Here is a 288,358-nt window from a genome sequence, read left to right on the forward strand (position 1 = left end):
TTTGCATGGCTGTCAGTGTAAGTCCTTGATCACGGCACAGCTCATCCTCGATACTCCAGGCGTTCCGATACCTTACAATAGAGATCATAAGTGATCGGAACCCCTGGAGTATCGAGGATGAGCACAGCTGTCAGTAAAAGTCCTTGATCACAGCACGGTTGTCAGTAAAAGTCCTTGATCACAGCATGGCTGTCGGTAAAAGTCCTTGATCACAGCACGGCTGTCTGTAAAAGTCCTTGATCACAGCACGGTTGTCAGTAAAAGTCCTTGATCACAGCACAACTGTCAGTAAAAGTCCTTGATCACAGCACGGTTGTCAGTAAAAGTCCTCGATCACAGCACAACTGTCAGTGAAAGTCCTTGATCACAGCATGGTTGTCAGTAAAAGTCCTTGATCACAGCACAGTTGTCAGTAAAAGTTCTTGATCATAGCAACAGTTGTCAGTAAAAGACCTTGATTACAGCACAACTGTCAGTAAAAGTCCTTGATCACAGCACAACTGTCAGTAAAAGTCCTTGATCACAGCACAATTGTCAATAAAAGTCCTTGATCACAGCACAGTTGTCAGTAAAAGTCCTTGATCACAGCACAGTTGTCAGTAAAAGTCCTTGATCACAGCAACAGTTGTCAGTAAAAGACCTTGATCACAGCATAACTGTCAGTAAAAGTCCTTGATCACAGTACGGTTGTCAGTAAAAGTCATTGATCACAGCACAACTGTCAGTAAAAGTCCTTCATCACAGCACGATTGTCAATAAAAGACCTTGATCACAGCAACAGTTGTTAGTAAAAGTCCTTGATCACAGCATAACTGTCAGTAAAAGTCATTGATCACGGCACAACTGTCAGTAAAAGTCCTTGATCACAGTACGGTTGTCAGTAAAAGTCCTTGATCACAGCACAACTGTCAGTAAAAGTCCTTGATCACAGCATGGTTGTCAGTAAAAGTCCTTGATCACAGCACAGTTGTCAGTAAAATACCTTGATTACAGCACAACTGTCAGTAAAAGTCCTTGATCACAGCACAACTGTCAGTAAAAGTCCTTGATCACAGCACAACTGTCAGTAAAAGTCCTTGATCACAGCACAATTGTCAATAAAAGTCCTTGATCAAAGTACGGTTGTCAGTAAATGTCATTGATCACAGCAGGATTGTCAATAAAAGACCTTGATCACAGCAACAGCTGTTAGTAAAAGTCCTTGATCACAGCATAACTGTCAGTAAAAGTCATTGATCACGGCACAACTGTCAGTAAAAGTCCTTGATCACAGTACGGTTGTCAGTAAAAGTCATTGATCACAGCACGATTGTCAATAAAAGACCTTGATCACAGCAACAGTTGTTAGTAAAAGTAATTGATCACAGCACAACTGTCAGTAAAAGTCCTTGATCACAGCACAGTTGTCAGTAAAAGTCATTGATCACAGCACAGTTGTCAGTAAAAGTCCTTGATCACAGCATAACTGTCAGTAAAAGTCCTTGATCACAGTACGGTTGTCAGTAAAAGTCATTGATCACAGCACGATTGTCAATAAAAGACCTTGATCACTGCAACAGTTGTTAGTAAAAGTCATTGATCACAGCATGATTGTCAATAAAAGACCTTAATCACAGATTTATGTATTCACAATATGTTGAAAATAACAATGACGTGAAATATTGTACACGTAACAAGAGATCCCAGAGGGATCTTGGCGCCCACCAAAGAATGATCTACGTCTGACAATTGAAAGATGGATCTTTTCTCTGCTTTTCAAACTTTTACTACAAACTTCATATAAAATTTGAGAAAGATCCTTTCATTACTTAATGAGATATATGGCAGTAACAAACTTCAATTATCAAAATCCAAGATGGCTACCTGTTGACCATCTTGTTCAGCAATTGGCCCCAAAATGCAATATATATGCACAGCTAAGGTCCTAAGGGAACCTAAATATAAAATTTGAGACAGATCGTTTCAGTACTTTCAGAGAAATAGCAGTAACAAACTTCAATAATCAAATTCCAAGATGGCGGCCTATCGGCCATCTTTTCCACCGAATGGTCTGAAAATGCAATATGCACAACTAGGGCCCTAGGGGAACCTACATATCAAATTTGAAAAAGATCCCTTTAGTACTTTCTGAGAAGTAGTGGTAACGAGAATTGTTAACGGACGGACGAAAGGAAGGAAGGACGGACAGACGGACAGACGGACGGACCATGGACCACGGACGAAAGGCGATTTGAATAGCCCACCATCTGATGATGGTGGGCTAAAAACAAAGTGGTTTACACTCAGATATATGGAACATACATGTAGGTGTTTCATTGTTTCATTAAAGGCCTGTACCCTGTTACATACATGTAGGTGTTTCATTGTTTCATTAAGGCCTGTACCCTGTTACATACATGTAGGTGTTTCATTAAGTCCTGTACCCTGTTACATACATGTAGTGTGTTTCATTAAGGCCTGTACCCTGTTACATACATGTAGGTGTTTCATTAAGGCCTGTACCCTGTTACATACATGTAGGTGTTTCATTGTTTCATTAAGGCCTGTACCCTGTTACATACATGTAGGTGTTTCATTAAGTCCTGTACCCTGTTACATACATGTAGGTGTTTCATTGTTTCATTAAGGCCTGTACCCTGTTACATACATGTAGGTGTTTCATTGTTTCATTAAGGCCTGTACCCTGTTACATACATGTAGGTGTTTCATTGTTTCATTAAGGCCTGTACCCTGTTACATACATGTAGGTGTTTCATTGTTTCATTAAGGCCTGTACCCTGTTACATACATGTAGGTGTTTCATTAAGGCCTGTACCCTGTTACATACATGTAGGTGTTTCATTAAGGCCTGTACCCTGTTACATACATGTAGTGTGTTTCATTAAGGCCTGTACCCTGTTACATACATGTAGGTGTTTCATTGTTTCATTAAGGCCTGTACCCTGTTACATACATGTAGGTGTTTCATTAAGTCCTGTACCCTGTTACATACATGTAGGTGTTTCATTAAGGCCAGTACCCTGTTACATACATGTAGGTGTTTCATTAAGGCCGCCTTAACATAAGCCTGACCTGTACATACATGTAGGTGTTTCATTAAGGCCTGTACCCTGTTACATACATGTAGGTGTTTCATTGTTTCTTAAGCCTGTACCCTGTTACATACATGTAGGTGTTTCATTAAGGCCAGTACCCTGTTACATACATGTAGGTGTTTCATTGTTTCATTAAGGCCTGTACCCTGTTACATACATGTAGGTGTTTCATTAAGGCCTGTACCCTGTTACATACATGTAGGTGTTTCATTGTTTCATTAAGGCCTGTACCCTGTTACATACATGTAGGTGTTTCATTAAGGCCTGTACCCTGTTACATACATGTAGGTGTTTCATTGTTTCATTAAGGCCTGTACCCTGTTACATACATGTAGGTGTTTCATTAAGGCCAGTACCCTGTTACATACATGTAGGTGTTTCATTGTTTCATTAAGGCCTGTACCCTGTTACATACATGTAGGTGTTTCATTAAGGCCTGTACCCTGTTACATACATGTAGGTGTTTCATTAAGGCCAGTACCCTGTTACATACATGTAGGTGTTTCATTAAGGCCAGTACCCTGTTACATACATGTAGGTGTAGGTGTTTCATGGTGTTTCATTAAGGCCTGTACCCTGTTACATACATGTAGGTGTTTCATTAAGGCCAGTACCCTGTTACATACATGTAGGTGTTTCATTGTTTCATTAAGGCCTGTACCCTGTTACATACATGTAGGTGTTTCATTGTTTCATTAAGGCCTGTACCCTGTTACATACATGTAGGTGTTTATGTTTCATTGTTTCATTAAGGCCTGTACCCTGTTACATACATGTAGGTGTTTCATTAAGGCCTGTACCCTGTTACATACATGTAGGTGTTTCATTGTTTCATTAAGGCCTGTACCCTGTTACATACATGTAGGTGTTTCATTGTTTCATTAAGGCCTGTACCCTGTTACATACATGTAGGTGTTTCATTAAGGCCTGTACCCTGTTACATACATGTAGGTGTTTCATTAAGGCCTGTACCCTGTTACATACATGTAGTTGTTTCATTAAGGCCTGTACCCTGTTACATACATGTAGGTGTTTCATTAAGGCCTGTACCCTGTTACATACATGTAGGTGTTTCATTAAGGCCTGTACCCTGTTACATACATGTAGGTGTTTCATTAAGGCCAGTACCCTGTTACATACATGTAGGTGTTTCATTGTTTCATTAAGGCCTGTACCCTGTTACATACATGTAGGTGTTTCATTAAGGCCTGTACCCTGTTACATACATGTAGGTGTTTCATTAAGGCCTGTACCCTGTTACATACATGTAGGTGTTTCATTAAGGCCAGTACCCTGTTACATACATGTAGGTGTTTCATTAAGGCCTGTACCCTGTTACATACATGTAGGTGTTTCATTAAGGCCTGTACCCTGTTACATACATGTAGGTGTGTTTCATTAAGGCCTGTACCCTGTTACATACATGTTTCTTTGTTTCATTAAGGCCTGTACCCTGTTACATACATGTAGGTGTTTCATTAAGGCCTGTACCCTGTTACATACATGTAGGTGTTTCATTAAAGCCTGTACCCTGTTACATACATGTAGGTGTTTCATTAAGGCCTGTACCCTGTTACATACATGTAGGTGTTTCATTAAGGCCTGTACCCTGTTACATACATGTAGGTGTTTCATTAAGGCCTGTACCCTGTTACATACATGTAGGTGTTTCATTGTTTCATTAAGGCCTGTACCCTGTTACATACATGTAGGTGTTTCATTAAGGCCTGTACCCTGTTACATACATGTAGGTGTTTCATTGTTTCATTAAGGCCTGTACCCTGTTACATACATGTAGGTGTTTCATTGTTTCATTAAGGCCTGTACCCTGTTACATACATGTAGGTGTTTCATTAAGGCCTGTACCCTGTTACATACATGTAGGTGTTTCATTAAGGCCTGTACCCTGTTACATACATGTAGGTGTTTCATTAAGGCCTGTACCCTGTTACATACATGTAGGTGGTGTTTCATTAAGGCCTGTACCCTGTTACATACATGTAGGTGTTTCATTGTTTCATTAAGGCCTGTACCCTGTTACATACATGTAGGTGTTTCATTAAGTCCTGTACCCTGTTACATACATGTAGGTGTTTCATTAAGGCCTGTACCCTGTTACATACATGTAGGTGTTTCATTAAGGCCTGTACCCTGTTACATACATGTAGGTGTTTCATTAAGGCCTGTACCCTGTTACATACATGTAGGTGTTTCATTAAGGCCTGTACCCTGTTACATACATGTAGGTGTTTCATTTAAGCCTGTACCCTGTTACATACATGTAGGTGTTTCATTAAGGCCTGTACCCTGTTACATACATGTAGGTGTTTCATTAAGGCCTGTACCCTGTTACATACATGTAGGTGTTTCATTAAGGCCTGTACCCTGTTACATACATGTAGGTGTTTCATTAAGGCCTGTACCCTGTTACATACATGTAGGTGTTTCATTAAGGCCTGTACCCTGTTACATACATGTAGGTGTTTCATTAAGGCCTGTACCCTGTTACATACATGTAGGTGTTTCATTAAGGCCTGTACCCTGTTACATACATGTAGGTGTTTCATTAAGGCCTGTACCCTGTTACATACATGTAGGTGTTTCATTAAGGCCTGTACCCTGTTACATACATGTAGGTGTTTCATTAAGGCCTGTACCCTGTTACATACATGTAGGTGTTTCATTAAGGCCTGTACCCTGTTACATACATGTAGGTGTTTCATTAAGGCCTGTACCCTGTTACATACATGTAGGTGTTTCATTAAGGCCTGTACCCTGTTACATACATGTAGGTGTGTTTCATTAAGGCCTGTACCCTGTTACATACATGTAGGTGTTTCATTAAGGCCTGTACCCTGTTACATACATGTAGGTGTTTCATTAAGGCCTGTACCCTGTTACATACATGTAGGTGTTTCATTAAGGCCTGTACCCTGTTACATACATGTAGGTGTTTCATAGGCTGTCCTGTTACATACATGTTTTCATTAAGGCCTGTACCCTGTTACATACATGTAGGTGTTTCATTAAGGCCTGTACCCTGTTACATACATGTAGGTGTTTCATTAAGGCCTGTACCCTGTTACATACATGTAGGTGTTTCATTAAGGCCTGTACCCTGTTACATACATGTAGGTGTTTCATTAAGGCCTGTACCCTGTTACATACATGTAGTGTTTCATTAGGTGTACCCTGTTCATACATGTAGGTGTTTCATTAAGGCCTGTACCCTGTTACATACATGTAGGTGTTTCATTAAGGCCTGTACCCTGTTACATACATGTAGGTGTTTCATTGTTTCATTAAGGCCTGTACCCTGTTACATACATGTAGGGTGTTTCATTAAGGCCTGTACCCTGTTACATACATGTAGGTGTTTCATTAAGGCCTGTACCCTGTTACATACATGTAGGTGTTTCATTAAGGCCTGTACCCTGTTACATACATGTAGGTGTTTCATTGTTTCATTAAGGCCTGTACCCTGTTACATACATGTAGGTGTTTCATTGTTTCATTAAGGCCTGTACCCTGTTACATACATGTAGGTGTTTCATTAAAGCCTGTACCCTGTTACATACATGTAGGTGTTTCATTAAGGCCTGTACCCTGTTACATACATGTAGGTGTTTCATTAAAGCCTGTACCCTGTTACATACATGTAGGTGTTTCATTAAGGCCTGTACCCTGTTACATACATGTAGGTGTTTCATTATTAAGGCCTGTACCCTGTTACATACATGTTAGGTGTTTCATTAAGGCCTGTACCCTGTTACATACATGTAGGTGTTTCATTAAGCCTGTACCCTGTTACATACATGTAGGTGTGTTTCATTAAGGCCTGTACCCTGTTACATACATGTAGGTGTTTCATTGTTTCATTAAGGCCTGTACCCTGTTACATACATGTAGGTGTTTCATTAAGGCCTGTACCCTGTTACATACATGTAGGTGTTTCATTGTTTCATTAAGGCCTGTACCCTGTTACATACATGTAGGTGTTTCATTAAGGCCTGTACCCTGTTACATACATGTAGGTGTTTCATTAAGGCCTGTACCCTGTTACATACATGTAGGTGTTTCATTAAGGCCTGTACCCTGTTACATACATGTAGGTGTTTCATTAAGGCCTGTACCCTGTTACATACATGTAGGTGTTTCATTGTTTCATTAAGGCCTGTACCCTGTTACATACATGTAGGTGTTTCATTGTTTCATTAAGGCCTGTACCCCGTTACATACTTGTAGGTGTTTCATTAAAGCCTGTACCCTGTTACATACATGTAGGTGTTTCATTAAAGCCTGTACCCTGTTACATACATGTAGGTGTTTCATTAAGGCCTGTACCCTGTTACATACATGTAGGTGTTTCATTAAAGCCTGTACCCTGTTACATACATGTAGGTGTTTCATTAAGGCCTGTACCCTGTTACATACATGTAGGTGTTTCATTAAGGCCTGTACCCTGTTACATACATGTAGGTGTTTCATTAAGGCCTGTACCCTGTTACATACATGTAGGTGTTTCATTAAAGCCTGTACCCTGTTACATACATGTAGGTGTTTCATTAAGGCCTGTACCCTGTTACATACATGTAGGTGTTTCATTAAAGCCTGTACCCTGTTACATACATGTAGGTGTTTCATTAAGGCCTGTACCCTGTTACATACATGTAGGTGTTTCATTAAGGCCTGTACCCTGTTACATACATGTAGGTGTTTCATTGTTTCATTAAGGCCTGTACCCTGTTACATACATGTAGGTGTTTCATTAAGGCCTGTACCCTGTTACATACATGTAGGTGTTTCATTAAGGCCTGTACCCTGTTACATACATGTAGGTGTTTCATTAAGGCCTGTACCCTGTTACATACATGTAGGTGTTTCATTAAGGCCTGTACCCTGTTATATACATGTAGGTGTTTCATTAAGGCCTGTACCCTGTTACATACATGTAGGTGTTTCATTAAGGCCTGTACCCTGTTACATACATGTAGGTGTTTCATTAAGGCCTGTACCCTGTTACATACATGTAGGTGTTTCATTAAGGCCTGTACCCTGTTACATACATGTAGGTGTTTCATTGTTTCATTAAGGCCTGTACCCTGTTACATACATGTAGGTGTTTCATTAAGGCCTGTACCCTGTTACATACATGTAGGTGTTTCATTAAGGCCTGTACCCTGTTACATACATGTAGGTGTTTCATTAAGGCCTGTACCCTGTTACATACATGTAGGTGTTTCATTAAGGCCTGTACCCTGTTACATACATGTAGGTGTTTCATTGTTTCATTAAGGCCTGTACCCTGTTACATACATGTAGGTGTTTCATTAAGGCCTGTACCCTGTTACATACATGTAGGGTGTTTTCATTAAGGCCTGTACCCTGTTACATACATGTAGGTGTTTCATTAAGGCCTGTTACCCTGTTACATACATGTAGGTGTTTCATGTTTCATTAAGGCCTGTACCCTGTTACATACATGTAGGTGTTTCATTAAGGCCTGTACCCTGTTACATACATGTAGGTGTTTCATTAAGGCCTGTACCCTGTTACATACATGTAGGTGTTTCATTAAGGCCTGTACCCTGTTACATACATGTAGGTGTTTCATTAAGGCCTGTACCCTGTTACATACATGTAGGTGTTTCATTAAGGCCTGTACCCTGTTACATACATGTAGGTGTTTCATTAAGGCCTGTACCCTGTTACATACATGTAGGTGTTTCATTAAGGCCTGTACCCTGTTACATACATGTAGGTGTTTCATTAAGGCCTGTACCCTGTTACATACATGTAGGTGTTTCATTAAGGCCTGTACCCTGTTACATACATGTAGGTGTTTCATTAAGGCCTGTACCCTGTTACATACATGTAGGTGTTTCATTAAGGCCTGTACCCTGTTACATACATGTAGGTGTTTCATTGTTTCATTAAGGCCTGTACCCTGTTACATACATGTAGGTGTTTCATTAAGGCCTGTACCCTGTTACATACATGTAGGTGTTTCATTAAAGCCTGTACCCTGTTACATACATGTAGGTGTTTCATTAAGGCCTGTACCCTGTTACATACATGTAGGTGTTTCATTAAGGCCTGTACCCTGTTACATACATGTAGGTGTTTCATTAAGGCCTGTACCCTGTTACATACATGTAGGTGTTTCATTAAGGCCTGTACCCTGTTACATACATGTAGGTGTTTCATTAAGGCCTGTACCCTGTTACATACATGTAGGTGTTTCATTGTTTCATTAAGGCCTGTACCCTGTTACATACTTGTAGGTGTTTCATTAAGGCCTGTACCCTGTTACATACATGTAGGTGTTTCATTAAGGCCTGTACCCTGTTACATACATGTAGGTGTTTCATTAAGGCCTGTACCCTGTTACATACATGTAGGTGTTTCATTAAGGCCTGTACCCTGTTACATACATGTAGGTGTTTCATTAAGGCCTGTACCCTGTTACATACATGTAGGTGTTTCATTAAGGCCTGTACCCTGTTACATACATGTAGGTGTTTCATTAAGGCCTGTACCCTGTTACATACATGTAGGTGTTTCATTGTTTCATTAAGGCCTGTACCCTGTTACATACATGTAGGTGTTTCATTGTTTCATTAAGGCCTGTACCCCGTTACATACATGTAGGTGTTTCATTAAGGCCTGTACCCTGTTACATACATGTAGGTGTTTCATTAAGGCCTGTACCCTGTTACATACATGTAGGTGTTTCATTAAGGCCTGTACCCTGTTACATACATGTAGGTGTTTCATTAAGGCCTGTACCCTGTTACATACATGTAGGTGTTTCATTAAGGCCTGTACCCTGTTACATACATGTAGGTGTTTCATTAAGGCCTGTACCCTGTTACATACATGTAGGTGTTTCATTAAAGCCTGTACCCTGTTACATACATGTAGGTGTTTCATTAAGGCCTGTACCCTGTTACATACATGTAGGTGTTTCATTAAAGCCTGTACCCTGTTACATACATGTAGGTGTTTCATTAAGGCCTGTACCCTGTTACATACATGTAGGTGTTTCATTAAGGCCTGTACCCTGTTACATACATGTAGGTGTTTCATTGTTTCATTAAGGCCTGTACCCTGTTACATACATGTAGGTGTTTCATTAAGGCCTGTACCCTGTTACATACATGTAGGTGTTTCATTAAGGCCTGTACCCTGTTACATACATGTAGGTGTTTCATTAAGGCCTGTACCCTGTTACATACATGTAGGTGTTTCATTAAGGCCTGTACCCTGTTACATACATGTAGGTGTTTCATTAAGGCCTGTACCCTGTTACATACATGTAGGTGTTTCATTGTTTCATTAAGGCCTGTACCCTGTTACATACATGTAGGTGTTTCATTAAGGCCTGTACCCTGTTACATACATGTAGGTGTTTCATTAAGGCCTGTACCCTGTTACATACATGTAGGTGTTTCATTAAGGCCTGTACCCTGTTACATACATGTAGGTGTTTCATTGTTTCATTAAGGCCTGTACCCTGTTACATACATGTAGGTGTTTCATTGTTTCATTAAGGCCTGTACCCTGTTACATACATGTAGGTGTTTCATTAAGGCCTGTACCCTGTTACATACATGTAGGTGTTTCATTAAGGCCTGTACCCTGTTACATACATGTAGGTGTTTCATTAAAGCCTGTACCCTGTTACATACATGTAGGTGTTTCATTAAGGCCTGTACCCTGTTACATACATGTAGGTGTTTCATTAAAGCCTGTACCCTGTTACATACATGTAGGTGTTTCATTAAGGCCTGTACCCTGTTACATACATGTAGGTGTTTCATTAAGGCCTGTACCCTGTTACATACATGTAGGTGTTTCATTAAGGCCTGTACCCTGTTACATACATGTAGGTGTTTCATTAAGGCCTGTACCCTGTTACATACATGTAGGTGTTTCATTAAGGCCTGTACCCTGTTACATACATGTAGGTGTTTCATTAAGGCCTGTACCCTGTTACATACATGTAGGTGTTTCATTAAGGCCTGTACCCTGTTACATACATGTAGGTGTTTCATTAAGGCCTGTACCCTGTTACATACATGTAGGTGTTTCATTAAGGCCTGTACCCTGTTACATACATGTAGGTGTTTCATTGTTTCATTAAGGCCTGTACCCTGTTACATACATGTAGGTGTTTCATTAAGGCCTGTACCCTGTTACATACATGTAGGTGTTTCATTAAAGCCTGTACCCTGTTACATACATGTAGGTGTTTCATTGTTTCATTAAGGCCTGTACCCTGTTACATACATGTAGGTGTTTCATTAAGGCCTGTACCCTGTTACATACATGTAGGTGTGTTTCATTAAGGCCTGTACCCTGTTACATACATGTAGGTGTTTCATTAAGGCCTGTACCCTGTTACATACATGTAGGTGTTTCATTAAGGCCTGTACCCTGTTACATACATGTAGGTGTTTCATTAAGGCCTGTACCCTGTTACATACATGTAGGTGTTTCATTAAGGCCTGTACCCTGTTACATACATGTAGGTGTTTCATTAAGGCCTGTACCCTGTTACATACATGTAGTGTTTCATTAAGGCCTGTACCCTGTTACATACATGTAGGTGTTTCATTAAGGCCTGTACCCTGTTACATACATGTAGGTGTTTCATTAAGGCCTGTACCCTGTTACATACATGTAGGTGTTTCATTAAGGCCTGTACCCTGTTACATACATGTAGGTGTTTCATTAAGGCCTGTACCCTGTTACATACATGTAGGTGTTTCATTAAGGCCTGTACCCTGTTACATACATGTAGGTGTTTCATTAAGGCCTGTACCCTGTTACATACATGTAGGTGTTTCATTAAGGCCTGTACCCTGTTACATACATGTAGGTGTTTCATTAAGGCCAGTACCCTGTTACATACATGTAGGTGTTTCATTAAGGCCTGTACCCTGTTACATACATGTAGGTGTTTCATTAAGGCCTGTACCCTGTTACATACATGTAGGTGTTTCATTAAGGCCTGTACCCTGTTACATACATGTAGGTGTTTCATTGTTTCATTAAGGCCAGTACCCTGTTACATACATGTAGGTGTTTCATTAAGGCCTGTACCCTGTTACATACATGTAGGTGTTTCATTGTTTCATTAAGGCCTGTACCCTGTTACATACATGTAGGTGTTTCATTAAGGCCTGTACCCTGTTACATACATGTAGGTGTTTCATTAAGGCCTGTACCCTGTTACATACATGTAGGTGTTTCATTAAGGCCTGTACCCTGTTACATACATGTAGGTGTTTCATTAAGGCCTGTACCCTGTTACATACATGTAGGTGTTTCATTGTTTCATTAAGGCCTGTACCCTGTTACATACATGTAGGTGTTTCATTAAGGCCTGTACCCTGTTACATACATGTAGGTGTTTCATTAAAGCCTGTACCCTGTTACATACATGTAGGTGTTTCATTAAGGCCTGTACCCTGTTACATACATGTAGGTGTTTCATTAAAGCCTGTACCCTGTTACATACATGTAGGTGTTTCATTAAGGCCTGTACCCTGTTACATACATGTAGTTTGTTTCATTAAGGCCTGTACCCTGTTACATACATGTAGGTGTTTCATTAAGGCCTGTACCCTGTTACATACATGTAGGTGTTTCATTGTTTCATTAAGGCCTGTACCCTGTTACATACATGTAGGTGTTTCATTAAGGCCTGTACCCTGTTACATACATGTAGGTGTTTCATTAAGGCCTGTACCCTGTTACATACATGTAGGTGTTTCATTAAGGCCTGTACCCTGTTACATACATGTAGGTGTTTCATTAAGGCCTGTACCCTGTTACATACATGTAGGTGTTTCATTGTTTCATTAAGGCCAGTACCCTGTTACATACATGTAGGTGTTTCATTAAGGCCTGTACCCTGTTACATACATGTAGGTGTTTCATTAAGGCCTGTACCCTGTTACATACATGTAGGTGTTTTCATTAAGGCCTGTACCCTGTTACATACATGTAGGTGTTTCATTGTTTCATTAAGGCCTGTACCCTGTTACATACATGTAGGTGTTTCATTAAGGCCTGTACCCTGTTACATACATGTAGGTGTTTCATTAAGGCCTGTACCCTGTTACATACATGTAGGTGTTTCATTAAGGCCTGTACCCTGTTACATACATGTAGGTGTTTCATTAAGGCCTGTACCCTGTTACATACATGTAGGTGTTTCATTAAGGCCTGTACCCTGTTACATACATGTAGGTGTTTCATTAAGGCCTGTACCCTGTTACATACATGTAGGTGTTTCATTAAGGCCTGTACCCTGTTACATACATGTAGGTGTTTCATTAAGGCCTGTACCCTGTTACATACATGTAGGTGTTTCATTAAGGCCTGTACCCTGTTACATACATGTAGGTGTTTCATTAAGGCCTGTACCCTGTTACATACATGTAGGTGTTTCATTAAGGCCTGTACCCTGTTACATAATGTAGTGTTATTACGTACCTGTTAATACATGTTTCATTAAGGCCTGTACCCTGTTACATACATGTAGGTGTTTCATTAAGGCCTGTACCCTGTTACATACATGTAGGTGTTTCATTAAGGCCTGTACCCTGTTACATACATGTAGGTGTTTCATTAAGGCCTGTACCCTGTTACATACATGTAGTGTTTCATTAAGGCCTGTACCCTGTTACATACATGTAGGTGTTTCATTAAGGCCTGTACCCTGTTACATACATGTAGGTGTTTCATTGTTTATCAGGCCTGTAACCCTGTTACATACATGTAGGTGTTTCATTAAGGCCTGTACCCTGTTACATACATGTAGGTGTTTCATTAAGGCCTGTACCCTGTTACATACATGTAGGTGTTTCATTAAGGCCTGTACCCTGTTACATACATGTAGGTGTTTCATTAAGGCCTGTACCCTGTTACATACATGTAGGTGTTTCATTAAGGCCTGTACCCTGTTACATACATGTAGGTGTTTCATTAAGGCCTGTACCCTGTTACATACATGTAGGTGTTTCATTAAGGCCTGTACCCTGTTACATACATGTAGGTGTTTCATTAAGGCCTGTACCCTGTTACATACATGTAGGTGTTTCATTAAGGCCGTACCCTGTTACATACATGTAGGTGTTTCATTAAGGCCTGTACCCTGTTACATACATGTAGGTGTTTCATTAAGGCCTGTACCCTGTTACATACATGTAGGTGTTTCATTAAGGCCTGTACCCTGTTACATACATGTAGGTGTTTCATTAAAGCCTGTACCCTGTTACATACATGTAGGTGTTTCATTAAGGCCTGTACCCTGTTACATACATGTAGGTGTTTCATTAAGGCCTGTACCCTGTTACATACATGTAGGTGTTTCATTAAGGCCTGTACCCTGTTACATACATGTAGGTGTTTCATTAAGGCCTGTACCCTGTTACATACATGTAGGTGTTTCATTAAGGCCTGTACCCTGTTACATACATGTAGGTGTTTCATTAAGGCCTGTACCCTGTTACATACATGTAGGTGTTTCATTAAGGCCTGTACCCTGTTACATACATGTAGGTGTTTCATTAAGGCCTGTACCCTGTTACATACATGTAGGTGTTTCATTAAGGCCTGTACCCTGTTACATACATGTAGGTGTTTCATTAAGGCCTGTACCCTGTTACATACATGTAGTGTGTTTCATTAAGGCCTGTACCCTGTTACATACATGTAGGTGTTTCATTAAGGCCTGTACCCTGTTACATACATGTAGGTGTTTCATTAAGGCCTGTACCCTGTTACATACATGTAGGTGTTTCATTAAGGCCTGTACCCTGTTACATACATGTAGGTGTTTCATTAAGGCCTGTACCCTGTTACATACATGTAGGTGTTTCATTAAGGCCTGTACCCTGTTACATACATTTAGTGTTTCATTAAGGCTTTACCTTTAATACATTATTAATGATGTTTCATTAAGGCCTGTACCCTGTTACATAATGAATAGCTTTTTAGAGGGATTGACGACGGTTGTTGAGAGAACTTTGGAGTTGTGAAGCATGCTGTATCAGCTATTTCACATATCTTGATTTCAATTTTTGTAGTTCACAGAGGACAAGCACCTGATGAACTTAGTCATATTAGTCATTTTTACCAGGGGCAATAACTTCCATCAATTTAAAAAAAAAACAAAAACTGAATCGTGTCTCCAGGTAGGTAAAATGTTGTTTGTCAGATTGAAGGTCGCAGTTAATCTATTTATAGATCTCATCAAACTGGTATTCATTCTTTTTATTTCAAATAGTGCACTTCAGGGAATTTGATTTTAGATCCAACAAACCTCAAATGATGCTCTAAAACTCTGAAATGTCAGACAAATTGACACGAGAGCTAGCAATCAGACATTTCGCCTACCATAACCACATGTCTCTGTCCGAGTCTTACGGCATGCAGAAAATTCATGTAAAATTTCCAGAAAGAGTTGACACAAGTAGACATTACCAATTCATGAGCTTGGATCAGATAGTACCCTAAAGGTAATTTGGACTATGTGACCTGAGCACTCGGTCAACTTCTACACCAAGGACAACTACTTATTGGTCTCATCAATTAACAGGTCGACTCAGCTTTCTGTACCAAAATGTTCTTGTTCACCTCAAAACAAACTGATACAAATCTCCACTTGACAGATGATTTATTTCTTTTTCTGCGCAGCAGAATACATTGTTATTACCATAGTACATATCTTCCCTTACCTAACAATGTTACAAGTAACCTTCAACTCAGAATGGGCTGTACAAATGTTTCAATTGTAATTTGAAAAAAGACGAAAGAAAATTTTCAATTTTTGTGAAACTCACTTTTCAGAAACAAAATTGGTGTTAGGTATTCTTCTTGGGGCTTTTGAGGAAAAATTAAAAAACCATTTAACCAATCAAATTTGAAAGTGAACTTTCTCTGAACAGGTTACAGTTACAAAGAAAACTACTTCCAGGATGAATTGAGAGTAACAACCAATTTATGGTGTAATATTACAACCTATTTACTTGATAATGGATACTTCAATACAAATTTCTTGTATATTAAATATTGTCACACTTCAAACCTTTAATCAATTTTGCACTGGACCAACCCTTGTTAATATACATAGTGTTTTGGTACTTTATATACCGAGATTCAAATCATATTGCTAAACCTTGATTACAAATGAGCTATTAATCATATCAGATAACCAGAAAATGTCCATGTCTCAATATAAAAAACTGACAAGTAGAACATGAATTACACTACATGCCCCATGACCACCATTATTCCTTGTTTACAATGTTTCAGACAGTCCATTCTATTGTGATAGAACATATTGGAAGAACAATTTTTGTCCTCGGTTTTGACATCACATCTACAGGGATTTTATGCACCAGAAATTGCTCCTCTCGAAATATGACTGCCTAGCGAAGTAGAGACCATTCTGTAATGGTCATTCATGTGCTGACTCTGAACTCGTCCAAAATTGATTTTGTGAATTCAAAATAGAGTATCAATAAACAATACAACTTCTGATTGGTCACTGAATTGAACGTTTTAAAACATTAAAAATACATTATCTTGAGCACAAATATGATGAGAGAACTGGGTTTTCCTACTACAAGACTGTAATCTTGGATTCTTTGGGAAAAGCTGAAAAGGTTGTCAAAACTAACCCAATGGAAGTAACTCTATGGATGGTACATGTACATAGTTTCCAACATGGCATATCTTATAAAAATATATTTACATTATCTTATGACTGCAAAAATTAACAAATAAATAATATCAATCCTTTTATAACACTAAAATAAAAGAGATGTCGTACATATAAAAATGGCAATCGAAAGTATCGATAATCGTGTAAACTTTTTTATTTACAAACTAAAAATTCAGAAATACAAATACAAACAAGTTTCCAACCTTCGGCATTTCCATTAGCATGAGTAATATTGTGGGACCAATAAGTCATGTTTATGGTGAACATTATCATCCCGAAATAATAATAACCCATATTATCAACACCTTCAAAAATTTTGACCTCCCCGAAAATGCCCAGTCTCTAAAGTAATTGGTATTTCTTTCATAAAACTATAAAACAACATCATTTCAATCCTATAATATGAAAACAACAACAACTTTCCCATTCAGTGGTCAACGTGATTTTGAGCAACCAATCCAAGAACTATTTCAAATACGTGTAACAGATTAAATACCAGTTTAACTACATCCGATTATCAATCATATTAACCTTTTCATTAGCAAACAATACTTGTTATAACATGACATTTTCATTAGTGGACAGACATTCCTACTTGTTTTTGTGGTTGCTATGAAAACCACCAATAAAAACATCCTTGAAATGTGTTTTAATATAAAAGTAGAATTCCCTGGTAACAAACCTTGAACCATATAATTACTTACCCATAGAATAAATTGGAAATTAGAATCACATCCAAGACTATTCGACACGGCAAAGTCATGATTATAAAGTCTGTTTTTTTTGTCCTTTTATATATTATATTAGTGTTGGATAAAGAAACAAAAAATCAAACAATACTCAACTTAGAACGAGCTAGTCAAACATAGACAGTTAGTCACATAAGTACATGATAACCTTGTTATTATAAAGTTATTAGATACAGTATAATTATGTTGGTCAGCTGTGTATCCTCGCTAGGAACTTGAATTTAACACATACAGGAAAATTCCAATTTAAATAAAAGCATATCTATTGGGTCCACCAATGTACCTATTCCTATATTAAAAGCCAAAGTCAACGCACAAAACACAATTCCGACAAATAGAGGACGTAATCAAGATTTAATCCACAGTTATCCTGACAGTGAGAACCTTAGGCATTGCAGTTGAAATAACACACCTTTCAAAGATGGACCCACTGCACCCCCTCCCCAGCAAACTGCATATTTCTTTTCGCAACTATCAAATTCTAATCAATCAGGATCCTATAAGAGCATTAACTTCAATATCAAACCAGAATCACATAAAATGTACATTTGAACTCTCTATCTATTTTGTTCGATGATATTTCCATATGTCCACTCATGATGTCTGTGTAACTACCCCTGTAGAGCAGATATCAACTGTTTGTTTTATACTTGAGCATCCCTGTCCCTCCCTCTGGATAAAACCAGAGCACGAAGGATAACTGAAGTTATACACTTGATATGGAGTCTGCCATGAAAACATGTCCGTAGAAAAACCCTGTCAATGTCAGGGGTAATATCTGCCCTATAAAAGCCACCAGAAACGACCGATTATGGTGATTCCCCCTAAGAATCGGGTGCCGATACCTCTCATAGCTAATCCACGACCTGTCGAGCTAGCATGGTAGATAAACTTTAGAAAGCAAAGTCTGTCCTTGGAAAGGAATCCCTTGAAAAAATCAAATGACAGATTATCTGATAGAACTGTAGCAGTTACACATTACTGTTTCATAATAATCAATCTAATATTATAGAGAAAATACAATGGGAACGTAAATTCACCTTTCAACATTACTCAGGAACCGGAGCATAATTTGAGTGTACAGTGTAACATATAAATAAAAGAGATTTTTATTAGAAAATTGTAGAAAGCATATTGTTAGAGATGTTTAAGTAACTACCAGTAATACACAATTAAGCAATACACGCACACTTTGAATTTCACATAGGTATTCAAGTTAACTCCTAACTGGAAATTGCTCTGATATCCAGTAGAACACCTGTGATCAGAAATAAAATAATTTTCCTTATCCTTTTAGAAAATTCAAGCTTGTTAAAAGTAATTCACTAACAAACGTAACCGTAGTGAACAAAATAATACATGCAAAAAATGATGTTAAAAAGATGTCAATATAAAATAAAAAGAATCACCCATTGCTACAAAATTAACCAACTTATCAATAAAACACCCACCAGCTGAAATAAAATAGGATACATTCCTTAGTTTTGAAATATTGATCCTACTAACCAGAAGTTAATTATAACTGAGACAGTACAGTTCTTACCATTACCGGATCAATAAACAGCAATAATCATGGAAAAATATCTAAGGATTTATTGTTACTAACCAACAGTAGCCATCTAAAAGCCAAAATGCATTGGCAAAGCAACAAAGTATTCTTATATAAACCAACTATCCCAGAAGAAATTGCGACAGACAAAAAAGTAGAACAATGGATAGTGTGGTATGTAATATTAGATACTGGTAATGGTCTCCCCCCTCGAAAACATTGTCAGGGGAGAGCACCAATATAGGTATTACGCCCCAAACCCAAAACCATCCCCCAACCCAAAGGTGAGGGGCACCACTTCTGTGTTTTACAGGCTCCGACTTAACCCCAGGGGGTACAAGCCAGAACAAAACTGATCCCTCCTTCCACTCACCTTAGAATACACATTTACTGTATTAGTCATCCACCTCCGGGAGAGTACCACACCAACAAGTACTTTCTTAGTCCTACATCTCCCCACCCACCTCCCCCCACCCTGGAAGAGTTAACACCTCAATTACGTTTATTAGTCTCTCCTCCCTCCATCCACCCCCCTACCCGGAGAGAACCACCACAAGTACTTTATTAGTCCTCTCCACCACCTCCCCAACCCGGAGAGTACACACTTACTTGCGTTCCCCCCCCCCCCCCCCCCATTACCAGGAGAGTACACCAACAAGTAATTATTTAGTCCTCTACCCCCTCGCCCCAACCCCCGTTACGGCCTGGGAGAGGTGACAACCACAAGTACCATATTTAGTTTCTCGTCCCCCACCACCACTCCCACCAACCCGGAGAAGTTAAACACACACAGTACTATTATTGGATCCTCTCCCCCTCCACCTCCCCCCCCCCCGGGAGAGTAAAACCACAAGAACTTTTATTAGTCCTCCTCGCACCACCCCCCACCCGGGAGAGTTACACACACAAGAAACTTTATTAGTCCTCCTCCCCCGCTCCACCTCCCCCCACCCGGGAGAGGTACACCACAAAGTACTTTATTTATCCTCTCCAACCACCCCCACCCGGGAGAGTACAAACCACAATAACTTTATTAGTCCTCCTCCACCTCCACCTCCACCCACCACGGGGACAGTACACCACAAGAAATATATTAGTCCTCTCCCCCACTCCACACCACCCCCCACCCAGGAGAGTACACCACAAGTACTTTAATAGACCTCTTCCCCCTCCACCTCCCCCCCACCCAGGAGAGTACACCACAATGAACAATTATAAGTCCACTCCCCCTCCACCTCACCACAACCCAGAGAGTACACCACAAGTACTTTATTAATCCACTACTCTCCCTCCACCTCCCCACTCACCCGTGAGAGTAAACACACCCAAGTACGTTTATATACAACTCCCCTCCACCTCCCCTCACCCCCGTTAGAGAACACCACAAGTACTTTAATATTCATCTCCCCCACCACCTCCCCCCACCCGGAGGAGTACACCACAAGTACTCAATATTATTCATCTCCCCCTCCACCTCCCCCCTCACTCCGGAGAATAACACCACAAGTACTTTATTATTCAACTATCTCCCCCACCACCACCCCCCCCCCCTCCCCTCACCTGGAGAGAATATCAACCAACAGTAACTTATTATGTCATCTCCCGCCTCCACCTCCCCCACCCTGGAGAGTACTCCATCAAGTACTTTATTAGTCCTCTCCCCCCTCCACCCCAACCCCACGACCAGGGAGAGTACACCTACCAGCTACTTTAATAGTCCTCTCCCGCCACCACCCAACCCCCACCCTGGGAGAGTAAACACCACCAGAACTTTTATTAGTCCCCTCTCCCCCTCCACCCATCCCATCAATCCCCCACCCTGGAGAGAGTACACCAGCCGTACTCTTATTATTCCCTCCTCCCCTCCACCCAACCCCCACACTGGGAGAGTACACCACTTCTGTCTGCGTCCCTCCCCATTCCAGGAGAGTACACATACCAGTACTTTAATAATCCCTCTCCCCCCACCACCTAACCCCACACCCTGGGAGGAGAACAACCACCAGTACGTTTATTAGTCCTCTCTCCCCTCCACCACCAACCCCCATCCTGGGAGAGTACAACCACCAGTACTTTATTAAGTCCTCGTTTTCCACCTCCATCCACCACGGGAGAGTACACTACCGAGTTAACTTATATAGTCCTCTCCCCCTTCTCCACAATCCCCCATCCCCAGGAGAGTATCACACACCACATTCCTTTTATTAGTCCTCTCACCTACACCCAACCCCCACCCTTGGAGAGAGTACCACCACTTCTCGCGTCCACCCGCCCTATTCCGAGGAGATAACACCACCAATACTTTAATTAGTCCTCTCGCCCCTCCATCCCCAACCACCCATCCTGGGGAGAGTACACCCACCAGTACATTATTAGTCTCACTACCAACCTCCACTTCAGTTCTCTGCGTCCCCGAACCCATTCCAGGAGAGTACACCACCAATACCTTAATTAGTCCTCTCCCCCTCCACCCAACCCCACCCTGGGAGAGTATACCATCATAGTAACTTTAAAAGTTCCCACTCCCCCTCCAATCCGACCACGGGATAGTACACAACACAGTACTACTATTTATCCCACTCCCCCTCCACATTCCCACACACCCCAGGAGAGTACACCTATTATACTTTTTCAGTCCTCCTCGCCCTCCACTTCCGCCCCCAGCCCCGGGAGAGTACGACCACCAATATTAATATTAGTCCCCTCCCCCTCCACCCACGCCCCCCCACCCAGGGGGAAATATCACCAGTACTTTATATAGTCCTCCTCACCCTCCATCCACCCACGGGAGAGTACACCACACCATGTTTTATCAAATTCCCCTCACCCCTCCCACTTCCGGGGCCGCGGGTAGGCGGAGGCGGGCCGGGAGGGGTTACAAGACGGGGAGTCCCGTACATTAATTAGTACCTCTCCACCTCCACTTTTGAGCCCCCCCCCACCCCAGAGAGTACACAACCAGTACTTTTTTTAGTCCTCTCACTCCTCCCTCCACCCCCTCCCCCACCCTGGGATAGTAACACCAAGTAGTTCTTAATTAGTCCTCTTCGCAACAACCCCTGGGAGAGATAACACCACCAATAGTACACTGGTACATATTTAACAATAAGGACTCTATCACACTGACTACAGTAGTTATTCAGAGTCAATTACAGGGCTGATCACAGGCAACCTAGAGTCACTGATCTGTGATAAACCAACCAAAGAGGACAAATTTCTCCATTAAAGTGCGACATTTATTATGGTTATATTTTACACATTCTACGATTCCATAAGACCTATCTTTGTACCGTTTAATAACGTTTTTCCTCCACAGTCACAATGTCTGTCACCACCCGGTATCGTCTCTAATCACACACACCAAGGTTACAAGATGCAAATATAGATTTTCTAGGAAATTGGATACTGTATATATGTTATTTTTTGAATTTCTCATCCCATCCCAGGTATATCTGTTACACTACTGATCATACCACCCCACCTGTGTGAATTCTGTTTACCAATATATCTCTCCATTACGCAGGCTTCAGCTCAGGCATTCACACAAATAACCTAATCACTCCCAATTATAAAGAAGAATTTCTTATCAAACCCAAGGTCACAACAATCTGGAGGAAATCTCGACCTGGCATCTCAACAATAATTCTGCTGAGAAATATATGACTCTGTACGCCAATAAAAATCAAATCAGAAGAAGCAACTCTTGGAGTGTTGAGCCATCATGTACAGACATGTTTATAATGGATTAACAAAAGGATGAACCCTGTTATGATACAATAGTTCTCTTTAAATCATCCTTGACCATTGGTTTACCTTGGCCCTGATTACACAGATAATGTGTTTAATGAATTTTGTGAACAAACACCAAGACTATATGTAGGAACGTCACAAATGTTTCTGGTATGAATATGAGAAATGTCTGAATATGTAATATGAGTGCATAATGACATATTTTTATTTCAGTTTGACCTTGAATCTAGGTCAAAGATTCTAACCAGCCATGTTGAAGATTCAAACCAGTTATTACAGAACACCAGACACATCCATAAAGAATGAAGTTTGTTTTAATACACTTCTCCCAGACACAACGCTCAAATAAATTGATTTTTCATTTTAATGTGAAAAGAGATAAAAATGAGCTGTCGTATGACAAAGTGCTTCTCTACATTTATAGCTAGTCTTTGTTCTATGGAATGACACCATGTTATGTGTCGCTTGGGCGGGTTGTGGAAATGTGCATTTACACCAAAGTCATTACTTTCAGGGCTTCAAACAGTTTTATATTAATGTGATAGACATTGTGCAGTATAGTGTACAGGGGCTGTCCCTGAAAGCAGCGGCCTTGGACTCTACATGGAGAGAGACAGCATGATTCCATTCCATATGCCAGACGCAACTTTTGTTTTTTAGTGAATCCTTCAGCAGCACAACATTGCAATTCCATTAAACAAATCATTTTTCAAATAAATGGAAACAAATTGAATTTTTTTTTTGGCAATAAAGTGTATGTATCGTAAGAGTGAAATGAAATTGTTTAGAAAAAAATATCTTAGGAGTTGGAATGTTTATTTGAACAGCTTAATATTTGTAGAAATATATTTACTGCATCTTAAGGATCTTAGTTACCAACCCTGGCATTTTCTCCACTGTTCCTCAATCATCAAGGACAGGAGGTACAACTTGCTTAATTTATAAAGACTGCTAGAGTTGATATCAACCTTACTGAATTTGTATATTTTGTCATCTGCCTAATTGTTTGGATTTTTTCATGGAATCTCTGGTTTCTTTTCATATTCATAAGCCCCTACAGCTATTCCTTATGGGCTAATTTAGTTCATCAACCACATTCATCAAACAATTTTTTCAATTGTTTTTAAAATTTCACCCCCAATCCCTACAGATCCATCATAGCATATTCTGGTGACATAAAAATGCACAAAACTGGTAAGAAATGAAACATTAAGTCAAGTCAAGTTTAAGAGCTTGTAAAATAGTTTCTGCGCAATACGACCATAACTAAGAGCTTGTCAAATAGTAGTGCATATCAGTATAATTTGAGAGCATGTAAATAGCAGAGACCTTAATTCTTGGTAGTAATCAAAGCTCGTAAAATAGTAGTACCTTAGGGGTATTGATTGCACGCTTGTAAACTCAGCTGTACCATTAATTTAGTTGGTAGTAGTAATGAGAGCTTGTAAAATAGTTACCTTAATTGTTGGTAGTAAATGAGAGCATATCAAATAGCAGTCCTTATACTGGTAATGATTGGAGATCTTTGTAAACTTAGCAGTACTTTAATTGTTCTGGGGTGTAATGTAGAGCTGTTGTAAACTATCTCAGTAGTAAATGTGAGCATTTAAGTGTAAATAGCAGTACGCCTTAATTGTTTGTTAGTAATGAGAGCTTGTAAAAATAGCAGTACCTTATCGGTATTGATAGGAGCTTGTAAACTTAGCAGTACCTTAATTGTTGGTAGTAATGAGAGCTTGTAAAATAGCAGTACCTTATCGGTATTGATGAGAGCTTGTAAAAACTAGCAGTACCTTAATTGTTTTTTTGGTTGTAAGTGAGAGCTTTATCAAATGAGCAGTACCCTTAATTGTTGGTAGTAATGAGAGCTTGTAAAATAGCAGTACCTTAATTGTGGTAGTAATTGAGAGCTTGTAAAATAGCAGTACCTTAATTGGTGTGGTAGTAATGAGAGCTTGTAGAAGACTAGCAGTACCTTTAACTGTTGGTAGTAATGATGGCTTGTAAAAGTGTGCAGTACCTTTATTCAGTTGGTAGTAATGAGGAGCTTGAGTAAAGCTAGCAGTACCTTAATTGCTTCTGGGTAGTAGTATGAGAGCTTGTAAAATTAGCAGTAGAACATCTTAATTGTTGGTAGATGATGAAGAGCTTGTAGAGAAAATAACAGTACCTTAATTGTTGGTTGTAATGAAGAGCTAGTTTCAAATTAGCTAGGTTCCTTAATAGTTCGGTATTGATGGGAGCTCATAGTAAACTAGCGAGTACTGAGTTAATTGTTGGTAGTAATGAGAGCTTAGTAATGTTCGAGCAGTACCTTAATTGGATGGTCTAGTGAATTAACGAGCGTGTAAAATTAGTCGAGTAACATTATCGGTATGTCGAGGGGGAGAGCTATGGTAAACATAGCAGTACCATTACTGTTGGTTGATTGTGGTAATGAGAGCTTGTAATAAGATAGCAGTACCTTAAATTTTGGTTAATGGTTATGTGAGAGCTTGTAAAATTTAGCAGATAAACTAATTAACTTGTTGGTAGTAATGAGCTGCTCTGTTAATAATAGCAGTACACTTAATTGTGTGGTAGGTAATTGAAGTAGCTGTGTAAGAATGTTAGCAGTAACCTTAATTGTTGGTTAGTAATGAGAGCTTGTAAATATTAAGTACAGTAAATTAACTGTTGTAGTTATGAAAAAAGAGCTTTTGTAAAATAGCAGCAGTACCTTAATTAGTGTTGGTAGGAATGAGAGTGCTTGTAAAACTTAAGCATGTACCTTAAACTGTTGGTGAGTAATATGGAGAGCTTGTAAAAATAGCAGTACCTTAATTGTTGGTAGTAATGAGATGCTTGGTAAAATAAGCAGTACCGTTTAATCGTTTGTTGGTAGTAATGAGAGCTTATTCAAATAGCAGTACCTTTATGGGTATTGATGGGGAGCTTGCAAACTTATGCAGCAGTACCACCAATATATCAGAGGTAGAATGACTTGCATTGTTTCTGTTCTATTTTTTAAATGACTTTGTTCAAATGAACCCTGGCATTCAAGACGTTTGGGGTGGTGATACTAGTAAGACGACATTAAGAGGAAATAAGTTGGATCATCCTGTTTATAGCTCCCCAACTATACTAGAGATAGCCCCTAAGTGGATTAATGGGAAGCATGATTGGAGGGGTAAAGACAAAAAAAGACCCACAGCAGAACAGTTTATTACGATCTACAAAGTCCATTTATTTTTGCTAACAATGACCTTGGGTAAGATTTTTAAAGCTGAGTGAATTACTGAAAGGAATCGTAAGATCACATGTATTGTTTTATGTTTTTGCTGAGGCCTAGATTACATGTAACACCATACAGACGGGTAACTATATGATTTTCTCTACTGTAGATCAATTACCAAGATTTTTAAGACATCATCCCATTGTATATCCTTCAAAAGACCTTGAGTTAGAGAACAATGCTGTTAAGGAAGCTAAAAGAAGATTTACACAGAACCTGACTAATGTTTGATCAGTAAAACCGCTCCAGATCCTTTATATTCAACATCACTTGTAAAATGCAGTTATCCAGAAATCTTTTTCTCTTCTTATTTGATGCACATATTTTTTGTAAATGGTCAATGTTGGGGGGTCTTAAAAAAATTATGTGGAATTTAGTTTTAGCTAAAAAAAATTTAATTCCATCAAATTAAAGAAACTTTGTTATTAACATGAAATTCAAAAAGCTTGTAATAACGTTAAATTCAAGGAATCCTGATAAAACCATTGAAGAAATTCAAAAAGCCCGAGTTAACATTAATTGAATTCAAGTTTTTTATATCCATTAATTACAAGAGTACCTTGTTAAAATGTTATGAAAAATTCAAGAAGTTTTAATGTATTTATTATTGAAAATCAAAAAAAACTAAATCAATCAAATAATTTCTCTAAAAGCATGTTAAATTCAAGCTAGATTACCATTCAATAATTTTTTCTAGAAGCTGTGCTATAGTAACCTTGTAAATTAAGAAGCTTTTAAATAAGTAATGAACTGTGATGAGAAGACATGTAAAATGCCTGATGTGGCCTTTTAAGTACGTCCCCATTTTTAAGCTGGGATGAGTCACACTGAGAAATGCTGTCATTTGTGTCATAATATTTCCATTTGTCAGAAAGAAGAATCATTATTATCCATACATAATAATAAATGAACATGATACAATCTTCCAAATTCTGTGAAAAACATGATGAGGCCCATTATATTTTGCATATATTTCCAGACTTTAAGTTGAACTATGCAAATGACCATGATGTTACAAATATCTGTTTTCCCACAGCATTTACGTATCCCCATTGGTAAAATCTCTTTTATCAGAGAGACTAAGAGCTAACTGATTGTTTAAATTTTATACACATTTCCTATTCTTTCTGTTTTTAAGCCCCCTCCATACAATTAAATAGTGCCATTAACAAGACCTTGAAACCAAACTACACAGCAAAGACAGGACCCAAAGGTGCTAACTCAAACTGTCTTTGATTACTGATCAATCAATCCTAACGTTTTTCGTTATGGATGTTATCACCAAACACATCAATAATTTTTTACCAAGGACAAAAAAAATTGAGCTCCATTTAGTTTTTTTTCTAAGCTTGATACATATAAGGAACTGTGTCAGCATGTAGGAACTTGGTAAAAAAATAAAAAAGTTCACTAAAAAGTATAAATGTAATGAAAAGGTTAATTGCATTTTTCTAATCGTCTATCCCTTGACCCTGATAATATTGGTCACAAATTTCTTTCTAAAGCTGGAGAGGAAAAAAAAGGAATTAGTAGTTAGGGTTAAACAGTGAAATAGGAGATTTAATGATATGTACACCAGTGCTCTATAAAGCAATATAACAATCCAAAACCAAAGTTGTTTACTGCATGGAAGTTTGAAATTGACAGAAGAATATTGATAATCATTGTGTATCTGAATGCATCACTATAAGTCTAACAGAAAACCAAGGAATAACTGATACTGGGTCTAAATACCAGAGTTTTTGAAGACTTTAAAAACATTTTTAACCCATACTGTATTTAACAATGCAACCTTGACCCTGAGTCAGTGTGAATTGGTCAAAAAACACATTATACAAAAAGAATAAAAGAAATGATACCACCTTTTTTTATTTGAAGGAACCTTGACCCACAAATAAGTGATGTCAATGGCCTTGCTGTCCTGTAGCAGGCTTATCATTGTAAATTAAACATCTACCTAGTTTCCAGAGTTTTGTAGGTAAATGGGTGTATGGAATGTAGTTTTCTCTCTACACTACAGGAGAGCCTTGATAGTCAGAAGTGCACTTAATGTACCTCCACTTGTAGCTGAAAACGTTGTACAAACTCCAGTTACGTAGTTTTTATTTTCCTTTCATTGCAATCAAAATGTCTTACAACTACAGCAGAGATTGTATTTTATTTGCTTTTATAAATATAAACTGTACTTATTATTTAGACAGTGATTACAAAAACAAGTTATACAAATCTTATGCAAATAACTTTCGACTGCCTGGATGAAAGCGTGGTCGAGGGGCGATCTTAGTGTGGGAGTAAAACCACAGTGCCTGGAGTAGTTAACCCATGTGATAGTGTAGGTGGATCACCCCTCAAGACAACCTTTCATGTCTGTGCTGTGGATCGAAATCCCCCCCGCCGGGTTTAGGTGAAAGGTGATTGGCTTAACCACTACAAAACTTGATTTACTCAGCTACCAGTAATCTGTAACCAACCAATGAAAACCTCATGCAGAGCCACATTTGAATTATCGACCAATCAGCACATCTGATTCAAGATCAATTTCACTTCAAGTGTCCTCGTTTAACAATTGATCACTATAGGTATAAACATAATTGGGTCTTCAATCGAATGAGCTGGGGTGTGTCAGAGGCGATCCAGTAAAGACCTTAATCTAGTGATGTAGCTATGTCAGCTGCCCAGTGAATTGACCTCTAATTAGATAAGGTTGATTAATGATCTCTCTCCCACAAACATCACTAATTTACACACCTCTCTCAGCCAGAATACTGGAATTGTCCGACTATCAAACTTATTACTCATCTTACCTTTCTTAAGTAAAAAGAAAATGATATCAAAGTCTTAATTTTGTAATGAAACACCTGTACTTTTTTAATATATATCATTTTCCCCTCGATATTTTATCTCAAATAAAGATAATTACAACAGTTCAGTGAACCAATAAACACCAAAACCCAAGTCAGATATAAGGATATAATGTATTATCATTAGATCCATTATACAAGCAGTCCGAGAAATACTTTCAAATTATCTATAAGAATGAATAGGAGCCTCAATATGAAACATATTGAGCGTATTTGACCTAATCAAGCAAAATGATCACAAAGTTGAAATATTTTTTTATACTGACCCTTTTTCAAAGAAAAGAGATAAGCAGCAGAATGAAGGCACATTTTAGCTTTCACTATTTAGCCAATTGAAAACTCAGAGTTTATCTGTTCCTGTGTGTTAGGACCTGGCTAGCTATTATACTTAACAATAGTTTTTACAATATACATTTCCAGATATATGAACGCTAAAGATAGTGATTCCTAGTCCATACTTAAAGCAGCATAAACATGAGGATAGGGCCAATTTACCCAGGCATTTTTATTATAGAATAATAAATATCATACAGCAAAATTATCTGAAATAAGGTAGTATTGACATACAATTTTTTGTCAGACTCTTTTGCAAGATGATTGAACAAGCTAATACAGCATGCAAACCACTGATAATTAAGAGTGCCACCTTACATAATGTATTTGGGAAGTTATTGATGACAAATGAACTACTATTCAATCATAAATATAGAACTCTTATTACTAGGATAATACCATTGTTTTCCGGAATGACTGGTCCACAACTGGTTCTGCTTTGTCAGTTGGTAGCAAGATGAAAACTAGGATAAGTTGACACACTGGGGTAATTATATCTATAATTACCTGGAATTTTAAAATAAACCAATCCTATTATTATATACATCAATGGGTAACGTTTCTCAGAGACACCCATGTGGGATTTGTTAACCTTGCAACAACATAAACAATTTCAGGCCCATAGAAATGGTTGAGGTGATCTATATCAGAATGTGGTGTCAACTCTGCCTGTCTTATGGAGTTGTGTTTCACCCGTGACTTAGTACTAGTAGAGCCACTAGTTTCCTTTCATCTCATTACATCAGAGATAAGGTCATGTACAGACAAAAGACAAGTATTTCGGTTTAATTTAATTCAAACATACGGTCCATTTAAAGAATGTATTTTTAAGTTAGTTTAGTTTAAAAAAATTATGCGTAACTATTTTTCAGAGTAGGCAATAGTATTCTAGTGGAAAATGTTTCCCTGTCTAAGAAGCGGTCAAATTAAATCAACAAGAGTAATCTGTCCATGTTTATACCTGAACAAAATGTCAAAAAACAAATACCCAGTATTTTCTTATGCTTCATTTAGAGAGATCAAATTTATCATACAGCCATGACTCATATGAATAATTTAAGACACATTGTGAAATAAACACTATTATGACGTCACATCTAGACTTTGACATCCATAACATGCTACTAACAGCTGCTTCCATCAAACTTGAAGATCAGATTGATTAAAGTCCTTGGCAGTGGGGTCTACAGATGCTTATTGATAGGTATATCAAAACCCCCGTCTCAGCAATTTAGACAAGCACAGATTTTCAATGACGTTTGTCAATTATATAACATATAATCACTCATTCTACAGGGAGTACAGATTATGGTTAATATCAATCAATCTATCATAAATACATACGCTTCAGAAGACCTATATACTGATGCATATATGGAACAATTTCTGGTTACATATTAATAGTTTTGTAATATATGTAGTGTTTGTGTTTTTCTCTATTTATTTATATATGGTTGGTACCGTATATTTCCCTAATGAGGAGCCCGGGCGCGGGTAAATGGGCCTACCGTGTCATTTGAATTTTATCTTATATTATATATTTTGGGGTACTCAGTTTAAATTCAATATCCTCTTAAACTGAGTTTTGGAAAATTTTCATCTTATTTTCAAGTGTTTTCAATAAGATTCATATCATCCCCAAAATATTAGTTTCTTAATTGACTTTAATTTTAATTTTCAATCATTCATGTAAGTTAATACTATCACTATAATACTAAATATATATATATATAATACTAATACTAATACCATCACAACTCTGACCAATACCTACTCACCATCTGACCAATACCTACTCACCATCACAACTCTGACCAATACCTACTCACCATCACAACTCTGACCAATACCTATCACTACACATCCACAATCTGACATACCTACTCATCACAACTCTGACCAATACCTACTCACAACCATCACTCTGACCAATGCCTTCACCATCACACAAACTTGACCAATGACCTACTACTCACCATCACAACTCTGACCAATACCCTACACCATCACAACTCTGACCAATACCTACTCACCACACAACTCTGACCAATACCTACACTTTCGATCGCTACAATACCTACCCACCATCACAACTCTGACCAATACCTACACCATCACAACTCTGACCAATACCTACACCATACAACTCTGACCAATACTACATCACAACTTAAATGCTTAAAAATGACCATAACAACTCTGACCAATACCTACTCACATCATACAACTTCTGACCAATACCTACTCACCATCTGACCAATACCAACTCTGACCAATACCTACCTACTCACCATCACAACTCTGACCAATACCTACTCACCATCACAACTCTGACCAATACCTACTCACCATCACAACTCTGACCAATACCTACTCACCATCACACTCTGCTACCAAATGTTGTTCACAACCATGACCAATTACTCACCATCACAACTCTGACCATACCTACTCACCATCACAACTCTGACCAATACCTACTCATCACAACTCTGACCAATACCTTTTCACCATCACACTCTGACCAATACCTACACCACCATCACAACTGTTGACCAATACCTACTCACCATCACAACTTGACCAATACCTATGTCACCATCTAACTCTGACAATACCTACTGCACCATCACAACTTTGACCAGCTGATCGGATATCAACCATCACAACTCTGACCAATACCTACTCACCATCACAACTCTGACCAAGTACCTACTCACCATCACAACTCTGACCAACACTCACCATTTTATTAGCGTCTGCAAAAGACAAATCGTCTGACAATACCTGGCACATCACCAACAACTCTGACCAATACCTACTCACCATCACAACTTGACCAATTACTTACCATTCATACCTACTCACCATCACAACTCTGACCAATACCTACCACCATCACAACTCACGTCATCACAACTCCTGACCAATACCTTACTTAGAGGACAACTCTGACCAATACCTACTCACCATCACAAACTACCTACTCACCATCATCACAAACTCTGAACCTACTTTTATCCAAACTCTGACCAATACCGGTCACAATGACCAATACCTACTCTTTTCTTTGTGTTGTACCTTAACACCGTGACCAACTTACCTACTCATAATTTACTCTGACCAATATTATATATTTTGGGGTCCTCAGTAGAACAATTAAATTCAATATACCTACTTTCATAAAAACTCAAACTCACAGTTTACCATGAAAATTTACCATCTTGTATCACAAGAAAAATTTTCAAGTGTTTTCACTAAGATGTCATATCATACCCCCAAACTCTTAGTTTCTTAATTGACTTTAATTTTAATTTTCAATCAAAAAACTCCATCATGACGGTAACCTACTTCTGAAATACTACTCTTGACCAATACTACACATATAATACTACCAACTCTGATATATATCATCACAACTTTATAATACTAATACTAATACCATCACAACTCTTGACCAATTACCTCACCATCACAACAGACTGACCAAAAAAATACCTACTCCAATACGATGATTGGATCACAACTCTGACCAATACCTACCACCATATTCTTGTCACAACTTGACCAATACCTTACCATCACAACTCTGACCAATACCTACCACCATCACAACTCTGACCAATACCTACTCACCATCACAACTCTGACCAGTGCCTACCTATCACATTTTGACAACTACGTCACCAAATACTCTGACCAATGCCTACACCATCACAACTATCGACCAATGTCACCATCACAACTCTGACCAATACCTACACCTTCACAACTCTGACCAATACCTACATACAATCACACCACTGACCAATATCACAACTCTGACCAATACCTACTCACCATCACAATTCTCTGACCAATACCTATTCATCACATCACAACTACTGACCAATGCCTACACCATCACAACTCTGACCAATACCTACTTGGACCATTTCAACAAACTCTGAAAATACCTACCTATCCATCACAGGAGAAAATTATTTTACTCTGACTCAAACTTATATAGTTTTGACTCAATACCTACTCACTGGATGCATCACAACAATTGAAAATGTCATTGTCATTGACCAATCACATGCAATTGTTTTACACATAAACAGCTCACAACACAATGTGACAAACAATACCTACTCACCATCACAACTCTGAACGTCAACCAATACCTACGGTGGACTTCTATTTTCACCATCACAATACTCTGACCACATACCTGACTACCAAAACGTTTGAAATCTCACCATCACAACTCTGACCACCTATTTACCTACTCACCATCACATTCTGACCAAATACATGAACTACCATCACCATTTTAAAACGATCTGACAAAAATACCTACTGCTTGTTATATGTACGGTGTAAATTTAAATCACAACTCGAATTTTGACCAATACCTTTCACAATCACAACTCTGAAAATTCGTCATTTTCATACAATGAAAACAAACGAGGAGGGCAAACAAACATATTTTACCTAACAAACAAAGGTTTTCGTGACCATAACACCCAATACACACACAGTCAACGATGTTTGTCAACAAAAAAAAAACAGTACCTGAAGAATTTTTTACTCAAGTATCACCATACAATCTGACCAACTACCTTACGAGGATCAAAGGGCAAACATATACCTACGGTGTTTTTAGTTTGCAGTTACATACTTAACCAAATCTGCCAAACTAACTCTGACCAATACCTACTCACCATCACAACTCTGACCAAGTACCACACTCACCATCACAACTCTGACCAATACCTACTCACCATCACAACTCTGACCAATACTACATCACTCTGACCAACTCTCACAACCAATACTACTATCACAACTCTGACAATACCTACTCACCATCACAACTCTGACCAATACCTACACCATCACAACTCTGACCAATACCTACTCACCATCACAACTCTGACCAATACCTACTCACCATCACAACTCTGACCAATACCTACTCACCATCACAACTCTGACCAATACCTACTCACCATCACAACTCTGACCAATACCTACTCACCTTCACAACTATGACCAATACCTACTCCATCATCACTCTTAGTCAGGATTAAATCCATATATAGACTATTGCCTTAAACAAAACCGTGGAATGTGTCAGTGATATTCTGCATATTACAGTTAATGATTAATATACCATAAAATGTTCTAGTTATCCAGCATAAAAATGGTGAAACAGTTAAACCTAAGAATCGGCCCAATAAAACAAATTTAATATACCTTTTCGATATGTTTCCAATACACTATAAAGCATTCGCTATCTCCTTCGCTAGTGTTGGTAGTCAATTATCTTTTCTAATTCCCAAAAGGCCTTCGTTCCATCCTTTACAATAATTAATCATCAGAAGTTCAAGGTTTTACTTATTTGCGATCATTATGAACCGTGTTCAAGGTCAATTTCATCTGTTTTGATAACCTTGTGCATGCTATCATCGCGGGGCTTTATGTTTATGGTAGCTTGACTGTAAGATAAAATTGTAGCATTAATGTCCGTACCTCTGGTGAAATGATGAATGCGTACTGAATGTCTGAGCCATATCGTGTCGGGATGTAAGTTATATGTTTACGAGACCAAAATTGATCTGTGGAAAGAAAGAGAGAAGAACTGTGAAAGTTGTGAGTGACACAATGATAAGTCTAGAGCACTGGCAAAAAGTCCATTATACCAGGTGGAATCAGATATAAACACAACCACACATTTAAAAGCAATTGAAACAGTTTATTTTATACCCTGAATCATCAAATAAAACACACAACCTTGACCTATCTGACACTGTAACAGCTATTATCTACAAACTCTCATTCTTCACTCTCCCTGGGAGCTTATTGTCTGGGTACCCGCCTTGTGATGGTTTAAAATAACACTTTGTGATTACAATGGCTACACCAATTCAAAGACCATGTGACAAGTTAGACTAACCAAGAGATTTTGTGACCAGGCCCATGGAAACGGAGACCATGTGACCAGCTTCATCGATCCCTGGATCATGTGCCAGAACTCTAGGACAAGTAGCGATTTAGTGAATTTTTTTCCCTATTGGGGGGCCCCGCCCCTCCTGCCCCCAGGGGGTCAGAGCCAAAATTTATACAAGTTCTGTTCCCCCTCCCCCAAGAATGTTTGTGGCTAATTTTGGTTACAATCCATGCAGAACTCTAGGACTAGTAGCGATTTAAAGAATTTACCTCTATTTCCCCTATTGGGCCCCGCCATCTTCCTGCCCCCGGGGGTCAGAGCCAAAATTTATACAAGTTCTGTTCCCCCTCCCCCCAAGGATGTTTGTGGCCAAATTTGGATACATTCCATGCAGAACTCTAGGACAAGTAGCGATTTAAAGGATTTACCTCTATTTCCCCTATTGGGCCCCGCCCCTCCTGGCCCCGGGGGGTCAGAGCCAAAATTTATACAAGTTCTGGTTTCGCTTCCAAAAGGATGTTTGTGGCCAAATTTGGTTTACAATTCATCTGTAGAACTCTATGACTAGTAGCGATTTATAGGATTATAACTCTATTTCCCCTTATTGGGCCCCGCCCCACTTGCCCCTGGGGGGATCAGAGCCAAAATTTATACAAGTTCTGTTTCCCTTCCCCAAGGATGTTTGTGGCTAATTTTGTTTACAATCCATGCTGGAACTCTAGGACAAGTAGCGATTTAAAGATTTACCTCCATTTTCCCTATTGGGCCCCAGCCCCTCCTGCCAAGCGGGGTCAGAGCCAAAATTTATACAAGTTATGTTCCGCTTCCAAAAAGGATGTTTGTGGCCCAAATTTGGTTACAATTCATGTAGAAACTCTATTGACTAGTAGCGATATTAAAGGATTTACTCTCTATTTTCCCCTATTGGGCCCCGCCCATTCCTGCCCCTCTGGGACCAGAGCCTCAAAATTTATATCAAAGTTCTGATCCGCTTCCCCAACGGAGTGTTTGTGGCCAAATTTGGTTAAAACTTCCATTCAATGGTGCGTATGACTAGTAGCGATTTAAAGGATTTACCTCTATTCTCCACTATTTTGGGGGCCCCCCCCCGCCTTCCCCTGCCCCATGGGGGATCAGAGCCCAAAATTTATAACAAGTTCTGTTCCCCTTACCCCCACAGGATGTTTGTGGCTTAAATTTGGGTGTTACAATCTATGCAGATACTCTAGGACAAGTAGCGATTTTTAATTTTTACTTCATATTTCCTCTCTATTGGCCCCCACCCCCATCCTGCCCCCAAGGGGTCAAGAGCCAAAAATTTATACAAGTTCTGTTCTCTCATCTCCCCAGAAGTTTGTGGCCAAATTTGGTTTACAATAAATCCATGCAGAACTATAGGACCCAGTAGCGATTTGAAAGAATTGTACCGTCTCTTTCCGCAACTTGGGCACCCAACACCTTCCTGCCGCAGGTGGTATTAGAGCCAATAATTATATACATGTTCTGTTTCCCCTCACACAAGGATGTTTGTGGGATTAATTTTGGTTACAATGCCATGGAGAACTCTTATGAACAAGTAGCAAATTATAGGAATTACCTCTAGTTTCCAGCCCCATGTGGGCCCTCGCCCCCCTGCTGGACCTGGGGTAAATCAGTGCCATAAATTTATACTTAGTTCTGTTCACCCTTACCCCCCCCTCCTCCAAAAGATGTTTGTGGCTTAAATGGTGGTGACACTCTATGCAGAACTCTAGGACAAGTAGCGATTTTAGTGAATTTTTTTCCCTATTGCGGGCCCGCCCCTCCTGCCCCCAGGGGGGTCAGAGCCAAAAATTTATACAAGTTCTGTTTCCTCCCTCCCCCAAGATGTTTGTGGCTATTTTGGTTACAATCATGCAGAAACTCTAGGACTAGTAGCGATTTAAAGAATTTACCTCTATTTCCCCTATTGGGGCCCCGGGCCCCATCCTGCCCCGGGGGTCAGAGCCAAAATTTATACAAGTTCTGTTCCCCCTCCCCAAGGATGTTTGTGGCCAAATTTTGGATACATTCCATGCAGAACTCTAGGACAAGTAGCGATTTAAAGGATTTACCTCTATTTCCCCTATTGGGCCCCGCCCCTCCTGGCCCCGGGGGTCAGAAGCCAAAATTTTATACAAGTTCTGTTTCGCTTCCAAAAAGGATGTTTGTGGCTAATTTTGGTTACATTCCATTCAGAACTCTATGACTAGTAGCCAATTTAAAGAATTTACCTCTATTTCCCCTATTGGGCCCCGCCCCTCCTGGCCCCGGGGGGGTCAGAGCCAAAATTTATACAAGTTCTGTTCCCCTTCCCCCAAGGATGTTTGTGGCTAATTGTGGTTACAATCTATGCAGAACTCTAGGACAAGTAGCGATTTTAGTGAATTTTTGTTCCCTATTGGGCCCCGCCCCTCCTGCCCCCAGGGGTCAGAGCCAAAATTTATACAAGTTCTGTTCCCCCTCCCCCAAGAATGTTTGTGGCTAATTTTGGTTACAATCCATGCAGAACTCTAGGACTAGTAGCGATTTAAAGAATTTACCTCTATTTCCCCCTATTTGGGCCCCGCCCATCCTGCCCCCGGGGGTCAGAGCCAAAATTTATACAAGTTCTGTCACCCCCTCCCCCAAGGATGTTTGTGGCCAAATTTGGATACATTCCATGCAGAACTCTAGGACAAGTAGCGATTTAAAGGATTTACCTCTATTTCCCCTATTGGGCCCCGCCCCTCCTGGCCCCGGGGGGTCAGAGCCAAAATTTATACAAGTTTCTGTTTCGCTTCCAAAAAGGATGTTTGTGGCCAAATTTGGTTACAATTTCATGTAGAACTCTATGACTAGTAGCGATTTATAGGATTTAACTCTATTTCCCCTATTGGGGCCCCGCCCCACTTGCCCCTGGGGGATCAGAGCCAAAAATTTATACAAGTTCTGTTTCCCTTCCCCCAAGGATGTTTGTGGCTAATTTTGTTTACCAATCCATGCAGAACTCTAGGACAAGTAGCGATTTAAAGAATTTTACCTCCATTTTCCCTATTGGGCCCCGCCCCTCCTGCCCAGCGGGGTCAGAGCCAAAATTTATACAAGTTATGTTCCGCTTCCAAAAAGGATGTTTGTGGCCAAATTTGGGTTACAATTCATGTAGAACTCTATGACTAGTAGCGATTTAAAGGATTTACCTCTATTTCCCCTATTGGGCCCCGCCCCTCCTGCCCCCGGGGACCAGAGCCAAAATTTATACAAGTTCTGATCCCCTTCCCCCAAGGATGTTTGTGGCCAAATTTGGTAAACTTCCATTCAGAACTCTATGACTAAGTAGCGATTTAAAGGATTTACCTCTATTTCCCCTATTGGGCCCCGCCCCTCCTGCCCCTGGGGGATCAGAGCCAAAATTTATACAAGTTCTGTTCCCCTTCCCCCAAGGATGTTTGTGGCTAATTTTGGTTACAATCTATGCAGAACTCTAGGACAAGTAGCGATTTAGTGAATTTACCTCTATTTTCCCTATTGGTCCCCGCCCCTCCTGCCCCCAGGGGGGTCAGAGCCAAAATTTATACAAGTTCTGTTCCCCCTCCCCCAAGAATGTTTGTGGCTAATTTTGGTTACAATCCATGCAGAACTCTAGGACAAGTAGCGATTTTAAGAATTTACCTCTATTTCCCCTATTGGGCCCCGCCCTCCTGCCCCCCCGGGGGTTAGAGCCAAAATTTATACAAGTTCTGTTCCCCCTCCCCAAGGATGTTTGTGGCCAAATTTGGTTACATTCCATGCAGAACTCTAGGACAAGTAGCGATTTAAAGGATTTACTTCTATTTCCCCTATTTGGCCCCGCCCCTCCTGGCCCCGGGGGGTTAGAGCCAAAATTTATACAAGTTCTGTTCCCCCTCCCCCAAGGATGCTTGTGGCCAAATTTGGTTACAATCCATGCAGAACTCTATGACTAGTAGCGATTTAAAGGAAATGTTGACGGACGGACGGACGGACGGACGGACGACGGACGACGGACGACGGACGACGGACGCCGCGCCATGGCATAAGCTCACCGGCCCTTCGGGCCAGGTGAGCTAAAAAACAAAAACTGAATCGTGTCTCCAGGTAGGTAAAATGTCGTTTGTCAGATTGAAGGTCGCAGTTAATCTATTTATAGATCTCATCAAACTGGTATTCATTCTTTTTATTTCAAATAGTGCACTTCAGGGAATTTGATTTTAGATCCAACAAACCTCAAATGATGCTCTAAAACTCTGAAATGTCAGACAAATTGACACGAGAGCTAGCAATCAGACATTTCGCCTACCATAACCACATGTCTCTGTCCGAGTCTTACGGCATGCGGAAAATTCATGTAAAATTTCCAGAAAGAGTTGACACAAGTAGACATTACCAATTCATGAGCTTGGATCAGATAGTACCCTAAAGGTAATTTGGACTATGTGACCTGAGCACTCGGTCAACTTCTACACCAAGGACAACTACTTATTGGTCTCATCAATTAACAGGTCGACTCAGCTTTCTGTACCAAAATGTTCTTGTTCACCTCAAAACAAACTGATACAAATCTCCACTTGACAGATGATTTATTTCTTTTTCTGCGCAGCAGAATACATTGTTATTACCATAGTACATATCTTCCCTTACCTAACAATGTTACAAGTAACCTTCAACTCAGAATGGGCTGTACAATGTTTCAATTGTAATTTGAAAATAGACGAAATAAAATTTTCAATTTTTGTGAAACTCACTTTTCAGAAACAAAATTGGTGTTAGGTATTCTTCTTGGGGCTTTTGAGGAAAAATTAAATAACCATTTAACCAATCAAATTTGAAAGTGAACTTTCTCTGAACAGGTTACAGTTACAAAGAAAACTACTTCCAGGATGAATTGAGAGTAACAACCAATTTATGGTGTAATATTACAACCTATTTACTTGATAATGGATACTTCAATACAAATTTCTTGTATATTAAATATTGTCACACTTCAAACCTTTAATCAATTTTGCACTGGACCAACCCTTGTTAAATATACATAGTGTTTTGGTACTTTATATACCGAGATTCAAATCATATTGCTAAACCTTGATTACAAATGAGCTATTAATCATATCAGATAACCAGAAAATGCCCATGTCTCAATATAAACAAGAGGCCCAGAGGGCCTGTATCGCTCACCTGGTTTTTTGTTAGTAATTATCACAAGACTCTGACAATTAGAAAAATAAGCAAAATTGACTCCCAAAGTTTAATTTTGAATCACAACCATACAATGATGCTATTGATACCATACAAATATGCTATCCAATACATAGGTTCAGAGACAAAGTAATTTATATGAAAATAGTAGCCTAATTGACCTTTTGACCTCGCATCTATTGCCGTCTAAGGCCCCGGGGGTCAGCCCTATCATTTGTACAATTTCAAATCCCAACCCTATAAGGATGCTACCATTGCATTATAAGTGCTCTTCCATTCTTAGTTGCAGAGAAGAAGTCGTTTATATGGAAATAGCTAAATTGACCCCTTTTGACCCCACCCTTCAGGCCCCCGGGGGGTCAGCCCAATCATTTGCAAAATTTTGAATCCAAACCCTATAAGGATGTAACCATTGCATTATGAGCGTAATCCCATGTTAAGTTGCAGAGAAAAAGTCATATATATATGGAAATTGACCACTTTTGACCCCGCCCCTCAGGCCCCCGGGGGGTCAGCCCTATCATTTGCACAATTTTGAATCCCCACACTATAAGGATACTACCATTGTATTATGGGTGCTATACAGGCTTAGTTTCAGAGAAGAAGTCGTTTAAATGGAAATAGCCAAATTGGCCACTTTCGACCCCGCCCCTCAGGCCCCCTGGGGGTCAGCCCCATCATTTGCACAATTTTGAATCCCCACCCTATAAAGATGCCAACATTGCATTATGGGTGCTATACCATGCTTAGTTTCAGAGAAGAAGTCGTTTATATGGAAATAGCCAAATTGGCCCCTTTTGACCCCGCCCCTCAGGCCCCCCGGGGGTCAGCCCCATCATTTGTACAATTTTGAATCCCCAACCTATAAAGATACTACCATTGCATTATGAGTGCTATCTCATGCTTAGTTTCAGAGAAGAAGTCGTTTATATGGAAATAGCCAAATTGACCCCATTTGACCCCGCCCCTCAGGCCCCCGGGGGGTCAGCCCCATCATTTGTACAATTTTGAATCCCCACCCTATAAGGATGCTACCATTGCATTATGGATGCTATCCCATGCTTAGTTTCAGAGAAGAAGTCGTTTATATGGAAATAGCCAAATTGACCCCTTTTGGCCCCGCCCCTCAGGCCCCTGGGGGGTCAGCCCCATCATTTGTACAATTTTGAATCCCCACCCTATAAGGATGCTACCATTGCATTATGGGTGCTATCCCATGCTTGGTTTCAGAGAAGAAGTCGTTTATATGGAAATAGCCAAATTGACCCCTTTTGGCCCCGCCCCTCAGGCCCCTGGGGGGTCAGCCCCATCATTTGTACAATTTTCAGTTAGTAGCCCATAAGGATGCTACCAGTCAAATTTTGTTGAAATCCGACCAGCGGTTATGGAGAAGAAGTCGATTGTTGACGGACGGACGGACGGACGGACGGACGACGGACGCCGGACGCCGGACGCCGGACGCCACGGTATGGCATAAGCTCACCTTGGTCCTTCGGACCAGGTGAGCTAAAAACTGACAAGTAGAACATGAATGACACTACTTGCCCCATGCCACCATTATACATGTGTACATGTTTCAACAGTCAATTCTATTGTGATAACATATTGAAGAACAATTTTTCCTGATTTTGACATCACATCTACAGGGATTTTTGCACCAGAAATTTCACATCTCAAAATATGACTGCACTAATTTTACCATCTGTATGTCATCATTGTGCTGACTCGTCCAAAATTGATTTTGTGATTTCAAAAATAGAGTATCAATAACAATACAAGTTCTGTTTGGTCACTGATTTGAAAGTTTTAATAAATTAAAAATAGCTTTTTCTTGAGCACAGATTTGATAGAGACTGGTTTTCTTATACAAGACTGTATCTTGGATTCTTGGGGATAGCTGAATAGGTGTCAAAACTAACAAGGGAAGTAACTCTAGGATGTACATGTACATAGGTTCAACATGGCATTTCTTATAAAATTATTTACATTATCTTATGACTGCAAAAAATTAACAAATAAATAATATCAATCTTTTATACACTACAATATAGTTGTCGTACATATAAGAATGCAATTGAAGATCGATAATCTTGTAACTTTGTATTTACAAACTAAAATTCAAAATAATAGCAACATGTTTCTAACATTCGCATTTCCTTTACATGATATTTTGTGGGCCATTCATGTTATGGTGAACATTTCATCCCGAAATAATAATTACCGTATTCAACACCTTCAAAATGTTTGACCTCGAAAATGACCAGTCATATAGTATTAGTATTTCTGTCATAAAACTATAAAATCATCATTTCAATCCAATAATAGAACAAAAACATCTTTCCCATTCAGTGGTCATGTGATTTTGGCATCCAATCCTAGAACTATTTCAAATACGTGTATAGATTAAATACCAGTAACTACATCCGATTTCAATCATATTAACCCTTACAAACAATACTGTTATAACATGACATTTTCATTGTGAAGACATTCTACTTGTTTTGTGGTTGCTATGAAAACCACCAATATAAGCATCTTGAAATGTGTTTAATACAATAGTAGAATTTCCTGGTAACAAACTTGAACCATATATTCTACCCATAAATAATTGGAAATTAGATCTCATCAAACTATTCTACAGGCAAAGTATGATTATATGTCTGTTTTTTGTCCATTTTATATTATATAGTGTTGGATATAGAAACAAAAATCAAACAATATAACTTAGACAGCTAGTCAAACATAGACAGTTAGTCACATATGTACTGAAAACCTTGTTATATAATGTAGTATACAGTATAAATAAGTTTGTCACTGTGTAACCTCGCTAACTTGAATTTACACAGGCAGGAAAATTCTATTTAATTAAAAGCATTCTATTGGTCCCAATGTACCTTTCATATTAATTGCTTAGGCACGCAAATTCAATTTTAAGAAAATTGGAAGTTATAGTGTACCACAGTTCCTGACAGTGATCCTGAGGCTTGATGGAATAAAAAACATTTCATGTTGGTCTCCCCCCTCCCCCACTACTGCTTCTTTTTGAACTACAATTTCTATCTTCAGCCTTAAGGCATTAACTTCATATAAAACCTGATTCCTTAAAATTACATTTGATCTATATGTTTTTGTTCGCTGATATTTCCATTTGTCTCTCAGAGTCTGTGTATCTACCCTGAAGACAGATATCAACTGTTGTTTTATACTGTGCATCCCTCCTCTGGATAAACCAAGCAAGAGGAAATCTGAAGTTTACTGATGGAGTCTGCCATGAAACATGTCAGTAGATAACCCTGTCAATGTCGGTAATATCTGCCCTTTTAAAGCCACAGAACGTCCGATTTGTGATTCCCCTAGGAATCGGTGCCTCCTATCTTGCTATCCTCGACCTGTCGGCTAGCTGGTAGATAAACTTTGAAAGCATAGTCTGTCCTTGGAAAGGATCCCTGGAAAAATCAAATGTCAGATTATCGTTAGAACTGTAGCAGTAAACATTTCTGTTCAGAATATAATTCTATTTTATAGAGAAAATACAATGGAACTTAATTCACCTTTCAACATTACTCTGGAAACGGAGCATAAGTTGAGTGTAATGTGTAACATATAAATAAAAGATTTTTTTTAGAAAATTGTAGAAGCATAATGTAAGAGATGTTAAGTATCACCAGTAATATCATTACTCATAGCAATAAACATCACATTGATTTCACATAGGTATCAAGTTATCTCCTAACTGGAATTGCTCGATATCAGTTTGAACACCTGTGATCAGAAATAAAATAATTTCCTTATCCTTTTGTATTTCAAGCTTGTCAATAGTAATTCACAACAAACGTACCTTGTGAACAGAAATATACATGCAATAATGTGTAAAAAGATGTCATATAAATTTTGAACACATTCTATGATGTAATTATTTATTAAACACCAGCTGAAATAAAAAAGGATTCTTCTTAGTGTTGAAATTGATCATTCTAACAGAAGGTATTATAACTGACATTCACTTCCATTTCAGGATCAATAAACAGCAATTATCATGGAAATATCTAAGGTTTTTTGTTACTAAACAACAGGTGCCATCTTAAAAGCAAATCGGCATTGCAAAGCTACAAATTGTCTTTATATACCCTAGCTTCCAGAAGAATTGCGACAGACTAACAGAGATCAAGGATAGTGGGTTGTAATATTAGATACGGGTATGGCTCCACCTCCCATGTCAGGGGAGAGCACCAATATTGTATTAGCCCAATCCCAATACCATCCCCACCCAAAGGGAGTGCACCACTACTGTGTTACAGCTCACCTTACCCCAGGGGGTACACCAGAACAAATCTGATCCCTCCTTCCACCCCAGGAGAATACACATTTACTGTATTAATCCTCACCCCCTCTCTTCAACCCACACCAGGAGAGTACACAGTTACCATATTAATTATCTCCCCTTCCTCTACCCCACCAGGAGAGTACACGGGTACCATATTACCCCCCTCCCCACCCAGCCTCAGGGGGGTACACCACCAGTACTTTATTAGTCCTCTCCCCCTCCACCTCCCCCCACCCGGGAGAGTACACCACAAGTACTTTATTAGTCCTCTCCCCCTCCACCCAACCCCCACCCTGGGAGAGTACACCACAAGTACTTTATTAGTTCTCTCCCCCTCCACCTCCCCCCACCCGGGAGAGTACACCACAAGTACTTTATTAGTCCTCTCCCCCTCCACCCAACCCCCACCCTGGGAGAGTACACCACAAGTACTTTATTAGTTCTCTCCCCCTCCACCTCCCCCCACCCGGGAGAGTACACCACAAGTACTTTATTAGTCCTCTCCCCCTCCACCTCCCCCCACCCGGGAGAGTACACCACAAGAACTTTATTAGTCCTCTCCCCTCCACCTCCCCCCACCCGGGAGAGTACACCACAAGAACTTTATTAGTCCTCTCCCCCTCCACCTCCCCCCACCCGGGAGAGTACACCACAACTACTTTATTAGTCCTCTCCACCTCCCCCCACCCGGGAGAGTACACCACAAGAACTTTATTAGTCCTCTCCCCCTCCACCTCCCCCCACCCGGGAGAGTACACCACAAGTACTTTATTATTCATCTCCCCCTCCACCTCCCCTCACCCGGGAGAATACACCACAAGTACTTTATTAGTCCTCTCCCCCTCCACCTCCCCCCACCCGGGAGAGTACACCACAAGAACTTTATTAGTCCTCTCCCCTCCACCTCCCCCCACCCGGGAGAGTACACCACAAGTACTTTATTAGTCCTCTCCCCCTCCACCTCCCCCCACCCGGGAGAGTACACCACAAGTACTTTATTGGTCCTCTCCCCTCCACCTCCCCCCACCCGGGAGAGTACACCACAAGTACTTTATTAGTCTCTCTCCCCCTCCACCTCCCCCCACCCGGGAGAGTACACCACAAGTACTTTATTAGTCCTCTCCCCCTCCACCCAACCCCCACCCTGGGAGAGTACACCACCAGTACTTTATTAGTCCTCTCCCCCTCCACCCAACCCCCACCCTGGGAGAGTACACCACCAGTACTTTATTAGTCCTCTCCCCCTCCACCCATCCCCCACCCTGGGAGAGTACACCACCAGTACTTTATTAGTCCTCTCCCCCTCCCCAACCCCCACCCTGGGAGAGTACACCACTTCTGCGTCCCCCCCCATTCCAGGAGAGTACACTACCAGTACTTTATTAGTCCTCTCCCCCTCCACCTAACCCCCACCCTGGGAGAGTACACCACCAGTACTTTATTAGTCCACTCCACCTCCACTTCTGCGTCCCCCCCCCCATTCCAGGAGAGTACACCACCAATACTTTATTAGTCCTCTCCCCCTCCACCCAACCCCCACCCTGGGAGAGTATACCAACAGTACTTTATTAGTCCTCTCCCCTCCACCCAACCCCCATCCTGGGAGAGTACACCACCAGTACTTTATTAGTCCTCTCCACCTCCATCCACCACAGGAGAGTACACTACCAGTACTTTATTAGTCCTCTCCCCCTCCACATTCCCCCACCCCAGGAGAGTACACCACCAGTACTTTATTAGTCCTCTCCCCTCCCACCCAACCCCCATTCTGGGAGAGTACACCACCAGTACTTTATTAGTCCTCTCCCCCTCCACATTCCCCCACCACAGGAGAGTACACCACCAGTACTTTATTAGTCCTCTCCACCTCCATCCACCACAGGAGAGTACACTACCAGTACTTTATTAGTCCTCTCCCCCTCCACATTCCCCACCACAGGAGAGTACACCACCAGTACTTTATTAGTCCTCTCCACCTCCATCCACCACAGGAGAGTACACTACCAGTACTTTATTAGTCCTCTCCCCCTCCACATTCCCCCACCCCAGGAGAGTACACCACCAGTACTTTATTAGTCCTCTCCCCTCCACCCAACCCCCACCCTGGGAGAGTACACCACTTCTGCGCCCCCCCCCCCATTCCAGGAGAGTACACCACCAATACTTTATTAGTCCTCTCCCCCTCCACCCAAACCCCACCCTGGGAGAGTATACCAACAGTACTTTATTAGTCCTCTCCCCTCCACCCAACCCTCATCCTGGGAGAGTACACCACCAGTACTTTATTAGTCCTCTCCACCTCCACTTCTGCGTCCCCCCCATTCCAGGAGAGTACACCACCAATACCTTATTAGTCCTCTCCCCCTCCACCCAACCCCCACCCTGGGAGGGTATACCAACAGTACTTTATTAGTCCTCTCCCCCTCCATCCACCATGGGAGAGTACACTACCAGTACTTTATTAGTCCTCTCCCCCTCCACATTCCCCCACCCCAGGAGAGTACACCTAGTATACTTTTTCAGTCCTCTCCCCCTCCACTTCCCCCCACCCCGGGAGAGTACACCACCAATATTTTATCAGTCCCCTCCCCGTCCACCCACCCCCCACCCTGGGGGAGTATATCACCAGTACTTTATTAGTCCTCTCCCCCTCCATCCACCACGGGAGAGTACACCACCAGTGTTTTATAAGTCCCCCTCCCCCTCCACTTCCCCCCACCCCGGGAGGGTACACCACCCGTACTTTATTAGTCCTCTCCACCTCCACTTTTTTGCCCCCCCCCACCCCAGGAGAGTACACAACCAGTACTTTTTTAGTCCTCTCCTCCTTCTCCACCCCTCCCCCACCCTGGGATAGTACACCAAGTGCTTTATTAGTCCTCTTCCCCCAACCCCTGGGAGAGTACACCACCAGAGTACACTGGTACTATTTAACAATAAGACTATTTACTGACTACAGTAGTTATCAGAGTCAATTACAGGGCTGACACCAGGCACCTAGAGTCACTGATCTGATAACCACCAAGGACAAATTTCTCCATTAAAGTCGACATTTTTATGGTTAATTTACACATTCTACGATTCCCTAATGTCCGTTAATAACGTTTCCTCCACAGTCACAATGTCCGTCACCACCGTATCGTCTCTATCACACACACCAAGGTTACAAGATGCAAATATAGATTTTCTAGGAAATGATACTGTATATATGTTATTTTTGAATTTCTCCCCATCCCAGTATCTGTACACTACTGATCATACCCCACCGTGATTCTGTTTACCAATATATCTCTCCATTACGCAGGCTTCAGCAGCATTCACACAAATAACCTAATCACTCCCAATTATAAAGAAGAATTTCTTATCAAACCCAAGGTCACAACAATCTGGAGGAAATCTCGACCTGGCATCTCAACAATAAATTGCTGAGAAATATATGACTCTGTACGCCAATAAAAAACAAATCAAGAGCAACTCTTGAGTGTTGAGCCATCATGTACAGACATGTTATAATGGATAACAAAAGGATGAACCCTGTTATGATACAATAGTTCTTTAATCATCCTTGACCTTGGTTTACCTTGGCCCTGATACTCAATAATGTGTTAATGAATTTTGTGATCAAACACCAAGAATATATAGAACGGCACAAATGTTTCTGGTATGAATATGAGATGTTTAAATATGTAATATGAGTGCATTTGACATATTTTTATTTCAGTTTGACCTTGAATCTAGGTCGAAGATTCTAACCCGCCATGTTGAAGATTCAAACCAGTTATTACAGAACACCAGACACATCCATAAAGAATGAAGTTTGTTTGAATACACTTCTCCCAGACACAACGCTCAAATAAATTGATTTTTCATTTTAATGTGAAAAGAGATAAAAATGAGCTGTCGTATGAAAAGTGCTTCTCTACATTATAGCTAGCTTTGTTCTATGGATACACCATGTTATCGTCTAGGGTGGAAATGTGCATTTACACCAAGTCATTACTTTCAGGGCTTCAAACAGTTTTATTAATGTGATAGACATTGTGCAGTATAGATACAGGGGCTGTCCCTGAAAGCAGCGGCCTTGGACTCTACATGGAGAGAGACAGCATGATTCCATTCCATATGCCAGACGCAACTTTTGTTTTTTAGTGAATCCTTCAGCAGCACAACATTGCAATTCCATTAAACAAATCATTTTTCAAATAAATGGAAACAAATTGAATTTTTTTTTTGGCAATAAAGTGTATGTATCGTAAGAGTGAAATGAAATTGTTTAGAAAAAAATATCTTAGGAGTTGGAATGTTTATTTGAACAGCTTAATATTTGTAGAAATATATTTACTGCATCTTAAGGATCTTAGTTACCAACCCTGGCATTTTCTCCACTGTTCCTCAATCATCAAGGACAGGAGGTACAACTTGCTTAATTTATAAAGACTGCTAGAGTTGATATCAACCTTACTGAATTTGTATATTTTGTCATCTGCCTAATTGTTTGGATTTTTTCATGGAATCTCTGGTTTCTTTTCATATTCATAAGCCCCTACAGCTATTCCTTATGGGCTAATTTAGTTCATCAACCACATTCATCAAACAATTTTTTCAATTGTTTTTAAAATTTCACCCCCAATCCCTACAGATCCATCATAGCATATTCTGGTGGCATAAAAATGCACAAAACTGGTAAGACATGAAACATTAAGTCAAGTCAAGTTTAAGAGCTTGTAAAATAGCTGCGCAATACGACCATAACTAAGAGCTTGTCAAATAGTAGTGCATATCAGTATATTTGAGAGCATGTAAACTAGCAGTACCTTAATTCTTGGTAGTAATCAAAGCTCGTAAAATAGTAGTGCCTTATGGGTATTGATGCAAGCTTGTAAACTAGCAGTACCTTAATTGTTGGTAGTAATGAGAGCTTGTAAAATAGTACCTTAATTGTTGGTAGTAATGAGAGCTTATCAAATAGCAGTACCTTACTGGTAATGATTGGAGCTTGTAAACTAGCAGTACTTTAATTGTTGGTAGTAATGAGAGCTTGTAAACTAGCAGTACCTTAATTGTTTGTAGTAATGAGAGCTTGTAAAATAGCAGTACCTTATCGGTATTGTAGTAATGAGAGCTTGTAAAATAGCAGTACCTTATCGGTATTGATAGGAGCTTGTAAACTAGCAGTACCTTAATTGTTGGTAGTAATGAGAGCTTGTAAAATAGCAGTACCTTATCGGTATTGATGAGAGCTTGTAAACTAGCAGTACCTTAATTGTTGGTTGTAATGAGAGCTTATAAATAGCAGTACCTTAATTGTTGGTAGTAATGAGAGCTTGTAAAATAGCAGTACCTTAATTGTTGGTAGTAATGAGAGCTTGTAAAATAGCAGTACCTTAATTGTTGGTAGTAATGAGAGCTTGTAAACTAGCAGTACCTTAATTGTTGGTAGTAATGAGAGCTTGTAAAATAGCAGTACCTTAATTGTTGGTAGTAATGAGAGCTTGTAAAATAGCAGTACCTTAATTGTTGGTAGTAATGAGAGCTTGTAAAATAGCAGTACCTTAATTGTTGGTAGTAATGAGAGCTTGTTAAATAGCAGTTCTTTATCGGTATGGTAGTAATGAGAGCTTGTAAAATAGCAGTACCTTAATTGGTGGTAGTAATGAGAGCTTGTAAACTAGCAGTACCTTAATTGTTGGTAGTAATGAGAGCTTATCAAATAGCAGTACCTTAATTGTTGGTAGTAATGAGAGCTTGTAAACTAGCAGTACCTTAATTGGTGGTAGTAATGAGAGCTTGTAAACCAGCAGTACCTTAATTGGTGGTAGTAATGAGAGCTTGTAAAATAGCAGTTCCTTAATTGGTGGTAGTAATGAGAGCTTGTAAAATAGCAGTACCTTATCGGTATTGCTGGGAGCTTGTAAACTAGCAGTACCTTAAATGTTGGTAGTAATGAGAGCTTGTAAAATAGCAGTACCTTAATTGTTAATAGTAATGAGAGCTTGTAAAATAGCAGTACATTAACTGTTGGTAGTAATGAGAGCTTGTAAAATAGCAGTACCTTAATTGGTGGTAGTAATGAGAGCTTGTAAACTAGCAGTACCTTAATTGTTGGTAGTAATGAGAGCTTGTAAAATAGCAGTACCTTAATTGTTGGTAGTAATGAGAGCTTGTAAAATAGCAGTACCTTAATCGTTGGTAGTAATGAGAGCTTATCAAATAGCAGTACCTTATGGGTATTGATGGGAGCTTGCAAACTAGCAGCAGTACCCCAATATATCAGAGGTAGATGACTTGCATTTCTGTTCTATTTTTAAATGACTTTGTCAAATACCCTGGCATTCAAGACGTTTGAGGGTGGTGATACTAGAAGACGTCATTAAGAGGAAATAAGTGGATCATCTGTTTATAGCTCCCCAACTATACTAGAGATAGCCCCTAAGTGGATTAATGGGAAGCAGATTGGAGGGGTAGACCCACAGCAGACAGTTTATTACGATCTACAAGTCATTTATTTTTGCTAACAATGACCTTGGTAAGATTTAAAGCTGAGTGAATTACTGAAGGAATCGTAAGATCACATGTTTTATGTTTTGCTGAGGCCTAGATTACATGTAACACCAGACAGACGGGTAACTATATGATTTCTCTACTGTAGATCAATTACCAAGATTTTTAAGACATCATCCCAGTTTATCCTTCAAAAGACCTTGAGTTAGAGAACAATGCTGTTAAGGAAGCTAAAAGAAGATTTACACAGAACCTGACTAATGTTGATCAGTAAAACCGCTCCAGATCCTTTATATTCAACATCACTTGTAAAATGCAGTTCCAGAAATCTTTTCTCTTATTTGATGCACATATTTTGTAAATGGTCAATGTTGGGGTTAAAATTTGTGGAATTTAGTTTAGCTAAAAAAATTTAATTCCATCAAATTAAAGAAACTTGTATTAACATGAAATTCAAAAAGCTTGTAATAACGTTAAATTCAAGGAACCTGATAAAACCATTGAAGAATTCAAAAAGCCAGTTACATTAATTGAATTCAAGTTTTTATAACCATTAATTACAAGAGTCTTGTTAAAATTATGAAATTCAAGAAGTTTTAATGTATTTATTATTGAATTCAAAAACTATATCCATCAAATTCAAAAAGCTTGTTAAATTCAATAATTTCTAGAAGCTTGCTATAACCTTTAAATTAAGAAGCTTGTAATAATAATGAACTATGAGAGACATGTAAATGCCTGTGGCTTTTAAGTACTCCATTTTAAGCTGGATGAGTCAGAAATGCTCATTTGTCAAATATTTCCATTTGTCAGGAAGAAGAATCATTATTACCATACATAATAAATGAACATGATACAATCTTCCAAATTCTGAAAAACATAATGAATACATTTGCTATTTCCAGACTTAAGTTGATCTATGCAATGACCATGATGTACAAAATCTGTTTCCACAGCATTTACGCCCATTAAAATCTCTTTTATCAGGAGATAAGGCTAACTGATGTTTAATTTATATACACATTTCCTATTTTCTGTTTAAGCTCCCTCCATACAATTAAATAGCCATTAACATGACCTTGAAACAAACTACAGCAAGACAGACCCAAAGGTGCTAACTTCACTGTTGATTATGTCTACAATCTAAGGTATGGATGTTATCACCAAACACATCAATAATTTTACCAAGGACAAAAAAAATTGAGCTCCATTTAGTTTTAGCTTGATACATATAAGGAACTGTGTCAGCATGTAGGAACTTGGTATAAAAATAAAACAGTTCACTAAAAGTATGTTAATGAAGGTTAATTGCTTTTCTATCGTCTATCCCTTGAACCTGAAATTGGTCACAAATTCTTTCTAAAGCTGGAGAGAAAAAAAAGGAATTAGGAGTTAGGGTTAAACAGGAAATAGGAGATGTAATGATATGTACACCAGTGCTCTAAAGCAATATAACAATCCAACCAAAGTTGTACTGCATGGAAGTTTGAATTGACAGAAGAATATTGATAATCATTGTGTATCTGAATGCATCACTATAAGTCTAACAGAAAACCAAGGAATAACTGATACTGGGTCTAAATACCAGAGTTTGAAGACTAAAAACATTTTAACCCATACTGTATTTAACAATGCAACCTTGACCCTGAGTCAGTGTGAATTGGTCAAAAAACACATTATACAAAAGAATAAAAGAAATGATACCTTTTTTCATTTGAAGGACCTTGACCCACAAATAAGTGTGTCAATGGCCTTGCTGTCTGTAGCAGGCTTATCATTGTAATTAAACATCTACCTAGTTTCCAGAGTTTGTAGGTAAATGGGTGTATGGAATGTAGTTCTCTCTACACTACAGGAGAGCCTTGATAGTCAGAAGTGCACTTAATGTACCTCCACTTGTAGCTGAAACGTTGTACAACTCCAGTTACGTAGTTTTTATTTTCCTTTCATTGCAATCAAAATGTCTTACAACTACAGCAGAGATTGTATTTATTTGCTTATAAATATAAACTGTACTTATTTTTACAGTGATTACAAAACAAGTTATACAACTTATGCAAATAACTTTCGACTGCCTGGATGAAAGCGTGTGAGGGGTCTTAGTGTGGGAGTAAACCACAGTGCCTGGAGTTAACCCATGTGATAGGGTAGGTGATTTCATGTCTGTGCTGTGGATCGAAATCCCGCCGGTTAGGTGAAAGGTGATTGGCTTAACCACTACAAAACTTGATTTACTCAGCTACCAGTAATCTAACCAACCAATGAAAACCTCTGCAGAGCCACATTTGAATTATCGACCAATCAGCACATCTGATTCAAGTCAATTACTCAAGTGTCTCGTTAACAATTGATCACTATAGGTATAAACATATTGGTCTTCAATCGATGCTGGGGTGGTCAGAGGTCGACCTTATCTAGTGATGTAGCTATGTCAGCTGCCCAGTGAATGACCTCTAATTAGATAAGGTTGATTACTGATCTCTCCCACAACCACTAATTACACACCTCTCTCAGCCAGAATACTGGAATTGTCCGACTATCAAACTTATACTCATCTTACCTTTCTTAAGTAAAAAGAAAATGATATCAAAGTCTTAATTTTGTAATGAAACACCTGTACTTTTTAATGATATCATTTTCTCGATATTTTATCTCAAATAATGATATTACAACAGTCAGTGAACCATAAACACCAAAACCCAAGTCAGATAAGGATATATGTATTATCATTAGCCATTATACAAGCAGAGAAGTATTTCAAATTATCTATAAGAATGAATAGGAGCCTCAATATGAAACAATTGAGCGGTTTGACCTAATCAAGCAAAATGATCACAAAGTTGAAATATTTTTTTATACTGACCTCTTTCAAAGAAAAGAGAAAGAAGCAGAATGAAGGCACATTTAGCTTTCACTATTTAGCCAATTGAAAACTCAGAGTTATCTGTTCCTGTGTGTAGGACGTGGCTAGCTATTATACCTTAGTAGTTTTACAATATACATTTCAGATATGAACGCTAAAGATAGTGATCCTGCCATACTTAAAACAGCATAAACATGGATAGGCCAATTTCCAGGCATTTTATTATAGAATAATAAATATCAATACAGCAAAATTATCTGAAATAGGTAGTATTGACATAATTTTGTCAGACTTTTGCAAGATGATTGAACAAGCTAATACTGCATGCAAACCACTGATAATTAAGTGCCACCTACATAATGTATTTGGGAAGTTATGAATGACAAATGAACTATATCAATCATAAATATAGAACTTTATTACTGGATTACCAATTTTCCGAATGACTGGTCCACAACTGGTCTGTTTGTCAGTCGGTAGCAAGATAAAACGAGGATAATGACACACTGGGGTAATATATCTATAATTACCTGGAATTTTAAATAAACAATCCTATTAATATATACATCAATGGGTAACGTTTTCAGACCCCATGTGGATTTGTTAACCTTCAACATAAACAATTCAGGCCCATAGAAATGTTTGTGATCTATATCAGAATGTGGTGTCAACTCTCCTGTCTATGGAGTTGTGTTTCACCCGTGACTTAGTACTTAGTATAGAGCACTAGTTTCCTTTCATCTCATTACACAGAGATAAGGTCATGTACACAAAGACAAGTATTTCGGTTTAATTTAATTCAAAACTACGGTCCATTTAAAGAATATTTTTAAGTTAGTTTGTTTAAAAAAAATGGTAACTATTTTTCAGTGCAATATTTCTAGTGGAAATTTTCCCTGTCTAAGCGGACAAATTAAATCAACTGGAATCTGTCCATGTTTACCTGAAAAATGTCAAAAACAAATACCCAGTATTTCTTATGCTTCATTTAGAGATCAAATTTATCATACAGCCATGTCATAGATAATATAAGACACATGTGAAATAACACTATTATGACGTCACATCTAGATTTGACATCATAACATGCTACTACAGCTGCTTCCGTCAAACTTGAAGATCATTTGATTAAAGTCCTTGGCAGGTGGTCTTCAGATGCTTATTGTAGGTATATCAAAACCCCCGTCTCAGCAATTAGACAAGCACAGATTTCAATGACTTGTCAATTATAACTATAATCACTCCATTCTACAGGGAGTACAGTTATGTAATTCAATCAATCTATCATTATACATCTTCAGAAGACCTATATACTGATGCATATATGGAACAATTTCTGGTTACATAATAATAGCTTGTATATATGTAGTGTTTGTTTTTCTCTATTTTTGATATTACGTTGGGTATATGTTTTTTCTTTGTGTTGTTCTTAACTACCGTGTCATTTGAATTTATATCTTATATTATATATTTTGGGGTACTCAGTTTAAATTCAATATCCTCTTTAAACTGAGTTTTGGAAAATTTTCATCTTATTTTCAAGTGTTTTCAATAAGATTCATATCATCCCCAAAATATTAGTTTCTTAATTGACTTTAATTTTAATTTTCAATCATTCATGTAAGTTAATACTATCACTATAATACTAAATATATATATATATAATACTAATACTAATACCATCACAACTCTGACCAATACCTACTCACCATCACAACTCTGACCAATACCTACTCACCATCACAACTCTGACCAATACCTACTCACCATCACAACTCTGACCAATACCTACTCACCATCCAACAACTCTGACCAATACCTACTCACCATCACAACTCTGACCAATACCTACTACCACCATCACAACTCTGACCAATACCTACTCACCATCACAACTCTGACCAATACCTACTCACCATCACAACTCTGACCAATGCCTACACCATCACAACTCTGACCAATACCTACACCATCACAACTCTGACCAATACCTACTCACCATCACAACTCTGACCAATACCTATCACACAACTCTGACCAATACCTACTCACCATCACAACTCTGACCAATACCTACTCACCATCACAACTCTGACCAATACCTACTCACCATCACAACTCTGACCAATACCTACTCACCATCACAACTCTGACCAATACCTACTCACCATCACAACTCTGACCAATACCTACTCACCATCACAACTCTGACCAATACCTACTCACCATCACAACTCTGACCAATACCTACTCACCATCACAACTCTGACCAATACCTACTCACCATCACAACTCTGACCAATACCTACTCACCATCACAACTCTGACCAATACCTACTCACCATCACAACTCTGACCAATACCTACCACCATCACAACTCTGACCAATACCTACACCATCACAACTCTGACCAATACCTACCTACCATCACAACTCTGACCAATACCTACCACCATCACAACTCTGACCAATACATAAAAACACCATCACAACTCTGACCAATACCTACTCACCATCACAACTCTGACCAATACCACACATCACAACTTGACCATACCTACACATCACAACTCTGACCAATACCTACTCACCATCACAACTCTGACCAATACCTACTCACCATCACAACTCTGACCAATACCTACCCACCATCACAACTCTGACCAATACCTACACATCACAACTCTGACCAATACCTACACCATCACAACTCTGACCAATACCTACCACCATCACAACTCTGACCAATACCTACTCACCATCACAACTCTGACCAATACCTACTCACCATCACAACTCTGACCAATACCTACTCACCATCACAACTCTGACCAATACCTATACATCACCATCTGACCAATACCTACTCACCATCACAACTCGACCAATACCTACTCACCATCACAACTCTGACCAATACCTACTCACCATCACAACTCTGACCAATACCTACTCACATCACAACTCTGACCAATACCTACTCACCATCACAACTCTGACCAATACCTACTCACCATCACAACTCTGACCATACTACCTACACCATCACAACTCTGACCAATACCTACTCACCATCACAACTCTGACCATACCTACTCACCATCACAACTCTGACCAATACCTACTCACCATCACAACTCTGACCAATACCTACTCACCATCACAACTCTGACCAATACCTACTCCATCACAACTCTGACCAATACCTACTCACCATCACAACTCTGACCATACCTACTCACCATCACAACTCTGACCAATACCTACTCACCATCACAACTCTGACCAATACCTATCACCATCACAACTCTGACCAATACCTACACCATCACAACTCTGACCAATACCTACTCATCATCACAACTCTGACCAATACCTACTCACCATCACAACTCTGACCAATACCTACTCACCATCACAACTCTGACCAATACCTACTCCATCACAACTCTGACCAATACTACTACACCATCACAACTCTGACCAATACCTACTACCATCACAACTCTGACCAATACCTACTCACCATCACAACTCTGACCAATACCTACTTACCATCACAACTCTGACCAATACCTACTCACATCACAACTCTGACCAATACCTACTCACCATCACAACTCTGACACAATGACCATACCTACATCACACTCTGACCAATACTACTCACATCACAACTCTGACCAATACACTGACCATACTCACCATCACAACTCTGACCAATACCTACACCATCACAACTCTGACCAATACCTACTCACCATCACAACTCTGACCAATACCTACCACCATCACAACTTGACCAAACCTACTCACATCACAACTCTGACATACCACTCACCATCACAACTCTGACCAATACCTACTCCCATCACAACTCTGACACCTACTCACCATCACAACTCTGACCAATACTACTCACCATCACAACTCTGACCAATACCTACTCACCATCACAACTCTGACCAATCCTACTCCATCACAACTCTGACCAATACCTACTCACCATCACAACTCTGACCATACCTACTCACCATCACAACTCTGACAAGACCTACTACCATCACAACTACTGACCAATACCTACACATCACAACTCTGACCAATACCTACTACCATCACAACTCACAACTCTGACCAATACCTACTCCATCACAACTCTGACCAATACCTACTCACAATCACAACTCGGACCAATACCTACACCATCATAAGGCCAGACTTAAAATAATGTTGGTTTGCCCTTTTCCGACCTTGAATTTTCAGAATTGGTCCGTAGGTAGGAAAATTATTTTATTTTATTTTGCAAAACTCAAACTTATATAGTTTTGACTCAATTACCACAAATTGTCCCATCTTTGTCAAAACATAGATTTATCACTGGATGTCACAACAATTGAAAATGTCCATTGTCTGCATGTAGAACAATCAAATCACATGCAATTGTTATGACGTCATAAACAGCTGTGACTCACACTACACATGATGTGTCAATACAAGTACAAGACGTATAAGAAAAATAATCAAACATGGGCGTTTTGTCTGGGCAGGGTTAGCATTGAACGTCTATACCCTTGGGAAAGAGTCTTTAAATATTTTCTGGACCATCGTACATCAACCGAATTTCAAAAAAAATCCATACGTCCGACGGTGGACTTCTATCTTTGACCCTTGACCCCAATATTCTGACATTCGACCATGTTACATCCGACTACCAAAACGTTTGAAGATCCATGGAATGATTCAACTTTTACCGTATTTGACCGCAAATAAGACCCCCCACCTATTTTGACACATTTTCAGACTTAGGGGGGATGTCTGCAAATAAGACCCCCCACCTATTTTTCAGTTTATTGGATGATGGAGTAATTAAAAATAACACCAAAATGACTTTGTATCGGAAATTCTTTTTGTTTGTTTTATCGGCATAGAAAAATCACGTAGTAAATAACTGTTTGTGTGCTTGTTATTTTTGTCATTTAATTAAAGTTAATTAACTGGTGATTAATTTAATTATCAATAACTACGAATTGTGGATAGTGCTCATATTTACTTGGAGGTTATTTTCAACAAAATACGCCGATATATGTTTCCATGAACACTTCATATCGGCATGGTCAACAGGTTTTAGTGTTCGTACGGCTTGTCATTTTTTACATGAATCGGCAAGGATATTCGTCATTGATGCAGATCGTTTCTGCAGTCGTGGAATCTAACTCAATACAACAATTACCTAAAACATCTACTTAAGGCATTTACAGTTTCAAATATGTTTATTTGTGAACGTAACGTACCTGTAGATTTTTTACTCAAGTATATGATTTTACATAGGCTTGAGTAAACAATCTGTCTGAGAAAGTTTTATGGTGCCGGGCCCAGTTGGAGAAACCATGCTTTACTTTTCGGCCGCCATGTTTTGTTTACGCATTCAGTATAATATGATTAGCCGCAAAGTTTCGTATTTTACTCTGGAAACAAAAATACTTGCTACGATGTTTTAATGCAGTTAATACTTGGATAAATATCTGAAATATTATCAAACTATCGTCGTATCAATAGCAATACCGATCAAATTCCCAAACAAAGGTTTTAACACAGCACAGGAAAGTACACGACAATAAAAAAAAATTTCACTAGAATATTTCAATAAAATTTTTTGAGTCAGGCCGATTTTCATGGGTCGGTCGGAGGAGGGCAAACAAACAATATTTTAGTTTAGGCCTAACTCTGACCAATACCTACTCACCATCACAACTCTGACCAGTACCAACTCACCATCACAACTCTGACAAGTACCTACTCACCATCACAACTCAGACCAATACCTACTCACCATCACAACTCTGACCAATACCTACTCACCATCACAACTCTGACCAATACCTACACCATCACAACTCTGACCAATACCTACTCACCATCACAACTCTGACCAGTACCTACTCACCATCACAACTCTGACCAATACCTACTCACCATCACAACTCTGACCAATACCTACTCACCTTCACAACTATGACCAATACCTACTCCATCATCACTCTTAGTCTTAGTCAGGATTAAATCCATATATAGACTATTGCCTTAAACAAAACCGTGGAATGTGTCAGTGATATTCTGCATATTACAGTTAATGATTAATATACCATAAAATGTTCTAGTTATCCAGCATAAAAATGGTGAAACAGTTAAACCTAAGAATCGGCCCAATAAAACAAATTTAATATACCTTTTCGATATGTTTCCAATACACTATAAAGCATTCGCTATCTCCTTCGCTAGTGTTGGTAGTCAATTATCTTTTCTAATTCCCAAAAGGCCTTCGTTCCATCCTTTACAATAATTAATCATCAGAAGTTCAAGGTTTTACTTATTTGCGATCATTATGAACCGTGTTCAAGGTCAATTTCATCTGTTTTGATAACCTTGTGCATGCTATCATCGCGGGGCTTTATGTTTATGGTAGCTTGACTGTAAGATAAAATTGTAGCATTAATGTCCGTACCTCTGGTGAAATGATGAATGCGTACTGAATGTCTGAGCCATATCGTGTCGGGATGTAAGTTATATGTTTACGAGACCAAAATTGATCTGTGGAAAGAAAGAGAGAAGAACTGTGAAAGTTGTGAGTGACACAATGATAAGTCTAGAGCACTGGCAAAAAGTCCATTATACCAGGTGGAATCAGATATAAACACAACCACACATTTAAAAGCAATTGAAACAGTTTATTTTATACCCTGAATCATCAAATAAAACACACAACCTTGACCTATCTGACACTGTAACAGCTATTATCTACAAACTCTCATTCTTCACTCTCCCTGGGAGCTTATTGTCTGGGTACCCGCCTTGTGATGGTTTAAAATAACACTTTGTGATTACAATGGCTACACCAATTCAAAGACCATGTGACAAGTTAGACTAACCAAGAGATTTTGTGACCAGGCCCATGGAAACGGAGACCATGTGACCAGCTTCATCGATCCCTGGATCATGTGCCTAGCTAGATTGATAAGAGACCATGTGAAAAGCTAGACTGGTACAGAGACCATGTGACAAGCTAGATTGGTAGAGACCATGTGACCAGCTTCATCGATCCAGGGACCATGTGACCAGCTATATTGATCCAGAAACCATGAGACTAGCTAGATTGGTAGAGACCACTTGACAATTAAATTGGTACAGAGACCATGTTACAAGCTAGATTGGTACAGTTAAGCATTGAATGTCTTTTCAGTTTGCATTCACAGCCAATATGAATGCCAACTTGACAGAGGCAAATTCCATGAATTCATACTGGATTTGCCTCTGTCCAGTTGGCATTCATTTTGGCTATGAATGCCAACTGCAAGATGTTGAATGCTTATATTGACATTTGTTTAAAATTTCATGTTGAAATAACAAGAGATTTTGCATCTATAATGAATTAATCATTTGTTATTGTCGAGGATGTAACAGGCATTTGAACTGCCGCTTTTCATGATCGCTGGTACCACAATTGTGACGTCACAATGATAATGACATATGACTGCCACTTGGTAAGGTTACATGGTGGGACTGCAGTGAAAATGTAAATATAGACCAATCCCAAGCTAGATTGTCACAGAGACCATGTCAGGATCATTTCATGCAAGTTTCAGCCAAATCACACTGGTAGAACTTGACAAGTTCAAAATGTGAAAAGTTTACACACCGCGCACGACCTTCAGGTCAGATGACCTAAAAAGCCACATACATTCTCAACATAGCATTCTCAGTCTGACAAATTTTTGGTCAATTTATATATATCTAGCAATGAATGCTAATTAAATTTAATCTGGAACACCCGAAAGACCAAGATTATATTGTAAAGTTATAAAATGACCTGTCTGCACTGGACACAAAACTGAACTGGCCATACTAAGGCCAGCTGTCAATCTGGTGTAGCCATAACTGTCCAAAGGTCTGTTTTATTCTGACCTTTCTGAATATGGTAATACAGTGTAACTAAAGTGGACGTCACCAAGACCAGCATATTTGGCTGGTATAGAACAGCCAGGTTTTAAGATTATAGCTTTAAGTAACTATAAATTAAGAAGGAAATGTAGACGTTACTGCTGATAATGTTGTACAATATACACTTTACAGCTGATAATGTCGTACAATTAACTGCTGATAGTGTTGTACAATTTACACTTTACAGCTGATAATGTTGTACAATTTCCTGCTGATAATGTTGTACAATTTACACTTTACAGCTGATAATGTTGTATAATTTACAGCTGATAATGTCGTACAATTTACTGCTGATAATGTTGTACAATTTACACTTTAGTGCTGATAATGTTGTAAAATTTACACTTAACAGCTGATAATGTTGTAAAAATTTACACTTTACAGCTGATAATGTTGTACAATTTACACTTTACTACTGATAATGTTGTACAATTTACACTTTACTGCTGATAATGTTTTACAATTTACACTTTACTGCTGATAATGACGTACAATTTACACTTTACTACTGATAATGTTGTACAATTTACACTTTACTGCTGATAATGACGTACAATTTACACTTTACTCTAAATTAAGCTGGTTTACTTGATAATATTATCAATAATAAATTGTAAATTTTTCACTCATTTTTTTCTCTCCAGTTTCAGTGTGTTTTTAAATAGATAACTTGATCTCTTATGTAAAATAACTTTATCTCTTCTGTAAAGATAGATAACTTTATCTCTTTGTTTATACACAAACGTATGTTTGAAATATGTTTGTAACTGATTTAACTCCATTGTATTTCACATAAAAGTTAAAACATGTCATATTTCACAATATACAGCAATGTAAAAAAAAGTTTGATTTTTAGATATTTTTTAACTTCATGTATGCATTTCTAATGACATAATCACAATATAAAAATATCTCTGTGACGTCAATCACGACAATTCGTTGACTGCTGGACGTGACAAATCAACAAAGAAAGAAAATTGAAATTTTCCATACACACTAAAAAGGCCTTGAATGAGCCAAACCTACACACTACACGTGTTCATTGAAGTGAAAAATAGACCATGTGACATATTGAGGTTAATATATGCATAGATACAAGGTCAGTGTGCTATAAATGTGAAACAGTCAATTATAGTTTACCTAAGGTTGACAACAGCCAATTAGATGGTGTCCAGCCCACATCTGACGATCTTTTATGTCTGAGTTTTTTTTCATGGTCACTTCAGTAAAGTAATACTTTATTGATTCATAAATAAGTCACGCAGTCTTGTGTTACCATGGTAATCAATCATTGAACTAAAATGAACGAGGATATTTCTTTTGTAAAACATTTTGATTTACATGGGAATGACTTTAAACTCGGGTTTTGACATGAAAATAAATTACTCCAATTAAGAAAGCAGTTAAGTATAATTATGTTTAAATGAATAACCAGTTATCAGTTAACTTCCTTATTTCATCAATGTTCCTAATATACAATCACAACCTCCTGCATAGATAATTTATTTGTTATTTTGAAAAAGACTACAGAAAAATATCCTCCAAGTTTAAACATTGCTTCTGTGCGTATTTAAAGTGTTTGTAAGCCGTGTAATCAATATAGTGTAACTAATTGGATCCTATCACCACAATCTGTTTATCGTGTTTTTGTTAGGCCACATCCAAACTACATTGAATCTTGTTCATTATAATGGAGCTTTATGAATAATTCTAATAGGAAACTGTGCACTAACTTAAAATGTAGCCGACAGATCAAATAGGTTTAACTCTCCAATGATAAATATAGACAAAAATTAAATCATTTTACATGTTTTTTTTAAAACTTTTTTTTTTATTGTTTTAAAATTGAAGCTTTATATCAAATGAATGGCTTTACGTACCTTGACCAGGGACCAATAATTCCAAACACAAACATTGTAATGTATTCTTTAACGGAAAAAATAACAAACCACTACCTAATCAGAGATATTGGTTTGTTATAATCACCAAATCAGAGATATTGGTTTGTTATAATCACCAAATCAGAGATATTGGTTTGTTATAATCACCAAATCAGAGATATTGGTTTGTTATAATCACCAAATCAGAGATATTGGTTTGTTATAATCACCAAATCAGAGATATTGGTTTGTTATAATCACCAAATCAGAGATATTGGTTTGTTATAATCACCAAATCAGAGATATTGGTTTGTTATAATCACCAAATCAGAGATATTGGTTTGTTATAATCACCAAATCAGAGATATTGGTTTGTTAATCACCAAATCAGAGATATTGGTTTGTTATAATCACCAAATCAGATACATGTATTGGTTCGTTCTTTACCAAATTAGAGGTATTAGTTCGTTCTTTACCAAATCAAAGATATAAGTTCGTTATTTACCAAATCAGAGATATTAGTTAATTCCTTACCATATTAGTGATATTGGTTCGTTCTTTACCAAATCAGAGGTATTAAGTTGTTCTTTACCAAATCAAATATATAAATTTGTTCTTTACCAAATCAGAGATATTAGTTCGTTCCTGATATTAGTTCGTTCTTTACCAAATCAGAGATATAAGTTTGCTCCTTACCAAATCAAAGACATAAGTTCGTTCCTTACCAAATCAGAGATATTGGTTCGTTCTTTAACTAAATCAGAGATATTACCAGTAGTTAGCTCTTTACCAAATCAGAAATATTGGTTCATTCTTTACTAAATTGGTTCATTCTTTACTAAATCAGAGATATTAAATTTAATGCTGACCAAGTCTTCTCTATGATTTATCAGACTTGTTTTACACATTTAATAGGCATCTGTGCCTACCATGAACTTGGGTGTCAAATCCAACCCCTAATTAATTAATTGGAACTTCGTGCCCCTAATTAATTATCCCCATTCATGGGCCTCAATTAATTAATAACAACAGTATTATAACGACCTTGACATGCCTTTACTCATCATCAGTTCTTATTTTAGACCCTACTCCTGTTAATGAGCTGTTAATATCTACTTATAGGGATGTATATTTGACCTCTTTTTAACCTTTAAGTACTCAATAACACATCCATTCTCTACATTCTAATCCCACTTTTCACCTTTATTATTTTCCTTTATCTATTTTTTTATTGAACAAATAATTTTTTCTAAGCCTGAAAAGATTTCCATGATGTAATTAACTTTTAACCTTAGGAGTACTCATCCCATATTCCCCACAAATACAATACATTCTACATCAGTATCACAATTCAGCCCAATGCCCTTCCTTACAATTGTTATCTAATGGCACACACCATCACCATTACATGAAATTATAATATTTTTTTTTACATTAACAATAAGGCTGTTGTTTTTTTACGCTGCCAGGAAGAGGCATGCAAATAATTTTTCATATATTCAATAGCAATCAAGCTCTAAATGGTCACAAGTTCCCTTTTAGTTTTTAGAAATTTCAAACTTGAACATATAAACCAAACTAGATATGATATTCTTTTGACCGACTATTTCAGGTACTAGTTGGAGTTTGGTTAATATATATAAGCTAACTACATACAGTGAACCCTCGGTAATCTAACATCTGTCTTAGAATAAACTGTCTGGATTGCGAATTTACCAGACTTCCGAGTCGGTATGATCACAGGTCCAATGTATCTATTTCTGTTTCTATTTAATCTATACAAGGGAGACTTATAAAAGAGATGTGAGTTTTTTTTGTGAGGAAAAGTCAAAAAGGTTTGAGAGTAAAAATCTCAGATGGTTGTCGATCTATCTAGATCTCTCTGCTCTGATAAGTTTGAATATTGACTGTGAATATTGAGGGAAATCTTTCTTGGACATCAACAGCAAAAGTTAATAAAGTACAACAGTCAGACAACTGACCAAAGGGAATAATTATACACAATAAGCAGGCCTCATTAGTTCTAATTCAACTCACCTATAAATCAGACTGATATCAGGTGATCCTGAGTTATCTCCCAGTCCTGTTTCCATGACAGCCACTGGGCCCAGTTTCACAAACATTCCTTAACTTTAATGAACCCTTTAACATAAAATTTCCCATATGATTTTAAGGAAGGCTCCATAACTTGAGATTTTTCCTTAATTTTTCTTATGCTCTTCTATGGGGAAATTTAAGTTAAGAAATTCCTTAAAGTTAAGGAAAGTTTATGAAACTGGGCCCTGCCTATAACCTAGTACATTCTTATCTTCACCTTATTAGTTAGTTTAATTACATTCCCATTAATATCTTTGTTTTACCTGTTGACTTAATTATTCCATTTTTAATGGAAATTCAAATCAAGTCAATGCAATTAAATGAAGATCCTTCATACAGTCATATTTTCTTTTCTTTCAATTAATCAATAATTTTTAAATGATTTTTAAGATTGATGATGATTTTCCTGATATTGAATTAAACTGTTAATGATAATTCTAATAGCCACATCATTAGCGTGAGAATGATAATTTCTAATAGATCTTTATACTATTGGTAAGTTCTAAGATTTACTAAGACTGTTAATGATAATAAATCTTTTAAATAATTTTAAAGATTTCTTAAAATATACAGCCAATATTTAAGGATAATTTTATTGGTTTCATAAACAGCTTACGTCAATTTGATAGTTATTTAGACCAAACTTAGATCTCTAGTAGAAATTTAAGTAATGGCAAATTTTAATTGATATTCCTTGTGTCGGTGATAGATCCTTGCAGTAATTCTGGCCATCATGAGACCTACCTGTAATGGATCGCTACCCTGATCACTAGCTGGCCTTCTGACCACTAGACTGGCCAGTAGACTGACCAGTAGACTGACCGGTAACTTACCTGCTAGTGACCACTGTACTGGGAGTACTGAGTTTGGTGATAGGGCACATTAGAGTAGCAGCATCCATAGTCGGTATAGTCTGAGTACATTTCCTGTTTAATTGGACGGTTCACATATAGGCAGTCATTTTTGTAACCTTTTCCCATTAGGATCTGATGTAGGAAGGTTTCCTGTACTTGTACCGGCCTGGTGGCACAAGGACAGTCCGGCACTAGCCCCTGGTCCTCCTGGGGGTCGTAGTAGTGTCCGACATGTTGGGACTGATCCACACCCCCAAGGTTACCCCCGGAGTGATAGTACTGGTCCATAGAGTGCACACCCGTCCTCTGGGGGAGGTGCATCATGTCCTGGGGGTCGGGGTAGTACCCGCCCTGTTGTCCTGCCCCTGAATTATTCACAAGCATAGTAAAACTGGGATCCAACACTTTTTCTTTCCACCTAATTAGTTTTATCAAGTCACTTCAAATATATTTCCTCACTTGAAATAATTTTCTTTTAAAATATTTCTCAAATCACGGAATTTCCAACTATTCAAAAACTTTCCAAAAACACAATTTTCACTTAATTTGATGTAGTTTTTTTGTTGTTTTTGTTTTGGAATTTAAATAAAAATATAAAGAAATAAATCTTGAACAAAAACTTCAAAAAAAATATGCTAACAAAGTTATGTATTTTCTAGTACCATATCAGTGCAGCCTTATCCGAGATAGAAAAATAAATAATGGTTTTCAGTTAAATGCTTTGTAGCGGTATGATGAGTTATTCATGACGAGAGATATTTATACCCCCAGCCAAGGTTAACTTGCTGCACTACAAACACAGGTCGTGCACACGGCTGGAAAGTAGTGCGTCACTGAGCCATTTACATAAATACACTCACATAGCCCGCCTAGCGAGATGCCAGTCAAGGTCTGAACAGCTATTTATAGATCGTAATAACAATGCCACGTGGAGCTGTCCTAGTAGTAAGGTCAGCCTTTTGTTGTTGCTGCCAAGTATGTAAATATGTTTTCTGATGTCAGTATTATAAAAAGTAGTCCTCAGACTCTTCCTGTTAAGTTCAAGTGGGTTAGTGTGTAAATGTGTGGTGTACCTAATTACTAAGTGTACCAATGTGTTAATCTGTACATGTACAGGTGTAAAATATACAGGTATGTTGTGTACTATGTGTTGGTGTAGAGGTGTGTTGTGTACTATGTGTTGGTGTAGAGGTGTGTAAGTATACAATGTGTTGGTGTAGAGGTGTGTTGTGTACAATGTGTTGGTGTAGAGGTATGTTGTGTACAATATGTTGGTGTAGAGGAATGTTGTGTACAATGTGCTGGTGTAGAGGTGTGTTGTGTACAATGTGTTGGTGAAGAGGTATGTTGTGTACAAAGTGTTGGTGTAGAGGTATGTTGTGTACTTAGTATTGGTATGTTGTGTACAATGTGTTGGTGTATGTGTGTTGTGTACAATGTGTTGGTGTATGAGTGTTGTGTACAATGTGTTGGTGTAGAGGTATGTTGTGTACAATGTGTTAGTGTAGAGGTATGTTGTGTACAATGTGTTGGTGTAGAGGTATGTTGTGTACTTTGTATTGGTATGTTGTGTACAATGTGTTGGTGAAGAGATGTGTTGTGAACTATGTGTTAGTGTAGGTTTGTTGAGGTTTGTTGTGTACTATGTATTGGTATGTTGTGTACAATGTGTTGGTGTATGTGTGTTGTCTACAATGTGCTGGTGTAGAGGTATGTTGTGTAAAAAGTGGTGGTGTAGAGGTATGTTATGTACAATGTGTTGGTGTATGTGTGTTGTGTACAATGTGTTGGTGTAGTGGTGTGTTGTATACAATGTTTTGGTGTAGAAGTGTATTGTATACAATGTGTTAGTGTAGGTGTGTTGTGTACAATGTGTTGGTGTATGTGTGTTGTCTACAATGTGCTGGTGTAGAGGTATGTTGTGTACAAAGTGTTGGTATAGAGGTATGTTGTGTACTATGTATTGGTATGTTGTGTACAATGTGTTGGTGAAGAGATGTGTTGTGAACTATGTGTTAGTGTAGAGGTTTGTTGTGTACTATGTATTGGTATGTTGTGTACAATGTGTTGGTGTATGTGTGTTGTCTACAATGTGCTGGTGTAGAGGTATGTTGTGTGCAAAGTGGTGGTGTAGAGGTATGTTATGTACAATGTGTTGGTGTATGTGTGTTGTGTACAATGTGTTGGTGAAGAGGTGTGTTGTGAACAATGTTTAAGTGTATGTGTGTTGTGTACAATGTGTTGGTGTAGTGGTGTGTTGTATACAATGTTTTGGTGTAGAAGTGTATTGTATACAATGTGTTAGTGTAGGTGTGTTGTGTACAATGTGTTGGTGAAGATGTGTGTTGTCTACAATGTGCTGGTGTAGAGGTATGTTGTGTACAAAGTGTTGGTGTAGAGGTATGTTGTGTACTATGTATTGGTATGTTGTGTACAATGTGTTGGTGAAGAGATGTGTTGTGAACTATGTGTTAGTGTAGAGGTTTGTTGTGTACTATGTATTGGTATGTTGTGTACAATGTGTTGGTGTATGTGTGTTGTCTACAATGTGCTGGTGTAGAGGTATGTTGTGTACAAAGTGGTGGTGTAGAGGTATGTTATGTACAATGTGTTGGTGTATGTGTGTTGTGTACAATGTGTTGGTGAAGAGGTGTGTTGTGAACAATGTGTTGGTGTATGTGTGTTGTATACAATATGTTGGTGTAGAGGTATGTTGTGTACAAAGTGTTGGTGTAGAGTTATGTTGTGTACAATGTGTTGGTGTAGAGGTATGTTGTGTACTATGTGTTGGTGTAGAGGTATGTTGTGTACTATGTGTTGGTGTAGAGATGTGTTGTGTACTATGTATTGGTATGTTGTGTACAATGTGTTGGTGTATGTGTGTTATGTACAAAGTGTTGGTGTAGAGGTATGTTGTGAACAATGTGTTAGTGTAGAGGAATGTTGTGTACAAAGTGTTGGTGTAGAGATGCGTTGTGTACTATGTATTGGTATGTTATGTATTGGTATGTTGTGTACAATGTGTTGGTGTATGTGTGCTATGTACAAAGTGTTGATGAAGAGGTGTGTTGTGAACAACGTTTAAGTGTAGGTGTGTTGTGTACAATGTGTTGGTGTATGTGTGTTGTGTACAATGTGTATGTTGTATGCAATGTATTGGTGTAGAGGTGTGTTGTGAATAATGTGTTAGTGTAGGTGTGTTGTGTACAATGTGTTGGTGTATATGTGTGTTGTGAACAATATGTTAGTGTAGGTGTGTTGTGTACAATGTGTTGGTGTATGTGTGTTGTATACAATGTGTTGGTGTATGTGTGTTGTGTACAATGTGTTAGTGTAGAGGTGTTGCGTATAATGTGTTGGTGTATGTGTGTTGTGTACAATGTGTTGGTGTATGTGTGTTGTGTATAATGTGTTGGTAAAGAGGTGTGTTGTGAACAACGTTTAAGTGTAGGTGTGTTGTGTACAATGTGTTGGTGTATGTGTGTTGTGTACAATGTGTATGTTGTATGCAATGTATTGGTGTAGAGGTGTGTTGTGAATAATGTGTTAGTGTAGGTGTGTTGTGTACAATGTGTTGGTGTATGTGTGTTGTGAACAATATGTTAGTGTAGGTGTGTTGTGTACAATGTGTTGGTGTATGTGTGTTGTATACAATGTGTTGGTGTAGAGGTGTTGTGTATAATGTGTTGGTGTATGTGTGTTGTGTACAATGTGTTGGTGTATGTGTGTTGTGTATAATGTGTTGGTGTATGTGTGTTGTGAACAATGTGTTAGTGTAGTGGTGTTGTGTACTATGTGTTGGTGTATGTGTGTTGTGTACAATAGGTTGGTGTAGAGGTATGTCGTGTAAAAAGTGTTGGTGTACAGGTGTGTTGTGTACAATGTGTTGGTGTATGTGTGTTGTGTACAATATGTTGGTGTAGAGGTGCATTGTGAAAAATGTGTTGGAACAATGTAAGTGATGTGTCATGTACATGGGTGCAATGAACAGACAGTGGTGTATACGTACAGCTCAACAGATGTGTATACAGGTGTGTTGAATACTGATGTACTATGTACAGATTACAGGTGTGTATACAGGTGTGTTGTATACTGATGTAATATGCAGAGATTACATGTGTGTATAAAGGTGTGTTGTATACTGATGTACTATGTACATATTACAGGTGTGTATACAGGTGTGATGTATACTGATGTACTATGTATAGATTACAGGTGTGTTGTATACTGATGTACTATGTACAGATTACAGGTGTGTATACAGGTGTGTTGTATACTGATGTACTATATACAGATTACAGGTGTGTATACACGTGTTGTATACTGATGTACTATGTATAGATTACACGTGTGTTGTATACTGATGTACTATGTACATTACATATACAGGTGTGTTGTATACTGATGTACTATGTACATATTACAGGTGTGTTGTATACTGATGTACTATGTATATATTACAGGTGTGTATACAGGTGTGATGTATACTGATGTACTATGTATAGATTACAGGTGTGTTGTATACTGATGTACTATGTACAGATTACAGGTGTGTATACAGGTGTGTTGTATACTGATGTACTATATACAGATTACAGGTGTGTATACACGTGTTGTATACTGATGTACTATGTATAGATTACACGTGTGTTGTATACTGATGTACTATGTACATATTACAGGTGTGTTGTATACTGATGTACTATGTATATATTGCAGGTGTGTATACAGGTGTGATGTATACTGATGTACTATGTATATATTACAGGTGTGTATACAGGTGTGTTGTATACTTATGTACTATGTATATATTACAGGTATGTATACAGGTGTGTTGTGTACTTATGTACTATGTATATATTACAGGTGTGTATACAGGTGTGTTGCATACTGATGTACTATGTATATATTACAGGTGTGTTGTATACTTATGTACTATGTACAGATTACAGGTGTGTTGTATACTGATGTACTGTATATGTACATATTACAGGTGTGTTGTATACTGATGTACTATGTACATATTACAGGTGTGTATACAGGTGTGTTGTATACTGATGTACTATGTATATAATTACAGGTGTGTTGTATACTTATGTACTATGTATAGTACAGATTACAGGGTGTGTTATACAGGTGTGTTGTATACTGATGTACTATGTATATATTACAGGTGTGTTGTATACTGATGTACTATGTACAGATTACAGGTGTGTTGTATACTGATGTACTATGTACATATTACAGGTGTGTATACAGGTGTGTTGTATACTGATGTACTATGTAGATATTACAGGTGTGTTGTACACTGATGTACTGTGTACAGATTACAGGTGGTGTGTTGTATACTGATGTACTATGTACATATTACAGGTGTGTTGTATACTGATGTACTGTGTACAGATTACATGTGTGTTGTATACTGATGTACTATGTATAGATTACAGGTTGTGTTGTATACTGATGTACTATGTACATATTACAGGTGTGTTGTATACTGATGTACTATGTATAGATTACAGGTGTGTATACAGGTGTGTTTAACTGATGTACTATATACAGATTACAGGTGTGTATACAGCTGTGTGATGTTATATATTGATTACTAGGTGCAGTATACAGGTGTGTTGTATACTGATGTACTATGTACAGATTACAGGTGTGTATACAGGTGTGTTGTATACTGATGTACTATATACAGATTACAGGTGTGTATACAGGTGTGTTGTATACTGATGTACTATGTACAGATTACAGGTGTGTTGTATACTGATGTACTGTGTACAGATTACAGGTGTGTATACAGGTGTGTTGTATACTGATGTACTATATACAGATTACAGGTGTGTATACAGGTGTGTTGTATGATGATGTACTATATACAGATTACAGGTGTGTATACAGGTGTGTTGTATACTGATGTACTATATACAGATTACAGGTGCGTATACAGGTGTGTTGTATACTGATGTACTGTGTACAGATAACAGGTGTGTTGTACACTGATGTACTGTGTACAGATTACAAGTGTGTATACAGGTGTGTTGTATACTGATGTACTGTGTACAGATTACAGGTGTGTATACAGGTGTGTTTTATATTGATGTACTATATACAGATTACAGGTGCGTATACAGGTGTGTTGTATACTGATGTACTATGTACAGATTACAGGTGTCTATACAGGTATATTGTATACTGATGTACTATATACAGATTATAAGTGTGTATACAGGTGTGTTGTATACTGATGTACTATGTACAGATTACAGGTGTGTTGTATACTGATGTACTATGTATATATTACAGGTGTGTATACAGGTGTATTGTACACTGATGTACTATGTACATATTACAGGTGTGTGTACAGGTGTATTGTACACTGATGTACTATGTACATATTACAGGTGTGTTGTATACTGATGTACTATGCACAGATTACAGGTGTGTATACAGTTGTATTGTATACTGATGTACTATGTATATATTACAGGTGTGTATACAGGTGTATTGTATAGTGATGTACTATGTACATATTACAGGTGTGTATACAGGTGTATTGTATACTGATGTACTATGTACATATTACAGGTGTGTTGTATACTGATGTACTATGTACATATTACAGGTGTGTTGTATACTGATGTACTATGTATATATTACAGGTGTGTATACAGGTGTGTTGTATACTGATGTACTATGTACATATTACAGGTGTGTTGTATACTGATGTACTATGTACAGATTACAGGTGTGTATACAGGTGTGTTGTACACTGATGTACTATGTACATATTACAGGTGTGTTGTATACTGATGTACTATGTACAGATTACAGGTGTGTATACAGGTGTATTGTATACTGATGTACTATGTACAGATTACAGGTGTGTATACAGGTGTGTTGTACACTGATGTAGTATGTACATATTACAGGTGTGTTGTATATGGATGTACCATGTACAGATTACAGGTGTGTATACAGGTGTGTTGTATACTGATATACTATGTACATATTACATGTGTGTATACAGGTGTGTTGTATACTGATGTACTATGTACATATTACAGGTGTGTGTATACAGGTGTGTTGTATACTGATGTACTATGTACATATTACAGGTGTGTTGTACACTGATGTACTATGTACAGAATACAGGTGTGTTGTATACTGATGTACTATGTACTGATGTACAGATTACAGGTGTGTATACAGGTGTGTTGTATACTGATGTACTATGTACAGATTACAGGTGTGTATACAGGTGTGTTGTATACTGATGTACTATGTACAGATTACAGGTGTGTATACAGGTGTGTTGTATACTGATGTACTATGTACAGATTACAGGTGTGTTGTATACTGATGTACTATGTACAGATTACATGTGTGTATACAGGTGTGTTGTATACTGATTTACTATGTACAATATTACAGGTGTGTTTGTTATACTGATGTACTATATGTATAGATTACATGTGTGTATACAGGTGTGTTTAACTGATGTACTTTATACATATTACAGGTGTGTATACAGGTGTGTTGTATACTGATGTACTATGTACATATTACAGGTGTGTTGTATACTGATGTACTATGTATAGATTACATGTATGTATACAGGTGTGTTTAACTGATGTACTTTATACATATTACAGGTGTGTATACAGGTGTGTTGTATACTGATGTACTATGTACAGATTACAGGTGTGTTGTATACTGATGTACTATGTATAGATTACATGTATGTATACAGGTGTGTTTAACTGATGTACTTTATACATATTACAGGTGTGTATACAGGTGTGTTGTATACTGATGTACTATGTACAGATTACAGGTGTGTTGTATACTGATGTACTATGTACATATTACAGGTGTGTTGTATACTGATGTACTATGTACAGATTACAGGTGTGTTGTATACTGATGTACTATGTACAGATTACAGGTGTGTTGTATACTGATGTACTATGTATATATTACAGGTGTGTTGTATACTGATGTACTATGTACATATTACAGTAATTACTATGTACATGTGTGTTTACACTGATGTACTGTGTATTACAGGTGTGTTGTAACTGATGTACTATGTACATATTACAGGTGTGTTGTACACTGATGTACTATGTACATATTACAGGTGTGTTGTATACTGATGTACTATGTACATATTACAGGTGTGTTGTACACTGATGTACTATGTACATATTACAGGTGTGTATACAGGTGTGTTGTACACTGATGTACTATGTACAGAATACAGGTGTATGTGTGTTGTATACTGATGTACTATGTACAGATTACAGTGTGTTGTATACTGATGTACAGGTGTGTGTGTTGTACTGATGTACTGTGTACAGATTACAGGTGTGTTGTATACTGATGTACTATGTACATATTACAGGTGTGTATACAGGTGTATTGTATACTGATGTACTGTGTACAGATTACAGGTGTGTTGTATGCTGATGTACTATGTACAGAATACAGGTATGGTTGTATATGATGTACTATGTACAGATATACATGTGTGTATACAGGTATGTTTGTATACTGATGTCTACTATGTACATATTACAGGTGTGTTGTATACTGATGTACTGTGTACAGATTACAGGTGTGTTGTATAATGATGTACTATGTACAGAATACAGGTATGTTGTATACTGATGTACTATGTACATATTACAGGTGTGTTGTATACTAATGTACTATGTACATATTACAGGTGTGTATACAGGTGTGTTGTATACTGATGTACTGTGTACAGATTACAGGTGTGTTGTATGCTGATGTACTATGTACAGAATACAGGTATGTTGTATACTGATGTACTATGTACATATTACAGGTGTGTATACAGGTGTGTTGTATACTGATGTACTATGTACATATTACAGGTGTGTATACAGGTGTGTTGTACACTGATGAACTATGTACAGTATACAGGTATGTTGTATACTGATGTACTATGTACAGAATACAGGTATGTTGTATACTGATGTACTATGTACAGATTACATGTGTGTATACAGGTGTGTGTATACTGATGTACTATGTACAGACTATATGAATATGGATGCAGTCCCTGTGTATATCTTACAGGAATGTGTTCTCCTGGGTTTATTACCTACAGGTAATTCAGTGATCAATAATATCAGTGAGAAGACTTCATCATATACTACCTATATGTACATATGAAATTCTAGTTGTGAAATTCTAATCTGTCATCTGCCAATGAGCCATTTAATGGAATGCTGCAAGGTAGTACTGCTTCTTGGTCATTCAGAAGCTGTTTTGAAAGGTCTCAGCACACTGATGAACTTGAATATAGGTCTAGGTCATTAATTTCAATAAACTTTGTAGTCCCTAACTACAGCATACTCTGGGGTAACTTTGAGATTTATTTTGAAAGATGTCAGCACATCCCATTTCTCTCATTCTAAATTCAATCAAGTCAAGATAAGAAACCTTTGTATGATAAAACCCTAAAGAAGTCCCCGCCATCTACATTCATTTTTTGTAATATCTTGTATGTACAGGTCAGGGCTTTTGCATGAAATGTGAACTGATAAAATCATGTTCTGATAGCAATGTATAACTATTGATCAAATATCACTGTGGAACTTAACGACAAATTTGGCTCTTTTGATCAGTCTAGTTATAAAACAATTCTCAAAAATACACATACATTTTTTTGTACAATAAGCAGTAAATTATGTCTGGCTAGTATAGACTGCCATTAATATGTATCCTTATCTTAATAAAATGAATGGAAAAACGAAGAAAATAATTCTATCTTATAGGATCTTTTTAAAAAAAGACATTTCCTGCATATCCCTTAAATCAATCAATAATAAGACAAAAAGTGACTATTTATAATTACAATTCCACCATTATGGACAGTGTCACAGTCTCTAAGTAGTAGATCACCTGTTTCAGATTAAATCCAGCGAAACTACAGCAACAGAGCTCTATTGTAATTGGAAATGCTACATTGTAACGCAATCCTAATGAATTCAAGATGAACATTACCTCAGGGCGCCACTACTACCTTCAGTTCCAAGGCCGAACATATTATTCTCTAATGCAATTGCCTCCGACTCTAATTTTGAAAATTTTTCTTGCTTTGTTTATCATGTGATTTGGTTTTTATTTACATCCTACCTGATATTTCATTTTGTGATGTTAAATCTTTTTACGCGTCCTTTTAATTACGGTTAACTGGGTGTTAAAATAAATGTAACCTTACATCTGATTGGCCATCACATCTTCATTGGTTGGCTTTCTTAATGAGTATCTCTTATCAAATCAATAATGTCAGGCACTGACATTCTAAGTAAAACATTCCCTTAGGTAAAGCATTCCCTTAGGTAAAGTATTCACTTAGGTAAACCATTCACTTAGGTAAACCATTCACTTAGGTAAAGCATTCATTTAGGTAAAGCATTCACTTAGATAAACATTCACTTAGGTAAAGTATTCACATAGGTAAAGCATTCACTTAGGTAAAGCATTCACTTAGGTAAAGCATTCACTTAGGTAAAGCATTCACATTCACTTAGCTAAAGCATTCATTTAGGTAAAGCATTCACTTAGGTAAACCATTCACTTAGGTAAAGCATTCACTTAGGTAAACCATTCACTAAGGTAAAGCATTCATTTAGGTAAAACATTCACTTAGGTAAAGCATTCAATTAAGTAAAGCATTCACCTAGGTAAACCATTCACTAAGGTAAAACATTCATTTAGGTAAAGCATTCACTTAGGTAAAGCATACACTTAGGTAAAGCATTCACTTAGGTAAACCATTCACTAAGGTAAACCATTCACTTAGGTAAACCATTCACTAAGGTAAAACATTCATTTAGGTAAAGCATTCACTTAGGTAAAGCATACACTTAGGTAAACCATTCACTTAGGTAAACCATTCACTTAGGTAAAGCATACACTTAGGTAAATCATTCACTTAGCTTAAGCATTCATTTAGGTAAAGCATTCACTTAGGTAAAACATTCACTTAGGTAAAGCATTCACTTAGGTAAAGCATTCACTTAGGTAAAGCATTCACTTAGGTAAACCATTCACTTAGGTAAAGCATTCACTTAGGTAAATCATTCACTTAGGTAAAGCATTCACTTAGGTAAAGCATTCACTTAGGTAAAGCATTCAATTAAGTAAAGCATTCACCTAGGTAAACCATTCACTAAGGTAAAACATTCATTTAGGTAAAGCATTCATTTAGGTAAAGCATTCACTTAGGTAAAGCATACACTTAGGTAAAGCATTCACTTAGGTAAACCATTCACTAAGGTAAAACATTCATTTAGGTAAAGCATTCACTAAGGTAAAACATTCACTTAGGTAAAACTTTCACTTAGGTGAAGCATTCACTTTTTAAAACATAAAACATTCACTTAGGTAAAAACATTTACTTAGGTAAACCATTCACTTAGATAAAACATACACTTAGGTAAAACATTCATTTATGTAAAACATTCACTTAGGTAAAAACATTCACTTAGGTAAAGCATTCATTTAGGTAAAGCATTCACTTAGATAAAACATTCACTTAGGTAAAGTATTCACTTAGGTAAAGCATTCACTTAGGTAAAGCATTCACTTAGGTAAAGCATTCACTTAGGTAAAGCATTCACTTAGGTAAAACATTCACTTAGGTAAAACATTCACTTAGGTAAACCATTCACTTAGGTAAAACATTCACTTAGGTAAAGCATTCACTTAGGTAAAACATTCACTTAGGTAAAACATTCACTTCGGCAAACCATTCACTTAGGTAAAAACATTTACTTAGGTAAACCATTCACTTAGATAAAACATACACTTAGGTAAAACATTCATTTATGTAAAACATTCACTTAGGTAAAACATTCACTTAGGTAAAACATTCAGGTTGTAGGTAAAGCATTCATTTAGGTAAAGCATTCACTTAGATAAACATTCACTTAGGTAAAGTATTCACATAGGTAAAGCATTCACTTAGGTAAAGCATTCACTTAGGTAAAGCATTCACTTAGGTAAAGCATTCACTTAGCTAAAGCATTCATTTAGGTAAACCATTCACTTAGGTAAACCATTCACTTAGGTAAAGCATTCACTTAGGTAAACCATTCACTAAGGTAAAGCATTCATTTAGGTAAAGCATTCACTTAGGTAAAGCATTCACTTAGGTAAAGCATTCAATTAAGTAAAGCATTCACCTAGGTAAACCATTCACTAAGGTAAAACATTCATTTAGGTAAAGCATTCACTTAGGTAAAGCATACACTTAGGTAAAGCATTCACTTAGGTAAACCATTCACTAAGGTAAACCATTCACTTAGGTAAACCATTCACTTAGGTAAAAGCATTCATAGGTAAACATTCACTTAGGTAAAACATTCACTTAGGTAAAGCATTCACTTAGGTAAAGCATTCACTAGGTAAAGCATACACTTAGGTAAACATTCACTTAGGTAAAGCATTCACTTAGGTAAAGCATTCACTTAGGTAAAGCATTACACTTAGGTTAAGCATTCACTTAGGTAAACATTCATTAGTAAAGCATTCACTTAGGTAAAACATTCACTTAGGTAAAAGCATTCACTTAGGTAAAGCATTCACTTAGGTAAAGCATTCACTTAGGTAAAGCATTCACTTAGGTAAACCATTCACTTAGGTAAACATTCACTTAGGTAAAGCATTCACTTAGGTAAAGCATTCACTTAGGTAAAGCATTCACTTAGTAAAGCATTCACTTACTGGTAAACCATTCACTTAGGTAAAACATTCACTTAGGTAAAACATTCACTATTAGGTAAATCACATTCACTTAGGTAAAGCATTCACTAGTAAACAATAGGTAAAACATTCACTTAGGTAAAGCATTCACTTAGGTAAAGCATTCACTTAGGTAAAACATTCACTTAGGTAAACCATTCACTTAGGTAAACATCACTTATTCACTTCACTTAGGTAAAACCATTCACTTAGGTAAAACATTCACTTAGGTAAAACATTCACTTAGGTAAAACATTCACTTAGGTAAAACATTCACTTAGGTAAAACATTCACTTAGGTAAAACATTCACTTAGGTAAAACATTCACTTAGGTAAAACATTCACTTAGGTAAAACATTCACTTAGGTAAAACATTCACTTAGGTAAAACATTCACTTAGGTAAAACATTCACGAAACATTACTTAGGTAAAGCATTCACTTAGGTAAAAACATTCACTTAGGTAAAACATTCACTTCGGCAAACCATTCACTTAGGTAAAAACATTTACTTAGGTAAACCATTCACTTAGATAAAACATACACTTAGGTGAACCAAAACATTCATTTATGTAAAACATTCACTTAGGTAAAACATTCACGTAGGTAAAGCATTCACTTAGGTAAAAACATTCACTTAGATAAAACATTCACTTAGGTAACTTAGGTAAACAAACATTTCACATTTAGCTAAACCATTCACTTAGGCAAACCATTCACTTAGGTGAAACATTTACTTAGGTAAAATATTCACTTAGGTAAAACATTCACTTAGCTAAACCATTCACTTAGGCAAACCATGCAGTTAGGTAAAATATTAACTAAGGTAAAACCAGGAATCAAAGAAACTTAGATTGCTTATACATATCGACTTGCATTTCGTTATTTTATTGAAAATGTGTTATGTACATTTAAGGATAGCTTGTAAAAGGAACTGAGGTGGATTGTGTTTGCTAAAGACATCTTATTACTGCTACTTAAAGTTTCAATGATTTCTTTAGTTAAAGGTTAGTTGACTTTTGTAATTGCTAAAAGTTACATTGTTTTTTAAATGTGACTAATGATGGCTACAGTTGCATGTTGCTACTGCTAAAAGTTACTAATAATGTTGGCTAATGCTAAAGGATTCTTATGTTGGTACAGCCAAAAGTTACTAAAATTGCCTAGTGCTAAAGATTTGGCAACTGCTAAATGCTACTAAAATGTGGGTAAAAAAATGTTGGTTCCTGCTAAAGGCTACAATAAAGCTTCAGCTAATGTATGCTTCTGCTAAATGCTTAGCAAATTACTTTGCACAGTGTTAGACGTAGCTAGAAACTTAACACAGTGTTAGACTTAGTTAATTACTGTACACATTGTTAGATTTAGCTAGTTACTTTACACAGTGCTAGACTTAGCTAGTTACTTAACACAGTGCTAGACTTAGCTAGTTACTTAACACAGTGCTAGACTTAGCTAGTTACTTAACACAGTGCTAGACTTAGCTAGTTACTTAACACAGTGCTAGACTTAGCTAGTTACTTAACACAGTGCTAGACTTAGCTAGTTACTTAACACAGTGCTAGACTTAGCTAGTTACTTAACACAGTGTTAGACTTAGCTAGTTACTTTACACATTGCTAGAGCTAGTTACTTTACATAGTGCTAGACTTAGCTAGTTACTTTACACAGTGCTAGACTTAGCTAGTTACTTTACACAGTGCTAGACTTAGCTAGTTACTTAACACAGTGTTAGACTTAGCTAGTTACTTAACACAGTGCTAGACTTAGCTAGTTACTTTACACATTGCTAGAGCTAGTTACTTTACATAGTGCTAGACTTAGCTAGTTACTTTACACATTGCTAGAGCTAGTTACTTTACACACTGTTAGACTTAGCTAGTTACATAACACATTGTTAGACTTAACTAGTTACTTTACACAGTGCTACACCTAGCTAGTTACTGTGCACACTACAGATGTAGCCAATTATTTTATATGTTGCTAGACTTAGCTAGTTACTTTACACATTGTTATACTTAGCAAGTTACTTTACACAGTGCTAGATTTAGCTAGTTACTTTACACAGTGTTAGACTTAGCTAGTTACTTAACACAGTGTTAGACTTAGCTAGTTACTTTACACATTGTTAACCTAGCTAGTTACTTTACACAGTGTTATACTTAGCAAGTTACTTTACACAGTGCTAGATTTAGCTAGTTACTTTACACATTGTTAGACTTAGCTAGTAACTTTACACAGTGCTAAACTTAGCTTGTTACTTTACACATTGTTAGACTTAGCTAGTAACTTTACACAGTGCTAAACTTAGCTTGTTACTTTACACATTGTTAGACTTAGCTAGGTACTTTACACAGTGCTAGACCTAGCTAGTTACTTTGCACACTACAGATGTAGCCAAATATTTTGTATGTTGCTAGACTTAATATATAGGTACTTTACACATAGCTAGTCTTAGCTAGTTACTTTGTACATTGTTAGATGTAGCATTACTTTACATATTGCTAGACTTAGCTATAATTACTTTACACATCGCTAGACTAGCTAGTTACTTTGTATATAGCTAGATGAAGAATTACTTTACACATCGCTAGACTAGCTAGACTAGCTAGTTACTTTGTATATAGCTAGATGAAGAATTACTTTACACATCGCTAGACTAGCTAGTTACTTTGTATATAGCTAGATGAAGAATTACTTTACACATCGCTAGACTAGCTAGTTACTTTGTATATAGCTAGATGAAGAATTCTTTACACTTCGCTAGATAAGCTAGCTTTACTTTAGTACTTGTATATAGCTAGATGAAGAATTACTTTACATATTGCTAGACTTATCTATAGTTACTTTACATATTGCTACATTAAGCTGGCTAATTTGTACATTGTTAGATATAGAATTACTTTACACAGTGCTAGACATAGCTAGTTAAATCCTTTGATAACATGCTGATAGACAGCTAGATGTAGCCAGTTACTGGTGAGTGTTACCTTTATAGATTATCAGGATGATTTATGGAATATGTCACACAATAATTGTTTTGTTCCATATGTATTAAACTAGGCCAGGGCCGTGTTATAATACACTCATCCTTGTAAGCCTTCAATCATGTTTTTAGTCGTAAGAACATTATCTATTATGCTCAAGCTTTTGTCTCCATTACAAAAATACCAAGGGAGCTATTTCCAGAAGATTCCAATAACAATCAATTTCAAAACACTATCACGGAAGTGAATATACTTCTTTTTCAGAAATTTCATCAATAAGAAGTCAATTCATTTGTCTTCGGCTAAGTCAGCTTGAGGTCTTTGTGTAATTGTTTTGTCTATGGATAAGACATCTTTTGTCTGTGTTAACCTTGAAACTGCACACCCAATCAATGTCAATTGGTATTATTTACCTAAAACCAACCTTAAACAATATCCAGGAATATCAAACTGATAAAGGAAAGTGTCTAACATATTCATATATCATACTTACTGGCATATATGTGTACTAGATACCAGATATATTACATTATCATTATATATTTTCCTACAGCAGAACAAATAGGTTCAGATTACCATACCATAGCTAATTTATTCTTGATTGAAGCGATCCATGTTGATATAATGTTGCCAATATCGCTTTATTTTTCAATTGATATTTACTTTTGGAATTATTGTGGGACTTTTTAAATTTGGTTTTTATTGGTTTTATGTCCTATTGCCCTCAATCTAAACAGATTGTGTCAGATGTCATGTAAAGATTGTCCTATTAACAATGGTCATTTGTGGTTGTTTGTATTGTTTTATGTCCTATTAACAGCCATGGTCAATCTAAAGATGTGTCAAATTTTGGTTTGTATTGTTTTATGTCCTATTAACAGCCATGGTCAATCTAAAGATGTGTCAAATTTTGGTTTGTATTGTTTTATGTCCTATTAACAGCCATGGTCAATCTAAAGATGTGTCAAATTTTGGTTTGTATTGTTTTATGTCCTATTAACAGCCATGGTCAATCTAAAGATGTGTCAAATTTTGGTTTGTATTGTTTTATGTCCTATTAACAGCCATGGTCAATCTAAAGATGTGTCAGATTTTGGTTTGTATTGTTTTATGTCCTATTAACAGCCATGGTCAATCTAAAGATGTGTTAGATTTTGGTTTGTGTATTGTTTTATGTCCTATTAACAGCCATGGTCAATCTAAAGATGTGTCAGATTTTGGTTTGTATTGTTTTATGTCCTATTAACAGCCATGTCATGTAAAGATGTGTCAGATTTTGGTTTGTATTGTTTTATGTCCTATTAACAGCCATGTCATGTAAAGATGTGTCAAATTTTGGTTTGTATTGTTTTATGTCCTATTAACAGCCATGTCATGTAAAGATGTGTCAAATTTTGGTTTGTATTGTTTTATGTCCTATTAACAGCCATGGTCAATCTAAAGATGTGTCAAATTTTGGTTTGTATTGTTTTATGTCCTATTAACAGCCATGGTCAATCTAAAGATGTGTCAGATTTTGGTTTGTATTGTTTTATGTCCTATTAACAGCCATGGTCAATCTAAAGATGTGTCAGATTTTGGTTTGTATTGTTTTATGTCCTATTAACAGCCATGGTCAATGATGTGTCAAATTTTGGTTTGTATTGTTTTATGTCCTATTAACAGCCATGGTCAATCTAAAGATGTGTCAAATTTTGGTTTGTATTGTTTTATGTCCTATTAACAGCCATGGTCAATCTAAAGATGTGTTAGATTTTGGTTTGTATTGTTTTATGTCCTATTAACAGCCATGGTCAATCTAAAGATGTGTCAGATTTTGGTTTGTATTGTTTTATGTCCTATTAACAGCCATGGTCAATCTAAAGATGTGTCAAATTTTGGTTTGTATTGTTTTTATGTCCTATTAACAGCCATGGTCAATCTAAAGATGTGTCAAATTTTGGTTTGTATTGTTTTATGTCCTATTAACAGCCATGGTCAATCTAAAGATGTGTCAGATTTTGGTTTGTATTGTTTTATGTCCTATTAACAGCCATGGTCAATCTAAAGATGTGTCAGATTTAGTTAGAAACTCTGTTGAATCAATTGGTAGGAATGCAATGCTGACTTTTTGTAGAGTCTAATTTTCAAGTTATTTGAAGTGATTCTTCAACAAATTTCAAATCAAGAAAAGCTAAATACAAGTTATTGTATTCATCTAACACATTTACTTTGCTAGAGCTTGAAAAGTTGGCGTTATGATCATATGAGCTCAATGTAAACATGTACTACAAGACAAATGTTGATGACTGCTTTCTTTCATAATTTACAGATTTCCAATGATTCTGTGGTTGGAAAAAAATATGATGTATATTTTATGCAATATTTGTAGGTTTCATATTCCAGGTGTTCCATACAAGCTATTAAAATAATGAATATCTTTTACGATCTTTAAGTGATGCTAAGTGATAAGTGTTACTAAATGTGGCATTATGGAACGTAGGACATCGGGGCAATCTATGGATGAAGCCAATGCAATAATACATTAAATATAGAAGAATAATCAACATGTTTTCCTATATGGACTTTAGAAATTCGTTTTTCCCTTTTTAATACAATATAAAATGCTGTTAGCCTGCCAGGCATCACTCTACTTGTATAAGGTCAGCCACTCTCCAGCAGTACAGTACTACATTGGTTAGACACTGGGCTGTGTAATACTTCAGAGAGGGAAAGAACCTTAAGCATGTGTACATGTAGCTGAAAAGATTGGCTGTTAACCTTGAAAATCTCAAAACAACTATCTAAATGGACTCCAAATGTAATTTGTGAGACGTCATAGTCTATCATACGGCCCAAGGGTCTTTGATAGACATCACAGCGACATTTATCAGCTTTAGGTTATGTAACTCTTATGTAGTGAATTTTAAATACTATTTTATATGTAGAAAGTCTGATGGAAAAAAAAGAGATATATTGCAACTGGTAACTCTGAATTAATTTTTTTTGCTTGTTGTTTCAAGGCAAGTTGTGTTACAATTTATATCAACATTTTTTCTAGTTTTCTTAAAGAACATTTACATAGCAATGGCCTGTTTTACAGCTGAAAGAAACACTGCAAGTCCAAATTCATTAACAGCATTTTCATTTCAGTCACAGGACTAGATCTGAAAAAATGATAACAATTCATTTTTTGGTTTAACAAGGACATAGTCATTCAGATCCCCCGCCAATGGAGATATCAAAGCTGAAGTAAGTTTGATTGTGGAAACTTATGTGTATGAAAAAAAAACCAGGAAAAAGGAAGTTGAGCTAAAGAAAGATGGAATAAAATTCAAGTAGAGCGGGGCTGCAATTGTTGAATCAGGTATACAGCCTTGACATTTATATTAGACTATATACACAAAGATGGGTGGAGTTTTGCAAAGTAACATTTACCATTTACCATGATATTTTCAGCAATGTTTCCATGGTAACGGAAAAAGTGCAAAAAATGAAAACCTAAAAATAGCAAAAGGTACTACTAGACCATAAAAAGAATGTGTCTATGAAGTTTCGTGGAAATATCTCTGCTGGTTTTAGAGTTATGCTCCGGAAATGAACCTGCTACAAAAACATGATATTTTCAGCAATGTTTCTATGGTTACAGAAAAAAGCACAAAAAGTGAAAACCTAAAAATAGCAAAAGGCACTACTAGACCATAAGAACAATGGGTCTATGAAGTTTCATGGAAATATCTCAGCTGGTTTTAGAGTTGTGCTCCGGAAACGATTCTTACACAAAAATCTGCCATTTTCAGCAATGTTTCCATGGTTACAGAAAAAAGTACAAAAAATGAAAACCTTAAAATAGCAAAAGGCATTACTAGATCATAAGACTAATGTGCCTATGGAGTTCCGTGCATATATCTCAACCAGTTTTCCAGTTATGCTGCGGAAACGAACCTGGTACAAAAATATGATATTTTCAGCAATGTTTCCATGGTTATGGAAAAAGTGCAAAAAATGAAATCCTAAAAATAGCAAAAGGCACTACTAGACCGTAAGAACAATGTGTCAATGAAGTTTCATGGAAATATCTCTGCTAGTTTTAGAGTTGTGCTCCGGAAACGATTCTAACACAAAAATCTGCCATTTTCAGCAATGTTTCCATGGTTACAGAAAAAAGTACAAAAAGTGAAAACCTTAAAATAGCAAAAGGCACTACTAGACCATAAGAACAATGTATCTATGAAGTTTCGTGGAAATATCTCTTCTGGTTTTAGAGTTATGCTCCGGAAACGAACCTGGTACAAAAATATGATATTTTCAGCAATAATTCCATGGTTACGGAAAAAATGCAAAAAATGAAAACCTAAAAATAGCAAAAGGCACTACTAGACCATAAGACCAATGTGTGTATGAAGTTTCATGGAAATATCTCCACTGGTTTTAGAGTTATGCTCCGGAAACCATTCGTACGGACGGATAGACGGACGGACGGACGGACGGACGGAAACCATTTGTATATCCCCCGCCAACTTCGTTGGGCGGGGGATAAAAAGCATAATGTTCCATAGGAAAGAAAGGCATGCAAGTTAGAAATGCAACAGATGACCAATAAAATCATTTTCAAAATAGGTCAAGGTGATGTATTTGAACAAACTTCCTATTCCGTGACTTTGATCTGTTTTTTTATTTACCCTATTAATATTTCTTTTGATTACTTAGTTCCTAGACTGATGAGACTAATGTACATTGCATGACATTTTAATTTTGTAGCGATAAATTCCTAAGATATTGAGAAGACAAGCAGGTAGAGCTTTATGTAGAAATCTTGGATTTGGAATATGAAATCTCAAAAACATTTTGGATTTGGCAAATTTTGTGTGAAATAATTTAGATTTGATTCTATATTTAAATCAATTTTCGATAAATACTCTATTATATAGACTATAGGTAAAACACCAAACACTGTCAAAATTCTCATAGTAATGGAAAATTGGAAATCTAATATGATTCCAGAAAAAGAGATTAACATCTATAATTGTAAATGAATGGACATTGTAACACTACAATATCCTCTAAAACATTATAAGGGGCATAAAAACAATTCAAAGATCAAGGATTTTACCAATATCTCCAAACTCAGAGCTAGGTGTTCTATGTAAGGACTATCAGAATGTCTGTCAATAAACTCTGATTCTTAAAACAAAATGATTGAGAAAATTACTAATTACTTTTGCTATTTTAGCCTTGAATAATGATAAAAATGTGATTTTTTTCTGATAAGTTTCATTATTTAAACCTTGAATAGCTAGGGTATGTACCATTAAAGAAAACTGGCAGCAGGTCTTAACACAAGTCTCCTATAAAGTAAAAAGAATTTCCTTACCCCTTTTAAATCAGAAAATTGACCATGTGTAACATATACAAATTCTTTAACTTATCAAACTGTAAAACACTACTTTAAAACTAATATCCAAAGGGAAGAGAGCTGGGTTAAGGACAATTTTAAGCATTATGACACAAATACATGACAACCTTGAAACAGATGAAGTGATGTAACATACGGATCATGCTTGCAGCTTGTTGTTTAGAAATCAACACAGCCCATCTCGGTTGCTATGGACTTGCTTGATTAAAACCATTAGGGGAATCGGGTAAACATTCTAACTCATAAAACTTGTTTTTTTACCACAGCAAAACAAAATCAAATTAAGATCAATGCACATCAAACGGAAACACACAAGTCTGCCACATCAATGAAATGATGATGCTTCAATTAATGGATCGGATATTACATCACTTATAAGGATGGCAGTGGAGCAGTTGAACATTCAGCTAAACATTGTACACCAAGCAAAATGGATGGCAATGTAACATATATTTTATCACTGTCAATATACATATTACACACATCATCTCCCTATAATAGTTATTAGTTAAAATTACCGAGTTCTCAGCATATGAATCTCATATACATTCTGTCAACTTTATAATGTAACAGGAACTTCAATGTCCAGACATATCATTAGCCTAGATTATATACTGTAAAGCTTCCTTTTTACATTTACTTTTTTATTTATTCATTTATTTTCAACTGAAATGAGGTAGTTTAAAATTTTTTGCTAATGCAATCTTTTCGTGATCTGACTTCAGAATGTATGGTTCAGGCATTTCTCAATATTTTATGGATCCAATTTCAGCTATCATAGCAATGTCCCCTGAAAATATGCAACTGTAAGGTAAATTATTTAACCACAAGTAGGTAAGTTGTAATTCCAAAATTACGTCCCCTGTTTATTGTATGTTGTCATTACATGAATGATTAAAGTCACTGTCAAAGAATGATACCAGTCACAAAAACTGAACATTCTACCTTATAATTATCTAAACTATGCAAAATATACATTTAAATAAGTCACAGTAAGAAAATATCCTATATCTTCATGTCAGAGTTATGTTAAGCATTACATCAATGAAGAACCACCCTTCACTCATTCACGCCTGGAAATTTGTAATGAACCGTTTGCGTTTTAAAGCAGGGGAATTCAAATGTGTCTTCTGGGGTGAATTTTTTAAAATTCTCCGTGACAGATTTAAATATTTAGAGGACAGGTTTGCTTATATTACAACCAATTACGTATGATATATAATTATGTTGTTTAATTGAATCAATGATCAAGTGACTAGTTAGACAGAATAATGAATACATTGAAATATTTTTGAATGCCGTTTAGACCAACCCAAATAACAAGCAATCAGACATTTTGATGCTTGGATTCAGGCATGATCCTCTGACGTTCAGAACAGACTGAGAGTAGGTCTTAAAGGACATACAAAAACACATAGCAACAGAAAAAAGGACACAAAAAGTTCTCCACAAAATTAAAACTGACACATACAAAAATACTCCCAGGCAGACCCATGTAGAGGCAGCAGCCCTTACTTTAGACTGTCAGTCTCCCTAGTAATGATGGAAGGCCAGGCTCCAGGAGCTACATTTGAGCAGACGACACATAATTAACTTTGTTGAAATTTGTAGGTTAATTTGCAATCTTAAGGCCAAACTGTAGCTACATATGGCAACAGTTGATTAATTACTGCCTTCGCTTTACAAGGTCGATGAAGACAGCATACAAAGAAACCTCCATTTTAATGCTTTTAAATATTCCAGCTGACTAAATAAATCATTGGTAAGGTTGAACTGATAAAATGTCTTTTCACAGCAACAAGTTCATTGACAGCTCTACATTTTACTCTACTGTGTTAGTTGTCGATAAAGAACGCCATCACCCGACGCCAACTTCTCAGCCTTACTGACAAAAAACAAAGTTAGGAATAGCAACAAAAACCTACGAGGACAAATTGATCTGGCAGCTAGCGGCTAAGTGATGCGATAATATGTACAATTTGTCATAGCAACAGATTGAGAATGTGTCCTTCAACACTGATCCAACTGAAGCTCAAGGGCACAATTAAACAGGAATCCCAATTTTACTGTTCATGTTCGGTTCAGGGAACTCTTGTCAATACAGCCTTGAAGCAGGCTGACCCAAGGTCTTATCAAACATGCACCGCACGCAGCCAGTCTTGTCAAGTTGGCTTTTCACAAACATGCAAAACAACCAGACATAACAATGGGAATTCTCAATAGATTATTCTTCTCCTGCTTAGTTGTTTTAGGTAAAAGGCAAGGATGGGTTGAAAAATGGTGTGCACTGAATTAATGAGATTTCCTCCTCCCCCCCCCCAGACTATTTAGTTGCTTTTCCTCTTTCTAATTTTTTTCATATATGGAAGCGAAAAATGTAAATGTTATGATCAATATACATTTTTGTGTGCTGTTAAATAGGTAAAGCTAAATGAGTATTATCTGATAATGACATGGTACTACTAACTCTACTGATAATATTTCACAACAGTCGCAATTAAGTCAACATTTCACTAAAAAAAGATTTAAGAAAAAGTATCACAGACACAGTTTAAAGACAAATCACCGGATGCTGTGTGAATGACATTAAATTACAATTTGTACTGATGACATGACACCACAAACTCTACTGATGACACGATACCAAAGCTTAAACTACTGATGGCACAGTACCACAAACTCTATTGATGACAAAGCACCACAAACTCTACTGATGACATGGTACCACAAATTCTACTGATGACATGACACCACAAACTCTACTGATGACATGGTACCAAAGCTTAAACTACTGATGGCACGGTACCACAAACTCTATTGATGACAAAGCACCACAAACTCTACTGATGACATGGTACCACAAATTCTACTGATGACATGACACCACAAACTCTACTGATGACATGGTACCAAAGCTTAAACTACTGATGGCACGGTACCACAAACTCTATTGATGACAAAGCACCACAAACTCTACTAATGACATGGTACCACAAATTCTACTGATGACATGACACCACAAACTCTACTGATGACATGGTACCATAAACTCTACTGATGACAAAGCACCACAAACTCTACTGATGACATAGCACCACAAACTCTACTGATGACATGGTACCACAAACTCTACTGATGACAAAGCACCACAAACTCTACTGATGACATGGTACCACAAACTCTACTGATGACATGGTACCACAAACTCTACTGATGACAAAGCACCACAAACTCTACTGATGACATAGCACCACAAACTCTACTGATGACACAGCACCAAAACTCTACTGATGACATGACACCACAAACTCTACTGATGACATGGTACCACAAACTCTACTGATGACATGGTACCACAAACTCTACTGATGACATGGTACCACAAACTCTACTGATGACAAAGCACCACAAACTCTACTGATGACATAGCACCACAAACTCTACTGATGACACAGCACCACAAACTCTACTGATGACAAAGCACCACAAACTCTACTGATGACATGACACCACAAACTCTACTGATGACACAGCACCACAAACTCTACTGATGACATGGTACCACAAACTCTACTGATGACATAGCACCACAAACTCTACTGATGACATAGCACCACAAACTCTACTGATGACACAGCACCACAAACTCTACTGATGACAAAGCACCACAAACTCTACTGATGACATGACACCACAAACTCTACTGATGACATGGTACCACAAACTCTACTGATGACATGGTACCACAAACTCTACTAATGTCGTGGTACTACAAACTCTACTGATGACAAAGCACCACAAACTCTACTGATGACATAGCACCACAAACTCTACTGATGACACAGCACCACAAACTCTACTGATGACATTGCACCATAAACTGTACTCATAAAATGGCACCACAAACTCTACTGATGACACGGCACCACAAACTCTACTGATATGGTACTCATGACATGGCACCACAAACTCTACTGATGACATGGCACCACAAACTCTACTGATGACACAGCACCACAAACTCTACTGATGACATGGCACCACAAACTCTACTGATGACATAGCACCACAAACTCTACTGATGACACAGCACCACAAACTCTACTGATGACAAAGCACCACAAACTCTACTGATGACATAGCACCACAAACTCTACTGATGACATGGTACCACAAACTGGTACTACAAACTCTACTGATGACAAAGCACCACAAACTCTACTGATGACATAGCACCACAAACTCTACTGATGACACAGCACCACAAACTCTACTGATGACATTGCACCATAAACTGTACTCATAAAATGGCACCACAAACTCTACTGATGACACGGCACCACAAACTCTACTGATAACACAGCACCACAAACTCTACTGATGACATGGCACCACAAACTCTACTGATAACACTGCACCACAAACTCTACTGATGACACAGCACCACAAACTCTACTGATGACATTGCACCATAAACTGTGCTCATAAAATGGCACCATATACTCTATTGATGACATGGCACCACAAACTCTACTGATGACACAGAACAACAAATCCTATTGATGACATGGCACCACAAACTCTACTAATGACATGGTACCACAAGTTCTACTGATGACACCGCACCACAACCTCTACTGATGACATAACACCACAAACTCTACTGATGTCTTGACACCACAGACTCTACTTGACACCACAGACTCTACTTATTGCATGACACCACAAACTCTACTGATGACACAAAGTCTACTAATGGTATAACACCACAGACTCTACTGATGACATAGCACCACAAAGTCTATTGATGACTGTTACTGATGGCATGACACCACAAACTCTACTGATGACATGGCACCACAAACTCTACTGATGACATAGCACCACAAACTCTATTGATGACTGTTGCTGATAGCATGACACCACAAACTCTACTGATGACATAGCACCACAAACTCTACTGATGACATAGCGCCACAAACTCTTCTGATTACATGAAACCACAAACTCTATTGATGACTGTTACTGATGACATTACACCACAAACTCTACTGATGGCATGGTACCACAAACTTGACAGTTGCTGAAGATACATTAACTTTAAACCATTCAGACCAACAGAAATTTGGTGATTTCACTTCCCCCTTTAACCTTTTTTCAGTTAATATTGAATATAATTAGAAATATTGATGATAATGGTTGTTACAATTATATATTATTATGAGAGTTAAAGAGTACTAAGGGATACAACTCTTATAACTCTACATACAGTGCTTTCATCAAGTGTCATGCAATTGCTTTTCAATTTCAATAACATTTCTGCTCAATAGTGTCAAACAAACTTGACTCAGAATTGTTGAACATCTTAAATCATCTCTACTTCTTGCTCCATTTTTTTTTTTAATTCTAACACCAATTATTGAAACTCTGCTGAATTCTGTAGTTTTGTTGAATACATTCCTTCTATCCCTTACAGTAAAAAGTCCTTCAGTCCAGGTGAGCTAAAAATGTACCAATTTAAACATAACAAGAGGCCCATGGGCCTTAACGGTCACCTGGCATCCAATAGTAATTTGTCATTTAAGGGCCAACATAATCATCCTAGATCTTGTTGATATAAGGCTACATACAGAGTTTCATCAAAATCAGTTCACATTTACCAAAGTTATCTTGTTCACAAGCACAATGATAAAATTAGAACAAAGGGCAATAACTTGTACGTTATTGTCAAATAATTCCCATTTTTGAACTCGTACGAAATCTTGTTGATATAAGGCTACATACAAAGTTTCATCAACCTCGGTTAACATTTACTCAAGTCATCATGTTCACAAAGTAAAGTTAACGCACGATGGACAATAGGCTATTGCAGTAGGTCACTATGACGTATGGTCAGGTGACCTAAAAATAGTAACAGTGACCTTGACCTTGACCTGGCAATCCTGAAACTGTATCTTGTCGAAAATATTATGGTCCTTTAAATTTGTGTGAAGTTTGATCAAAATCACTCAAGGAATGAAGCAGCTAGAGCACTGAAAAGGATTTTCTAAAAATAGTAACGGTGACCTTGACCTTGACCCTGCAACCTTGAAACTCAAACTTTTTCAGTCCTGTATTTGTGTGCAGTTTGATCAAAATCACTCCAGGAATGAAGCCGCTAGAGTGCTGACAAAGAAATTATCTAAAAATAGTAACAGTGACTTTGACCTTAGTCTGGCAATCTTCACACTCAAACTTGTCCGAGATATTATGATCCTTTGCCTATGTGTGAAGTGTGATCAAAATCACTCAAGGAATGAAGCCGCTAGAGTGCTGATAGGGATTTACTAAAAATAGTAGCAGTGACCTTGAACTTGAACCAACAAACTTGAACTCCGAGATCTTGTTAATATCAAGCTACATACAAAGTTTCATCAATCTCGGTTCACATTTACTCAACAAAAAGTTAACGCACAACGGACGATGCACGACGAACGACGACGGACAAAAGGCTATCGCAATAGGTCACCATGACCTATGGTCAGGTGACCTAAAAAGAGCAGACTTCCATTTTCATTCAGGTTTTCCCTTCAGTTTTGACTTTGAAGGTCGCTTCAACTTCCAAGCCCGAAAGCAATTTCCATCCCAATTATAGCTTGGGGTAGTGTAGTTCTTTTTGATATTTTTATCAATTTCAAAATATTTATCATATGAATATGTTAATCATTTGATTTGCATTTTGCACATAACTTTTAATTCTAAATATCTTTGATATTGAGACTGTTGGACCTAGCTCTATTGTTTTATTTAATGGGAGTCCACTGCAATTGTTTAGCAACAAAGATGCAAAAAAACCTTCATCAGGGAAACCCTGAACCATGGCCAGTGATCTTTTTAAAACTGTTTGCATTATGTCCAGCATCCTTCAAAACCCTAAATCTACATTTCATCTACATCAAACAATAACATGTTTGTTGTCAAGCAAGAAGTCTCCATTTAGTTACCAAGGCAACGAAAGAATTCTGGAAGGTTTATCATTGTGTTTGACATCTCCCTAAACCACTTCATTCCAATTTACACAGAAAAATTGATTAAGAAAGATATTGAAACTTCAGGGTCATGAAATTCACATTTGTTGGAAAGGACATTGAGACTCTCTCACTCATAAGTGTTTGAATCTTCCATATATTTAAACTACGAAAAGTTATACAAATAAATAATTCACTGTGCAAACAAAATTCCATTAACTGCAATGCTTTATATACATGATGTATCAGATTAACTGCTAAAGTAAACAGCGTCAGGTACACTAAAACCTGTCTTTGTGACCATCTCTGTACAAGACATCCTGCCTACCATGATCTTCTTCTTAGTGTTACGAATGACCAATATCAACAGTGTCAAGAATGACCAATATCAACAGTGTCAAGAATGACCAATATCAACAGTGTCAAGAATGACCAATATCAACAGTGTCAAGAATGACCAATATCAACAGTGTCAAGAATGACCAATATCAACAGTGTCAAGAATGACCAATATCAACAGTGTCAAGAATGACCAATATCAACAGTGTCAAGAATGACCAATATCAACAGTGTTACGAATGACCAATATCAACACACAGACAGGTTTCATAGTATGTTATTATACATCTGTACATAAAACACAGTTGTGCCAAATTACCAGACAAGTCAAATATTTTTACATGGACCCATCCACTATAATTCATCCATGTTCAATGTTGTAACTAAAAATATGAAAGTTCACAAAATGTTATCGAAGGTCTATATGGAACAAGATGGTACTTCTAAAGACATCTATTTTCTATATCTCACACCCTCAATATTTAATTAAAACATACAGAGTATCAGGTAAAACTTACCGGGTTCATCACAGTGCAATCTACCGAGGTCTTATGGAAGGGGTCAAACTTGTCTGCACACACCACAAGGTCGGGTAGAGGGTAAAGTCGTAGTCCGACGTCATGTGACCAGTACACGGGACAGACGTGGAGGGGGAGGGGACACAGGTGGCCCTGGGAGATCAGGGTCTTTGCAAACTGCAACAGATATGTACCCTTTGCTGACACAGAACTAAGGGAGATAACTGAACACAATCAATTTATCAACATACAGAATGTCATGAGTTTCCTTTCAAATAAGATTGGTAATAAAAGTTATAGAATATTTGTGTTTTTGGTGAGCTTTTGTTAAATTAGGAACATGTAACATGATCTTAAAATCATAAAAAAGTAACATTTTCTTCTAGAAAAGAAATTACCCTTAGGTACATGTGTTGGTATATCTTTGGCTACATGTGTGTATGGTATCTAGTGTTATATTAAATGTGTATACATATATGTATGAGCATTTACTATCTATTATATTAAATGTGTATACGTATATGTACAAGCATTTACTATCTAAAATACCTATGCTGTTATACTAACATGTGTGGGTACATCTCCATCCTCAGGAAACTTGACACAATTCCGACACATCTTGGTTACAATATCCTCACGGAAGACGACAATGTGCTGTGTACAGTACTGTATACGACAAGGGTTACTGGTAAAGATGGCGGATGGAATCTTACGCTTTACATCCTCAATGATAGAACTCGGTATAGCAGGCCTGTAAAGGGGTAAAACATCTGTTTATAAAGTCATGAATACAACATCTCAGACAATCATCATTATTGACCTATCTTCAGCTATTTTCTGAAGTACAGTTTGGTCTCTGTTTATGTTGAATAGTTCTTACAAGATTACCGGTTACTGGTACAAACAGGAGGAGCAAATATTAAGAAGTATCTTGGTTTTGTTCTTTAATTTGATTTTGTCCCCTTAATAAGACTTTGTGACAGCAGTGAAACATTAATGGGGTGTTCTTGCTGAAATACTTGTCAAAAGGAGCTAAACCCCAAAATTCAAACAATGGAGATAAAATTAAGTTGTATTGAACCATGTTATGATTTAAATCCAATATATTTTTTGTTTATTTTATTATTATCAAAACTTCTGGTTATTGAGATGACACACAGCTTACCTAGGAAGGATGGATGCAGGGCCTGGGTCCTGGGGGCCTGGTACAAAGATAAACCGACTGTTTTCTGCTATAGTAGGGAACTCACAAATCAGGTCTGTTAGACTAGAGAATGCCTCTGTTTAAATATAATTGATACAGGTATTAATAATATCATAGGTTATGTTGTCTTCAATTTATACAGATCAAGTTATAAACTTTTACATTTCATTTCATTTTTTTTCTTCGTTACTTAAGTACAGGATTCAGATGCAACTGCAACATCTTGGTACCGTGGCACAAAAATTTACGTAACTTTTATGGCATTATTTCGTATAATTTCTACCTTATCAAAAGAAAAAATTAAGATTCAAAAACTTGCACTTGACAAATATGAAGGAGATTAAATTTTGAATCACACAATCCTTAGCCAACATTTTCTGTAGAACACTATGTACAAATTCTTTCAAATATTTCTGGATAAGTAGTGTAAACTTAATAGATTCAGAATCTCAATGACACATTCACCAAGTTCTACGTAACATCATATAATTACCTTTCAAATCTTTAGCATGCTGTGCTCCGTGCGGCGCTGACAAAAAATTTCCACATAAAACAAAACAGACTGGCGGGAAGTCGGAATACCCAGTAAATAGCACTCTTAGCATCTCAAGGACCTTAAACAAAACAGTGAAAATCTAAACACTTGTTACTGATTATCAGACAATAAAATCTTTATATCATGTGTATTTGTGTTTCAGAGGAAACTTGAAATTTTGCTCAAGGCATCAAGCACTATGATAGAGGAGCTTTTTGGTAATGTAAGTATGAGTGTACATGGACTTCATTAAAAACTTGGAATGAAAACTGTAGGAGTCTACAGACCAAGGTTCTTTATACAATGTAACTACATTAAAGATTGAGATAAAACTTATATTCTAGTCATGATTCTGTTAACGAGACAAATGGAACCAGATTCCATAATTACTTTAAACTTTGATAAGCAACAAATAAAACAGCAGAATAATGAGGACAACTACAATACACCATAGAGAACATGGGAGATAACTATAACAAACAATTCATGTTTTTTTATAGACTCTGAATTAAGATGTCACATCAAAGTTGTGTACCTTACCTTGACCTGGTCAAGCCAAACGTCCGATAAGAACACAAACATGGCGTCAGGATTCTCTTGTTCAATGTGTTTTAGTCTCACAGATCCTTTAACACTTGTATTGGATAATCCACCAAAAAAATTGACATTTCCAAAATAATTTCTGTAAAGAGACATAATAATTATATATTGTATTAGAGTAATGAAAATGTAACAACAAAAACGTATTTTATAACTGCAAAAATTGTCAATTTCAAATTTATATAAAGACACAATATGTACATTCATCTTTGTTTTTATGACTAAGCTGATGATAATCTAGAAATGATAAGACTAATCTGTTGTCAGAAAAATTCATAAACATAAATTCATAAACATAAATTCATAAACATAACACTGCTTTTATATATCTTTTACATTTGATCAAAAAGGATCAAATTATTATAACAGAATAATACACACAAAAACAAACTCATGTATTTATGAGTCCATTATCAGCTGAAATGGAATATCAATACAACTGACCTTGTAGTTTTAGCAGGTTCTGGAGGTGGAAAACCAAAGGCATTTATATGAAACACTGAGTCTTCATACCAGCCCTCAGCCAGGACAAAACAATTCTCTGTAAACAAACCGCTGTGGAAATTCTAATGCAGTGTTAAAGAAAAGAATCATGCATGATTGTTAATGTCATTTTCAGTACTTATCAGACAATGAAACTGAGCAACAGAATGTGTTAGCAACTAAATTAATAACTCGTGTTCTAATTTCAGCATTATTCTTTGAGATAAATAGCTTTATGTTTTTGGGTGACTTTTGAACATAAAATATTGAGCATCCTGAAATACAATTCATAGATATTACACAGAAGAACAGTTAAATGTGAAATGCTAGAAAGCATTTTGCTCCACAGTTCAACATTTATCATACAACATCCAAAGTGTAAAAGCATGCAGGAAGTATTACAATCACACAGAGTATTTTGTATCTCAAAAAGATAATGTAACAGCTTCATTGCGCCCTACAAAAAATCTTAATCCACAGGATCATACTAGGGACATGTTTTTTCCCCTCAAGTTTGACAGTAGAAGGATACAGCCTTAGTAAGGTCTAAAGCAACAGCTCCCGTCAAGTCCTCAAGGTACCATTTACCCTACAAACACACGATGTAACATGATATAGGCAGTGTTTTGGGATTGCCATTTATTGTGCATCTCAATATAATACACATTAATTACCAATTTGCATTCTTTAGTAATCAACGAAAATATTCTTACAATGTTTTTTTTTCATCTATGTAAACATCATGTATTTGAGATTTTATTGCAACAAAGAGAAAAGATAACCATATAATCCTTACCTCTTTTAGCTGTGTTAACATGCCCAGTACAATGATATCTCCTAGCTTGGTGTTACTGCCCAGTAAAAACTCGATAGGCTTCAGCTGTAAAACAAATTCTAGTAATCTCTATACTCTGTAGATTGACACGTCCAAGGAGTTTAGTCATTATTAATGTAAATTAATCTGCCATATCTGAAAGCAATTCAACATGTATTTTAACGGTTTATTATTGTAACTAAAAACAACTTTATGTGAATCACTTTAAGAGCAGTTCAAATTCAGTTCTAAAATTGTAAAATATCTATAATTTTTATGTGTAAGGGTTTTTTAAGCGCAGAAAATACAGACATATTTGTACAAGAACATGTAAACTGACCAACAGTTGAACCAATTTGTATGTAAATCCCTTCTAATAGTATAGTATCTTGTTATCTTCAACTTTTTGGAGATTTCCTCCTGAGCCCCTATATATTAAACCTGTTTGTATGTAAATCCCATCTAAAAGTATAAAAGTATTGTTACCTTAAAATCCCATCTAAAAGTATAAAAGTATTGTTACCTTAAACTTTTTGGAGCTTTCCTCCTGGGCCCCAATAGCTGGTGGTGTAAACAGGTCGTGACGCTGTGTCCTCTGAAAGCAACACATGGGAGATCACTCTGATTTAATCTCATATTATGAAAGTAGGATGGCCAATTACAACACTGTTCCATTCCTATTTTAATAAAACAATTAAAGACAATCAGAAGATTTTTTTTTTTTTATAAAGACTTATTGTCTGTATTGTTGGTATTCCAGACAGTCCATAAGGACTTAATTTGATACTTGTTCAGTTTGAGAATTGTTTTGATTTTCCCCTGATAGAGTATTGTATAATAGTAATGTGTATCAGTCCCAAAACAACCTACCAGATATAGTATTGTGAATCGGTCCATGAACGACCTACCAGATAAAGTATTGTGAATCGGTCCCTGAACAACCTACCAAATATAGTATTGTGTATCCGTCCCAAAACAACCTTCCTGATAAAGTATTGTGAATCGGTCCCTGAACGACCTACCAGATAAAGTATTGTGAATCGGTCCCTGAACGACCTACCAGATATAGTATTGTGAATCGGTCTCTTAACGACCTACCAGATATAGTATTGTGAATCGGTCCCTGAACGACCTACCAGATATAGTATTGTGTATCCGTCCAAAAACTGATATATATTGTGATGGTCCCTGAACACCTACCAATAGTATTGTATAGTCCTAAGACCTGTTGTAATCGGTCCCAAACAACCTACCAGATATAGTATTGTGAATCGTCCCTGAACGACCTACCAGATATAGTATTGTGAATCGGTCCCTGAACACCTACCAGATAAAGTATTGTGAATCGGTCCCAATAACCTACCAGATATAGTATTGTGAATCGGTCCCTGAACGACCTACCAGATATAGTATTGTGAATCGGTCCCAAAACCAGATATAGTATTGTGAATCGTCCCTGAACACCTACCGATAAAGTATTGTGAATCGGTCCCTGAACGACCTACCAATATAGTATTGTGAATCGTCCAACACTCCTGATAAGTATTGTGAATCGGTCCCTGAACGACCTACCAGATAAAGTATTGTGAATCGGTCCCTGAACGACCTACCAGATATAGTATTGTGAATCGGTCTCTTAACGACCTACCAGATATAGTATTGTGAATCGGTCCCTGAACGACCTACCAGATATAGTATTGTGTATCCGTCCCAAAACAACCTACCTGATATAGTATTGTGAATCGGTCCCTGAACGACCTACCAGATAAAGTATTGTGAATCGGTCCCTGAACGACCTACCAGATATAGTATTGTGAATCGGTCCCTGAACGACCTACCAGATATAGTATTGTGAATCGGTCCCTGAACGACCTACCAGATATAGTATTGTGAATCGGTCCCTGAACGACCTACCAGATATAGTATTGTGTATCCGTCCCAAAACAACCTACCTGATATAGTATTGTGAATCGGTCCCTGAACGACCTACCAGATATAGTATTGTGAATCGGTCCCTGAATGACCTACCAGATATAGGGTTGTATATCCGTCCCAAAACAACCTACCTGATATAGTATTATGAATCAGTCCCTGAACGACCTACCAGATATAGTATTGTGTATCCGTCCCAAAACAACCTACCTGATAAAGTATTGTGAATCGGTCCCTGAATAACCTATCAGATATAGTATTGTGAATCGGTCCCTGAATAACCTACCACATATAGTATTGTGAATTGGTCCCTGATACCTACCAAATATAGTATTGTCAATCGGTCCCTGAACGACCTACCAGATATAGTATTGTGAATCGGTCCCTGAACGACCTACCAGATATAGTATTGAGAATCAGTCCCTGAACGACCTACCAGATATAGTATTGTGTATCCGTCCGAAAAACAACTTACCTGATGTAGTATTGTATATCGGTCCCTGAACAATGTGGCTTTGTCGGAGGCTGTTCCATGTAGACTGGGGCTAGGCAGCTGTAGGGTCTTATTGCTGTGTAAAACAATTCATTTTTAACTTCATTTCTTTCTATAATATCCAAATTAAAGTTCACCTTATAATTTTACATCAGTACAGGGATATGTACTTTTTAGAATAATCTACTTTTGTTTATCCCTGATGAAATGTGTAACAAGGTCTTTATTGTTAAAAGATATATTTCTATCTTTATCCAAAACAGTTTTTGTTTTTGTCCAATATAAATAGCTGTTTGAATTAACAATTTTCCAACCAAATAAAAAAGAAAAGAAAACTCTATATTTTTAAAATTTGAAAAACAATAATCCTTACTGTATAAATTTTTTGCGATCAGCAACATATGACAGCCGAGGGACAGAGAAGGCATCAATTACACACAGGATATTTTCTCTGTCAATTCAAACAATATAACAACATCACAAATTTTGTTTAATACATAACAAATATGGAATCATTTACACAACTCATATTTTGCAAAGGTTCATTTATGTAATAATCAAATTGTAATTTGGGAAAAGTAAATCTTCCTAGCTTTTTATTCATAAAGGAAATCTCATCATCATCAATGATAAAATATCAATATCACTTTACCCTTCATCATCAATACCTGTCATTATAGAATAATGTTCAATTTTACTGTACCCTTCGTCATCATGCTCAGCGTTACACTCCTGGACAGCTGCTTCACATGTCGCTTTAGTAATTAGTGAGCTGGACACTGCAATAGAGATTTAAGATACATGTAATTGTATGTAAGAAATGTGAGACATAAAATCATATGTTGGATTTGTAACTTAAAGTTAGCCAAGTTTCTGTAGTTGTGAAAACGAATGATGATATAAAAACATTTCAGTCAATCAACATAAAAAATCAATTTATAATGAAAACAAAGTATTAATTTAATTGGGAAGTAACCTTTTATCAAGCTGCTACATCATCATAAAGGTAATGGGTATACCAAAAATATTATATCAAGTACACTATATTAAACAAAGGAATACACATCATGAAACCACGCACAAATAAACATTAATATTCTCATCAATGTATCTCCATCACATCTACAGACGATATGTATTAACTAATCTTTTTTTCCCACTCAGATAAGAGAATATAACTTACTATTAGTATTAACTACCGGTATTCTTATTAAATGAGTCAGTCACTTTTTAACTGACTTGCAAATAGAAGTAAGAAATTAAGAATTATTATTATAAGAGTTTCTTCAACATCTTTGACACTCCAGACTTATTATCATTGTCATTATATCCACCACTGGACTACACAATACTGAAGGTTCTGTATGTGACAACAGAATAAACAGGAAGTTTGATCCTTTGATGTACAAATTCAATAATAGTACACTGTGTATGGCTTTGAAGTTGGGTGTCACTCTCTATAGTCTTCAAACAAAATCTCTGTAAGCATGTGATTGATATCAGTTTTTCTTCCTTAAACGCCTTCGGTTTTCAATACTAAGCCATACTAGGAATGTATAAACCGCTGGAGTATCTAGGATGACATTTGTAGTACATGACTAACTAAGATTTTTCCATATATACTTTTCCCATATGTTGTAACTCACACGGCTGTTTCTGTATGGTCTCTATGATTTTATCCAGACATTCTTCTCTTTGGTCGTCGTCCACAGACCCAAGTACTTCTACCAGGTACTTACTGGATTCACTAGAACAGCAAAATCACTTTATAAATGATATATCTTCTAACCAAATACATGTACATGTAGAGGAACAGTAAAAAATTCAGGTATCTGGTGTAAAACAAAAATTCCACGGAAGTGGATGTGTCCCCTGCACAGCATCCCAAAAATTAGTGAAAATATTGTTAATAACCAGCTTTGTGTGGTTGAAATCAGACAATAAATACTAAAATTGACAAGGGGAAACCATGTTTCGACTATTCTAAAGTCCTGTAACTCTTGCAAATATTGATGGATTTTGACCAGTATTGAACCCATCTAAGATCTCATCGATATAAAGCAACATACCAAATTTGGTTGAAATCAGACAATAAATACTAAAGTTATCGAGCAGAAAGTATGGATTTATTTGTTTTGACGATTTTAAAGTTCCGTAACTCTTGCAAATATTGACGGATTTCGACCATTATTGAACTCATCCGAGATCTCATTGATATAAAATTTAGGGGTTTCATTCGGACAATAAATACTATAATAGACATGCAGAAACCATATTTTGACTATTTTAAAGTCCTGTAACTCTTACAAATATTGACAGATTTTGACCAGTATTGAACCCATCTAAATATAAGATCTCATTGATATCAAGCAACATACCAAATTGGTTGAAATCAGACATTAATACTAAAGTTATCGAGCGGAAAGCATGGATTTATCTGTTTTGCCGATTTTAAAGTCCCTTAACTCTTGCAAATATTGACAGATTTTGACCATTATCAAACCCATCTGACATCTCATTGATATAAAGCTATATACAAAATTTGGTTGAAATCAGACAATAAATACTTTAGTTATCGCACAGAAATTGTTTCCCAAATGCCGGATACCTACTTTTCTTCCAAGCGTTGCAGGCGACACTCAAACTATGGCTCTACTGAGCTGAACTGAGCTGGGTCGGGTGGTATTTACTAGGGCTGCCGCGGTTAACCGGTATATTGGAGTATTGCAATACACCACCAAAAAATATTGTACCGCGATACAGTTTACCTGTACTGGTTTTTTACGATATATTTTCTTAGTATCATAATTTCATTAATTTGATATAATTAAAACATCCTGTCATTAAAACAAAACCAGCAAGTTGTATTTGTTTTCCTTATAATAATTTCCATATTAATAGGCTAAAACAAAAGTAACTGGAGTCTGCAAGTTTGTGCCCATTCCGTAAAATCATGTAACCAGAGTCGGCACATGGCGAGTCTTGTCAGGAGTCTTGAAGGAATGTTAGCATGTATAAATTTGTCAAGAGCGACGGTCAATTGCATCTTTCAACACATTTTTGAGTGCATTCTGTAGGCGAATATTTCTGTCTAGAACTCTAGATGCATCATTTTGTGAGAATTTGAGTTCTCTAACGCATCCAAACTGTAATTGGGTCAAAAACTGATTATGACTTAAGTGCTGAAGCAAAACACATGTATATTTAATTTTGACTAGTTATTAAACAGTTGGACTAGTAAAATTTTGGGGTTAACTAGTCCAAATGACTAGCAGTGAAAAAAAATTAATGTCAGACTGTAGAATCTGTGAGTTATTACACAGAATTTGAAAAATCTAGTGTTCTGAGAAATGGAGACAGAAATTAGAATGGCTGTTAGCATTGTTTTAAATTTGTTTTGATAACAACTTGACCAGTCACAGCAATTATATGGGTCAGTGGGGAGAGTTTGATTTTGTTTCTAATGAAGCATCTAAATGACCCATTACATGAGTGCTGAAGGAAAAGAGTTAATGTACAAAATAAAAATGATATTTAACCAACATTACAATATCAGAATTAAAGTATAGAGTTAACAGTATATCGACGGAAAAATGTAGCCGACTGGACTGGGGCCCCCGACATGTCTAATGATCAACTGATGTTTACGTTCAGTAATTAATTAAAGTTATTGAAAAATAGATATGCGTTATGGGTTATTTTAATAGTTTGACAGAAAATAAAACAAACAAGAGCTGTTGGAGTACAGCAAAGCTCGCCTATTCAGAAGAAGTTGATGTTCAAGTATTTACTATTTAAACATGGAAATATGACAAATTAACAGACTCAAAAAAAACCTAAAGGGCCCCAAATTGGTTGTATTATCACATTCAGCATCCATACACATTAGGAAAATAAAATCATAAACATTTATGATGACTTATGCTTAAACAATTGACAAAATAGAAACTTGCTCAAAAACTTTAACATGGAAATATGACAAATTAACTGACTCAAAAAACCCCTAAAGGGTCCCAAATTGGTTGTATTATCATGTTCAGCATCCATACACATTAGGAAAATAAAATCATAAACATTTATGATGACTTAAGCTTAAACAATAGACAAAATAGAAACTTGCTCAAAAACTTTAACATGGAAATATGACAAATTAACAGACTCAAAAAACCCCTAAAGGGCCCCAAATTGGTTGTATTATCACGTTCAGCATCCATACACATTAGGAAAATAAAATCATAAACATTTATGATGACTTATGCTTAAACAATTGACAAAATAGAAACTTGCTCAAAAACTTTAACATGGAAATATGACAAATTAACTGACTCAAAAAACCCCTAAAGGGTCCCAAATTGGTTGTATTATCATGTTCAGCATCCATACACATTAGGAAAATAAAATCATAAACATTTATGATGACTTAAGCTTAAACAATAGACAAAATAGAAACTTGCTCAAAAACTTTAACATGGAAATATGACAAATTAACAGACTCAAAAAAAACCTAAAGGGCCCCAAATTGGTTGTATTATCACGTTCAGCATCCATACACATTAGGAAAATAAAATCATAAACATTTATGATGACTTAAGCTTAAACAATTGACGAAACAGAAACTTGCTTAAAAACTTTAACGTGAAATGGGACGCCAACGCTGACGCCGACGCGACAACATTAGCTCCCCCTATTCATCGAATAGGCGAGCTAAAAACTGCAAATGTAAAAATAAAATATGCATAAATTTCCAAACCTTATCAAATAAGCTGCTCTTGTGTATAAATTTCCAAACCTTATCAAATAATTAAAGCTGCTCTTGTGTATAAATTTCCAAACCTTATCAAATAAGCTGCTCTTGTGTATAAATTTCCAAACCTTATCAAATAAGCTGCTCTTGTGTATAAATTTCCAAACCTTATCAAATAAGCTACTCTGGCTAATGCAACACAGACACAGCAGATTGTAAAAGATCTTTTATTTCAGCGTCATAGATTAATGCTTGTATGTGTGTGCATGTGAGCTTAGATAGTATCTGAGTTTGATTTTGAAGCTGTATGAGTGGAGATGTAAGAAAAGAAAGGTCATTTTCTCTACTAAAACATAAACAGAATAAAAACAAGTCAAATATTCTTTTATTTATTCATTACGATATAGAGTGATATGAGTAACAATCACAAAAAAGCTGGCCCATGGTTTTGAAAAATGACCCCCCCCCCCCCCTTTTCTGGCTCGGATGGGCCTGGTGACCCATGCTCATGCAAAATCATCTGACGCTCTGGTCTGGTGCTGATCTTGACGAGATATTTAGATTATGAAGTAATTTGGACAAGTTGATAAAGCAATATGGTCAGTGCTCCAGATAATTTTTGGAGGGGTGGGTAATTGTACTCATGTTTTTGAAAAGGGGGGGGGGGGGGCACAACTCTGACTTCTGTGCAAAGCCAAAACTTAACAGAGATATGTTGGAAAAAGTTGTATGGTTACAGTGTAAAGTGATGGATGACAAGCTACTGAAGTAGCAGTTATACCGTTATATATCCATCTGAAACAAGTTGATGCAGACTTTTGTGCATGACTTGAATTCTTCTTACTAATTTACAAATTCCTTTTGATTTTCATTCTGGATGTAAGCGCTCATAATCAACTGTCACTATTTGGCTTGGGTATTAAAATACAAACGAATTCATATATATACAGAAATACAAATACTTGTAGATTAGTACCTGTTCAAATATTTTTTAGGGGTAACTGTCATATTTCAATGGGTATTTTACCCATGTACTCGCCTTACCTAGAGTACTTCTGGTAAATCTACAAGATGTATACCGTATTCAGGATTCGTCTGCATCTGGCAGATGTAAACAGCTAACAAACGGGAGTGATGTCAGCGGTTTTTCATGCCTTTCTAACTATTAGAGTCGATCTTTCATACATGAATAGTGTAGATATGATCTACTTACCTTCGTAATGTGAGCCCGTGCATCTTAAACGCTGACAATACATGGCTTTTGAGTTTTGATGCCATTATATTGTTTATGTTGTTGTGAAATGTAAACGTTCCCGCCACAAATTGATGTTACTTCCGGTAATTAGAGTAGCTTCCCTTGAATAGCGGAAGGGGTGTGTCACGAATTATTTTTGCGGTATAATTTGAACCAGCTGAAATGAGTATTACTTTCTGGCGATTACTTTGCATTACTTACTTTAAGTACACTTGATATATATTTACACATGGGTCGCATTTTTAATGTGTACATAAATTACAATTCAAATCAAACTCTATTAGAGTATAATACTGTATAAATACACAATCCAAAATTCTGAGTATAGACATTTGGTGTGCGTGTATCAAAGTCTTTATATTCCTCAACGATTTTTCAAAATATTCTGATCACATACGTGTTTGACTTGATTAAACTAAACTGATCCCGTATAATATGATTCTTGCCTTGAGTCATCCTCGATATTTCCAGGGGACACTGTCGTTATATAATACACCTCTGGCATATGTCACAGCAGAGATTTAAATAATATTACTATTTAAATCTCTGGTCATAGCGAAACTGAAGGCAGTTCAGGGGAGAAAGAAAGACCAATCACAGGCCTGCATATAATTTCATTGAAGTGGACTTAAAGACAGTGATAGTAACCCCTAGAATATTGAGGGTAACCTTGATAATGTGAGAAGCTGTCATTTTTACCTTATAAAAAACCATTATCTTGGTAAATAGTAACATTACTGTATAATTTTTAATTATAGGACAATTCAACATGAGATAACATCAGAAGAATGGAGAAGGGAAAACCAACTAAAACTAAAAAATATATTACCAGTAGCCCTTCATGCAGGATGGAATGCCAGGAACTAATTGTAATAGACACCCATCAATACAAAACAGTTACATGTATTTGTGACTGTCAATATATATGTTTTTTTAACATATAGTCCATTGCAACAATATGTCAACCTACTTTCGTATAATATCATTACTTTTATGGTTGCATTTTCAGTTTGAAATCTTGGCTTACCAGACCAACTGTTAAAACTATTCTGTTTTCATTTTTCTACCATTATTGACATGTGAATTTGTTGTGTAACAGATATGTTATATTATTTTTAATTTCCCCTTCATCTCATCAAATACACAATAAAATCACATCAATATGATATGGCACAAGTGTATTTTGAAAATCATTATTGCAATATGTGAGATGATTTTGGATGTCAGTCAAATTGGAAATGATCACCATAGCATTGTTTTGTTGCAGAATTTCTAATAGACTCTTCAGGCAGGATTGTTGAGTGGCTTTAGTTCTGTACTTTATCTTTAGGTCAGATTATATGTGAAATCTGATCAGTGTTACCCCAATGTCACAGTCTATACTCCAGCCAAGGGTAATATATTTAATTGGTTAATTTCACACACACACACATGAGGTGTGTGTTACTGTACCACTGCTGTATGTGTTAGTATCTCTATTGTTATCAGGTAAACACACTAAGTACGTGTGTGTTTACCTCTATCACTCCTTTATCTCTCCATGTACAATCCATGTTCAATATCAGTATTCATTAAGTTGAAAAATTTCATTGTTTTTCCACACAATCAAGAAATACATTCTTATTTCCTAAATATTAAATTGTTGAGAAAAAATTTAAATTTAATTCATATTTTGCATTCTTTTCGGTCCTGAATGGTACATGACTCTGATCAGGGGAACAAATAAGAAAATTGAACTGTAAGATGACAATGCTTTTGGGAAATGAGATTAGGACTTTGTTCACAATAGTTAAAACAATTATCAATAGGGATTTATGTATCAAGCACTGATCACTGCAGCTTATCACAGTAATGGAGGAAAACAAAGGCATGTGAGTGTGACTGACCAGCCAAGTAATTATACTCAAACATCTATCAACACCACCTTAACAGTACGGGAAATACAGCCAAAGTAAGTATTAATATGTGATATATTCAGAATGTGTGATAAAGGAATGTTGTGTTGATGAAATCTCCTATGTGTCAGAGTATTTCATGTTGTCTGAATTTATGTTTCCTCATTGGTCATATCTGTGAAAATCATGTTGTGTTATCTGAATTGGATGTCATATCTGAAAATTATATTATGTCATCTGAATATGATATTATATCTGAAAATCATATTGTGTCATCTGAATTGGATGTCATATCTGGAAATTATATTATGTCATCTGAATATGATGTCATATCTGAAAATCATATTGTGTCATCTGAATTTAAAGTCATATCTGATTTTTTTTTTTAATTTCTAATTTTCAAACATTTTACACAGTATATATAAATGGACACCAACACACAAACACTTGCATACGCACTCATTCACAATACTAAAACATCAAGTTGTACGTTATGTTAAATCATATATAAAACATTACATGTGTACTAACATGACACAATACATATACATGCATGCAGACATATATAAATACATACATACATACGTGCATGCATGCATAGGTACATGCATACAAACATACTCTAACAACACATGTGTACACAAGCATACACATATACATATGCACATATGTACCTTCATACATGCATACATACACTCCTGCATGATGCATACATAATACAAAACATATGTGTACATACATATGCATAAGCATCATGGCAGTGGCATTGCATAACACACAAATACTTAGCATAACAGAACATATATAGCACCATAACATATATACATTTACACATATAGATATATCCATAAAAACATATATTAGCCAACCATAACGCACATATATGCATGCTCTCATTCTCTCTCTCTTTCTCTCAGACACACATACACACCCTCACACACACACACACTCACATACATACATACAGACAGACACACAAACAGACATACTAAAAAGGAAAGATAAGAAAGGAAGAAGAAAGAAGAGGGAGGAGGAGGTACCGTTACACATACACGTATATTACAGTTTAAAGATATTATACTAAATAAATTTAAAAAAAAAATAATAGAAAATTGTTCTGAAGAATCGTTGTGCTGATCAGCTATTAAAACCCCAACAAAAGATAATTTTTTTTTTTTTTTTGGTTATCTGAAAATTATATTATGTCATCTGAATATGATATTATATCTGAAAATCATATTGTGTCATCTGAATTGGATGTCATATCTGAAAATTGTATTATGTCATCTGAATATGATGTAATATCTGAAAGTCATAGTGTCATCTGAATATGATGTCATGTCTAAAAATCATATTATGTTATCTGAATATGATGTCATGTCTGAAAATCATATTATGTCATCCGAATATGATGTCATATCTGAAAATCATATTGTGTCTGATGGTGGATATACCTATAGCAAAAGATGATGCTATGTTGCCTGATATTGGTTTGATGTCTTTTTTCCTGAACTCGTCTTGTCTAAGTTGGTGATATGTAGTCTAAGAATGATGCCATGTTATCCAGTGATCATCTTCTAAGAGGATGTTGTTCTGTTAATGTATTGTGCATGGGTCTGGTGTTACATCTGCATGAGTTTAACTTTTTAATATAGTACAACATTGCCTGATTCTGATGTGACATACCTTCAGTTCATGGTGATGACATATAGTCTGATGGTGATTTCACATTGCCTGATGCTGGTGTCACGTATATTGCCTGGTTGTGGTATCATTGCTTGATAGTGATGTCACATTGTCTGAAGGTGATGTCATACTCATTGTCTGAAGGTGATGTCACATTGCCTAATGCTATTGTCAAATTGCCTGGTTGTGGAATCACATTGCCTGATGGTGATGTCACATTGCCTGATGCTATTGTTGCATTGCCTGGTTGTGTATCATTGCCTAAGGTGATGCCATATTGCTAAAGGTGATGCCACATTGCCTAAGGTGATGTCACTTTGCCTGATGATGATGATGGATGATGTCACATTGCCTGATGGTGATGTCACATTGCCTATGGTGATGTCACATTGCCTGATGTGATGTCACATTGCCTGATGATGATGTCACATTGCCTGATGGTGATGTGATGAGATGATGTCACTTTGCCTGATGATGATTGCCTTGACATTGCTTGTGATGTCACATTGCCTGATGGTGATGTCACTTTGCCTGATGGTGATGCCACATTGCCTGATGGTGATGTCACTTGCTATGGTGATGCCATTGCCTGATGGTGATGTCACTTGCCTGATGGTGATGTCACATTGCCTGATGGTGATGTCACTTTGTCTCATGGTGATGTCACTTTGTCTCATGGTGATGTCACATTGCCTGATGGTGATGTCACATTGCCTGATGGTGATGTCACATTGCCTGATGGTGATGTCACATTGCCTGATGGTGATGTCACATTGCCTGATGGTGATGTCACATTGCCTGATGATGATGTCACATTGCCTGATGATGATGTCACATTGCCTGATGGTGATGTCACATTGCCTGATGATGATGTCACATTGCCTGATAGCGATGTCACATTGCCTGATGATGATGTCACATTGCCTGATGATGATGTCATATTGCCTGATAGCGATGTCACATTGTCTAAGGGTGATGTCACATTGCCTGATGATGATGTCATATTGCCTGATAGCGATGTCACATTGCCTGATGATGATGTCACATTGCCTGATAGCGATGTCACATTGCCTGATGATGATGTCACATTGCCTGATGATGATGTCGCATTGCCTGTAGATGATGTCATATTGCCTGATGATGATATCACATTGCCTGTAGATGATGTCATATTGCCTGATGGTGATGTCACATTGTCTAAGGGTGATGTCATTTTGACACAATACGATGTTACACACCAGTGATATTATATTGACGATGCAGAAAACAATGTCCTGATACATAAGGCAAGCTTGTTCCCATAATGAAACAATTTCCTTGTTTTCTGTTATATTTTCTGATTTATAAAGTCACACTATGTGATGATGACCCCAACAGGCCTATTATGTGTTTCAGTGTGAATAACTTGTTGTGGTAAAGTCATGCGGTCTTAAGCTGATGTCATTTAACTGTGGGATAATATCAATTTGCATGGTGGTGGTTTTTTTTTCATGGATGAAGTTAAACAATGAGTATGTACAAAGCCAAAATAACAAATTCATCATGATTAACTGAACATTAAAAGTTCTTAAAATAACTGATAACCAGTTTGAGTGATCTGTTTTAGCAGGTACCCTCCTTATAAGTACTGCCCTGTCAATACAATGGGACCTCCATGGCAACTCCTTGTGGGCCTGGTGGTAAGTTGTCATATAAACTTGGACAAATTCCAGACAGTTTAGCATACATTAATAGATACAAACATTGATTTTGTTCTGTTTTGAAAAATAAACATTTGTTTGTGAAGGATTTAAATATCAGAAAAAGTTATTCTAGAGGCTTGATAAGATTATTACAAACTTTTATAGTAATCAAACTATATGATATTGGCAGAAATCTAATACCAGTGAAGCGAGAGGAAAATGATAACATTATGTCAAGTAAATAATTATCTACTCAATAATCTTTGATTTACTTTCACCTTTCCTTTGTGTGTTTTAGGTGTGTATGGTAACAGTCAATATGGCAGACACATCCAGTGGTACTACAGAAAGAGCATCTGATAAAGAAAACTCAGAAACAAGTCATTCAAATGTCAGAGACTTCACTCTAAATTTTGTGTCAATATCAACTGCAAATATGTCTCCAAGTTCCAGTCCATCATCCTCACATGTGCCTCCAATTTCTAATCCATCATCCTCACATGTGCCTCCAAGTTCTATTCCATCGTCCTCACATGTGCCTCCAAGTTCTATTCCATCGTCCTCACATGTGCCTCCAAGTTCTATTCCATCGTCCTCACATGTGCCTCCAAGTTCTATTCCATCGTCCTCACATGTGCCTCCAAGTTCTATTCCATCGTCCTCACATGAGCCTCCAAGTTCTATTCCATCGTCCTCACATGTGCCTCCAAGTTCTATTCCATCGTCCTCACATGTGCCTCCAAGTTCTATTCCATCGTCCTCACATGTGCCTCCAAGTTCTATTCCATCGTCCTCACATGTGCCTCCAAGTTCTATTCCATCGTCCTCACATGTGCCTCCAAGTTCTAGTCCATCATCCTCACATGTGCCTCCAAGTTCTATTCCATCGTCCTCACATGTGCCTCCAAGTTCTAGTCCATCATCCTCACATGTGCCTCCAAGCTCTATTCCATCGTCCTCACATGTGCCTCCAAGTTCTTCTAGTCCATCATCCTCACATGTGCCTCCAAGTTCTAGTTCATCATCCTCACATGTGCCTCCAAGTTCTATTCCATCATCCTCACATGTGCCTCCAAGTTCCAGTCCATCATCCTCACATGTGCCTCCAAGTTCTATTCCATCGTCCTCACATATGCCTTCAAGTTCTAGTCCATCGTCCTCACATATGCCTTCAAGTTCTAGTCCATCTTCCTCACATGTGCCTTCAAGTTCTAGTTCAAAACCATCATCTCCAAGCTCTAGTCCAAATCCGAGCCCATCTTCCTCACACATGTCACCAAGCTCCAGTCCAAATATGTCTGTATCCACAGTGGAATTGTCCACCATAACTAATCCAACAAGAACCACACCTTCATCTAGTCCAGTATCAGGTAACTCCTACTCATTATTGTACTGATTTCTCTTTTAGGTCACCTGATCCAAAGGAACAATGTAAGATCATGCAATACTGTGTCCACCATACAGTGTTCTCAACAATGTTTAACCAACTCCTTAAAACTGTTTATCAGAATTTGGTAGGACTGAGTCCCTAGCCATATGTATAAATATACTTTGTAAAATTAGAATTAAGAGGAATACAACTTAACACGAATTAGTGCCTGCTGCTCACCAGGCATCAGCTGCAGACATACCAGTCATATCAATAGCGTTTCAAATCTAACACTTTGTTTTTCTAGGGAAGGTAACCATTATGGAAGTGTACTATAACCTGCCCCAGAGTCCTGGTCCTGACGACCTTCCAGAGTTTATAGAACTTTATGGAGACCGGAGTCTGTCCTTACAAGGTTACACCATCGTTCTGTACACAGGGGAGACCATGCAAGCTTTCCTGATTATCTCCCTTGATAACTACAGGTGAGATGATCCTTCAGCTGAAAGAAATGTCATCAAAATAAGTTTAATAATGTGGTGATAATTGGTTATCCCAAGTTCTTCATTTGAATGTATTTGTTTGATAGACTGATTCACATTTTCAGAATTGGTGCCACATAATAAGGATAGTCGTGAAAATTATCCGTTTGTTGTATGAGACCTGAAATTCAACGTCAAATCATTTTTTATTATAAAATTTTGCATGTAAACTGCATTAAGTTTGTTATTATTGTTACAGTCTCCCAAGTACCAATGCAGCATTTTTGATATCTACATTCAATGCCTCATTTGGACCCGACATTGTACTGGCCAACAAGTCACTGACCAGCCCAGATAGTGAAATCACCATGGTTACGCTTTACAAAAATGCCAGTAGTTCTTTCACGGTTGGCAGTACCCCATCCCATTGGGGTCTAGTGGATTATGTGGTGTATAGTTCTGGCACTGCGGACATGCCTTCAGTGATCCGTAACTGGGGTTTGGGATTTAAGGCTGTGGTCAAAGACAATGATTACCCATACGAGTCTGTTAGTCGATGTTTTAGTGATGAACCAGATAATCAACGGGCTTTTACTCTATCTCCACCAACACCAGGTAGCTAAAAATAGATCAAAACATAACAAAAGAGTTTACATCTTACATCATGTGTATTCTGTCTTTGAATGTTACAGAATTATCTCCCTTGCGAGTAGGTAATCGATTGTGAGGTCACAACTTTGTTAACAAAAATGATTGACATTGTTTTCTCTGAAAAATAAGATGTTAATTACATTCATAAAACATGAGTTTACAATCAAATACCAATCCACAAGGGCAGATAACTCTGTAATATGCATATATAGAATACCTGGTAGGTGATCCTGGTGATCAATGATCTATGACTTCAAAAAACATAAACAGGACAGACAAGCACTTTGAAAATATGTAGTTTTTGCTCTGAAGTCATTTTTATTTGTGAAATGCTAACTCATTTTAATTTATGTTTAACTCGCATGCTACAACAAAGCCAAGCTTAAGCATTTATGCAGTCTCATTCTAAGAGTATTCCAGCATAATACAGTTAAAATCCCTTCTCTTATCCACCAAAGTGATCTTATATTGGACCTGTAGCATGCTTATAGGTGATGGGCTGAAGAATCTGAATTTGTTAAGATCTGTAGATGTCTTCTGAATAACCAAGAGGCCCAGAAAAAGGTTGAATGATACAGGTCTATTCCACTTCTTGCTGATACTTATCCCTACATTTATTTATTTAGGTAAAAAAAATTCTTGTGATCTGAGGGATGATTACCCAGTCATCAACGAAGTCGGCCATCTTGGGACACATCATTCGTGTTTCATCGAGATCCAGTTTACCAACAATGCATCACAGGCGTTGAACTCCATCTTCTTGGCTATATACAGTAAAGCTAGCACGCCAGGTCACCCCATACAAAATGTGACCTTTGACCTGTGGAATGAACGAATCAACCAGAGTGGGTATTACCTGCTGAGTGGTAACTCTAATGGATCGCTGGCTTTGGATTGTGAGAGGACGTTCATTGGTGGAACCAACGTCATAGTGCTTTACCAGGTACATAAACCAATCTAAGCTGACAATACAAGTCAAAATCATGTTATATGTATTTTAGATTGGCAAAAGTGATAATGAAATATCTTAATTAAAATGCATATAGATTTTGCTTCATATAGGGGAAGGACACCATGTTGATATGCAGGTAGAGTGAACAAAAATGAATGTATTCTCCTTGGATATGACAGAGTCTTAATCTCAGTTGCATCCTTCTCAACATGCATTGACAGCTTAAAGCATAGCTGATTCTAAATCATTTAGATAAGTCTATCTATAAAAACTATGCTTTGAATAAAATCTATAAGGTTTCCAAATTTGTATAGAATTATGACAATCTCCTTTGAAAAAACAACTTGTTCATACATAATGCTCAAATGATTATAAAGGCAGGTAGTATTGCTGTGACCTTCAAAATGACTTTGATAGCTGCATTTAAGGACAGCTATTAGCCTACCATTTAGCATTCAGTATGGCAACAATGGAGTTGATAAGTCTGTCCTTTATAGACAGGCATCCTTTATATAGAGGTGTCCTTTATAGACAAGCATCCTTTATATAGAGGTGTCCTTTACAGACAGGCATCCTTTATATAGAGATGCCCTTTACAGACAGGCATCCTTAATAAAAAGGTGTCCTTTAAGAACAGGCATCCTTTATATAGAGGTGTAATTTATAGACAGGCATTCTTTATATAGAGGTGTCCTTTACAGACAGGCATTATTTATATAGAGGTGTCCTTTACAGACAGGCATCCTTTATATAGAGGTGTCCTTTACAGACAGGCATCCTTTATATAGAGGTGTCCTAGAGGGTCCTTTACAACAGCATCTTTATAGGGTCCTTTATAGACAGGCATCCTTTATATAGAGGTGTCCTTTATAGACAGGCATCCTTTATATAGAGGTGTCCTTTACAGACAGGCATCCTTTATATAGAGGTGTCCTTTACAGACAGGCATCCTTTATATAGAGGTGTCCTTTACAGACAGGCATCCTTAATAAAAAGGTGTCCTTTACAGACAGACATCCTTTATATAGAGGTGTCCTTTACAGACAGACATCCTTTATATAGAGGTGTCCTTTACAGACAGGCATCCTTTATATAAAGGTGTCCTTTACAGACAGACATCCTTTATATAGAGGTGTCCTTTACAGACAGGCATCCTTTATATAGAGGTGTCCTTTATAGACAGTCATCCTTTATATAGAGGTGTCCTTTACAGACAGGCATTATTTATATAGAGGTGTCCTTTATAGACAGGCATCCTTTATATATAGGTGTCCTTTACAGACAGTCATCCTTTATATAGAGGTGTCCTTTACAGACAGGCATTATTTATATAGAGGTGTCCTTTATAGACAGGCATCCTTTATATAGAGGTGTCCTTTATATAGAGGTGTCCTTTACAGACAGGCATCCTTTATATAGAGGTGTCCTTTATAGACAGGCATCCTTTATATATAGGTGTCCTTTATAGACAGTCATCCTTTATATAGAGGTGTCCTTTACAGACAGGCATTATTTATATAGAGGTGTCCTTTATAGACAGGCATCCTTTATATAGAGGTGTCCTTTACAGGCAGGCATCCTTTATATAGAGATGTCCTTGATAGACAGGTATCCTTTATATAGAGGTGTTCTTTATAGACAGGCATCCTTTATATAGAGGTGTCCTTTATATAGAGGTGTCCTTTATTTAGAGGTGTCCTTTATATAAAGGTGTCCATTTATAGCGGAGGCTTTACTGTATTATTCATGTCATTGTGTTCTGCTATTTCTGTTCTCAGGTTCCAACAGATTTAAAACATTTCAACAAGAAGTTTGCTTGGGACAACACTTATAAGTTTATCAAAGATGGTGTGGCATTCAATATCTCCGATCCACTGGACACGAACCTAGCCCAGATAGTAATACCTGAGGCCAAGTTGGAGGGCTTCCCAAGGGTGTCTGTCCGAGACGGACCATCTAAAGCTCTCTTCTTGGTTAGTTTAACAACAAGAGGCCTAAAGGGCCTTAACGGTCATCTGACTACCTTGGCAATAGTAAAATTAATTATAATGGTGTCACTTTGTCAGGACCATGTCAGGATCATTTTCAATTTCTTTCAACAAATTTTATTTCAAACAAGAGGCCCAAGGGCCTTCCTTAACATATAGGAAATTAATTAGATATAGTGTCATGGTAGCCATCTTCAATTTAAAATCAACCAGAGATGTAACAATACTTTGTCGGGACCATGTCGGGATCATTTCATGCAAGTTTCAGCCAAATCGCACCGGTAGAAATTGAGAAAAAGTTCAAAATGTGTTTTCAAAATGGCGGCTATGGCGGCCATCTTGGATTTCCGAGCGACCTGAAAAATAATAACACTTTGTCGGGACCATGTCAGGATCATTTCATACAAGTTTCAACCAAATCGCACTGGTAGAACTTGAGAAGAAGTTCAAAATGTGCTTTAAAGATGGCGGCTGTGGCGGCCATCTTGAATTTAAGATCAACCCGTAAAATAACACCACTTTCTTTGGACCATGTCAGGATCATTTCATGTAAGTTTCAGCGAAATCGCACTGGTAGAACTTGGGAAGAAGTTCAAAATGTGAAAAGTTAACGCTTGGCGCATGGCGCACAGCGGACGACAATGGATGAAACATAGACGACTATAGGTCATCTTGACCCTTCGGGTCAGATGACCTAAAAATGTACAAATACATCAACTTTCAATTTTACAATGCTGTACATTCCTTTAAAAAGCATTTTTTAGTTATTACTGAGTAAGAATTGCTGTGGTACTTTAATAAGTTTTCAGTTTGTGAAGGTTCCAGTTTGTACAGGTTCCAGTTTGCACAGGTTCCAATTTGTACAGGTTCCAGTTTGTACAGGTTCCAGTTTGTACAAGGCCTAGTTTATACAGGTTCCAGTTTATACAGGTTCCAGTTTGTACAGGTTCCAGTTTGTACAGGTTCCAGTTTAGACAAGTTAAACTGTATCACCATGTTTTATGTAGGAATTTTTTATCCTAGCTATGATAGGGAATGGCCTGTTGTAAATTATCTCCCCTGATCAGTGTGTTGTCTGTTGAGTATTATCCCCCATTCAGCAGAATTTTACAATTTATTGTAGTCTACCTTGAGTTTCTATTGTCTTTCTTGAGATGATCTCTTTTAAGTATGGACAGGCTGCAGAGAATTGTCTCCCCTGAATAAAAATATGTTCATTAGTAAAATGGCTTAAAAAGATTGTATTGCTAAGTTTAATTGGAATAATTTGTTCATTGTTTGTATATTCAGGTGCAGTAAAAGCAATTAACACATGATTAATTTGTTAATTTTATGAAATTTGGTATTCTTGTTTAATAGGATAATAGGAGTCAAGTCACCTTTGTCAATTTATTTTACTTGAATATCATTCCTTTCACACTTGTTTGTAGTCAAACTGTGGTTAAGATATTAAATCCTTGATTACAAAGTCTGTTGTACATTGTGGATATTCACCAGTAACTAGATATTTAACATTGATTATAGCTTTCTCTCTTCTCTCATTTTGATGATAATCCTCTCCATGGTTGGGTTTAGTATAATGATTTATATCTACTTTTTTTCCTAGTCAGGATCAAAGTCCTTGTCTTCCTGTGGTCGATCTATCTACAATATGACTGATCCCACCCCTGGAGAGCCAAATATCTGTCCTCTGCTGCCATCTACACGACCTCCCGTCACCGTGACAACCACACACCCGACTGTGAAGCCAAATCACATCTACATCAACGAAGTTACTTACTCAGCCAAAAACAGTGAAGAATATATTGAGTTCAAGGGTATGATAAAAGAAATCCTAGATATATAGAGTACTAAGGTAATATGATTGATAAAGTCTTAGGTTATTTTATGTCACATCACAGAGTATGTAATATATTGACTTTAACTGATAAAATTTATATTTAAGTTCCTTACGGTAGTAATTCAATTAAACAATACAAAGTTAATCAGAATATGAATGATATCAAAAGGCCAACAGAACATTGATCATCCTCATAAGGTTACCAGAGATCATTGATCAACCTCACAAGGTCACCAAATTATTGATCACCTCAAAAGGTCACCAGAACATTGATCAACCTACAAGGTCACCAGAACATTGATCAACCTCACAAGGTCACCAAACATTGATCAACCCAAAAGGTCACCAGAACAGATCACTGACAACCTCAAAGGTCACCAGAACATTGACCTCATAAGGTCACCAGAACATTGACCTCATAAGGTCACCAGATCATTGGTCAACCTCACAAGGTCACCAGAACATTGATTGTCCTCATAAGGTCACTAGAACATTGATTGTCCTCATAAGGTCACTAGAACATTGATTGTCCTCATAAGGTCACCAGATCATTGATCAACCTCACAAGGTCACCAGATCATTGATCAACCTCACAAGGTCACCAGAACATTGATCAACCTCACAAGGTCACCAGAACATTGATCAACCTCACAAGGTCACCAGAACATTGACCTCATAAGGTCACCAGAGCATTGATCAAACTCTTAAGGTCACCAGAACATTGATCAAACTCATAAGGTCACCAGAACATTGAGTGTCCTCATAAGGTCATTAGAACATTGATAGTCCTCATAATTTAACTAGAACATTGATCGTCCTCATAAGGTCACCAGATCATTGATCAACCTCACAAGGTCACCAGAACATTGATCGACCTCACAAGGTCACCAGAACATTGACCTCATAAGGTCACCAGAACATTGATCAAACTCATAAGGTCACCAGAACATTGATTGTCCTCATAAGGTCACTAGAACATTGATTGTCCTCATAAGGTCACTAGAACATTGATCGTCCTCATAAGGTCACCAGATCATTGATCAACCTCACAAGGTCACCAGAACATTGATCAACTTCACTAGGTCACCAGAACATTGACCTCATAAGGTCACCAGAACATTGACCTCATAAGGTTAACAGAGCATTGATCGATCTCACAAGGTCACCAGAACATGACCTCAAACAATCACTTGAATATGACTTCAGTTAGGATGCTATCAAATTCTATGTGAAATGGAGTAAGATTAAAAATTTGTATTTGAATCAGATAGTATGTGTTCTAACTTGTGTGTTACAGGAGACTTACAAGGAGATTTCAGCCATTACTATATCATACTGTTTAACACCTGTCATGGTACAAAAATTGGAGGTGTACCTCTCAACCACGCCTTAGATGAGCATGGATTTCTCCAGTTTAACCACACTTCAACACACACTTTCTCAGAGGTAAAACAACTAATGGTTTGTTTATGCTGCATTGATATTGTTCGAAAAGTGACAACAAAATTTGAGCTTGAGCCAAAAATGGCAGTGTAAGATTTATCAATAAAGGAAAGGCTACTTATATGTTGAGTCTGACCTATCTATTCATTTTAACAAATCCATATTTGGGGCCACTGTAGCGAAGTAGTCGAAGTTGTTCTTACATATTATCACTAACCTTCCACCTCTCTGTTTCGAGTTTGCATCCTACTTGGAGGAGATATCATGGTACTGACCATTGATCAGTAGTTTTTCTGAGAACCTGAGTTCCTTCACCTCCTTAACCTGGCATGTCCATGAATTACCTTGGCTGTAAAAAAGCTGTAAAACAGAAACAAACAACTACTGAATATGATATGATTCTGTTCCCCAGACCCTGAGGAATACTGGCAGCATTGCCCTGGCGTTGTACACCAATAATGTGACAGCAATCAACATTACACAGGGCCTATTGGATGCCATCGTCATGACGACCAGTACTAATGTAAACTGCCCATCCTTGTCCTTCTCTCTCAAATACCTGACACCAAATGTTTTAAAGCCTGTGGTTTTGAAAGAGAGGTAAGGCATTTAGAGAATTTTTTATAGCAGTACATCAGATTTGGTAAGAATTAGCTAAGCTGACACACAAATAACATTTGATTTAAACTAAATGAAAAACAGTATGGACATGCATAACTATATACTTGTATATATCTTCATTAATTATTCCTATCAGTGACCTTGATGGTGGAATGACCTTGAGTCGATGCTTTGGCAACCTTCGTAACTCCACTGCCTTTAAAGTCACCAAGTATCTGACACAAAGTACCCCTGCAACAGAAAACATCTGTGGTAATCCGGTCCCCCCTGTACTACCTTCCACAAACAAAGGGCCCGGTAAGTACTAGTTTTTGTTACAATGATACAAACATTGCTTGTTTTATTTCATGTATATTGATCATCGAGATGCAGAAAGAAGTCTGAAGCCCTTAAATGTTGCAGAAATACCCTAAGCAACGAGGTTAAAGTGGGGTATACTGGAATCGGGTTGTCCGTCTGTAGACACAACTTTGTCCGGGAAACTCCCCTTAACTATCCGACAGATTTTGATAAATTTGGTACACAAAACTCTGACATAAATAGGAGTTGAGTAAACCATATAGGGTTCTGCAATGTCCCCTATGAATGGAGTTATTACTACTTAAACGGTATAATTAGCCCCAGCGAGAAGTATTAGTCTGCCACTCTGGCAACAGTTCTAGTTTAATCTATTTTTGACCTCTAAGCAACCTTTATATACACTAAATTCATGAAGTTTGACCTTTTTCGAACAACATAACCACCTCTACGGCCTTCCAGTTCCTTTATACTGACCTCTATGACCTTCCTTTATATTGATATCTGTGATCTTCTTTAATATTGACCTCTGTAACCTTTCTTTATACTGACCTCTATGACCTTCCTTTATATTGATATCTGTGATCTGCTTTAATATTGACCTCTGTAACCTTTCTTTATATTGACATTTGTGACCTTCCTTTATATTGATATCTGTGATCTGCTTTAATATCGACCTCTGTAACCTTTCTTTATATTGACCTTTGTGACCTTTCAGATCCTGTCCTTATTACTATAGCAGTAGTAGCTTCCTGTCTCGTCGTTTTCCTGATCATCTTTGGTGTCCTTGTTGTCATTATGAAGAGGAAGAGAAGAGGAGTGTTGTAAGTATTGTACCTAATATTGATATACATTGTAATGTATTTTACAATATTCCATAAAATTGCAATAAAAACACATTGAACAAGTTACATGTAACCCTAAACAGTAAAAAAAATTATAGCGAACATTCATGCTTACAGTAAATTTATCATTATAATGTGGTCAATTGCATTTCCTGTTAAGGTTCCTATAAGATGTCTGTAATATGTGTATAATGATTTATGCTTATAACGAAGTGATTCTATTGGTCTCTAGAGGTTTGTGATAACTGATACACCTTTATACACTGCAGACAATTTCGACTGGCACTCATGGCTGAAGGCAATGAAGACGACGAGGTGCTTACCAATTTGGACGGGGAAGAAGATCTGATCAACTTTAATATGGAGGAAGATGCCGCAACTTTTGATAACAAGACTTACTGAATGGGAGCCATGACAAATTGAATTTTATCATATAATATATTACAAGTATCATTCCCGGATGAGGTGAAAAATACTCCCTTGTTTTTTCTTCTGTTATACAGAATTATCTACTCTAATGAATAAGTTTTGATTCCCATTTATTGGTTTGAGTTAGAGTGTCAAGATGCATGAAAATCATGCAATTTTCTCACATCAACTAACAGCCTATGTGATGTTAGGATCATAATAAGGCCACAATGCCTAAGTGTGTAATTTTCAATGAAAAATCAGTCTCTGGTAAAGAATCCTATGGAAACTGGACAGAAGACCATTTCTTTGTGTCCCCAACACTGTAATACATTGTCTTTCAAATATTTAATTATGTTTATATTCAAAAGATTGAATGAAATAAATGTACAAAATGTGTTTATTTGTAAGGATGATCTCTGTTTGATTCAAATGCTTTGTTTTTACTATTGCCATCATCAGAGACTTATCTTTGATCACATTATGCTACCCTACACTTAGTTGTAAGTGTAGCATATCTCCAATGATGTATTCATGCATTGTAAACTTTGTTAATTTATTCTTAATTAATTTGCATTCTATCATGTAATGATTTTATCATACTCTAGGTAATCTGATTAGCTTAGAATTGTTTGTTGTAATATCTATGATAAATATGCCACTCTACTTCAGATTTTTTTTTTTTATAATTTACATTTTATTCCGGGTTTTTTTCATCAATACATGTAATGTCCACAAGATAGCTGTGATCAATGATCATCATACATACTTCATATATATTTACTCTTTCTCACGTGTGTAATCATACATGTACCCTTACACTCGTGCATAGCACTTTCTCATGCTGTATAGATTATCAATATACATACACAAAACACTCTTCTTACTTGCTTAGATTTTTTCCTGGTCATTAAACTTGCATTCACATACCCACAGTACTTTCTAATTTTTTAAGTATAACATTTTATCTATCCATACATTTACATCAACATAAAGCACTTTCTTACTTAGTAAATATCTAATTTTTATTCATCCAAACACTTAAATTCACATATCACTTTGCACCGAGTACTTTCTAAATTTCAAAACTTGCATTCACACACATTACTTTCTTAATTGATAAAGTTGCATTAAGTTTAAGTGTTATTGTAATTATTTTCACCAAATTCATATCTGTTTAAGATATATACAGTGTATATACAGTATACAAGTGATGTCATTTTGTAAGGGTACAATAAAAATGTATATATTAAAACAGCAAAATATTGTAGAAATTTGCTTTAATCACAGTTTATAATTTGGTCAATAAGATGTGTAACAGTACTATGTATTGATTATAGGAAAGAGAGAAATTATGATAGATAGAAAGATAAGAAAAGAAAGGGGGAAAAGGAGAAGAAGAGAGAAAGAGAGAAAAAAAAGGAGAATGTTTTTTTAGAACAAATTGGGTTAACATGTAAATCCAAAAACATTCTTTTCAAATCTGAGGAATATGCATTTAATTAGAGAGGGGGAAAAACACACACATATATATATATATGAGAATAAATACTAAATACTAAATACCGGTAAATCATATATCATTTATTCAATATATCTCAAAATATTTTACTTAATCATATATGTTATAATAATAGTGATAATCAATGAGGTATCAATGACTATAGCCGATTCATTATCATTTATCCCAATGCCTAGAGCATAACTAATTTGTCCCATTTTTCCATTCCACTTCAAATTTAAGTTTAGCGTTTTCATCCTTACATGTAGAAACAAATTTCTGGATTATGTAGTTGTCTTTAATAATGTTTATGAGAGAGTTAATTCTAAGTGAATTATGTAAACATCTCACTCTATAAATATACTGTTTTATAATGATAATAATTTCATTATCTACTCTATTACTAGGTAAAGATTTCTGATGAAGGATGCCGAAAAGGAAAGTCTTTTTATTAAATGAAAATGGAATATACAAGGCTGCCAATAAAGTTTCAAGACTCTTTTGTAATTTTTGTGTTTCTTTGCATTCCCATGATAGATGGGTTATGGTTTCAGGTTCAGTGTTATACAGAATACATTAAAGGGGAAGTAACTCCAATTTTGCACAAAAAATGAGTTAGTAGTAAGAATATGATGAATCACTCTATACTGAAACCACTGGAGTTTTGACAACTGTACATCAAAAGTCATTGTTTACTTGTTCACATCTACAGAACCTAACTGTATACAAGACGTCTCAGAACAATAGAAAACCGGCTTGAGAAAGCTTGGGAAATACATGTTTAAAACTATATTTTGGTCTACTTATTCTAAGCTGTATTATTCTAAGTAATATCATATAATCGTGTAGCTTTTGTATGTACAACCTTATACAAAAAGAAGAAAACACAATTTGTACATTGTTATCAAATTTCATTTATTTATCAGAGAAGAGAATAAAATACACATGTTTAGGATCTCAGTGCTAACAGGGCTTTCTGTATGATATAGCTACTGATTCTCATGCATTCATCCTTCTTCATTCAGTCCAACAGTTACTCGCACTATGTAATACACTTCCCACTCTTTCATACACTTAAAAAGCCCATCAGGTGTATTTAAAACTCATCTTTATGTGATGGCATATTTTACAAGAAATTATGCAAAATGAGGATGATTCAGTGGAAATTTATTGGAAGTAAAAATTGCATTATCTTTTATTCAGAAGTTTATAAGAATTCATTATAAATACACAAATATCTTTGTAGATTTGTGTAAACGACCTCTTTTCTTACCTATTTTTTTTCTAAAGATTAATATCCCTCAATTTCAAAATACCTTTGATAGCTTGAAATAAAAAAAAAATTAATGCAGATTTTGTATTTGTGTTTCTAAAAAGTCATTCAAATTTTGTTGAAATTCATGTTGATTTAAACTTTTTCCTATGAACAATGAGTTTTTTGCAGATTTCAATTGCAAACCAAAATCAATGTATATTGCAAAAAAGTTTCAGTTTATAAATGTACACTGAAATCGGAGTCAATTTCATTACTTGTTATTGCACGGATTAATTTTGTATAGGAATTCTATATGCAATAGTGAAGTGCTTTGTTTAGGTTAGCTTAGGAGAAAATGTTTGAAAATGAAATTAAACAGCAGATATATACCTTATTCAGGACAGGTTTTCCGTCAGAACTAAACTATTTACTGTAAAACAACTTTACTTCGCGAGCAAATTTGCATGAATTATGAAATTTGCAAATGCTAAAAGTTTGAATTCTTAAAGTTTATATCTCAGCTTATCAATATAAATGCATCACTAATATTGATATGGATTTCCATATTGAAATGGAAACCATAAAATTTAGTAGCTGCAGAACACAGTTGGTTTACAGTATATTATTGTAGTCATTAGACTTTGTCAGAGAGAGCAATTCTCTACAACAGTGTCACCATGTCACACATTAGTTTGTGTGGTTGACTGCCCTTTGTATGAGATAAGCACTATACTGTCCCTGTATCAAAATCTTTCATTAACACAGTATATATAGGTAGTATCTTCGGGATTATACAGTATACAAATGACAGGCTAAAAAGTACTCAAATACTGAGGATTTAAATATACTTACTTATAGTAAAAGAATCTATGAAGTATATTTAAAACTGGACACAACCTGTATGTAACAAAAGCAAGTAAAATATTAAAACAATATATCATATGTAATTTTAATCAATTAAAAATTATCCAATTTCATCAGCTAATTTATACAACCATTTTTTTAAACTTTTTTAAGAAACAACCTGATAAATATGTAGCAGTAAGATTAGAAACATGAAGACAGACCTTCAGTTGTTTCACACTAAAAAAGATTTGATTAAGGTGAAGATGACGGGGGGCTTACATATATACACATACAATGACATCTCTTTATTGCAGTTGTATTTGTGACTAATTCACATCCCCATTAATTTCTACCACTGTGTCCAGGTAAAAAGCTTTTTCCTAATTAAAATAGGTTGGTATTTGAAATAATGATCAAAGTTGATACTATCCATTAGAAAGATAGGGTAACACATTTTGTTTTGCTAAATTTTCTAAAATATTTTTGCAAGATTATTCTTAAGAAATTCTGTAAATGACAAATCAATTAGAAATAGGAGTAACAATTTTAGATGTTAACTTATTGTAAAATATAACAAAGAACTTTGTAACCATGATCTATAAAATCTCATGTAAACCAAAACCATCATATCAGTAATGTGAACAACAAAAATCTGAGCATCAACTTCATGCAAGTACTCCATTAAAAAGTATCATTAACCTCTAAAGAAAGTGCTAAAATTCCAGGTAAAAGCTTTCTACAGAAATAAAACTGGGTTTTCTTGAGGCAATTAATTTAAAAAAAATTCAAATTTATAACAAATCTGTTTACAGCAATTAAGAAAAACAAATGAAAATTCAAAAATCAGTCCTTAAAGATTCCTGTTGCTATCACATCAAATTTGAGGCTTAAATTAAGCATGTTATATATCTCATCTCTCACAAATATGAATGCATTCATTGAAGGGAGACTACCCTGGCAGCCTGCTGCAAATCACAGTCTTCGATAGGTTTGAAACTACTATAATGATAATATACAGCTAGTATATATAACATATATATATATAATATAAAACAGTTTAAAATATGAAATATGTAAATGAGTCCTACAACGAACCTTTAGGTAATTAACACAAGCCTTGATAAAATGATATGAGTTCTCGGCAACCTTCAGAGTTGTAAATCATATTTTGCATTTGAAATATATAACCACAACGCTATCATGAAGCTACCACAGCTGCTAAATTTGTGTAAATGATATTGATGGCCATGATGGAAGTTTCAATGATGAATGTAATAATGCGACGAACTTACTTCTTTTCATAAATTAGCCTTAAAGAAAAACTGCAGCAGCAATTCCAGGCGTCCAAGGCCAAAAAGCCAACCAGAAGCAGAGTCAGAATTTATACAGTACGGTAAAGGACCCTCAGTAACATCACCAACATCTACTGATACATTATTTTTCGAATTTTAACTAAATTCAAAGACATAAATCAATTTTTGATTTGAAAAAAAAAATATCTTCAAAAATGTGAAATTTCATTCTGATTTAGTAAGGATCCATTTACTGTATGTTTCTCTGATTACAAGCTTCCAAAATAACATGGATGACAATGAATAGGTGTTTTCCTGCCTGCCTATACAGCAATATGCTAATTTCACAATGAATATAAAGTCTGGTTTTTTATGAAAATTTGTCTGCCTGACTACAGCACTTTCCAAACGGACATCACAGGACATCACACTGTTGGTCTAGGTCATATGGGCGCTATTCTGTCCCCTCTCTAGTAAAGGACAACAAAATTGCCTCTCTTCTGCTAAGACAACAGAATTGCCTCTCTCCTCCTGAGACAATAGAATTGCCACTATCCTGCTAAGACAATAGAATCGCCCCTTTCTGACGTTGGAGCCAACTCGTGCGCCCACTGGCCTGGTACATGGTTCAGTATAGAACCAGCTGATAGTGATACACAGTGTTTATCACTTTAAATATTTCTCACATTGTGATACATAATATTCATATCACATTTCCTACGATAAATCCTTTACATAAAACAAATACAGACCCCAAACAGTCCTATAACTTCACTTCAAATGCTTTTGTATTTGAAGATGAAAATGGGTTGTGTTGTTTACCCGAAGCTTTGGCTGCCCATGCTACATCAAATGGGTCAACAACGTCCTTGCCACCTTGTGTTGTTGTCGTAGATGATGGAGCTCCCACTGCCCCAGAATTTGACCACGGGCTACCATTTTGTTGAAAACTTCTCTGATTGGCCGACATTTCTAAAAGTGTCGGTTTTTGTTGGTGCTGCATGGCCCAGTTGTGGCCAGCAGACAACTCACCAGTGTCTATGGAATGACTTCGAGTGTGTTGGATATGGGGATGGGGCTGGTTCAAGGTGCGAGGTGGTGGCTGGGGAAATCTAGAGGCGGAAGGCACACCATTAACAACTGGTGCTCCCGCAAAGGGATTCGTAGATGTTGGAGGCCACATGTCTGCTGTCTGGTTTGGTACTCGACTGGCAGCTGGGTTGGGTGACGATGCCCAGGGGTTGGTCTGTTGTACTGGTACACCCTGGGCAAACATACCAGGAGACTGGCCAGCTATTGTGTATGCTACAGAAGAAAAGAAGTCATTTGTCAATCATCAGCTCAAAATTCATGATAAAGTACCCAAAAATTTTGTCAAAATGAAATCTCTTTCTAATGTCATATTCTATGTACTTTCTTCTACATAAACAAACGAGGTAAAAACTAGAAATGATTGCAAGACATATTTCCCTCCATCGAAATGGGGGTTGGGATGTGTCAGTGAGAATAGCACATAACCACCCTCCATTTATTAATGGCAGGGCCATATAACTCATTAGGTATTTGGCATCATAATGCAAACATTATACTATTTTACTACAATTAAATACATATTGGTTGAATTTGATGTAGACTCACATTGCTGGGCTGATGATGATGGAATAGTGCTGGCCTGAGGTGTTTGTTGGCTCTGGAATGATGACGATGGCGCCGCAGCAAAGGGATCCTCAGAAGTAAGGGCAGACAACCCTCGTGTGAGCTGCTGACACATTTGGGAGATGGAGTCTTCCTCCTCTTTAGTAGGTGACATCTCCTGTATGGGCCCAGTTATACCTACAGCAGCAGAGGAGTATACTCTGTACTCTATACTCTCAGAAATGGAACATTAGGTGTATATTTATAGTCTGTACTCAATACTCTTAGAAATATTAATTTTTCGAATAAAACCAAGCTGGTTGATTTTTATCCCATAACATAGAAAGTATGCAAGTGTATTATCTTGACTTTCCAGAGACACATAGCAAGACGTCATTGAGACACCTGGCCCAATGTCAATATGGTACTACCTTGATATCTTAGAGACACCTGTCCAGATATCGCCTTGACACCTGGCCTAACATCTGTTTCAATGTCATTGAGGCAACTGACACACATTTCCCAAAGTCATTTTGACAAATGTTGAGATATAACCGAGACATATGACCTAATGTAAGCGAGACACCTTTATCAAGCGACACAGGAGGTACTTGCACACTTGGTCTGTTATACATAGACACCTGTCTCATCTCATTGTATGACCCCTGGTCTAACCTAACCAAAACACCTGTACATCTGGCTGGACATTACAGACACCTTTAAGAATCTGACATATATGACACATGTAATTATAACATACTTGACCTACCTGTTTAGATGACCTACCTGTTTGGCTGACCTACCTGTTTAGATGACCTACCTGTTTGGATGACCTACCTGTTTAGATGACCTACCTGTTTGGCTGACCTACCTGTTTAGATGACCTACCTGTTTGGATGACCTACCTGTTTAGATGACCTACCTGTTTGGCTGACCTACCTGTTTAGATGACCTACCTGTTTAGATGACCTACCTGTTTAGCTGACATACCTGTGTTAGATGTTTTAGGTGGAGAGGTATCATACACAGCATTCTGTCGCTGAAGAGTTGATGGCAAGTCGTTCAGTCGTAAGGAAACAGAGCGTTTAAAGGGAGACGACTCTGCCTGTAAATTTTCAAAGCCCCTGAATGATCCTTGTCTTTGTAACATGTTGGGAGTAGCCCGTGGCCTCTGGACAGCAAACGGATTGTCTACTTTCTTCACTGGAACAGGCTCTGTGGGTCAAAATGTAACATTAGTACTAAATATTTTCTTGTAAAAGTATCACTTAAAATCATTACTGAAATATAAATTTTGTGAACCAGGATACCGTATTTATATTACTCTAGGATATCCTTTTTGGTCAATATTACCAATTTCCCTACATCATGATATAGACTACAGAACAATTGATTAACCAATGCTGGACAATATTATGAACATTATAAACCAAGAGCCAATTAAGAGATCCATTTACATTGATTAGATCATCTGCATTGTGTATGATACTGTGAAATATGACTTGTTATACTGATGCCTGTGGGACACATCATGATATTAAATGTCCACATCCCTCTTGTTGCGCTTCAAACATTATGATCACTCCTTACTCATTAATATTTGTCATCAATGTTGTCCAACTTCTGATGTCAATTCTACTTATTTGCCATCAATTTAGAAATGTTATCAATCGAAATCACCTACACTTGTTAAATGAAGATAAAATCATGTGAAGGGTCAAAGTTTAAACCTGCTCATGTGTGATCACGATTGACGTAATGAACCAAGGCCATCTATATGAAAGTTTGATATCCCCATGCTTCTTTCACTATACATTCAAATCTCTCTCCCCTTACAAGGTATTTAACCCAAACCGCCTATATAAAAGACTATGTGCTTTGCTGTAGTCCTCTCTCCTGACAGGGAATCAAACCCAGGCCACCTGTGTAAGAATCTGTGTTATCACTGTACTTTGTGATGCTCTCTAACCTGCTATAATGGCACTCTGTGGGTCTGTGATTCTCTCTGTTAGTGACGTCTGTCTGAAGGAGCCCATCCTCGTGAAGCTGGTACGATCTTGACTGTAGGTGACGGTCACACTGGTTGTCACCTCTTTATCCCGTTTCTGTTTCCTCTCCAGACAGATCGCAAAGGCACATCCCACTGCATGGCTCAGTCGCTCCCCCTAAAGGTGCAAATACAGAGTCAGCACACTCGACCCCAGACAGATACAAGTTCACGAAAAATAAACAACTCAATATTCAAATGAAAGCAATGGGCGATATTTGAGAATAGTTTTCGTATATAGTCATGTAATCAAATTAAAGTATCATCTGTTTTGTGTACTAGGAACATGTCTTTAGTGTTTCGCTTTACCTGAACTAAACTTTATGCTGCAATATCGCTATATCTTAGCTTTCTTTTTGCCAAATGAATCTGTTTTTGATTATCAACACACACACATATATATATAGTCTCCTTTGAGATTGGATAACAATTTTGTTTTTCTATAAAACTGACAAGGCAGATGGATACACAAAACAGATAAATCAAGTTTTCATCATAAACATGCCTGGAGTCTGATTTCATTATAAATAAAAATATCAACATATGTAATATCAATTTTCATAAAACTTAAAAATAGCAGGCTACCAAATAATGCACAAACATTCATGACGAAGAACACTTATTATATCTTCAGATCTGGTTATAAAATGAATATAAAGAGAGGAAAAGAAATCAAGTTTTAAAGCCTAGCTGATTATGCATCACATATTTTCCAAATTAAATTCTGGCAACTTCTAAAGGAAATATGCATTTACCATGCAGCAACATGGAAGCAATCTGGTGCAGCAGGATATGATTTAAATTCTATCATCACTCAACACACTTAAGAGGATGAGGTAAACTATGTACATATATAAATAAACAAAACATTCCAAAGCTGTTCCCTACTACATCATGATTTACAGAGCATGAGGTACAGATATATATATTGTGTGAAGGGAAAAACCATCACCACCAGCAACTAAAAACAACAAACAAGACCAAATATGATTATGTCATTTGTGTTAAAGTGATTTTAGTAAAGTTTAATCATGCATGGTAAAATTCATGCTTCATAACAAACAAAATGAAAAGCAAAAACACTTTTTACATACATTATTCCAGCAGAATATAATTGATAGATAGATATATATATATTTTTTATTACAGTTTTTCTTCTTCTTGAATAATGAATTTATATATTCCATATCCAAATATCATAATGACAATATTATTATATTCTAAAGCATGACTAAAAATTAGTTCTCTTACTATTGCATAACTTCATTCCAAGAATAAAGAATTCATGACTTACATATCCCATTTCAGGATGTTAGCAGTGTATATCAATGTTACTATGGTGTAAATCGACCACTGTTATCATACATGAGAATTATAGACATACCTGAGTGTCCATTTACAGTTATTGGACAATAAACAGATCATCCCAACAGGGCTTTATAAGCAGCACGAGGATAAAAGTAACAGGCCTTTGTGATCTATGGGTATTTCCCCACTAATTACTGCCAACAGTTTGACTTATCTCCCTTAAATACTGACACCAAATTGACTTATCTCCCCTTCTTTCTGGCACCAGCTGTTTCACCTCTAAACCAGGGATAATGAAGTAATCTATAACACATTGTTGTGACAGAACTCTTCTGCTTTTGTTATCAGAATTATAGTAGACCAGGAATGTAACAGTGACAATGTCATACATTATCTAAATGTTCCAAAGCGTGATGTATGTTAATCAAATTGGAAACCTGCAGTGTTTCCTAAGGATAAAGAAATGTTTGCAACATGCATGTATTACAAGCAATATAATTACATATTAATGATTTTAGGAGTAAAAGATAATATTCTAGACTTAATGCCTGAAAATTTTGTTTGATGACTGGATCCATTATCAGGGCAAACAGACCCTAAATATAAATAGCATGCAAAGAGTCTTACAGAACATTGAGGAAGAGATAAATAATCATATCAGTTCATTTTGAAAATAAGTGCTGATCAATTGATGATAGTTATTGTTAAAATCATCACAGCGTATCCAAGCGACAGATGAAGTTGTAGGTAGGTCTGTCTCAGTGACATACTCCTCATGTAAATCATCTCTCAGAGCAGCAAGTCAATCAGAGCACCTGTATGTACAGGTATATACACAGGTAAAAACAAGCTCCTTACCTGTGGTGTCCCGTGTCCCCTAACACATCACAGCTAGCTACTGCACAACTGTATGTGAAACTGCCAGAAATGCGGGCTGTTGCCATATGCCAGTGCTTCTGAAGATACACATGTGTACAAATATGCCCCGCCACTATAGTGAATGGATTCCTAGTGACCAGATCGGTACACACCCCATCTCTGTCAGGGTTGGGCAGATTGAGGAGACAACATGGAGAGTTTACCAGGATGAGTAGGATAAAACGAAGGAAATAGCAGAAAAGGAGAAAAATATTTGTGCAACTTTTAAAACTGTATAACAAAAGAATAGCATCGTATCAGAAACAGATGAAAAACACAAGTTTGTAAAATTTCATAACAAATAGAATAGCAAGTAGGAAGAGTAGAATGAAAACTTTGTGCAGCTAAACAAAAATGATGGGGTAATGAAAATAAAAATTGGATTTCAAAAGCTGATAAGCTAATCTCTAAAGTTTGTGTCCATGATTGATAGTGTCAAGATGCTCTAATAACAAAGATGATTATCAAGATCCAACTGGGTCTTCATAGGTTTAGATGAAGTAAAACTGTGATGATACAGAGAAATATGTATTGAAGAATTGTAGATATTCATAGGAATGAGATTCATGCTGAGAAAATGTTCAGGAAAGAAAAAGCTAGTTCAAAGCTTGACGAGGATGCGAGTCAAAGAAACTAAGCTACAGATATATGTGCAGAAACTACTAAGTAAACATGTCACAAAAATACTTGCTGAAATTGTGATTCCAATACAGCATTCATTTTGAAATATTACTTCAATTTCCATGAGAATATTGGGAATGATTTAAAAATCTCTGCTATACTACAATCTGCTTATTTCAATCTAAAACATTCCAGATAACATGTGCTCACAATTTTGCTCAACATTTTCTTAATTGATCAAAGTTATTTTTTAATCAGAAAAGATCAATATTCTCCTTCACAAAGCGTATCTTATAATTATCAAATCTTGATCATGATGTGCTTAATTTCACATATCAGTAATAGGGATCATCTTTACGATATAACTACTGGTTAATCTTTTTCTTCTTTAATTATTTCTTGGCAAAAACAATTACCAACATATTTCTGTATGTATAGTATTTTCTTAGAATAGTTAATGCTCTTTTTGATAACCCTGCAGCTTTATATTTTGAATAAATAGAGAGGACAAATAACTTGAATACACTTGAGATACCAAGACAATGTTGTAAAGCAAACTTACTGTTGATCAGCCCCACCCTTCAGTGATATGACGTCATATTTTCATGTGATTTTGTGACATCACAATCACAGGAAGGTGAGACTATGATCGCTATTTGTAATTCATTATAATATCTTGAAACCCTTGTATTGGAAAGTAAGTTTTGAAGGTAATTGTATACAGTTACCTGGTAAATAGAGAGTGGACACTTAACATTCATTGCTGCATGCTACTGATGTTATCAAATAAAATGGTTTTAATTTACAAGAAAAATACAAGTTTAATCTATTCATAGCTTTATCAAAGTCATTATTTTTTTCAGAAAAGTAATCAAAGACCATGAATGGTCATACCACTTGGCCGTTACAATATTGATGAATGTCAATCATATTTGAATTGCATTAAAAGAAATCAACAAGCAACACACAGAAATGCAAAGTTTTTTTTACACATTAACCGCTTTGATCATGGATTTTTAAGATTACATCATCTGTAATTTTGTATGCACTGCATTTAAAAGTGCAAATGTCACGCAATTCAATATAATCTGCCTAAAGCTTAAATCATTATCTCTGTATGCCATAGAGAAATCCTTTGTCAACATGCAAATATTTCTGGACAAGAAGCAGCGTTAAGCTTTAAAGCACTAGACAGACACATCAAAGACGTCAACAGACTTGAAGCAATCTTCTCAGGCAAATTCATCAAGACAGGAAAATAATCAAAACCGAATTGGAATTATGTAGTATTACAATACCATAGCACAATCAATATAAGCAACAACAAAAATGGCCGTCGCCCGATATTGTGGTCAACAGAACGTGAGGAAATTTTGCATGAGAGATCTGAGAAAGCCGCTACAAGCAGAGGATGATTCAATATGAGATGTAATAATCGGCAAGTCTCGACTCGTAGCCTACACAAGACTAGTCACAGTATCATCAAATTCTGCTTCATTGCTACATATAGATCAGTGTAAGGAGTAAGACTGCACTAGTTTTAACTCATTCACCCCTGTAATTCTATAATGGACTGGTTTAGTCTTTGATTTAGACGAGTCCAAATGTGTCTTCAGGGGTGAATGAGTTATAGACTCCTGAAAGAAAGTCATACTACAGAGAATGATCACATATTTGACTATGGATTAGCTATTAGTTAGGATAACAGGTAACATGGGGAGTCTACCAGCTGTCACCAAACACAGAAGGAAGTATATGTTTTAATGTTGTAAGAATGTTAATTCAGGTCTGACTCAAGCTGGTAGACAAATGTTAATCATAAACAAAGCCAAACCAACCGGGCCAACTAGCAAGCTTACTATCATTCTAATGCAGGTTATACATAATTAAATAGCTCCAGCATGTCCCAAAAACATTTTTTTTTGTTCCCGAAAACCAAATGGTTGAACATGAACCCAGGGCTGGTGTGGCGGTAATATATCTAGTTAACATGCAGAATACAGTGCAGAATAAACTTTATAAAAGACCAGCATATCAGTATAATATTACTCACTGATCGTCTATTCCTATGTCGACCTTTGAAGAACCTCTTCAAGTGGTGAAAATAAGAAATAAAATAAAAATAAAAAGGGAGGGATGCTTCTGGGATACGATAAAAACAAAATAGGTATATATCACTATCTAGTTTTGGGTATGAATATTCCACACAAGCTAACTTTTCTGAACTCAAGAGTTGGGGATGCTTTCACAGTATGTTTTTAAAAGAATTCTTTAAGGCAATAGGTTATATTGAAGATCTACTTTGTTAGACAGTACAAGTATATCTATATCTCCAACTCTGATAACAAACATGACCATTTAGATGCAGCGTAGAGTTCAGTAAGTCAATCATCTGATCTGTCCATCTCACTATTTCACAAAGCTACAATTAAAGAAGTTCTTAATTTTTTAAATCCATCCGTTAATCTCCTCTTTATCAATTTACAGTTGTGTGACTCACTTAACCACGTTTATGATTTCAAACATTTAATTATTGTAGTAAAAATGTCCTAGCTAAATTTATCATAAGTATTTAGAATTAGTTCAAAATTGATTCTAATTTTTTCAAAGCGACTTTTGAAATTCCCATTCTAAGCTTTATAGAGATAGCTAGAGCAAGTATAGAGATAGCTAGAGCAAGTGAAGTCAGTCTTAATTTTTCAATCAAGTGTTCATCATAGTTGAAATTTTCAATCAAGTATCTATTAGTATTGAACCTGACAACCCTAAAAAGATCAAAATCTGGATCAATTATTGAATAGATATTTATCTGATGTCATTTTATCTATATTTACTTTTATGATAACTAAAATTGACTGAATATTTTACGCGGGAGCTTGTCTATATCAGCGGTAGGGTGCCTGCAGTTATAACATTGCTGTGTTGTTACGATTTGAGAGAGAACAAATTTTTCAGTCTATATAGGTAGCTACCCCTAGTTCTCACAATCGTAGTTCTCGATATTGATTTAAATCAGGATATTGTTCCTGGAGTGTTTACACCTATAGGTAATACGAGTCCCACACCAATCTCCTCCCAGTATCCTATATCCTTACAGAGGAACCAATATTTTCATAGCCTACACTTTCTCTTACTGATAAAGAACTAAGAAATGCTTTTTTGTAATAGTCTCAACACTCAAGTACAGTCCTCTTATTAAATCACAGTGCTTTTTATAAAGTTCCATGAATTGAAGGCTATATTCTACCATTGTTACATCAAGTCACTATCAGACCTAGCACTACCTGGTTTGAATTAATGGGTGAAGATGTTGCGTGTTATAAAAGATCATGTAACTTATATCTTCTAAGACTTTGTATGAATCTATACATCAGATTTGTGTCTGGTTAATTAATATTGGGTGGAGAAGAATAGAATAGACACTTGTAGATTGTTTATGATGCTTACAGAACCTATTAGTTGTTTACACTCTATTTCAATGAAATTTTAGCATTATGCATGCCTTTGTCTGCTCTAGAATTACATTTTGGCATCAAATCAAAAATGCTTTACCTAACAGATGGTTTTGAATTAATCATGTGTTTACATATTTTCTATTAAAGCTGTCATGGGTTTTACATTTGAGCTACATTTGTTTACAAAGGATGAGTTTGAAGGACACACACATATAGATATATAGACACAAATGTTATCACATTGGTAAGGCTATATTAACTCTCAAACAAAATTATGTTTCAAGATCTGTCAGTTTGCATTTCTAATAATATATAAGAGACAAACATGAATTCCACACCATGCACAATTAGAAATGTGGATGCAAAAAAGTCAAGAGTATCTCTCCAAATGCCATAGAAAACATCCAATAAAAAGCAAAATCATGATCTTAGGCATTGACTGGGTGCTAATTTTAAAAGAAAAATTCTAAAAAGCTGATTTAACGACACACAGAAGATAATGTCAGTGTTTGTTCCCTGTACCAGATTGTGCCCAGGCTGTTGTCTACTTCTTTCTCCTCCGAGTAGCTATATCTAGCTTGTTGATAAAACACCTTTTAACCATCTATAAATATTCTTTCAAGGGTATTGTCAAACAGTTTCCGATCATTTTGCTTTGTTGTTTTTTCCAAAACATTGTTCTTCAAATCTAAATGCGATAACAATGATGTAATCTTCTTATTTCTTTATTGAACTTCTACAAGGAACAAGGAATGATGTAATCTTCTTATTTCTTTATTGAACTTCTACAAGGAACTATTGAAATATTTATCTGATTCAACACATTATATACCAAAATTTAAGTATTTTAGAATAATGTTGGTTAGGGTGTTCAATAAATCAAGACTAAATAATTTCAATGGTGTTTATATTATTTGAATGTTATTCTTAAATCTAGCAGCCTAGTCACAAATATAGGGTCCACTCACTGACACAGGAGTGCAATTGACCAAAGCTTTAAAAATGAACAAAAATACTACTGACACTTACGGATTCTTTCACGGCAAGAAAACCGTGGCACATCCATCGTCTGGTGGTTCCATCACGACAAATGTATGCGAAACCTTTCTCATGATTGCGATCAGGTGCACAGAATGAAACTTTTTCTATCGTCTGATCCACAATCATGCTCTGAAAGAAAGAATAAATGGTTAGCTTTTCTACATAAAATGATGTCAATGACAGATGAAAAAAAGAAAATGAAAAAGGATGAAGAATGGCACTTAAAAGCGTCACTCATTGTAAAGTATCATGTACAATAACAAAGTAATGTAAATTTTAATTTCTTCATTCATTATGTACTTCAACTAACAAAAATACCAGCTGTACATACACGACCAAAATACAGTTGACTTGCATTTGTCTAAACAGGACCTCACTGGGACCAGCATATTTGGCCGGAATAGCCAGGTTTCTAGACTCTACAGGTTCTTATTACTATAATTCATAAGGAAAATATCATAAAAACCTATCAAGATAGATAGGGAACTGAATTAGACAAGGTTAAGTTTAGATAAGTTCTATTGTATTGTTTTTTCTTTCATACCTACGAAAGAGCTTTGGAAGCGATTTATTGTCTATTTTGATGCTTGTTTTTATTTAATTTTTAATTAATCTTATTTAATTACAGATCGTTGAAAGATAAAAAAAATATCTTTATATCTAACAACGATCTGTAATTAAGACAAGAGGCCCAGAGGGCCTGTATCGCTCACCTGTTTTTTTGTTAGTAATTATTACAAGACTCTGACAATTAGAAAAATAAGCAAAATTGACTCCCAAAGTTTAATTTTGAATCACAACCATACAATGATGCTATTGATACCATACAAATATGCTATCCAATACATATATTCAGAGACAAAGTAATTTATATGAAAATAGTAGCCTAATTGACCTTTTTGACCTCGCATCTATTACCGTCTAAGGCCCCGGGGGTCAGCCCTATCATTTGTACAATTTCAAATCCCAACCCTATAAGGATGCTACCATTGCATTATAAGTGCTCTTCCATTCTTAATTGCAGAGAAGAAGTCGTTTATATGGAAATAGCTAAATTGACCCCTTTTGACCCCACCCTTCAGGCCCCGGGGGGTCAGCCCCATCATTTGCAAAATTTTCAAATCCCAACCCTATAAGGATGCTAACCATTGCATTATTAGTAATCTTCCATCTTAATTGCAGAGAAAAAAGTCATTTATATGGAAATTAATTGACCCTTTTGCTTTGACCCCGCCCCTCAGGCCCCCGGGGGGTCAGCCCTATCATTTGCACAATTTTGAATCCCCACCCTATAAGGATGCTACCATTGCATTATGGGTGCTATACCATGCTAAGTTTCAGAGAAAAAGTCATTTATATGGAAATAGCCAAATTGACCCCTTTTGACCCCGCCCCTCAGGCCCCCGGGGGGTCAGCCCTATCATTTGAACAATTTTGAATCCCCACCCTATAAGGATGCTACCATTGCATTATGGGTGCTATACCATGCTTAGTTTCAGAGAAGAAGTCGTTTATATGGAAATAGCCAAATTGGCCCCTTTTGACCCCGCCCCTCAGGCCCACGGGGGGTCAGCCCTATCATTTGTACAATTTTGAATCCCCACCCTATAAGGATGCTACCATTGCATTATGGGTGCTATCCCATGCTTAGTTTCAGAGAAGAAGTCGTTTATATGGAAATAGCCAAATTGACCCCTTTTGGCCCCGCCCCTCAGGCCCCCGGGGGTCAGCCTCATCATTTGTACAATTTTCAGTTAGTAGCCCATAAGGATGCTACCAGTCAAATTTTGTTGAAATCCGACCAGCGGTTATGGAGAAGAAGTCGATTGTTGACGGACGCCGGACGCCGGACGACCCTTTTTTGGCCCCGACGACGGACGCCAGGACGCCGGACGACTGACGCCGGACGCTGCGGTATTCCATAAGCTCACCTCGGTCCTAAAAACTATGGAAACTAAAATCAAACATCAATACTACTCCTAGTGACATGTAACGTAGATGCTTCAAGTTTTACCTAGACTTTTTCTAATTAGTGTAATTAGTGTAGTGTTTTAATATAGTAATATTTTTCCCTACACTGGTGTTGTGTACAGATCCTGTAACCACTACTACCGGGTATGTGCAAAGACAAAATGTCGACCGATTCACCTACTTCAGTGAATCTTTAAAGTGTGATCACAATTGCTGAACACACAAGAGCAATGTCAATATAAACCGGCGTACAGAACTATGGTTTGTGTTTCGATTCTTCCCCCGCCCCCCCCCCCCCCCCATACCATTTCATTTATCGGAGATGGAATATTGGGTACATATTACAGTAAACCCAAAACGTGTGTGGCCAGTAGTATATAAACTGGTAGGTTATTAACTTGTGTCCTTTGGACTCTCCAATATCTCTATCACAGACATCCTTCTGTTGACAGGTTTCTAGGCTTTAGTATGTCTTGTGTGTAGAGCTTGTGTGATATATATCACAGACAACAAACATGTTTCACGAGCACCGTCCTCCAGAATATACTAATACTTGCCACTATTGATTTCATTGAGATAGAATGTATATGTACGTTCCTTCAGCGGACACAGTCAGACGTTATTTGGTTATTTGTCCCGACCTAGAGTGAATTTGTGATTTCTATTAGTCTACTATTGCTGACATTAACATCAAACATCATAAGAACACAGATCTAACAGAGTAAGAAATGTCACAGATAGTTGTAAGTGATATCAATGCTTATAGGACATTTTCTTGAAATTACTTAGATCAGTTCATGTAGCCACTAACAACTTCTCGAACACTAGTAATAATAGATCTGAACTTAAATTCTTGTAATTACAAACATGTCCCAGTGTAATTAGAATTAGTGGCCATGACCTTTTATATAGGTTCTAATGTATTGTTGATGCCATCATGATCAGGACAAACAACATTGCTGGAACAGCTCAAAGGTCACCACAAAGTTTGCTTCTTGTGATGGTTTTATATGCAATCCAAGCAATTTAATACATGAAAAAGACCTTGATCTGTGATCTTAAAGCTACCTTTATAAAATTTGATGACATTGTTAACTTTCTTGAAGGTTATTTAAATTTCCTATATACATGTACTAAATCTTTTCATGATTTACCTGTATTGTATGTCAAAAGATAAACCGATGATTTATTGGACAATTTCAAACCACAATATAATGTCAGATTGCCATATTTGTCCAGTTGTATTTATGATCTTATATAGTGTTAGAAAAGATTGATGAAATAATGAGTAACAATTCATAAAGAACACTATATAAGGGCCAAGCATTATATCCAGGTTTTGTACGGTAATGTAACAGCATTAAAACCTCTAACAGAGGCAGCAACACTATGTATCTGATAACATCTAAAAGCTTCTGGAGGTGACTCTCTCTTGCATTGTCAAACATGGCAACATTCCAATGTGGTTTACATAGGGGTGATCCCACAATCAAATGTGGACAGAAAAAGCCTACACCATCACAATTCTCCACTTGACATTCATGAGGGTAGACTGACTGCAGATCGACCTTGTCACATCAGAGCTGTATGCACTTTTGTGGCCATGATGATGAATTTCAAGAAGACACAGCATCCTCGCCAACATCTTAGAATCAATCGTGTGTGGCGCGGTCGTGTATTGGGGACCGCTATCAGGTGGAACTAGGGGTGGGAAACCAACCTGTAATCCCATCCATTTTGTTGCATTTGCCACATCTTTGCAACAACAAGGTAGCAATTCTATTCAATCCAGAATGAATATTAATAGCGCCTTTGTACTCAAGCCTTCCAGATAACAGATTAAATTCGCCCTATTCAAAGCATCTAATTCTCTGTGCAGAATTCCAGGATAGAAAAGTTCAATATCGGTTTAAAAGTGGGTGTTTTTTTTTGTGTTTTCTTGAAGTTGAAGAAATTGTGATCCAATTCTTGTACAGTAACACAAAATACTGCCATCCGTCTTACTTTAGTGGTAACCTTATTGAAGCCCTTTTGGCACCAGAACTTATGTGCAAAAACATCTTCATTTCCTTTACATAACTGGATAAAAATCAATTAAAAACTTCAACTTCACCAATTAGGCAGACAGTAATACAGGCATACATGTACAAATACAGAATGATTGACAAATGACAAATTAAACTTTGAATTGGATAAAAAGCTCCATACACATGGGCTCCCAATTTTTATCATTACACTAGAAATCAGATATGTTAAATATATAATATTATAAGGAATCTTTGTTAAACACCATGCTACAATGTCTTGTTCTGTATCATTTAATTGTTAATACCTCCAGCTGGCTCTGGTGTAGGTCATGGGTTTGTATCTTAGATCACACAGCTGCAGTGTCCTAAGGCAGAAAGACACTGTAAAAATATTGAACATGTTCCAAATCTTTTTACATCAAACTTGCCAGATGAAAAATACATGTAGTGTTTTATGTATAGCTAGAATTCACAAATGTATGTCTGCTGGCGCGCACCTTCAGGCAAAAATTGGTCAATCTATATGATGCGGAAAGACAGCAGACATCTTATAATTTTTTTAATACTGGCCTAGGATTTGCTGGGACTCGATAATATAAGCCAACATGGTTCAATAATGACACTGCAGGACTCTGTGTAGCAGCTATCCTAGGATGGTTAACCAGCCTCAGCCATTAACCACTGGGGTCCCTACAGGTCACAGTACCTTGATAAAACATCAAGTTAGAATAGTCATCTCAATATAAAGACGTTGACCAGGGCCTTTACATAAGAACCGACCCACCCCCCACCCACCCCCAAAAAAAAGACGTCAACCAGGGCCTTTACATTATATATGAGAACCCCATCACTAGTGATCAGATGTCGACCAGGGCCTTAATATTAAATAAGAACTCTACAAACAATCACACCTATAAAGGGACAGACCATTATAGGTCCCTGAACTTGGAATCACACACAGAATATTAATTATATATATATACTTATAAGACAGGTCAGGATTAACCCTGGGTGACATCTGCCAAATCAGATCATCTATCATTTGACAGGAGGTGATGAATAAGCAATCAATGCTTTGACTTGGTGGTCGAAGGTAAGAGTTTCCACACAGATTAAAAACTGGTGATAGATTTAGACATATTGATCATCATAGAAACTGATCCAAGTCTCTCAGCTATCTTAGTACTTAATCCTATATATATGGACAGGGGACTGAGTATTCTCTAAAACTACAGCCAATAGATGCCTAGAAAATCTCCATGTCAACAAGGGGAAACTACTCTCAAAAATAAAAATAATTAAACTGATTAGACCTAGAATTCATCTTAGCTAGGTGTATGTTGATGAATTACAATTCTGGTCTTTCCTTCTTTCATGCTTAAATTGCACATGTTGATGGAGTTCATGTCAGAATTATGATTTCATTATATATCATTGTATTGTTTCAACATATGAAAAAGGTTAGTAATTTAAATATCTGGTATATATCAACAGATACAACTACGACAATTTGTCAGCACAGTAATTAGCCTGCTGCTAATTCTGATTTCCAAATGACCAGAGTTTCAATTTTGCAATTCTTGTTTCCAAGTGACTTATATTAGCTTTAATACGTGATACAACTCAAGCTTGTAAGATTCAAACAACCCCATCAGGCATCTGGTATGTGGTTTTCAAACTTCAAACTTCAGCAAAGACTTCATCATTAAAATGACAAAATATCTCTACATAACAGATCTAGAGTGTATCATGGCCTATAATATCCCATTACAACATGTATAATGGTAGAAGCTGTTCACTCCGGATACACTTATCTTTTCTTGTCCATGAATATAACATGCATGTTGGTGATCATTCTAGATCAGTTGACTCATGGGAGTCATGTCAACCTAGTAACAGTAGCTGTATCCTAGCAACCACTTTGATAGGTTTTCTTTCAATTTCAATACGGTTAACTTGCTGGGTATGATCACAGAAATAGTGTGTTTAGATAAATCGTCATACGAACAGAACCCGATGTAAACATCATATTCTGGCCTATGAGAACAAGCACTTGTTTGTGTCATCAGGTGATCTTAATTAATATGTTCTGTAAGTACTTTTTTCTGTAGAAAAACTGTAAAATTGCTCAGGAAATTAATTAACTGCATTATACAACTTGTTATTGCCTAACATCTAAAGGTTGTTAATGAAGAGATCAATTGAACTTTTATAATTAAAAGACGAGGGGTTTTGTACAGCTTTGTAATCAAGTCTGCCCCGTGAGATTATTAATCCTCAAGAAGCGACACAGCCTCGTCTTACTCAGTATTACCCGATAAAATCACCAGCAGCTGATGCCATGAAATTAATGCCCTATTAGCCATGTTAATAATTTACCTGGTCAGTCTAAATATAGACTTGGTCTGAGATCACCTGTTTAACTTAAGGCACGCCTCTGTACAGCAATGACAAATTCATCATGAAACATTGATTTAATGTACATACACACAAGCACAGGGGAAAGAGATGATCCAAACAACCAGGAAATCTCAGCAGATTATTATAATAAACCAGTATATTTATTTGTTCTATCTGTAGAAAGCTCATTAACTATGATTGGGTATCTGGGAATCTTTCACTCAGCCATTTCGATTTTCATTCTCTAACAGATGAACAGCTATACCTGTAAACAAATTAATCTTACTCGCTATATAGTACTAGCTTAAGTTTAACATCGCTATTTCATATACCTGCATGATTGATCCATTGTTTTGATATTCTACTGGACTTATTGTACTCAATCTACCTCCAAACTTCCTTGATTTATTTTATTGTTTTACGAATGAATTTAATTATTCTACCAGTGCACCTACTGTTATAAACATATTTGTTCTACCACTGAACATGCCTGTTCTACCATTGAAACTGCTTGTGCTACCACTAAACCTATATATACTTGTTCTACCATTCAACCTGCTTGTTCTACCACTAAACATATATACTTGTTCTACCATGCAACCTGCTTGTTCTACCACTAAAACTGCTTGTTCTACCATTAAAACTGCCTGTTCTACCATTAAAACTGCCTGTTCTACCACCAGATGTGGAGATCATATAACAGAGCTTTTATTTAGCTACATGCACTTCCTCCATGATTGAACATGTTTTTTCTACCATGTACACTACTCCTTAACCTAGCTTCTTATTCTGATAACCCTACTTGTGCTACTACTGAATCTCATTTTTCTACAATAAATGCATTGTTCTACCCAGAATATATACATAATCTGCATTTTTTATCCATAAGAAACTGGAATTTCGGCTTATCTATGAACTAGTTTGATCAGGTGATGAGGATTCATTATGGTAACGTAACAGACATGCAAAAATTCTGCACTCAATCAACATTTCAATCATTGATTTTTTTATTCTAAATCAAGATTCTTTCTTGCTGAATTTTAGAATACTAATCCTCCTAAAAAGCCTGCTATCACACAGAATCTTACTGTAACTAAGGCTGATAAGAAAATTTCTGTAATTAGGCGACAATGATGGAAGGCCACTATTGATTCCTCTGTAATAGCTTACTATACCAGTCACAGACCAGCTCTAAAAATCCTCCATAAGTATAGCATGCAAGATGCAGATTGGCTTGATTGCAGAATCCCGATGGCCAAGCCATGGATCTTTCCATCCGCTACACTACAGATTGTGTTTGTTATGGTGTTTACCAGGAGATACATATTTTGTCCTCTGTTATATGTTTGTAAGTTCTTTAAATCAATGGTAAGTGTCATACTTATAATGTCAACAAGAGCAATACTTTTTTTCACAAATTGCAACTCTCATATCAAGGAAAACATTGGGAGAAAAAAAAAACCATAATGAAACCCTGCATATCAAATGGTTGAATATCAGAAGTTATCAATTGCTGTTCAGAACAAAGAGGTGTAGAAAAGAATAAATGTTGAAAATGTACGATGTCCATGTTGTAAGGGAAAATAAAGGTGATCATGACCTGATATTTAACACAAGCATCCTATAGATTTATCTTCTTCTTTTTTACCAAATGCTGGACTCTAGCATTTGTAATTGGACTTAATAATATACTGCCTGAAGTCTACAAAAACATAAGAAAGAATGGACCAATCATATAATGGCCACAGAAAATATTATCAGTGATCCTAAGTGTACACTTGATACACAGTAGAATTATGTAATGGCAGGTTACCTGATAAGCGTTCATTTAAAACTTGGTTGGAAAACATGATGCTGAAGCATCAATATGATAAGAGACTAAAGAAACGTCAATGATGACACAAATCACTCTAGTCAAGAAACTGTCAACAAGTGCTAAAAACTTTTAAAAAATATCTCAATTATCTTTGACAAGCTTCCACCGTTGAAATTGTAAGCATTATTATGAAGAAGCAAATCAATGATGACTGCTTTCATTTTGCCGGTGCCTGTCATGACCAGATTTTAAAGTCTCACAAGAAATATCTGATATCCCACATCATCCTTTGTTTTCTAAGATAATTGCTGTTTGCTGTCTATAACAAGTTGGGTGGTAAACATGTACATGATCTAAGATTCACATCCTCGTATTGAAATACTGTAAATAAACTTCAATTTAGATATCGTTTAAAATTTTCTGTAATTACAATATAATAGCATGCAGGATAAAAGTTTGGCTTACAAAACATTGAAATGAATGTTGAAAACAATACTGTATTAAATTTTCTTTGCACTATGAAACTAGATACTCTTTACATGCGACAGGTATTTATGTAACCAATCAAGAATCATGTTTATGCTGCGTAAGTGTTACGCTACTCAAACATTCCATCTTTCATGTATATATTGCGTAAGTGTTACGCTACTGAAACCTTCCATCTTTCATGTTTATGCTGCGTAAGTGTTACGCTACTCAAACATTCCATCTTTCATGTATATGCTGCGTAAGTGTTACGCTACTGAAACCTTCCATCTTTCATGTTTATGCTGCGAAAGTGTTACGCTACTCAAACATTCCATCTTTCATGTTTATGCTGCGTAAGTGTTAGGCTACTGAAATCTTCCATCTTTCATGTTTATGCTGCGAAAGTGTTACGCTACTGAAACCTTCCATCTTTCATGTTTATGCTGCGAAAGTGTTACGCTACTGAAACCTTCCATCTTTCATGTTTATGCTGCGTAAGTGTTACGCTACTGAAACCTTCCATCTTTCATGTTTATGCTGCGAAAGTGTTACGCTACTGAAACATTCTATCTTTCATGTTTATGCTGCGAAAGTGTTACACTACTGAAACATTCCATTTTCATGTTTATGCTGCGTAAGTGTTACGCTACTGAAACATTCTATCTTTCATGTTTATGCTGCGTAAGTGTTACGCTACTGAAACATTCTATCTTTCATGTTTATGCTGCGAAAGTGTTACACTACTGAAACATTCCATTTTCATGTTTATGCTGCGTAAGTGTTACGCTACTCAAACATTCCATCTTTCATGTATATGCTGCGTAAGTGTTACGCTACTGAAACCTTCCATCTTTCATGTTTATGCTGCGAAAGTGTTACGCTACTCAAACATTCCATCTTTCATGTATATGCTGCGTAAGTGTTACGCTACTGAAACCTTCCATCTTTCATGTTTATGCTGCGAAAGTGTTACGCTACTGAAACATTCCATCTTTCATGTATATGCTGCGAAAGTGTTACGCTACTCAAACATTCCATCTTTCATGTATATGCTGCGTAAGTGTTACGCTACTGAAACCTTCCATCTTTCATGTTTATGCTGTGTAAGTGTTACGCTACTGAAACATTCCATCTTTCATGTATATACTGCGAAAGTGTTACGCTACTCAAACATTCCATCTTTCATGTATATACTGCGTTAGTGTTACGCTACTGAAACCTTCCATCTTTCATGTTTATGCTGCGAAAGTGTTACACTACTGAAACATTCCATCTTTTTCATGTTATGCTGCGAAAGTGTTACGCTACTCAAACATTCCATCTTTCATGTATATGCTGCGTAAGTGTTACGCTACTGAAACCTTCCATCTTTCATGTTTATGCTGCGAAAGTGTTACGCTACTCAAACATTCCACTTCATGTATACTGCGAAGTGTTACTACTGAACTTCCATCTTTCATGTTTATGCTGCGTAAGTGTTACGCTACTGAAACATTCCATCTTTCATGTATATGCTGCGTAAGTGTTACGCTACTGAAACCTTCCATCTTTCATGTTTATGCTGCGAAAGTGTTACGCTACTGAAACATTCCATCTTTCATGTATATACTGCGTAAGTGTTACGCTACTGAAACCTTCCATCTTTCATGTTTATGCTGCGAAAGTGTTACGCTACTGAAACCTTCCATCTTTCATGTTTATGCTGCGTAAGTGTTACGCTACTGAAACCTTCCATCTTTCATGTTTATGCTGCGTAAGTGTTACGCTACTGAAACATTCCATCTTTCATGTTTATGCTGCGAAAGTGTTACGCTACTGAAACCTTCCATCCATCTTTCATGTTTATGCTGCGAAAGTGTTACGCTACTGAAACCTTCTATCTTTCATGTTTATGCTGCGTAAGTGTTACAGTTACGCTACTGAAACCTTCCATCTTTCATGTTTATGCTGCGTAAGTGTTACGCTACTGAAACCTTCCATCTTTCATGTTTATGCTGCGAAAGTGTTACGCTACTGAAACCTTCCATCTTTCATGTTTATACTGCGAAAGTGTTACGCTACTGAAACATTCTATCTTTCATGTATATACTGCGTAAGTGTTACGCTACTGAAACCTTCCATCTTTCATGTTTATGCTGCGAAAGTGTTACGCTACTGAAACCTTCCATCTTTCATGTATATGCTGCGTAAGTGTTACGCTACTGAAACCTTCCATCTTTCATGTTTATGCTGCGAAAGTGTTACGCTACTGAAACCTTCCATCTTTCATGTTTATGCTGCGAAAGTGTTACGCTACTGAAACATTCCATCTTTCATGTATATACTGCGTAAGTGTTACGCTACTGAAACATTCTATCTTTCATGTTTATGCTGCGAAAGTGTTACGCTACTCAAACATTCCATCTTTCATGTATATGCTGCGTAAGTGTTACGCTACTGAAACCTTCCATCTTTCATGTTTATGCTGCGAAAGTGTTACGCTACTGAAACCTTCCATCTTTCATGTTTATGCTGCGTAAGTGTTACGCTACTGAAACATTCCATCTTTCATGTTTATGCTGCGAAAGTGTTACGCTACTGAAACATTCCATCTTTCATGTATATGCTGCGTAAGTGTTACGCTACTGAAACATTCTATCTTTCATGTTTATACTGCGTAAGTGTTATGCTACTCAAACATTCTATCTTTCATGTTTATGCTGCGTTAGTGTCAAGCTACTGAAACATTTCATCTTTTAGGTTTTTTCAAAGTTCAAACTAGGTCTATTCCTGTTACAAATGTTTTTTCATCCTAGTTATCTACTCTTGCTGGTAGAAATTAATTGTTATGTATAATGCTTTTGTGAGATTTATCATATTTTGTACACAAGATCTAGTGATGTTACAGATTCAATCAATTCCTAGCTACAGGAGGAGATAACTCCTGTAAAAGACTTTGTTGTTGAGTACCCACCTTACTGATCTCATCCACTACCCTGAGGGCATCACCAGAAACATAGAGTATTGCTCGCTGGTACTTCCCTCGACATTGCTGCAAAATAAACAAACACAGATCAAATTAGGAAATGACACTAGTGGACACTTGCACCAAAGCATGAAATCATACAACGTGGGATTAGGGTATTAACGAACAGGACTGTTGATAATGAAACCACTGAGTTAGCAAATGAAAGTTAATTGAGAATGAAGATTGGCCAACAAGCCTATTGATTATCAAGACCAACAGACTTGAAAGGCTAGAAACGATCAGGCAATATGATCTATCATTTCACAGTACACAGAACTACAGAATATAGAATAGGTTTAATGTAAAATACATAGTTTCGGATGAAACAAATACAAGCTTATTACTATTAAAGGTTTATGCCACAATGATAAAGTCATGCATCACCCATTATAGCACCATACAACAAAGCCCTATACAATATCTACACTTAGTGGAATCACATTCTACCCAAATATCATTAGCGCTAGAACGGTTAACCGGATATATATCTGGTTCATGGTTCTGTTTGAGCTTGTATCCGGATAGCATTTTAGCTATCCGATAACCACCATATGCATTTCATACTGCAAAAATACTCCTCAAAGTAATGAAATTCCTGTACTAATAACCGTCTTCACCTATAGTATAAATTATATATGCTTTCAGAAGCACAATTATGTATATATGTAATGAAATAAAAAGTGTTACCACAACAGGACACTCGGCCATCACAAAAACGTTTCGGTTTCTTTTGGCTTCTATGCAAACGTGTCGTGTGCAAAAGAAACTGTGTGCAGGAAGTAGGCCTACTTTGAGATTGTAAATGTTTACATCAATTTCCAATCACCATCATGGTTTTATTAAAAACAAACAAAATAAATCTAATTCAAAGCAATTCTTTGTGTCAAACGATTGTTTCCTGAAAGATGTGAGCGATTGTTATGGAATCCAGACGAAGTATGACGAAATGACATTGATGTACAACTGTAATATTTCTTAAACAGCGACGGTTATCTGGTAACGGTTTGGTTAATCAGATCCGGTTAATAACCGGTTGGCATTTTTACTAACTGTTCCAGCACTAAATATCAGCATCAACAGTAAAAATGGAAAACATGAAGAACTCCTACACAGATGATACATAATAACAACTACGATAAAATAACTACAATTTCAATAGGCCAATTCAATCACTAGTTTGTGGAATTCTTTCACCTCTGAAAAAGCATTGAAATGATTATAAGATTACCCCTGAAACAGTTATACTTCCAACACCGACAACAAGTACTGGTATTGTACTTTATATCATTAAAGTAAGAGGGATTCTCCAAGGAAATAAACTGCTGATATTATCACCAACAATATATGTATGAATATTCCCTACCAGAACAAAGTCTACAACAAAATCTAATCAGCAAACAAATATAAACAAAAAATATGTAATTGATCCATTTAGCGACCGAAAGAATAAGTATTGTTTTCTATATTAGAATCTCTGTTTCTAATAACCTAGTTAAAAATGTTCAACTTCAATAATAGGATATTCCCTTCTGGCTCCTGGCACATCCTAATCAAATCAATGTTGCTGTAGGTTGCTCCAGATTGTGTTTAACTGCCAAAACGTATTTAGATTAATGGGTTGCAGAAGACATGGAGTTCTCTGATGGACATGCAGCAACATTTCAGAACAATACATAGCCACGAGATACATCAATATTTACAACATCAATACAATTTATAGATGTTCTTGAGTCGTTTGTGGTGCATTTACACCAGGTCTCCTTCTCTATTTTGACAACAGCTATAAATACCAAGCATTAAGTACGCTGCTACATAGTGCATTTCCTATGAATAGTTACTTCTTTTCCTGATTTTACACAGCAGGTTAATATTTTACCTTTGCACAATACAATGTGAAGGTGCTATTATATAATTTCAATTTAATCAGAGGACAAAGACAAAGTTGAAAAATTGTAAGACTAAATTTCATTCACAACATTCAGCTTTCTATCACAATTTTTTTTACTGCATATTAAATACAAGTGAAGAAACGTTCATAAGTTTTACATCAACAATATATCAAAGAAAGGTTGTACAAAGATACAATAAGTTTATAGAACAAGCAGGAAAGGCACGGAACGTATTGATCACAATTGGTATACAAGGACCACTGAAGCCTATAGCTAGCCCACGCAATGTAACATGCACCAATATACAAAGGATTAGGTAACATTTCAACACAGACATCTAATGATACCCATCTGGGCATAATGGTAACGACAAGCTTCCACAATTTTAGAATAATTATGAATTCCCTACACATTCTTAAAACTTTCAAGGACACGTACACTTTTTGAGTTTACCATTCTAAACTTTTTTCTTCCCTAGTCAGATCTTTAGGTTATTGACTTTAAATTCTAAAATCTACCTGAAATCATAATACTACCAGCAGGTACAACCATTTAAGGATTAAAGTCTCTTTCTGGTGGTTCTATCAAAAGATAAAGTTGAGTAGGGTATCGATATTTGGAATGGACCGCGAAGCAGTCCATGAAACAAATATCGATACCCTACTCAACTTTATCCTTCGATAGAACCACCAGAAAGAGACTTTAATCCTTATATTTACAGTCTTAACTATTATTTTCATAGCTCAAAATTTACACTTAATAGTGTTTATGGCATTTACAAGACTAAAATTGAATTATATAGTTTGGTTCCGACAGGCATTTGGAACAGCCACTCGAAGTGGCGGAAATTTCCGCCAAATTTATCAATGACCATACAAATAAAATGAGTTCCGTCTGATGAAGCATATATCTGGGGTTTTCCCGGTATGAAACTATAAATCGTTTTATTTATCTGTTGTTAAAAATACCATGGTGCAAAGCAGTTTGGTTTTAATATTTTGCTTCGTATGATTACACACGCTTACACAATTCATAACGTGGCAGGATATTTAACGTAGTTGTGACACGGCGTCCGATTCAAACCGCCTGTGTCAAGGAGGTGTGACAAACTGAGAGTTTCTTCAATCTACTTAATCAGTTCACGTTTGAAATTTCTTGAATACACGGATGTTTACATAGTTCCAAGTCTTTATTTCCGGATTTTGAAAATTTTCAAATGTATCGGACGTCGTTTTGAGGAACATGTACAGATACAGGTAGGCCCTCTACTGTAAACGTTTACAGCTCTCAAAATGTTAGCTTATATTTATATTGTTGTTTCAAACACTTCGATAAATATTAGCGATATATATTTCAAGTATTGTAAAGCTACAATTGTAGGATTCCGTTTTATTGATATTTCGAAACACCCAAACGTACATTGTGAATGTAAGGCCTAGTAGATAACGTACAGGACTTATCTCTCCCCCGAGGTGAACAAAAATGCATTGTCGTGCTAGGTCGTTTTGGTAAAACTTATCCAACTCAAAGACTGATGTTGTCCTGACATATCTTATGCGTTTGCGTACAACCGAAGATGTTAAAAATACAAAAAGGATGTAGATCTACATGTTGTAGCGAACAACACAGACTCACCGACAAACAACATGTAAATATTGCGACGTCATCAGAATGTGCAAAACTGTGCATTGTACAACATTGCTTATTTATCATACGCACGGAAGCATTGCTCAAAGAGGTACGGTAGTAATATAAACAATGTAACGTTTCTACATTTGTATTTACACACGTACATGTATATGTGTTCAAACCTATTTTGATATGGACATGTTCATCGAACGTAAGTTCGGTACTGAAAACACCAAAAGTTTCTGATAGGACCTTCATAAATTCATCCGCAGGGCTCCAAATTGCGCGTGACATACTCAATCTATCGAGAAATAAAGTTGAGTAGCCTTTGGTTGAAATCAACGGGGTTTATACTATCAATTCACCACTGACTGTAAATATTTGATAAAACAGTGATGATAGTAGACTAGGTAGTTACTTGCATGTATATGCAATGGTTCATAGACCCAAAAAGAAAATGGGAACATTCTGATATCAGGAAACTAATCAACAAATTTATCTACCACAATGGCATTTTATTATACATATAATTACTTGATCACAAAGTAATGCATTCTAACCAGTAGCACATTATTCTCTAATGTTTTATGAACTTTTCTTGAGACAGATTAGGCTATTTCTCTTATATTTGATGAATTATTCTTTAGACTACATGCCATATATGCTCTTAATCTACATTCAAATTTCCATAAACATACCTTTCAAAATATTTCAAGAAATTACTAGATGAATGCTTCAATACTACTGAATATACTTTATCAAATCTGCAAAACTCTTTACATAGAAAAAGTCTACTTTGGGAACTGTTCTTTTCAGGATAGCAGATTTATAATGAAATAAATCATGATCACAATGACACATTGTTGAAATACGATAAATTACTTTTCATATCCTATACACATTTTGTCATGTTCACAATTTCTTGAAAAGTCTTCTGAACTATTTATTAGACAATTGTGTCCCATTCATTTCCCCAGCCGACAAAAAAAGAAAAGTACAGATTCTGGTTGTCATGGTGATCAAACCCATTTGTATGACATTTAATTCCAAGCCGCCATCTTCTATATATCCATCCCGACTTTGTCCTATACCTACATGCTGGACAGGATCAATACGCTCTTCATACATTCATCCTTTGTCATTATGTTATTATTTTTCCCAGGGATCTCTGCATGATAAATGGCTGTAGTTCTAATGCTTGAGGCATTGGCTTTTTTTCAAACTATTCTTGGAGTGAGGTTTGTGGTCTTAGAACTGTTCAGAGCTATATTTTATGTGCATGCTTAAATCTTTTTAAAGGGCATCACTTATGGGGAAAAAAATGTCTCAGAAAGCTAAAAGAACTTCTTGAAATCAATCAGACATTAGGCATGTAAAACATTTTGGTAATATATTCCAATGCTGAAATCAATCAACACATTCATGCAAAATTGATTTTATTTTTGCAAATTTTCTGGTAAATGTTGGTCTAGGAAATTAGAAAGAAGGTTAAACTTCAAATTTATAATATAACAATAACTAGACCAACATCTCTCCATACCTGTTACTGGTAACGAAAGTGCCGACTCTAGACAATAAATGAATGGTAAGGACCTGTTACTGGTAACGAAAGTGCCGACTCTAGACAATAAACGAATGGTAAGGACCTGTTACTGGTAACGAAAGTGCCGACTCTAGACAATAAACGAATGGTAAGGACCTGTTACTGGTAACGAAAGTGCCGACTCTAGACAATAAACGAATGGTAAGGACCTGTTACTAGTAACGAAAGTGCCGACTCTAGACAATAAACAATGGTAAGGACCTGTTACTGGTAACGAAAGTGCCGACTCTAGACAATAAACGAATGGTAAGGACCTGTTACTGGTAACGAAAGTGCCGACTCTAGACAATAAAACGAATGGTAAGGACCTGTTACTGGTAACGAAAGTGCCGACTCTAGACAATAAACGAATGGTAAGGACCTGTTACTGGTAACGAAAGTGCCGACTCTAGACAATAAACGAATGGTAAGGACCTGTTACTGGTAACGAAAGTGCCGACTCTAGACAATAAACGAATGGTAAGGACCTGTTACTGGTAACGAAAGTGCCGACTCTAGACAATAAACGAATGGTAAGGACCTGTTACTGGTAACGAAAGTGCCGACCTAGACCTTAACTGGTAACGAAAGTGCCGACTCTAGACAATAACAAATGGTAAGGACCTGTTACTGGTAACGAAAGTGCCGACTCTAGACAATAAACGAATGGTAAGGACCTGTTACTGGTAACGAAAGTGCCGACTCTAGACAATAAACGAATGGTAAAGGACCTGTTACTGGTAACGAAAGTGCCGACTCTAGACAATAAACGAATGGTAAGGACCTGTTACTGGTAACGAAAGTGCCGACTCTAGACAATAAACGAATGGTAAGGACCTGTTACTGGTAACGAAAGTGCCGACTCTAGACAATAAAGTTACAATTGTAGGATTCTGTTTTATGGATATTTCGAAACACCCAAACGACCTGTGAACAAAAATGCATTGTCGTGCTAGGTCGTTTTGGTAAAACTTATCCAACTCAAAGAAGTGCCGACGAAGATGTTAAAAATCAAAAAGGATGTAGACAATGTTGTAGAACAACAAGATAGTCAGCCTCACCGACAAACAACATGTAAACATTGCGACGTCATCAGAATGTGCAAAACTGTACATTGTACATTGCTTATTTATCATACGCACGGAAGCATTGCTCAAAGAGGTACGGTAGTACACACATAAACAATGTAACGTTTCTACATTTGTATTTACACACGTACATGTATATGTGTTCAAACCTATTTTGATATGGACATGTTCATCGAACGTAAGTTCGGTACTGAAAACACCAAAAGTTTCTAATATGGACCTTCATAAATTCATCCGCAGGGCTCCAAATTGCGTGTGACATACTCAATCTATCGAGAAATAAAGTTGAGTAGCCTTTGGTTGAAATCAACGAGGTTTATACTATCAATTCACCACTGACTGTAAAATATTTGATAAAACAGTGATGATAGTAGACTAGGTAGTGGTTCATAGACCCAAAAAGAAAATGGGAACATTCTGATATCAGGAAACTAATCAACAAATTTATCTACCACAATGGCATTTTATTATATATATAATTACTTGATCACAAAGTAATGCATTCTAACCAGTAGCACATTATTCTCTAATGTTTTATGAACTTTTCTTGAGACAGATTAGGCTATTTCTCTTATATTTGATGAATTATTCTTTAGACTACATGCCATATATGCTCTTAATCTACATTCAAATTTCCATAAACATATCTGTCAAAATATTTCAAGAAATTACTAGATGAATGCTTTAATACTACTGAATATACTTTATCAAATCTGCAAAACTCTTTACATAGAAAAAGTCTACTTTGGGAACTGTTCTTTTCAGGATAGCAGATTTATAATGAAATAAATCATGATCACAATGACACATTGTTGAAATACGATAAATTACTTTTCATATCCTATACACATTTTGTCATGTTCACAATTTCTTGAAAAGTCTTTTGAACTATTTATTAGACAATTGTGTCCCATTCATTTCCCCAGCCGACAAAAAAAGAAAAGTACAGATTCTGGTTGTCATGGTGATCAAACCCATTTGTATGACATTTAATTCCAAGCCGCCATCTTCTATATATCCATCCCGACTTTGTCCTATACCTACATGCTGGACAGGATCAATACGCTCTTCATACATTCATCCTTTATCATTATGCTATTATTTTTCCCAGGGATCTCTGCATGATAAATGGCTGTAGTTCTAATGCTTGAGGCATTGGCTTTTTTTCAAACTATTCTTGGAGTGAGGTTTGTGGTCTTAGAACTGTTCAGAGCTATATTTTATGTGCATGCTTAAATCTTTTTAAAGGGCATCACTTATGGGGAAAAAAATGTCTCAGAAAGCTAAAAGAACTTCTTGAAATCAATCAGACATTAGGCATGTAAAACATTTTGGTAATATATTCCAATGCTGAAATCAATCAACACATTCATGCAAAATTGATTTTATTTTTGCAAATTTTCTGGTAAATGTTGGTCTAGGAAATTAGAAAGAAGGTTAAACTTCAAATTTATAATATAACAATAACTACACCAACATCTCTCCATACCTGTTACTGGTAACGAAAGTGCTGACTCTAGACAATAAACGAATGGTAAGGACCTGTTACTGGTAACGAAAGTGCTGACTCTAGACAATAAACGAATGGTAAGGACCTGTTACTGGTAACGAAAGTGCCGACTCTAGACAATAAACGAATGGTAAGGACCTGTTACTGGTAACGAAAGTGCCGACTCTAGACAATAAACGAATGGTAAGGACCTGTTACTGGTAACGAAAGTGCCGACTCTAGACAATTAACGAATGGTAAGGACCTGTTACTGGTAACGAAAGTGCTGACTCTAGACAATAAACGAATGGTAAGGACCTGTTACTGGTAACGAAAGTGCCGACTCTAGACAATAAACGAATGGTAAGGACCTGTTACTGGTAACGAAAGTGCCGACTCTAGACAATAAACGAATGGTAAGGACCTGTTACTGGTAACGAAAGTGCCGACTCTAGACAATAAACGAATGGTAAGGACCTGTTACTGGTAACGAAAGTGCCGACTCTAGACAATAAACGAATGGTAAGGACCTGTTACTGGTAACGAAAGTGCCGACTCTAGACAATAAACGAATGGTAAGGACCTGTTACTGGTAACGAAAGTGCCGACTCTAGACAATAAACAAATGGTAAGGACCTGTTACTGGTAACGAAAGTGCCGACTCTAGACAATAAACGAATGGTAAGGACCTGTTACTGGTAACGAAAGTGCTGACTCTAGACAATAAACGAATGGTGAGGACCTGTTACTGGTAACGAAAGTGCCGACTCTAGACAATAAACAAATAGTAAGGAACTGTTACTGGTAACGAAAGTGCCGACTCTAGACAATAAACGAATGGTAAGGACCTGTTATTGGTAACGAAAGTGCCGACTCTAGACAATAAACGAATGGTAAGGACCTGTTACTGGTAACGAAAGTGCCGACTCTAGACAATAAACGAATGGTGAGGACCTGTTACTGGTAACGAAAGTGCCGACTCTAGACAATAAACGAATGGTAAGGACCTGTTACTGGTAACGAAAGTGCCGACTCTAGACAATAAACGAATGGTAAGGACCTGTTACTGGTAACGAAAGTGCCGACTCTAGACAATAAACGAATGGTAAGGACCTGTTACTGGTAACGAAAGTGCCGACTCTAGACAATAAACGAATGGTAAGGACCTGTTACTGGTAACGAAAGTGCCGACTCTAGACAATAGACAAATGGTAAGGTAGTACCAGATACAGTTTACTTTGTGATTATGTCACTTTTATGAACTTGTTTACGACAGATGTAGTCAACTATGAAACTTAAGCTTGTTATATGGACTGAACAAACCTATAAACTACAACCTACAGCTAACATTTGTTCAGCGGTTCTCTTGCTTTGTTTCAGTCTATTAAATATTAAAGCAGCTTAACCATACATTTGTATGAGTAAAGGACCAAGTCACTGTAATATCTAATTTACAACACACAACATGCAACTGATGCTGTGTGTATTGCCCTAGTGTATTGGTGTTATTGCTATATTCTGGCACCAACTCTTCCATATAGATCCCTTCCATACACAGCATGCAGACACATACAAGAAAAATCATAATGTAGGCATATGACCAACAGGTGACACAAACTCAATTCTTCTGAGCACGAGGAGACACAAACTCAATTCTCCTGAGCACAAGGAGACACAAACTCAATCCTCAGGAGCGAGGAGACACAAACTCAATCCTTGTGAGTGCGAGGAGACACAAACTCAATCCTCGGGAGCGAGGAGATACAAACTCAATCCTCGTGAGTGCAAGGAGACACAAACTCAATCCTCGGGAGCGAGGAGACACAAACTCAATCTTCGGGAGCGAGGAGATACAAACTCAATCCTTGGGAGCGCAAGGAGACACAAACTCAATCCTCAGGAGTGCAAGGAGATACAAACTCAACCCTTGTGAGCACAAGGAGACACAAACTCAATTCTCCTGAGCACGAGGATACACAAACTCAATCCTTGTGAGTGCGAGGAGACACAAACTCAATCCTCGGGAGCGAGGAGACACAAACTCAATCCTCGGGAGCGAGGAGATACAAAACTCAATCCTCGTGAGTGCAAGGAGAGACAAACTCAATCCTCAGGGAGCGAGGAGACACAAACTCAATCCTCGGGAGCGAGGAGATACAAATTCAATCCTCAGGAGCGAGGAGACACAAATTCAATCCTCCCAAGTGTGAGGAGACACAAACTCAATCCTCAGGAGCGAGGAGACACAAACTCAATCCTCCCAAGTGTGAGGAGACACAAACTCAATTCTACCAAGTGTGAGGAGACACAAACTCAATTCTACCAAGTGTGAGGAGACACAAACCTTATCATCTAAAGCAATTTCTTATATCTTTTAATAACAGTGCACAAAGAACACAAAGTTTCTCTGTAGATGTGCTGTAAATGTACTAACATTGGTTCATTTGTATTTATACATCAAAGTCCTTAACTGAGAAAACAAAGACCTGAACATGATTTGTGAAAATAGAGCTTCAACATCCAACTTTTAAATCTAATCAAGGAACCAGAGCTTAGAAAATATCAAATTAACCACTCCTTTACAATTTCACAAACTCCCTTAGGCATATTACTAGTTTGTAATGTATTATAATGAAATAACCTTGACATATCATTTAAACCAGATCTTACCGATAAAATCACCACCTGATCTGCTGAAATGTTCTGTTGTAACCTTTACACAGTTATTATATCCTAGCAACAATACTGATACTTACAGATTTTAATGTCTTCACTGCCTCTTCGCACACTTGCATCCCACGTGACTCGAACACTTCCAGGCAACCCAAATACTAAAATAGACAGAAATTACTTGATAAAAGAATAATATATTTACCAAGTCAATGCTCAACTCAACCATGTTATATTTTTTTTAATGTAATAAAGGACTAGATATGGTAAATTTCACTACTATATCATTACAGATTATAAAACTTGCTTGTATCAATTGATCTTTCTATTTAAGGAAACCAAAATACAGTACTAAAGCTATTACTATTATGAACTTTATAAAATAGTCCAATGTATAATATTTTTTTTGCATGAATAATAGCTATAGCCTATAGCTAATTAAAAGCCAAGAGCATTTTTGAGGATGGAATTTCACAATGAATTTTCAATGGATTATCTTGGTGTAAAACTATTCATATAGTCATTCATGATCAATTGACATAGTTTAGGACTAGTTACTGAAAAGTATTAGAGGTTGCATTGTGGCCCAGGCACTGAGATTTGGGAAGAATGTATCATGGTCATTGTGCTGTCAATCCAACATAACCAATATACAAACTACACAAAGTTATCTAATGAATATTGTATAGCTGATGCAACAGTGCAGTATAAACAAACACAAATTTACACATTATGATGAGTAAATACCATCAAGTAATGTCTGTACATTCACAAAGAAACAGTTAGAATACTTAAGTATTATCATTCCTCAAGACTCATCATATTCTACATCTGATTGCACTTCCCCTAGTTTTCTAGACTTTATAGCTCATAAATATGTAAATACACTCCATGTAACAGTGTATGTATGCAAACAACGCCATGTTATGACTTAACCTGATGACAGAAAAGGGAAACAGTTTTCTTGGTGAAATTAAGTTAAACACGGAAGACTGCTGGCAAAATCTATAGCAAGTTGATTACGCCCTCTTTTGGGTGTCTCGTTGAGTCAGTGAAAATGAGAAGTTGTCTCTAGCAACACCCGTCATATTTTTATGGTGTTGGTTGATGTGCATATGAAGTTATCTCAAAGTGACATCGACATCTTTATAAGCTGCGGGGTATTCCACATCTGATCACTTCACAAGGCTGCTTACTGTGATGTTTTTTGTTGGTGTTTTTTTTTTACTTTGGTGTACAGGCAAAAAAAAACACAATGTTTTGCTAGCTTAATTGTATTATTTTCACACAAAAAAAGTTCTCAATGCACATAAGGGCTGAAATTACATTTGGTTTTCGGTGTCTGTTCAGGAAAAGTTATACATTTACAATTATGATATTAACTGTCAATATGCTTAATTATAACTATGATCTCAATTTTAAATAACTTTGAATAACATCATCAGGTGCAACATTTTCGTTGAACTTCCTTCGGCCTCATGCAATATAACATTTGTTGATTACCACCACCTCGGGTTAAAGATGCTCCACCGCCGACAGAGCATAAATGATATTCTTCATTTGAACAAAAATGGTGTTTAATCGTGTATATATATGCCTAATTAAAACAAAAAATAATATAAAATATTTTATTTCGCCTTTGGTGCATGCGCAATCAGTAGTTCATTCCATATAGGATATAGTGCTACAGAATTTTTTCGGGATGCAATTAATTATTTTTCATATTTTTAACTTGAATTAAAATTAGAAGCTCAAACTTTTTAACTGTGGTAATGGTATAAAGTAAGTAACTTTTGTAACTGAAGAAAAATACTTAATCGTCTGCACCTGTTTATGATAGTGAAAAAATACCATTTGTCAGCGGTGGAGCATCTTTAAATATTATGAACTAAAGCACAGTAGCCCATGAAATATATGTATAATATTTATCTGATAGAATATACACTACTCAATCCATGAAACAATGTAGATACCAGATAACAGTATCATACACAGTGTAAAACACTTACTACTGAACAGCTTAAATCATTATGACTATACAATTTTAATGAGACAATATCAGAATGGATTATATTTATTCAGGATCCCATCACACACATTTAGCCTGCTGTGTAAGCACTGGTACCCTGTGTAGCACAGACTGTATTATATAGTACCAAAGTGATTCTGTATAATGTACAACTAATGCTTTTACACCAATAAAATGTGTGTTGCTGCTTATTCATCCTTGCAGAGAAAACTGGCACAGAAAAATCATAAGCTCATTACACATATGGATGCTCTAGGTGATAGCTTATCTCGTCACCAACTAGCTTTTCTGGACCAGGTTCCAACAGAGACAGAGTACAGAAGTCAAGTAGTCTTCTGGATTAACTTATAACAGGCGAGTGGCAACCAGTGGCCATGGTGGTAACGATGGGAATGACGTCTTCTTCACATATGCATATCAAATGGTTTATATTGAAAAAGGAACGCTTTTGTAAAAAGTAAAATTCTGCATGCATGATCCTTATAGGATAATAATACTTAACCTTCAGGAACCTCTGGTCAACACTTTTTTCTTTATTAAGCTAAATTTTGTCAGTTTCTCTTTTAACCTTGCTTTACAAATTAGTTTCCATTTCAGATTCTGCTTGAAATTGTCCTCTTGAAATCTGATGTATGATCACCAATTTGTTTTTCTGATCTACACGTAGGCTACAGCTAGGATATATTCTAGTCTGGTATATTATCAATTGCTGGTTCTACACAGATCTCGACCTTGCACAACATGTTTCAAATCTAATTACTACAATTCAAGAACTCTTCATTATGATAATAATATAACAATAGTGACATATATATACTAACCCTGACTTGAAAGCTGCATGTACCATCTCGCACTTTCTTTTCATCTTCCTGCCATTGATGAGGTTTTGAACATTCTGGAACATGCGGTTTCTTTTTCCGAAAACTGAGTCTCCTTTTTATGGACTCCATGGTAACCTGTCAAAGTAAGTAAACAAATGGTATTCAACTTCAACCAATTAAGTAAGCCCTTGTTTGATTGGAACAAGAATTCTTTACAAATTCCTAATTTTTGATCATATGTTTCCACATGTCATATAATTAAATAATAATAGCTATAGACGCTACTCCCTTGAGTGTAAAAACTGCAAATGGGAAAGTCCAATTAAAAAGATTTTTCACTGTCAACTAAACAATTCGTTCAATTTTCGATGGAAAAACTTATGGAATTTCCTGAAACCTGATCATGAGGCCAATGAACCTGCTGTGCAACACACCTCTACAATATTGTTAGAACAATAATATGCATGTGTAGATCTAGAGTTACATCAGGCTGCTGGTAAAACAATGCATACTACCTTCTAACTGTCTGGCCTACACAGTCAATGATAAACTACAGACTATACATGCACATGTTTTAATAAGTTCCATCGTTGGCTACAGATCAAAGTATAACAAGGAAGACGTGTTATTGTTCCTTGTACATTATCACCTACAATTTTAACTATTGCAATACTATTGCTATCAGGGAAATCGAAAACACTATTGCGATAGTTAAACTATTGCACACTATAATTGCAATAGTATTGCGATAGTATTGCATTCTGAATTATATTAAAATCCAGTAGATGACTTGGCCGCCATGAAGCACATCTAGTGCAGTATTGGTTTAGAGTTACATGTACTTCCTTTTACCTGCTAGCATCAGTACCAACTCCAGCACAATGAAGATCGTGATTGAGAACATTGTCAGTGTTTCCGTTTTGGTTAAACAGCATGGAAAAAGCAACATTTTATCATGATTGTTAGTTTGTTTATCAATCCTCCGTACATGTGAGTACATGATTTTAGTCCAAGTTACAGAAAAATATCTGACAATTGAAACTATCGATAGTTTGGCATACTATCAGCGATTGTTAACGGCTTTTTGAAATTGCCATCAATTAATCGAGTTGAGAGGCATACAATCACAATACATCGATAGTCTAATGTATTGTTACATCCCTATTGTACTTCCTACATATATATAGTGTGCAGAACAATATAGAATAACAAAATCTTCAATAGCCAAACATTTTAAAATCCTATTTTGTTCTCATTTAAAAATTAAGATCATAGAATACAACCAGCAAACAGAATTCAACATGATTCAAAACTTGATAATTGTCTCTTTTTGATGTTATGAACAGCAAAGAAGATCTCTCATCAAAATTCCTTTTTTTTAAATTGCAGAAGGCTTGGCCCTGGACCAATATTTCAGATTTATATATATTAATATTACATATGGTACACTTGTCATTAACTGACAGTGACTTTAAAGAGAGCTGCCCAAAAGATACATGAATGATCTATGGAAATGTGAACATACTGTTATACAAGATCCAGCTCTACGCCAGTTTTCTAAATGAATGATAAAATAATTACTTGGTTTCATTGTTAAGTACACTTGCATGTAGTCCTGTACATGTGTACTACATGTACCCTGATGGGCTACAGCAGTTAGAGACCCGGGTTGGACCACAAGAATAAACATTCAGTGGTATTTTCACATGGATTCTAAAACAATTTGTACATATATCAAGATTATCTAATAATGATTGACTCTGGCCTATACACTTATCTGTAAATTTTGACCTATGTCTGAATTTACAGTTATATTAACTCATATCTGCAGGATATGAAGACTAAATATCACATCACTTACTCGTCCTGATTTGGGTTGATTCAAATTCTTATTAAGTCCCATATTTGTGAATTAATTGTCGAAAGTGAATGAATATGTCCCAGCCTGAAACACACAGGCTACACTTCCTTGAGGACTACAGTGTATCAAGCAGATCTATATACTGCTCTAGAATGTGTACCAACGTATGGCACTCAGGCCCACTCACTGAAATATGGATCAGCATACATACCAGATGACTAATTCTACAGTGTCTATTACACTGTACCCACTGGTGTAGGACCATTCATAATACCTGTACAATGACCGACGACACACCTGTGTCCCACATACAATAACAACATGTTATCATTCTGTGTGGGCACTTACATGCGCTATTCTATACCTAAATCATCATGGATATTTAATAAATTATTAATCATTCAATTATAAATGTCATTTTAATTTGCGTTCATTTGAAAATAAAAACAATCAGGTAAATATACAAACAAAACACATGTTATACTGTGTATACATGTAGATGTCAGATTGTTGTCTCATCTTGCTACAAAACTGCTGAATGACAACCCGAGTACATGATGGATGAAGTACATCTCTCACAAGACAAACGTCTGTCTAATACCTGTCTGACGTCAGTCCAGATACAACACACATATACGTATAACAGTACTCAACAGTCACTGGGAAACAGTCAGTCCAGACACAACACACATTATGAATAACGGTACTCAACAGTCACTCGGAAACAATCAAAATATACTGATGGACTAAAAATTAACAGTGAAACTTTTATTGTCAACTTTTAGGAAACTATATAGATATACCTATAATAACATGGGTGATCATGTCTACGTGTGTAATATATAGTCAATCAAAGTAGGACTCAAAAAGGAACAAGATCTACACGGGACAAACTGGGCAGCACAGACATTCACGACATAATAGAGAAAATATATGAATTATCACAGTACACATAGGACATCAAACTTATCACTTCTCATTATAAACCTAAATGTAACACTTCTAGTTTTTTTATATTGAAGTACATGCATAGATATATATATATATATATATATATATACTGTCTTCATCCTCAGTAGTTTGATTGCAAATTAATGTTCTGGCTACAAAATTATATTTGAAAAATCTTTCCTCAAAAAAGTCAAAATAAGATGACAGTAAATCAAATCTTGTGACTGGATTTTCTCAAATCCAGTTCTTCATGTGCATGTGTACAGTTTGTAAATTCGATTAAATTTCCTACTTCCTCCTTTTTCTTACAAGAAATGTCAGAAGAAACATAATACACAACATAATCCAGACCCCCTATGACACCCAACCACAGTAAACCTTACCCATATACAGTATCCTTGTTGGAGCAGGCTCCATGTCCTATAACTTATCACTACAAACCAATTAAATCATTATCAGGCTATGAATAATGTACAGGACATTCTAAGCTGAGTCCCACATGTAAGTATTCATGTCAAAGATGTCTATTGCATTAATGCAACCACTTATGACATAAATAACAATTAAAACACATTTAATATGGTTCATTGCTATTTTGTTACATATTTACTAATTGCCTATTTTTTCAAAAAGGCTGCACATGTACAATGATCTTTATATTGTCTAATAAACAGATGACCAAATTTTCAAATGCAGATTTTGTTTCTAGTTAAGGCAGAATAATATGTACCTTATAATATTAAGGCCAAGGTCACAGAATCAGTAAACAAAAGTGGCACACTCTAGATGCTGCAAGAGTACAAGTTATTTTATCATGTGCTGATTTATTATGGCGACAGTCAATACAAGAAACAGGAAAAATCATTATTAACAGTCAATACAAGAAACAGAAAAAATCATTATCAATACGTACATAAACTTTCCCTTTCATTCTAAGCTGAGAGTGAGACGTGCTGTGTAACCCAGGGCAATCCAGTCATTACAATGTCTAGATCAGTAAAAGGATATTTAAGCTGTCCTGTAGCAAGGTCAACCATTCACCCGCTGATGTCAACCAGAACCTTTTTAATATACTAACCTGATGAAATCATCTAATTAGAGCAAGCTGTGCTCAATCTAATCCACACTTTCTCTATCACAACATCAGGATAGAATCAAGGGGAAATGTTAAGCCTTCCACAATGCAAAGCTGAGCATAACCTGTCAGTGCAGGTCAGTACCTGAGTAGCTCTTGATAGGTGTACAGTAAGAGTCTCTGGCAGCAGGTGTTGATAAGTCACTAATTAGCACTCAGTATATAATTAATGTATTTACTACCCTTTAGGTGCAAGGTGGTCATGGTCTTGTTTGAGACATGGGCATGAAGATTCAATTTGCAAATCAGCTCAAATGCATCAATGTTACACATAATGAATTAGTCAAAAATGGACCTGAATAACCAAGACTATAATACAGCATGATACCTATAATTAAATATTCTAATTTATATATATCTAATAAGCCATGCACATTGAAAATAATTTTCAATAAAGACCTTTAATACAGTCTTCCTAGGTATATGCACATCATTGTGAAAACACAGACTTATGTAATAAGATAAAAATAGAAATCTAAATAAAGGTCTGTTGAAATAAATTGGACATTTTTTGTCAACAGTGGAATTCAGTGATTTTGAAATGCATGGTGTTTACATTGTACAGTAAGCACACATTTACACACATGTGCCTGTGTGACACAGTAGTATCAATGTTCTACCTGCACAGGTACACATGTACATCTGCACAAGGATAATCACACTCCAAGATAGCATATACCTGTGACGAGTTTAATCAATCTGCTGTTGCATGATTACCTGGATATGAATTATAATGGATGTTTGAAGGTACACAATGTATAGATAAGAGGTCACACACAGGCCAAAGTGTAGGGTTACAAAGGGAAAGGTCAAGGCGTTCTATTTCGTATTCACGCCCTGCATTCCTAAGGTCTATGAAGTGATATCAGTCACGGTTCAGCGGCCGTGAGAAATAGGACAGTTTTCAGTTTACCTTGATCATCGTCCTACTGAAAAACAACACAGCAATGATTCGAATAGTCTTGAAGCGACTTAATAAATACATTAACAAATCATTTGAGTATACTAAATTAATAGAAATGGCCAATTTTATGTGGAGCTGTCAACTTATGGTTAAACGGTGACCTGTGTGTACGAAAGTGGAATGAATAACACGGTGGCGGCCATTTTTAATCTCAGGCCATACCTTTACACTGTCATAAACGTCGACAATCACCAGATATAACACGTTCTACATACACTTAGAATTCTCACCTGTAAAGGTATGTATTATCGGTGTGTACTGTCGTTGTTTGCCTCCAAATACATACACGTTTCTACAGCACACTCAATGAATTGAATCGTGAATCATGGCGTTTCAGCAATGCAGAGCCATCGAAAAATTTATCCAAATGATGCCCATATCGATATTTCAGCGTGCCATACGAGAAACCGTCTGTTGACAAAGATTCCAGAAAACCCTGACTGCTATCCGATAGTGACAACAGGCTAAATGAAACGAAATATCGAATCAAAACACTACAAGCGGAAGATCCTGAGATTTCCACAACAGGTACTCGGTTACAATTGCCGATTACGCATGCGCACAGGAAACATCCTTAAAAACCTAAACCTGCAAGCTGAGTAGGCTATGACTATGCGGTACCTATCTTTTCCTACTCTTCTCTCACGAATCAGGCTACTTTTAAATAAAGCGGCTGTATTGTCACATCATTTCACTAGAAATGGCCATCGATCATTAGATGATTTAGATATGGATAGGCCTAACTGAACCAGAAGAAGAACGTCATGCAGCCAAGGTCTAGACATACATGCTTAAGGAATAATGCGGGGGAGGATCCCTCGGTGACATAAGCACGGCCAGATGGGATCATGTTTGGGGGGGGGGCACCTAGGGATATAATTCAATGGTCTCAGAAATCGATATTTAGATATCGTAAAATTTTGCAGTTGCAATACAGTTGAATGCATTGCTTCTAAAGTCGACTGAACTTTACATTATCATACGTAGCTTCATGCAACATAGGGGATCATTTTCCGAATACTACACGTTCATTCGAATTAAGAGAACTTCGAATCAACCAATGAATCTGAGACAAAACACTTAATTCAAAGGTCCTTAGAAGTGTGGTCACTAATATACATATATACAATGTATATATAAATTTGCAAAATGTTCGGAGCAGATACTTTTGATTCATAGACATACTGCAGCAAAATTATAATATCATAGTTAGATAAGCTTAACAAATATAAACTATACAATATATCGTGATTTTTATAGCTTAAAAATAATTAACATACCCTCAAGTATTAACCTCGATACTCCAGGGGTTCCGATCACTTAAGACCGCTACTCCCTTGGACTATCCTATAGTAAAACTAAAGGCGGTACCCAGAGTGACTGTACTATAATAGCACGTTCCTTTTGACACTAATGGACAATGTCAGATTTTTTTTAATATCCCGACCTTGAAGAGGAAGATGACGTCGATAAAGAAGACAAATCAACAAAATAAAAACATATAACAATTAAAGAACAAACGTCAAAACATAAAGCGAGGCAACGCCAAGCAAAGAGAAATCATCAAAGACAGGATCAACGCCAAACACTAGAAGAAAACATCAAACATCGAGGCAAAGCCAAGAAAGAAGAAAACATCAAACGTCGTGGCAACACCAAGCAAGAGAAAACATCAAATATCGTGGCAACACCAAGAAAGAAAACACAGTGGCAACACCAAGAAAGAAGAAAACATCAAACATCGTGGCAACACCAAGAAAGAAAACACGGTGGCAACACCAAGAAAGAAGAAAACATCAAACATCGTGGCAACACCAAGAAAGAAAACACGGTGGCAACACCAAGGAAGAGAAAACACCAAACATCGAGGCAACGCCAAGCAAGAAGAAAACATCAAACATCGTGGCAACACATCAAACATCGTGGCAACACCAGGAAAGAGAAAACATCAAACATCGTGGCAACACCAGGAAAGAGAAAACATCAAACATCGTGGCAACACCAGGAAAGAAAACACGGTGGCAACGCCAAGAAAGAAGAAAACATCGAAAATCGTGGCAATAACAAGAAAGAAGAAAAACACCAAACATCGCGGCAACGCCAAGCAAGAAGAAAACACCAAACATCGTGGCAAAACCAAACAAAATGAAAGCATTAACCATCTTGACAACGCCAAGCAAGAAGGAAGCGTCAACCATCATGGCAACACCAAATAATATAAAAGCATCAAACATCGTGTCAACGCCAAGCAAGATGAAAGCATACAGAAAGCAATGCCAAACAAGTAGCAAATAAAGAGGCGTCAGAAATAAAGAAATAAACAAGGAGAAAACATAGAAACACTATGAAGCATAAAGACGATAAAAAAATGCATTCACATCATCTGTAACGTCAAAGAGAAAACGTCTAAAACAAGAGTAGTTCGAGTAAAACAATATCTACTTTTTGCCAAGGCGGCACCAAAATGTAGGCCTATAGAAGACAACGTAGCACATTCTTATGATGGTGATCTCCACTACCTGCTTCAGTCGGCCCATTCCCTGTATGTGGACGGATAGACTGATGAACCAGACGCAGACTATTTAAATAATTTTGGGCTCAGGATTTGGGAATGTATTCCATTACAACTTTCTCCAATAACCATGCCTATAAAGAAAATAAAGAGAACATACCATCGGATGGAGCTCATAACATGTCATTAATATCATAAAACAACGCACGTCTTATTAGAAAACGAAAGACGTACCTGACATGTATATTGCAGCATTGTCTTCACGGCCTTGTCACAGAAGGAAGCAGAAAGGAGCGGTCGGTAACTAGGTAGAAATGATATAAAAAACGTGTGTATTTCCGTTTTGTTTCAGTGCCAATGTCTTTCTAAGGAGACGTAATCGTATTTTCCCTGCTTTGCTAAACGAAAAATTGAAGAAATCGAGACAAGTGTTAAGTTGTATCTACGACGTGTAAATTGATGCAAGTTGTAAATTTATTTGCTTCGCTAAAATTTAATTTGTTAGTGTCATAAGTTAATGCTTTTTTAACCTTATTTAACAAGAAACTGTTATCTAAATCACTTTGCTTTTGGGCCTGTATACTTCCTTTTGCGAACACGCATTTTCAGATATTTTTGTGAATATTCATGAAGATAAGTTAACGATGCCACTGACCAGTTATTATATATTTTCCGTTTGATTAGCACGGGAAGAAACACTTCCAACATGCATATGTAGAATTTACAGACTCCTTGTTATGGCGAACTATCGCTTGGGATACTAAGCATATCTGGTATATGAGTACTCTTTAATTTCATAAGCTATCAACATATCTTTTTACCATTATCCCGATGACAAATGATTTTCTCGCCAAATGATCCGTGTTCTGTTGGACGATTTCTTGAAGTATATAATTGAATATGTCCTAGGCCTTTTATTTGACGTTTAGTTTCATCTGATAGTGTGGTAATTGCACCATTTGGCAGACGTCACAGTATACAGATTTTGGTTAGAAAAAATCCATGATCCTTTCCCGTCAATGACGAGGTTATCCCCCTTAGTGTTTGTCTGAAAATTAATTATGAATCCATATACCATCAACATTGACAATGTCACGTCCAACTGACGACTCTGTTATCCCCAACTATTGTTCCAATTTCGTCTGTCACCAAGAACATCCCTCGGGAGTCTAACAACATTCAGAAATATCATTTTAATATAACCACAGGGACCTGAGAACACAGTTTTCATATACTTTGACCCATCATAGTTTTGACAAACGTTTTAGGGGGTCTATACTAATAAAAAAAGTCATGTAAAAACATATCTCTGATTGAAGGCATGGTTTTTACTGGTTTTTAATCTAGGATACAATTTAAGCTAGATATGTAAACGTCTATAAAGATCTATGAAGTATGATTGGACCAAATATATATCCTGACCGTAACTAATTCCTAGGTCTCTGAGAGTATGGTAAGCTTCTACATTTCTAACTGGTTTGTGTAGATGGATATAAACAAATAGGAATATTTTGATAAAGTTCAATTTTGACCTTATTTGCTAGACAATCATATAGCATAACTGTTTGCCGATCTTAGACTCTTATTAAAAATATATATATAACAGGTCATCAATAAGCTCTAAGACATTAGTATTCTGGAGTTTCAAATTTTATTAAAAAAAAAAAAAAAATCCTAGGGAAAAAATAAGCATCCTCATTTTATCTAGATAATGTAGGAATGATAATTTTAGTATTGTGTAGCAGTATAAAATGCATATTATTTGCATTGCAACTAGTGCCTAGGGCTTATGAAATGGCTTTCAAAGGATAGATTATTGGAAAAACACACAAGTTTTAGGCTAGACAGACGACCAGTCTATAGAGAATCATCCATAAAACTACCCAATAAGCTTTGTAATTTTAATCTTTGTGATATCTCTGATCTAAAGTTTCAAAGCAAAGGGAGATAATCTAGTATTCAGCTGAACTCGGCCTGACTGCAGGTCTCATTCTAGACACCCTTTTCATAGTGAATGGTACAGAGATGTGAACAGAATATTCATCATATATGTCACATGTGTTGATGTAAACACAAGATCAAATAATTTAGCTGAGTCATCTCGATTAGGAAAACATTCCAGAAACATTAATTTCTGATTTTATGTACTAAATGTACAATAAAAATGGAATAAAATTAATTCTACATATTTGTTATTTCCAATCCTATGCATAAATTAAGGAATAGGGACATCTGCTTACAGGGTAATATAACTACAGGTAAAAATTCTGTTTTACCGTTTTCAACTCAAAAAGTGCTCAGAGAAATAGAAAAAAATGTGGAGCGTTTACTTGGACTAAATTTGGATCAACCTTTCAAAAAATAAACTAAATAAATAACTAGCGTTTAAACTGCAACTTGTGTTACATTTAAATTTGGCATGCAGCTTATAAAGTATGGTAAATGCTTTTTATATTTTCAGTGTACATTGAATTTTCACGAGCAAGATTGAGGCCTCAAAAAGGGGGGAGGGTTGTTCATACGAATGAGCATGCTTATTGGCTTAAATACTGTAGTTACAATTGGAAAATCATCCTCAATACTCCAGGGGTTACTTTCCCTGTTGTTTTGTCAACCCTTGGACCATTTCATAGTAAAATTTAAGTTTTTTTTTGCTATGACAAATTCCAGGGGTGGATATCACGACAGTGATAGTAACCCCTAGAGTATCCCGGATGTCAGAAAATTAGATTCTTATATAAATATGATTTTTTTCTTGAATCATTCATGTAGATGTAGGAAATGAATTTGTTGAACTCCATTTTGAGTCCCTCTCCCTTTCACATTGTAGAAAGTGATAGAGGCAACTAAATAAAGCATCAGAGAGAGGTCACACAGAAATAATAACAACGAAACATAAGTAAAATTCATATTTGTATTTCAAATGGACGGAATGTTTTAAATAAAAATATACATTAATTTACAATCAATGTTCTCTTCTCACCCAACCAGTATGTCATAAATAAATAAATTCAATAGAAGTTATGAGAGAAGTAACTATGCCATACAATTATGCCAACTTTTAAGTTTCATAAAAAAAGACCCAACTACATATTCTGTAGTTATTTCTATAATTCTATGTATCAAGTATTTATCTAAATAACACAGATAAAATCTAGGTCCTACCGTAATTATTTCACTGAATGTCCATGGTAACGGTCACCAAAATAGTGAACTAAAATCGACTGGCCATACAGTATCAATGTTTGTGTCTATTTTCATGAAGTTAACAACTTGTTTACTTTTTAATATTTACCTTATTTGTGAATTGCAAGGTAAATGTAAATATATTTTTTCATCAACATGAATTGAATAACAAACACTTCCATTTCACAGTACATAATCACTTTACAAGGTTGAGTGATTTTACACAGAATATGTGGTAATTTGTGTTCAGTGACAAACTGAACCCTCAGTGATCTTACATATTTGTTGAAACGCCGTAAACATCCATAATATATTCATGCCATGTAAGTGTGTATAGTAATCATATCACAATAGATTTACAAAGGCTTACATGCATGTCCATGTATATTTGCTACACTAGTAGGTCTAATGTAGACCTGATGAAGCATAAGACTATCATTCACAAATTAGTTCTAGCAGGTTACTCTCTCATGTTAGAAATGTTTCTAGGATTTAGATCAGCATAAACTATAAATGTGTACTGTAATCAGTATTTCTAATGTAAATACATTTTGCTAAACTTCCTACCCCCCTCCCTCTCTTCCCATACTTCCACCACATTGATTATTGTTAATCAACACTGGTTGATAATAAGAGGACAAAGCATCAGTTGAATTGTCCTTTCTCAAGTCGTGTAAATGTCCAGCACTTCCATATAAGTCTGTCTGAATAATCCTGGAATCAAAGGAGAAACATTTATAGGGATTTAATTATTTTCACAAAATAATACAATTGATTTTGACGAAAAGTGAATACCCTGTTCTAGACTGGGGCGACAAAGTTACCTTGTAAATATCAGGGCGAGTGGGAGTGACAATCCTTTTAAACTCCACTTTGATGCCCGCTGATTCTAAATTCAGTAATCTCACATTCAATCTTAGGAATCAAAGTGAATCTTTTAAGTGTGTGATTTCAAATTGTAGGTGAGCTGGGCATTATAATGAGGTAGTACCGAGGTTTGTCGGAGCGATACAAATCTAGACGATAATATCATCTCTTGTCTGCATCTCCGGCAGAGGGCCTAAATTGTCAACAACATGAGACTGTTGAAGCGTTACGCTTGGCCAGTTCTATAGACATTAACTGTAACATGATAGAAAGTAGGTAGAAACACACTGAACACAAGTGTACACAACATGTAACTCATCAACAGGTCTCGGACAAGGTTCTTCATGCTTTAAACTTCAACAATTCCTGAGTGTTTGCTTAGATTTTAGAACTTTTCAGAATATACATAGTATAATGACCTGGTTGACTCAACACTTACTAATTTTCACTCTTAGTGAAATATTCAGCAGTTAAAATATTCCAAAGACTATGTACTAAAACTGCAATACTACAACAAGGAATTGTGTACTACAACTTCTTATGAACACATCAGTTACTGTATGGAGGGTGAAAATTTTTTGGAATTTTTTTTTTTATCATTGAGTGCAAGATTGGACCATTTAATGAATAAACAACATGAATCAGAATGGTGTCTGAGAATACAAATGTCATGAAGACTTAAACACTTTTGACCTCTGATATCTTAAATTCTAATTAAATAAACTGAAAGGGTGATCCAGTGGTGTAGTGGTAAAGCCACTCACCTTTCACCGACCGGGCTGGGGTTCGATCCCCAGCTCAACATGAAAAGGTCAGAGGTCACCTACCCGATCACGTGGGGTTTTCCTAGGGACTCCGGTTTCCTCCCACTAGACCCCCCCCCTGCACACTTTAATCTGGGCCATCAAAAGTGATTTGTATAAGTTATATAACTTTTTTCGCAATTAGTGTAAAATAAATAAAGTTTATATATAATAAACTTTCTGATGTCTATGTACCACAATGCCTGATCTATAAGTCTGGTCTTTCTACACGGTTTCTTATTCTAGGCTATGAAATTACATGTATTGATATTAGGTACTCGTGGAAAGACAGAAGATATGATGAACTGGTAAGTCAAGTTTGCAACAGTCAAACTTATGGCCTGAACAAGACAGTATTGTAAAATATGCACTTATTTGACCTTCAAGTCACAGCGATCTTTAGGTCATACAAGTATACTCCAAGTTTCATCATGACATCCTCTGTGGTATAGAAGTAATGGCATGGACACAACATTTATTAGATGAAGAAGCAGAATAGGAGACAAAGTACTATTCAACATGTCTCACTGCTTTCAAGGGAGACATAAAAATGCTTTGATTAACTATCATGTTCAGAGAGATAGTTACACAATACTAACCATGTCTAGTCAAGTACAGACGAAGGTTTAACGACTTGAAGTACATTTCTTATATACAGGAAGTTATTGTGTGCATTTCCTCTTTAGTTGTTGATGTATTAAATACTCCGGCAAGACCTATCTGTCACCTCAGTCAAGTGCCTCACTTAATGTGAACGACAACACTTCTATAGACAAGTACATTATCACTACTACTTAGATGTTTATAGGGCAACCACAGAACAATACAGAACTCAAGAGGTAAACAGCCCAAATATAAATCAATACTGAACTCCGGAAAAAAGCAACCCTAAAACAATATTAAACTCCAGAAAAGGGCAACCCTAAAACAATACTGAAGCCCAGAAAAGGACAACCCTTAAACAATACTGAACTACAGAAAAGGACAACCTTTAAACAATACTGAACTAGAGAAAAGGACAACCCTAAAACAATACTGAACTAGAGAAAAGAGCAACCCTAAAACAATACTGAACTAGAGAAAAGGGCAACCCTAAAACAATACTGAAGCCCCCAAAAGGACCTCCATTAAACAATAATAAACTACAGAAAAGGACAACCTTTAAACAATACTGAACTACAGAAAATGGCAACCCTAAAACAATACTGAACTACAGAAAAGGACAACCTTTAAACAATACTGAACTACAGAAAATGGCAACCCTAAAACAATACTGAACTACAGAAAATGGCAACCCTAAAACAATACTGAATTAGAGAAAAGGACAACCCTAAAACAATACTGAACTAGAGAAAAGGACAACCCTAAAACAATACTGAACTACAGAAAAGGACAACCCTAAAACAATACTGAACTACAGAAAATGGCAACCCTAAAACAATACTGAACTAGAGAAAAGGACAACCCTAAAACAATACTGAACTACAGAAAAGGACAACCCTAAAACAATACTGAACTACAGAAAATGGCAACCCTAAAACAATACTGAACTACAGAAAATGGCAACCCTAAAACATATAGAGAAAAGGAACCCTAAAACAATACTGAATTAGAGAAAAGGATAACCCTAAAACAATACTGAATTAGAGAAAAGGACAACCCTAAAACAATACTGAACTAGAGAAAAGGGCAACCCTAAAACAATACTGAACTACAGAAAATGGCAACCCTAAAACAATACTGAACTACAGAAAAGAGCAACCCTAAAACAATACTGAATTAGAGAAAAGGATAACCCTAAAACAATACTGAATTAGAGAAAAGGACAACCCTAAAACAATACTGAACTAGAGAAAAGGGCAACCCTAAAACAATACTGAACTACAGAAAATGGCAACCCTAAAACAATACTGAACTACAGAAAATGGCAACCCTAAAACAATACTGAACTACAGAAAAGGGCAACCCTAAAACAATACTGAATTAGAGAAAAGGACAACCCTAAAACAATACTGAACTAGAGAAAAAGGACAACCCTAAAACAATACTGAACTACAGATAAGGACAACCTTTAAACAATACTGAACTACAGAAAATGGCAACCAACTAAAGAATACAATCCTAAAACAATAGTGAAATATAGCAGTAAACAACCTAAATTACTATATTATACTGTACAAGGTTCTTTGCTATTATATTTGGCTTTGTAAAAGTAGAAAAACAAAACATGAAATGATCCGATATAATTGCCATGTACCTAGCGTTACCATCTTAATATCAAAGTTAGTGTTACTTTAACGAACATTACCTTCATCATTGAACTTCCAGATATGACGACCTACACTCAAATCAGATTAAAGTCATTGACAGATGGCTTTGTGTAAACTATTTTGTGTTAGGTGATTACATAAATAGAATTGTACACATGATTATATCCTTGAAAGGGGGCAATGTCATATATTAAAACATCATTCAGTTTCCTAAAATATTAAGCTAGGGTGACTCTCTTTATGAAAGTCAAAAAGGTGTTCAGAGTACAACTGAGCTTTTAACTCATTGCATACTTTATTAAAGTCAAGGGGATCAAAAGTTAGTCAAACCTGAACTTGACAAGCCAGGTATAATTACCAGAGACCTAACATATTTTTAAAATGTCCTTTTCATTTGACTTTCAAAACGATTGAACTTCATGACCCGACCATAAATCAAGCTCAGAGGAAATTGAAGTCTTTCATTCTACTAATTACCCTAGGTATTAAATAGTTTTTTAACAATTCATTCAAGCTTTTAGTTGCTTTTACAATAATCAAAAACAAACTCTCAATATCAACTTTTAAAATTGTTCAAAAGAACATTCTTAAATTTGAAAACTTGTGAAAATAAATGAATTGTCACTTCAATGAAACAAGTATAAATATGGAATGCTTCTTTAGTGTGGTTTTATATTTGTTGTCTCAGAACCATTATATATATACTGGGTAGTGTCTGGATCTAACTGTAGTAGCTGGTCGTTCACTCACTTATGATCAATTACAGGCAGCATAGAATGATTTACAATCTTGGAATTCAATCACAAGTCTAATTGTCTTTATCCAAGACTTTTTTGGATAAAAGTTCCATGACTAAGATAATTATTGAAAAAAAAGTAAATTTAAGGGTGATTACCAATTATAACTATGATGAAAATGTTTCTGCAAATTTCTTAGCACTCTTGGCCTTCCTTTCTGACATCCGTCTGTACCGCTCCAACTCCTGTAGACAAGAAAAACAAAATCTACATGTAATGCTACACATTATTTGCATATCTGTGCAGTTATCTTGTCATTGAATCTATTTATAGACTGTGATCTGATACAAGAGCTTAACATCCTCTAGAAATGTGACACTGGTTGTGAGGATAAATCTGTTACAGTAAACATTGTTGTAAATTGTTTCCATAGTAACTGACAAAATTCTCCCTCCACTTAATCAGTGTCCCAATCGATGCTATATATCTCAGCTATCCACCCCCTTTTCTCCATCATACAAACAACCGAATCAATCTTATCAGAAGCAGGATTTATTGAGCATGAACTGCTGTGTTGATGGAGATATTTTCTAACATTAAAGTATAGTCAAGCCTTTTGTAATCTTTGTGAAGTTTCTGTACTAGTCAATATATTCCGCAACAAAAGAAAGACATTTAAAGCATTCAACTTTCAGCAGAAGCAGGAATCCATTTTGATGACATGGTGTTTGTAGCGTGGCTGAGGTCCCATGGCTATAGATTCCAGACGCCTTACCAATGAATCCTAAAAACAGGACATACCAGACAGACCTAATCACAACAGATAACTTGACTCGTGATATGTACTACCGCCTGTTTCATCTTTCTGTGCCCTCAGTCATAACAGATCATTTGACTGGTAATATGTACTACCGCCTACCTCATCTTTCTGTGTCCTCAGTCACAACAGATCATTTGACTGGTAATATGTACTACCGCCTACCTCATCTTTCTGTGTCCTCAGTCATAACAGATCATTTTACTGGTAATATGTACTACCGCCTACCTCATCTTTCTGTGCCCTCAGTCATAACAGATCATTTTACTGGTAATATGTACTACCGCCTACCTCATCTTTCTGTGTCCTCAGTCACAACAGATCATTTGACTGGTAATATGTACTACCGCCTACCTCATCTTTCTGTGTCCTCAGTCACAACAGATCATTTGACTGGTAATATGTACTACCGCCTACCTCATCTTTCTGTGCCCTCAGTCACAACAGATCATTTGACTAGTAATATGTACTACCACCTACCTCATCTTTCTGTGTCCTCAGTCACAACAGATCATTTGACTGGTAATATGTACTACCGCCTACCTCATCTTTCTGTGTCCTCAGTCACAACAGATCATTTGACTGGTAATATGTACTACCGCCTACCTCATCTTTCTGTGCCCTCAGTCACAACAGATCATTTGACTAGTAATATGTACTACCACCTACCTCATCTTTCTGTGCCCTCCTCAGTCACAACAGATCATTTGACTGGTAATATGTACTACCGCCTACCTCATCTTTCTGTGCCCTCAGTCACAACAGATCATTTGACTGGTAATATGTACTACCGCCTACCTCATCTTTCTGTGTCCCTCAGTCACAACAGATCATTTGACTGGTAATTTGTACTGCCTACCTCAATCAAATGTACTATGTATATGTACTACCTCTCATCTTTCTGTGCCCTCAGTCACAACAGATCATTTGACTGGTAATATGTACTACCGCCTACCTCATCTTTCTGTGTCCTCAGTCACAACAGATCATTTGACTGGTAATATGTACTACCGCCTACCTCATCTTTCTGTGCCCTCAGTCACAACAGATCATTTGACTGGTAATATGTACTACCGCCTACCTCATCTTTCTGTGCCCTCAGTCACAACAGATCATTTGACTGGTAATATGTACTACCGCCTACTTCATCTTTCTGTGCCCTCTGTCACAACAGATCATTTGACTGGTAATATGTACTACCGCCTACCTCATCTTTCTGTGCCCTCAGTCACAACAGATCATTTGACTGGTAATATGTACTACGCCTACCTCATCTTTCTGTGCCTCAGTCAAACAGATCATTTGACTGGTAATATGTACTACCGCCTACCTCATCTTTCTGTGCCCTCAGTCACAACAGATCATTTGACTGGTAAATATGTACTACCGCCTACCTCATCTTTCTGTGCCCTCAGTCACAACAGATCATTTGACTGGTAATATGTACTACCGCCTACCTCATCTTTCTGTGCCCTCAGTCACAACAGATCATTTGACTGGTAATATGTACTACCGCCTACCTCATCTTTCTGTGTCCTCAGTCACAACAGATCATTTGACTGGTAATATGTACTACCGCCTACCTCATCTTTCTGTGCCCTCTGTCACAACAGATCATTTGACTGGTAATATGTACTACCGCCTACCTCATCTTTCTGTGCCCTCAGTCACAACAGATCATTTGACTGGTAATATGTACTACCGCCTACCTCATCTTTCTGTGCCCTCAGTCACAACAGATCATTTGACTGGTAATATGTACTACCGCCTACCTCATCTTTCTGTGCCCTCAGTCACAACAGATCATTTGACTGGTAATATGTACTACCGCCTACCTCATCTTTCTGTGCCCTCAGTCACAACAGATCATTTGACTGGTAATATGTACTACCGCCTACCTCATCTTTCTGTGCCCTCTGTCACAACAGATCATTTGACTGGTAATATGTACTACTCGCCTACCTCATCTTTCTGTGCCCTACCTCAGTCACAACAGATCATTTGACTGGTAATATGTACTACCGCCTACCTCATCTTTCTGTGCCCTCAGTCACAACAGATCATTTGACTGGTAATATGTACTACCGCCTACCTCATCTTTCTGTGCCCTCAGTCACAACAGATCATTTGACTGGTAATATGTACTACCGCCTACCTCATCTTTCTGTGCCCTCAGTCACAACAGATCATTTGACTGGTAATATGTACTACCGCCTACCTCATCTTTCTGTACCCTCAGTCAGAACAGATCATTTGACTGGTAATATGTACTACCGCATACCTCATCTTTCTGTGCCCTCTGTCACAACAGATCATTTGACTGGTAATATGTACTACCGCCTACCTCATCTTTCTGTGCCCTCTGTCACAACAGATCATTTGACTGGTAATATGTACTACCGCCTACCTCATCTTTCTGTGCCCTCAGTCACAACAGATCATTTGACTGGTAATATGTACTACCGCCTACCTCATCTTTCTGTGCCCTCAGTCACAACAGATCATTTGACTGGTAATATGTACTACCGCCTACCTCATCTTTCTGTGCCCTCCGTCACAACAGATCATTTGACTGGTAATATGTACTACCGCCTACCTCATCTTTCTGTGCCCTCAGTCACAACAGATCATTTGACTGGTAATATGTACTACCGCCTACCTCATCTTTCTGTGCCCTCTGTCACAACAGATCATTTGACTGGTAATATGTACTACCGCCTACCCTCACTTTCTGAATGTGCCCTCTGCTCATCAACAGATCATTTGACTGGTAATATGTACTACGCCTACCTCATCTTTCTGTGCCCTCTGTCACAACAGATCATTTGACTGGTAATATGTACTACCGCCTACCTCATCTTTCTGTGCCCTCTGTCACAACAGATCATTTGACTGGTAATATTACTACGCCTACCTCATCTTTCTGTGCCTCTGTCACAACAGATCATTTGACTGGTAATATGTAACTACCGCCTACCTCATCTTTCTGTGCCCTCAGTCACAACAGATCATTTGACTGGTAATATGTACTACCGCCTACCTCATCTTTCTGTGTCCTCAGTCACAACAGATCATTTGACTGGTAATATGTACTACCGCCTACCTATCTTCTGTCCCTCATCTTTCTGTGCCTACTCATCTTTCTGTGCCTCAGTCACAACAGATCATTTGACTGGTAATATGTACTACCGCCTACCTCATTTCTGTGCCCTGTCACAACAGATCATTTGACTGGTAATATGTACTACCGCCTACCTCATCTTTCTGTGTCCTCAGTCATAACAGATCATTTGACTGGTAATATGTACTACCGCCTACCTCATCTTTCTGTGTCCTCAGTCACAACAGATCATTTGACTGGTAATATGTACTACCGCCTACCTCATCTTTCTGTGCCCTCTGTCACAACAGATCATTTGACTGGTAATATGTACTACCGCCTACCTCATCTTTCTGTGTCCTCAGTCACAACAGATCATTTGACTGGTAATATGTACTACCGCCTACCTCATCTTTCTGTGCCCTCAACGAGTCAATAGCTGCTTCCTTATACTGGGAGTCCTTAGCTGGGTCATCAACCATTGCTGGATTGGTCACATCCTACAAAGAATCAAAGGTCAAAGTCAAAAACTATGTTTATTACACAAGATTAGGCATATTGGGCATAGATAGAAATGTTTACACAGGATTGGTCAGATTCAATGTAAATTATTAATAGTAAAGGTCACAAGTCAATCATAATATAATGTGTTTTTTTTTATTCTAAAAAATCATCAAAGGTCAAGGTCATAAGTAAAGCTTTATCACACAAGATAGGGCATATAATGCAAAATCATCAAAGGTAAAGGTCATACTTATCACACAAAACTGGTCAAATCCTATGAAATTCCCAAATGTCAAGCTAAGAGACATTGATTTAAAGTATTAATCACAAAATCACTTGATATAAAGGTCAGAATCCAATTTAATTAAATTGAACGTGGTAATATCCTACAAAATAATCAGGTCAAGGTCATGATGCATGAGTTCAATTTTATTACTCAGATTCTGTCAGGTCATAAAACATCACCAAAAGTGAAGGTCAAGAGTCATTATCTATTTTTTAGGATTTGTCACATTCAACTAAACCGTAATATTATGCATACATTCTTATTGTTTATGATTGGTTAAATCCTACAAAATAATGAAAATGTTGAGGTCATGAATCAATCTGTTTAATTTAGGAATAAGTCAAGTGTTCCAAAAAGGTAAAGATCAAAATTCCTTGTTCATAATTCACATTCAATAAAATCCTCAAAGGTCAAGGATAAGATACATATAAGAAAAAAGACAACATTTGGTGTTGTTTACTTTGACCACATATATTTAGTTCTTCACTATCATACATTCACATTGTATATGTTTATTTATCTTGTCTGGTTAAAAGTGTTCAATGCAAATTAAATGCTGTCATATGTGGACAGACAAAGCATCAATACAAAAGAAAAGAACATTGACTATGAGACTATCTGAGAATGAAACATTACAGACACATATGTTTACATATAAACTAGAAATGGAAAAAGTATAAACATGCTGAAATTGAAAAAATATCAAGTAATCATTGCTTCATATATGTGTTTTCTTGCACTTAAACCAATGGGAAAATATGCTGGTGGTATTTTTATCAATCAAGGTCCTGTGCATTAGTCTTGGGAGTGCATTATTTTCAATCAATATCTAATACCAAAAGTTCAAACTAAAAACTGGAAAGATAGCTAAGACAGACAGTCTTTTAGGAAAAACAAAAATAAAAAACTAAAAATAACATGATATAACAGGTCACAGAAAACATGGAACTGATCAATGTCTATAAATAACTCAAAACACCAATGATCACCTACCTCTGTTGCCTGTCAGAGCAGTCATGATAAAACAATAAACAACTGTTAACAGTACAACATACCTTGTGGTGGGGGTTCTGGAGAATTATATGGGTAATTGAATGTGATTATTATCAAACCAAAACACTATCAACAATGAACCTTTTTCTTAGTGTCTTAGTGTAGAATTTTTTGTGGTTACATGTACTATGAAAAACAAATTTTCTATAACATGACATGTTGGCTAACCACGAATGGATCCACCCACAATGATCATGGTCTAACAGTGCAGAGCATATTTTGCATTACCTGGTAATGATGCATGTTTCACAAGTATATCTCAATTATTAATCCCACTGCATTCTCATTGACTGTATAAAAGCACATCCATTTTATATAAGAAATTGTCATGATCTTAAAATAACCTTAGCATGGAAATTGGCAACCAGCTGTGTCCTCATGATGTTCTACCAAATACATTGTACTAGTATCTCATCACAGGAGACAAGTGGTAAAATAATTTTGATATTAGCATGTTCTTGATATATATGTAGTAATGATCTCCATGCCAATATGGCCATGACATTTAAGGTACCGATTCCAGGCCAACATGACCTTGACATTTGGAGTACTGATTCAAGTCTGAAATGACCTTAACATTTAGGATACAGATTCCAGGCCGACATGACCTTAACATTTAGGTTACAGATTCCAGGCCGACATGACCTTAACATTTAGGTTACAGATTCCAGGCCGACATGACCTTAACATTTAGGTTACAGATTCCAGGCCGACATGACCTTAACATTTAGGTTACAGATTCCAGGCCGACATGACCTTAACATTTAGGTTACAGATTCCAGGCCGACATGACCTTAACATTTGAAATTTAGGATACAGATTCCAGGCCGACATGACCTTAACATTTAGGTTACAGATTCCAGGCCGACATGACCTTAACATTTAGGTTACAGATTCCAGGCCGACATGACCTTGATTCCAGGCCGACATGACCTTAACATTTAGGTTACAGATTCAAGGCCGACATGACCTTAACATTTAGGTTACAGATTCCAGGCCGACATGACCTTAACATTTAGGGTACAGATTCAAGGCCAACATGACATTGACATTTAGGGTACTGATTCCAGGCTGACATGACCTTGACATTTAGGGTACAGATTCAAGGCCAACATGACATTGACATTTAGGGTACTGATTCCAGGCTGACATGACCTTGACATTTAGGGTACAGATTCAAGGCCAACATGACATTGACAGTTAGGGTACTGATTCCAGGCCGACATGACCTTAACATTTAGGGTACAGATTCAAGGCCAACATGACATTGACATTTAGGGTACTGATTCCAGGCTGACATGACCTTGACATTTAGGGTACAGATTCAAGGCTAACATGACCTTGACATTTAGGGTACAGATTCCAGGCCGACATGACCTTAACATTTAGGGTACAGATTCAAGGCCAACATGACATTGACATTTAGGGTACTGATTCCAGGCTGACATGACCTTGACATTTAGGGTACAGATTCAAGGCCAACATGACATTGACATTTAGGGTACTGATTCCAGGCTGACATGACATTGACATTTAGGGTACTAATTCCAGGCCGACGTGACCTTGACATTTAGGGTACAGAATCCAGACCGACATGACCTTAAGATTTAGGGTACTGATTCAAGGCCAACATGGCATTGACATTTAGGGTACTGATTCCAGGCCGACATGACCTTGACATTTAGGGTACAGATTCCAGACCGACATGACCTTAAGATTTAGGGTACTGATTCAAGGCCAACATGGCATTGACATTTAGGGTACTGATTCCAGGCCGACATGACCTTGACATTTAGGGTACAGATTCCTGACCGACAGGACCTTGAGATTTTGGGTACTGATTCAAGGCCAACATGACATTGACATTTAGGGTACTGATTCCAGGCAATCATGACCTTGACATTTAGGGTACAGATTCCAGACCGACACGACCTTAAGATTTAGGGTACTGATTCAAGGCCAACATGGCATTGACATTTAGGGTACTGATTCCAGGCTGACATGACCTTGACATTTAGGGTACAGATTCCTGACCGACACGACCTTGAGATTTTGGGTACTGATTCAAGGCCAACATGACATTGACATTTAGGGCACAGATTCCAGACCGACATGACCTTGACATTTAGGGCACAGATTCAAGGCCAACACGACTTTGATATTCAAGGTACTGATTCTAGACCAACATGACCTTGACATTCAAGGTACTGAATCTAGACCAACATGACCTTGATATAAAGGATACCGATTCCAGGCCGACATGACCCTGACATTTAAGGAACTGATTGACATCAAGGGTACTGATCCCAGACCAGTATGCGATTTATTTAGATAAAACATTTTTTGGCCACAATGTTACCATTAGTGCAGCATTTTACACTGATGTGGTGTTCAATAAGACTGCTAGTTTCAACAAAGTGGACAGATGGGCAACATTACTATGTCTATTTAAACAAACAAACCAGTAGATAATACCATGTGTACAATAGAGACTCACTCAAATTATTTCTTCTAAACCTATTTTCTGTAACATTGCAAAATAAAATTAATTACTTTCACAAGTAAGTTTAGTAATATGATGCAAAGTTTACAGATAAACTCACCTCCTGAGGAAACTTTGCTGTGTAGGCATGCTTCCAGAGCTGCATTGGATTCCTTGAAAGAAAAATAACATTCTTATCATTGTTCACAAAGTTAGACTTTCATTTGAATTTTTGGACATTTAAAGAAAATCAGAAAGATACAGGATTGGACTGCCATGCCAGGTAACACTATATGTCCCCCCTGGATTTCATCATATTGCACAAAAAATGCACAATTGAGGAAACAGGAAACTGAATCCCATCGTTGTCCTTGCAGGTTTCTGATCAAAGGGATAGAGGTATGATGCAGAGCCACTACACCACCAATACATAATCCCTGTCCAATGTACAGATATGCTGTTCCTATATAGATTATTGATCATCCACCCAAAGAGATAATTTTTTGAATAAGTAAAATTTGAACTGAATTCTCATACATTTATATCTAAAATGGTTAAGTTTCACCTCTGGTACATTTAATCTTGAATTACAACCTTACATAGTCATCCAAATAATATATCAAGGACTTTGGAGTTTTGGAGAAAAAATATTTATAATTTACACATTTTTCACAAAGGTTGTGTTTGTCGAACAAGATTAGACCTTGACCCTAATTTTTTTCCATAGATTCAATTTTCGTTTTTAAAAACAAAGGACTAATTGTCAAAAAAAAAACCAACAACAAAAGAAAGCTAAGTATGGAATTTCAATTAACAACATGTCCTTGATATTTTCTGCATATAACTGAAGCATGGCGATACTGTCATATCAAACTGTGACATTTTCTAACTACTTCAGTTCTTCAATGAGGCTGGTAAACGGACTACAAATTCAATTTGTAAGAAACTTTATCTGCAACAAATTGATACTGAAGCTTCAGTTTAATCGAGCCCTTGGGAAGTTTGACGTCACATCTATGCATCTGAAATGTCTATTTATAGTACTGTATTACTGTACATATATTTCTATATTATTTTTATAACATGCTTCATATGCTTCTTTTATCCAACCAAGACCTGGAGATATTGAATTTATTGCTCACAGGTATTTTACTAATTCGTGACATTTTACACTACACTGAAAATTCTGTAACAGTGCCATTTAAATTCTGTAAACTGTACCAAATCTTTACAATCAATACAGAATACCAGGAAGCCTGCAGCAAATTTCTTAAAGCACAAATGTGAATGGCTTTCTTTTTTAAGATTATCTTTAAAAGCATTGCCTTGCCAAACAGGATTTTGCTGGCAATACAGATATTTTAATAAGCCTAATTACCCACCATGTTTGTCATGGTAGGCTTTAAGGAAACCAAATTCTGGGGATCAATACATGATAGGGGTGAATAATTGATATAATTTTGATTGAGTGAGAAAAAAAGGAAAATTATCTAACAGAAATATTTTTCAGGTCTTTTACAGCAAATAACAGGGTGATCATTATTCCTAAAGCATGTTATCTACAAAGGAAAGAATTTATTTATGATGAAATGCACTTTTCTTTCTTTTAGGGATGCATTGTTACAATATAAAGTTCAATACTGCTGACTACATGACACACTGGTATGTTACAATATAAACTTCAATACTGCTGACTACATGACACACTGGTATGTTACAATATAAAGTTCAATACTGCTGACTACATGACACACTGGTATGTTACAATATAAAGTTCAATACTGCTGACTACATGACACACTGGTATGTTACAATATAAACTTCAATACTGCTGACTACATGACACACTGGTATGTTACAATATAAAGTTCAATACTGCTGACTACATGACACACTGGTATGTTACAATATAAAGTTCAATACTGCTGACTACATGACACACTGGTATGTTACAATATAAAGTTCAATACTGCTGACTACATGACACACTGGTATGTTACAATATAAAGTTCAATACTGCTGACTACATGACACACTGGTATGTTACAATATAAAGTTCAATACTGCTGACTACATGACACACTGGTATGTTACAATATAAAGTTCAATACTGCTGACTACATGACACACTGGTATGTTACAATATAAAGTTCAATACTGCTGACTACATGACACACTGGTATGTTACAATATAAAGTTCAATACTGCTGACTACATGACACACTGGTATGTTACAATATAAAGTTCAATACTGCTGACTACATGACACACTGGTATGTTACAATATAAAGTTCAATACTGCTGACTACATGACACACTGGTATGTTACAATATAAAGTTCAATACTGCTGACTACATGACACACTGGTATGTTACAATATAAAGTTCAATACTGCTGACTACATGACACACTGGTATAATATGAATTTTATGTATAAGAAAACAAGAACATGACAACTTTCCAAATAGCAATTAAAACATGAATCATTTTCCCTGACATCAATAGATTGAGTCCAGAGAAGACAATAAGCAACAAATTTTGCCCAGTAAATATATGTGCTGATATCACATTTCTGTTTGATTTCATAACACAAACTAACTATACCCAGTATCCCGATATATATATATATATATATACACAAGCCCTCTAACTCTGGGTTGCGAGTTTGACTCCAATGTGGAGTAGTTGCCAGGTTCTGACCATTGGTCAGTGGTTTTTCTCCAAGTATTCTGGCTTTTCTTATTTTTCTCCACCTACAAATCTGGCATATCCTTAATGACCATGACTGTTAAAAGGTTGCTAAACCAATCAATTAATTAAATGCAGTATCTAAAAGCTTTAGTTTTTAGGAAATTAGGTTTTAGGAAAATATTATCCACTCTTTTCTTCTTGGTTACAAAGTTTTGACATCAGTAAACAATTCCTTAATTTTATGATCCCAACTTAACTTGAAACACATCAATATTTCATTTGATCTGTAAGAAAGATACCACAATGCCCCATTGGTATGTCACTGAAGTACTCTAAAGTTGTCTTTACTCTGTATCGAGAAGATAAAAGAGTGGGGGTTATACCATAACTTCAGACTGCTAATTAGTGACTGTTAAATTTTAAGTGGCGGTCGATATTCTGTGGGAGGACTTGATTGATATTGTTGTACCACACACCAGATTTTAATGAGTGTGCTATAACATATGACTAGTTACATGCAGCTTTCTATTGAAACATTGATGTTTGTTTGAACTAGGGTTAAATAAATGGTAGCTACAGAAACTAAAAAAATACATGTAACTTAAATTCCTGCACTCTTATACGGTATTGCTAATTGTTATTAAACATTAATTCTGATGCTAATAGTTTTATTGCCGATTTGCATATAACTTACAAGTCGTATTTAAGTATTGATTTTGTATTCATTTTTTCATTGATTTTCCACCTATTCCACACCTTGCAGTCCTGATTCCAATGTAAAACATCTAAATGTGAATGCAATAGTCACCTGGATTGTAAATACCTTAACTAATTTACTGTTATAGTCAGTCAAGTAATCTGCACTTTATAATGGAAATAGAGTTTGACTTTATTTTGCTCAACATCCTATTAACAGCCAGTGTCATTCGGGATGTTGCAGGTTTAAAAGGTTTGATATCAAAGTACCCACGGAAAACCACCCATGTCAAACAGCCTCATGTGGATTTGAACTTGCAGCCTACAGGCAGAAGGCTAGGGGTATTATGTCCGAACATCCACTTGGCCACAAACTGAAACACCTTAATCTATTGCTATCACTGAATGTGAAATAATATTCAGACACTTTTTTTAAAGCAGTGTATTAAAGCTGGGATTTCAATTAATAACAATTACAAATTTGATTTAGTTTAAAGATGCTCCACAGCTGACAATTGGTATTTTTTCACTATCAAAACCAGGAGCAGACAATTTCATATTTTTCTTCAGTTACAAAAGTTACTTACTTTACAACATTACCACCATTGAAAAGTTTGACCTTTAAATTTTACTTCAAGTTGAAAATGTAAAAAATAATTAATTGCATCCTGAAAAAAATCCGTGGCACTATATCCTATATGGAATGAAATACTGATTGCGCATGCACCAAAGGCAAAATAAATTATCTTATTTTATTTTTTTTGTGTTAATTAGACATATATATACAAGATTAAACACCAATTATTGTTCTACTGATGAATGCCATTTTTGCTCTGTCGACCCGGGAGCATCTTTAAGTTTATTTTAAATTATGGCCCACTACAGTCAGAATCGTTTATTGATGTGACATGGAGATAAATTCAAACCAATGTAAAAACTGATCTGCACTTAGTATCAGAGAACTGTCCAAATTGGGTTTTGAACTTACGACCTCCAGGTAGAGTGCTAAAGATACAATAATACACATCTTACAGCACGTATGGTACACAGGTCACAAACAAAATTGTGATAATACAACAATAGATATCCATATCATAGAGTTACAGCATTACATAAAGCACTTACTTTGCATTGATTCTGCCGACATCTTTATCTGACAACGGAGGAGTACCTGAAATAAGGAAAAAGACAGGTAAATAAATCACCTAATCACCTCAATGTAAATAATGACTTAAATTCCTTATCAGTAAGCAGGGTTTTTGTCAGGGTTTTATAGGGTCCAGTAGCAGGAACCATTCTCAATTGCAAAGTAGTAGTGTATTTTTCCAAATTCAGTCAGTTTTTTCCCAATCATGATAAAAACTAGGCTAAAAACATCAAATGATGTCTTATACATACGTCATCAGTAAATAATAAGTTATAATAAGTAAGACATAGTTATTTTATATCATAATTACTTTGAAATTTTCTATGAAAATATCAAATTGAGTAAGCTTGGCTAGAAAATTTAGATGGGAATTAGTAGATATTTACTATCATACTTTTATCTAGTGTTGATATTGGTTTTATACCTAAATCATTGCTATGGTATCAACACCTACCTATCTGTTATAGGGAGTCGTATCCAGCAGCAACCTGTATGGGCTTGTTGTGTTCTGTCTGTAATGTCTTACTGTAAACACCTACCTATCTGTTGTAGGAGTCGTATCCAGCTGCCACCTGTATAGGCTTGTTGTGTTCTGTCTGTAATGTCTTACTGTAAACACCTACCTATCTGTTGTAGGGAGTCGTATCCAGCTGCCACCTGTATTGGCTTGTTGTGTTCTGTCTGTAATGTCTTACTGTAAACACCTACCTATCTGTTGTAGGGAGTCGTATCCAGCTGCCACCTGTATAGACTTGTTGTGTTCTGTCTGTAATGTCTTACTGTAAACACCTACCTATCTGTTGTAGGGAGTCGTATCCAGCTGCCACCTGTATAGACTTGTTGTGTTCTGTCTGTAATGTCTTACTGTAAACACCTACCTATCTGTTGTAGGGAGTCGTATCCAGCTGCCACCTGTATAGGCTTGTTGTGTTCTGTCTGTAATGTCTTACTGTAAACACCTACCTATCTGTTGTAGGGAGTCGTATCCAGCTGCCACCTGTATAGGCTTGTTGTGTTCTGTCTGTAATGTCTTACTGTAAACACCTACCTATCTGTTGTAGGGAGTCGTATCCAGCTGCCACCTGTATGGGCTTGTTGTGTTCTGTCTGTAATATCTTACTGTAAACACCTACCTATCTGTTGTAGGGAGTCGTATCCAGCTGCCACCTGTATAGGCTTGTTGTGTTCTGTCTGTAATGTCTTACTGTAAACACCTACCTATCTGTTGTAGGGAGTCGTATCCAGCTGCCACCTGTATGGGCTTGTTGTGTTCTGTCTGTATAATGTCTTACTGTAAACACCTACCTATCTGTTGTAGGGAGTCGTATCCAGCTGCCACCTGTATGGGCTTGTTGTGTTCTGTCTGTATAATGTCTTACTGTAAACACCTACCTATCTGTTGTAGGGAGTCGTATCCAGCTGCCACCTGTATAGGCTTGTTGTGTTCTGTCTGTAATGTCTTACTGTAAACACCTACCTATCTGTTGTAGGGAGTCGTATCCAGCTGCCACCTGTATAGGCTTGTTGTGTTCTGTCTGTAATGTCTTACTGTAAACACCTACCTATCTGTTGTAGGGAGTCGTATCCAGCTGCCACCTGTATGGGCTTGTTGTGTTCTGTCTGTAATGTCTTACTGTAAACACCTACCTATCTGTTGTAGGGAGTCGTATCCAGCTGCCACCTGTATAGGCTTGTTGTGTTCTGTCTGTAATGTCTTACTGTAAACACCTACCTATCTGTTGTAGGGAGTCGTATCCAGCTGTCACCTGTATAGGCTTGTTGTGTTCTGTCTGTAATGTCTTACTGTAAACACCTACCTATCTGTTGTAGGGAGTCGTATCCAGCTGCTACCTGTATGGGCTTGTTGTGTTCTGTCTGTAATGTCTTACTGTAAACACCTACCTATCTGTTGTAGGGAGTCGTATCCAGCTGCTATCTGTATAGGCTTGTTGTGTTCAGTCTGTAATGTCTTACTGTAAACACCTACCTATCTGTTGTAGGAGTCGTATCCAGCTGCTATCTGTATAGACTGTTTGTGTTCTGTCTGTAATGTCTTACTGTAAACACCTACCTATCTGTTGTAGGGAGTCGTATCCAGCTGCCACCTGTATAGGCTTGTTGTGTTCTGTCTGTAATGTCTTACTGTAAACACCTACCTATCTGTTGTAGGGAGTCGTATCCAGCTGCCACCTGTATAGGCTTGTTGTGTTCTGTCTGTAATGTCTTACTGTAAACACCTACCTATCTGTTGTAGGGAGTCGTATCCAGCTGCCACCTGTATAGGCTTGTTGTGTTCTGTCTGTAATGTCTTACTGTAAACACCTACCTATCTGTTGTAGGGAGTCGTATCCAGCTGCCACCTGTATAGGCTTGTTGTGTTCTGTCTGTAATGTCTTACTGTAAACACCTACCTATCTGTTGTAGGGAGTCGTATCCAGCTGCCACCTGTATAGGACTTGTTGTGTTCTGTCTGTAATGTCTTACTGTAAACACCTACCTATCTGTTGTAGGGAGTCGTATCCAGCTGCCACCTGTATGGCTTGTTGTGTTCTGTCTGTAATGTCTTACTGTAAACACCTACCTATCTGTTGTAGGGAGTCGTATCCAGCTGCTATCTGTATAGGCTTGTTGTGTTCTGTCTGTAATGTCTTACTGTAAACACCTACCTATCTGTTGTAAGGAGTCGTATCCAGCTGCCACCTGTATAGACTTGTTGTGTTCTGTCTGTAATGTCTTACTGTAAACACCTACCTATCTGTTGTAGGGAGTCGTATCCAGCTGCACCTGTATAACTTGTTGTGTTCTGTCTGTAATGTCTTACTGTAAACACCTACCTATCTGTTGTAGGGAGTCGTATCCAGCTGCCACCTGTATAGACTTGTTGTGTTCTGTCTGTAATGTCTTACTGTAAACACCTACCTATCTGTTGTAGGGAGTCGTATCCAGCTGCCACCTGTATAGGCTTGTTGTGTTCTGTCTGTAATGTCTTACTGTAAACACCTACCTATCTGTTGTAGGGAGTCGTATCCAGCTGTCACCTGTATAGGCTTGTTGTGTTCTGTCTGTAATGTCTTACTGTAAACACCTACCTATCTGTTGTAGGGAGTCGTATCCAGCTGCCACCTGTATAGACTTGTTGTGTTCTGTCTGTAATGTCTTACTGTAAACACCTACCTATCTGTTGTAGGGAGTCGTATCCAGCTGCCACCTGTATAGGCTTGTTGTGTTCTGTCTGTAATGTCTTACTGTAAACACCTACCTATCTGTTGTAGGGAGTCGTATCCAGCTGCCACCTGTATAGGCTTGTTGTGTTCTGTCTGTAATGTCTTACTGTAAACACCTACCTATCTGTTGTAGGGAGTCGTATCCAGCTGCCACCTGTATAGGCTTGTTGTGTTCTGTCTGTAATGTCTTACTGTAAACACCTACCTATCTGTTGTAGGGAGTCGTATCCAGCTGCCACCTGTATAGGCTTGTTGTGTTCTGTCTGTAATGTCTTACTGTAAACACCTACCTATCTGTTGTAGGGAGTCGTATCCAGCTGCCACCTGTATAGGCTTGTTGTGTTCTGTCTGTAATGTCTTACTGTAAACACCTACCTATCTGTTGTAGGGAGTCGTATCCAGCTGCCACCTGTATGGGCTTGTTGTGTTCTGTCTGTAATACCTTACTGTAAACACCTACCTATCTGTTGTAGGGAGTCGTATCCAGCTGCCACCTGTATGGGCTTGTTGTGTTCTGTCTGTAATGTCTTACTGTAAACACCTACCTATCTGTTGTAGGGAGTCGTATCCAGCTGCCACCTGTATAGACTTGTTGTGTTCTGTCTGTAATGTCTTACTGTAAACACCTACCTATCTGTTGTAGGGAGTCGTATCCAGCTGCCACCTGTATAGGCTTGTTGTGTTCTGTCTGTAATACCTTACTGTAAACACCTACCTATCTGTTGTAGGGAGTCGTATCCAGCTGCCACCTGTATAGGCTTGTTGTGTTCTGTCTGTAATGTCTTACTGTAAACACCTACCTATCTGTTGTAGGGGAGTCGTATCCAGCTGCCACCTGTATGGGCTTGTTGTGTTCTGTCTGTAATGTCTTACTGTAAACACCTACCTATCTGTTGTAGGGAGTCGTATCCAGCTGCCACCTGTATAGGCTTGTTGTGTTCTGTCTGTAATGTCTTACTGTAAACACCTACCTATCTGTTGTAGGGAGTCGTATCCAGCTGCCACCTGTATAGACTTGTTGTGTTCTGTCTGTAATGTCTTACTGTAAACACCTACCTATCTGTTGTAGGGAGTCGTATCCAGCTGCCACCTGTATAGGCTTGTTGTGTTCTGTCTGTAATGTCTTACTGTAAACACCTACCTATCTGTTGTAGGGAGTCGTATCCAGCTGCCACCTGTATAGGCTTGTTGTGTTCTGTCTGTAATGTCTTACTGTAAACACCTACCTATCTGTTGTAGGGAGTCGTATCCAGCTGCCACCTGTATAGGCTTGTTGTGTTCTGTCTGTAATGTCTTACTGTAAACACCTACCTATCTGTTGTAGGGAGTCGTATCCAGCTGCCACCTGTATAGGCTTGTTGTGTTCTGTCTGTAATGTCTTACTGTAAACACCTACCTATCTGTTGTAGGGAGTCGTATCCAGCTGCCACCTGTATAGGCTTGTTGTGTTCTGTCTGTAATGTCTTACTGTAAACACCTACCTATCTGTTGTAGGGAGTCGTATCCAGCTGCCACCTGTATAGACTTGTTGTGTTCTGTCTGTAATGTCTTACTGTAAACACCTACCTATCTGTTGTAGGGAGTCGTATCCAGCTGCCACCTGTATAGACTTGTTGTGTTCTGTCTGTAATGTCTTACTGTAAACACCTACCTATCTGTTGTAGGGAGTCGTATCCAGCTGCCACCTGTATAGACTTGTTGTGTTCTGTCTGTAATGTCTTACTGTAAACACCTACCTATCTGTTGTAGGGAGTCGTATCCAGCTGCCACCTGTATAGGCTTGTTGTGTTCTGTCTGTAATGTCTTACTGTAAACACCTACCTATCTGTTGTAGGGAGTCGTATCCAGCTGCCACCTGTATAGGCTTGTTGTGTTCTGTCTGTAATGTCTTACTGTAAACACCTACCTATCTGTTGTAGGGAGTCGTATCCAGCTGCCACCTGTATAGGCTTGTTGTGTTCTGTCTGTAATGTCTTACTGTAAACACCTACCTATCTGTTGTAGGGAGTCGTATCCAGCTGCCACCTGTATAGACTTGTTGTGTTCTGTCTGTAATGTCTTACTGTAAACACCTACCTATCTGTTGTAGGGAGTCGTATCCAGCTGCCACCTGTATAGACTTGTTGTGTTCTGTCTGTAATGTCTTACTGTAAACACCTACCTATCTGTTGTAGGGAGTCGTATCCAGCTGCCACCTGTATAGGCTTGTTGTGTTCTGTCTGTAATGTCTTACTGTAAACACCTACCTATCTGTTGTAGGGAGTCGTATCCAGCTGCCACCTGTATAGGCTTGTTGTGTTCTGTCTGTAATGTCTTACTGTAAAACACCTACCTATCTGTTGTAGGGAGTCGTATCCAGCTGCCACCTGTATAGGCTTGTTGTGTTCTGTCTGTAATGTCTTACTGTAAACACCTACCTATCTGTTGTAGGGAGTCGTATCCAGCTGCCAACCTGTATAGGACTTGTTGTGTTCTGTCTGTAATGTCTTACTGTAAACACCTACCTATCTGTGTTGTAGGGAGTCGTATCCAGCTGCCCACCTGTATAGACTTGTTGTGTTCTGTCTGTAATGTCTTACTGTAAACACCTACCTATCTGTTGTAGGGAGTCGTATCCAGCTGCCACCTGTATAGACTTGTTGTGTTCTGTCTGTAATGTCTTACTGTAAACACCTACCTATCTGTTGTAGGGGAGTCGTATCCAGCTGCCACCTGTATAGACTTGTTGTGTTCTGTCTGTAATGTCTTACTGTAAACACCTACCTATCTGTTGTAAGGAGTCGTATCCAGCTGCCACCTGTATAGGCTTGTTGTGTTCTGTCTGTAATGTCTTACTGTAAATCTGTTGTAGGAGTCGTATCCAGCTGCTATCTGTATGTTTGTCTAATAATGTGCACCTTTATCTGTTTGTAATTTCTGTAACCCCATATCATGTATGGGCATGTTGTGATTTCCTGATGTCATCTGTCATATTGACTTAATTGTATATAACAATCAAATCTTTTGTCACCCCATTCTGTCAAATTGACCATATGATCCTGTCAAACACCCCAAAAATTGACCATATTTTATCCTGTCTACACCCATATGTATTGCAGTGACCAAATGATCTTCTGTAATGTCATACTGTAAAAAATACCTGACTTTGTATGATCCTTAAACCACCCATATACTCTATGACCTTATGATCCTGTTATTTCTGTTGACCATATGATCCTGAAAACATCTTTTTTTTTAAACATTTTTGATCCTGTCCCATCCAATAAATATCCTGTAACAATTGTCTGATATGACCATATCTATGTGACTGTTGACTGACTGACCATATGATCCTGTCCCAATTTCAATGTATGTCTTACTATAAAATTGACCATGTTATGATTCATCCTGTCCCACCCCATATATTGACTGACCATATGATCCTGTCCCACCCCATACTGACTGACCATATGATGCCCTGTCCCACCCCATATATTGACTGACCATATGATCCTGTCCCACCACATATCATACTGAACTGACCATATGATCCTGTCCCACCCCATACTGACTGACCATATGATCCTGTCCCAACCCATACTATTGACTGACCATATGATCCTGTCCCACACCCCATATATTGACTGACCATATGATCGCTGTCCCACCCCAACTGACTGACCATATGATCCTGTTCCACCCCAATATTGACTGACCATATGATCCTGTCCCACCCCATATACTGACTGACCATATGATCCTGTCCCACCCCAATATATTGACTGACCTGACATTACCGATATGATCCTGTCCCACCCCATATATTGACTGACCATATGATCCTAATCCCAGCCCCATAATACTGACTGACCATATGATCCTGTCCCACCCCATACTATTTGACCATATGATCCTGTCCCACATCCTGTCCCATATATTGACTGACCATATGATCCTGTCCCACCCTATATACACCCATATATCCTACTGACCATATGATCCTGTCCCACCATATGATCCTGTCCCACCCCATACTTGACTGATCCTGTTCCCACCCCATGATCCTGTATGATCCTGTCCCACCCCATATATTGACTGACCATATTGATCCTGTCCCACCCCTCCTGTCCCACCCCATATATTGACTGACCATATGATCCTGTCCCCACCCATATTGACTGACCATCCTATCCCATCATACTGACTGACCATAGAGGTATGATCCTGTCCCACCCCATACTGACTGACCATATGATCCTGTCCCACCCCATACTGACTGACCATATGATCCTGTCCCACCCATATATTGACTGACCATATGATCCTGTCCCCACCCCATATATTGACTGACCATATGATCCTGTCCCACCCCATACTGACTGACCATATGATCCTGTCCCCCACCCCCATATATTGACTGACCATATGATCCTGTCCCACCCCATATTGACTGACCATATGATCCCATCCCATCCCATACTGACTGACCATATGATCCTGTCCCACCCCATACTGACTGACCATATGATCCTGTCCCACCTCATATTGACTGACCACATGATGCTATCCCATCTCATACTGACTGACCATATGATCCTGCCCCATCCCATATTGACTGACCATATGATCCTGTCCCACCTCATATTGACTGACCACATAATCCTATCCCATCTCATACTGACTGACCATATGATCCTGCCCCATCCCATATGACTGACTGACCATATGATCCTGTACCACCTCATATTGACTGACCATATGATCCTATCCCACCTTATACCGACTGACCATATGATCCTGTCCCACCCCATATTGACTGACCATATGATCCTGTCCCACCCCATATTGACTGACCATATGATCCTGTACCACCTCATATTGACTGACCATATGATCCTGTCCCACCCCATATTGACTGACCATATGATCCTGTCCCACCCCATATGACTGACCATATGATCCTGTCCCACCCCATATTGACTGACCATATGATCCTGTCCCACCCCATATTGACTGACCATATGATCCTGTACCACCTCATATTGACTGACCATATGATCCTATCCCACCTTATACCGACTGACCATATGATCCTATTTCACCTCCCTACTGACTGACCATATGATCCTGTCCCACCCCATACTGACTGACCATATGATCCTGTCCCACCTCATATTGACTGACCATATGATCCTATCCCACCTTATACCGACTGACCATATGATCCTATTTCACCTCCTACTGACTGACCATATGATCCTATCCCAACTCATATTTACTGACCATATGATCCTATCCCACCTCATATTTACTGACCATATGATCCTATCCCACCTCATATTTACTGACCATATGATCCTATCCCACCTCATATTTACTGACCATATGATCCTATCCCACCTCATATTTACTGACCATATGATCCTATCCCACCTCATACCGACTGACCATATGATCCTGTCCCACCTCATATTGACTGACCGTATGATCCTGTCCCACCCCATATTGACTGACCACATAATGCTATCCCATCTCATACTGACTGACCATATGATCCTGTCCCACCCCATATATTGACTGACCATATGATCTTATCCCACCTTATACCGACTGACCATATGATCCTTCCCCATCCATATTGACTGACCATATGATCCTTCCCCCTCCATATTGACTGACCATATGATCCTGCCCCATCCCATACTGACTGACCATATGATCCTGTCCCACATCATATTGACTGACCATATGATCCTGCCCCATCCCATATTGACTGACCATATGATCCTGTCCCACCCCATATTGACTGACCATATGATCCTATCCCACCTCATATTGACTGACCATATGATCCTGTCCCACCCCATATTGACTGACCATATGATCCTGTCCCACCCCATACTGACTGACCATATGATCCTGTCCCACCCCATATATTGACTGACCATATGATCCTGTCCCACCTCATATTGACTGACCATATGATCCTATCCCACCTTATATTGACTGACCATATGATCCTGTCCCACCTCATATTGACTGACCATATGATCCTATCCCACCTCATATTGACTGACCATATGATCCTGTCCCACCCCATATTGACTGACCATATGATCCTGTCCCACCCCATATTGACTGACCATATGATCCTATCCCACCTCATACTGACTGACCATATGATCCTGTCCCACCCCATATTGACTGACCATATGATCCTGTCCCACCTCATATTGACTGACCATATGATCCTATCCCACCTCATATTATTGAGACTGACCATATGATCCTGTCCCACCTCATATTGACTGACCATATGATCCTATCCCACCTTATACCGACTGACCATATGATCCTGTCCCACCTCATATTGACTGACCATATGATCCTATCCCACCTCATACCGACTGACCATATGATCCTGTCCCACCCCATATTGACTGACCATATGATCCTATCCCACCTCATACCGACTGACCATATGATCCTATCCCACCCTCATATTGACTGACCATATGATCCTATCCCACCCTCATATTGACTGACCATATGATCCTGTCCCACCCCATATTGACTGACCATATGATCCTATCCCACCTATATACGACTGACCATATGATCCTGTCCCACCTCATATTTGACTGACCATATGATCCTGTCCCACCTATATTGACTGACCATATGATCCTGTCCCACCTCATATTGACTGACCATATGATCCTGTCCCATCTCATATGACTGACCATATGATCCTGTATCCCATCCACCCATACTGACTGACCATATGATCCTGTCCCACCTCATATGACTGACCATATGATCCTATCCCACCTCATACTGACTGACCATATGATCCATGTCCCACCCCCATACTGACTGACCATATGATCCTGTCCCACCTCATATTGACTGACCATATGATCCTATCCCACCTCATACCGACTGACCATATGATCCTATTTCACCTCCTACTGACTGACCATATGATCCTATCCCACCTCATACCGACTGACCATATGATCCTATCCCACCTCATATTTACTGACCATATGATCCTATCCCACCTCATATTTACTGACCATATGATCCTATCCCACCTCATATTTACTGACCATATGATCCTATCCCACCTCATATTTACTGACCATATGATCCTGTCCCACTCGTTTCCAGGCGGTCTTCTTCAACTCGTCCCTGATGTTGGGGTAGTCCGGTTTCATCTCTGCTATAATGGTTTCTATCCTTGACTTGGCAGCTGCTAGTAGGGACTCCAGTGTGAACCAGATCTCATTAGGCTTGGATAGGTCAACTACTATAGCCAAGGCAGTGTGTCTACAAATACAATCAGAACTCCTTATAAATGTCTACAAATACAATCAGAACTCCTTATAAATGTCTACACATACAATCAGAACTCCTTAAAAATGTCTACAAATACAATCAGAACTCCTTATAAATGTCTACAAATACAATCAGAACTCCTTATAAATGTAATACTAAACCAAGGCAATGTGTCTACAAATACATTAACAAACTCCTTATAAATGTCTACAAATACAATCAGAACTCCTTAAAAATGTCTACAAATACAATCAGAACTCCTTATAAATGTCTACAAATACAATCAGAACTCCTTATAAATGTCTACAAATACAATCAGAACTCCTTAAAAATGTCTACAAATACAATCAGAACTTCTTAAAAATGTCTACAAAAACAATCAACTCCTTATAAATGTAATACTAAACCAAGGCAATGTGTCTACAAATACATTCACAAACTCCTTATAAATGTCTACAAATACAATCAGAACTCCATAAAAATGTCTACAAAAACAATCAACTCCTTATAAATGTAATACTAAACCAAGGCAATGTGTCTACAAATAAAATCACAAACTCCTTATAAATGTCTACAAATACAATTAACTCAATATCAATATCTACAAATACAATCAACTCCTTATAAATGTAATACTAAACCAGGGCAATGTGTCTACAAATACAATCACAAACTCCTTATAAATGTCTACAAATACAATCAACTCCTTATAAATGTAATACTAAACCAAGGCAATGTGTCTACAAATACAATCACAAACTCCTTATAAATGTCTACAAATACAATTAACTCAATATCAATATCTACAAATACAATCAAATCCTTATAAATGTAATACTAAACCAGGGCAATGTGTCTACAAATACAATCACAAACTCCTTATTAATGTCTACAAATACAATCAACTCCATATCAATATTTACAAATACAATCAACTCCTTATAAATGTAATACTAAACCAAGGCAATGTGTCTACAAATAAAATCACAAACTCCTTATAAATGTCTACAAATACAAATATAATACTAAACCAAGGCAATGTGTCTACAAATACAATCATAAACTCCTTATAAATGTCTACAAATACAAATGTAATACTAAACCAAGGCAATGTGTCTACAAATACAATCACAAACTCCTTATTAATGTCTACAAATACAATCAACTCCATATAAATATTTACAAATACAATCAACTCCTTATAAATGTCTACAAAATAAATACTGTACAATCAACTTCTTATAATTATCTACAAATACAATCACAACTCCTTATAAATGTCCACAAATACATCAACAATCAACTCCTTATAAATGGAACATACGGAGATAAGGTTGTGTTGTCATATATACATGCAATACGAGGGGTGTTCCAAAATTATTACTTTGGTGATTTCTCTTTGATAGAAGTAATTCTGATCATTTTACTTTGACCTGTCCCTCGAAGTACTTCCTCTCTGCATTTATGCATCGTTTCAACCGATCGATCCACTTTTGGAAACAGTTTTCGTACTCTTGAATTGGTATACTCATAAGATACTGGTAAATGGCAGAGCCAAGGGCATTTCTTGATTTATATTTTGTTCCAGACAGGTGAAATTTTAGTTTGGGGAACAAGAAAAAGTCACAGGGGGCCAAGTCTGGTGAATATGCAGGGTGGGGGAAGACAGTGACCTTTTCTGCCTTCAAAAACTCTGTTACAATGCATGCCTTGTATGCTGGCGCATTATCATGTAAGAGCCTGAGGTACTTCAAACCTGTCTGTGGGCGGCGGCGTTTGTAGACTTTCTTAAGTTTTCGAAGTACAACGTCTCTATAATACTTCGCTGTGACAGTTTTGCCTTTTGGAACAGGGATTTGAATGATTGGACCCTTGTTATCAAAGAATATGACATACAAAACCTTCCTCACGGTGCGTATTCTTTTAGCAATGCTAGGGCGCCTGGTGTTTTTGCTTGCCCAGATTCGATTAGAGCATTTTCTTTTGGATTCGAAAAAATACACCCATGTTTCTTCACCTGTGACCAAATTATCAAAAGCCTTTTTGCTGTATATTTTCTTCAATAAGGATTTGGCCTTGTCAACCCGGGACCTCTTTTGGTTGTCAGTTAGTAAATGGGGTATCCACCTGGCATTGATCTTGCCCAGCTTAAGATGTTTCTTTAAAATGCAATGAATATGTGCTAAAGACAAGCCTGTCATTTTAGCTGACTGCCGGACAGTGTACCTTGCATCTTTTTCAAGGATTTGCCGAATTAGTTCAATGTTATGCTTTGTTGTTGTTGTTGCAGGGCGACCTGTGCAGCATCTTTAAGCTGCTGGTGTCCCGACTTAAATCGAGCAACCCACCTACAAATAGTCATATATGACCTTTTACCCTTCCCATATATATCACACACCTCACGATGAATATCCACCGGCTTTAAGCCAAGTAGAGACCTTCCTTTGATATAGGCCCTAATTTCAATTACGTTTTCAACTCTCTTGCCAACCATATTTGTATAGAGTGTAACGAGTGGGCTACAAAACAATGTACACAGCACCAAGGTCAGTGTAATTGTGAGCAAGATATTTACCTATATCACGCTTCAGATAGCACGCTATCGCCACGAGGTAGTTTTAAGCCCATTTAGCACGATTTTCACGAGATATTGCGCAAGTAACATTAATTTCGGAACACCCCTCGTATTGTCTTGTCATCATGGCTAGCTGTGGACTAATATGGGGATTTAGAGATACATGAGTGATTTAAGTATGATTACCACCAGCCAGTCCCATATTCCAGTGATTGTGATGCTAGAAAATCACATCAAAACATGACGTCATTGGAAGCTGTGACCTATCGGCAGTAATTGCACTTCTCCAACATCATGTTGGTATCTCAAAATGTTCTGATATACCGTAATACAGCAGGATAACAAATGTGTAAATAATGCCTCGTTGGCCTGAAGTTATTTAAGCCTGAGGTTGTAAACCTGATGGCATCATGGTTGAATTATTGAAGTCAATGTTCAATGATTTCCTTGATCATGTGATGATGTCTTTACTCTCTTGATAACACCAAGGATAAACTATATATTACTTACTGAAGTGAGTCAGGGTTGAGTGGTACATCCATTAGTTTGGTAAGCCAGGTCCCTCCGCCCAGCTCCCATATGTGACCAACATCTTTAGCCTGTTAAACAAACAACACAATATTTTGGAACTCTACCTATAGCATATAAATAAGTCGCAATTATTGCTGAAGAATATACAAATAAAGTCTTATAAACCTTAAATTCACCAATTCGCCAAAATCTGGTAATAATTTTTCACAATCAATCCAGACAATATTACACTTAACAATTTATCATTCCTAACACAATCCATGTCTAGGTACATCTGGTAAAAGCATAACAGTAATACAACAAATATATTACAATCACTGGAACTCATATCATGAGCCACAGTGTAACTGCTCTCTTTCACAGCTTTTGGAGATTATATATATTTGGCTTCTTTATCACAGGTATGTTGATTAAAGGATACAACAGGTAAATTATGTATTTAAACATATATTGGGAAAAAGTACACAAAGAAAAACAACCAACCAGTACCAGACAATTGTTAGAAACTGTACTTACTATATTATGTCCCTTGTCTTTACGACAAAATGTATATTCTAAGGCCACAGTAGGTTTGGAAGCCTCATCTCTGTCAAAACACAGGCAATATACACTTATTTGATCTACCTTGTAAAATAAGTAGGTATATCTTATGACTTAAGCTTATGCTATGAAACGTATTACTAGTTATAATGTAGATTGCAATTTTGTTTTTACAATAATTCACTTAAATAATATCTTTATATTACCAGGTAATCTAGAGTTAAATTGGCATTTACACAATATTATCATCTAATCTCTAATTATAAATACATTTAAAACTTGGACTCAAAACCACAAACTTTTAAAATTTGAAAAGACATATATTTACCTGTCAAGGAATCTTAGGACGATTGAGGTTTTCCCCTGAAATTGTAGGAAGATTTCAGAAAATCATCTTTTCCAAACAGTTAAGGTAAGTGAATATATTTAGCATTGATTTTATACAACTTGATCATTTTGATTAGTTTATCTAGGTTCTTCCTAAAATTGATGTAAGAGCTGTACATGTGTTTTGAAGTTACATATATAGTTTGTCAGAAAAATATCCCTTGGCCACTGACATAACTTTGGCTTTAAAACTTACCGCCCCTTTTCCACCAATTACAAACACTGCAGAATCATCACTAACTGTATTCTCATCTGCAAGTAAAATGTTAAGTAGTATCAGTAAACAAAAGCAGTGTTTGTGTAACAGTTTTATCTTTATTACATTGTATTTCATGTTATCAACAACCATTTTCAAATGTTAAAATCATCAAAAGAAACTGTTTTTTTTTTTATTTCTGACAATTGTTTATTTGTTTAATGTGTAGACTTACTTGTTTCATTATTTGCTTGTGTTATGGCGATGTCCCATAGCAGGTTACCCGTGTCATACCTGAAATAAAAAAATTAATAGATATATATATAGAAATTATGTCCTTATTCAAAGTATTTTAACTTTGTTTTTACATTGCTACCATACCATTACATCCTGTTAATGTTTTTTAACAGTTATGGATACAGAAGCACTGACTGAGAGGAAAACACCAGAGCCACGACTTCCATATATGGCAGGGACTACAAGTATCATCATTCATAGCCGACCAGGGTTCAAATCTGGAACCTCCAAACACTATAGTCAGATGCTCTACCGATGAGCTATAGCTACCTTGTTGGTAGTATATAATTATATTTACATTTATTTGTCATTCTACTATGTAAACTAACCAAGGCAAAGTGAAGTATATGACGTTATAACGGACACCCAAAACGTGACCATTATGACGTCACTAATGACTTGTGTTGATGTGGTCAGAAACATATATAGGCAGATAGGCAAATCCGTATGTGCCTAGGGGTTTTTAGATAAACTTTTAAAAAGTTAAATACAGTAGAATAACTTTGATATGTTATAAAAGTTCAGTAATTTTCAGATGGTTTGAGTTCAGTAATTTTCAGATGGTTTGAGTACAATTTTGGATAGAAAAAAATTACATTTGAACTTAAATATATTAATAAAACAAAATGCACTTCCAGTTTTGAATGTTTGATTTTCAAAACACGAGGTAAAATTGCTAATTTTCATGCTTTCAAAACTCATATCTAATTTTCATGCTTTCAAAACTCATATTAAATAACATCAATCGGGGAAAACTGGTCACATCAAACCATGATCTAATGTTTAAACTTTGTGTTGATGCAAAAACATCATGTTTAAAAGAATACACTTAAAAGTAGTTAGCCAAGAGAAAATGACTTTAAACCAGACATCCCTCTGCCTGTCAACAAAGACAAAGAAGGAGTTTCCAATCTCTATTTATTTATGTTTCTGATGTGGGGACGTCAACTGATTAACGTCAAAATGGCTGTTCCATCTTGTGGATTAAATCGTTGATAAACGGTTTTCCTGGTCTAACTTAAACAATGTTAATGTGGAGACCCTTAAATGAGTTGATAATGTAAATATAAGCATTAAACTATCTTCCTATGGCATCTATATGGTCTATATAGATGCCAGAGCTTTGCAGACAATCATCTCAAAATAACACAAGAGGTTATATTTAACACTGACATAACAAGAAACATTATGTCACTTAACAGCGAACACCATGTGTCAAAATTATGTTGATCAACATACTTCCAAAAATGCCGTACTACATGTTAATTGCTGTGTAGGGGGACTGGAATGGGTCAAACATCATGATCAGCGACCAGGTACAGCTAAATCAGTTGAGCATCTGACTAGTGTTTGGAGGTACCGAGTTCGAATCCAGTCTGGTTGCTTATTTTCTCCCCTCTTGTTACAAATTTGGTACCTAATGATAACAAAATACCCACTTTTATGGTATACATAGGGGGTCATGTATTGTGCACAGATAGCTTTATTTGTGGTCTTGTGTGTCTTCGATGCCTAATAAAAGATGTTGAAAAACGAGGGAAGACTGTAGCGGGATTGGACTGTATCGATCAACTGCGACCAAGTAGATCAATCGATAGAGCATCTAGCTAGTATTTGGAGGTCCCGATTTAAACCCTGGTCTGGCCGTTACATATTTCGCCACTTTTGAGAATCCGCACAAGTTGTAACCTATTCGAAAATTCAAATAGTAAACGAATAGATTACACAAGCGAACCTTAAATCTTATTGTAAAATTGCAATAGGAATATGAGAATATCCTAGATTTTTTTCCTAACATGGATCTTTTGAGGTAGACGGAGTTGAGTACCGAAATGTCCTAGGCCTAATGCTCAAAAGATATATTTTCGCGGTGTCGAAATGTCCCGGTATCGCAGATGTTTTAACACCAATATACACTCTCTAATTACGTTGAGAAAGAAATATGAATGAAATGTTCTCTTAGTTTCTAAGGAACCTACCCTTTTGACATGTTACTATGTATTGAATCAAATAGGATTATTTTACATGTAGTTCCGCCAGTTTCTAAGCTGTGATGTTCGGTATGCAATGTTGTTTACGCTAAAGCAGTGACTCGAATGGAGTTATTTGATTGGTCGAAATATAGAGGATTTGGCACAAAATAATTAATATTTCCCTAATTCATATAGTTAACTATATTTTTAATTAACTTGATAAAATAAAGTATTAAGGAGAGTTCATATAATATATGACAGTTATAAAAATATTTAATTAGATTTTCTTTAATCCCGCAGCATTACAGTGGCATCATGGCGACCGAATGGAAAGATTATTTGGAGGCAGAAGGTTTTTCTCAATTTGAAGAAGCAAGGAAGCTGAGTGATGAATATTCACTCGATGATCCGGAAGACGACCCTTATTTGTCAAAATATAAAGCTCGTGAGATTCTTTCTGGTATCAAAGAGAAGCTGAAAACCTTCTTTGAGGCCAATCCAGACTGCGAGCACTTGCGTTTTGCTTCTGCTGCATTGGACGTAAAGCTAGGGGCCAACTACGTCGACACAGAAGAACTACCCACTGGAGAAGAACACCTACTCAGGGCTCTCGATGAACTGGAAAAATTCCGACTGAACAAAGATGCATCAAATATTTATCATTCCATTCTGAATAACATTGGTATTCTTTGGACAGGACGAAGAAATCAAAAGAAAGCTCTGGAATATTTCCTAAAGGCAGAGAGTGTGTACACTGATTGGAAACAGGAAGTCGGCGGATCTCCCAAATCAATTGAAGAATACTACAAAAAATGTGAAGAGGATAGTGAGAAACTAGAATATCAGAGAGGTCTGAATTTTGAGGCAACATATACGCACACTCTTTACTACATGGCTCAAGTGCACGCTAAGCTCGGTGACAGCGAGAAGTCTGCACAATACTGCCAAACAACCCTTCAACGCCAGTTGGATAGCCAGACGTATGACCCATATGACTGGTCAATCAACGCAGCAACACTATCACAATATTACATAACAATCGAGGATTTCCGACAGGCACGTCATTGTCTTGCATGTTCTGAACTTATATTTCAAGAAGTGGAGGGTAACGGTTCAATAAAGAAGGATATGGAGACGTATGAAGAGAAATATGGTCAAGCAAAAGCAGATATAGAAAGATGCTGGGCCAAGTATGGTATTGCTCTTCTGGAAGCCTCCAAAGATGCATTGATGAAAGATGAAGGCCAAGAGGCTGAAGGAAAGAAATCTTCACAAGATGAAAAGATGAAATACCAAAACTTTAACCTTGAAGTGACATTCCATGAAGATAAAATCACTTGTGAATTTGTACAAGTATTTTCTGATGCAAGAGAGGTCTTCTTGAAAGTGCAAAAGTGGCTGAATGATTCAAAAGAATTCTATGTCTTTGATGGACGTTGTACAGATCACATTGAAATTATTCAAGACCATAGCCGTGTCTTTAAAGCATTAGCATTTTTTGAAATGGATCTTGAACGTCAGTGCAAAATGCACAAGAGGAGAATAGACATGTTGGCTGCAATTGTGGGTGAATTGAATCCACAGCATTATCTGTTGATAATCCGCCAACTAACTTTTGAGTTAGCAGAGATCTACAGTCAAATGGTGGATCTAAAGTTCACAATTATGGAATCAGAAAGTTCAACACCATCTAGGCATATTATCAAGAAGATAAATTCACTAGTTCAGCAGAGTATTGATCAATATAAGTCCTATCTGGATTCGCTGAAGGGTGGAAAACCTGATCTCCCTGATGAATTCTCGGAATCGGACACAAGACCAGCATTGATAGCCATGTTTTGTATGGGTCGTCTGTTCTCAAAGTTCCTCTTATCTGATGTTCAACAAAGACTTCAAAATATAAAGAAGACGTCATCTTGCTACGAGTTCCTCATAGAATACTGTAGTAAATTTCCAGATGCTGCTGAAAAAGTAGCACTGGAGTTGTCAGTGTGCAAGGAAATGGTGCCCCTTCTACCTGTCAAAATGGAAAAGATTCGACAGCAGGCAGAATTGTGAAATACACAAATATTACATTGAGTATTTCAAAGTGATTTTTGTTGTGATTTAAAACCTAAGTTATATACCTGCCTGTAACTTGTTTAGTGGTCATGTTTAGTGTCCAAGAAGTACTGTCTTATTGTTAATTGACTGTTTTGATGCAATATGGGAGAAGGGAGTCGATGAAATGTACTATAGATTTACTTTATCAAGAAGTCCTTTCAGGATAGAATTGTTATGCCAATCATGTTTTAATTACTGTGCTAATATATGTGTATTCTGTTGGAATCCATCATCAAACACTTACAGAAATTGTAGATAAAGGTGTAAAGTTCTGCCTGTGCATAACATATTATTTTAATTTATTTATAACAAGAAAGTGGTTGATTAATAACAATTATATATATTATTGATAAAAGGTTTCAGAAAATCCATCATGTTACATTTTTAAATTTATGTATTCTGGGATATTATCATACATTTATGCAATGTGTTTTATCTACCCACTATTCTAATAATACATGTATCAACATAAAAGAATACAGCCATATTTCATCTTACATAATAGTATTACATTATTTATGATAATAAATATCAAAAGTGTTATAATGATTTTCCTGAGACTTGCATATGTACTTCATCCATATGAAATTACACAAGCTGAATATGAAACATATTTGAATTGAAATGTTGTCACATTATGCTGTAAATGTAGAAAACATGTCACCAGATCATGTCCGAGGTTATTGTGAATTAATTTGATTCTACATTTTAATTTGTGCAACTTCGCTAGCCAAGGGTATTTAGTCCGATGCTCTCCCTATAAGGATAGCATTGGATTAAATACCCTTGGCTAGTGAAGTTGCATTTTGTGAAGCTGTATACATGTACCGGTATATGTCTGTTTAGTGAATAGTGTATTCATGTATATGTTAAGTCCACATATATAAAGAATCTTACATGAGTGTCTATGTTATATGAAATTTATTAAATTAATCTAATAATTTGATATGCCACGAGCCTTCCTGATCGATAAAAAATCCAAGATGGCCACCATATTGAAAAAAAATATTTTGAACTTCTTTTCCAGTTCTACTGGCATTGTATCCCGATATAGTCTCGACCAACTGTCATTATTTTTCGGGTTGATAAGAAATCCAAGATGACCAAAACTTCTCAAGTTCTACTGGGTGATTTAGCTGAAATGACCCTGACATGGTCCCAGCCAAGTCTTGTTATTTTTTGGGTTGATTTATCTAAGTTTTACACCATATGCAATTCATTTATTTCCAATTCGACTGTTGCCAAGGTTGTCAAATGACCCTTGGGCCTCGATCTTGTTTACTCTACTTCAGTTCTGCAAAATGATACTGCTGCAGGGCATTGCTTCAAACACAATTTTACTGGAAATCTCTCCATGATGACATATTTGGGTTTATTTCAATCTAATTAGACGTGTAATTCCACTATGGTACAATTATCTATGATAGAATTACAAGTCTAATTTTAATTTAGGTTTATTGTTTAATTAAAAGCCTGGGTCCTTTTAACGACTTGCCAGGTTTGGATAATGGAGTACCCGGTAACAAATTGGATGGCGGGGTGGGGGAACCCTTAAAAAAATCACCAACCAACACAGTAACTGCTCTTCAAAGGTTTCCACGAGATGGATGGCTATATATATTCTGTCATTGCATATTACAGAGTTGCCTCCCTTGTAGGTAGGCATCCATTGTGATGTCATTATTTTGTGAATAAGATTTATATTGTTTTCTCTGAAAAATATGATGTCACGCTAGCAAACACATGATGTTTCAATCAATACCTACCCACCAAGAGCAGTTAACTCTATAATATGCAAATACAGAATAAGTGGTCGTGTGCCAGAACATCATTAGCCACTCAACCACCACAACCATAAATACTGATAAAGTTAGAACTGTTGCATAATACGACTAACACCCCTCACTGCACAAATTTAGTAATAACTCCATTAATAGCAGACATTGCAGAACCATTTACTCAACTACCCATTATGTCGGGGGTTCTGTGTATATACGTACCAAATAATCTGTCAAGCAGTTTAGGAGGTGTTCGCTGGACAATGTTGTGAATACAGACAGAGAGACAGAACATGATTACAGTATAACACCCTTAACTTCATTGCAAGGGGTATAATAACAATTTACTCAAGTTAGTACTTCTTGATATTTTTTATTCATCACTTATTACTTTCATATGCGTCTATATCATATATAGGACTATAATCTTTCATACAATATGTACAAGAAAATGGAAAATGATACAAGTTCTTATTTATACAATAAATAAATGGTAAATGAGAATGTTGTATTGTCTTTACAATAAATTAATGCTATGTTCAAATGCAAGTCTGCAGATTTCTACCTACAATATTGATTAACCCTAATCGTACATATGTACACAATGTTGATGAGGTCAGAGAAAAAAGATATGTGTATATATATATATGATTAAATGCTGCATGCAGGCTTGGCCTTCAGATAATGCTTTATCTACACCTCGATACTACATAATGATGTAGTGATCTCGCTTGTGGATATGTTCTGTATAACAGTTATATTGTTGATTTCTAACCTGTTACTTACAGATCTGTGAAGTGATATCCTGTTTTGTTTGTAATTTCTACTTTTGGTTGGCTTGACTGAAAGTGTGCATAGAACATTTTAATGCCCTCATAGGAAGCCTTAGATCAATGACACGTTCTACAAAATCTCTCCCAAATTGAGAACACATCCTAATAGCAAAATAAGAAGTTTACATACAACATGTATACACTTGTAACTGCATATATATTATTTGTACTGAGGGAAAATCTTAAGAAACTCAATTAAAATGACAAAAAAAGTTAAATTTTTTGTTTTTATGTTTATCTTGAATGAGAATTTTCCATAAATAAAAGAGTGACGAAAAATGTTAACTTCCTGCTTCACAAATCCTTTTATAATATTACATTAGGAAAATTCACCAGTCACATATCAATCTGAAAAATATGAGTATTTTATTAGTAAAAGTTTCTTTTATAGAATATACAAATCATAAAATAAAATGATTACTTTGATACAAAAATATTTACAAATGAATTGATAAAAAGATATACATGTACATGTGTATGATTTTCACAGGGCAAATCAGCAAAGATCATATTGTCATAATATTTTTACCTCTTAAAAAAAGGATAGTAAATAGTATTTCGTAACTATCTAGGTGATAGGTTACAAATAAAAAAAGACAAAAAATCCTGGCATTGGACCCTGTATCCTGTACCATTATAATTCCACAGAAGTTTGATTCACTTAATCAATTCTAATACTCAATTCTGACGAAAAATGCATATTTTATCAGATTTTCAACCATAAAATGGATATAATATTGAAAGTTATACACTGAATGTATATATGAATAAAAAAAAAAAAAAAAGTAGAAATTTCATAGATTTGTTTCCCAATGACAATGTCAATTTCTCGGTATATAATTTTAATCATTTTTTTTTTTTTTTGACTACATCATAGTCCGACTTGAATGTTTTTTACTTATCTTACCAACCATGGTATGAACCTGCTTATAGTACATTGTTGGTGTCACTGGAGATAAGTGAAATTACATACTATAATAGATTTAGTCATGGATAAATTATCGCTTGTCAACGTTGTTACCTACAGTATTCACAGTATTTTAAACATGCATGACTTCTTTACATATTCCAGAGTTATCTACTCTTGTAGATACACACGTAGATATTGATGTGTAAAAAAAGTTTTCTGTGAATAAGACATGACCCTCACAAATACAAGAGGACACAAACAATACTATCTACAAGGGCAGATAACTCTGTAATATCTAAATACAGAATATTGGCAGGGAATGAAAGGTGAGGTGGACAGTAGATGTTTATGTTTATTATCAATTGGGACTGTGTCATTAATTTACATTGCACTAAAAAATGAGAAATACTTTTTAAAAATCACAAAATAAATGAGGTCAAGATGAGTGGAGGTTCAATTGATAAGTGAACTACCATAATTAATCCACATTCTTGATCAAATTTCCCTTTTTGTTTTGGCAAAATCATGACTTTTGTGACCTGTTTACGAAAGTGCTGGGTACTTTATCAAATTGATGTATCAATTTCATAATACATTTGTCACTCGGTCATTGTTTGTTATCAGGAATAAGATATCAACACATTTATTGGAATAAAAGATTTCATGTCATTCTTCGTCATTAATGCCAAAAAAGATTTATACAGAGAACATGTCCTTATTTCAACATCTCGAGTTAAAGTAAAGATTTTGTTTATGCTCTGGTGTACAAAAAATATTGCTCTTCAGTAAAATTCCACATTGTATGTAAAATTCCAGTTGTACATCAGAGTTTTGATAAATTAATGGCAGCTACTTGTCTTCACTCACATCGATTGACAAGCTGATAATCTTGAAGTTTTTATATTCCAGCACCAGCATATTCATTTAACCTTAGTTTACAATACAACTTTGCATAAATTGGTAGTTTTCGGATTTAAGTACACGGTATGATAGTGTTAAGTACATTGGTTTTGGTCAAAACTGTTGTTATCTTAATATATATCTGACATGGATAGCTAAAGTCAGTTATTCATTTAGGGTACAAAATTGAGTGGAATAATGTTTACTGTATATATAGACTACATTATACAGATTTGGCAAATATTTTTTACTAGATACTGGTATTACAAATTGTATCTTTAATTAAAAAGTTCAGTATATTATAAATAGTCTCTGTGAAACCAGATAACATGTTAGCACTATACTGATTACTTTGTACTTAATACAATGTATAGCAATAGAATGATTTTTAAAAATCTGAAACTGCACATTTAGTTATTAATAGTTGAAGGAAAAGTACAAAAATTCACTGACTTGGTAATTAGATCAAATTTATCTACTGCCATTGAAGTCACAAAAACACTACAATTTACCCAAACAATATCTCCACAATTTAAGCTACAAAATATACTGCTCTATAACCCGCCAAATTAGACAATTTTCTTCAGCCTTTACCCTCCAAAGAATTGTCTCCCTTATATAATATAAACAGTTTCTTCTTTGGCTGGATATAAATCCAATTCAGCTGCCATTTTGCATTACCATCAGAAACTATGAGATGAAATTTAAGTACTGTCACCAAACACCGGTTCACATCTCCAACACTGGAAATCAATGTGGAAGATAATCACATGGCTTCACACATAATTTTAAGAGTGATTATTTAAACTATTAAATTATCTCATATCAAGTCCTTTTATTCTTCGTGGTCTGTCATGCCTTGACATCTGTGTAACTAATAATCTGGCATGTATTGAGTTGTCTGTCCTTTTAATTCCTCTTAATGTTGGGCCCTGGATTTCCTGTCCGAGTTTCGTCTTTCTCTGCATTTCAGTCTTGCTCTATTTAAGGGTTCTGTCTATCTATGGTGTTGAAGAACCACTCTGTAAACTTGCGTAGCTGAGCTGCAGCAGTCTGTGATTCCTCTTGTAGTCGGACATTTTCATGTTTTAGTTCTTGTACTTCGGCTTCTAAAGCTGCATTCTCCTGCTTTTCCTAAAACAAGTAAACATTTTGTTATTGAAGCTTGTGATGAAACAGTATCTAAAGAACATCTATATTTTTTATCTCAAAAGTTTAAAATGTAATATGAACAACTTCTTTTGCACCACAAATAAGATATTAACTACATGTTCTTTTGGAAAGAATGGTATTTTTAAGTTATCATTTGTTGACTTTAAAGTGTTATTGTAACCCACCCAACAGCTGAATATTTAAAATAAGTGAATATAGTTATAGTTGTTTATTCATCATATTTTTCACATTTCTTGATAAATATTTTGCTTCTTAATCTAACTTTGAACATTCTGGCTCACAAAATTTCTACTCTTCAGCAATCACACTGTCACATCATTACACTGAATTTTTCCCTTAGTTGTCTCCCTTTTTACATTCCCTCTTTCCTCACCTTGTTGAGGTCGTGTTCCAGCTGGGCTACCTTATTCTCTAGCTCGGTGATTCTCTGCTGAGGATTGGGTACCACTGGCCTCCATACTGGAGTGCTACAATACATAAATTACATGAATTAGATTTAGACTGAAATATTTCCTAAGAGATTATAATTTCCTCCACATTCAATTGTAATTTATTCTGAAACTAATGCAAATATAATATTTGTGCTTATAGTTGTTACCTCATGTATTTAAAGAAATTAAAATAAGATAAAATCCAATGGGCATGTCAATCTGACAATCAGGTGTTGAATGTGAATCTAGATAAGTTTCATTATCTGTCGATCATCTGCATCTATCTTCCAATCAACTTGCATGAAAAAGACTTATGGAAAATGTAGATTAATAGAATCTTACATGGGTCTGTGAAGTGGACAGGGATATCTCAACCCGAGTGAAATTTTTTGGCCGATCAACCCAAGGCTTGCCGAGGGTTGACGGCCAAAATCTTTCACTCGGGTTGAGATATCCCTGTCCACTTCACAGACCCATGTTTGATTCTTTTTCTCCCATACTTAGTAGAAAAAAGATGAAATCCCACTTGGTTTCCAGCTTTTTCATCGCACCATTATCGCAGGAATGTCGTTATGCGTCAAAATTGATGACGTCATCTACAATGCGTGCCGCAGATACGCCGCATGTAATGATGACGTCACGTTATTGTCTAGCGCATGTGAGCTGTCTTACACCCCCTGTGTAAGACAGAGTTTCCCTAGCAACCATGGGATATCCCTGTGAAGTATGGGAGAAACTACTGTCTACTTACTTGGAGCTGTAGTTGGTTGGGCAGTTCAAAACAGATTTCTTCGCTGGTTCCTTCACAGATTTGTCCTCCTTCACCTCTGCAGTAGGAGGCACTTTAGCTTTTGCACCTTTTCCTTCGGGACCTAGAACAATAAGATGACACACTTTGACTATGATTGAGAAGATTTCTGTGAGCATTACATCAGTTAGATGCCATGGATACCACACCAATATTCACCAATGAGAAACTCTGCCACTGATTCTACACAGGGTTTGATCACCCTACCCTACCCTGTAAGTTTTAGATGTCAGATTCTTGGCATCATTTGATCAAATAGTACGAGTGAGAAGGAGCTTTCCTTAGAATCCATGGCTAGGCCTATATATTTTTGAATAATGACTAAATATCCATGATCTATATATCTGTATAGCCTTACCTCCTCTCCTTATCATGACTGCAAGACACTAACTATATGTAGCACTGGTCAATGTATGTCCATGTAAGCTCACCATAGACTGATGCAATCTCTATTCAATAAAATGGGTCTCATCATATGTCTACCTCTCAAAGCCTTGATGCTATTTCTGTTTTAACTACTGATTATGCAATGAACTGAGCATCTAATCCTAATGTCTAACTCCCAAGGGCCTAATGCTTAATCCAGACACAATATGTGTATCTAATCCTAAATCAAAGTCAACATCTCTTTGGTGTGATGTCTGTGTTTAGTTCCCTAGGGGCTAATGGTACAATTCCATTAACAATTTAATCCCATAACCAACTTTCTGTTACCTCATAGATAACTCCCATTCCCAATTTGTGAATACAACATCCTTTTTAACTCCTTCCTGACCAATGTTGATTTATACTTGATCCATGCATCCTGTATTAGTATTAGACGCTAATCTCTGGTCCCTATATATGTATCTAATCCTGTGTCTATCACTCTATGAACTAACCAAGGCTAAATCAAACACCCAAATATATCTAATCCTCAGTCCGACTCCCAAGGGGCCAATGTGACAAAGCAGTGTCCAACTCCTTAGGGCTTAAAGCTAACTTTAGGTCACAATATGTAAATATCCCTTGGTCGTTTCCTCTGTATACTGTGATGACACTAGATAGGTGAGACTCCCCACTGCAGGTGGTGTATTGATTTTTCACAGTAGCTAGTGTTTTAATAGTCAACTACAGCCCATCCTTCAAACACCATCAATATTGTGTTGGGATATTTTAGGAATTGGATGTCACAAATTATCATAAATTGATCCATATTTTAAAATCAATAACATACTGCAATGATTTGTGACTATAGAAAGCAAAAGCAATCTACAATAATTCCTCTGTAGGATTGTACGATAGGCCTACTTCAATGTTCTTAAAACACATGCTGTAGATTTGAAATAGTTGTTGATACCTAATTGCATCTTTGTATAAAAAACTTAAATATCTGCTTGAATTTCAACTAATGCTGTTTTTTTCTCTATTAGGAACCCCCCCCCCACCTCTACAGAAAATCTGTACTAATAGAACGGTCTGTTGTACAGACCGCACCAGTCTGACATTCATTGAACCACCAGGGTAACATTGAGCATGCATGTAACACGTACACACAGATCAATACCAGACAAAAACTACTCTGACATTTACTTTTGTTTCAATCGCTTTTGATCAATCTTATTTTCCATGTAATTTTTTCCCTTTCTTGTTTTTCTTACCGTTGTGTGGCTGGTTGCAAATTATTCACTTCAAATTTCCAATAACTAAATATAACCAATTAATTTCCCTACATCATATCAATCAAATCCTGAACCAAACAAACTGGAATAATATAAACCAATTTATTTTTGCAGTGATTTAATTTTATACCTAAATACATTTTTAAATTTAGTGATTTAGACTTCTAATGTTCCTGTATTTTTAACAGCAAAATCAGCAAAATTTAATTAACAATAAAAAAATAAGTTGGTTTATAGTTCATTTTATCATATGACTTTGTGTTTTACCATTCAATAAAGCCATTTTATAAATATTATTTATTACACACGTGTAATATAATTTTTGTCTTACTAAAGGTTTGATAACCAGGTAATTGATAAAATTAGATTAATATTTTTGATAAACTGGCTATTTTTTCGCACTAGATATTACAGCGCATTGGTACTTGTCTAGTGATAATGTGCGAATCCCAACTGATCGATTGATTGATCATATAACAGAAAACGGGAAAAACCAAAGGATAATATTAGTCATATGATAACTAGAATCTATCATTTGTTTCCCTTCTTATTAGATTTAAGATACTCATTTCGAATTTTTCATTGTTAAAAATGAAAAATTCTAAACTCGTATCATAAATCTAATATGAAGGGAAACTCATGACAGATCCTCTATATAATACACTGGTAGACACAGATATACAATGATTATTGAAGCTATGTGCCATTAGCTGAAACAAGATCTTTTTTCTAAAATTGAAAATGCATTTCTAATGCACAAAGTTCCATTACAATTACATAGTTACAGACCTGTGCCCTCTATGGCTTTTGTTGCGACATTGACAAGACTTGACCATTCCAGGCCGGCAGTAGAGTCTGGCAGAGGGACATTAGGTCCAGGTTTGACCGAGGCTTTGGTCAGACTGTCCAGCATTGTATTGGTATTGGGAGATAACCTGTGTATAAACATAATACATAGTTACATAGTAAGTCAAAACAATGAAAATCTAGTAATATATGGCTTATTTTCTACTTTTGTGGTGTCATTTGGCCTTTATATTCACCTTCAGAGTCAAATCTGGTCCTATCTATTTAATGTCTGGTATACTTATTGTATATTTTATTAGACTCGCATTAGGCCCACATTCATTTCATAAGTGCATGACTTTGGGCCTATTGTCATCTCTTTTGTATAAGATCTACATTGGCCTTTCGCCTTTTACCAGCTTACCTGCGAGCCTTATCCTGTTTGTAGGAGGGTGTGGTAGAGGAGAAGATGACATCGGCCATATTGTTGTCGAGAGAACTTGACAGGGTAGCACCCTTGAGGCTGTGTAAACTTTCCTCTGACATGGTTCTCTTTAGCTTGGCAGTCTTTGGCTTCACACCTGCATTCAACTATAGAAAAACGTTACAGATAAGAATATTTAAAGCAATATACACAAAGTTGTTTTTTTCTCCTTCAAATAATTTAAACATTTCAATCCAGAATGGTTACAGGTAAAATATTTGAAATGAATCTGTGTCCTTAAAGGAAATTATTCAGAATTTAACTACAGAAAGCACCTGTCTGACGCCAACTCACCATGACCCCTCGTAACTCTGTGTTGGTGATATCCGGGTCGATCAGCCTCATCAGTTCTTCCTCTAGGTTATTGGTGGCCTGTGCTCGCGTCATTTTGGTTGTCACACCCGGTCGTAGTCGTGTATTTAGAGATTCTTCTGATGACATTCCTGAGAGATTTCTGTGACATATTTGATGGAAAAAATTTACTTTTTCTTTCTAGTATCATGAAATGTAAAATTAATTAAATGCAATGATAGCACAAAAGAAAGAGTTATTGAAATTACAACCATGCACTACATAAAAGACACCATCAGTTCAAAAAATACTTTAGTAAGATTGTGTTTTAACAAAACAATAGAGTATAAAATTGAGGCTGAAATACTATGTAGGTACATTTTCAACATCAATCGAAACCTTTAAAATAATAAAAGTCTTAGAATTCTATAAAGTAACGACGTATTCTGAAAGAGAAAGCAGCTGTAACTTACTTGTGAGATGATCGTGGACTACTGTTCTCGCTACTGAGCGGTGAGTTTGACTGTAACTGGTGCCGCCCTTGTAACACTCCCACCGGCCGACCTTTGCTGTTGGCCGAGGCAGAGTCTGACCTTTTTCTGTTAGTATCCTCTAATGATATCTTATACCCTGCTGCTGGATGGTCAGTTTGACCTTGACCTCGGTTGTTAAATAGAGCGTTGGCGGAGTTGTGACTGGACCCACTGGAGAATGATGTGTCACTAAGGTTAACACTAGAGGTCTGAGAGTTCCCAATACTACGGTCAGGCTGACTGACCCCTCCCTGACCTTGACTCAATAAATACTTTGTGTTTTGTGACTGTTTCATTAACTCCAGAGAAAAATTGCCATGTTTCACAGCTGCCACCGCAGCATCAATGTCTGAGGGCAGAGAACTCTTCTTAGGCAGCTGATAGGTTGTGTTGTTCTGCCCTTGACCTTGTGATGAACTTTGACCTGAGGTCACACTCGGGGCACTGTCAGATAAGTGTATATAACTACCTCCGTAGTTACTGGAGTCCCCACTAGAGTTTGACTCGTTCCATCTCCGAGATAAACCCTGCGAGTAACAAAGTACATAGAAATTACTAATAGCCCTAAGACAATTTTTTAGTTCTTTTACTGTCTTCTCAGAATTAATGGACACCATTTTGTTTTGAAACACTTCTGAATGCCAATGTAAATGAAGTTCAAAACTTGGTAAAACATGCTATCCATACCAATGACCTCAGAATCTGGTTTCTCGTTATAAATATTATATAGGAAATTACAACTGATACACATAATAACCTGTGTCACAACAAAGAAGTGCACATGAAAATGATAACATTTCATTGCTATGAACATTGAATTGTAAGTGATGAATTTCATTATGATGGACATTAAATCATAACCTAACAAAATCTAAAACATAAAACTATCTTACCTGATTTTGCCTTGCTGAAGCACTATTCCATTGTTTAGCACTAGCACCTGTGAAACAAAGATATAATATATATAAACATACAAACTTACAGGATATAAAACAAGTGCTGACACACAAGAGTCAATCCCTTGTTATAAAACCTATCCTCCCTGTTTACGACTCTCTATATAGAATATCTGAAGAAAACATATTACATACAACAGCTCACCACTGCATGAAAAATATGATATATAATGAAGTAAACTATAAAATCAACCTTATATATAAACCAGATGTGTAAAAATATATACCAAAGATCTTTTGATAAGAGTCCAAGCCAGAAGAAGCCGGGACCTGAGAAATGAATTAATTCTGTGGGGATTTTGCAGCTCTGCTGACTGTTGAGAACTGAAAACAGTTGTAACATTAAAGCTATATAAGTGGTTGATGTATATGTCAGATTTATGATCACCCCAGACTACCTCTCTAATGATGTACATGCAGTAGGATAGCATGTGTAGGGGGGTCAGGTCACAGGGAAGTCTGATGCTCAGTCTCTCAAACAGGGAGGGGGCAGGGATTGATGGGGAAATGAGGCACATGGTTTCAAAGGGGTAGGACAAGAAAATCGAGTCCTATGATATTTTAAAAAGGGAGCTTATGTAGTTATTCAGAGCTTCAAAGGGGATGATAAAGCAGATGGACTCAGACAGTTTTATTAATTCAAACTCAGTATCCTATAGGAAAGTGTATGTTTCCCCATTCTCCTATAAAGTAAAAGTCTAGATGCTGGAGCCATTAATATAAACTTTTAATTTAAAGCTCCCCCAACATGACTCCATAGCCTAGCACCACACATCCTGTGGTAAATCACAATAGGAAGACCCATGGATATATCCTCTTTACCACCACATAGTTTAATGGCCTCAGGAAACGGATGTATCAATAATCCCTAAGAGGACAAATATCTATTTATATATAAACAGGCCATAGGACAAACATCTATTTATATATAAACAGGCCATAGGACAAACATCTATTTATATATAAACAAGCCATAAACAATCTCCTGTATCCAAAGTTTTCTGTATAATGATCATAGAAATTACCAGAACTTCCCATCCCAATTTACAGAAACTTAATTATGCAACTATTTTAGAACAAACTACTAATTACGCTTAATTAACATACAGGTTTTTTTTAATGTTTAGCCCTCCTGAAACTGTTTTTTTGTCTTTTCTTACACTAATCAATTCAAATCTGGTGAACCGACGTGCAGAATCAAATTAGTTTCAAGGAAGACATACTTGCCTATGCTTGTGACTTGAGAGATCCAGACTGTGTTACATATAAACCCTGATGAGGAGATGCCCCCCTTCCCCCTCTCCCTGCTCTCCCTTATCAGTGGACTATCATTGATATAAACATACACAGGGGCATGTGTTTATCAATCTACTCCTTATCAATCTATAGTCTCTGCTAATGTTCTCTGTATCATTCCCACTATGATTCATACAGAGTTTATTAGGGAGGGCCCTGGAAAGCCAGTGCATACTTCCAAAATGACTTCAAAGGCCTTAATACATCTAACATGGTTCATGTGTGTGCACCAGCATATTTTGCTAAATGCTAAAAATGAAGTTAATTACAAACAAGAATTTACATCAATAGAAGTCCACAACCAAATGTTTTATAACCCCAAGTCCTCAGACTATCTAGAGATCAGAAAGATTCTGTAGGTACCAAAACCATTGTTAGACAGAGTAAGAACCAAGGAAGAGGTCCCTAGAGATGTTACTCTCACCACTAATAGTAACCTTACAAAGTCAGATTGTTAATAAGCAATGAGGAATAATTATTTATATTCTTCATGGCTTCTGTCAGGGATTAACAGGCCTGTACCAGAGAGGGAATATTAGAACCATTAATGCATACCTGTGCAATGTTAGATTACCCTCGTTATGTATTACAGGTAAATACTAAGGTAGGTAATTATCACCGTAAACACCAGTTAGGGGTACATAGCACCAGTATACCATTACAAACCATATACATCCGAATTCTAAACCCACGTAGGCTTTTTTCTACATTATCTAAATGAAATTAATGCAATCAATTTATACAGGTATGTATAATACTTAGGTAAACCATATATGTATGACTGTCACCAAACGTTTTACCTGAGAAAAACCCGAGTCTGTCGAGCTCCACATAAACACCTGCCAGGTAGAACAGTTGTATAATCATAAACAGAACAGTGGCCACTAAATCACATTTCCACAGGAACAATGAACAGTTGTGTTCTAATTCACTAATTCACAATAATTGACCAGATCTTAGGGCGGATAACTTTTCCGACCTTATCTAACATCAGTCACAGTCAGTTTTAAATGTCCTTATTTAACAATCGTCACTCAACATTTATCTGGGAATTTTGGAACCTGATCAAACTTTTTTGTTGTTTGATAAAAGTATCAAAAAGTGTTAGGTTTATTTCAGACTTGGCATTTATTATGGTGTAATTTCAGGGACCGTGTTGGCAAGGCAGTGCTCCAACGGATTAGGTTACAGTGATGTGTGGTCTACCGTATTCAAATTTTGTTTTGGACAGAAAGTACTAAAACAGTTTATGAAATTTACAGTATCGGAGATGAAACTAACAATACAAATGCAATGTTTTACCGTAGAACCCACATAAAAGGTTAACACAGAACATTTCATTCACTAATGTAATCAGGGCATACAAAAACAGGAGAGAACAAAAGGTAGGATGGTCCCGTATCACTCCCCTGAGGAAGATCACACGCGATAAAACAAACGATTCAATTGGTTGCTGTGAGAAGAGGTAAATGTCATAGATCATAGGATGTCATTGATTGTCAATGTTTGGTTAGTAAAAGTGACAAACCAGTACACTATAGGTCTACTTTCTGTTCAAAACACGTTTGTCCTCAGAAACTTGGATATAACTATATCTACAGGATATGTTGCATGTACACAGTCATAAGAGAGAAGTGCAAACAATTTGTGTTTTAGCTGTGATTTTAACGAAGAAAATGAAATTATTAGTAATGTTAACTTGTTGACATAGTGGTAAAACGTAATCTTTGACATAATAATTAGGCTGTAAGAAATACAGTATATACAATATTTCCTAGATAAGAGACACTTAATGTAACAAGTCATTACCTAGAACTTCATTTTAACCACGGCTGTGATATCATGATATATAATTGCTACACACCGTTCTTTACAAACCTTAGGGCATCATACACATTAGTCCTGAGTTGTATTTATCCCAGAACATTATATTTACAGTTAAATATTTCATCTTCTTCCATGGAACATAAGAGTATGCACGAACTTCATGATTTAAAGAGGTTAAAACACTTCTACAAAGTAAGGGGTTTCTAAGCACAGAACTGCGGAAACAATACACAGGTACAAGGAATACAATAGATGTATCACAGTACAGACCTTACATGGACACTAGTGTTATTGTATACACAGATGGCCAAAACCTGATACCTATGATATATATATATACACATACCATTGGTGTCTTGGTTTGAATCACAAGATATGTATTCACATTTTTGATATAATTAATAGATCTAGACTGACTAAGTTTCGATATCCTTGCTCATCGATCACCATCAACTTTGATATAATAATCATCCTCTGGAGGCTCCAGTATGACACGTTCCTGGTTTGCATGTACATATACTTCCAATTTATAAAGTAGTTAAAAAGTGTCTTTGAAATAACTTGGTATTGGGCCAAATTTCAATTGTTTCCGAATAAGGTATTTTCAAAGCTATCTTTTAAATAGAGCATGCTAAACCACAGGATAGTTTTCCTTTGACAGCTAAAGACATAATACACAAATAATTGTATTGAAAACATAGTACTCATGAAAGTATTACATGTTTATTAAGACTTGACCATATAATTATTCAGTATATCAAACTCTAAATAGTATGGTAATATACATGCACAGGGCATAGTTAGCATGCCATTTGAGATCTTCATTTTCCATGGTTATTACATTAAATATCATTAATAGTTACAAGAATTGAAATGAACTTTCTCTTAAAATCAAAGGATCTTTAGCATGTGAAAGATGAATAAAAGCTAGCTAATAAGGTCTAGTCATTCCATGGTCTGACTACATTTTAAAAAAACAAACTCAATACCATGTAGCAGCTTATAATCTGGCCAAGAAATCTGTGATGATCTGATAAAGTATTACATACATATGTATACCAGTCCCTTGGCTGTGATATAAAAATAACCATTTGACTGTGTACTCAATACTCTTTATAGCTTAGTATGGTCAAACAAGGCTTCTGTCCACACTTTATTAATGCAACTGTGTTACTTAAGGAATGATTTTTATTTTTTGTTGTTTACTGGTGTGTAAACTGCATTTTTGTACAGATATTTTAAATGACGCGCGTCAACGCGTCATGTCGAAATATCTGTACAAAAAAAGCAGTTTACACACCAGCAAACAACAAAAAATTAAAAACATTCCTTATATTTACATTTCGACCGACCATTTCATTTAAATTTAGTGTTCCGGTGAAATAAACCTTCGTTTTTTTCAACGTTTTACCATTGGTGGAACAGCTAAGTAATTGATGAAATCGCGAAACAGCTGGCTCCAATTTGGCGGGATAATGTGTCAAGTTCCGGGAGTAAATGAAATATAGTTCCACAATAGCTTTAGCGTTTTTAATCCATTTATTCCATATGTTTTCATTTTTTTTTTATTTTGCTTTCCATTGCATTCAAACTGATGTTGATATGGAACCTTTGTCATAGTATATATTTTGGCCGAAACGGATGCGCATTCACATAAGGGCGGAAGTCAGTGTTTCGGTTTGTGTTCTTGCACAGCAGCCCCTCTGCGTTTACGCAAGTGTAAATGATTGCCGTTTAGTAAGGTCATATAGGAAAGTGAAAATGGAAATGTAAATATTTAGTAATGTATTCTAAGCATAATTTATTTACTAAATTGATTTATGTATTTACCTACATTCTGATTCGATCAATCATTGATCTTATTGCATACAAGATATTATGCTCCTTTGAGAACAATTCAAATCAAACCAAATATTAGCTGAAATATTTCACCAGCTGGTAGAACACAGCAATGAATCAGTCTGCTTACATACAGAAGCAAATAAGGCTAAACAAGGGAAACAACTCTTGAAGACTTGAAAAGTACTGAAATCAACAGTCAGCCATCCATACAGCTGACGGTGATAATGTCAATAAGCCTTAAAGTTCTTTATTACCCTGGTATAAGATCATAACACTCAAAAATGACTTTATGACTTGATGACATTTTACACACAAACGGTTTGATTAATTAATCAAAACATAATACACACACTGACAGTGTTACATGTAACTTACCAATCAGTGCGTAATCTCCGTTGTCTTTGGACCCTGTGCGCTCATGTCGAACATCTTCTGTCCGTGTTGTCATCAGATCGGAGCCGTGACGTGACATATGCTGTGAAGTACCATACCCCTCATCAACAGAACTCTTGGACAGGACAGGTTCAGTAAAAGCATGGTGGAGACCTGGACTGGCAGAGCTGATGTTGGAGATGCCCTGACGGAACTCTCTGTATTGGGGACTGAGGCCCTTCAGGGGGGAGGCTCGCATGTCACCTCTGTAATGTGAAACAGGGGGGTCATTATGTGTTCTACCTCATCTATGATGAATGACTCAGTATAGCATGTTTACAGGAGAAAATGTAAGCTGTGACTCTATTATCATTATCGTTGATAAAACAAACTGTCATATTTTTATCTTATTCCACATAAACACAATATATTTAGTAGTTGTACCTCTCATAAAGTTGATTTAAAATTTGTTTTAGTTTTTAATACATTTGAAAACATTTTCATGATACTTATGAAATTTCACACAAACAACTACAATCTTTTGCTCTAAAATTCTACAAAAAACCTTGTCCATAAGCTAGGACTATTCGATTCTATTCCAAATGCCAAGCAAACAGGTTTATCTGCCTTTTCAGGTAGTTATCGAAAGTAACGTCATTATTTTGTAAGCATAAATCATGTTATTTTCTCTGAAAAATATGTTGTTGTGCTCATAAACATGTGACATGACAATCATTACCTATCCAAAAGGGCAGATAATTCTGTAAAATGCAAATATTTATCAGATTATTTTTTATTTTTCACTCGATAAGATAACATCAGATTAATATACAACCCTAATTGACTTGATTTAGTCCTGTATTAGTCCCCCCCTAGTCCCCCTCCCACTTATCAGCAATCACACACTAAGCTACATTAAAAGGCTTGGCATTGACTGACCCACTTTGGAACGCGAATGGGTCATTATGAAATCATTCTCAAATTCAATGATGGAAAGTACATCTTCACTTGTTTATGCAAAACAAAACTGAGTTGATCCATAGATGGTAGGTCAACGTCATGCAAAGATAGTTTTATTTTTGGTCACAGATAATTCAATAGTCTCAGCAGTGGCAAAGGAGAAAAGGAATTCTATGTATCTAATTTGCAGATTCCATTGCAAGCGATCTCAAATTTGAGCAGTAACTATATGTACTCCTATTTTTTAATCCCGATATGCATAGGTGAACATTAAAGTCATATTAAAATTTTCCTTCCACAGACATTTAGAATTATAGGTGGAATCAGATGCTGGCAGATGAAACAAAAATAGTGGAAAACATAAAATACATGCATAAATAAAACCATAAACAAAAGACAGACAAAACTTTAGAGGATGTATTAAAATAATCCCAAAACCAAGGACTTGTTTTCAAACATCAACAAAAACAAAACAATAACTCAAATAAACAATGGGAAATTCTTTTAAAAGATAAAGGTATCTAAAAAGGTAAAAAGGAATATCATTCTAAAAAGGAATATCATTCCACAAACAAAATCCTAGTAACTGAAACAAAACTAACGGTCAAATATAGAATTATAAAGTGAAGGTCATTACAGCAGGATGAGGAAGCAGACAAGCATTGTTAGGTAGTCAGGGTTAGGATGAGTGCTGGAGGGTGGGGTAGTACCTAGTCTGGCCTGTCTTTTTCTGTAGTGGTAAGGTAAGACAGCCCCTCTGGGTTTCATATATCACTTTGGTATTTTCTGTGTGGATGGGTGGACTTCCCGGACCTTGTTCACTAGAACTGCTGGACATACGAGATTCTCTTTTTTGTTCTTTAGCCATAGCATCCGTGGACAACGATATTTCTCGTAGGTGGTATGAATCATTTGAACCTGAGGACATTCTGGAAAGCTCCCTCTGGTGGAGCAAATTGTGCTCTGTCACAGTGGAAATAATCTTCGACACTTCTCCCCGCAGATGCAGGTGATCCAAGGACCCAGCTAAATTTATGGAAGAAGAGTCGGTGAATAGAAAATCGTCAGAGTTTGCCGATTTTCTGGTTGGAGTCTCGCGTCCAGTCTTTGGAATGTACTCAGTGGACTTGCTGAAGTTTGTGGAAGCCTCTTTCTGACGTTGTTGCACATGCTCATTGGCTTGCATGGCAGCATTGAGGGTGGTCAGGGAGGAGTAGTGGCAGTTAGTGTGAAGTGTAGCAACACCCCTGCCAAAAGCAATGATATGTGACGCTCATCTGGTTATAATGTGTAGGATATATAGAGGGCACTGCAAACCAGACTGGGGTGGCTCTCAGACTGAGAGGGAACGTCTCAAACTTATAATACAGAGATATTGGCGAGGTGTGCTCATGTTTTCTTACCAGTTAGACTTTCTTAGAAAACTTGTGTTAGTATGTAAATCCTAACATTGAAAAGGACAGATGCAATTGAATGATCTTGATTTTGAAATACATAAGTCTGTATGATGTTGAAAATTACAAAACAATTTTTTGATAAATGACCTTGAAGATGAGATTTAATATTTAAATATGACCTTATCATCGTATGACCTCTTGAAAAACAATTGAAAATTGAAATTAAAACATAATATGATGTGACCGTGATTGTCTGTTATAAGGCTGCCAGTAGATGGTGGGTACATGGTGAGCCTGTGTCTGGTTTACAGGCCAATCATACAATGTTCATGGTACTATATATGTAATTATATATATATATATATGAATCAAAATTATGAAAAGCAAATAAGGAAATCTTCACGGGCGAAAATCATAAACCGACTCACTATCTTTTAAAACGTTCCTCATATTTTTCTTGTAAAATAAGTTTATCTTTAAAAACATTAAAATATGTGTGAATAACAGACACAGATTTGATCTCTCCATCCAATTTAGTTACAATTCTAGAAGTCTTTTAAAGTAATCCCATAAAGATTTCCTTCCATAAAAGAGCATGCCTCTACATGAAATATAATTTAAGTAGTAGCCATAGTTTGGTAGATGATTTGTTTCAGAAAAATATACACTGCAAAATCTACTTCAATATTGATATCCGGCCTATGATTGATGCTTTAAAAGTTTGTCAAGTGCTTGGATAATAAAAGACTACAGATTAAGCTAGGTAACCAGAGAATCATATATGTACTACAGAGAATTTCTCTCTATGGTGAGCGTATGGTAATCTATGGTGAAAGTATACTATTACTAACAGGTGGAGATTAAAACCGAAATGTGATAGAATTACCTACAGATATCTGTAAGTTCTTACATGATCTATCAGCTGATTAACTATGCTCTAGAAAGAATTAAAACTGGGAATATAAATGATATCTATGTTTTGATTTTTTTTTTATACATCTGCTGATAATGAAGATGAAATGTTGTGATGAACTGTGATATGGTATACAGGTGAACCTCATTAACTTGAACTTGCATAAATTGAAGATCCTTACCGAAAAATTCATTACATACTCAAGTGAATACTCAAATATTTTAATTACTCAAAGTGTTACCAATATTTTGCAATATATATCAGTTACCGAGGTTTGACTGTAAACATGTCCGAAATAATGAGTGATTTGAAGAAGACTCAAAACAGTTGTGTGTTAATTCACACTGAAACACTCAGGTTTGAAGAAATAATTAGTTAAGTGAACTTTGGATAGTGATTTGACTTTATAGAATTCACTAACTGCTTCTTGATGGGAAGTTATTAAGTAGATCTTGTAGACAGGCATTAATATTACTAATATTTTTTCACTTTAATGATACTGGTCCTGACCAGATATTTCTATTTTCCAATATTTGTATACTGTGAACATCTGAAATAAGAAGATATAATACATCCCCCACACCAGTCATGACAGGCTACATAGTCCGACCACCACACATACCTCGGGGTCCCGTCGTCAAGGGGATGTATCACCACCACCTTGACTGTCACCGACGTCCTCAGGAGATCCACCATTTGTTCGTGGGTTAACGTCGCTGATGAAATTTTACAAATCTCCACCAAACGACTGCCCTTCCTGAGGCCAGCCTCCCAGGCAAACCCGCGGGCTTCCACATCGGTGACAATACCTTCTGTCTGTATGTGGAAGCCAAGCTGTCCTAGACCATTCCGACGTAACGTCATGTCTAAGGTCTGCAGGCAAAATGTAAAATGTTAAGTTCAAGAAAATGTTGAAATTATCAATTGTTCTCTACATCAGTGCTGATCACTCCTTCACATTCATTTCTTCTTGATCTAATAACAAAAATATTTAACACGTTTTATTCTTTTCACTGCCATTTCTTTTTCTTTTCAACGCAACTATCACTGATTTATCCAAATATAATAATAACTATTCCAACAAATTCTACCAATCTTTTATCACAAGCATTTGATTTTTTATTATCAATCTCTAGGTCACACCTACTGGAGTGAAACACATCACCAGAAGAGAAACCTGGATAAATATTCATTATTATCTGAGCACCTGCTACACATGGAAACATGACCTCTGTGTAGACAGGTATTACTGATAATTCTATTGAGGATGATAAGGGTATACAGCAGGTGTTTATAATGATACATGATAAAGAGATCCTGACGTGGTACTCTTACAGCACAGCTAGTAGTCACACTAATACCACATTTAGCTACATAACTTTATGTAGCAAATAGGTCTGACGTATTGAAGAATTTGGTGAAATACAAATGATTGTTTTTATTGGAGTCTCAAGATATGAATTGTATCTATAACTGTACACCAATACCACATTATATTTACCTCACTGCCCTGAGATACAGCGGACACACCACATTATATTTACCTCACAGCCCTGAGATACTGCGGACACACCACATTATATTTACCTCACAGCCCTGAGATACAGCGGACACACCCATTATATTTACCTCACTGCCCTGAGATACAGCGGACACACCACATTATATTTACCTCACAGCCCTGAGATACAGCCTGTAGTCTCGTACAGATCTCATTCTGATTTCCTCCATCTCACCACTCTGGGGTTTAAACAGCACACTCTCCCCTTGATTGTAGAACACCTTGACACTACAAAAAATATTGTTATATGTTTTACAACAAGACAATACAGTAATACATAGGCCTAGTGTCAAATCACAAATCCTACGTTTGATGACATATTGATATGACAAGAACTTGTATTCTATAGTGTCACAGTTGTACTCTCAAAAAGGTTATCTTGTAGAGATTCATCTATCCCGATAGGGTAAATTGACATTCAACCTTTTTATTACCTTCGTGGTAAACTGTGATTACTTGATTATATTTAAACAATAGAATTGGTGAATTCTTACAGCTGATTTACCATTTAACAATTTATCACAAAAAATTTATAGCATTAACATTTTTTCATTTGTGGTTGCTCTGTAAATCATAAATATGAATACAGCAACAATACTAACAAAACTGTTTTGACCTACTATTGTAAAACCTATCTGATATCATGATAATTTTCTTCTGGGTACATAGTGAAAGTACACTCCAATGTTTCATGTTACACAAAACATTGGAACCTTACCTAGTGGCCTGAGAGGTCCAGCCTATGATGGCCCCGCAGTGGACAGTGAAGATGACCAGTTTACTGCTCTCCTCTGTGATGACCAGCACCTCGTCAGAGATCCCCAGTATACCGTCCACCTGAGTCGACTGACCAAAGTCTTCAGCCTACAACCACAAGGGTCAATGTTTACAACAAATACAATGACTGAAACTATAACCAATACAATGACTGAATTTACAACTAATACAATGACTGAAACTACCAAAAGTTCTCTCTTCCTCAACTTAAAAATTTTAAATTAATGATTGAATGTGAATCTTCTAAGTTAGAACATTTAGTTCAAATGCCTTCCAATCTGTCTTTGTCACATCTGTGGTAATAAAAAGCCATTTAATCCCATTCCAAACATTCTTTTCCAGTGAATACTGTAAACATGGATAGTTTTTGTGAGTACATAATTTGGTGATTTGTATGCATAAAACTTTAACAGTGTTGTTGTGTTCGCGATTAATACACTTACATGCACAAAAATATTAAACATGCAGAGCAAATTTTCCTGATTAAGCAATCTTTGCGTAATTAGCAAAAATGTCCACCTCACGTCAATTTCTATGATTATAGTAGTAGGTGATATTAACAGTTGAAATACAACGTCATGTGGAGGTCAAACAATGACTTTTTGTAAGACCACATGAAGTCATGATCAAGCAATGCCTTTTCCATCCATGACTTACAATAATACTCCAGGAGATGGCGCCACTTGAGAACATATCAGGGATGACTTTCTGTTTACTCTTCTCTCTCTTCTTACCACTGCCCAGTCCAAACTTACCTGTGGGATAAAATAACGTACAAAATTAGACAGACACTATGAACAAATATCCAGAATATATATTAAAGTATAGACCTTCTACAAATACAATGACAACAGCTTATCTAAACTGAAAACTGTATAATATAGAAATCAAACTTTACTCACTATCAAAATTACATTTGATGCCAAAATTCTTTCAAAGATCATGGTCAATAGAGGCTTATCACAGGCCATATAATTTTCCTTTGTTATACTATACTTTAGTATATTTTATCCGTTTTTCAATTGTCAACTGCCATCCCATAATGATAATCCTAACATCATCTTTAAGATGTAGATATTCTGTATGACTTACTGAGCTTGAAGCCTCAATCAGGGGTGTTGGACGTAACATGATTGAGGGGAATTTAGTATAACTTACTGAGCTTGGAGCCTGTATCAGGGGTGTTGGACGTAACATGATTGAGGGGAATTTAGTATAACTACTGAGCTTGGAGCCTGTATCAGGGGTGTTGGACGTGACGTGATTGAGGGGAATTTAGTATAACTTACTGAGCTTGGAGCCTGTATCAGGGGTGTTGGACGTGACGTGATTGAGGGGAATTTAGTATAACTTACTGAGCTTGGAGCCTGTATCAGGGGTGTTGGACGTGACGTGATTGAGGGGAATTTAGTATAACTTACTGAGCTTGGAGCCTGTATCAGGGGTGTTGGACGTGACGTGATTGAGGGGAATTTAGTATAACTTACTGAGCTTGGAGCCTGTATCAGGGGTGTTGGACGTGACGTGATTGAGGGGAATTTAGTATAACTTACTGAGCTTGGAGCCTGTATCAGGGGTGTTGGACGTGACGTGATTGAGGGCTAAGTCTTTGAGGTATTCTGTTCGTGTCCTGGTGGCCATCGCTAAGAACTTCTCTGACTTGTGGGCAGCATGCTCTGCATTTATCACTGAAAGCAATAATTCGCATACATTGATATTATTTCAAAAGGGTATTTTGTCAGCCATTAGGGTCCATTTTTGAAAATGCTCAACTTAACTGAATTAATTGAGGATACTGGTAATTTTAATTTGAGGTACAGTAAAATTGCCTCAAGGTGAACATATACAAATTTCTGCAACAAATTATTTCCTCAAGTCCCTGTGCGTTTGTTGTAAACAAATTTCCCTGTACATAAACAATGGTGTACACCTTAAAGCTGATCGGCCACTTTTAGTATGAATACTTATCAGAGTAAGGAAAAGACTTAAGCTCATCAATATTGATTTCCATTCAGAAGAAATTACAACATATAAGTTGTCTATGACTGCCCTATGTGTGGGCGTACAGGGCTTACTATAGGAAAACTATGGTAATTACACCAGTCAGTGACCAATGTTAGCCACACATAGGTTCCACTACACCAAAGCCTAGATAATCCAGCTATGAATATTTCTAGTTTCTGATCACCAAGACGACTTCGTACACCAAAAGGTAAAGCTATGGTCTAAACCAACAGTACTATAATGGTGGTTAATAGTACAGCTGTACTAACAGGACACGTCAATATGTACTATGTAACATTATCTAAATGTGTCACTTTAGGATAGGAAGTCATACTGGTATACAAGTTGATGCCATACAAGTCCTAGAAAAGTAACATTTGCTGTAACATAGCCACTAATTATAACAAATACTTACATTTTGCCAACAAAAAGTCAGCAAAATCTTGGGATTTGCTAAAGAAGGCATTTTCTGGTATATGAGGACCGAAGGGAGGGACATCTTTGGATCGACTAACAGCAACACTGTGAAAGGAACACACATTAATATATAGATTACACTGTTGGTTAGACTGGTCGATCACCAGCAAAGCACGCCTATATAGAAACATTCTTTGTTCTTGCGAAGAACAGAAGCCAAAGATTTCTTTAATCTAACACTTCACATTTTACATTAAAACACAAAATATTTTCATCAGCATTTTATTGATTCAGAACTGTTAACGAAGCACATTCACCTAAGTTGCAGTCAATTACTATATTAATTATATATATCTTACCAGTCCATCATCAATAGAAAGCCTAATGGCTTGTTAAGATGTATAGTACTGTTTACATTTATGGTTACTAAAATATTACAATGTGTGATTGTATATAAAGAGTAATGGTACTTCCCAGGACAATAGTATATGTATATAACAGACTGATTCTGATACCATTTATCACTAAAATTCATTTCATGTTTTTTAAAATCGTCCTTTTTAGCTACTTACCTATAATGCACATTTTCTGTACAGGGATTGTGACAGCGGACAATGATAAAGGCATGCTGGAACTGGGACCGTACAACTTTTGGCGTAAATGGTAATGCTCCAGGTTCTTGAAATACTATAGTTACAATGTCATTTCCTATATGGCGTTTGCGTAGCAACTGTAAGTTAAAATATCACTGACATCAGTCACAACTGTAAAGTTGACGAAAATTTGTTATAAGTATGAGAAAAATTTCAAATACTGAACATAAGGTTTAACTAAATTATAGAGCATTATCAATGTTTTGATAGTGTAAAGCACTGACAAATTGGTGCATTTAAACTCATTCACTCCTAAAATTTCATAATGAACTTTCCCAGCCTTTATATCAGTAAAGTTCAAATTGGTCTACAGGGTGAACAAATTCTGAGGCAGCAAAACTGCAATTAACAAAATAGAAATTTAAGCAATACTTTTGGTGCAGAGTTTGAAAATAAATGGCACTAAACCTGTTACCAAAATATACAAGTAAATATTTCAGCCTAACAAATGTTGGCCCTTACCTGTTGTTTATTACTAGGTGTAAAGGGGAGGAGAGTGGACACGTGGAACATGATCTCACAATTACTGAACGTGGCATAATAGGAATGGGTTCCAGTTGAATCAGCTGTGAACAAAATCATAACACAAAATTATTGCAATACTGCTTCTGATGTACTTCAATACTGCTTCTGATTTACTTCAAAACTGCTTCTGATATACTTCAATATGACTCTCTTGTATATCAGAATACTAGACTCATTCCTTCAAGGCTAATTTAGACTGATATTTATTTCTTATGTTATTTAGATTAGAAAATTAGAATGATAATAACTTAGAAATCTCTTTAACCTCATCTATACAAAACTTAACATTGTATTTGTAATGTAACAGTTACATGCTAACAGTTGGATAAGTACAGTTTGTTCTTTGTAGGCAACTTACTTTTGTTGTCTAATTGGGCCCTATATTTTTCAAATCCTTTTAATCTGACTTTCTGAGCTATACAATTTAAGAATTCTTCAAATGCTGGTCCAGAGTGTTCTGTAAGAGAAACATAAAACATTACTCATCACATTTCTGTCAATCAGAAATAAAACTTAAAACAACAGGGACAAAAGACTTTTATAAGGAACAGAAGATTTATTTATATAATCCGACATAGCATTCAGGACTTTCTTATAACAAAGAATTATTTATTATTATGATACACACTGCATAAGTTAAGACAATGGTATGATCTGTCTTCAGGTATTCTCTAAATGTTGTTGGTTCCACCACAGATTATATCTCAACAGAACAGGATAAGACAAGACAGATCATGGAAGGACAGGCCAGATCAAACATGGGGAGCTGTCTATGCTTCCCCATCATCTCCTTTTAGGACCAGGGTATTCTTACAGTTCCTCCAGTTAGTATAAGGTCTAAGCTTCTATATTTACCATTATTGTACATTTCCTCCTCCGTTGACTGACCGCTCCGACAATACATCACACCAATTTTGTATGTCTTTGATATCTGAAGTGTAAATAACAACTGATAGGACAATTTATATTGACGTATTTATAAAGTTTTAAGTAATCAACACATACAAGTACATTATCTCAACAATTCCCAAATTACTCCGACTATCTGATTTGTCATGATGGCGCTGGTCTACCATTGTTGGAAACCCACTGGTGATCACACTACACTACTCCACACTTACCGTCGTCGGAGACCCACTGGTGATCACACTACACTACTCCACACTTACCGTCGTCGGAGACCCACTGGTGATCACACTACACTACTCCACACTTACCGTCGTCGGAGACCCACGGGTGATCACACTACACCATGTTGTTAGTTACCTTACCCCCTCGTTTATGACCTCACCCCCTAGTTTATGACCTCACCCCCTAGTTTATGACCTTACCCCCTAGTTTGTGACCTTATCCCCTAATTTTTTACCTTACCCCCTAGTTTATAATCTAACCCCCTAGTTTGTGACCTCATCCCTTTGTTTGTGACTTAACCCCATAGTTTTTGACCTTATCCCCTATTTTGTGACCTGATACCCTAGTTTGTGACCTTATGCCATTGTATGTGACCTTAACCCTTACTTTGTGATCTTACCCCATAGTTTGTGACTTTACCCCATAGTTTTTGACCTTATCCCCTATTTTGTGACCTGATACCCTAGTTTGTGACCTTATGCCATTGTATGTGACCTTAACCCTTACTTTGTGATCTTACCCCATAGTTTGTGATTTTATCCCATAGTTTGTGACCTTATCCCCTAGTTTGTGACTTTACCCCCTAGTTTGTGACCTTACCCCCTAGTTTGTGACCTTACCCCCTAGTTTATGACCTTACCCCTTACTTTGTGACATTAGTCTTAGTTTGTGACATTACTCCTTAGTTTGTGACATTACTCCTTAGTTTGTGACATTACTCCTTAGTTTGTGACCTTACCCCTTATTTTGTGACATAACTCCTTAGTTTATGACCTTACCCCTTGTTCGTCCAGTCTAAGGAGCTGGTCGGATGTTTTCTGACTAGATAAGGACTGTTTTAGACAGGAAGCCTGTAGTTCTGGAAGAGAGAAGTCTAGGATGTCTTTGATGGGGAGGCCACGTGTGGTACTCAACCGACCCCCAGATGATGGGATGGCATCCTCCAGGATGGATCCTCGCAAGGTGACCAACTGAAGGAAATAAAATAATTATGAATCCTAATATAGAACTTAGAAAATATTTTACTAATATAGAACAAAGAAAATATTTTAGAGTCAGAGGAAATTTGTCCTTTTCTATTTCTTTATATACACTTTTGTTATTATCTGGCCACAATTTCTTGAAACAAACAGAAGTCCAAAACTGACTTTAGTTTACAAATAAGTTACATAAGGAGAAAAAATTAAGTTTTGACTTAATTAAGTCTGCACTTTTGTTTTGAGAAATCATAGCCCAGAAAAACATAATTCAAAGGTTTCTTTAGGTATATTGGAAAAGCAGAAGATAACATGCTTTGTTATTAAATTTAGAGTGGTCTCCCTTCTCTCTATGGGTATATTTTGGGTGGATCTCTAGTTAGAAGTAGTATAGTGAAGATTCCTTCTGTTTATAGTTGATATGGGGGTTTATATCTGTATAGAACAGATGTGTTTGTGGAAACAATAATGGATTATTTGTATATAAAGTGCAAGTGGAGGAATAAAAGAAAGTAAAGAGTGAATATATTTATTTGTATGAGAGTCAAACTAGGATAGTCTTATTTAAGAGTGTAGTTCACCTGACTCGTCCTGAAGATAATCCTGTATTGGTACTGGCCATACTCTGCCTTCCCTAAGTTGTTCTCTCGATCCTCTAGTTTCTCTCTCCTCAAACTCACAGCCACTGGACCCAGGTTTTCATCTATTCCAAAATAGTTCTGGTGGTCTGCAATAACAAGTATCATGTGTTAAAGGCTATCTACTCTTCATGGCATGTCTAATTCAATAAAGATCATCTTAAATAGCTTCCATCATGGTTTTTTTTATGTAATATTTCATTAACAGGTGACACAAGCAAAATGCCAGCACTTCATAATCCATCGTTGTTTTCAAAAACCACAAATGTTCATATAAAATTACCAACTTTTTTTATATATTTTTCAATCCCTAAAGATAGCTATATATAAAGGTATGCTAACAAGTCTGTAATCCTGACAACAATTAAACTATATACAGTCTGACAGAGGAGAGTAAAATTGGAGTGAATTATCTGGTGTGGGAGGTCCAGTTACTGGTTTATAACTTCCTGTACCTGTTTTATCTCCAACCTACCGGTCAAAACCCCTAAAGCCACACATATGTAAACCATTAAATATCCCTTGGATAGTTCATGCTTCTTTACTGTGGTCAACTACCCAACCCAACATTGGACAACAACAACATCATCCCTTATAAAGGCAGCCCCATCCAAGTTCCACCTATAGGATATGTACCAGGTAGATTAATTCAACATATCCCTGGTTATTGCACTTGCCAATATACATTACACTGTGTACAGATTTACTACTTAGATTATCACTTACATTTAAATAGTAAGTAATTTGTCCAAGATATTCAAAACAATGCGTTCGTAAAGACCAAAACTATCAACAATTTTAATCATAGATTTTAATCCTAAAGGGCTGTACGTCCCAGACCTATCAAGGAGGGGTCCATCCTAAAATTTCCAGGTCCCCTTTCTACCTCCGGTCCCCTTTACTCCCCCAGACCTGCCCTTTGAATCCCCTATAGACCATGTACACCATTGATGTAGTCTGCTCCCTGTAATGTAGCCCCCTGTCTCCGACCATATCTACCTAGGTTTTAAGTCTTATCTGTACAAAGGAAGATCAGTTTCTATCATATTAAACTGATGCCTTTACATCCTATACAACACATGCTATAGCTTCAACCCCTACAGCAGTCTGAACACAGCTAAATAACATAGACAGGGTATGTAGTCTGTCTTTAGGCTTGTATATTCAGGAATAACAACTCTGAATTGCTTATATAGTCTAAAAAAATCTTTTTGTAAAGTCTTTTCTAACAACATTAATTATTATTTACCGTAGCTGCAGTATTATATAGGCTATTGAAGCACCTCTGCACCAAAGCTAACTCCCTCACATAAATTTTTTTATTACAAGTCAACCACACCCTCTCTTCCCATGTCCCTTTCTTCCCCTTTCTTGCCCTTCTGACGTTCTATGTGCTTTGATTGCCTGTGATGAAGGCCTTTAACTAATTAGAATTAGAGAGATGTCCCTCTGTACTGTTACCACAGTAAAAATGACATGACAGACTTGTTATACACCCAGAGGCCCCCTCATACACTTTGCCCTATTGCCACTTATTATCATATTCTGTGGTTGTAATTAACTGATAACTCCTCAACCCAGGCATAAAAAACATGAAAAAATACATCTGTTGATTGTCTGTCTAACAGCTGAATGATGCTGCTTCTTCATTTAGTGCTGTTAATACAGAAAACATATATGTTTTCTCACACACAGAATTAACTCCATAAAAAATTGACAACATCTGATTTAGTTTGGTGTTGCCATGGTAACAGGAATACTTTCAATGTTGGCATGTCACCTTTAGCATTTAAAGCTTGCCTTTGATTGAGAGATGTGAGGGTGCCTGTATATGTTTGTAGTAGGTGTAATGTTATATTGGCTGATACTGTACATGTTGTGTCATAGTATTAACCATGGTCCTCCTCATACAACCATGGCCAGGTACAACTAATAAAACAACACATTGAAAAGTAAACAATTATTAGTGAATAAAACTGTGATTCTTATTTGAAAATTATTTCAAGATGAAAAACAATATAAATTTCATTTTTGTGTTGTGCAACACATGTTTTTTTGAACTCAAATAATGGCCACAATGCTTATCATTTGATCAAATAACATCCCAGCTGTTACAAAATGCCACTGAAAATAGCTTCGTATTGATTCTGTTTTTACAATACTTGTTGGGATCACACTGCCGAGACAATTACTTAGAGACAATGTATAACTATAAACAGGAGGGACGGAGAGTCAACAAGTAATTTGTGCCTCAATATATTAAAGGCTTTTTATAATCAAATTAAACATACCTTTTCATGAGACTAATTATATAGATACTGCCAGGGGTTTTAATAATCGTAGAGATTTCCTAAGATAAATTCTCCAAATAATGAAGTATCTGTGATGATGAGTAATCACTTGTCCCCTAGGCCATTATAACAGGTTATTATCTCATTTATTGGCTGAATCATGTTTGATCACTTAGTATATTAGCCAATCCAGATTTTGGCCACTGGACAATGGTCATTTCGACTGGCACATTATTATCTGACCTGAGGTCATTGTAAACCTTGGTCCCAGCCTTATTTCAGACTGACCCCGAGCTGTCCCTTTATCTTTGTTTTCTGACCTTTATCACTTGTTTTCTGACTGACCTATAAGCTATTCCAGTTATCGTTTGTTTTTACAGCTAGAGTTCTGTGGCCATTCCATTAGGTTGGGGTTTACCCAGGGATTATGTGTATTTAATGTAACATAGATATGTAACAATTTACAGGAATGTAAATCATCTCACCAAGTGTAAATATTGGCTGGATAGCCTTTTAATAGCAGATAATGTGGATTCTATTTACAGCACAAATAAGTTTAGGACTATGAGCATCCTGTCAATGGTGTTACAGAAATTGGTATGACATCAAATTCACACCGTTTTCTAAATATGGAAAGAAGTCTGCCAGAAATTGCCTAAAATGCAGGAATTTGCATATTGTGTAAGGACATGGAGCACTTGAAAGTGACAGATTGGATTACTCTGTGTGGCACAGTAATTACATAGTGACACTGATTAAATTAAGCCTTTGACCTGCACATTGCCTGGCTCAGTACTCCCAGAGGAATCAATATAATCCCGTCTGTCTCAGTAGCACATAAGGCCAGAGGTGAAACAGTTAATCACCAGACAAGGACTGAACCTGACATTCCGGCCATACAACAGGCCAGGTTAAGATCTGAACCCAGGGTCATACAGCAGACCAGGTTATGATCTGAACCCAGGGTCATACAACAGGCCAGGTTATGATCTGAATCCAGGGTCATACAACAGGCCAGGTTATGATCTGAACCCAGGGTCATACAGCAGACCAGGTTAAGATCAAAATCCAGGGTCATACAACAGGCCAGGTTATGATCTGAACCCAGGGTCATACAACAGGCCAGGTTAAGATCTAAATCCAGGGTCATACAACAGGCCAGGTTAAGATCTGAACCCAGGGTCATACAACAGGCCAGGTTAAGATCTAAATCCAGGGTCATACAACAGGCCAGGTTAAGATCAAAATCCAGGGTCATACAACAGGCCAGGTTAAGATCTTAATCCAGGGTCATACAACAGGCCAGGTTAAGATCTGAACCCAGGGTCATGCACAGGCCAGGTTAAGATCTGAATCCAGGGTCATACACAGGCCAGGTGAAGATATGAACACAGGGTCATACACAGGCCAGGTGAAGATCTTAATCCAGGGTCAATCATACACAGGCCAGGTTAAGATCTAAATCCAGGGTCATACAACAGGCCAGGTTGAGATCTAAATCCAGGGTCATACAACAGTCCAGGTTAAAATCTAAATCCTGGGTCATACAACAGGCCAGGTTAAGATCTGAACCCAGGGTCATGCACAGGCCAGGTTAAGATCAAATCCAGGGTCATACAACAGGCCAGGTTGAGATCTAAATCCAGGGGCATACATACACCAGGTTAAGATCTGAACTCAGGGTCATACACAGACCAGGTTTAAAGATCTGATATTAGGGCCATACGACAGGCCAGTTTAAGGGTTGATCTCAGGGCCATGCACAGACCAGACTCTGATTTCTCGCAAAAACTTAAGTCAAAAACAACTTAAGTCTAAAATTATTAACATAGATTAAGTAATAGAAATAACTTAAGTTTTGACTTAAGTCATCACTTTTGTTTCGAGAAATCAAGGCAAGGCTTGAGCACAGGGTCAACTAGCCAGAACCATACATAGACCAGGTTACAATCTGAGCCCAGGGTCATACATAAGACTAGGTTAAGATCCGAACTTAGGAAAATACAACAGACTAGGTGAAGGCCTGAACTCAGCGTCAGCTCAACTAGTATAGCTGTATAGCTAGGGCCATCTACAGATCAAGTTAAGAATGACATCAGGGCACTAAAAAGACCAGGTTAAGACATTAATTCATGGTCAACTATAGAGCCATACACAGACCAGGGCCTTTCCTTTAACCAGGTTAATAAGGCAGGCCAGGTTAAGAAGGGCTTAAACCAGACATTATTTCATCCAATGACCATAAATTTAAATATACAGACCAGATTAAAACCAGTGCAAGGACCAACTGCAACCACAAACCAGGTTAAGAATCGAACCTACAATAGACCAGGTTAAGAGCTAAATCCTTTACCATACACAGACCAGGTTAAGGCCTAAATCCTTGACCATACCAGGTTATAGAACTTATACATCTGGTGATGTTTAACTTGGTACTTGATGTAAAGCACAATGTTGAAGATAATACATCAACCATGAAGCTAAATCTATAGGTAATCTAAATATACATCAATCTTGAAGCTAAATCTATAGGTAATCTAAAAATACATCAATCTTGAAGCTAAATCTCTAGGTAATCTAAAGATCTCTGTCTCTATTTCATTAGATTGTTAGCGCTTTCAAGATGATTAACTCAGACATAAGGAAGGCACATGTTTGTAAAAAAACACTGTAAAGTTGATTATCACCAAGACTTAATCATAGTTGTATTGGAAATTGAACTTAAAGAACAATGATGCAGACTCAATTCACAAAGCTTATAATCGTGGATTGTTTCCTAAATTTATCTTCACAGTGCTATCCTGAATTTAATTAACAGAAAAAATGTGGGTAGCTGATGTTTTTTTTTTTTGATACATGATCCAACAACATTCACAGAAAGTATCTAATAATGAAAACTCGTACACCATATCCGAAACTCATTAGTCCAAACTGCCCTGTAATTGTTCAATTAGTTATCCCAGTTCTTTAACCAATAACATTTTCCTGTCGTTGACAGTTTTAACTGAAACATTATGAAGTTAACTCCAAATTATAATTTTTTGTTTTAATTTTACAGAGAAAGAAAAGAAACACATGTTTAGTTAAATTTAACAGATGACAAATATATAGAACCAGTCTAATACTGAACTGATAAAAATGCCAAGGAGAACCTTACTTGGACTTACATAGACCTACACATAATAGTAACCCTTTTGATAAAAGATTATCCACATTTACACTTATCAGAAAAGAAAATCTTGAAAGTTGAGGTTGACTTCGAGCTATTTATACAATTATACAGCTGGTTTCATACTGGGCATTGGCTAGCTGGTTTTAAACTGGACACTGTCCAGCTGGTTCAAGATTAAAATGGCCCTAATAACTTCTTTTATTCAAAAGGCAATACAGGATTAGAGCTATATAGACTCAGTAATTAATGGAAAGGATAGTTAAATCACCTAGTGTTCATTACATTGATTAACCAACCTATAATTGTGAACAAAGAGATATATGGTAGCTGGATTCATGTATGAGTCTGTTAAATTAAATTAATTTATTACATATCTCCTTTCAGAATCAGGCTGATTTATGACATAATCAACCATGAAAAGATACAAGTAGTAATTATATATAACATCCCTAATTCTTATATAAGTTCTCTATCTGCTGATGTCATGCATGACCACACCATGACTAATGGTCGGCACAGGTCAGTGACTATCTTCAGGTGATGGAATTTGCATCATTCATGAAGATATATATATATAGTGGGAATTTGTCATAGAGTATTTCATCATTTCTAAATATAAACAATAAGGAAAGTATATATTTTGTTGTAAGGTCATGGTGCCAGTGTTATGATGTGAGGTATTATTTATATACTGAATATTCCTCTGCATCATTACCATATCTAATCAGCAATTTCTCCACCGTGTCTACTACTGAATACATGTAAGGCATCCCCCTTTAATTTACTAACAAACTCACCATGTCTGTATAGCTAGTACTTATGTAAATATGTCTTATTACTCTTCAGAACAGAATCCTACAAATCATTTTGATTTTATATCTAATTGTACAAATTATCATTGAACTGCCACACATAATACCTACCATATCCATAGAAAAAGTGCCGATAGTAGGTGGCGCCACGGTCATCCCCTTCTATCACATGACCCCTATGTAACACAACATGCGGAAGTATAATTCCAGAAGGTGTTGGGGCCGAGTCGAGTATTGACAAACCACAGCAGGCAGGGGAGCGACTTGGTATAGTAGTTATTGCACTTTGGGACATATTGTTGGGGAGAGAGGGACTTTTTGACACTGTAGTCCTGCCTAGACTTATTGTTCTTTCCTCCTCCCCTCCAGTTTCATTACGGAAAAATGGACAACTTAAAACTAAGCCATTGCTCTTATTATCACCATCGTCTGTATCCTCCAAGATGTCTGGCGCATCTTTGTCAGCTGCGAAACTGTTACGATTGGCCGAGGCAGCTGAAGCACCAGTTGACATGTTTTTGGTCAGGGCTTGGTGCTGTCGGTCCACAACATCCTGAATACTGAATCCCAGACTCTGACAGTCATAGTGGTTTATAGCCTTGCACCGTAACCTTTCCTCCGCACGAAGGTCAATGTCAACATTTTCGGGAGTCTTTGCTCCAGATTCTACATCTGTTTTACCGCGGAGTTTGTTTAACAGACCTTGTGGCCTTGTTTCAGCGGTAATAGATTTAGCCCTTGATTTCCTGTCTTTGTGTTTGAATTTTGATTTTGTTCTCGGACTGTCCACATCATCCTCTCCCACCACTTTATCGATAGGAACACTTCCATTAGAAGCTTTTTCAAAATGTCGGTCTCTAATATTGTTAGCCTTCACATCAAATCCTCCCTTTAATAACTCACTCAATTTGGCTGGAGCTGGACTCCGCTGGTCTATATTCACATCCTTGAAGTCTTTCAACATTGCGAAGAAGCTGTCACTACTTGTACTGGTACCCATGATATCGAGGGAGGATGTGCTCCCATAATCCCTGTGTATACTACGATTGTGCACATCATCAGCGTCAATGTATTCAATACTATCCATCTCCAGATTACTGTTACTACGATACAACCCTCTACTAAATCTCTTTGTAGAAGAATTACCACTACTTCCAACACTACTACTCATCACACTACTTTCAGGAGTCTGTTTTGGCTTTTGAACAGATTTTGAGTGAGAGTGATCTGCCCTTGATGACGTTTCAGATCTATTATTGCCTTTATTCCAGGATGAATTGGAATGAGTTCCGTGAAATGTGGCACGGTGACCACCTCTAACAAGCCAGCTCTCCCCATTATGAGAAGCAGGCTCTTTATCTCCCGAGTCCTTGAAACCCACATGGCGGTTTTTGTCGCCTCCCTTGATGTCCCCTGGACCAGAGGTGAGGCCGTTTAGGTTATCCTCCGACCCGTAGTGGTGTCTTTGTCGGGAGGATGGGGACTGGTCCCGTTTATCCTGATAGATAGGTAACACCCGTTGTTTGTAGTACTCCACAGCCCGTGCTGACCTGTGGCGCACATTGTCTACTGACACACTATTGGCCTGCGACATGGTCTTTTACACTTAAATTTTCACACTTATTCACATTGAAACATCACTGGAAATATTTCCACTGAGCAAAATAATATTAATATATTCCAATATCAGTGATACGGTCAATAAAGCACATCCATTGAAAATTAAAATAAAGATCCTGTGTTAATCCTATGAGGACTGATTAGCCCATGTTTATGGGCGGTGCTGTCCCCTGCAAAGGCCTTGAGACAAGCTCTGTGATGGGAGGAACAGCTGTCTAGGGCCGGGTAGGCGAGTCAGGTGATGTCTGCCATCATGATACTGAATGTTATGACTCCCACTGATCCCCTCCAACTTTATCTAGATAATAAGCCGATTAAACCACTTTTCCACATTCCTGATCCTTCTGCTCGGAACCTTAGTACATCTATGTTCCCAGGGTTTTCTGCAAAGAAAAAGAACAAAAACACAGGAATAAGTAAGGATAGTATTTCCATGGTTACATTCTTCCCCGACAGCCATAGAGACAGTATAGTGTCAGGGTAGCGATACAGGAACACACAACATACACGACATACCAAACTGCAATATCAACATCAAATACCATCATAACCACCCAAACGCTTATACATTTTTTCTCTCTGGAATATAAGATAGGATATTGAAATGTTGTGAAAACTATCTCAGCAACACCCACGATCATCAGCAATCTATGTATATACGTAATATACCTTCAAGGTTTAGATATCAAAAGGTTTGCCGGGAACAGCAGGAAATCTCAGTATTAAACCTAACTGATGCTTATAATATTTTGCCAATATCTACATCCTATGATACACACTCTAGAAATCTTGCCCTATAATTCCCAAAACCTGATCTTCAGCTTTTCTCTCCCCTTTTTCAAGCGTTATGATTTTTTTTGATATTTTGGCAGCCGATTCTGTTGAGAAGCAGCAGTTCCTGATATTACCCGATTTGATTGCAGAATTTGTTATGTCTGACATATGTGGCAAGATGCATGCTGAAAGGAAACAACTGTTCTGAGCCCCTCCCTCTTATCTCCCCCTCCCCCCTTGTTCTGATCTCACTGTCTCAGACTAGTAATTAAAGGGTGATGTCATATGCACATGCATCAAAGCCCTGATAGCCTGATACGATCAACTCACTAAAAACCTTCCTCGTGGCGAATTTGTGAGGAAAGAATGCTTTTTATTTCATGAAAATCTAGTATACAGATCCCTCTTTTCTTCATTGAATTTTTGTACAGTTAAATGTAAGTCCTTTTCTCGGTGATGTAACATGCATGTGCTTTTATCAAAGAGAGCTGTAATTATCTTATCAAGGAAATGTTCTCCTATGTCACAAACGTACAATAACACTGGTATGTTCTGTTTAAGTCTTGGAAGATTAGGTTCAGGTAGGACACAGCCATAAACAGGGGACTCCATTTTATGATGACAGCCAACACATTACACAGATACTCAGCCTTGATCTAAATAGATACATGGGGAAATTGACATCTTGTTGCATCTGTTTGATGATATCAAAACATTCTAACATGCAGTTAGATTCAACGTTCCTACATCAAACTCGCTGTTACAGATAACAAAAGATCTGGACCTATACAAATAGCCCTGTTGCATTTTATTTGAAATTACCACATTATTAGCTATATTTCCCCATGACATGTTGTTTTTCCACACAGCTGATCAAACAAGAGAAAAGAATCTGTAAATATCCACAAAGACATCTTATGGGTGCACGTCATTGTGTTTTCACCATGAGGCTGACCATACTGTCAGTTCTGTGTCCATGTCTTTATACCACTAACAATGGGCGACCAAATGTGATATTTATAGCTTGGGTGATAACTGTTGGAATACACATGTGGCTTTTTATCTTCTTTAGATAAGTTAGATTAAACAAGTCCCCTGATAATGCCTGATAAATCAAAAGCACTTTCCTGATAAGCCAATGTTTTCACAAAGAATTGTACAGTTACCCATAAACAACTACACACAAGGCTATCCTTTGACAATACTGATTCCACTCTTGAGACTAGTTTGACCCCTAGTCTGACCCCAGTGTGTCTGACCTCTGACACAGCAGACCAACAGTGCACTGAACTGCTGTAGTTAGCTATTACTCTAGATCTATAATTAACATGTCTTTGTGTTGAGAGGTAAATCAAATGAGATCAACAACACAACATAAGAAACCTGTGGTCAATGGACTACTGGAGATACACCTCGGGAGGCTAGTGGTGGTCATTGGAAATTGACATCATCTCTTTGGAAAACTTATTTATTTAGCTTTTGGAACAACAATGTATTCTGAATAGAATGGCCACCAACCCCTAAGTTCTTATACCAGAGTATCTCCCCCTAGTTTGAAACTTCGAACTAGACAAGAAACAGACATGTCTCAGACACAAATAATCATGCCAAATTTTAAATGTTTTTGACATTCTTGAAACTGTATTCCAACGTGTATGAATGTTTTCAAATAGCAAAGCTTTTAACTTAAATTGATATTAAAGCTATAACGACAGAACATTTTGAGTCTTTCATAATATGTAAGGATTGGGTATCAATAACATTACTATTCAGATAACGTAATAGCTATACAAAACCTACCTGATCACTAATGATTTTCTCTATTATAACTTATATTTGTCAGCCCCCCATACCATCTTATCCATCAACACATGTAGATCTATACATTCCAGTGGCGACTGCACTTTCTCACTAAAGTTCATCGATGCCACTCGTATATCATGTGTATTTTGTACCTGGACCGATTGTTGGCAGCATCCACTGGGCCATCTTGTTTTCTCATTACAAATATACATTCTCAATACATTAAACTGCAAAGCTTTTAAAATTAAGATTACTTCCTGTTCCCTAAACACATTTCAAAAAATATGGACAGGTTTGAAAAAAAACATGTAACAAAATGCATAAATATATCTAATATATCCATAAAACTCATCAATTAATTAACGTAAATTGTTACAAGATCATAATTAAGGAAGCTAACTATTTGTAGCAGCCACATCCGAAGTGATGTTACAGATAGACTAATTAGGTAGCTCTATACTCTCTCATTATATACACTAAGTCTGTAATTAATAGAACAATATAACTAGAATCACCTGACTGCCTGTAGACCCTGTAATCACCAGTCACTTCCAGGCTCCTTAGCGACCCTTTGTACGACCCTTTGTACGACCCTTTGTACGACCCTTTGTACGACCTTTGTACGACCCTTTGTACGACCCTTTGTACGACCCTTTGTACGGTACCATTCTGCACTCATTACACACAACATGAAGGACAATAAAGTTATGATGACAAGCATGTGTAAATCTTTCCTCCCTCATTTCAAAGCTATCCATCTCCTAGTAAGAGTAATTAGCCTGTTAACCTTGCCATATATAAACCTGCTCCCCTGTACATTAGTGGTGACAGGGCACCTGCATCCCCAGTCCCATCCTCAACATATGCAGACTGTACTCATTTGATCCCATAAATTCCCTCCCCCCTAGATATTCCCCATACAATATGTCTACAATATTAATGGTGATCCTGACCAGGCCCTATTTAACCATACTTTATATTTATCCCAGACTTGTTCCGGCCCCTCTATACAGTTTCCTACAAAACTAAAACCAGCTGAACATACTATATTATGATAACCAAACCCTGCCACACTTCCTACTGTCTACTAACCTGAAGAACAGATTTCCTTTCTGAATAACTTCCTGATATTGTCATTCATAAAAAAACCAAATGCAGTTCAAGTAGCTTATGATAAAGTAGACAATTTTTTTCAGGAAGTGTCATTTTTGATACGTAAATTAGTGTAAACCTACCTATTTTAGTGCAATCAAATTTTAGCTCAACAATGAATTGGAATAGGTTAGTGTAGTAATTAATTCATGCATTTGTAGTTATTGCTATACTAACAACTTACAGAAAATACAATTAGCGCAACCACATTTTATAGCTAAATGTTTGTGCGTAAATATGGTAACTGTAATAACTGCTAAAATATGATAACTGTAATAACTGCTAAAATATGGTAACTGTAATAACTGCTAGGATATGGTAACTGGAGTTACTGCTAAAATATGGTAACTGGAGTTACTGCTAAAATATGGTAACTGGAGTTACTGCTAAAATATGGTAACTGTAATAACTGCTAAAATATGTACATTTACAGAATTTATATATAGATGCACAGTGCAAAAATTACCACATCACAAACAATTTAAAAGCTAGCTGAACCAAAATATTCTCATACTAAAATATCCACGTATACAGTATACTAAATACTGCAGGATATGATTAGACTAGGCACCAGTTTTGGATAGGAATTTCTCAGATTATCTTTCTCCCCTGGTCTGATACTTAGATTCAGACTGATGTTGGAAACAACATCTATAAAGCTCAGTTTTATTGATAATTTTCATAATCTGTAGACTGATGGCCAGTCTAGGATATAAACGGAGGAAGATAGACTTCGTGTCGGGCCATCATTATCCCACCATGTTAGGATCACTTACACACCACATTAATATTCTTAAATGTTTTAAGGTGATATATGCTTACACACAATAATGAATTCCCATGGGATCAGTATATCAACACACTATCTCTCCATACATATTTTACTTTCCATTGAGAATAATCCTACCATCTCAGGGAATATTTTAGTAGGTCCCACTCTATTTCTGTGTGTAAAAACATACCTATGATATTGGTAATGAGTTGGCCTGAGACATGAATTGAACCAATTATAACACCGATGTGTTAGATTTTTCAGGTAGAACTGGGACAGGAAACTAAATATTTATTGAAACAGTTATCACAGTAATGATAGCATTTACAACCAAAAATGTCTATACTAGAGACTTAAATGTTCCAACTTCCCTGTACATGCATATGTGCATATGACAGGTTGCCCCCTCCCCCTCCCCATCTTTTCATGGTTATATGACAGCTGGTTGCCCCCACTCTAGTCCCCTCTCCCCATCTTTTCATGGTTTACTAATTCCTTTATATCAGGAACCTGTTCATTTCAATAAGAAATAATGTCTGACAATCTTGAGGTTGTCGGTTTGAAACTAAAATATAATTAAATGCCATTATTACTTGTACATTTGAGCATTAGAATGTCCCTCAAGTTAGAAGTGTATACTTTTGGTATGATTACCCCATGCCGTGTACATGTAATGAGTATAATTACGAAGCCAAGGACATACATATATTGCTGCCTATATTACCTGTACCTAGTAGATTGGGGTCACCTGTCACCTACTACACAACATTCCATTGATAAGCACCTCTTATGTGTACATGTGTACGTGCATATGATTTTTCACAGCAAACCAAATTCCTGAAGTTTTTTTCTTGGCAAATACATATCTATCATTTTTGTAGATTTTTCACAAAAGTAGTTTCTCCATCTACACTACCGTACATGGAACCCTATACATTTACATTCCCTAGCTTGAACGGTATTTTTGGATTGAATAGTCGAATATCACCGCGACATGAGCAAGGTACTACTGGCAATTAACACTACATTATTTCATTATGTCAGGTATTAATTAAGTTTTTAGTATCATCCTTGTGAATGTTTAATTAAATATTCAGTACGCTTAAACCTTATCAAATTAATTTACCTTATCAAAATAATGAATTATGACAAATTTTGAAATTCTAATTATGATCTGCGATGGATTCTTTGCACTTTCTATCTTAGATATAATCATAAGTTCAAGCCAACCCCATTCATTTGATGTAACTTATCATTACCACAAATATGTGAGCAGTTTGAAGGCTCTCCAATGAACTCCACACATTTGTGATGAGCAATAATGTATTGGGTAATTTACAATGAATTAGGATGAATACAGCAGCTGATTCGAATAAAAACCCAAGTACTCCCTGAAGTATTACCGTTATCAGAGAGGTTCCTCTGATCTTATGAATCATAATTTAGGTTACATTCATTCAATTTTATATTTTTTTCATGTGTTGCCCCGGCCTTTGTCACTAATTTATAAATGTATCAGGTCGTGTTTACGAGTTTTAACCATCTGTAGGACATACATCAAAGATCGACTTTCCGGACCCTGATAAATTATAACACGATGTTGTACTTGTGTTTAGCGCTGGAAGGCACTGCCACATTTGATGGGTATTAAAAAAACTTATTGGCCAAACAAATTAAAATGTATTTGATTAAATTACATGCCTGAATTACAAATGGACAGATATCTGTTGTAAACTTAAAAGTTTAATATGAATAATGTGCAAGGAGTTATAAGTTCTGAGAGTTTACACTCTTTGATTAACTTCTCTCTGTCTATAGTAAACAAGACCTACTATGGTTTATGATTGTATCAAAAGCTTTTTTATATATTACTACATGAATATTACTTTAACAAGGGCAACAACTCTGGATATACCAACAGAGGAAGAAACACAATTTGTAAATATTGATAGGAAACTTAACTCTGTAAATCTATCTTTAATTAGCTGTATGTATGAATATGTAAGTATTTAAATAGTTCATGATATCACATTGTTTTGATTCCATAAAAAGATACATTATTCAAATCTGAAATAAATTCATCTTAATCAAAAACTTACTTAATGAAATCTTTGAGATCAATGAATGATGTATGCTAATTTCTTTATATACCTGAATATGTCACAGCTGAGCTCCATTTCGTAATGACTATTTACATGCAACCAATATACACAGAAAAGACACATCCTTGTGACCCAGAAATAACATAATAAGAAGTTTATAAATACTGGTAACCTGATATTGTGAATGGTTTACTTAATAATAATAATCTGTAACTTTGGAATAAATGTATATGAGTGTTTGTGTGGAAGCCTTATTGTACAGGTAGATCCTTACACAATCTGTCTCACCAGGTCTATCGGGTGATAAATATCAGGGAGAATTGTTTCTGAATTTGTTTATACCGATTTGGCACATCTGAAGGTGGGTGTCTGACATTCAAAAGCTAGCTTGAAGGTTAAATAGAATATGTCTTGGTCCCTGATTTTTAGTGTATTCTTCCTTGTGTTACACGTTTCTACTGTATTTAATGATGTGTAACAAACTCTCATTGTCAGCCTAAATCTGTTGTTTACACTATAACAGCTTGTATAAACATTAGCTCCAGGACAGAAAGCATCTAAGATAGATAATCAAAATTGATTTAATTACTTTGCTGGGAAAGATTACGATCTTGAATGAAATTGACACCCACACCTCATGCCAAGCAAGATTAGATACAGTTGACCACAGGCTACTGATGTTTTATCAACATCTCTCATCCTGCTACTATCACCATCAACCTCTGCACTTAATACTTGTGGTAGCTTGTGATTGAGAACCAATCAGGTCTCAGCTGTTTCCATTAAAATACTTGGCAAAGACATTTCACTCTAATTAATCAGGTTACATATACGCTTGGCTCTAGATAGGGTTGCCCATGTTTCCAGCCCTCTTGTAATATTAAATTTATGGTTACAAATATCCACGGCCTCTTGGACCAAAATTATTTTGGATACATAAGCTAGACCACTTCCTTTAAGATTTGACATGAGGTAGCTATAGCCACCAGCTGCTACAAGAAGAATACACCTCCAATGACCTTTACTGTTCATTGGGTGACAAACTTCTAAGATCTTTTAAATTCTCCATCCAACAAGTCCCCCTCCCCACTGGCCATTATGTGTCCCAGCTATTGCAATACACAATAACTGGAGTCAGTTGCTGGATAAATTGTAATGAATGGAATGGATGGAAAGGCTAGTCTGGGGATAATGATTGTGGAATGTGATCAAGATATATAGTCATTAGACAGCAGGTTCTGAATACATGTATGTACACTTAGATCTGTAACATAGTGGACCAATACCACAGGTATGAGATACCCTGATCTCTGTCCTAAGTACACCTGGTGGATGTTATTTTATGATGTCCTCTAATCTATACAGCTAACATCAATCATTTAAATCCCATCAATCAATGATCAACTGTCAAACATTTTCTGCACAATGATGAATGTCGTGTACCAAAATGATACCTCTGTTACGATGTGATGCGCTGTATCTGATCTCATTCCAATATTTTTTATATATATACCATCAATATATGTTTAGTAGGTCACCGATCAATGATACCAAGGTACTGGATCACCTGTCAGAATATAGACAGATTATAGTCCAACCTAATGCTTACCTCAATACTTACCTGTACTTACCTACCTGGAATTATATTGGTATAACATACAAACCTGTTACTATCATCTACAGGAAAAATTAGGTTAAAATTAATATCATTGATTATACAAAGATATCTTACATTTGTGTATTCCAATATCAGAATCAATTTCAGTTCAAAGAAACCAATGTGAAAAGCAGATATCAGTTCAAAAGATGCCATAACAGTGATAGCAATGAAAATCAGGATGTTGGATACCAATTCAATTGCTTCCTGAAGTGGAACTACATACATTTACACACAAATTTATAATGTTCTGACTTCACTCTCAACATTCCACCATCTTATCATCACCATCCTTTGAAATATTTTTATTGGTTTTCCAGATACCAATAAAAATTAATTCTATTACAATAACTGGTGTTTTTGTTATTACATTTTTAGTTATTCTATTATAAGTTCCCCACTAAGATTGAAACTAAAACGATGCAATTTTTGCAGAAACACAATAGTAATGAACCTCTTGCAGAAATTTTAAAAACAGCCAATAGCATACTCTAATTTACCTGCTTTCTCAAAGAGAATATGTTTGTTTTGCAATATTTAAGCACCATTTCCTACAGTAAATTTGAAGTTGCTTTGTTTAAGGTGTAGTCATTCAGATAACTCTTGACCTTTTCCTTAACAAGGAAGAAAAACCCATTAAGTCGTCTAAAAGCTATTGTGTTCTGAGTTTTGTTTATACAACACAGAAGAGTTCCAAGATCATTACAACATCAGAGGTCTAAAAACACTAGTATAGGAGACGACTGGTTTTATCATCAATACCTGAATCATATTCGGCACCCATATACACACTCCAGAAATACACAGTGAGTATGTGTAGAATAAGTCTCACGAGGACTTCTCAAAACATAACCCAAACTTTTTGGGATTTGGGCCAAAAAACATTTCATGAATCTCTGGTCTCGCTGTCTTTGGTATGGTTTTTACTCCAAACATATCCTTGATTCATTGGTTATCAACTCTGACTTGTAGAATTCCTCTTATACAGACTGATATCAAAAACAACGTTTTACTAGCTTGTCTCAGTAGTGTACTGTCTCAACCATTATACACTCAACTTGTGTTCTGGGATTCGGTACAACTTCTAGCTGGTATCAAAATCATTTAATACCACGAGTACAGAATGATCTGTTCAAATACTGAATTATTACTATGTAGAAGATGCTGGAGTATATCAGAAATCAACACATCATGTGGAGCAGTTTGGAAATAAATTTCATGTGTGTGATATAAACATCTCCTAAACATATTGTGTGCGTTATTATTTTAGTAGAATTATATATATCAGTACTAGAATGGATGCATCAAGAACATTGAGCGAGGTTTGATTGCATTTCAAAATGTTCTTCTCCAATGTAACATGGCAGCAACACATAAACACATAAAACATTTAAACTTTAACCATTCTATAATTATCTGTCACTTAAAGCAACATTTTCACTAAATTAAGTAGCCAGGTTAAGCTATTAGATAAAACTATCATAAGCATCAGCCAGGAAGCCATGTTTATACAGAAGAGATATCTTGATTTCCTTTGAATGATCTGTAGTCTCGTTCTGTGACTTATTACATAATCCCTGTTATCCTAACTTAACCATCACATACACTTCCAGGCTCTTTAAAAACAGATCAGTTATATTGCTAAAAGAGACTTTCACTTATACACACGCATTCCAACAATGTTTCCCACCATGTCCATACATTTTTGTTATTACTTTCCGAAATTCCTCAACTGACAAACATATCTAAAAACAACTGTTTTTTCTTTCTTGAAAAATTGTTCTAGACTAGCTGCCATAGAAGATAACATGTCTATAAGGTTTTTTTATAGTAAAAGTTGAAGGAATTTTAGACAGATGAGTCTTGTGACTGCAGATGTGCCATAGTAAGGATATTTACTGGTATTAAAATAAAGTCAAACTATATTATATAAGGACTACCAGGTGATAAAGAAACCATTGGCTTTATAGCCACATGGTCTTCATACACAGGTCAAATTGTGTTGACATTGACCTTTAGTGACCTCATTTAAGTGGCCTTATTAAGCAGGTGGCCAGTATACAATGGTGGTCACTATGGCAGGTATTAATTAGTGTGCTTTCTTTAAATCTGAATGTTTTTTATGGGCTTGACAATACATTCATTAGTTTGGTTGGGTTCATTGCCCTAAACACAGTCACTTTGACAAGAGGTTATTTCTAAACAAGGTGCTGATGGCTAAATCAATTAACAAAATATGATAAACTTTTTGTATGCCCTTCTTAATAACACCAGCGCATTAAGAAAATAAGATACTTCAGAAATTCTAAAGAGGCAGCAGAGAAAACTTAATAACAAAGGCCCCAAAAGGATAGAAGGTCTCTTGGTTTTTGTGATTAACTGAACAAAAGTAGCCGAAGAAATCGGAATTTACATTATGCATAAAACATCACTTTTAGAATTCTTGTCATGTTTCAACCACAGAAATGTAATACGACCTGACACTGTTCGACGTTACGGTTCACCGACTCCTGGAACAACATACCTTAAGCTTACAACAATGAACTATATAACTTGCAATTGTAAATTTGAATTCTAAGCACACAAACCCATTTTATTGAGAAAACTTTAAATCTATGTTACTGTAAACAAGATTGCTTCTTTTATATATACAACTTATACACCCATGTACACTGATTTTTGTATAACTTTAAGTTGTCCCTTCTTTCTTTCCCAATTCTTTGTTCTTTATTTTATCTTTTCTCTCCCTCCTCCCTCTCTATCAAAAAACCCAAACAATGTAATTATACTGATGAATGAAAGAATGGCAGAGTGAAAGATGTGCATAAAAGATAACTATATTCATATTTCATGATTATGTGAATAGTGTAAAATTTATATATTATTTGGCAAAAAAAAATAAAAAAAATAATAAAAATTTTTATGTTACCCCGATATCAAACATTGACAAAATATTCTACACATCCGATTTAAGTTGTATTCTCTATGGACTACAACCACAAGTAAGCCACATTCACTTGTACAATTGGCATCTCATGGAAAGGAAGTGAGAAATTAGCAACAGCATTTTAATAATGAACGATTCTCAATGGACCGTGCATCAAAGAGACTGGGTTTGGTCATGCTTGAACAGCAGCCCTAACTGGCCCATTTCTGTCCCAATATCATCCTAGCTGGCCTCTATGTTACAATGTACCTGATAGTCCCCTACTTACAATGAATGACGGGTCACAACATGGTATGAAAACAATTTGGCCTGACTCACCAGTGTTACATGAAAGGTGTAAGATAGCTAATTCAGAATCGATTTGATGATAAATGTGATATTCATTCTGGATGGAATATCTAGTCTCCTTGATACACCTGTGACTACAACAATGTATTTTCACATTCAAATTTCTTCTTGAATATATCAGGACATCCAAAACCTATAATATGAATTTGCCCTCCTTCAGATAAACGTTAAAACATGGTTATCTAGTTGGGTTAACAAACTAGAGAGAAGACATAACAAAAACATTAATACATGTGTAGTATCATATTCTTGGCAACGTCTATGGCCAAGTATTAGTATTTTCTTCAAATATCTGCATTTATATTTGATTAAAAACATCCTTTCAATGTTTAAAATATGGTAAAAAAAAGAATTCTACATGAAATAATGCATATATTTGATCATGTTTTTGTGTTGCTATAATGTTACAGTGTTTTGGATTGGACAGCTCTATAGACTCACCTCTGTATATGCCCAGTTGATCCTTCACCGTGACCCTGTCAACTCAATGTCACATCCAGTTATATTATCATTTCACACAAGCTGGCATCTGTATACACTACTTTCCATGACCTGAAAACAAACAAGAAAGCCCAGATGTCAATTGTGATGGGACGAGATACAAATACCAAGATCCTTCCTCTAAAGAATAATATTCACAACAACAATACATATAGATGCGCTGTCATCCATAGACAAGATCGGCAATTCAACCTGGATTATGAGGCTCAATATACTTTTTAATAAGTCCCAATCCACACTGAGTTTTGATTGAAGAAGTGTGGAAGCTATGTATGTAATCTGCACTAAACAATCCCAGGTTTCTCCATCACACAATGGCAGATGGTTCTGGTGTACAGACAGATCTCCGGCTGCATGGTTTAAAAGTCATCCACACCTTTCACATATTGGGTTTCATGTTCTAGTGTTGGCTACATTATTGTAACATAAGCATGCATACCAGTCCACATGGAAACCCATCTTCCATGTGAGTAGGCTGTACACAAGTACAGTACCTGTCCTGTTACTTCCTTTTTACCTGTGTTAACATACAGAGGTGCTGTACAGAAGGAGGAGGGGTGCTGACATGGCACAGTAATTGTGGTACTCTTTCAGAACCTAGAGCATATGGGTAAACATTATTCTATGACTCTATGCAGTGGGGATCTCAATTCTTTGTCTGGGGACACAGTGCATTAATTCTCAGTGATAGTGTCTAGCCTAGGGTGTTATTTTTAGCAGTGTGTAAAGATGTCCCACCTGTCATAGTAGAGAGAGTGTGTAACTGTAGGTAAATAGGGATTGCATGCTTACTACACCACCAGGACACCCTCAATGCTGTACTTACACTCCATCAAACCCTCAGTACTACACCCAGGACACCCTCAATGCTGTACTTGCTACACTCAAATCAACCCTCAGACACCTACGTACACCACAAACCAGTACTACACCACCCAGGACACCCTCAATGCCGTACTTGCTACACCACCCATCAAACCCTCAGTACACACCACCCAGGACACCCTCAATGCCGTACTGCTACACCCCACCTCAGTACTACACCACCCAGGACACCTCAGTACCTACACCACACCCTACTGCAGTACGCTCACCACCCCTACATCAAAACCTCAGTACTACACCACCCAGGACACCCTCAATGCTGTACTTGCTACACCACCCATCAAACCCTCAGTACTACACCACCCAGGACACCCTCAATGCTGTACTTGCTATCCCATCAAACCCTCAGTACTACACCACCCAGGACACCCTCAATGCTGTACTTGCTACACCACCATCAAACCCTCAGTACTACACCACCCAGGACACCCTCAATGCCGTACCCGCTACACTCCAGCAAACCCTCAGTACTACACCACCCAGGACACCCTCAATGCCGTACCCGCTACACTCCAGCAAACCCTCAGTACTACACCACCCAGGACTGAACTTGCTACACCACCCATCAAATCCTCAGTACTACACCACCCAGGACACTCTTAATGCTGTACTTGCTATCCCATCAAATCCTCAGTACTACACCACCCAGGACACCCTCAATGCTGTACTTGCTATCCCATCAAATCCTCAGTACTACACCACCCAGGACACCCTCAATGCTGAACTTGCTACACCACCCATCAAATCCTCAGTACTACACCACCCAGGACACCCTCAATGCTATACTTGCTACACCACCCATCAAACCCTCAGTACTACACCACCCAGGACACCCTCAATGCTGTACTTGCTACACCACCCATCAAACCCTCAGTACTACACCACCCAGGACACCCTCAATGCTGTACTTGCTACACCACCCATCAAACCCTCAGTACTACACCACCCAGGACACCCTCAATGCTGTACTTGCTACACCACCCATCAAATCCTCAGTACTACACCACCCAGGACACCCTCAATGCTGTACTTGCTACACCACACATCAAACCCTCAGTACTACACCACCCAGGACACCCTCAATGCTGTACTTGCTACACCACCCATCAAACCCTCAGTACTACACCACCCAGGACCCCACCCTCAATGCGTAGCTACCCCATCAACTCAGTACTTAATGCTGTACTTGCTATCCCATCAAATCCTCAGTACTACACCATCCAGGGCACCCTCAATGCTGTACTTGCTACACCACCCATCAAATCCTCAGTACTACACCATCCAGGACACCCTCAATGCTGTACTTGCTATCCCATCAAATCCTCAGTACTACACCACCCAGGACACCCTCAATGCTGTACTTGCTATCCCATCAAACCCTCAGTACTACACCACCCAGGACACCCTCAATGCTGTACTTGCTACACCACCCATCAAACCCTCAGTACTACACCACCCAGGACACCCTCAATGCTGTACTTGCTACACCACCCATCAAACCCTCGATCCCTAGACTCTACAAAGCCAATAAACCACAGTTATGTCCTGTCACTGATCAATCAGCGTTGTCTCTTGAGGAATCCCCAGTACAATAGTGTTAGGTCACTGCCCTATAATATCGGTGTTTCCTGTCGACAGATGACATCATACAGATGTCTATACACCTTCTGCAATACAGTAAATCCTTAAGGTGCTGCAGGTTTTGTTACATTTGACCTATTAATTCATGTATCCTACCACATTATCAATGTCTAGCTCTTTGCCTATTTATGCAATTATCACAAGCTCCAAATAGTTATTGAATTTTTTAATAATATACATTTAAATAATATTTGCATCCAAGCCAGTTTCTGTATGTTTATTGTGATAACTTTCATGATTTGTGACAGTAAATGTGATCTAACACAAACATTTGGCATCAGACAAATAGCACCTAGAACAAGCACAAAACATAGCAAATACATAAAGGATACCTGCCTTACAATCAAATATCACATTCTCCATGTATATTTAATTACCATATTGATATCTATGTAGAAAACATAATTTTACATACTTATGTTCTAGTTATCGAACACCTGACAAGAAACCAATGCATATATATTGGAACACATATATAGCATCTTCACATCGCTGTACAATGGTATAAAATACCATGATAACAATGGTGATGTCAGTATCCTGTATAAGAATCCGCTATTCATCAAGTACAGAATGATATTACATTACAAGGATGGAGTTGATGATATCTTGAGCCTGTTTCCTTTCAAGCCTTTTGTTTATACGAGAATCATGGCATTTGCTTGCCCATGAATGAATAATTTGTATATCTATGACATCCCTTGGTGACTTTCTCATATGTATATGAAGTATTTATGCTGATTACTAATGGCATCAATAAGGCCAACACACCATTTTAATGAACAATATAGAGCCAAAACTGGTATGACAGCAATGATTGTATGTACTACACTTGGCCAAAGGAATATCCTATTGACAAGACTATGAAAGTGACAGATATCTGCTCTTTTTGTTTTTATGTGTAACACCAAATTCCATATCAATCTGCTGAATTTCTGGTTTAAATTCTATATCCATTTATGTTGCCCTAAATGAGATCCATACAAGGCCAAACAGGCTATGAAAGCAAGGAACATCATCTTTCAGCATCTTACAGCTATACTGCTAGTTGCCATACATGTACCGGAAGCTGGCTGTTCACCATTACAAGTCTGTTGCCTAGTTTTTAATATTTGACCTTTGATTTTGATAGAACAGAGGAGACAGATGCGTTATATATATGGAGGATAGATATAAATCTGTTTCTAGTCAGCATCCACAACAGAAGGTAGCTGCTGTTGTACTGATTAGGTTTTTTTCCCTGCAACATCACAGACATATTTCGTCAGTTCTGTTATTGTACATACTACTCCACACAAAGGACTCGTCTTCTTACACAAAGGAAGAGAAAGTATACAAAGGAGAAACAAAATATCAAATACCTTTCGATATATATTCATATTTTTTTTTAAATATTCAAACAATCTTTAAAATGTTTTGAGTTGATAAGATGTTTTGAAATTAAAAGATCTTTAGAAGTACTAAAGGATGTACTTATATTATAGATTTCCAAATGTTAATTAAAATTCAAGATGGATTCCAACAGCCACTTATTTTGGTTTTCCTGATTTAACTCAAACATGGTTCGTACAGATTTTCAAACCAAAATTCCAGCACTTTTCAAGCACTTTTCCAGCACCTTTTCTAGATTTTCAAGCACTACTTTTTTCTTCTACATTGGACTCGAAATCAGAATTTTCAGAAAACGTGCCTACAATTTTGCATGCAATTTGTTAGTACAATTTTGTCAGAGTAATTAGATTCAATTACACATTCTTATCAAACAATAAAGTCATCCCAAGTAATGTCTGATTACTGAAATTATGATAAATTGATTGACAACAGAGCTTTTGTCAGTGTTCTGGGAGCATGAAGTTTCAATTCCAGCACTTTTCAAGGATTTTAAAGAAAAATTCCAGCACTTTTCCAACATGACCCAAAATTCAAGCACTTTTCCAGCACTGCCCCAAATTCCAGCACTTTCATCTTCTGTAAAATGTCAAATCTAAAATGAACTTTCAGGAATCTTTTATAGTATACAAGGTTAGAGAAATCATAATAACACAATAGTGATTACAACCTTTGAAATACATAAATTCATTTCATTAAGAATGAAGACTTCAACAAATACCAAAGTCTAAGATAGCAGCATTCATTTATACATTTGGTTTCCTTGAACAAGACAGCTTGAAAACACCATAAATGAAAATTTACATCGTTCATTGGGTAATTAACAACGATTCTACAGAATAAATCTGGCCCTTTCCATTGAAATTCAGATTATGCCCTTTCTGGCATAGTTAATCTGCAGTAAAAACTACAACACTTAGAGATGTACAGCATTCAGCTTGTATTTTAAAGCACAAGGCGAGAATCATTAAAAGTGATTTAAACTGTGCCCTTGATAGTCGTGTTGTATCTTCAGGGCGTCTTAATCTTGAATAAAGCAATATGTGAATAAGTACATGGTTTTCAATAAAGGAGAGTTCGAACAACCCGTAAACAACCTTCTTGTTCAGACACGAACTCCTCATTATATGAAATATCTTTTACTTTGTTTGTGAGGATTAAATACCAGAGTTCATACATCAGTGTAAATAAATTTATCATTAATTCAGTTTTATGTTCACACTCTGTTTCCAATAATTTTTTCACAGAGTCATTTCCAAATATTCTGTGGCTTTTAGCATGAAGATAAATCATGCAGATATCTCAGAATTTATATTGGTTGGGTTGTTTAGTTTTACGTCCTATCAACAGCCAAGGCTATGTAAAGACATGCCAGGTTTGATAGTGGAAGAAAAACAGAATACCCAGAGAATAACTATCAACCAGCAGTCAGTACCGCTGGCAACTGCCCCACAAGGAATTTGAACTCATGTCCCAGAATTGGAGGGCTTATGGTAATATGTCGGGACATCTTAACCACTCAGCCACCACGGCCCCAGTCAAAATTTAAGGAAGCATTACAAACATATATTGGTAAACATTCATACTCCAAAGGTTGCTTTAATTTGTGATGATTACGGTATAGGAGTCCCAGGATGATATTTTTTATGAGGATATCACTAGGGCAATTAGTAATTGGGTCAAAGGTCATGTAGTTTCAAGCAACTGATTACCTTTTCTTCCTATCTTCCTATCTGTATATATATATATATATATATATATATATATATACACAGTTAATGGTTCCTTTGTTTTGTTGATCTATGGAGTTCCTACACAATCTACAAAATCATGATTATGACAAATAGCTAAAATTAATGAAGCTCCCCTAGTTCTGGTAGCTGCGGTAATGAAAATTGAACTGTGTTTGAATAATTTATTGATGAATAGTATATGCCATTTTCTGTTAGTCAGCTGTTCATTGGAAAACAAGCAAGATATTGATTATCTAATAGATTTATCTCCAAAAAGATCACATTCATGTTCAGAGCTGCCTTGACCTGTGCTGGCTCAACAATAGATATATATCTATTGTTTCAGTATAATCAAGTGCATTAATTGTTCTATTTCCTACTTGGTCAGAATTGGCTAACCTTTGACCTATTTCATTGGCAGGTACATCAAGATGAGAAAATATTTCTAGACTAAAAAAATTCTAGCTAATGTCATAGCCAGGCCCAAACCGGTCTTGACTAAGTGGAATTGAAAATTGATCCAAAAACTAATGAATTATTCCATCTTAGCATATTACAGAGTTCCCTCCCTTGGAAATTCATGCTGTTTTAACTCAAAAGTACTAGTACAATCCAAACACATGATGCCATCATCATTTAGTTTAATGGTGTATGATGTACTCATTGTCCATGCTGCTTCGCAATATAGAATATGACATTTTATAAGTATAAGGAAGTTGAAAGGAAGGGAGACACCTAGCTAACGGAACAGGTCAGGATATCCTAAATACATGTCTACAAGTACAGATAGAGTACTTTATCATGGCATATTAAGAAAAGTCAGTTATTATGATAAGATATTGATATATTTTGTTTTAAATCAGGGTTTTAAATCTAGGGTCTCTCAGGGGCCGATATTCGGCCCCATTCTCAATGATATTTAAGGCTAGAATTTTCCCAACTTCATGGGGTTTTTTCCCAATCTGAAAATGGTGGCAAAGTCCCACGACTTTTGAGTCTAATTGCGATCGAACGCACCTGAAAAATTGTGTTAATCAGTTACCTTTGCGTTTTATTTAGGACAGAATACTTTTCTATTTAAAAATGTTTTTTTTTGTAACATCATGCAGTTTAAATTACATGTTAAAGATGTATGATGAGTTTAGTATTTTCTCCTACTGATCATGGATTTATGGATCTTATGTCGATATGCCGATGATTTTTCCCAAATTCACTCAGGGGCCTTTTCCCAATTTATCTAGAAAAAGCCCTGTAAATCATTTTATCAATATCTTTCATTTGGAATCGCAGAAAAGATTTTTTTCAAAACAACAACATGATTCTAAAGCTTAAGTACCTGTCAAATGAAACTTCTTTTAAGTGTGCAAATTAAATGATAATACTGATGCTAATAACTGTTTAGTTGTTTTTTTCTTTTAATTACGAAAAAAATTTCAGACTCATTTATATAGAAGTTTAACAGACTCCATCAATGATAGTAACAAAAAATTAACAAAATACCTACAATAGTCTGATAGCCAGACTTTTGTTTGTACAACAGTTAACTACACATTAAAGCTTACCAGATGATTCAGAAAAAATACACACAGAAAATTAACACATGTTCCTCTTTCGTGTTACACTTGTAGATCTACTGATAAACTATTTTAGCTGTTTACCTGATACTGTACATTACCCCTATATGTGGGGTTTTTTCATCATCATCTGCCAGTATTTTACATATACAGGTAAGCTTATGCACTCTGTATCAAAATCCCTGCAAACCAGAATGTAAACATTGTTTGTTCTGAACACCAGTGACGCACATCACTTCAGAAACAAGTGATATGTTGGCAAGAATTCAGAATAGTTTACTTGTATTTATACATTTTACTCTTCAATAAGTATAAATGTACAAAATTAACCTAACCAGATCTATTTATATAAGGTTTTTTCATTTGTGATAAAGATATCTTATCACGGGTCAAATAACTTGAAATATTTAGGTGATATCTTTTTATCATTTTTATCATAAATCAACATTCCAAATCCATGCATACTTATCATTCACCATAATTTCATTTGAACTGAAAAGTATGTATCCAGAAAAGTGTTTTTCAATTAAAGATCAGTGCTTTAACTTTCGATGAACGGCAACGTTTACATAACAACAAATATTGAGAAATATTTGAGTGACTTTCAAATAATTTGTGACAAAAACTTAACATCAAATCAAGGGTCTTAAAGGTTAATTATGTCACTGCATAAAAATTTATCTTTTTTCTTTTTAAAGCATCCAAAGAGGACAAAAGGCCAAAATCAAATGTCCAAGCCACAAATTCTATCTGCCACAGTGACTATTTTGTTTACATGATATCAATGTTACATAAACCTTTATCAACTTTTTACAATACTGACAATGGATGTATTAATTCCAGGGCTTGAATTTTACATTTTTTGCCACTTGCTAAAAATAGCAAGTGCCATAAATTTTTACTTGCTAAAATATATTTTTTACTTATAACAAGGACATAGTCATTCAGATCCCCTGCCAATGGAGATATCAAAGCTGAAGTAAGTTTGATTGTGGAGACTTATGTGTATGAAAAAAAAACAGGAAAAAGGAAGTTGAGCTAAAGAAAGATGGAGTATAATTCAAGTAGAGCGGGGCTGCAATTGTTGAATCAGGTATACAGCCTTGACATTTATATTAGACTATATACACAAAGATGGGTGGAGTTTTGCAAAGTAACATTTACCATTTACCATGATATTTTCAGCAATGTTTCCATGGTAACGGAAAAAGTGCAAAAAATGAAAACCTAAAAATAGCAAAAGGTACTACTAGACCATAAAAAGAATGAGTCTATGAAGTTTCGTGGAAATATCTTTGCTGGTTTTAGAGTTATGCTCCGGAAATGAACCTGCTACAAAAATATGATATTTTCAGCAATGTTTCTATGGTTACAGAAAAAAGCACAAAAAGTGAAAACCTAAAAACAGCAAAAGGCACTACTAGACCATAAGAACAATGTGTCTATTAAGTTTCATGGAAATATCTCTGCTGGTTTTAGAGTTGTGCTCCGGAAACGATTCTTACACAAAAATCTGCCATTTTCAGCAATGTTTCCATGGTTACAGAAAAAAGTACAAAAAGTGAAAACCTTAAAATAGCAAAAGGCACTACTAGACCATAAGACTAATGTGCCTATGGAGTTTCGTGCATATATCTCAACCGGTTTTCCAGTTATGCTGCGGAAACGAACCTGGTACAAAAAATATGATATTTTCAACAATGTTTCCATGGTTACGGAAAAAGTGCAAAAAATGAAAACCTAAAAATAGCAAAAGGCACTACTAGACCATAAGAACAATGTGTCTATAAAGTTTCATGGAAATATCTCTGCTGGTTTTAGAGTTGTGCTCCGGAAACGATTCTTACACAAAAATCTGCCATTTTCAGCAATGTTTCCATGGTTACAGAAAAAAGTACAAAAAGTGAAAACCTTAAAATAGCAAAAGGCACTACTAGACCATAAGACCAATGTGTCTATGAAGTTTCGTGGAAATATCTCTACTGGTTTTAGAGTTATGCTCCGGAAACGAACCTGGTATAAAAATATTATATTTTCACCATGGTTACGAAAAAAACAAAAAATGAAAACCTAAAAATAGCAAAGTATGAAGAGTATGAAGTTTCGGAAATTCTACTGTTTTTAGAGTTATGCTCCGGAAACCATTCGTACGGACGGACGGACGGACAGACGGACCGACGGAACCCATTTGTATATCCCCCGCCAACTTCGTTAGGCGGGGGATAATTAATATCCATATATATTCAAATTACAGTTATGTTATATTATATAAAATCATTTATTTTTGCATGATGATGTGAGGTGTATAAGTACATAATGTATATCAACAACATTACTGTAAGAGCTGGGCCCCCATATTTTCCATTACAACAATTTTTCACAATCATTATGCCATTTTAAAAGTTGCCCCTGATAAAAACCACTTGCTAAAAAAAGCAAGTGCATATTTTTTTCACTTGCTATTCTGGTATATCTACTTGCAAAAAGCAAGTAAAACAGCCTGAAATTCGAGCCCTGAATTCTGGTTCATCATTCAGAGCAGCCTTTAAAGTGAATAGTCGGGCAAAGAAAACCAGTCTAAATGCGTTCATTGGCCTTCCAAAAGTTCTCACATATTAATACGACGGTCAAGTTCTGCTTACGTTTCCCAGTTCTGACCATTGAAGGAAAGAAAAGTTGAAAGCATTGAAAGCAAGGCTGCGTGGAAATGTAACCACGGACATAGTGAGCCGGGAGGACGGTTTAGAATTTCCATACTTTAAATTAATTTCTTCGTACGCAGACAGATTTTGACGAGAGATTTTATTTTTCCATTTCATAAGAAATTATACTGATTACATTCACACCATTTTTACCGACTTTAGCCATCCTTGCCCGACTGTTCACTTTAATTCTCATTACAAAACCCTGGGGTTCTCACCAGATCAAATCATAAACAGGGGGACAGGGGGAGTTAACTCCTTAAAACATATAAGAATATTAAAGCTAAAGTAATTTTTTGAAAATATCAGCAAGAACATGGTCAAGGAATTAAAACAACTTTGGGTGAATGTAATTCAATGTGTTATACTCCTAGCCAACAGGTGTAATACAACCTGTCAGACACTCAGATAAACCACTTTTATCTTTCAGAATTTCAGTAGAAATATTAGTTTGTTTAAAAGTACATGTATAAAATATGACTCCATATCAAGAACATGTGTACATACAAAATATATTAAAGGTGATTCATCAATATCTATCCGAGTCTACAAAGGAAAAGTTGTAGATTACAAACACCGAGTACCCTGAGGTACATACATACAGTACACAGCCACACCGGTCAATAATCTTACCTTAACAACGATATCCCCAGGTAATTAGCATACCTATTGTAAACTGCAGACAACCTGGTCATTCATCAAAGAGGTAACTCCCGAAATGAGAGGTCATAATTCTATAAAGTTGTACTATCCGAATACACAGTCAACATGGAAGGGTCCACTGAACATTGGGGGTGGTATAGCAGTGCAGTATTGATACATGAATGGGGGTCATCTCAAAACACATTTTAGAGGAAAATAACTAGGAGAGTACATGTTCATTCACTAACTGTTTTAATAATTAAAAACCATGCTCCGAACATACAAAGACTAAACCATCACTGAATTACTCCAATCCTCAATGACAATTATGGAAGACTTTTGATAAAGATAATTTTGTTCATTGTAAAAATAATATCCAATTAACTTTCACTTCAAATCACATAAGAATTATCTACTATTAAAACTCAAACTATAGATTAAGGATATTTGTATACATAGTACAAAAGCATTTCAATCTATATTTAGATCCAATTAGCATATCAGATAGTGTGTATTAATTATCGCACTATCTATGTAAACAATACAGAAGATTTGTATGTAATTTTTTGTGACTCCTGGAGCCATTGATTTTTCTTGTCGACCAGGGCAGCAAATATACCACTAGAACTTGACACTCAGCCATGTATAGGTAGCTAGTACACAATCCTACAAAGGGGAACCCTGTGGAGAAGTCAGGGAAAAAACGTTTACACCTAAATACCATACAGCGACAATGTAATTAGGCTAATTGGTAAATACCTTCAACAGTATAAAACAGACAAAGAGTGTTATGTTCTACTTAAACCATCTGTATCCTGTAAAAACTGTCACAAAACAAATTAACAGCAGATGAATGGTTTCTTTTTATACCATATACCAGGACTACATATATTTAGTACTCACAATTCACCAACCATCTCATATTTAATGTAAATACACGTATGCATGACCTTAAAAGTTTGCTGAATATGTAGATCTTTATAATAAAACTGGGAAACAATTGCAGTATCGTACAATCAATGCATATCAATAATGCTTCTCCTGATATATGAGGCTCACAAAACTAGCATCAAATTTCTGTTGCTCAATAATTAGCTCTGTACATGTTTTGTCATATGAATGTCATGGCCACATGGTAACCAGTAATTAAGATAACCCGCTATATACCACAAGCTCTCCACCTCTGGATCGCAAGTTTGAATCCCTTGAGGGGCATGCAGTCACCTGCATGTACATACTGACTGCTGGTTGTTGTTTTTATTCTGGGCACTCTGGCTTTCAAACACCACCTAAACCTACAGCTAGTAATTGGCACATCCCCTGGCTGTTAATAGGATGTTAATTATAATCAAAGCAATAAACCAAATGTTTTGGAAATTAGATAATTTATAAGATCATGCATTAATTGTCAATGCATTTAACCAAAGTTAGGAGAAGTTAAATTTACTAATGTATATATAAATTAAACACCTATAAAACTGTTACACCTGTAATACAGGTATAGTCTAACTTGATCAGCCCTCCATTGTCATTCTCACAATAACCTGTCTTAATTTATCAACACATTATTATATTCAAAGACATGATTATATATCAGCTTTTGTGCTCTGCTAATCAAAGCTCATCCTAGAGTAAAACTCAGGTGCAAAAAAATGAATTTTAGAAAGATTGTTTGCAATTATACACATCTTAACTTTTATAGTAAATGCCTTTTCTTGCATGGTTTGAGATGAATACCTGTATAAGCACAAAGCCACCACAATCTTCTAAATCTGTATGGATCAGCAACAGAACCTTAGTCATGTGTGATTGTGGGCCTCAGGTAAATAAACTAATACTTTTCCAGGTAAAAACATATTCCCTGAATCAGCTATTACATCTGGCCATTCCCTTCTGTCTGCAACTTAAAACACTCTCTCTGTCCCCTCTCTCTGTATATATGTTACACCCATCAGTATTCAGCAAATGCTTTATTAGATTGTATATCCTTAATTCACTTACACCAGTAAATTACAAGGTATAATCTATGGCTTTATTAGACTGTATATCCCCAAGATTTGCCCTTCTAGCAAAAAAGCAACTTTACTACACATCACCTCATGACAGCTTTTTACACCAAGGGTAGCTTATTACAAAGGTTTAAATGGACTTCATCACTCTAATTTTACCAGGTATCGCCATCAGATAAGCATTTCACCTGTAGATTCACCAAGTATATATAATTCCCCTCAGATAAGCATTTCACCTGTAGATTCACCAAGTATCCCCTTACATATAGCATTTCACAAATAGATTCACCAAGTATTCCCCTAAAGATAGCATTTCACCTTTAGATTTACCAAGTCTTCCCCTTCAGATAGCATTTCACTTGTAGATTCACCAAGTATTCCCCTTCAGATACCATTTCACCTGTATATTCACCAAATGTTCCCTTGAGATAAGCATTTCACCTTTAGATTTACCAAGTATTCCCTTCAGATACCATTTCACCTGTATATTCACCAAATATTCCCCTGAGATAAGCATTTCACCTTTAGATTTCACCAAGTATTCCCCTCAGATAAGCATTTTCACCTTGTAATTCACCAAGTATTCCCCTCAGATAAGCATTTCACTTGTAGATTCACCAAGTATTCCCCTTCAGATACCATTTCCACCTGTATATTTCACCAAGTATTCCCTTTCAGATAGCATTTCACCTGTATATTCACCAAGTATTCCCTTCAGATAAGCATTTCACCTGTATATTCACCAAATATTCCCCTCAGATAAGCATTTCACCTGTAGATTCACCAAGTATTCCCCTCAGATAAGCATTTCAACCTGTATATTCACCAAGTATTCCCTTTCAGATAGCATTTCACCTGTATATTCACCAAGTATTCCTTCAAACATTTCTTATTACCAAGTATTCCCCTTCAGATAAGCATTTCACCTGTAAATTCACCAAAATTCCCCTCAGATAAGCATTTCACCTGTAGATTCACCAAGTATTCCCTTCAGATAAGCATTTCACCTGTATATTCACCAAATATTCCCCTCAGATAAGCATTTCACCTGTAGATTCACCAAGTATTCCCCTCAGATAAGCATTTCACCTGTAGATTCACCAAGTATTCCCCTCAGATAAGCATTTCACCTGTAGATTCACCAAAGTATTCCCCTTCAGATAGTATTTCACCTGTTGACTACATTAGACTGTATTATCCTCAGAATCAGTTACCTGAGACTGTGTGCAGCCCTCCACCTTCCAGCTAAAAAATATATCCCTATAGCATTTTACCTGTACATGCATCTACCTGTATACAGGTTGATCCCCTGAATCAGTTATCTAGCCCTCACCCTCCAGCTTACAACTTTACTATACATGTATGTCTATCCTCTGACATTAACCTGTTGATTGCATCTATAGGTAGCTACAATGTGTATATTAGAATATAAATAACCACCCCCTCCCCAATTCTGTTACCTGTAATATGTAGCCCTCATCCTACACATAACTAACAACTTTACTATATGTCCCCCTAGGTCAGCATTGACTTTGCACCAGTTACCTGTGTGTCACCTACCATCAGTAGAGTCTGTACCCTCTAGCTACATGTAACTAACAACTTTCTATTGTTATATTGTATCCTCCTTTGACAGTTTTCCATCTAGAATGACAACATATCTTGTCAAAATTATATGTACCATATTCGACCCAATTAGCGCCCATGTCCCTATAAGCGCCCTCCCCCTTTTTGAGGCCTCGATTTCTATTGTCCACGCATAAATAAAGACCAAAACTACAATATACTGTCTAGATTTGCAATAATTTCGTCTGATTAGCACCTTTTCATTTTTTTCAATTTTTTAAACACCCTGGACACTTATTGGGTCGAATAGGTTATATATAAACCCTTAAATAAAGATACAATAAAGGTATAGTTCTCTGAATCAGTTACCTGTATGACCTGTGTCTGCAGCCATGACCTTACGTAAGCTTCAAGCTAACAACTTTTCTTCACATACATTACAATATGTACATTTCATTTCCTACTTAGTTACTGGTTTACTGCCTATATCACCACCTGCGGATTACACCTAAACTATGGCAAACATCTATATTGTACCTGCATGGATACCAATACTTGTATTTATAAGTGAATATACATATATATATATATACAACCTTCAATTATCCTATATATAGCATCTTAAATGAGTGTTAATTTCATATGAGATTTTATGAAACGGGTCTTAGAAGTTTTTATTTTTGCGATCCTTGGCAAGCAAAAACTACTTCAAAATATCGAGACGAGTTTCATAAAATCTCATATAAAATGTCTATGAACACAAATTTAAGATACTTTTTATCACATAACTACAACAACTAATGCCATTTTGAAGAATTCTACATCAAAATAATTGCGAAAACCCAGCGGTGGCCGCCATTTTGTCCCGCCGTCCTTGGAATACTGACGTCACGCCATTTCTCCTGATGTCGTTTTATTGTTTTTGTCCCGATGTCACAATGAATTTCAGCCAATGAAAATCGCTATAGGTCATATTACACTAGTGACATATGCAAAAATTTGTATACAGGGATATATCACTGGACATCAGGAGGATACTGATGTGATATATGGCCACAAAAAGCTTTTGTTCCTATAGATATATATTTTTACACAAAGCTAACTTAGTAATTATGATTTAATTGCTACTTGATGAAGTATGTAGAAGTGATAATTTCCTGAATCTATGATTGCAGGAAAAAAGACAGATTACTTGAATATATATATATATGATGCAGTATCATATCTATGCATGAATTAAGATATCATATATTGTTTGTATAATTATCAATACTCTCTAGATTACCACAGTGTAATATTAATACAGCCTGTATATTATATATTTATACCATATATTCTAACACTAAATCTGTTTTATAGTCATCTGTGCCTCTGCAGTTCATTATCGGTTAAAGCTTGACAATATGTTATATTTTATTATATCATTATTATTACACATGCACTAACTTTGCCAAGGCCATTTAAATACATATATAATTGTCTTTGTTAATGACTGTCGGCAGCAGTAAAATTATACTAAAAAATATATAAATTTCTGATGTGGGTTTTTGATTGATCATGTAGATATATTGATGGCATAAATGATAATTACACTATGACATTATTTACATAGCAAATGGAAACATGGAAAACAGTTTACATTACAATTCATTATTGCTATATGTGAAAAGGTACACAACAGCAAGAGTATACGGATATTAATTATATAAACATAATCTACCAATATTTATTGACTAACATCTATTTAAGAAACTGTGCTTTTAACTGCATAATTATATAATACAAATGTGTCCTAGCTCAAATTATAGCTGTTAAAAAAAATTATGGTCTGCATAAAGTCTCCAATCAGTAAGAAGATCTGTGCTAGCTGTGACCTGGTAGCTATACTCATAGATTGCACCCTGAATTAGAATTAGTTCTCGACTGATCAGTATCACGTTACTGAAATCTTCCCTTCTGGTTCTAACATCATATTCTAGACAATGGGAACTCCACATGCAATCTATCCCTAGCCTGCATATATGATTTTCTCCCCTCTGTTCCTTCCCGATTCGCACGCGATCCAGAGACACATCAGAATTACTCAACAATCACTATGCTTCTGTCGTTACCACAGGTAATGTCAATGAAACTAATTGGAATCAACGTGTCTTCTGCATGCATCCGATCAGCTGCCTTCCAAACAATTTGCAATAAAGGTATGGAATTTGTTGTCATTTGCCAAATAGAACAAGACATCCTACTGGCTTCTGTATTAGATTCACTACAAGATGAAGATTTTTCAAAGTAAAAAATGATAATCAGTTTTAATTTATCTAACAATGCATGTAGTACATTGAACAGTAGCCTGGTAGGATGTTTTCTAATCAAACACATAGGAAGGAGGAGATGAAAAAAGCTAAGACCCTGTTTCATTTCTTGAATAAAAACATTATGTTTTAAATATATTTTAAAACAATGCATGGCATATCCTTATTTTACCAGAATTATTTTCCCTTATTGTTCGCCCCTTTCCTATGGATCCTTAATTAATGCAAGAGAAAAGTCACACCCTGTCCCAACAGCACTGAACAATTTCAGCTAACTTATGTTTCTGTCAACAGATCTGTTAATGACTAAAACATGTATATTAAGTTTCCTGTCCCCATCTGTATCTACCTGGACTGCTGTTTCAACAGGTAAAATATCTCTGTATAGTACTCACAGGTGAGACAGCAGCACAGGTGTGGAATTCTTCACATTTCCTACACAGGTATGGTGCAGGTATATGTATTACTACAGGTACAAATATACAGATATTCACATTAAGTAGGTCTTCCTCATATACCAGCCTCAGGAATGTTTGGTATGTCATATTAATTAGTAATTACACTGCAGTGATAATTACTGAAATGTACAGTTTTTTGTTCACACATTACAATAAACATTCCTTACAGATAATGGTTGATATACATAAATTAATTCCAAAGAACTATAGTCTATATAGAGACAGTTTTGTTATTGTTATATGAAATTAATTTGAATTTAGGTCAATTCTATTTTACGGTAATATTGTCTGCATGCAGCAGCCTCAGCAGTGGTATATGACACAGACATATCGATATATAGATATATACATATCATAATTAAAATATATGACACCTGGGAGATTTTTACCTTTCACAACTTTGATTACATATTTATGATATGCACATACCAGACAGATATATAATTAGTAGTGAACACTTGGTATGCCATATATCTACCTGTTATGATCGCCTCGGGCTTTCAGTGTAATGACATAATTACATTGTTTTCTATTTATAAACATTTGAAATATTAAAGTAGAAAGTTCCAATTCCATAATAAGAAACTGACACAATAATCATATGATATCTACAGTGATGTAGCAAGACTTTTCTAGGGGCAGAATACATGAATGGGCTGGCGTTCCCGATGGAAATTAATTCATTTTAATCAAAGTTCAAAAATACACTGGGTTGACTCGATCCACAATTTTCACACCCACATCCCAACCTCTCCCCCCTGAAATCAAATAATTTTCTAACAAAAACGACTGACTTTTTGAAGACCTTTCCCAAAAATATGTTAGAAAAAATCCTGAGTGTAATACAAATAAATCTATATCCTTTTTTTCCCTGCATATGACACTTCTTTCATCATAAATACCCTAATTTTTGTAGTTGAATGTTTCCTCCCATCTTGATTTCTGTATACTTAAGTTTAATGGTTTGAACTCTAGCTGGTCCTTTGTTCTCTTGTTAAGAACACACAAACTGTCTAAATCCCACATAAATTAAAACCTAGCAACAAGTCAGGAAATCAGCCGAGGTTGGTCGAGGGTCATCTGCTGACCACCAAGATCAACACATGGAGGTACAGGGCCAAACAGGATGAGGTTGAATAACTCTGACCTTGACCTCTGTGATATGGTCAACTTGATCACCTCACAACATTCCAGGAATTCTTTATTTCAATTGAACATCCAAGATAATCAGGATGCATGGCTTAATTCGCACACTTTATTCAGGTGGATTTGTTGCATGTAACAAATGAAGTTAATTTCCACTGTGAAATGAGGACACCACAATACAATAGGGTTTATGGCTATATGGAAATTAAAACCTAGAAAAATGGGGGTTAGCATAGTCATTTCTTCATACACATGGTTTGATAAAGATGGTGATGGACAGAGATGGGTGGGGAGCTGGCCAACTGAACACATCAGGATATAGGAAAGTTGAGCATGATGGATAGCGATTTCATCATTAGGATGATATATCTATTTACAATACTGGCAGATTTTTATATTCTGGAAATACCCTCATGAAATAGAATTCAGGAAGTGAATTTTTGGCAATAATAAAACTATATCATGGCACAATGATTAGAAACAGGTGATGCCTAACATATATGTACATGCACTAGTAACTGCAGAATTTGAAACCACATACTCACTTATACTGATTGAGATAAAAATCCCTAATTTATCTTAAATTCTCAATTACCTTCTTAGTCAATTATGTGACACTTAAATCCATATTTTGAAAATTTCAAATTCGATATCTTGGAAGATTAAAATTACTCATAAGATAATCTACCCCCGGCCGAGTCATTTTGTAAAATTAATTCTTACAATTTTCATTGAATGGGGAAGAAATCGTTTTGTCCCAAATTAAATCCTTTATAATATCTTTAATTTTTCAAATATTCTAAATTAACTTTGAAACCATAAGTGACTGTTATTATTCAAAGCATTCTTCTGATGGTCATAAAGAATTTTTAATATTTCCTTCCGATAACTACATTTGTAGACTAGGTCTACTATTTTTTGTTTAAAACAGGCTAGCAATGGCATACGTCATATGTAAAAAAAATCCCATTTTTTCACCTATATACACACACCTTTTTACCTGTCGATGATTCTGGTGAAGATTTATGAATATTTTATGACACTAAATGTTTACACTTAGCTCATACAATTTCAGACATTCTGATGTAAGTTTGGTAACCATTAGTCCTGTGGCTAACGTGTCAGTAATACCCGAACAATCCCTGTCCTGACACAGTTTGCCTAACTAGGGACACACGTAACATTGTATGACAGTCGTTCAACCTGAACTGGCTTGCCAGTCCGTCCATGGCTTCAGGCCACTTGAACTGACCGATCTTTGACGCGTCAACATTGGAAAACGAGAAGTCAGAATTCAAGTTCAAACTTCCTACATGTCAAACAGGGATGGTTATGGCTATATAACTGTACACAGTTCATTGACAAACGTAAATACATTTTGTAGAGTTAGGCTAGCACCAGGCCATGAAATCGACTCGGCAAGATCAACAACGAGTGAACCTGATTTCTTGATTCGATACGCACCTTGCATAGTTCGCATGTAAAATCTCCAGTAAACAACGCACATTATACAGGTAAAACTCACCTCAGATAACTGTCGGTTGTTGCAAATCCAAGAAAGTTTATCAAATAGAGCGGTAACCTGCTCGTTCCTGCTCCTTCATAACAAACACACAGCCATGTTCGAGACCTATTTCTGGAACCCACGTGATAAATGGTGTATGACATCAGAGATGGCACTTTTGTTATGGTGACCCCTAGCGGCAAATATGAACGGTATTCGAAGAATATAAACAGCTGTCCGTCTAGTCTCGTTTCATTGATTTTTCCCGCGATAAGTTGAAACCGTTATAATATCGATGTATTTGTGTCTCAGTAAACTATCTATCAATTTCTTCCCTGAATACTGTCCATGCCCCGAATTGCGTCACCGTTAAGTTACCGACACATAATTAGATTTAATAAAAAATTTAAATACCCGTTTCGTGGCATTGTCTATGTAATGTCAGTAAGTTTAGACAGAGATTACAGTATTATTATACATCCACGTACTACTTCGGAAAAATCATATGACTGTTAAGAGTCTCTATATGTAGGATAAATAATCTACATGAACACACGTCCTTGTTATATTTTTAGTAATTCATGAGACGATTTTTATATTGTTGATTTAGAAATTGATAAACTGTTAAACTTGACATTCTATTTTTATTTTCATACTGTACAAAAATAAAATAAAATGAAAATCACTGTATATAACATTCATACCCCATTGCGCGAACCCCCCATACACATGTATATCTATATATAAACCACAAATCGTCAATAATGACGGTCTGGTCTCGTACAAAGAAGAAGAACCAATCCGCTGACAAAAAGACTGGCTTGATGATGAAACTTTGAAAAAAAAGATAATTACCTTCATTTTCAGGTGTATCTACAAAGCGACATTTCACATGAAGAGGGCCAAATGATCAGGACAGAAAAAATATCTATAGGCCTACCCTCTCCCCCATTGCGGACATAAACACAGCCAAAAATACAAAACAGCCAAAAATTGTTAAAGTAAGAGATGTTCCAATAATTAAGAAGTTATATATAGAAACAAAGGCGAGACGTGAGTGTATGAAATTAAAAAAAAAAACTTAAGACTGGGGATTAAAGACCTCCACCGCTCTCCCTCTTCAGTATAACTAAAGTGTTCTAAACGATTGTTTCTATTTCCCGTATATCGTTTGTGTATTATATTGTTATATAGTATCAATAATTATGCTCGGCAAAATGATTTTAAACTTGAATTTTGTATTAATAATTTTGTCACTGTAATGTAGATATAATTTCAATGTGCTTTTGTCGATAGTGACCGACACTGCAGGAATTCGTTTTTTATAACACACAAAAATGTAGCATGTCCTTGTAACGGTTAACAAACATTACAAAAAAGAAAACAACAATAAAACAGTTTAGCTTTTCCCAAGCGCTTTCACGGCTATTACCGTTCTTCAGGGGAGTTGAAGCTAAAGTTTTTTATTGTTGTTTTCTTTTTTTTTATAATGTTTGTTAACCGTTATAAAGGCATGCTACATTTTGTGTGTGTGTCTTATTAACTCAAAATAATAATATAAAACAATTTATTTTACTTTTGGTGAATGGTACAATCCCTATCTCATTCCATATGGGATATAATGTTATGGATTAGTTTTCGGAACGCAATTAATTATTATTTTTATCTTGAATTAAAATTAGAAGTTCAAACGTTTCAATGGCAGTAAATGTGTAAAGTAACTTTTACAGCTCCTGTTTTTGATAAGAGGAAAAATACCATTTGTCAGCGGTATAGCAAGTTAAAATCATATCTAAGGTTTTGATTGTTGTGGCATGGTACAAACACTTTAAAAGGACATGGATTTTAAGTTTAAGATGTAAAAATATTGATGTTATATCTATTGTCATTTTATATCTTAAAACCTTGACAAAATCATGTCTCGTTGTCCCAGGGGAGGTAACTCTTAGAAATATTTTCCGTTTTGTCACGACCATTGCAAGGTAGACTGTTGGTTTATTATTGTTATTTTTTTAAATGTAAACAAACCTGATTAAAAGAGAAGAAAAAAAAAACAAAACACACACAAAACACACAAAAAAAACACAAAAAACAACAACAAAAAAACAAAAAAACACACACACATACACATCCACAGCATCACATAAAAACATATTTCACTCTTCAGTTTTTCTTCCAGGGCCAACTTGAAATAACCAGGGCCGTTTTCGATTAAAAATACGATTTGACTGGTTGGACCTAGTTGTTCGATTATTAATTAAAGACGGACCTGGTGGTTTTATATTGCTTTCAGACGAGCCTTGACAACCCTCAAAGGCCTGTATCAAAAACTTCAGGTCCGTCAGGATTTATACTTGAAATCATCACTTTAACAAACGGTCGAACCGGTTGTTCCGAATAAACGAAAACGGCCCAGTAAAGACATTTAGTAATATTGTAACAAATTACCCATATGTCCATACCGCAATTTCGCCAAAATCGATCCATTGGCATGTGATTTTGGATAGAGAAGGTATGTTTTGTTGGTAAGAAAAGGATATTTTCTATTGATATGCATGATCCTATCAAAATCTAACATGTTTTTTGTTGCTGATTGATAAATGCTATCACTTCCGAAGAACCTAGTTTTATTCTCCAGTCTTCCCAGCCATATCTAGACTCACCCAAGTAGTTTTCCTAGCCACTACAAATATCCTTAAGTATTTTTTGACCTTTCAATAATACAATTACATACATTAGACCAAAGTTAACCCTACACAAAACAGTACATCACTTTATGATACAAAACATATTGCTTTGCCTTTATTGCTTTGGCGAACCTTACCACTAGAATCATAAAAAATATTATTATATGGCTGTGTGTTTTGCTCACTCCTGATTGGCTGAAACTACACTTTCCCGCCACGATACAACACGATATCAACCAGAACATTCCGAACTATGCATTGTGACGTCATCCTAGGTTGATATAAGATTCCAGAACCCCCAGGTCGTACCCAAATATAGAAATCTTGAATTGTGACGTTCTGTAAAATGACGTCACAATCACTTCACAGGTTGATATAAGATTCCAATAGCTCCAGGTGGTACCCAAATATAGCGCAAAGGGAATTTCCGTGACGTCAAAAATCTATTGTGACGTCATCATTCAGCGAGATGTAACGGAGAGCAGCAGGTTTACTGGAATCGATGTGACTCTGCAAATATTTGTGTGTGCATTTTTGTCAGAGTTTTCAAATTATAATTAAAATGGTGTTTTCTCTATTTTATTGATATTATCAGCCTTTATTTTCCTCCTCGAAATTATTCAACCGGATTATTGAGTATCGGGGAGAGGGGCTACTCAATATCATGAAGAGGAAATACATGTACATATACATGTAGTCAAATGGTTTACATTATGTAAATGCCATATAATAAAACAGATATCGACCTGTTTTCAGGTGGATACGGTGATTTATCAACCCTCGAAAGTGATATAACCCTCGGCCTACGGCCTCGGGTAATATCACTTCCTCGAGTTGATAAATCACCGTATCCACCTGAAAACAGGTTGATATTTGTATAATGTCAACCTGAGACCGATGAACACCTGTTCAGAGGTTGACATTGCAAATTCGGTAGCCTGGCTATAAATAGACACAGGGAACTCTTCCATATTTTTGACCAATCAAAATAGGACATTGCCGATCATCGGGCAATAGCCAAATCCATTATGGCAGACATCAGTGAGGTAGGATTAGAAAAGAAAGGTTTATCACATTTTAAATGTAGCTTTATGTTCGAAAGTTATATTGTGAAGCAGTACAGCAGAAGTACCAAATGTACCTACTGAGAACGTCGATGAAAAATTCTTGATTTTTTGTTTGTTCAGTCATTGCGCTGTCCTTGCTTAAAAAATGTTCCAAGTTGCAAAACTTGTATCATATTGTATCGTTTCATATAACAAAACAATTATTGACTTTTTGTAGGTTAATACAAGGAATTGTTAAACCTTTGAAAGGTGATATTTACCTCGGCATTCGGCCTCGGGGAATATCACCTTTCTCAGGGTTAACAATTCCTCGTATTAACCTATTGACTGCTCAGCTATACCAGGGCTCAATTTCACGAACATTCCTTAACTCCTTAGTTAGCTGGACCCAGTTTCACCAACATTCCTTAACCTAAGTAACATTATTTAACTTCTAATTCATATGGGGAATTTTAAATTTTATGAAAGTGAGCCTAGAGATATGACAAGAATCATCATAGCATAATTGTTATATTTCCTCAAAATGTACAAAAAAGCGACTCAAACATTGTTTGAAATAATCAAATTAAACATACGCGACTTTGATCATAAACATCGCATGCCGATTATTGATACTACATAATTTGATGCAGTTGTTGCAAACTATACAGAAGTCAAAGTGAACCTAGTCTTCAGGTTTTCTTAAACGCATACAAGCAGGGCCTACTATTTCCAAGCTATCCATCTATACAATCAGTCTCCCTTCGCTAAACATTCATATCGGTCTAATTCTGCAGACAAGAGTTTTGATTTGACGATAAGCCCAACTTCATTGTAGCTAAAGGCACATAGTCTGAAGGAAACAACCTTATGCTTGAGCATGGACTTTTCTCTAATATATTCTTCGAATTGTCCAGCAACTTTGCGCGCCCGGACAATGTCCATCAAGTTGACGCAACTTTGGACCATAAGGTAATAAGCTGCCACCTGTCCTGGGACGTAACAAGGGCAATCTGGGCGATCCTTGGCCCCCGGAATGGTCAGTTGTATGAGGGCGTCATCATCATCACAAGGCTTATTTATTGCTATAGCCTTCTCAAACTGTTCGACTGCTGCCACTGTTGGCTTTTTGCAGTCAATTAGAAAGTTTCCATACATCAGATGAAGACTGGGAGAGTTGGGTATCAGACTTAGAGCCTTTGTAAAATACAGGACCGCCTTTGTCTTATATTCGGACGACTTTTCAACTTCCAATGTCTCCTTTAATTGTACGGACTTGTTCCCATAGAGACAAGCAATGTTGCTTAAAACATTTGGGTAGGTCGAAGCGACTAAATCGGGGTCAAGTTCTTCCATCGCAAGGAACAGCCAAAGAGCCTTGTCAAACTCCCCTCGTTGTGTGTAAGCATGTGCTAGTGGCTTTAGAAGGGCTGGAACAGAGTGAGGTGTGAAGGTATGGGAACCTGTTGTGACGTAACCGGAAGTGGCAGCATTTAAATTGACAACTTTCTGGAAGCAGATTTTACCGAAATCCTCCCCGATATTTTCACAACCAAGATTCCAGAGAATGTGTACACTTGTGGTATAGATGACAAACATAGGCTTCAACTCTCCTTGCATGTTCTGAAACCTCTGAGAGGAGGATTTTACGTCAAAGCATCCGAGCCTGTTGCACGCTTCCATCAATGTCGCAAATGGTGTTTTAATGATGGCTTCGACTTCTTTCTTGGTTGCATCTACGTCCTCATTTGAATAATGACCAATCAAATTGAGAGGCGGGAGGAAGTACAATGGTATCCTGTGCACGTCCAGTGACACAGAGATGTATTTGAGGAACTGAATGATCTTTTCCCCTAGTGAATCCAATGTCCAGGTGCCTGAGGCGGACGCGATCTCCTCGCATAAGTAATAGAATATGTTCTTCATATGGTATGATGTTAGGATAGCTCGTTCAGACAGATTGGATTTCAGCATCACCTTGACCACGGAGTAGCAAGTTTTCTGGAGACTGGACAAAGATTGGGACAACATGCGTTCCGCCTTTACAAACGAAAGCCTCCATTCCTGTGACGGATCGCTACTTTGGTGGCATCCCATGGCAACAAGCAAACAACCGCCTACAGAAGAAAGAAAACTTATCTCCATATGCAGCATATACGTTATAAAGATTAAAAATGCATTTTTTCGTTACATTGGTGCACATCGTACCGAAGGAAGAACATCAGAAGTTTATAAATATAATAAAACATTACAAAGAGATGTTTTGACGATGAGAAGAACTATAGTTAAAGACCCACATCATAACTGATGATAGTTTAGATAAACAAATTGCTATACGTACCTTTTACAATATCCTGGATGAGTTCTTCATTCGGCCAATGACATCTCCGTGCTCTGTCTGCCCATCCTTTTGCTACCGTCGGCCATGTCGGACACGGAAAGGCATGCACGAAATCATAAGTATAACCACGGTACTGGTGTTGAACCCCTGTGATTGCGGGGCCTGTTTTGGTGTATACAGCATTTTCCCCCTGGTAGTCAAACCCATACTCTCGTAACGTATTGCCGACAAACTGGCCCAGACGAGAGTACACGATCTCCGTACGATCCCCCTCTTTGACAAACCCGGATGTAAAAGCAGTGCTCAAAAGGTAACCATTAGATGTTATGAAATTACCGATTCGACATCCTGGTTTTTGAAGCATCTGTCGACCATAGGGGGTGACACGGAGTTTGACATACCCCGGGTTAGAGGACGATTCCATGATGCATATAGCTAAAGGTCGTCCCCGTTGTGCCGAAGTAATTTTAGACCTTTCTGTCTGATTGTTTTCCTTGGCGTGCGAAAAAGGAAGATCATTAGACTTTTCACCAAATTCAGAATCGTCTTCAAGAGCAGTAGAAACGCCATCTTCTGATACAACATAGTCAAGATATATCATGTCAAAATCGAAATCAACTTCTGGAAAGAACTTGTATGCGCCATCTTCGTCTTTCCACAGTCGAGCCAGGTGCAGATCGTCATAGGAGCTTCCAACCTGTATTACTTTTATTCCATTTACCTGGGCATTCAATTCATCCGCGAATAGTTGGAAGTTCTTCTTGAGATACTGCATAGCCTGTTTAGTGAGATCATGGTTCTTAATCAGAGTGGTCAAGGCATCGGCATACACACCGAGTATGTACTCGTTTGGTTCCATCTCGTATAGATTACGTAAGCACACTAATCCAGTGGATTATGATGTCGTGATAGTGAATGTTCTCACGATAAAAACCAATCGGGTTAGGTGATCCGTCAAACTGGTGTCGGTAAATCTACAAGATGTCCAGTTTTAACAACACAATGAACACTAATCATTACACTCAATGGTACAAATGTACCAATAACGATTTGATCAAACCGCAAGAACACATATGTTGGATTTTCCTGATGAAATAGTTAGACGGAATGCAATGATAATTACTATTCAAAACGAAAGTACTCTTTTTCGCTTCAGAGTTTTAAATAGAAACTAAACTCACTCTACGTAATTATGTTTTTTCCCCAATATATGGACAGCTGAAGTTTCACAATATGTCAGATATTGACAGAGTGGTGAGTTATGTAATTATTCTTGATAGTGGTCATCTGTATATATATACCATTAAAATGTGCATGTAATGCTGGAGTTATTCCCCTTTGAACACTTCTATTCCACTTTACCTCAAATTATTTAAAGTCCTATTATGCTTTCACCAAACTTTGCTAAAATATACATTAACACCCCTTATGAAAGTTTCTTCATTTGGTTTCTTTCTAATAAAGATAATTACGCAATAATCAATTAGTAAAGAATTCTTAAAATAGAATGAGTTGATTTGCATAGTTAAAAATACCTCGGATATAAGTATGTATAAATTTAGTTATGATTAAAGTTATATATGTGCCGTAACTGAGCAAAAATTTTGCCATGTTAATTTTTCTTCATTAATCTATTGAAAACCATAAGGTTTGATGATTTAA

At 36.6% G+C, this 288,358-nt stretch overlaps 10 protein-coding genes across 17 annotated transcripts; 5 read left to right on the forward strand and 5 right to left on the reverse strand.

Annotated features, from left to right (window-relative positions):
• Nucleotides 1-39,865: 39,865 nt before the first annotated feature.
• LOC138318940 (DNA polymerase epsilon subunit 2-like) lies at nt 39,866-108,453 on the reverse strand. Of its 3 annotated transcripts, XR_011207928.1 has the most exons (16): nt 108,065-108,453; nt 103,754-103,854; nt 102,811-102,886; nt 102,481-102,558; nt 102,090-102,183; nt 100,206-100,277; nt 99,665-99,748; nt 99,401-99,457; nt 98,830-98,951; nt 98,326-98,467; nt 97,744-97,864; nt 97,212-97,326; nt 96,614-96,797; nt 96,047-96,223; nt 66,996-67,381; nt 39,866-43,944 (listed from the first exon to the last, which is right to left on the reverse strand). XR_011207928.1 is itself a non-coding variant. In XM_069261767.1 (15 exons), the coding sequence occupies exons 1-15, from the start codon at nt 108,127-108,129 to the stop codon at nt 43,852-43,854; spliced, it is 1,581 nt and encodes a 526-aa protein (XP_069117868.1). In that variant the 5' UTR covers nt 108,130-108,438; the 3' UTR covers nt 39,866-43,851. The 3 variants fall into 3 exon arrangements, 1 of the variants encoding a protein (XP_069117868.1); XM_069261767.1 differs by lacking the exon at nt 66,996-67,381 and having other exon boundaries at nt 108,065-108,438; XR_011207929.1 differs by lacking the exons at nt 96,047-96,223; nt 96,614-96,797; nt 97,212-97,326; ... (9 more) ...; nt 103,754-103,854; nt 108,065-108,453 and adding an exon at nt 67,679-67,830.
• Nucleotides 108,454-109,807: 1,354 nt separating this feature from the next.
• LOC138318937 (uncharacterized) lies at nt 109,808-126,265 on the forward strand. Of its 2 annotated transcripts, none has more exons than XM_069261760.1 (13): nt 109,808-110,057; nt 113,297-113,366; nt 113,668-114,739; nt 115,046-115,223; nt 115,480-115,835; nt 116,498-116,814; nt 118,602-118,796; nt 120,418-120,628; nt 121,949-122,097; nt 122,507-122,694; nt 122,852-123,012; nt 123,731-123,836; nt 124,127-126,265. In XM_069261760.1, the coding sequence occupies exons 1-13, from the start codon at nt 109,921-109,923 to the stop codon at nt 124,257-124,259; spliced, it is 3,273 nt and encodes a 1,090-aa protein (XP_069117861.1). In that variant the 5' UTR covers nt 109,808-109,920; the 3' UTR covers nt 124,260-126,265. The 2 variants fall into 2 exon arrangements, with proteins under 2 accessions (XP_069117861.1, XP_069117860.1); XM_069261759.1 differs by having other exon boundaries at nt 109,809-110,057; nt 113,294-113,366.
• LOC138320154 (putative surface-exposed virulence protein BigA) lies at nt 112,293-113,270 on the forward strand (the record flags this gene model as incomplete). Its single annotated transcript, XM_069263206.1, has 1 exon — nt 112,293-113,270. A coding segment is annotated over one exon (639 nt), but the record flags the coding sequence as incomplete, so codon positions are not given.
• A 391-nt stretch (nt 126,266-126,656) lies between the features above and the next one.
• On the reverse strand, nt 126,657-170,541 carry LOC138318939 (protein numb-like). Of its 5 annotated transcripts, none has more exons than XM_069261766.1 (10): nt 170,212-170,541; nt 165,071-165,205; nt 162,307-162,381; nt 151,820-151,897; nt 140,167-140,313; nt 137,742-137,777; nt 132,764-132,959; nt 131,785-132,009; nt 130,798-130,992; nt 126,657-130,464 (listed from the first exon to the last, which is right to left on the reverse strand). In XM_069261766.1, exons 2-10 carry the CDS (start codon nt 165,197-165,199, stop codon nt 129,923-129,925), a joined length of 1,623 nt encoding a protein of 540 aa, XP_069117867.1. In that variant the 5' UTR covers nt 165,200-165,205; nt 170,212-170,541; the 3' UTR covers nt 126,657-129,922. The 5 variants fall into 5 exon arrangements, with proteins under 5 accessions (XP_069117867.1, XP_069117862.1, XP_069117863.1 ...); XM_069261761.1 differs by lacking the exon at nt 170,212-170,541 and adding an exon at nt 166,932-167,087; XM_069261762.1 differs by lacking the exon at nt 170,212-170,541 and adding an exon at nt 166,932-167,086 and having other exon boundaries at nt 140,173-140,313.
• On the forward strand, nt 170,450-172,197 carry LOC138319723 (myosin light chain kinase, smooth muscle-like). Its single transcript, XM_069262860.1, has 2 exons — nt 170,450-170,509; nt 171,574-172,197. The coding sequence occupies exons 1-2, from the start codon at nt 170,450-170,452 to the stop codon at nt 172,195-172,197; spliced, it is 684 nt and encodes a 227-aa protein (XP_069118961.1).
• Nucleotides 172,198-175,393: 3,196 nt separating this feature from the next.
• LOC138319724 (cytoplasmic dynein 2 light intermediate chain 1-like) lies at nt 175,394-210,295 on the reverse strand. The gene is made up of 14 exons (XM_069262861.1): nt 210,183-210,295; nt 208,142-208,200; nt 207,907-207,962; nt 207,652-207,686; nt 207,300-207,369; nt 206,763-206,851; nt 203,482-203,668; nt 194,012-194,096; nt 193,112-193,157; nt 188,720-188,771; nt 186,119-186,133; nt 184,681-184,773; nt 180,515-180,601; nt 175,394-176,393 (listed from the first exon to the last, which is right to left on the reverse strand). The coding sequence occupies exons 1-13, from the start codon at nt 210,191-210,193 to the stop codon at nt 180,524-180,526; spliced, it is 876 nt and encodes a 291-aa protein (XP_069118962.1). The 5' UTR covers nt 210,194-210,295; the 3' UTR covers nt 175,394-176,393; nt 180,515-180,523.
• Nucleotides 210,296-210,488: 193 nt separating this feature from the next.
• LOC138318942 (KIF-binding protein-like) lies at nt 210,489-213,227 on the forward strand. Its single transcript, XM_069261769.1, has one exon. The coding sequence runs from the start codon at nt 210,492-210,494 to the stop codon at nt 212,232-212,234; it is 1,743 nt and encodes a 580-aa protein (XP_069117870.1). The 5' UTR covers nt 210,489-210,491; the 3' UTR covers nt 212,235-213,227.
• Nucleotides 213,228-214,414: 1,187 nt separating this feature from the next.
• LOC138318941 (signal-induced proliferation-associated 1-like protein 2) lies at nt 214,415-280,911 on the reverse strand. The gene is given in 27 exon segments (XM_069261768.1): nt 214,415-217,834; nt 218,247-218,340; nt 219,056-219,176; nt 221,563-221,708; nt 221,984-222,150; nt 222,338-222,497; nt 222,808-223,394; nt 223,761-223,807; nt 225,920-225,958; nt 229,164-229,426; nt 230,831-231,367; nt 233,053-233,303; nt 234,103-234,150; nt 234,153-234,219; nt 234,710-234,855; nt 235,426-235,523; nt 236,322-236,456; nt 237,188-237,294; nt 237,762-237,919; nt 238,305-238,408; nt 238,726-238,824; nt 239,223-239,298; nt 240,278-240,469; nt 241,057-241,202; nt 247,500-249,391; nt 261,005-261,115; nt 280,644-280,911. Coding segments are annotated over 25 exon segments (5,421 nt in total). The 5' UTR covers nt 248,983-249,391; nt 261,005-261,115; nt 280,644-280,911; the 3' UTR covers nt 214,415-217,684.
• LOC138319725 (soluble scavenger receptor cysteine-rich domain-containing protein SSC5D-like) lies at nt 261,849-263,462 on the forward strand. Its single transcript, XM_069262862.1, has one exon. It carries the CDS (start codon nt 261,849-261,851, stop codon nt 263,460-263,462), a length of 1,614 nt encoding a protein of 537 aa, XP_069118963.1.
• Nucleotides 280,912-284,873: 3,962 nt separating the features above from the next.
• On the reverse strand, nt 284,874-287,935 carry LOC138318943 (uncharacterized). Its single transcript, XM_069261770.1, has 2 exons — nt 286,697-287,935; nt 284,874-286,472 (listed from the first exon to the last, which is right to left on the reverse strand). Exons 1-2 carry the CDS (start codon nt 287,553-287,555, stop codon nt 285,109-285,111), a joined length of 2,223 nt encoding a protein of 740 aa, XP_069117871.1. The 5' UTR covers nt 287,556-287,935; the 3' UTR covers nt 284,874-285,108.
• Between the last annotated feature and the right edge of the window lie 423 nt (nt 287,936-288,358).

This window comes from Argopecten irradians, chromosome 3 (assembly GCF_041381155.1).
Source record: "Argopecten irradians isolate NY chromosome 3, Ai_NY, whole genome shotgun sequence".
NCBI lineage: Eukaryota > Metazoa > Mollusca > Bivalvia > Pectinida > Pectinidae > Argopecten > Argopecten irradians.

Excerpts from the sequence above, each read along its gene's own strand:
- LOC138318940 (XM_069261767.1), bottom strand. The coding sequence starts at position 108,129 with ATGGCATCAAAACTCAAAAGCCATGTATTGTCAGCGTTTAAGATGCAC. Across the intron at positions 99,458-99,664 it reads TGTTAACACAGCTAAAAGAG|GGTAAATGGTACCTTGAGGA; the intron begins GTAAGGATTATA and ends GTGTGTTTGTAG. Across the intron at positions 43,945-96,046 it reads ATTGCACTGTGATGAACCCG|GGATCCTTTCCAAGGACAGA; the intron begins GTAAGTTTTACC and ends TGATTTTTCCAG.
- LOC138318937 (XM_069261759.1), top strand. The coding sequence starts at position 109,921 with ATGTATCAAGCACTGATCACTGCAGCTTATCACAGTAATGGAGGAAAA. Across the intron at positions 113,367-113,667 it reads AACTCCTTGTGGGCCTGGTG|GTGTGTATGGTAACAGTCAA; the intron begins GTAAGTTGTCAT and ends TGTGTGTTTTAG. Across the intron at positions 118,797-120,417 it reads CATCTAAAGCTCTCTTCTTG|TCAGGATCAAAGTCCTTGTC; the intron begins GTTAGTTTAACA and ends TTTTTTTCCTAG.
- LOC138318939 (XM_069261761.1), bottom strand. The coding sequence starts at position 166,973 with ATGGGACTTAATAAGAATTTGAATCAACCCAAATCAGGACGA. Across the intron at positions 151,898-162,306 it reads CAGTGAAGACATTAAAATCT|CAATGTCGAGGGAAGTACCA; the intron begins GTAAGTATCAGT and ends TTTATTTTGCAG. Across the intron at positions 132,960-137,741 it reads GACATAGGAATAGACGATCA|GGGGAGCGACTGAGCCATGC; the intron begins GTGAGTAATATT and ends TTGCACCTTTAG.
- LOC138319723 (XM_069262860.1), top strand. The coding sequence starts at position 170,450 with ATGAAACGAAATATCGAATCAAAACACTACAAGCGGAAGATCCTGAGA. Across the intron at positions 170,510-171,573 it reads TCCTGAGATTTCCACAACAG|AAGAAAACATCAAACATCGA; the intron begins GTACTCGGTTAC and ends GCCAAACACTAG.
- LOC138319724 (XM_069262861.1), bottom strand. Across the intron at positions 207,687-207,906 it reads TAATTGGTGGAAAAGGGGCG|GGGAAAACCTCAATCGTCCT; the intron begins GTAAGTTTTAAA and ends CTACAATTTCAG. Across the intron at positions 207,370-207,651 it reads GTCCTAAGATTCCTTGACAG|AGATGAGGCTTCCAAACCTA; the intron begins GTAAATATATGT and ends GTGTTTTGACAG.
- LOC138318942 (XM_069261769.1), top strand. The coding sequence starts at position 210,492 with ATGGCGACCGAATGGAAAGATTATTTGGAGGCAGAAGGTTTTTCTCAA.
- LOC138319725 (XM_069262862.1), top strand. The coding sequence starts at position 261,849 with ATGCTTACTACACCACCAGGACACCCTCAATGCTGTACTTACACTCCA.
- LOC138318943 (XM_069261770.1), bottom strand. The coding sequence starts at position 287,555 with ATGGAACCAAACGAGTACATACTCGGTGTGTATGCCGATGCCTTGACC. Across the intron at positions 286,473-286,696 it reads CATCCAGGATATTGTAAAAG|GCGGTTGTTTGCTTGTTGCC; the intron begins GTACGTATAGCA and ends TTTCTTCTGTAG.